The sequence below is a fragment of the Pocillopora damicornis genome, chromosome 12 (assembly GCF_964200805.1).
Source record: "Pocillopora damicornis chromosome 12, jaPocDami1.2, whole genome shotgun sequence".
Lineage (NCBI taxonomy): Eukaryota > Metazoa > Cnidaria > Anthozoa > Scleractinia > Pocilloporidae > Pocillopora > Pocillopora damicornis.
Window position 1 is genome coordinate 17,921,561 of NC_142681.1, and position 241,058 is coordinate 18,162,618.

Sequence of the window (241,058 nt, forward strand, 5' to 3'; positions counted from 1 at the left end):
GGCTCGAAAAAAACCGTGTTTTGGGCTTTTTGAAATTTTTCCTCTATCGGAATCGGTTTGTGTCATAGGCATTTTAATGTCCATTCAAAGAAACTTAAAGAAGGATAGTCGTCTTTGTCGATAGGAATGGTTAAAGGGAAAATCCTGCACCCGAGCCTTCATTATTTGTTTTGATTGAAAATGAGCATTACATTTTGATAAGAGCTGAAAAATGGGCTACGAGACTCACATAGCAACAATTTCAAAACGCTCTTCTGAAAGTTTCAAAACACTTGTTTTAGATTTGCTTTGCATTGTCTGAGGTGTCAATCAATTTTATGGTCAGTTTTCAAGGATGGACATTTTAGGGGCAGTTGAACCATCAGAATGTCTTCAGTCTTTTGTGTTTCACTGCTCATTTCTTGCAGACGCTACAAATTATCTAGAATCGTGTGTACTTGCGCAATAAGCTTTTCAAGAGTGTCTCGAATCTATGCAATTTCCTTATTGATGAGCGGTGAACCATTAGTTTTGTTGCCCCCTGATAAATTTTAAAAAAAAATTGGACGTTAATTGATCTTCATGATATAATTTCAATTTAAGTTGGGGCGGAAAAATAAGTTTTAAACAATACGTGCTTGCATATACGAGTTGGATGCTACCTCCAGCTGAGCCACGAATTGTTAGAGGAGTTACTTTGATAATAGCAAAAATAAAGATAATTATAGTGATGATGATAATAATAATAACAATAACGATAATAGTGATATTAATAATGATGATAACATAAGCCATTAATTAACTAATCAACACTTGATTTGTAGCGGCTTAGAGAGATGATCAAAAAGATCTTGTGACAAGACTGTGTTCTATGTCCATAAACTTGCGCAAACTGATCAGTGATACTCACTTGAAAAAGACTTGAAAAACTGAAGTGATTTCTTCGTTACAGAAATTCCCACAAACGACCAAAGTAGTACCACTGCTGGAGAGAGTTCAAACGGTCCACGTGGAGGACGTGACCTTGAAAATGGGCCTCGTGGTAGCAGAAGTGCCATGCCTAGCTCTCACGGTGGAAGAACCATCTTATCAGAAGTAATGATGTGGACCGTCAGCTTTGGACAAACTATTGATGGGCCACGGGGAGGAAGAAGCGTTGGCGAAAACACTGCTGATGTATCTCGTGGAGGGCGAAGCACTGCTGAGAGCAGCACAATTGTAAAGCGAGAGACAACCACTGCAGGGAAAGAGCAAACAGTTGTTAAAGAAAGGCGGAGAGGGACCCCATGGAAGTAAACGTGGACATAGAGAATGTCGATAAGAAGCTAACAAATTCGAGCCGAGCGCAAAGTTGCAACTGATAGTTTTGCACAGAAATAATGTAAATGTCATTAAAACCAGTTGATGCACTTTAAAAGAGCCTGAGCCCGTACTCATGTATTACCCAAAATCGTTTCACGAGGTAGAAAGTTCGTTTATATGAGGGTCTCAATGGGGTGATGGCTTTTTCAGTTAACAGTTAAAAGGTTAGCCATTTTATGGCTAACGGTTAATGACCTTCTTTTGTGATTAAAATAAAAAAAAATTTTCACGGTCAATTTTTTTTACGACTAACCGTGATTAAAATGTGTCAATTTTCACGTCTAACGGCTAAAATTTTGGCCGTTTTACGGCTAACGGTCAACCACATTGAGACCCTCAGATGTGGAAACCTTGAAAATATGCCTCTCTATTTATACCTAATTGCATTATTATACTATTTATACCTAATTGAACATATAAGTACATTTTTCTCCTAAAAACATGTGATACTAGCTCTCAAAAAGGTTAGAAATAATTAATTTGCGAAAATTTTGTGAAAATTGTTTGGCTGCCGGGAATATGGAAAGAGGTTAATTTTATATGCTAATAAATACCTGACCTTGTCTTATTGGCATCTTCTAAAAGTCTCATAACTTTCGTACTCGTGGATTAGGAGAAGCAATGTGATGTAATCATGACAGGCACTAGCCCCCAGATCTCTTTGCGCCTTGAACCTTTCATTTTCAAGATGGCAAATCCCTTTGTAGGAAGACATCAACCATCCGTTCCTCTCAAATGAGTGAAAGATAACACTATGACAATCAACTTACTTTACGGGAATTGCCGTAAAACATGGCCCAAAGCTTGGTGCGCGTTTGCAAATGTTTGCGGTTACATAAGCTGCGCAATTTGGCTTTTTGTTTTGTTCCCACAAATATGGAAGAACAGGAAGCGTGGATCTGTGGAAGGACTTAGCATTCTTTGGGCCACTGCGAACTTCACAGCATCGCTGGCAAACGTTTTCTTCGCTTTTTCTGTTGCACTGCCTATGCATATCAAAATATTAGCGGTATGTATGCCCATTTTAGAGTTTTACATACTACTACAGTTTTGGTTCTACTCAAAGCACACTATGCGGATGAAATTATACAGCGCTGTGTGTGTTCTGATCTGGATTGCAGTGATCAGTTTAGACCTTTCCGTTACCGATGCCGCGGAAAAAGTCCAGTGGTTGGCAATTGTTCTTTGGTCTGTTGAGTTATTTCCGCAGGTAGGCAGCTCAATATAATTTATTAATTTGATCTAAGACAATACTGATTTAAAATAACCTACAGGCAAACTAATTCGTGATATGTTACTCTACGTCCATTATGAAAAATTTAGGCTTAGTTTCCCTACTCGTCATCTTTTTTTCGATACTAGACTGCCCTTCACTCTGTCTTTGCTACACACTCTGAATTTTTAAATAACATGCAGGGCCAGTCTGTGCATCTGTGAAATTTAACTCCCCATGAGGCTCCTTTGGGGGGGGGGTTTCCAGGGAGCAACTCCTCTGTAGAGAAAAACAGGAATGTACCTGTTCTTAATTTACCTCTATAGGTCCTTCATTCATTTCAAAGGAGAGATGGGAAATGTGTTGATTCACAAAAAGTATCTTTCCAAATCAATGATAGGGTATGTTGCATAAATCATAGCGACATTCAGCCTCTTATTGGAGGATCTTTTACTGAATGGCATGGCATTGACCTGTGGGGTACTTAAAAACCTATGGTGGAGTAAGGGGTGGAGGGGGGGGGAGTAAGTTTCAAAAGAAACTTTAACACTGCATTGGTGGGAGAGTATAACAGGGTAATTTTAATAGTATTATCAACTGAGGTGATAATGTAAATTAGCCTCTGTAAGGAGTTGGAAAGCTAATGTTTCAAGCATTAGCTGTTTGCCATTTGCTCTGATGAAGTGGAGTAAACTTTTTGTATTTGATTCTGTGTAACTAACCAACTAACCTGTATGTGTATGTGTATCGACTTCCTACATTGGAGTGTGACTGTGTAGATAGCTTGCAATGCAGGTATCTTATCAGGGCAAGTTAAAGTTACAAGCTCACAATCATTTATCTGACCCACCAAGTTTGATTTGGAGTTAGAGTGGATGGCAGGGGGAGGGGCATGGGAGAGGTAATGATATTTATCACTCCATCCCTACCCTCTCCTTCATTTTGACCATCACTCACCCCTTTGATGCAAATTTGTTTTTCTCCCCAGCCTACCTCTGCTGTTAAAATTAAAAATGGTGACTATAATTTTCACTGAAAAATCTAAGGAATATAATGGATTACATATGTTTACAAATGATAATTATTAGGAAAAAAACCAGGAACAAGTGTTTGTCGGGTTGTGGTTACCTTGTGAGTACTATAACCTTCAATCAATCAATCAATCAATCAATTTATTTAACATGGTCAGAATGCTTAGCTAAAAGCTAGTTTACAAGTATGCCACAAAATAAAAAGAGAAAAGGAAATTATAAAGCCTTGTGAAGGTATATAAATTTAAATAAATTAAGATTAAGAACTAGCTAATATTAAAATATAAGAATTTAACAATGTAGTCACCAAGTAAAATGTATAAAATGTAATCATTAAAAACAGTAAATATAATCAATGATAGATCCTCACTGCACTAGAGTCCCGTGAGATCTAATGTTTGTAAGTAATTTTTAAAAGTAGTAAATGTTTGTATCTTTCGAGACTCGTCCGGTAAAGCATTCCATAATTTCAATGCAGCATATCTCCATGATCTTAACCCGAAGGTTGTTGATTTTACTTTTGGGAGGTCCAGTATTGTGGTGCCCCTAAGGTTATAAGTGGAGCACCTTACTGTTATAAGATCACGTAAGCTTTTTGGACCTGCACACTGGCTAATATCTTAAAGACAGTGGACAATATTTTTGCTAATCGCTGTTCACGAAGACTTGAGAGACCAATACGCTCACAAAGATCCTCATAAGGCAAGGACTTGAACTCCCAGAAGTGATTAACATGCAAATTCTCCCTATAATATCCACACATTATCCAGCAATCAAGGAATGAGAATACTCAAAATTATCAAGTAGATAGAATTTATCTTGAACTTACACCAAATTCTCATAACTTAGTGACAAGAAAAAGTGTAGCAGCTAGAGGAGAGAATTAACAATCAGGACCCAGTTGTTCATGAGGCAAATAACGCTATCCAAGGGATAAATCGTTGTCCAGTGGATAACTGTAAGAAAAAAAACATACTGTGCTAACAATGCTAGTTGTTTGTCCAAAGACAAAAGTTGGTTACCTGTGGCACCTATGCTCAGCTGTAGTATAGCCCTGCTGCAGATGCATCTGAACACAAGCAGTTCACTCCACTTCACTGTCTCTCACACTCCATTTAATTCTGTTCTTCCCCAAACGAGGGCAACTATTAAAGTCTATTCACACCATAGTTTCATTTTTGCTAGGTTCTCTTGACAAACAACAACTTGCCATCCATTTCTGATGAACCCAGGCACTCTGATGTATTGCATGCAACATTCTCTCCCTAAATGTTTGATGGTAGTCAGAAGTGGGTAGCAATCCTATGAGAATATCCAGTATGCAGTAAATGATGTTTAATCTGTTGCAGAAATCAAAGCACAATTTTTATAGCTTTTAATCTTACAGTTCTAATAACCAGCAGTTGTTAGGGAAATCCAAGGTAGGATTGAAGAGGAGATGCAAAAGGAAAAGACAGAAATCAACCCTGAATATCATTGGCAGTGAATACACAAATTGTTTTTTTTTCTGATCTCCATGACACACCTCCCAGTCCATGGCATTGCAGATTCAAACCTACTGCCACTCATTAGTACCTTTGGACATGGAGTGGTAAGGCGGGTGGGGTGGGGTCTGAAGAAAGAGGGGGTTGGGGTGGGAAGGAAGGTCGAGGGCCATACATTTATTACAATTTCACAATGTGGGGGGGGGGGGGGGGGGGGGCTGGGGTCTGAAGGAGGAAGGGGGTGAGGTGCGAAGAAAGTTAAGAGGCCGCATAGACACCACGATTTCACTTCTAAAATGATTTTTATTGTTTACTTCCAGATTATTTTGAATATGCGTCGTCGCACAACAGATGGTCAGTCCACACTCTCTGTTGTAATTACACTTGTTGGTAAAACAACAGATTTCTTGGCAAATTATCTCCTGCTTTTGCCAGCACGATATGTTGTCATGACCTACTTTTCATGTACCATGGCTTTTATCAATGGAATACAGGTAATCTTCTATGAATGGAAAGGCATTTCTTGTAGAAAAACTTAAAATAAGTGAATCACTTCAGAAAAAAGCCAGTTAACCGAAAAAAAAACAAACAAAAAAGTAGGGTTGGGAAAACAAAATCTCGAAACTTTGCGAATTATTCAGTACGGCTACCTTGCTGATTTGCCATTCAGTTTTGAGCTTTACCATAAAGTTTCTACGCTTTTAAAACACTGTGGTCATACTGACCTGAGTGGTTGTTTTTAATTCGTATAAGACAACTTGATTTTGGTAGCATGCCACCTAATCGTTACAACAATCGCACGAGACACTCTTCTGTATAGCTAAAAGAAAACAACCGCAGCCTTTGTAACGTCATTCTTCTTTTTTTTCCCGGAAAAATAGGTTATCTGGTACCCCAAGCTGCAACCGAAAACAAGTGGACCGAATTTCGAATTTTGTGCAAGGTTGCGCGATATTCCGTTCTATCAGCGGGGTTTTATATTTCTTCTTATGCTGGCTCTGGTGGTTTTCAGCGTGTGCATTTGCGTGAACACGGAGTCTGCGCTGGGAATTTTCGCGCCAATTTCGGTCGCAGTTGTTCTTTTTGGTGCGTTTTTGTATCGAAATTACCGCGAGGGCCGGTTGCTGCTGCTGCGCTAATAAACCCGTGCAGTAAACGTGGCTGACACGTGATGATGATTGAAGAACACTTTAAGTTTTTTTTTGTTTTTTCTGGATGATAGCGGTATTTAAAATTAGAAATAATCGACCTTAGCGCCCGGCGAGTTCTCCTTGTCCACTTTTTTGTGCATTGAAAGTACGATTTGGCGGCCAAAAAGTGTCCCCAAAAAGCGCGCGGCCAAAACGATTATATTACATAGCTGTAACGCAGAAAACTGTGAAGACACGTCGGCAACTGTAGTGGAGAGAGGAGAAATCCAGAGGAAAAGACGAACGTATGGCGTGGCCGGAGCGCCAAATGATATTAGCTACACGAATAATACACATATACCGAGTATTTCTGTACACTACTTTCCAAAGGATATAGCTGTATGGCCAAAATGGATGCGTTTCGATCGTTGTCATCGAGGAGATTTTACTCTTCATTGTCAATGCCTTATGCTCCGTACCGGCTTCGAAGATGGCTGTTATGAACACATACCACAAGTAAAATCAGGGGAAGATAACCAATGAATTCAGCTAAAACAACACCGGTGAAGGGGCCTGTTCCCACACCGAACATGATTGTTCAACATTCTTTTCGGCTGGCAATTCGCAAGTGAAGAATGGTGATCTCCTTATTGTTGTTTATTCCACGCGCTAGAGATGTACTTATATTCCTTGTCTTTCCACATGACCGAATTTGCGCTTTTCTTATCGTATGAAAATCGAACCAATTGTAGTTTCCGTCGTATTTTAATAACAGAGCTATATCAAGGTTAAGCCCTTTCCTGAGCTGCCCGATCTCCTGTTTCGTGAACAGAGCGAAACCTCTGGAGGATGCTGGCATAAACAAGCTCGAAGCGGTTGTATATTCTCCTAACCTAGGTTTGCGAAAATCCATCCTACGAGACATCAGTTCTCCCTGCTCTTAAGAAACTAAAAGTAGCAACAGTAACAATGTCATTGTGATAACAGCACCGCAACGAGATAAATAAAGAAACAAAAGTTTCAATTAATTAGGTGGTAGCGAATCCAAGTGCTGTGTGAAAGTCGATGCATTTGAATTATTCATTTACCTAGTAGGCGAAATGGGTGATATGGCAATGCTGCACTTAAACTGAAGAAGTTTTTCTCTATTAAAATCCCTCTTTGAGATCAACTTGAATCAGAAAAAGCAGGAGATAATTTGCCAAGAAATCCGTTGTTTTACCAACAAGTGTAATTACAATAGACTGACCATCTGTTGTGCGATGACGCATATTCAAAATAATCTGGAATTAAACAAAAATCATTTTGGTGACCAAAAAGGGTAAAGGTCGACCGTTGGATCAAGCGTCAAACATGATTCGTCGAACCAAATTCAGAGCACCCAAAACAAGCTTTCGATCTGCTGGATTTCAGACTAAGTAATTTATTAAGTTTGATATATGGAAAAGATGGAGATCTGTCCCACAGTCGATCTTCACACATTCTATCCTTCCGAAGCAAACAGTCGATGTCGATGATCCAAATCAAGTGGACGAACTCTGCGGATTCACAAAGAAGACAGTGAATATTTTTAATTGGCTAGGAATGGATGTATTGAGGTGAAAGGGATAAAATAAAGTTATAGTAATCAAGTGTAGCCATAACCTCGTTAAGTTCTTTCATTGCTTTAGTGAAAGCGAATAAATGAACGGGTCATGTCAGTAAATGAATTATTTAATTGGGAGACCGCCGACATAAAACTAAGCTGACTCACTGAAGGACTCACTGTGCGATTCACAGACTGAATGAATGAGTTAACCCTTTACACCCATACATCAGTATGCATATTCTCCATACTGTTCTCTATACATTTCCTAAGGTGCTGCTGAGGAGAATTTGTCTGACAATCAGGAGCTTCTTTAGTTGGTGATCAGTTCCTTTGTTCTCCTGACGTTAGGGTGATATGGAAGGAATGAGTGAGTGACTGATTAGAAGAATAAATTGGAAAATTAAACTTTAAATAAAGAGAGAGAAAACGAAAGACAGAGGCAACAAAGAAAAGGAGAAGGAAACAAAATAAAACCAAACAAACTCGTGAATATTCATAGAAATAGAGACCTCAGAGAAAATCGCAACTCAAACTCTCCTCTGGTGAGAGAGTTCCTCTAAAGAACAGAACGGACGAATTAGGAACACATTGAAGTTGAAAAGCGAAATATACCTTGAGGGAATAAAAGAAAGAATAAGCATTTATGTCAAAAAACGAAGACAACAAATGTTTCAGCGTCAACTTTTAGACTTTCACTCACATCTTTTACGTCTGTAACACATGTACAGTGTTGTTCACTTATCTGACCTTGTCTTATTTGGCATCTTCTAAATGTCTTTTAACACTCGTGGATTTGGAGAAGCGATGTGATGTAATCATAACAGCACTAGCTCCCAGATCTCTCAGCGCTTTGTACTTCCGCTTTCCATTTTCAAGATGGCGAATCCCTTTGTAGGAAGACATCAAGTATCCGTTCCTCCTAAATGAGTGAAAGATAACAATATGAGAATCAACTTACTATTCGAGAATTGCCGTAAAACATGGTCCAAAGCTTCGTGCGCGTTTCCAAATGTTTGCGGGTACATAAGCTGCACAATTTGGTTTGCTGTTTTGGTGCCACAAATACGGAAGAACTGTAAGCGTCAATCTGTGGAAGGACTTAGCATTCTTTGGGCCACTGCCAACCTCACAGCCTCGCTGGTAAATTGTTTCTTCGCTTTTTCTGTTGCACTGCCTGTGTATATCAAAATATCAGCGGTATATATGCCCATTTTAGAGTTTTTCATACTACTACAGTTTTTGCATTACTCCAAGCATACTATGCGGATGAAATTATCCTACGGCGCTGGGTGTTTCCTGATCTGGATTGCAGTGATCAGTTTAGAACTTTCCGTTGCTGATGCCGAAAAAATGTTCAGTGGTTGGCAATTTTTCTTTGGTCTATTGAGTCATTTCCGCAGGTGAGCAGCTCAATATAACTAATTAAGTTGATCTGAGACAGTACTGATTTAAAATAACCCACACGCGAACTAATTAGTGATATGTTACTCTTCGTCCATTATGAAAAATTTAGGCTTAGTTTCCCAATCTCGTCATCTTTTTTCGATACCAGACTGTCCTTCACTCTTTCTTCGCTACACACTCTGAATCTTAAATAACATGCAGGGCCAGTCTGTGCGATGTAACTCCTTTATAAGTCCTTCACTCATTTCCAAGGAGAGATGAGCAAAGTGTTGATTCGCTAAAAGTATCTTTCCAAATCAGTGATAGGGTATGTTGCCTAAATCATAGCAACATTCAGCCTCTCACTGGAGAATTTATTACTGAAGAGCATGGTATTGACCTGTGGGACACTTAAAAACCTATTGTGTTGTAAGGGTGGTAAATTTCTTAAGAAACTGTGGTGCTGCATTGGTGGGAGAGTATAACAGGGTAATTTAGTATTATCAGCAGAGTTGATAATGTAAATTGGCCACCGTAAAGAGTTGAAAAGTTGATGTTTCAAGCGTTAGCAGTTTGCCATTTGCTCTGACAAAGTGGAGTAAACTTTTTTTATTTGATTCTGTGTAACTAACCAACTAACCTGTATGTGTAATTAACTTCCCATGGTAGAGTATGATTGCTTAGATAGCCTGCAATGCAGGTATCTTATCAGGGCAAGTTAAAGTTACAAGCTCACAATTGTTTACCTGACCCACCAAGTTAGAGTGGATGGCAGGGGGAGGGGGCATGGGAGAGGTAATGATATTTATCACCCCATCCCTACCCTCTCCTTCCTTTTGACCATCACTCACCCCCTTGGTACAAATTTGTTTCTCTCCCCAGCCTACCTCTGCTGTTAAAATTAAAGATGGTGGCTACAATTTTCATTGAAAAGTCTGAGGAATATAATAGATTACTCATGTTTACAAATGATATTAGGAAAAGAAAACTATCAACAAATGTTTGTCAGGTTGAGGTTACCTTGTGAGTACTCTAACCCTGTACTCCTAGAGGTGATTAACATGCAATTTCTCCCTGTAATATCCACACATTATCCAGCAAACAGGGTATGAGAATACTCAAAATTATCCATTAGGTAGAATTTGTTATCTTGAACTTACACCAAATTCTCATAATTTAGTCACAAGAAAGAGTGTAGCAGCTAGAGGAGAGAATTAACAATTAGGACCCAGTTGTTCATGAGGCGAATAACGCTATCCAAGGGATAAATCGCTATCCAGTGGATAACTGTAAGAAAAAAAACCCACTGTGCTAATAATGCTAGTTGTCTGTCCAAAGACAAAAGTTGGTTACCTGTGGCACCTATGCTCAGCTGTAGTATAGCCCTGCTGTAGATGCATCTGAACACAAGCAATTCACTTCACTTCACTTCACTTCACTGTCTCTTGCACTCCTAATTAAGTCTATTCACACCATAGTTTCGTTTTTGCTAGGTTCTCTTGACAAACCACAACTTGCCATCCATTTCTGATGAACCCAGGCACTGTGATGTATTGCATGCAACATAGCGTTTCTCTCCACAAATATCCCATGTTAGTCAGAAGTGGGAAGCGATTCTAAGGGAATATCCAGTATGCAGCAAATAACGTCCAATCTGTTGCAGAAATCAAAGCACAATTTTTATAGCTCTTAATATTACAGTCCTAATTACCAGCAGGTGTTAAGGAAATGCAAGGGAGGATTGGAGAGGAGATGCAAGAAAAAGACAGAAATCAACCCTAAATGTCATTAGCAGTGAATACACAATTTGGTTTTTATTCTGGTCCCTATGACACACCTCCCACTCCATGGCATTGCAGATTAAAACCTACTGCCACTCTTTAGCCCTTTCCTGCACAAGGGAAATGTCAAATTTTTCTAAAATGAGAATGATGAACTGCTAGACCATGTATAATATATTATTTTATAGGTATTTTTTGGGGTATGCTATGAAGGACATCAACAGGTGTGAAGGTGGTAATTGAAATAACTGAGAAGTTTCCAAAGTGAAAAATAAAAAATGTTGACATTTTTTTTTTTTTTGCCTCATACATATACCACTAAACTATAGCCAAAATTGCAGCTCTCAGAGCATTGATTGTGGTGAGATATCACCTGAACCAAAACAGTACAAAGACAAAAGGTTCCAAAAGTTGCAGGAGTGGTAAACCAAGTCTTGTATTGGATGGGGCCATGATTTTATGCCTTCAATCAATGTACAGATCTTTCAATGACCTTTTTGGTTTAACATGGAAATTCTAGAAAAAGTGAATTGATATTGAGCATGTAATTGCATCCTGTGCCATATGGCACTCTCAGGCTGGAAAGGGTTAGTACATTTATGCATGGAGTGGTAAGAGGTGGGGGGTGGGGTCTGAAGGAGGAAAGGGGGTAGGGTGGGGTGGGAGGAAATCTAAGGGCCATACATACATTACAATTTCACAATGTTTAAAATGAAATTTATTTTTTAATTCCAGATTTATTTGAATATGCGTCTTCGCTCAACAGATGGTCAGTCCACACCCTCTGTTGTAATTACACTTGTTGGTAAAACATTGGATTTCTTGGCAAATTATCTTCTGCTTTTGCCAGCACAATACGTTGTTATGACCTATTTTTCATGTACCATGGCTTTTATCAATGGAATACAGGTAATCTTCTATAAATGAAAAGGCATGTCTTACAGAAAAACTTAAGATAAGTGAATCACTTAAGAAAAAAATCGAATAAACTGAAAAAAAAGTAGGGTTGGGAAAACAAAAACTTGAAACTTTGCGAATACAAAGCTTATTCAAGTAGGGTTACCTTGCTGATTTGCCATTCTGTTTTGAGCTTTACCATAAAGTTTCTACGCTTTTAAAACACTGTGACATACTGACTTGAGTGGTTGTTTTTAATTCGTATGAGACAACTTGATTTTGGTAGCATGCCACCTAATTCTTCTGTAGAGCTAAAAGAAAACAACCACAGTCTATGTAAAGTCAATCTTCTTTCTTTTTTTTTTTTTTTTTTTCGGAAAAATAGGTTATCTGGTACCCCAAGCTGCAACCGAAAAAAAGTGCTGTCATGAACACAACATACGGCAGCTTCAGAAGTCCGGACGAGGATGCCCTGGAAGCGAATGACTGCGAACAAGTTCCTCTGATGGCTGACGAGGAAAGCTCAGTGGAAGATGTCGACAGAGGATCTGCAGAAGAAATGGCCTCCATTTGCACATTTGTTGTACCGAATTTCGAATTTCGTGCAAGGTTGCACGATATTCCGCTCTATCAACGGGGTTTTATATTTCTTCTAATGCTGGCTCTGGTGGTTTTCAGCGTGTGCATTTGCGTGAACACGGAGTCTGCGCTGGGAATTTTCGCGCCAATTTCGGTCGCAGTTTTTCTTTTTGGTGCGTTTTTGTATCGAAATTACCGCGAGGGCCGGTTGCAGTTCGCCAACTCTGTCTTATCTGTGGGTGGATAGCTGCTGCGCTGATAAACCCGTGCAGTACACGTGGCTGACAGTCGTCTATGTGGATAGGAATGGTTGAAGGGGAATCCTGCACCCGAGCCTTCTTTATTTGTTTTGATTGAAAATGAGCATTACATTTTGATAAGAGTTGAAAAATGGGCTACGAGACTCACATTGTAACAATTTCAAAATACTGCTCTGAAAGTTTCAAAACACGTGTTTTCGATTTGCTTTGCATTGTCTAAGTTGTCATTGTACAATTAATGTAATGGTCAGTTTTTAAGGATGGACATTTTAGAGGCAGTTGAATCCATCAGAATGTCTTCAGTCTTCTGTATTTCACTGCTCATTTTCTTGCAGACGCTACAAATTCTCTTGAACCGTGTGCACTTGCGCAGTAAGCTTTTCGAGAGCGTTCTGAATCTCTGCAAGTTCCTTATTGATGAGCGGTGAACCATTGGTTTTGTTACCCCCTGATAAATCAAAACAAAGATTGGACTTAAATTGATCTTCATGATATAATTTCAATTTAAGTCGTGGCAGAAAAATAAGTTTGAAACAATTGAAACAATACGTGCCTGCGATAAGTTAGAGGTAGTTGTTTTGATAACAGTAATAATAAAGGTGATATTGATAACAATAAAAATAACGATAATAATGATACTGTATTATAAATGATGATAGCGTAAGCCATCCATTAATTAACACTTGATGTGTAGCGGCTTAGAGAGATGATCAAAAAGAAGAGTGTGTTCTATGTCCATGAACTTGCGCGAACTGACCAGTGATACTCACTTGGAGAAGACTTGAAAAAACTGAAGTGGTTTCTTCGGTAGAGAAATTCCCACAGAAGACCAGAGGTCAGGAATGAAACAAAAATACACACGGAAGTGATCAGCAGGTGCTGATTGGCCCTTGAATGGATCGAAAGGACTCCAACTGTTTCTGTAGGGGAACCTAAGGGCTGAAAGGATTCAGAACGTCTTTTAGTCCAGCGACAGATTGAATTAGAAACTTGATATTGTATTGATTTTTTTTACTAAGGGACCAGTCGACATAAATCGCAGGGGGGGGGGGGGAACACAAGGTTTTAAGGACGTGGTAATGGAAGGAGGATCAGTCGCCACTGACAGAGTATAAAGGGAGGAATTGTAATGAAAAAAAAAATTACCGCCAATGAGGGTGAATCATAATAATTTAGTACAGAGCCTTTTGGGAGGTGAGAGATGAGGTAAATCGTATCGTGGCGAGACCAAAACATTCCAAACCCTCTCCCACCCCCCACCCCCACCCCCACCCCCACCCCCTCCCTTCCCCACCTCCAAGCGGTAATGACCGGTTCCTTTAATTTAAACTGTGAGGTGAATTTAGTACGGAAAATATTCTCAAAGTGTTAGGGAGAGAAGGATAGCAAGTAATGGTGATATATCACTAGGACTAACCTTCACCGGCATTATGTAGTGTTTCATTGTTCTATCCAAACGATGACGGGAATTGACGAAGTATTCTGCAAGGCATCCATTCTTTCCCGTGAGCTCAGGAAAGCCTCTATCTATGAGCGAGACGCCATATTGTAGTGAAGTGTCGATACGCAAGGCAACTCTAAGATTGTCGTTTTTCAGTTGATCGAGGTAGTAGTAAGCTTTGAATCTGTCCAACATGACACCATCAACATCACCTGCTGTTAACATATCGAACATCTTCATTTCTGTTTCAAAGGCTGGGGAAGGCAATATACGAAATGAGTAAGGGAAAATCATTTATTGTCTGGGGGGAGGGGAGGGGATGAAGGATTTGAGGATCACATGGTTTTCAGGGAGAACGGGAGGGCGGATAAGTCGTCGCCGACAGAGTATGAAAGCAATTACATACTTTTATCATGGCGTTCGGACGCGGCTTCAAGCTCTCCGCAAATTTATGTGTGTTTCTCTGTATTTACATCACTTTGGAGTTCTTCAGGTTCTCAGATATATATGAGAACACTTTGCTTAACGATAGAGAGACGTATTTTGTTTCCCAGATGAATTGCAGGGCTGAAGTTGCTGGTGCTTCATTTCATCGAAAAGAACCGACCCGGAGGCAAGAGTCTAATGGACGACTGAAGAGTGTTATGCTTTGTAAGCTTTTTCATCGTGCCTGTTTTGTTTTGACTCTTATTGCTCTTGCTGGTGACATTGAGATTAATCCCGGCTACCAGACATTTGCTGATATCAAGTCCACTAGAGGTCTCAAGATTGCTCACTTGAATATACGAAGTCTCGCAAACAAAACCGACTCTCTGCGTCTTGAGGGAATTAACAACAAAACTTTTGACGTGCTAACTCTGTCCGAGACTTGGCTGGATTCCTCAACAAGTGATGCTGAAATAAAACTCCCTGGATTTGTGTGCATAAGGTTAGATCGCACTGGCAATAAAGAGGGATATGGCGGAGTTGCTATGTATGTAAGAGAAGATTTGGCGTTTCGTTTGCGGAATGATATCAATACTGGTGGACAGGAATGTTTATGGATTGAGTTAATTCGAGATAAATGTAAGCCAACGTTATTATGTTGCGCTTATAGAGCACTAGATGCCGATCTCCGCACTTTTATTTCGTCTCTGCGAGATAGTATGCCTGCTGTTGATCTTGAAAAATCGGATGTGGTCATTTTAGGAGATCTAAACGCAAACATGATGCCTAATTCAAAATTGCCCAAGAAAGACAAACAACTACTTCTCAACTTCTCGCGCGCTTTTGACTTCACACAGCTGATAAAAGAGCCTACTCGAATATCTGACACCTCACGGACCTTGATTGACCTGATTTTTGTCAATAATGAACATCGCATTGTTAAATCTGGTGTTGTTCCGTTTCCATTGAGCGACCATTACCTGGTGTTTTGCATTCTAAAGACTGGTGTGCAAACAAAAGCACATCCAAGAATGTTTGAGTATCGCTCTTACAAGAATTTCGATGCGAATTCATTTAACGAAGATCTTAGGAATGTTCCTTGGCACGTCGTTGACAATGAAAACAATATCGATGACGCTTTATTAACTTGGAACAAACTGTTTTCAGAAGTTGCAGACGATCATGCACCTGTCAAACGACGACGTGTGAAGGGAACACCTATTCCTTGGATGAATAGCAAAATTAGCGAATCAATGAGAGATCGAGACTGGTATCATCGTAAAGCACGTAAATCGAACTCAGAAAAGCACTGGAACTCTTACAGGAAACTGAGGAACAAAGTAAACCGCTTAGTAAAATCTGCTAAGTCGAAATATTACTGCGAAATGATCGAGGAAGCCAGAGGAGATCACGGCAAAATGTGGAAAGCTGTAAACGAAGCTTGCAATCGTAATTCATCCTCAGAAAAGGTTCAGTGCATCATTTCCGATGGCATTCAGCACACCACTTCCAAATCCATTGCTGTTGCTTTGAATAGCTTCTTTGCATCCATAGGCAAGCGCCTAGCTGACAAAATAACGACTACCTGGTCGAATTGCAACTTGGTTTTAGAACAACCGTTGTCTCAGTTCCAGTTAACTGAACTAGAGGAATCGTTTGTGCTTCAGCAGCTTACCTCTTTGAAGACAAATAAAGCAATTGGTTTGGACAAAATTAGTGCTAGACTACTCAAGAGCTCTGCTAATACAATCACTCCCTCCATCACTAAGCTGTTGAATCGATCGATTCTTACTGGTAAATTTCCTAAATTATGGAAATGCTCAAAAATTACAGCCTTGTTTAAATCAGGCGACCGGTCAAATGCATCGAACTATCGACCTATCTCTATTTTACCGACACTCAGTAAAATTCTCGAGAAAGCCGTGCATTCCCAGCTGTACCAGCACTTGGTTATTAACAACCTTCTCACAAGGAAACAGTTTGGATTTAGGAAGGGGCTCTCTACTGAATCTGCTTTGACATCATTTGCTGATGAAGTCTTATTGAACATGGAACAAGGTAAACTGTGTGGGGCCGTGTTTTTGGATTTAACCAAGGCTTTCGACACTGTGGACCATCGGATTTTGTTACGCAAGCTCTCCAAAATTGGTTTATGTGAGAACTCGCTTCAGTGGTTCCGCTCTTACATTACTGACAGGAAACAGCGTACATGTTGTGGGAATGAGTTGTCTGATGAATTGCCAGTTACCCAAGGGGTCCCTCAGGGAAGTATTCTGGGTCCTCTGCTATTTGTCATCTACATTAACGATTTGCCAAGCGTTCTAGATGCCTGTCAAGCATCACTTTATGCAGATGACACGGTGATCTACTGCTATGGGTCTTCCTCTCAGGAGCTGACTGAAAAGCTCAACCAAGACCTCCTGGCTGTGGCGAAACGGCTGAATGAACATAAGTTAACACTGAATCTGGACAAAACCGAATGCATGCTTATAGGCAGTAACAAGAAGTTACAGAGGAAAATAGCTCTAACTGTTTCAATCTTTGATCATTGTATAAACAATGTTACTTGTTTTAAATATCTTGGAATCTTAATATCGTCTGATTTTTCGTGGACAAATCATGTCGAATACATGGCAGGGAAAGTTAATCAAAGGCTTGGCCTACTTAGACGCATTAAGCATTTGTTACCGTTTAAGGCGCGCATCCTTTTTTATAAAAGCCTTGTTATGCCCTTATTCGAGTATGCTGATTTAGTTTGGGGAGACAAACATAATGTAACTTTAATGTCTAGTTTGCAAGTGCTTCAAAATAAGGCGGCTAAAATAATATTAGATCGACCACTGTATTCCTCTGCGTCTGATGCGTTAACTACACTGAAGTGGTTAACACTAGAAAAAAGGCGCTTCCAGCGCCGATGCGTACATGTATATAAATGTCTTAATGGTCTCACGCATCACGAACTAACATTAGTCACTCAGCAAGAACAGCATAGTTACAACACAAGAAATAAAGCAAACCTCAAAATTCCATCCGTTAAAAGAAACTGGGGCAAACAAAGAACTGGCTATCATGCTGTAAGTGATTTTAACTCGCTGGACAAAACTATACGAGCCTCTGATAATGTAAATATTTTGAAGCGTCAGATTTTTAATTCATTGATTTAAGTTTTGTATTACACATAAGATACATTAGTTTTTAGTAGCATCTTTTAGCATTTTTATTCTTTGTAAATTTTTAATTTTTAATTTTCGAGGTCCTTTTTGTAAACCACTTTTTAGTGAAAAAGTTTCCTCATTAAAGATTGTCAAAAAAAAAAAAAGGGGGACTATGAAGAGTTGAGTGCCTTTTGAGGGGGGGGGGAAGGGATCATATACGAATATTACGAAGCCTTACCGGAAATCAAGCATATCTCATCGTGACCTCCCTCCCCTAAGGTTTTCATCGCGTGGAACGAGTTTTTAAAAAAATCATTTCATTTCTCGAGTTATATCAGAAACAATTTTAGGTATTTCTTCAGTCTGGAGTCCTGAGGGAAGGGCCGGTAGAACTGACACGCCCAAGCGGATATTCACTGCACTTTCACACCCAGAAGTGATTGGGAATTTGCCCCTCCACAACACTACTCCTTCTGAGTAACATTCTAAATATGGGCCATCGCAAAATTCTGAGTGAGCGCTAGAACACGCTTTCCTGGAATTATAATTTATTCTTTTGGCCTAACAACAATAGGAATAGAATTTCGCATAATTTATCGTTTTTTCATGCATGTTCGATACAAAAAAATAGATCCGATGGAAAAATGGTAACGTACTTTTCCGATGGAATAAGCAAAACGCTATTCTTACTTGTAACATAAGCCCCACGATGTCTCGCCTCCTTTTCAGCATCTGATCCGTTTATTGCTGCGAGCTTCGAAGGAAGAAAAAAATATATCGTCGGGGACACTATACGGAAGTAATTTGGCAGCTAAGATGGATACTGTCCTATGTTCAAACATGATATGCTCGACTCTACGTTGTAAAATGGAATAGAGAGAAAAAACTGACAGCCTAAGGACTTTTGCAATTTGGTTACCCTCCCCCCCCCCGCAGTTCTCTCGGTGCCCCTCACCACTCTAGAAGAACAAAGCCACTATTAAAGAAGCGACATGATTTCCGCTGACTCAAACCGGCGACCCCAAAAATTGCGACTGAAGTTGTTATTACATGCTGATGGTTTGAAAAGTGGCGCGGAAAGTAACTGACTGATCACAAGGGTACCTTAAGCTGTTCTTCTCCCGCCAATCACTAAGCGTACGTGGTTAAGAAAATCGCAGCTGAAAACTATCAACCAAATGATCTTAAGCTGGAGCAAAGGCAGAAAAACATTACTCACGCGTTTTCCTTGAGTACTTTTACAGCCTGGATCAACAGACGAAACAGTGATGGCGCTGGTGATAGCAGCAGTGAAAATGGAAATAAGACAGACGCCGGTTAAAATCCAAACAACGGAGAAAAGTCGACCGTACATGGTCCGTGGAACTTTGTCACCGTAACTGAAATAATACGGTCAAAATTGCACTATAGAAACGACAACTATGTTATGATAGTTTTGGCATTTTATTATTTGGTTGATGAAAAGTTTCGCTAATTTAGGGGAAACCTGCAAGCCATTGTTTTCTGTGATAGACAGACTGCTAACGAGGAGCACAAATAAAGTGAAAGGGAACGTGGATGTGAAAGGATAGGGAAGGTGTACAATTGCAAGATAACAGTAAACCACCTTAAAGATGTAGGGAAAATATTTCAGGGTATACATTCATTGTCCCTGGTGGTGTCGAATTGTAGTGAAGCATGTTGAACATCTAACGATCATCCAAGTTCAAGCTTCTTTCGCACCATTCTCGGACATAAAACCGTTTAAGTCCGTAAGCCGGAGCGAGAGAAATAACAGAAGTCCAGGATTAAAAGGAGAAGCCTAAGAGAGTTCGACTTACAGTGGATGGAATAAAACCTTTAACATACTTTGAAGGAGGATTACAAAATAATAGGATAATATTTAGGAAAAGAGATATAGCTAATCTACGTCCTTTCCTGAAGGAAATTTGAACGTAGCCAGGAGTCCATTACCAATGGGCTCCTGACATAGCCTTCTATGATAAATCAGTCTTACCCAACAGTTGTCATGGTAACAAAAGCCCACCAGAATCCTTCTGTTGATCCACGCCCAAAGGAAGACGGGAAGTGATGATGGTTAGTGCTTGTTTCCTGCAGATAAAATATCCTTTTAGTATTTGAGGGAATATCGCAACTTCGTTCATAGAAAACGATCCCACCGCCTTTCTTCTCAAAGCCTGTATGTTTTCTGCTAGAATTACATACAGCTGTTTCAAATAGCTCTAAACGAAGCAAGAGGACGTTTGCACGTTTGCCAGCAGTATAGAGTTAGACACCAGTCATTATTTGTCGGGGGGGGGGGGGAGGGTTGTTAAAGGATTTAGGTTGTGTCACGATCGAATTAGACCTGATCCCCCCTAAGACTGTGCAACATTCTCATGACCCCCTTAATTGCCAGGTAATTGACAGTAAATTTTCCATAGTCCGCCATTTATACTTTGTAGGCGACAACTGATTCCCCCTCTGTTGCCCCCGAAAATCATGTTACCCCTTCAAAAATACTCCACCCTCCTTCCCCTCTCCCCCACGGGAGATAAATAATGACCAGTTCCTTACCAATGCCCATATGGAGATCCCTGAAATACCAGCCAAGAGTAAAATCACTGCGCAAACGGGCCAAGCAGACAGAATTGTGTACGTAATAATCTTCTCAATCTTCGTCTTACAGGCATCGTAATCAATGACTAACGCAAAACCAGGCGATTCTACGATAGTGACAAGCGTGACGCGCCAGTTTCGTGATGTCGACAATTCTTCAGTCAACGACGAAAACAACGAAGGTGTTATCGGAATTGCGATGTCAGTTTTTTCTTCCAGAGTGAGGGAGCTAAATTTTTCCTCGGAGAAAACTTCCCTCCAATGCATCTTCGTCATATTGCAGGAGTAGCGGCGAAAACAGCGAATTAGTCCAGCTTGCACAAAATCATAAATCAGGCCATGCCATTTTGTGCTATTGGCTTTCACGTATGGAGGGTTGTGGAGGAATGCTGCGCTGAAATTCGTGCTTGAAATTGGGCAATTTCCAATGGAACCTGATTTTAACGCGAAAACAGCCGTATTGTAGAGAAACAGAGAGAAAAAGCACAATTTTGATGCCATAACTAAAGTTTGCCCCACAGTCATGTTATACCAGTATCACGTTTCCGGGTCCTACACATATTTACAGCAAGATTGTCACGCACGCAGAAGCATGGCAGAAGAACACCCAGGGAAGAGGGGCTACATGATTCTACTCATCCTACCCTCGTCCGTATAAAAGAGCCCAAGACAGCGAGTATGATTTCATGTTGTCCTCATGAAGCGTGAAACTAATTCAAGATGGCCGCCGGTCATCAACGGGGAGATGAAGTGACAATAAACCATTCCTTTCCCTGGTTAAATTAAACAGCAAAGGAGTATTTAAGATGTCGATGAAGGTTTATTGTGCTTTAATCACCGCACAGCTTGGATTTGGGGCGTATGGCATTATCGTGACAAAGTTCGCCAAGGAAACTAAAGCAGATCCTTTAGTGTTCTGCCTGTTTCGTGATGCCGGAGCTTTTCCAGTCATGATGTGTGCTGCTTTTCTCGTCGAAGGAAAATTGAGTTTTCCTTCTCTCAGGTTAGAAAAATTACTTTTCATAGCCAACCAAGCAGTGGAAGTGAGTCGTATTCTAAATTATGTCCCTAAAACATGAGACGAAGCCCAACTGAAACATTATTTTAAAAATAATCTCGAAATTATTTTTAATAACTGTAGGATAATGATGAAAATTTAGCTAAGCATCAAGCTTGAAATCAACAAAATTAAAAGTGCTAAGTCGAAGAACCAATTTTTGTGGCTCACTGTAATTTGCGAAACGAAACGAAAATCTGTAAATATGGTAATGTTTTTATTCAGAGGTTGACCGATTTTCAATAAGACTTAGGATAAGTTAACTTTAAAAAAGAAGTATGGTAGAACAAATGTCTTAAAAAATAAAATCATAGAATATGTGATAGTAGGAATCTGTAGCCTAGAGAAACTCGCGATGCTGCTGAGTTAAATATATTTAAGACTAGAGTTAAGAAATTCCTGTTAAAGTTATGAGTATTTTGATCTGATGATTTCTGTCTGTCCTGTTTTCTGGATGTTACACATGTTTGTGCCAGACAGAGATACCTCGAATATCACTTTGTGGTAATCTCTTTTATTGGATAATCTATAGATATTTTTACATCTGATTCATAGATCTACATTCGATTTAAATTCTGACTCAGAGTTTTTGAGGATTATTTCATCTATTCATTTAATTATTCATAGTTTTATATAGTTTTTAGACATATGTGTTTTTTTATTATGGTGATCCATCTTTGTATGGGGTCTATAACTTCTTTACGGATTATCCATTGGCTGTACTACCTACCATTAATAATTATTTTAGTTTAGCCATTTTGTATTGTATATGCCATGTATTGCAATAAGTAAATAAACATTTTTGCAAATCATTAGCATATTTCCATTTTGCTAATTACATATTTCTAGAAATCTGTAATTTGCAAAAAGGAAATATATGCTAATGATTTACAAATCTGCATGGTGAACTTTACAAAATTTCTACAACATTTGTGAATAACTCAGTGTTGTTTAGGCAATAGTACACAAAAGCAATTTGAAATGTGAGTTGACACTGTAGCAGTACTGTCCACGAGGTAAAGACTACACACATAAGGTGTAATCAATGTATGTTGTCGATCAATAATTCAAAGGCATGACATAACACTTACCTGACCAGAAATGGACATGGAAAGTGTCGCAGCATGTTTCTAGATGAAATATCATGTTCACTAGAAAAATGTAACTGACCCAAGCTCTTTTATTTTCTTCAGTCTCAGAATAATTTTCTTTTTTTTGCAAATTACAGATTTCTGTTTTGCAAATCATTTGAATATTTCCATGTTGCAAATTACAGATAAATCTGTAATTTGAAATTTCTATTCAGCAAATTATTAGAATATTTCCATTTTGCAAATTACAGATTTTCATTTTGTTTCATTTCACAAATTACAGTGGGCCTTTTTTTTTGTGGTATTTCTAGAAAAACAAATAGAATGGTCCTCTTAACCATGAACTCCTAAGATCTCATCATCAATTCTCCTTACTGTCTGCAATACAATTGTTGTGGTATTAGTTTGGAGAATGTACTATAGGATCAACTAAAAATCCCCTAACTTATACTTTTGTTTATTCTCATTACTTGTAAATTGTAAGGTGAAAATTTGTCGTGGTCACTCCAGGGAGTTAATCCTTTGGCTCCAAAGAGTGACTAGCATGTAATTCCTTCTGACAATATCAGCCTTGAATCAAATTTTAAGGTCACAGGAATAAAGGAAATGATCACCAACTAAAGAGGCTTTTGATGGTGAAACAAATTCTCCTTGCCATCAACTTTAGAAATGTATAGAGAACAGTATTGAGAATAAACATGATGACGTTGAGTATAAAGGGTAAAAGCTGTTCCAGCCGCCTCAAAAATAATTATTAAATAACTGTTCCAATTTTCATTCTTTTTTGTAGAAGCATACCTTTGCTGATGGTTCTTGGCCTCACAGGACCATTTATTCCTCAGCTTCTTTTCCTCCTTGGTGTTTATTTAACATCAGCTAACATGGCTGCTATGTTCCAGCCTGCAGTGCCTGTGTGGAGTGCTTTCCTTGCAATGATGACTGGAGTGGAACCACCTCCGAAGCTAACAACAAGTCATGGATGCGCTAAAGTTTTTGGAATTTTATTAGCAGTTTGTGGTGCTATGACAATGACGTTAGGAAAACTACATGATACTTCCAGTGAAAAGTCCTGGCTTTTACAAGATTCATCTGTCGGGACTCAGTTTCTGGGTTGCATTTGTCTCTTTGTGAAAACCTCCAGCACAGCCGTGTACTACATTATTCAGAAGAAATATATTTTTAATCAATCCCACTCAACTTGGAAGAAACAACCCTTGGCTGTTACAGCTTGGAGTTACTTTTTTGCTACAATTTTTCTGGCATTTGCTTCATTAACTTATTCAAATCAGCCAGAAAAGTTCACAAGTTTTACGAAGGAAACATTCTATTGCTTACTGTATGCAATTGTGGTCTCCTCAACAATGTGTTATCTGCTTCTTTCTTGGTGTAACATGCAGGCACCATCCACTCTTGTTACCTGCTCCTGGCCTCTTCAGTCTTTATTTTGTGCACTTTTGTCCATGATATGTTTAGGACAATCGCTACAGCTTCTGGAATGTGCTGGTGGTGGGTTGATAATCAGTGGTCTGGCCACAGTTTTGTGGTCAACTTACAAAGAGAGTGAAGAGTTACGTTTGCATTTGAAAAATGAGAAGACACTCTGTTAGGAGAAGTATGATAACAGGTAGCCCAAGCTCCCAAAATGAGCCTCCCTGAATATACAAATATGTTGACATTTTGCAATGGCTGAAATATGAGAATTTTTATGAGAATTTTTATGGGAATAAACAGTTGCCTTTGTGACCTTAAAAAAACTGAACCTAAGAATTATTTAACGGGCAAAGCAGCTGAACTAAAATGGAGCTAAACACCCCTACATTAGCCCAAGATACTCCCATGATGCAAAGGAACAACCTTATATTTCAGCCATTGGGTAACATTTACATATTTGTACTGTATATTTACTGAGGCTCATTTTGCCAGCTTGGGCTACTTTTGGTAAAATTCCCTTTTCAAATAATGAAATGAAAAACAGGAACCAGTCACTAGTTACCCTTTCACTCCCCAAGTGATCAAAAAGAAATTTATCCTTATAATTTTGATACATATTTAAATGTTAGGATAGTGTTTGATTTTGCACCAAATTCTTAAAGCCAAAATTATTGGCAATGTATGGAAAACAGTGCAGAGAAAGTGATATTTTGATCTTGTGAGTGAAAGGGTTGATGCAATCAAATTTGTTCACATAACAACTTCACCGTTTCTTCCTTGGTATGCAAATCTCAAAACTGGCTATTATCGATGAAACTTATTTACATTGACTCAAAACTGTAAAAAGTGCTACACTGTATTTACATTTGGGTTTCACTATTAAACTAAGGTGCTCTGCATTGCTGAGAGTAAACTTTATGTAAAAATGTCTCAGTATGAGGGAATTTAATTTGTAAGTATGTTAAAAAGGATACATGATATCCCTCCCAAGGATTTAATTAAATACAAATAATATTAGGGAATAAATAGGGAAAAGTTGAAATGATTGATTTTCAAAGTTTTTCATGTGTTAGAAATGCTAGTGTCAAATACTCCTAATTTCACATGTATTGTTTTCCTGTTTCTTAATGATACACCTGCCATCCTTAACCCTTTCACTCCCACAAGTGACCAAGACAGAATTTCTCCTTACAATATCAATACAATATCAAGCAGGTAAGTGATGAGAATAGAGAAGAATATCAATTATGGGATTATTAGTTGATCTAATACCAAATTCTTTGAACTAACATCATGGGAATTGTATGGCAGATAGTAAGGAGAATTACTAATTAGATCTTGGGAGTGAAAGGGTTAAACCCTTCACATTCTTACATTGGTTTTTATATTCTTCACACTGTTTTCTTCGTATTTCCTATGGTAATGACAAGGAGAATTTGTGTGGCAATCAAAAGCTTCTTGAATTGGAGATCATTTTTATTTTCATCATCTTTATTTGTTGAGGTTGATACTGTAAGGAGAAATTAGATGCTAGTCACTCTTAGGTGTCAAAGTATTAAACATGAGTATTGGCATTTACATAAACTGCAGTCAATACAATAAACGAAATGACAACATACAAAACTTGTCACAATAAAAGTTAAAAAAAATCTTTTGATTCAAATTTGTTTTAACCTTAAAACGCCTTGTTACCTGAAACTGGCAAAAAGGTAATGGTTGTTGCCTTTCTCTTTACTGGGTTCCCACTATGAATTTCATGCTTGAAGTTATGTTATGTTATGAGGGACACAGTTTCAGCATTTTATTTCATTTAACAGCTCCCTCGACAACGTGAACTTGCTGCACTCCGCAAGGAAGCACTTAGCCTCACTCTGACTCTGAGTCTCAAGTAGTAACTGCACTTTATCCTTAAACTTGTAAGGCAACTGGAATCGGGAATCTTTGTTTGAGCACAGGTGACCCAAGCTCCAGCTGTGAGGTGATCATGATCATCTTGCGAAGTAAGAGTCGTGGCAAAATTATAAGAGTTTGTATGGGAATATTTACGACCGCTTCTAGGAATGAAAAAAACATAGTCAAATCTCATTTAAAATACCTCACCTTTCTTCCCCAGTGCGCCTGTTATCTGCTCGTTTATTAGAAATGGGTAACTCGCTAAAATGGGTTCTTTTCAACATAGTAAGCGGTCAGATAGCAAGCGATGCACTGTGGAAGTAAGGAGAGGTATTTTTATTGGAAATTTGACTGTACTTTTTGTTCGTAAGAGCGGTCGTAAATATTTCCATACAAACTCTTACGGATTTGGCCATGACTCTGTAGCTTGGGCTACCTGTGGTTTGAGGAACTTTCGGAGAAGTGATGCAGGTACGTTAAATTACGGCGGTGAGTAAATTGTTGTGAAGAGCATTTGAAGCACTGATCATCCCCAAAAACACAAGACTTGTTTGACGTGGAAAAATTTGTCTGACTCTGCTCACATTTGATACTTGATAGAATCACTATACTTAGGAGATCAACTCCATTCTTGTTGATAAATCTTCGATAAGTTGCAATCGTCCGTTGCGCCATATTGTTTTCAGTCAGCGGAAGAATAATGATCGTTTGTTGGCCATCACTCTTCAAGATATTAGATGTAAGCACTCAGTGGCGGATCTAGGAGAGGGCCACCCCTCCTTATTTTGGGTAAAAAAATAATCGGTAGGGCAAAGGACAAAAAACTTGTTTTTTCATGTACAGTAAGTTTGATTGTGCGAGTACTTGGACCGTTTAGACAAATGTTTCAAAGTTGATTCGAAGTAACTGGTTTTCATCCAACATGTCGCTTTATGCGCAATCGTGCCATACTGTTCCCTCAGCGACCAACCTCTTTCTCAGCAGTTTTTCTATTTTACGGTTTACAATATAATGTGCACAGTTTCCAATTTTCTTTTTATTATCATCCTCAACAAACACAAAGTTGTCACAAGGTATGTGTTCTACATCAGTGTGTGTATGATCTGTGCTTATGTTGAAAGTGACATAGTAGCTGTGTTTTATTTCATCCTCAATTCTCAAGGCTCCCTGAACAACTTAAAACTCACAGCTCTTCGCACTGTAGCACTTGGCCTCACTTTGACTCTGAGTTTCAGTTCTTCAATGCACATAATCCGCAAACTTATGAAGCCACAGGAGTCTGTGTTTGAGGGACTGGGAGAGAGGTGAATTGTCACGTTTACCATCCTCCTTGAAGATCTGGTTTTAAAATTAAATGTGCGTCACAACCGAGGTGCAACAATTACGGGATTTGATAGTAAGCTAGTTGTTTTGAGAAAGTGTAAAATAATCTCATTGTTTAATGTTGTCGACTGTACTTTGGATCTTGATATGAAATGATCAAAACAAGAAAAAAAGTAGTACAACAAATCAAATAAACTAAAGCCAAAAAAAAAGACAAACATTAAAAAAAAAGAAAAAAAAGAAAGAAATTACGGCAAAGATCAAGCATAGTATTACTTGACTTCCATAACAAAAAGAACGAAAAATCCAGGGTAGAAACGTTATGAGTTCGAGTAAAGGTCAATATTGACGGTGGGACCTTCATCTTCGACAAACATCAAACACTCTAACCCATAGGTGTTACCAACCTAGAAATCTATAAAGTTCTCATGTCTTAGGATCGTGAGAAATTATAACGGAAGATTAATATTCTTCTTGAACGACAGCTGCTGTTCTTCAATAAGAGTTTCTCATTTTCTTAGATCACAGAGTTTTAATTTTTTGCTTGTGATTTTTGTTACCGATACTTTCCCTATAGGTTCATTATACTGTTGCACGATCGAAATATACAGAGAAGTTGTTAAATTAGACAAAACACTATTTGATTATTGCACATAATTGTCTAAACTTTTAAATACTGTTTTGTCATCACAGTAAGGTCAAAGACTAAATTGACTGTGGGTCCTTCGTCTTCTACAAGATTAAATGATCAATTAATTTTTGTCCGCTATTTTTATGCTAATTATACTTTAATTATTGCACTGAAATACATAACGTGCTTGTAAACATACTAGAGTAGTATAATTAGATCATTTTCACATAACTGTATAAATGAAAACCTTAAAAAAATTACACATGTATAAACTTACTGTATTCATCATTGGATTTACCAGAAACTGGTATTAAAAAGAAGGGACGCAGCGTTGAAGAAATTTATCTACGTAACTCTGTGCGTTTCCCAAATTTGTTTGTAAAATTATGAACTTTCATCGCAAATAATAAGAATTATAACGGCAGCTTTTTGGAATAACAATATTTTAGGATACGGTACTGATATTAAAGCCTCCAGTGATTAAAAATACATTTCTTGTTCGTTTGAGTGAAATGGGATTGTGTGTCTTTGTATTGAGAGAAATCTTAGCAGTTCCGGAATGATTTGTTGTTGCTCGATGACATCTCAGTGTGTCACAGAATTATGATGTTATTCGCCCTTGCTAAGCGATTTTTTCCCGAGTTATCACCCGACAGTTCTGTCCGAATACAGACGGCGAATAAATGGTGGGACAGAAATTTCTGATGAATTGAGAAAAAACCAACCATCTAAGATCTCGCAGATCTTTTGTAAATCCAAATATATCGTCCCTAAAGGGACGCGATCGAAGAACGTGACCAGCAATGGCGGCTGCCTTCACCGCTAAGTTGTTGATACTTTTCTTCGTATCTTTTAGACTATTAAATCTTTTCCAACGATCGAGATTCTGATCTTTATTACTTTCTGTCATATTCTTTGGTATTTTGGGAAATAATATACAGAGTCGTAGCGATTTTATGCCATTTCAAGTGATGTTTCTGTAGGACATATTTTATGTACTTCATCGCGACTTCGTGTGAGATCCACAGTGTTGTGTTGAATCTCAGTTCGTAGTTTCGGTTTAACAAATTATCTGCGTCTTTTTTAGATAAATCAGACTTAATAGAGGATGAATTAAGTGATTTCTCTTCTTTTCTCACGATGAGTTCTACAATAGAAGGGGAAAATGGTATGGTTTTCTTTTAACTTTGAAGATCTACGTAGCGTCTATTGACCTTTGTGTGAGGTTTATTCTTTCCTTCATTATACATCTAATATTGTTTATACCATCTTATATGACCATTATTTTTTATTGTTAAGCTCTTTAGATGCCAATTACGACGACCAAGGGACAGTAGAAACCACTACATTGAACAAAAATTGACTTCATTGTTTTGTCCCACGTTGTAATGAGGATTCGCGATATCACGACAAGCTGTCTTTACATCGTTTTCCGAAGGATTACGCTCTAAGAAATCAGTGGATCATCAAAATAAGAAGAAACGAAGGACCTTACTTCACGGTGAACTCTTAAGTTAAGAAAAGTGAGTACTAAATTTACTTTCCATGAAGCAGGATTGTAAGAATGTTTGTGTTATATATTTTTTAGATAATAAACAATATAAGGGTCTGTTCCAGGCACTTTTTGGAAAGCGATTATAGGCCTCCAACCCCGACAGGAAAGGCTTTACTGAGAACTGGCGTTGTACCCTCAATATTCGACTAGCGTACGAACACCAAGCAAAGACGAAAAGTCATAAGCCTTGTGGACAGGTAGGGTATATACAGTAATCTATCGACGGTCATTTGCTTGAAATCAACATAATGTGAATTAAGCATTGTATGCAAAATATCTGAAAATATTTAATGTAGTGAGTGGGAGTGACAAAAAAAGAAAATAACTAGTATACACGGATGTGCAATATGGCAGCAAATTTGAATAGTTATTGTTTGAATAACTATTTCTTCTTGTGAAAATACTTTTGTTTCAATGTGAACACAAGGCTAGTGGTTGTTCAAATTTGCTACCACTTTTATTAATTGTGGATCTGCAATGTATATCATCTATTGTAATATTTATTCATATTAATTGTGATGAAATTATTTTTTTGTATTAGTGGCAGTCAAACTAATAGCGAACATGAAGCAATCTCTGATGGCCTCATTTCACCATGTTGATGTCCACGATGCTGAACCTGAACCTGTCAACATTGAACCTGTTGCAGAGAGCAAGGCTTCACTGGAAGTAGCCTATGAAGCAACCCAGAAGGAGATTGAAAGCCTAAAAGCTCAAATTGCAGCTCTCAAAATACATAAGTTTGGACTTGAGCGCTTTTCTTTGGACAATGTCGGCATTAAATTTTATACTGGATTTCTTAGCTACAAGCATTTTTACAATTTCTATCATTTTGTTGAGCCTTCTGCACAACATATGAATTATGTTAATCCTGCTGGTATGCAAGCCAGCAGGCCGTCTGCTCGTAATATGCTCTTGATTGATGAGTTGTTTTTATTTTTAGTCAGAATCAGGCTTGGCCTGTTTCCACAAGATTTGGCAGATAGATTTTCTATAAGCACATCAACTGTTAGCAGGAAAATAACCACCTGGGCAAATTATTTGTATTTTTTCTTAGCACCCAGCCAGTCTGGGCTTCTAGGGAGCAAATTCATGAATCTATGCCGCAAGCTTTTAAAGACCTATATCCAACAACAAGGGTGATAATAGACTGCACAGAGTTATATGTGCAGACCCCATCATCATTATTGCTTCAATCTCAACTGTATTCATCATAAAAAAAGCAATACCACTCTGAAAGGACTTATGGGTATGGCTCCTCATGGTGCAGTTACATTTGTATCCTCACTTTACACAGGTTCCATATCAGATAAGGAAATCACTCGCTGCTGTGGATTATTAGATCTCTTAGAAAACAATGACCCAGTAATGGCAGACAAGGGGTTTGACATTGAAGATATATTTCATAAAAAGAAAATCAAGTTGAATATTACTCTCCAAAGTAAGGGCCAGTTTTCAGTAACCGAGGCTAAGAATACCAAGAGTATTGCAAAACTATGCATTCATGTTGAGCGATAAATTCGGTTTTACAAAAGATATGCCAGAAAAAAATATGCTCGCATAAAAGAAAAACACTAAACTACCAATTTTTCAAAAAAACTAGATTTCTAAAATGGAAACAAAGGTAAAAACAGTCTCTATAGTCTTGCTATGTTACACTTAATCGGTCAAAGTCTTGTTGTTGTCAAGGAATGCCTGGTTCGCTTGCCCACCACAGCCTCGTTGCTATGGGGAAATTTCTCACGTGACCGATTGCTGCAAAAGGCCAATTTTTTAAGCTGGCGCCTGCATAGGGCACATATCTTTGGGACCTTGGTCGATCTGTCGAGTTTTCAAACAATTGTGCTCTTTTAACTCGCAAATTGTAAGCTTATGTAAAGTCCTTCCGTACTGGTAGTGTGAGCTATTTTTGAATTGCATCGGGAAAAGCGGATGGACCGGAAGACGGCAGCATTTAAAATATGCATTGGGAAAGCGAAATGAACCGCAGACAGACCGACATTAAGTGTTCGTGACTGCGTGACGTCAATTATTTGAATCTTTATTCAACCGTTCTTTGAGGACAACCAGACTATTTTAATTTTATTTTACTCTTGCACACGAATATAATTATACATTCTTAACGTGTTATAAATTCATTTATTAAACACGATTGCAATGAATAAATTGCAATGGACCGGAAGATGGCAGCATTTAAAAAGTGATATAAGCTGCACACAGACAACCTTAAGTGTTCGTGACTGCGTGACGTCAGTTATACAGATCTTTATTCAATCGTTCTTGAATAAGATTCCGTATTCTTAGGGCAACCAGACTATTTTGATATTTTTTTAATCCTAGGTACAAAAATATTGCCAAGCAACTCTGAGCAGTTACTCGTGGGTCAGTCAACTTATCATGAGAATTCAGTGCAAAGTAATGTACTGCCACTACGTTACTATTAACATAAACACAAATCATACATGCATTGATGAAGAACACAAAACTTGTGTCATCTTGGTACTTGTTAAGAAGGATGATGATACGAAGACAATTACAGACTGTACTAATTGTGTTGTAAATAGAAAAATACTTACATTGACTCGTAAAAAGACAATTCTCTTCGTTAACCGTGGATATGGTTCCACACAGCACAAAGGGTATCATTTTCAATGCAAACCAATCACTTTAATTTGGATCAGCTTTGGAAAGTTTGCATGACCCCTCCAGGTAGCCTCACAGGCAAGCCGACTGTACATAAGGAAACACAATGCTTGAAGAGGCGACCGCCATAGACACTCAAAAATGCTTTTCCTTTCGGGTCAGGTCTGAGGTCATCCCAGAATTTCTTCTCCTTCATCAAATCGAAAGTGGGAGAATCCTGCGCTGGATATTCACACGGGAATTGTTACTGCTACGAGGATCACGCAATTAAAGTAGAGAACCACTTCTGCGACGCTGAGGTTCACCAATGAGCTCGCTAATCGGCTTGCAGCAGCAAAAAAAACTATTGCTTACGGTTGCTATATCACCTCTCGTCAACTTTCTGATAAAAAGTCACGTAACAATCAAGTTTGTTCGTTCGTCTGTGTCAAACAAGCGTGATTATTGGGCCTAGATAAAACCGACTCTACATAGCAATTATCCGAATACATTATGAGACACAGTGCGTGTGAATGAGATTTGGTTTTTCTGATAGCCAGCGATAAACTGCATATTTCGATCAATTCGTGCTGTTTGACACCTTATGTTTCCCTTGCTCAAGACGACTGTTTTTGGCTAATTTATAGTCGCATGAGCCTGAATATATTACAATGTATCCCGCTCGGGATACAATTTGGACAGGATGTCAAAGTTGAATCACGAAGAGAATACAGTTATTAAATGCGATCAACGTCTAAGTTGTTCACGTGATTAGAATGTGACTGAGACCAGTGGTGTAATTATGCGTGTAATATTTTAAACTCTCCCTTCCTGAACTTTTCGGCGCGATTCCAGACAGTATTAATGTTGATTTGTTGCTTTTTCTCCACGTCTAGTTCTTGAAAACACTGTGGAACAGCCTATGGTCAAAATGTAACTCTATTCTCTTTGTCGAAAGACGAAATGAAAAAAAAAAAAAAAAAACTGGTGGAGCTGAAGGACTCCGGTAGGTCAAAGGTACATCTGCAGTGTTTACAATATATAAATGTGCACTGTTATGAACGCTCATCGTTTTCTTGTTTACCATGTTCGTCCTCTGGATGCATAACAAAGCACTTAATGTTTGAATTCTGGAGAAACGGTTATTTTTGTTTTCCCTCGGGTCTCAATGTTTCCCTCGACTTTTTCTCGGGAATATTGAGACCCTTGGCGAAAGAAAACCAACTGTTTCCCTCAGGAGCAGACTTTAAGAGAATAACAGTCGTGAATATGAAAGTGATCCTCTCAGTAATGTACACTACTTAGGCAACTGTGAAGATTTTTTAAAAATTCTCGAATTTTTTTCAGGCCTTATTCTCACTACTGCTTAAGTAGTGTACATTACTGCGAGGATCACTTTCATATTCAGGTCTTTTTCCGCAGTTCAAATATATGACTTTCGTATATTCTTATTAATCCATTTTGTGGGTGCAGGTTTTGTTTGGGGTTCAGCGCTCATAAAGAAATACTTTCTCTTATTAAAATATATTGACTATCGTCTTTCAGAGCCCGTTTAATCCAGGTCAGCGGTTACAATCACAATCACTTTTTTCTCATTTAAGCATGTAGCGAACTGTGTTTTGATATTCTTCAACCGTTTTAAGATGTCGAGAAAGTGTAAAGTGCTTGCAAGCTTTGTTTGCTTTGTGGTTCTCTTGTCAGTTTTATTATGGATCACCCTTTTCTCACCACGACCAAGACCAGGACCAAGGCCTAAGCTCATACCGGAGGATGATGACAACGCTTCACCTGAAATTAGTTTATCGTTTTCAAGCACAACGGACGTGGTTTGCAGTTTAGAAGACTCTCAAACAAAACCAGCCTTCCAATCGCATCTACCATACGAGCCTCCCAATCTTAAAGGACCTTCACTGATTAGTTTTCTGCAGGCATCATCAACAGAGGGAAAAAAAGATCTCACTTTCGATGGCTTGGCAGTATTTTCAAAGCTGGCCAATGCTTGTCAATCATTAATTGATGTAGGAAAGGCAAGAGTTCAAGTCAACAAAATTGCGCTCATCGGGAGAAAGGAGGAAATTAACAAAATATGTTCGTTTTGCGACCTGGCAATAAAAGCGCAGCACGCAGGATACTCTATGCTGATATTTTCTCGCTCTACATACAAGTTGTTGGAGAAAAATTGTAGTGTAAAAACGGCAGATAAACTATAAATTCCTGTTGTTTATGGCTCTCTTTGTCAAAAAGCGTCGGTTCGCTGGTCCATGACTGATTCGCAACTTTCCACCGCAGACCAAACAGGAGTCCATATTAGAGTTTCACTTGTGTCAGATGATCTTAAAGCGATGGCAATTTATTTGAAGTACCTTTTCTTTTGGTTTCTTGTGGGTCCAGTTATTACGTTGGAATGGCTCCGACGAAAGAAGATACTCTGTTGCGTGACAACGACGCGACAAATCGACGATGAGTCTGGTGACGAGGAAATGGTCGAGGAGGGCCGAGGACACTCTATCCAACGAGATCTTATCTTTACGTATCACGCTCAGACTAGTTCAATCACAGTGCGTGTGGCGAGGATATTTGGAAGAGGTATTCGCTACCTCGCAATTGGTTTTGGTTATGTGATTCTCACTTTGGCAGCGCTCCCTGTAGGTATCTCAAGTGGAGGATGGTCTTTTTTCCGATTTGATGAACAAGAAAGATTTCGGCAACAGGTTTTCTGGGATGCTCTTCCACCCGGGGCAGGCTTTGGGATATCAGCATTTCTCACTACATGGTGGTCTGTTGTACGAATATTTTCCTTTTTTATGTATAGTACGTTGGTCTGTAGGAGAACCTGGACCGTTTCGACGAACCCTTCAAAGTTGATTCGGAGCGATTGGTTTTCATCCAACATGTATTTGCTCGTTTTGTGCTTCGTTGTACCATACTGTTCTCTCAACCAGACTCCATTATTTGAAAGTTTTTATGAGAAGTTTTTATATTTTATGCTTTACAATGTAACTTGCACAGTTTGTAATTTTCTTTTTATAATCATCCTCAACAAACACAAAGTTGTCACAAGGTATGTGTTCTACATCAGTGTGTCTATGATCTGTGCTTATGTTGAAAGTGACATAGTAGCTGTGTTTTACTTCATTCTCAATTCGCAAGGCTCCCTGAATAACTTAAAACTCACTGCCCTTCGCACTGTAGCACTGGGCCTCACTTTGACTCTGAGTTTTAGTTCTTCAATGCACATAATCCGCAAACTTATGAAGCCACAGGAGTCTGTGTTTGAGGGACTGTCAGAGAGGTGAGTTCAATGTTTTTGGATTGGGTAAGCAGCATCTCTTGCCATGTTCCTTCGATATCAGTTTTTACACAACCTGCGTGACAAATATTAATGGGAGCTAAACGAAAAATTTCATAATAATCTGGAATTTAATTGGGTTTTCCATAAAATAGGACTTGGCCGTGTTTTAGAGTGGTGTTATGCCGCTTTTCTACAGCCTTGTGAAATAAAGAACTTTGACATTAGGGGGTTTGACAAAAACACAGCGGCTATAGAGCGGGAACCTCACTAAACAAAAGGTTTCATGAGTAGAACAGTCGTGCACGTGCGTTATAAATCTTTGTAAATTTCTTCGCGTCCTTTGCAAAACAACAATGTGAAGTGACCAAGCTTTGCCTTGAATTGTTAGCTTTTGACTATAAATCTTAATAATCTAGCAATGTGTCGTTTATTCTAGTAATGATTAAATTACAATTTGTGGAAAATCATTAAGAGCTTACTAATTAGGCTATTTAAGTCAAACAATCTATCTTTGTTTATTCTGGTGTAACCAAAAGAAGTGTCGTTTAGTTTTCCTGAAATAAAAGACAAATGCCTCAGAAAATCTTTAAAGCTGGTTTGGAACCTTGTTCTTCATCAATAATCAAACATTTTGACTCAGTAATTTTTTTCCTAGCAATTAACAAGTTGATTAAGTTGAAAACATTATAGGAATATTGTGTGCTGAAATCGTTAGAAATGGTGCTTGGGACAAAACTGTGTCTTATAATAATTTTATTTTTCTTTATTTACATCATGATATATGTGTATGTTTTATATGATATCAATGCTCACCATCTAAATAACTGGTATAGGTAATTTTGGTAGGATATACATGGGATATGTAAACTTAGTATCATATCGTAGCTCTGTTTGGATTTTTCATCATTTCACCGAACTGTGAATTTGAAAACCGTGAAATCACACATTTAACAACAACAACAACAACAACAGCATTTATTTAAACACGATAAAAAATTCAGCAAAAGCTGATGTGGTCGTGTACGGACAATAAAACTAAATTCCTAACTAAATCCAATAAAACTAAATTCGTAACTAATTATAAGAAGACTAATGTAAGATTTCTACATATTTTCAACAATAAAAATTCTACATAGTACATCATTATAACATACGTGGCTTAAAAATACACTTGAGTGACTTTTTAAAAGCGTCAACGTCTTGAATTGATCTCATTTGATTTTCCAGAGCGTTCCACCGAGTAATTGACTTGTATGAGCATGATTTCTTGACCATATCGGTCTTAGGTCTAGGTAACTTAAATGTCATTTTCCTCCTGAAGTCGTAGCTACTTACATACTTTTCAAAGTGACGGCTCATAGGACGTGGCAAAAGATTATAATAAGCCTGATGCGCTAAGATTAGTAATCGTTTCTCATACATAATCTCTAAGGTATTCCATTTTACTGTGGCAAGAACCTCCTTGCTTGGAGTACACCAATCCAAGTTAAATATTATTTTCGCCGCTCTAACATGTATAGATTCTAAGCTTGAGAAAAATACTCGACCACAAGAGCCCCAAACTAACATACCATATGTCACAGACGGCAGAATAACCTTAAAATAGAAATCAATTCTTGCCTGTATAGGAAGGAAATACAAGGATTTAAGTAAATTCAACTTCTGCGTATATGACTTAGCTAATTCCGGTACATGATGATCCCATTTAAGAGCATTATCTATCTGAACACCTAGGCATCTTGCAGAAACAACCTCCCCGACAACATAATCACCCATCTTAATAGCTTGTTTTGGCCCAGTAAATTTTCCGCGTCCACCAAGCAATATACATTCCGTCTTGGTGGGATGTGGAGTGAGACAGTTCTCGCAACACCATGTATATAGCCTTGCTAGTACTTCATTCAACTTGGAGGCCACCAGATCATAGGTCGGAGCTGAGACATAGACGGTGGTATCGTCTGCGTACATGTGAAGCTGTGGGTCACCATCTATTCCCTCAGTAATATTGGGCAGATCATTACAGAAGATGGAAAACAGGGTAGGGCCCAGCACCGACCCTTGAGGTACACCAAAAGTAACTGGCATAGCTTGAGATTGACACCCATTAATCGTCGTTACTTGCGTTCTTCCAGAGAGGTAATCTCTTATCCAACACCACAAGTCCCCAGCTACACCAAGACTTTGAAGTTTTCGGAGCAGAATGGAGTGGGGAATTGCGTCAAACGCCTTACGAAAGTCTACAAAAACCACGCCTACAACATGTTTCTTGTCGATCGCTTGTCTCCAGTCATCCGTTATTTTCACTAACAACAGCTCGGTGGAATGACCTTTTTTATACGCCCACTGGTGAGGGTTCCCAAGTCCTTGTTCAGTGACATGCGTGGTAATAGTTGACGCCACCATAGACTCCATCAGTTTTCCTGGTACACTTAATAGCGAGATAGGCCTGTAATTTTGCTTAACGGTTTCATCGTCACTTTTGTAGAGAGCTGAGATGTTTGCAGCCTTCCAAGTAGCCGGTACACTGTTGCAGGTGGCGCTTATTTGAAAAACAGACAATAAAGATGGAATAATTGAGTCACCGGCAAACTTTAAAAGTTTTGGAGCAACTCTGTCGTGCCCAGAGGCTTTATCGGCTCTCAACTTAGCCATCGAACTAACAATAACCTCCTGCGATAAATTTATGTTCATAACACAAGGCGCGACGGTAGATACATGAACGTTACTTTGTGTCGAGTTGGTATTCGGCAATTCGTTGGCCAGTTTTTCGCCTATAGTTGAGAAATGTTCATTAAGTATGTTCGCTTTGTCCAGATCGGAGGTGACAACTTTTCCATCCGCATTCCTGATCCCTAATATCGGGGTAATCGATTTGCCGTTTGTCGCATTTTTTACCAGTCTCCAGTAGGATTTACAATCCTTCACTTCATTGAACAGTTCCAAATAGTATCTGCTCTTAGAAAGCCTCACTTCCCGTGTCACTCTATTCCGCAACTCCGAATACTCAGCCCACAGGTCTGGATCACCCAGACGTTGTGCCATTTTAAGCATTTTGAAACGTTTATTCATCAAGTGCCGTATTTGCGGTGTTATCCAAGGTACCGAGACGCTCCTAATTTTAACTTCCCTGTAAGGCGCATGCACCTGACAAATATCTTTGAATATGCGTAACCACGCCCAATAGCAATCGTCTGGATCGTTAAACACTGAACATACTGACCACGGGGCACTCTCGATATCCTTCACAAAAGTAGCTTGATCAAATCTTTTGAAGGTGCGGGCCCTGACTATCTTTGGAGGCGGCCTTTTTATTTTGGACCATATTGTAGCAAGAACCAGCTTATGATCTGAGATTCCCAACTCAGTTGTTTTAATAGTTCCTTTGATAATCTCCGGCTTGCTGGTAATAACCAAGTCAATCAGTGTTTTTGTCTCACTTGTAACTCTTGTTGGCTGGCTCCTATCGTTCATTACGCTATAGCTGAATTGCTGGAGTATATCTTGTAATCTTCTACCGGCGTATGATGTAACACCCTTGTAGCTACGAAAATAGTCCGAGTTAAAATCACCGACAAGCACCACATTCCTGTGCCTAAGCCACATTTTCTCCAGACAATCACAAAATCGTTCGTAGAACTGGAAGTCAGAAGGAGGTCGATAACAATTTCCTAATATCAACGCAGACGAATTATGCATAATTTTGATCCAGATTAATTCAACATCAGGGGGCTCTAGGGATTTGAGCCTTGAATAACAAATATGGCTCGCAATGTAAATCAAGCAGCCACCTCCATCCTGTCCCGTATTTCTGTCCCTTCTAACAATCTTATAGTTATCCACATGTAGTTGCTTGTTCGATATTCTCGCGTCTAAAAATGTTTCGGTAATTGCTAAAATGTCGAAACGACACACTTTAAGTAATAGCTTGATTTCATCCATCTTATTCCTCAAGCTTCGAACATTCAATTGTGCTATACTGAAATTATTTGAGCCACGGTTGATTTCACTCGCAAAGTTGAGTAAATAATCTTCACCTTCCGTAGATATGCCTCGCCATCTAGGATTTAGTTCTACATCACCAGAAAGTAAAAGTATCTGTGTAGTAGCCACAGAGTTTGCATAGTACAAAACTCTGCATGAACTCCAGGAACCCTTGCGTTTACAAAAACCGCCAGAAGTCGCGGGCTTGAAGTTGTTGTCGCCGGCAGGAGTCCGAAGACAAATAACGCCCTCAATTGCAGTACTTAGTGTTTCTGGTACAATCAAGGTAGTGTACTGATGAAGAGGATACTTAGCTGCATTATGGATGACATTTAGATGTGTTAAAACCAAGCCTAAAAGTAGAAAACCTCTTTGAACCTTGGAGCTACAGCAAAACGTGACCGCCATTATGCTCTCATTATGCTCTCTCTCATTATGAATTTACAAAGTTCGGCTTTCAGTCAAAAAATGTATCTTTGTTTATTTTGACGTAATTAAAAGTTGTGTGCTCCACTGTCTGTTCTGATACAATTTATTGCACTCCCACCCTTACTGAGTTTTGTTTATGTCTTCAGCTGACGTGAAACATTAAGTGCCAAAACATCTACCATTTCAAGTTTCCATTATTTGATATAATGGCTCTTTATTAGTTTCCATGAACTATTTTCTGCTGATAACATGAACATGATCATGAATGATAACATGAGTCACGTTTATGAGGTAAACAAACCGATCGATTCTTGATCACCGTTCTTGTCGATCGGAAAATCAAAATACCAGCGTGATATTGCCGCGAAGATGAAGCAGTAATGTTATTTGATTCGTACTTCACATTCGAGTCGAAGCTTGGGTGGCACAGGTTATTTCTTGCGGTGGAATCGACGAGGGGAATTCAGAAAGTTGTAGTGTTTGAATTGTTGGAATAAATGGTCGCATGGGGATGGTAAGTTTAACGAACAATTTCAAATTTTGCCGCCTGAATTGAAAGTAAAGTTCATTTGAATTGCTTTCGTATGTATTTCTGACGGTTTTAGATTTACCTGCTTGATTTATATCGGTTACGCTTCATGTTGACATCCCTCAAAATGGCAGCCAAACTTGGAGATTGCCGAAAATTAGGTAAGTTCACGGAGCTATAAAATTCTCGTAAAGGTCGGGCCGCAAAGTTTTTTTTCTGTAGTTACCTTTTCTATGGCACCTACCTCCTAGCTATGTTAGTTGGATCAGTTAAGAACGCCTCACTTTTTCAAAAATTTACCTTGAATTTGATCGGTTTTGGCGTGTTTGATTTAGGCGAACCGATAAGGTGTCATTCAAGTCTCCTTGTTTCCTTGATTGAAACGTGATGTTTACGAAAGTCGCCTCGATAAATAAGATAGAGTTAATATACATGGCTGTGGTATTTGTTTTTTGCTGAGTTCCGTAGTTTTTCGTAAATTGTCCTCCAAAGTTGTATGAAATTAAAGTCTTGAAAAGTGTCACGACAAGCCTTCGCTCGAGTGAAATTTAATTTCCGTAAAACTCTGAAAAATAAAGAGATCCGATCAAACTGATTGTGGTTTTAGTATAGGTACATGAATGTCTTACAACACATGAGAAACGAGCGAAATCCGTGTCTCAAGCAAAATCGACCGGACCGCTCTTACAGAGACACTCTCTTAAAACACCGCAAGAATGTATAATTGATACTATCTTAAAGTTTCTTGTGTCTAAGAGTAGCAATTCGTCCTAAAGAATAGGGGATTTAAATATTTTGACTAGCCGCAGGGTACGGAACTTTAATTCTGAACGATTCTTGGCGACTACTTGAATAAAGATCTGTATAACTGACGTCACGCAGTCACGAACACCTTAGGTTGTCTGTGTAACGAAGGCTATTTTCAGTTGTGATTTGCGTGACGTTCAATACCCTTTTGTTATGTTTTGTGTGACATACCTTCGAATAGATCGTTTTCACGTGACGTCACATCATTTCCGGTCGGCCATATTGGTGTACCACTTTCGATTGCGTAATCCCCGTAATTTTTCCACAATTATCATTCCCACAAGTAAAATGGATTCAAAAGAGTAAGAAAAAGAGTCCCAGAACAAAAGCGGGGTCGACTATTCTTTTCCGATATCCGAATACGCGAAGCAGCTGGATTTTCCAGTCAGAGATCGATATTTACAGAAAATAGCGGCAATTGGAATTGATCCAGTTTTAGTCGAAGGGAAGGACTTTAAGCCGGACTGTTTGCCTCCTGTTGAATCCACACATATTTTGTGTTATCTTGTCTTGGAGACAAGTTTCCTCACTCAGAAACAGTTTAAAGCTTTCCGAAGTCTTGAAGCATATAACCAAATGGTCTCTGGTTTATCGCAAGCGTGCAAGGCCACATAATCGCCGACAAGTTTCTTGTTTTAGCAAAGGTGAGACATTCCCAGCGTATGAACGACTCTCTTATTTCATGTTGGGTTATCACGGAAAGAGAAGGAACAATTTTGTTTGCACACTGCTTAGGTTGCAAGGCTGGCCTGGCAGAAACCTGTTCGCATATAGCAAACGTGCTATTTTATCTGGAAGCGTGGACAAAAATTAATGGCAGACTTGCCTGCACGCAAGTGAAGTGCTCGTGGCTTTTACCTACCTACGTCAAACAAGTAGAATATGAAAAGGTGCGAGAAATAAACTTTACATCCGCAAGGAAAATAAAAAACGATTTAGATGCCAAGATTGAGAACCTCTCCAATGTTTCCAGCCCTGATTATGCTAAAGGAAACGTGTCAAAGGAGATCCCTGTTCCCTCAAAACCGGAAATGGATACCTTTTATGCTAAACTTAGTAAGTCTAGTAGCAAGCCCATCGCTCTAAGCTTAATACCCGAGTATGCAGACAGCTATATCCTCAAAAGTCGCTGCGTACCTACAATTAGCGATCTGTTTGATAAGAGGTACCTCGCTCTGAGTTATCCTGAGTTATTAAAAGCTTGTCAAGAGGTAGATATTGAGATTACAAAAGAACAAATCTTACAAGTTGAGAGAGATACTGTCGCACAAGCGAAGGGTAACTCTCTGCGATGGTGAAACCACGGTCAGCCAAGACCAGATCCCCAGGCAACAACTTATTTAAAATTCCACAGTTCTCAGTTAAATATTTGTCTGATGTTCGTCCTCCCCAAGCTTGGGAAACATAGGAGATTGTACCTTGTGGAGTTATCCCAATCAGCACCTTAACAGTGTTATGGTGTTTGTACGATGACCATGTCTGTGCTCTTGCGAGCAGATTTGATGGTCTATTAATAAATACTTCGAAGCAATCAATAATCACGGTAGTTTTGTTTCCAAATGAATATTTAAAACACTGTAGCATAGTTCGCCATAAATCCTCACGTTCAGGCCAGTTGATAAGTGGAGCCAGGCGTACATCTAGCGCTATCATCCAGGATGAAAAAATCCTTGAAACTGTTGAAAGGGAGACATTAAAGCGATATGAAAGATCTTGATGAGGTGCGTCAAGTTTAAGTTTTATCAAAGTCATGACAAACTCTTGAAATGTGGTCAGATTCTGGGACTTGTAAGCAACAAACGGAGAAACATGTTCGAAAACATTTTTGCAGGATATCGAAGGAAGGCAATCCAGTGTAGAATTTAACTTTTTCTTCGTTTTGTACAAATTCCCACCGATCAAAATGGTTTCCGGTCAATGTTTAGAGAGCTGAATAAATATTCAAACTCTTCAGTTTGTGTGCCAGCTTCAACTGTTAATTTTTTCTCTTCGTCCTCATTTCCTTCAAAGCTGAGGTTTGAAACCTGTTCACCGGGCTCATTAAGTTTCTGTCTCTTCGCCGTTCGCTCTAGTTCTAGCTCTTGTTCTCTCTTTTCAAAAGCCGGCTTCTTCACTAGTTCACGTTCCCTCGCTCTCTCGCTTCGTTTTGCCGCCGCTTCTTTATGATCTGCTCGATCAGACGCTTTCTTGTGTCCCAAAAGCAATGTCAGAACCCAGTCAATATTAAATTTATCCCAGCTCTTAGCTGCCCTTCCTGAAACAAAATGCTTTTCGCATACACGATCGTTTTCTAAGATCTCTTCGGTCAGATCGTCACTGCTTATCGCTGAAATCCAGCGCGATCTTCTTTCTTCGGATAGTTTCTGTGCCTCTTCGCCTTGATTTGTGACCACAGAAGGCACCCTTGCAAAGTACAACCCTTTATCTCGTCCACTTTTGCTGCCACAGCCAACGATCAGACACAAAACCATGTTCCACGCGAAGGACGCTACTAGTTTGTTTACAATTGAGGTACACCAATATGGCGGCGTAGCAACGGTAGTCAAGGAATTGGTCACGTGAGTTAAAACGATCTATTGTCGGCATTATGTTTCATTCGGCCACGAGACGCGGGTTAGTTGCAAGCATAACCAGATCGAAGGATTGTCGAAATACAAGAATAATTTAACGGGGAAAGAGGTATGTCATCTTATTTATTCTTGTATTTATAAACCGAAACGCGTCTAATCAAAGGTAGTTTTGTTTCGCTTTAGATATTTGTGTTGTTTTGATTTATCTATATGCACGCCCCGCGTGTTCGAGTTCAGGACATTTCGATTAGCGTTTCTTGTATGGTAATGGCCTATTTTAATTTATTGTATTTCAGTTTTCACGAGCTTTCCAGTGATTAATAAACCAGTTGAGACTGATAGATGCTTGGAGGTTCTGTCAAAATAAGACATTTCCCTGACGCGGCGTTGTTCAAGTTTGATTTGATTTATGTTAGCGTCCGCCCCATTACAGTCTGTCCACAGGCGGCCCAAGCTCACGTCTCGAGAAAAAGCCAACGATGAATTCATGAACGCGTCACGCGTTGTGTGACTCGGTGTTAAGTTACGGGAGGAACCGTTGAAAATTTGAACACGTTATAAGGCATAGTATGGGGAACGACATATGGTCGATTTACAACGATAAATATTTCGAAATCTGAATATTTTACACGTAAAATCAATAAAAACTTACTCATGCCCTGTGTATCCGTCGTAGTTTCTAGCGATTTCTGCTGTTTTAAGCTTGCTTTACCATCACTGTTAACCATGTCAAAAGACGAATTCGTCTTTTGACATGGTTAACAGTGATGGTAAAGCAAGCTTAAAACAGCAGAAATCGCTAGAAACTACGACGGATACACAGGGCATGAGTAAGTTTTTATTGATTTTACGTGTAAAATATTCAGATTTCGAAATATTTATCGTTGTAAATCGACCATATGTCGTTCCCCATACTATGCCTTATAACGTGTTCAAATTTTCAACGGTTCCTCCCGTAACTTAACACCGAGTCACACAACGCGTGACGCGTTCATGAATTCATCGTTGGCTTTTTCTCGAGACGTGAGCTTGGGCCGCCTATGGTCTGTCTGCGGCTCATTTCGCTTTTTTTTCAGACTTCACAAAGTAGTTGTTAATAAAAGGAAACACTCTAGTCTAGTCTGATGCATATTTTAAATGCTGACGTTCTCAGTTCGATCCTCTTTTCCTGATGCAAATCAAAATTAGCTAACATTATTAGTACAGAAAAACTGTTCGTATGCTTACAATTTGCTTACATTGGCAGATTTTTTTTTAAAACACAGATTGACCAACTTCCCGAGGAAATGTACTCTATGGCGCTGGCAAAAAACTCCTTGGATGATGCTGTTGATCTTGCGAGGACAACAAGAGCCATGAATATCAGCACAACATTAAAGCATTGGTAAGGGACTGATGATTATTACCGCCGGATGGGAAGGGGGTTAAATTTACCAGATCCCCCCATAAGGCTTCTTTGATATTCCTCACTGGCTGTTAAATGGCAGTTTATTTTCTTTAGTCCCCTTCATACTGTGCTTGCGACCACTGATTCCCTTTCTGTTCCCTTTGCAAACATTGTGATTCCCCCCAGTTATACTCCTCTCCTCCCCCATGCAATAGAGGGGTGGGGGGGGGGAGGGGGAGGTGGGGGTTACTGGTCCCTTAGGAGTACAATTACTATTTCCAAAAACCTGGGGATGTAAGCCGGGATAACAAGCACTCTATTACAGTACTGCAGAGTAGGAAAAAAATCCTGGTCATGGAAGCTTACTTGTGGGAGCCTCATGTGTGTTCAGTTGTTTCTTTATTGGCACCATTTAAGGTCTAAGACTAAAGTTACAATGTTATGTATCTGACACACACAAACCAGGTGCACCCTTTGAAATCCATTCAGCCTCTCTCAACTATTGAGCTGAATTCTGAAAAATAAAGATTCATTCCTGATCTTCTATACCATCCATAATACAACTGATGGGTAACAATCAGAATCCTCTCTTTCCCCTGTTTCTGCACAAGTTATGAGAATACATAGTACTGCGATAACTCGTTTTGATAACCTAAATCGTCTTCCTTTCACAAAGTAGTTGTTAATAAAAGGAAACACTGTAGTCTAATAACTTGAACACCCCTTAGTTACAGAGAAACACTTCTAGTTTCACATTCAGATAATTAAGACTCGATATTCCAACTTAACCTTGAACAGTGAAGAGGAAGTGATATTTTGATATTGGGAGTGAAAGGGTTAAGGCAATCAAAGTTTTCACATAATATAACTTTACCTCTTACCTTCTTTGTATGCAAATCTTAAAACTGTCTATATTAATCCATGAAACTTATTTACATTGACTTAAAACTATAAAAAGTACTACACTGTATTTATATTTGGTTTTTACTTTTAAACTAAAGTGCTTTGCGTAGCTAAGAGTAAACTTAACCCTTTAACTCCAAATATATGACTGTTAATTCTCCCCTCTGGCTGCTACACATTTCCTTGTAAACTGATTACCAGAATTTGGTGTTTGATCAAGATAACAACTTAATGTATTGATATTATGGGGAGAAGTTACATGTGAAGCACTTCTGGGAGTTAAAGGGTTAATGTAAAAATATCAGAATGTGAGGGAATTTAATTTATAGGTATTTTAAAAGGAACATATGATATCCCTCTCCAGGATTTTAATACAAATAATATTAGAGAATAAATAGGGGAAAACTGAAATTATCGAAATATACAGAGAAGTTGTTAAATTAGACAGAACACTATTTGATTATTGCACATAATTGTGTAAGCTTTTAAATACTGTGTTGTCATCACAGTAAGGTCAAAGACTAAATTGACTGTGGGTCCTTTGTCTTCTACAAGATTATATGATCAATTGATTTTTGTCCGCGATTTTTATGCTAGTTATACTTTAATTATTGCACTGAAATACAGAAAGAGCTTGTAAACATACTAGAGTAGTATAATAAATGAGAACCTTAAAAAATTTACACATGTATAAACTTATTGTATTTATCATTGGGTTTACCAGAAACTGGTATTAACAAGAAGGGACGCAACGTTAAAGAAATTTATCTACGTAACTCTGTGCGTTTCCCTAATTTGTTTGTAAAATTATGAACTTCCATCGCAAATAATTTTCTATCCTCATCTTTCTCAGAGGTAGAATATCATCGTGAATCACATTTACTTGATCTGGGTTTCGTAATTTTTCTATAGTACTATAGTAACTGACTCAGTAACTAGAACAAAAGAACGGATTGCTGTTACAGGCTAGCTTTATCAGTCAGCAATGATTCTTAGTTCTCCGATTTCGCGCAAGCCATAAGTGTCTGGTTATATATTTATGGTTAAAATAAGTAATAATCAGGCCATAGTCACCATTTCAGTAGCTTCCTTTCCAATTTGCCGCCCAGCACGAGTCAACACTAGTTTCATAGACTTTCTGTAGTATGGCAGTCTCCAGGCGTAAACGAATGCGTCAGCAGCTACCTTAATAAATAACATTTCGTCTGCAATTGTCATGGCAGCGAGGAGGTGAAGCGTGTCTTGTGGTGTCTCCAGTTCTGTGTAAAACCAGATATTAAGTGTAATGATATGAGCAAGAGTGCAAGCAATTAGTATTGCTGATAGAAACAAAGTTGCCACCACAAGTTGTCTCAAGCCTTTATCGTCTTCATTTTGGCGAGATTCTTTGGCAAATCGGCGAAGTGACCTCAGAAGTATAGCAGAACCAACGAAAAGCAGGATTGTTATGACTGTGGCGTGGAAATGGAGATTTATCTGAAGGAGGCTTCTTCGGGAGACTCCGATGAATTGCAGAAGAGTGAAACCTGTGAAGTACAGCGTCGAGATACCAACAAATACAAGGATCCTGCGCGTTGTAATGGCCGAGCGGTAACGTTGTGGGTGAGTTATGGCAAGGAACTGTGTCCAAATGAGAGCGAGAACGAGCAAGAATGACAAGTTGAGGCCTACGGTGGAAATAGAACTTCCAGTTCTTAGCAGGCTTTCGTATGATCGGCCTGGATACAGTGACCATTTCAAATAACTTGCCAGGCGGTAAGCAACGAAGAGAGGCTCGATAACAAGACCGGTTGTGAAATCAACAACAGCCTAAAGCGATGATGAGATACGAAGCTGGTGTACGGAAACATTTGAGAGGATCTTTGTAAATAGTCAATAATAACAGGAGGTTACTAATGACTGTTATCGGCGACAGAATCACCAGGGAGATCCCTGTGGCGAGCTGGGTGAACAGATATAACCTTACATCGATCGAAGAAGAATTTGATGTTGTGCTGATATTCATGGCTCTTGATGTCTTCACAGGATCAACACTGAGCGTCGTCCAAGGAAATCTTTTAAGCTAACGCCTGCATAAGCTGCATTTCTTTGGGATGTTGGTCGATCTGTCGAGTTTTAAAACAATTGTGCTTCTTTTAACTCGCAAATTGTAAGCTTACGTAAAGTACTTCTGTGCCTGTAATGTGAGCTATGTTTGAATTGCATCGGGAAAAGCGGATGGACCGGAAGACGGCAGCACTTAAAATATGCATCGAAAAAGGGATATGAACCGCAGACAGACAACATTAAGTGTTCGTGACTGCGTGACGTCAATTATTTGAATCTTTCCATACTCTGAGGGCAGAGTATATTTTACTCTTACACACAAAGATAATTACACATTCTTGAGGTGTTTTAATTTAATCTAATGAATACGATTGCAGTGAATAAATTGCAATGGATCAGAAGATGGCAGCATTTAAAATATGCATCGGAAAAGCGAAATGAACCGCAGACACTCAAAATTAAATGTTGGTGACTGCGTGACGTCAGTGATATAGATCTTTATTCGATCGTTCTTGAATAAGATTCCGTATTTTTAGGGCAGCCAGACTATTTTGGTTTTATTTTACTCTTACACACAAAGCCAAATAATTCTAAGCAGCGGCTCTTACATCCGTCAAATTACCTTGAGAATTCAGTGCAAAGTAATATACTGCCACTACGGACCATTTTTAAATGACTCAGCAGTATCTCTGTAAGGAGGAATCAAAGATGGTTACTCTCGAGGTTTGGAGAGTTAACAACCTGAGAGACACGGTTTTCATTGAAACAATTCCTTTTTAATATGTTTAGTCTTGATTTCCTTGCCTTATTTTTTACTGCTTAGAGTTTGGTGATGTTGTCTGAACTGTGGGATTCATTCAAAACTTCAAGCATCAAATTCAAGGAGGGGAAATAGTACAAGGGAAGGAAACAACCAATTGCTGTATTTTAATTGATAGTTTTAGGTAAAAAAGCATTTTAAGGGTGAAAAAATTTTAATCAAAAGATGTTTAACTTTGTGTTGTGACGGGTTTTGTCTGTTTGCACAATAATTCGTTCATTCTGTTGACTGCAGTTTATGTAATTGTCAATACTCATGTTCAATCCTTTGACACCTAAGAATGACTAGGATCTAATTTCTCCTTACAGTATCAACTCTAACAAATAAAGGTGATGAAAATGAAGGAAATGATCACCAATTCAAGAAGTTTATGATTGCCACACAAATTCTCCTTGTGATTACCATAGGAAATATAAAGAGAAAAGTGTGGAGAAAATGAATACCAATTTAAAGATGTAAAGGGTTTTTAATTTGGATCAGCTTTGAAAAGTTTACATGACCCCTCTCAGGCGAACCGACTTTACGTAAGGAAACAAAATACTTGAAGAGGCGACCACCACAGACAAATTTAGAAATGCTTTTCCTTTCGGTTCAGGTCTGAATATCTTCACTTTTATCAAATAAAAAGTAGGACAATCCTCCGCTGAATATTTCTACTGGATCGCTGTTACAACGAGGATCACACAACTATGGTAGAGTGCCACTTCTGCGACGCTGAGGTTCACCAATAAACTCGCTAATCGACTTGCGTTAGCCAGAAAACTATTGCTTACAGTTGCTCTATCACCTCTCATCAACTTTGACTTTCTGAGTCAAAAAAGCGTGATTATTGGGCCCAGATCCAAAAGTAAAGGCTATTTAAATACAACTGCGCGGTGGCATATTCCTTCTTCATAGCGATGAGCCTTTCCTTCATCAACGACTGATTGACAAGCTTTGGCCATATTTGACTGAAATACTGCCAAGGTATTGCATCGGTGAAGGTGCGTTAAGGTTGTGAGGCTTATATTTTAGTTGAGTGTCTCCCAAACCGAAGACCACGACCTGGATGTCTGAGAAAGATGATTTTATATATATTTGTATATATATATATTTTTTATTGATGATTCATATCTTGAGAAAGCAGACCCAACTTGGCTTTCCGAAAGATCAAATGAATTGAGCACAGTGGGTTTGTACTTCAAGAGCCTGAACTTTACTATATCTCTGGCAAACTCTTGTCATTTTGAACGATACATTTTCAATGCTGGGTACGTACGGTTCTAGGAGGTTCGAAACCGATGAGATTCCACGGTCCGATCATGGATACAATTATTCCAAAGATAGGATCGAATTTAACTTTCGAATCATTATGAAGCATTTCCATCTGTTTTGTTCGTGACTGACCTGTAAGCTGGCTTTATATAGCTAAGTGTCAGCCACGTTAATAAAGTATGTATGTATGTATGTAAACAACCTAAATTGAGATAGTGTAGTTTATAAATATTTTAAGAGGTCATTTATTTAAGAACCTAAAACACCGCAAGAATATGTCTATGTCTTAAAGTTTCTTATCAATATCTTTGTGTCTATGAGTAACATCTCGTCCAAAAGAATAGGGGATGTAAATGTTTTGACCGGCCGCAGAGTACGGAACCTTAATTCTGAACGATTCCTGGCGATTAGCGATTACTTGAATAAAGGTTTGTATAACTGACGTCACGCAGTCACGAACACCTTAGGTTATTTGCGTGACGTTCAATATCCTTTGGTTTTGTTTTGTGTGACATACCTTCGAATTGTCGGCATTATGTTTCATTCGGCCGCGAGACACGGGTTAGTAACAAGCACAAGCAGATCGAAGGTTTGTCTAAATACTAGGAAAAATAGAACAGGGAAAGAGGTATGTCATCTTATTTATTCTTGTATTTATAAACCGAAAGGCGTCTAATCGAAGGTAGTTTTGTTTCGCTTTAGATATATATGTTGTTTTGATTTATCTCCATGCACGCCCCGCGTTCGAGTTTAGGACATTTCGATTAGCGTTTATTGTATGGTAGTGGCCTATTTTAATTTATTGTATTTGAGTTTTCACGAGCTTTCCAGTGATTAATAAACCAGTTGAATCTGATAGACGCTTGGAGGTTTTACTTCCCCGACGCGGCGTCGTTCAAGCTTACAATTTGCTTACATTGGCAGATTTTTTTTTTAAAACACAGATTGACCAACTTCCCGAGGAAATGCACTCTATGGCGTTGGCAAAAAACTCCTTGGATGATGCTTTTGATCCTGCGAGGGCAGCAAGAGCCATGAATATCAGCACAACATTAAAGCATTGATAAAGGGACCGGTGATTATTACCGCCGGATGGGATGGGGGTTAAATTTACCAGATCCCCCCATAAGGATTTGTTGATATTCCTCACTGGCTGTTAGATGGCAGTTTATTTTCTTTAGTCCCCTTAATACTGTGTTTGCGACCACTGATTCCCTTTCCGTTCCCTTTGCAAACATTGTGATTCCCCCCAGTTATACTCCTCTCCTCCCCCAGGCAATAGAGGGGTGGAAGTGGGGGTTAATGGGTCCCTTAGGAGTACACTTACTATTCCTAAAAACCTGGGGATGTCAGCCGGGATAACAAGCACTCTATTACAGTACTGCAGAGTAGGAAAAAAATCCTGGTCATGGAAGCTTACTTGTGGGAGTCTCATGTATTGTCTGTTGTTTCTTTATTGGCACCATTTAAGGTCTAAGACTAAAGTTACAATGTTATGCATCTGACACAGACAAACCAGGTGCACCCTTTGAGATCCATTTAACCTCTCTCAACTATAGAGCTGAATTCTGAAAAATAAAACAGGAAATCAATTTCAATTGTTGTATTTTGTATCCTACAAAATATTCATTCCTGATCTTCTATACCATCCATAATACAACTGATAGGTAATGATCAGAATCCTCTCTTTCCCCTGTTTCTGCACAAGTTATGAGAATACATAGTACTGTGATAACTCATTTTGATAGCCTAAATCGTCTTCCTTTCACAAAGTAGTTGTTAATAAAAGGAAACACTGTAGTCTAATAACTTGAACACCCCTTAGTTACAGAAAAACTTTTCTAGTTTCACATTCAGATAATTAAGACTTGATATTCCAACTTAACCTTGAACAGTGAAGAGGTGATATTTTGATATTGGGAGTGAAAGGGTTAATGCAATCAAAGTGTTCACATAATATAACTTCACCTCTTACCTTCTTTGTATGCAAATCTTAAAACTGTCTATATTAATCCATTATTTACATTGACTTAAAACTATAAAAAGTACTACACTGTATTTATATTTGGTTTTACTTTTAAACTAAGGTGCTTTGCGTAGCTAAGAGTAAACTTAACCCTTTAACTCCAAGGATCTGATTGTTAATTCTCCCCTCTGGCTGCTACACATTTCCTTGTAAATTGATTACCAGAATTTGGTGTTTGATCAAGATAACAACTTAATGTATTGATATTATGGGGAGAAGTTACATGTGAAGCACTTCTGAGAGTTAAATGGTTAATGTAAAAATATCACAATTTGAGGGAATTTAATTTATAAGTATTTTTAAAGGAACATATGATATCCCTCTCCAAGATTTTAATACAAATTTTAAATAATAGGGAAAAACTGAAATTATTGATTTTTGAATTTTTCATTTGTTAGAAATACTTGTATAAAATACTCCTTTTTCACTTGTATTGTTTTCCTGTTTCCTAATGATGCACTTGCCATCTTTTAACCTTTTACATCTGTACATTGGTGTTCATATTTTCCACACTGTTCTCTGTATATTTCCTATGGTAATGACAAGGAGAATTTATGTGGCAATCAGAAGTTTCTTGAATTGGTGATCATTTTCGTTATTTTCATCATCTTTATTTATTGAAGTTGATACTGTAAGGAGAACTTAGATGCTAGTCACTCTTAGGTGTCAGGATTAAACATAAGTATTAGCAATTACATAAACTGAAATGAACGAATTAATGTGCAGACAGCAGACAAAACCTGTCACAACACAAAGTTAACACATTTACAATTAAAAACATCTTTTGATTAAAATTTGTTTCACCCTTAAAATGCCTTGTTACCTAAAACTTCCAGTTAAAATACACTAATTGGTGACTTCCTTCTCCTGTACCATTTCCACTCCCGGAATTTGATGCTTGAAGTTTTGAATGAATCCCACAGTTCAGGTAACATCACCAAACTTCAAGCAGGAAAAGATAAGGCAAGGAAATCAAGACTAAACACTTTAAAAACTAATTGTTTCAATGAAAACCGTGTCTCTTAGGTTGTTAACTCTCCAAACCTCAAGAGGGATCATCTTTAATTCCTCCTACGGTGACACTGCTGAGTCATTAATTAAGATCATGAGGATAAAAGAAATGATTGCCAACCTAAGAAGTTTTGATTGTTAGATGAATTCTCCTTATCAATACCAAAGGGAATGTAAAGAGAAGAGTATGGAGAACATGGATACTGATGTTAGAGTGTAAAGGGTTAATAGACTCTAATTAATGGTTGCTAATTTATCATCTTGCTTATGATTTCGAGTACGCCATTTCCTCGGTACTGTTATCCTCAACAAGCATAATTTTGTCGCAGAGTATGTGCTTTACGTTGTTTTAAGGCAGCACTCTATAAGCCTCATTCTAACTCTGAGTTTAGATTACAGCGGTTGAGGTTTTGTTTTTGTAAACGGCATTCGAAGCGCTGATTACAGTAGAAGCGATGTCCACAGTAGTACAAGACTTGTTTGACAAAGAAACTCGATAAAATACGTGTTAAAAGTTTGATCTGACTCCGTTCACATTTGATACTAAATGAAAAAGCTATAATTGAGATGTTGATAAATGTGTAAGAACTTGTCTGTTGTGATTTTTGGTCAGCGGTACAATGATGGTCCTCCTCCGTTGTGTATCCTTCTACAAGGGTAGGTTTTGAATAATATCGCTTTTGCATTGATAGTCAGCATGTTTGCAAAATGCTTGGTTATTGGCGGATCGTTTTTCTTCATTCTGCTGACCCTCGTCTTGGTTTTTTTTCCTTTGTTCAATTTGACCTTGTCAATTTGTGCGCTTCATACCTCCCTAATAGCAAAATAACTCTGTCGTCCGCAAGCGTCCCGAAAGAGGTTTGCCATCTCTCTACGCCACGGCTTGCAAATGGAGATGAATATCGTCCTTCGCTGGAATCGTTTCTGCAAGCAGCGAAAACTGATGCGGACCAAGATCCTCGCTTGAGTGGCTTAGCAGTGGTTTCCAAACTGGCCAATGCACGTCAACCTCTAGTTGGTGTAAGCAAGTCAAGAATTCATGTCGACAAAATCGCTCTCGTCACGAACACAATGGGAATCAATACCTCCTCTTGCGTGTGAGGTTTTGTTACATTTCTATCTGGTCCACAATATCCGTCGCCAAAATATGTCACCACAGGATGATACAGCGACATTTTCGTGTGGAGATCTAGCACTTAATGCACAGAACGCCGGATACTCTGTGGTGACATATTTTGGCGACGGATATTGTGGACCAGATAGAAATGTAACAAAACCTCACACGCAAGAGGAGGTATTGATTCCCATTGTGTTCGTTCAAGTTTGTGTCAAGTACACCACTTCACACTCTTTCTAAGTTATTAATGACTCTAATTTTCTTAAAGCCGCAGACAAAGCAGTTGAAAATATCATAGCAACTGAACCAGGGTCTGATGAGCTCTGTCAGATGGCAGAATACCTAAAGAGACTTTACTACTGGTTTCTATTGGGTCCAATTATCACGCTGGAATGGCTCAGACGAAAGAAGAAACTCTGTTGTGTGACAATATCACAACAAGTCCATGACGAATCTGCAGCTGGCAACGAGGAAAATGCGCAGTTAGTGACAAGAGTTGAGGAGGGTCAGGAACAGAACATACAAGACATCACCGGTGAGGAAATTGAAAGTGAGTCACAGCCTCTAATCATAACAATAGACAGACACTGATGTAACATTTGACCACATGGGCAGAATTATGGTTTGTGTGGCAAGAAGATTTGGAAGAAGCATCCACTGCCTCGTAGTTGGTCTTGGTTACGTGCTTCTCACCCTGGCAGCGCTCTCTGTAGGTATATCAAGAGGGGGATGGTCTTTTTTCCGATTTGATGAACAAGAAAGTGTCACGCTGGATAATGTTTGGAACGTTCTTGTACCCAACAAGGCCAATGCTTTATTATATTCAGGACGTCGGATTTCATATATTCTCGCCGTCTGGTGGCCATTGTTTCAAATCTTTTGTTTTTTCATGTACAGTTGGTTTAGTTATGTGAGCACTTGGACCGTTTTGACAAACGGTTCAAAGTTGATTCGAAGTGACTGGTTTTCATCCAACATATATTTGCTCGTTTTAGGCCCAATCGTACCATTCTGTTCCATCAGCGCCTATCCTCAGCAGTTTTTCTATTTTACGGTTTACAATATGATGTGCGCAGTTTGCAATTTTCTTTTTATTATCATTCTCAACAAACACAAAGTTGTCACAAGGTATGTGTTCTACATCAGTGTGTGTATGATCTATGCTTATGTTGAAAGTGACATAGTAGCTGTGTTTTATTTCATCCTCAATTCTCAAGGCTCCCTGAAAAACTTAAAACTCACTGCTCTTCGCACTGCAGCACTTGGCCTCACTTTGAACCTGAGTTTCAGTTCTTCAATGCACATAATCTGCAAAATTATGAAGCCACAGGAGTCCATGTTTGAGGGACTGGCAGAGAAATGAATTGTCATCTTAAACGTGCGTCACAAAAAGATGCAACAATTACGAGATTTGATTGTAAGGTAGTCAAAAGCTTGGGTCTAATTTTTTTCAGAAAATGAAATGTTTGAAAAGGCCTGCCATCGGGTAATGCAGCCTTCTTCTTACAGAATTCTGTTTAGAGGAAGTGTAAAATCATCTGATTGTTTCTTTGCTGCCGATTGTACATTGGATCTTGATATGAAATGATCAGAACAGGAAAAAACAGAATGAAAAAGCTAGGGTAGAAAAGTTTTTAGTTCGAGTAAAAGTCGATATTGACGGTAGGACCTTCATCTTCGCAAAAATCAAACATTCTAACTCATAGGTGTTACCAACTTCGAAATCGATGTAGTTTTAATATCTTAGGATCGTGAGAAATTATAGTAGTAGATTAATGTTCTTCTTAAATGACAACTGCTTGTTCTTAAATAAGAGTTTCTCATGTTCTTAGATCACATCTTGATTAGTTTTAATTTTTTTTACCTGCGATTTTTATGTTCACCATACTTTTCCTATAGGTGCATTATACTGTTGCACGATCGAAATATACAAAGAGCTTATTAACATAGTGTTAGACATAGAATTATTTAATTATTGCACATAACTTTGTAAACGTTTAAAAACTGTGTCGTCATCACAGTAAGGTCAAAGACTAAATTGACTGTGGGATTTTCGTCTTCTATAAAATTAAATGATCAATCAATTTTTTGTGTGCGATTTTTGCGCTGATTGTACTTTCATTGTTGCACTAAAATACACAAAGTGCTTGTTAACATAGTATAGTAGTACAATTAAATCATAAAAACGTCAAATAATAATAATAATTACACAATAATAATTACACATGTTTAAACTTACTGTATTCATAATTGTGTTTACGAGACACTGGTATTATCAAGAAGAGACACAACGTTAAAGAAATTTATCTACGAAATTCTGTGCGTGCCCCTTTATATTAAGAGAAATCTTGGCAGTTCCGGAATTTTTTGTTGCTCAATGACATCTGTGTCACAGAATTATTCGCCCTTGCTAAGCGATTATTTCCCGAGTTAGCACCCAAAACTTGTGCCCAAATACAGACGGCGAATAAATAATGGGTTACAAATTAAGCATTGGGTTAAACTTTAATCGCATCTTTTTTTTCAACTTGATCATTTCAAATCTGTCGACTTAAATTTTTTGACCTACTCAAGTCACTAAAGCGGTTGATAAGTATCGGCCACATTCGGAAATACTGAGGGTCTCGAAGACTTCCCTTGCTGTCGATCCTTAAAGAAAAGACTCAAAATTTCAATTTCTATAAATATTTGTAAACAGTTCAATCAATAATCAAAACACGGGATAAACGTTTACACTGATTTACCAAGATTTCTGTTATGATCACCCAGAATATCAGTTTCGCACTTATTATGGTTTCGTAACGTCTTTTGTTTGCATTTAACATCAAGCCAGTCAAGTTATCATCTTCTGACCCGTGAAGTGTGCGGTAAAAGGTTACCACAATAGCCTAAAACAGTTTCCAATCCTCATCTTTCTCAGAGGTAGAATATCGACATGAACTGTATTTACTTGCTCTGGTTTCTGTAATTGTTTCTACAGTTGGGGCTTTAGTACAACTGACACATTAACTAGAGCACAAGAACGGATTGCTAGTTTATTCCTGGTACAGGCTAGCTTTAATTTATATCAGTCTGCTGTGATTCTTAGTTCTCCGATTTAGTGCAAGCCATGATAAGTGTCTGGTAATATAATTATGGCTAAAATAAGTAATGATCAGGCCATGGTTACCATTTCAGTGGCTTCATTTCCAATTTGCTGCCTAGCACGAGTCAACACTAGTTTCAGAGACCTCCTGTAGTATGGCAGTCTCCAAGCGTAAACGAATGCGTCAGAAGCTACCTTAATAAATAACATTTCGTCTGCAATTGTAATGGCAGCAGAGAGATGAAGCGTGTCTTGTGGCGTCTCCAGTTCTGTGTACAACCAGATATTAAGTGTCATGATATGAGCAAGACTGCAAGCTATTAGTATTGCTGATAGAAGCAAAGTTGCCACCGTAAGTTGTCTCAAGCCTTCATCGTCTTCATTTTGGCGAGATTCTTTGGCAAATCGGCGAAGTGACCTCAGAAGTATAGCAGAACCGACGAAAAGCAGGATTGTTATGATTGTGGTATGAAAATGGAGATCTATCTGAAGGAAGCTTCTTCGGGGAACTCCTATGAATTGCAGAAGAGTGAAACCTGTGAAGTACAGCATCGAGACACCAACAAATACGAGGATCCTGCGCGTTGTAATGGCCGAGCGGTAACGTTGTGGTTGAGTTATGGCAAGGAACTGTGACCAAATGAGAGCGAGAACGAGCAAGAATGACAAGTTGAGGCCTACGGTGGAAATAGAACTTCCAGTTCTTAGCAGTCTTACATATAATCGGCCTGGATACAGGGACCATTTCAAATAACATGCTAGGCGGTAAGTAACGAAGAGAGGCTCGATAACAAGACCGGTTGTGAAATCAACACAGGCTAAAGCGATGATGAGATACGAAGCTGGTGTACGGAAGCATTTGAGAGGATCTTTGTAAATAGTCAGTAATAACAGGAGGTTACTAATGACTGTTATCGGCGACAGAATCACCAGGGAGATCCCTGTGGCGAGCTGGGTGTATAGATAAAACCTTCCGTCGACGAAAGAAGAATTTGATGTTGCGCTGATATTCATGACTCTTGTCGTCTTCGCAGGATCAACAGCTTCATCCAAGGAATTCTTTTAAGCTGGCGCCTGCATGGGGCGCATTCCTTTGGGATGTTGATCGATCTGTCTCTGCTGAGTTTTCAACAATTGTGCTCTTTTAAACTCGCTAATTGTAAGCATACTTAAAGTCCTGCCGTACTGGTAAAATGAGCTTGTTTTGAATTACATCAGGAAAAGCGGATGGACTGGAAGACAGCGGCATTTGAAGTATGCATTGGAAAGGCGAAATGAACCGCAGACAGACAACCTTAAGTGTTCGTGGGTGCGTGATGTCAGTTATTTAGATCTTTGTACAATTTTTCTTGAATAAGATTCTATACTCTGAGGGCAGCCATACTATTTTAATTCTAATTTACTTTAACACACAAAAGTATTACCGAGCAACTCTAAAATATCATGAATTACTTATTCTTGCGGTGTATTAATTTTATTTTTATGACCTCCATCGCAGTGAACAAATTTTAAAGCATATTAATGAGTATTCACTTCGTTATTCGCTTAATGATACACATATTTCAATGCCTTGTATAAGTGACATTTTCCTTTTCCTTCTGATTCATCAACATCTCCAATCAAGCAAGTCTATTGCTACTGCCCGTTATTCGATACAGAGCTGGCTTCACGCTAAATGGAAGAGAAAATGTTTACGACTTTCACATGCTGCCCCAGATCAAACAGGCATTGAAAGACGATATTTAATGTGTCTGAATTAGATAAGCGTATTTATTCATGAGCTATTCATGAACTTCAACAACCGTAAATTATATTTTTGTCAGACGTGTAAATCAAGTGAGGCTAGGTATGCTACGGTAATTTGGTTTAGTTTTCCGAGCTCTTGCCCATCTACGGCCTCGTCAGGGAATCTATGCTTCTTATCTTTGAAGCTATTTTTGGTTTTTTATTGTCCTATTTTCTTATTGTCCTTTGGGTGAAATTAAAAAAGTCGATCCCAAACGAAAGGTTTATACTCATAGCATCGAAAGTAAACCATAAAAAATAATTCGATTTCGACACGGCCTTAAAATTGCGATCGTGTCTAACCTTTTGAAAGTAAATCAACTTCTCAGATACGGGTTTATCAACTGAATCCACTTTGCAGATACGTAACTCGTTCACGGTCCAGTGCTCAGGACGAAATACGCCATCCAATTCAGACACATTGAATATTCGTCTTTCAAAGTCCCTTTGATCTGGATCAGCAGTAAAAGTCACAACTACTTTCGAGTGTGAAAGCTAACTGTGTTTTGATATTCTTCGGGCATTTTGAGATGTCGAACATGTGGATAGTGATTGGAAGCTCTTTTTTTTTTGCAGTTTTCCTGTTTAGTGTTTGGGTTGTCATTACCAAGCCTAATTCATTTCTTGAGCTTGAGGAGAACGGGTCATCTGATAGCAGTTTATCGTTCTCTAAACACCCGAAAATGGTTTGCACTTTACAAGGATTTGACTCATTTGAAGCCGCTCCCTCATTGGAGTCTGTGAAGGCTTTATCAACGGAATGGGACCGAGATCTCACTTTCAGTGGCTTGGCAATAGTTTCAAAACTGGCCAATGCTTGTCAGTCACTAGTTGATGTGGGGAAGGCTCGGAGTTCAAGTCAACAAAATTGTACTTATCGCGATAAAGGAGGATTTTGCCACAACATGTTCGTTGTGCGAGCTAATAGTAAAAGCGCAGCACACTGGATACTCTATGATGATACTTTCTTCCAATCCATGGCTGCTCGAGAGAAATTGTAGCGTAAAAACGGCGGATAAGCTACTAATTCCTGTTGTCTATGGCGACCATTGTCAAAATTCGCACGCTTTAACGAAAAGATTGAAATGTATTCTATATTTTCAGCTGCAGACCAAACAGATTTTCATGTGAGAGTTTCAGAAGTCTCACATGATCTCAAAACGATGGCAAAGTATTTGGAGAAACTTTACTTTTGGTTTCTCTTGGGTCCAATTATCACATTGGAATGGCTCCGACGAAAAAGAAAGCTCTGTTGGGCGACAACGGCGCTAGTTGACGAGGAGTCTGGTAACGAAGAAATAGTTGAGGAGAGTCGAAGACATTATCTCCAACTCGGGACAAATGCGTATATTGAAGGTGAATTGCGACCCCTAAACTGCGCTACGAGTAACACTCGAACTGATTGTGAATTGACATTAGGTGACAACATGCGTAGTTTAAGAATTACAGTGCAAAGTTTAAAGAGGGTCTTTCGAAGAATTATTTGCCACCTACCAGTTGGTCTTGGTTATGTGGTTCTCACTCTGGTAGCGCTCCCTGTAGGTATATCAAGTGGGGGATTATCTTTTTTTCGATTTGATGAGAATGAAGAAAAGCGGCAAAGTAATTTCTGGGATGTTCTTCTGCCAAAAAAGTCAGCGGCTCTGATATCCTACTTTGTCACTGTATATTGGCCAGTCGTTCAAATCTTTAGTTTTCTCATGTTCAGTAGGTTCGCTTGCAAGAGAAGCTGGACTGTTTCAACGAACCTTTCAAAGGTTATCAGGAGTGATTGGTTTTCATCCAAAATGTATTTGCTTGTTCTTTGCGTGATCATACCGTATTGTACGTATGGGTCCAAAAAACAAATATGGAATAATTCACACGTTGATTGGCAGTTTTTCTATTTTACAGTGTGCAATGTTATGGGCACGGTTTCTAATTTTATTTTTATAATCATCCTCAACAAACACAAAGTTGTCACAAGGTATGTGTTCTACATCAGTGTGTGTATGATCTGTGCTTATGTTGAAAGTGACGTAGTAGCTGTGTTTTATTTCACCCTCAATCATCAAGGCTCCCTGAACAACTTAAAACTCACTGCTCTTCGCACTGCAGCACTTGGCCTCACTTTGACCCTGAGTTTCAGTTCTTCAATGCACATAATCCGCAAACTTATGAAGCCACAGGAGTCTGTATTCGAGGGACTGTCAGAGAAGTGAGTCACGGTTTTTCAATGGGATTAGGTAAGCAGAATCTCTTGCCATCCTTCAGTACCAGTTTTCAAATAATCTACGTGACAAAGTTTAACGTGAGCTAGACCAAAATTCCATTGTTCTTTCCAGAAAATAGAACTTTTCCGAAACTGAGTCGTGTTATTGAGCAGGGTTATGCCACTTTTGTACAGCCTCGTCAAGAAAAGAGCATCGAAATTCTTTGAGTAGCTGTTAACAGCTGTAATTAAGAACAGTGCCGTTACCAACCAAATAATTGGTATAGGCAATTTTGGTGAAAAATATAGAGGATTTGTAAACTTGGTAATACGTGGTGGCGCGTGAAAATTACCCATTTATAAAGTTATAGAGGTAGCTTTCATAGAAAATGCTGATAGACCAGTCGCAATGTGACAGGAATATTCTATATCAGAACCTATTATTTTTTCTTAGTTTGACTTTGTTAGCTTTTGACTATAAATCTTAATAATTTAGCAACATGTCATTTATTTTTATGACTGATGTCAAGTAATGATTATATTACAATTGATTGCTTACTGATTAGCCTCTTTTGGTAAAAGAAAATGTATCTTTGTTAATTTCGACGGAATTAAAAGTTATGTGTTTTTTGTCATTGTACCCCATGAATCTGTTGATGGCTCCACTGTCAGTTCTGATACAATTTATTGTACTCCCATCCTTACTGAGCTTTGTTTGTCTTCGGTTGACGTGAAACATAAAGTACCAACATATTTACTATTTCAAGTTTCCAGACTTTGATATAATGGCACTTAATAAATTTACATGAACTATTTTCTGTTGATATAATACCCCAAGAGAGTAGGCATAATTGCAGCTTTGAGGAAATGTGACTAACAACCGAATAAAACCTTTTTATTAAAACTGACGTGTGAGTTAAAAAGGATGAAAACATGTTTTGACTGAGAGAAGGTGAAAAAAGGAATTCGAAAGAGAGAATTCGGGAGAACTATTTCAAAATGCCATCTGATAACAAACATCTCCTGAACATCACGCTGATATCTCCCAGTTGAGCCGTCGTCTAGATCATAATGAGACATCGGAAAATTCAATTTGACAATACCGAACCGAGAATCGTACTTAACCTCTGTTTTCATCTATACATCAAAAAACAGCCTTTGAATACTCAAAAGATACTTTACAATTACAATTTCAGCTTCAATTTTTAGATTCTACTTAATCAGAGTCAGATGATTGAAATAAAGTGTCACGCATTCTGTTTAGCACAAGAAAACCAGGAGCGGCTTCTTACACATGTCGGGAAAAAGCATTGTGACAATTAGCTGCTTCTGCTTCTCCACGTTAACCACCTTTTCAAAAAAGTTCGGTCGGAAAACCAACTGTTTCTAGTCGTAATAAAGGGGGTAAGTCTCTAAAGAAACCGTGGTGCTGCGTCTGTGGAAGGGTATGACAGGGTAATTTATGTTTATCTTATTTAGAGTTGTTGCCCTTCGTCAGAGCGATTGAATCGCTCTGGCGAGTTCGAAACTTCAGCTCTTTTAACGGTGTTCGTGAGTGCGTGACGTCAGTTATACAGATATTTATTCAATCGTTCTTGAATAAGATTCCGTATTCTAAGGGCAACCAGATTATTTTGATTTTTTTTAACTCTTAGGTACAAAGACATTACCAAGCAACTCTGAGAAGTTACTCTTGCGTCAGTCAACTTATCATGAGAATTCAGTGCAAAGTAATGTACTGCCACTACGTTACTATCAACATAAACACAAATCATACAAGCAATAATGAAGAACACAAAACTTGTGTCATCTTGGTACTTGTTAAGAAGGATGATGATACAAAGACAATTACAGACTGTACTAATTGTGTTGTAAATAGAAAAATAGTTAAATTGACCTTTAAAAAGACAATTCTCTTCGTTAACCGTGGAGTTATATGGTTCCACAAAGCACAAAGTAGATCATTTTCAATGCAAACCAGTCACTTTAATTTGGATCAGCTTTGGAAAGTTTGCATGACCCCTCCAGGTAGCCTCACAGGCAAGCCGACTGTACATAAGGAAACACAATGCTTGAAGAGGCGACCGCCATAGACACTCAAAAAATGCTTTTCCTTTCGGGTCAGATCTGAGGTCATCCCAGAATTTCTTCTCCTTCATTAAATCGAAAGTGGGAGAATCCTGCGCTGGATATTCACACAGGAACTGTTACTGCTACGAGGATCACGCAATTAAAGTAGAGAGCCACTTCTGCGACGCTGAAGTTCACCAATAAGCTCGCTAATCGGCTTGCAGCAGCCAGAAAACTACTGCTTACAGTTGCTATATCACCTCTCTTCAACTTTCTGATCAAAAGTCACGTAACAGTCAAGTTTGTTCGTTCGTCTGTGTCAAAAAAGCGTGATTTTCGGGCCCAGATAAAACCGACTCTACAAGGCAATTATCCGAATACAATATAGTGTAAATGAGATTCGGTTTTTCTGATAACCAACGACAAACTGCATATTTCGATCAATTTGTGCTGTTTGACACCTTATGTTTCCCTTGCTCAAGACGACTGTTTTTGGCTATTTTATAATCGCATGAGCCTGATTATATTACAATGTATCCCGCTGGGGATACAATTTGGACAGGATGTCAAAGTTGAATCACGAGGAGAATACATTTAATGAATGCGATCAACGTCTAAGTTTTTCACGTGATTAGAATGTGACTGGGACCGGTGGTGTAATTATACGTGTAATTTTTTTTAACTCTCCCTCCTTGAACTTTTCGGCGCGATTCCAGACAGTATTAAGGTTGATTTGTTGCTTGTTCTCCACTAGCTCTGGAAAAACGCAGTGGAACGGTCTGTGGTCGAAAAATAACTCGTTTCTTTTTATCGAAAGAAATGAAAAAAAAAATTGGTGGAGCTGAAGGACTCCGAAATTACGGTAGGTCAAAGGTACATCTGCAGTGTTTACAAGAAATAAATATGCTCTGCTATGAACGCTCATCGTTCTCTTGTCTACCATGTTCGTCCTCTGGATGTATAACAAAGCACTTAATGCCGGCTTGAACTCTCGAGAAACAGTTAGTTTTGTTTTCCCTCGGGTCTCAATGTTTACCTCGACTTCGTCTCGGGGATATTGAGACCCCTGGCAAGAGAAAACTAACTGTTTCCCTCAGAAGCAGACGTTAAGAGAATAACAATCGATTAATTATGGCTGATTGCTTCTGGAGACTCATCGTTATAAGTGTCGGAACGTTTGAAAAAGGCCTATCTAAGTTTCTAGTTTTAATCACTAAAAGCTGGAACTAAAACAGGAGTTAATTAGAACATAGAGAGATAAGAGACTGTTTGCTAGAAATGGCAGCTAATTAAATCGTCTTATTTGTACAATGAATGCAAATAACAGATGTCTTCTCCTGGTGCCAACATTATTCTAAACTTTATTTTCCTTACAAGGTGACACTGTAACAATCGTAAACTAGAATTTTTGTCTTTGATGGTATTGTTGGTTTTGCGTCTTTGGGTGGAAACACCTTCAAGAAAAGCAGTCGCAGTAGAGTGATAGTAGATAGTGATAGTAACGAAGGTCAGATAAACCATTCGAAATATGTAAAAAGAATAAAGGGGTAAGTTTCTAAAGAAACTGTGGTGCTGCGTCGGTGGGAGAGTATAGCAGGTAATTTAGTGTTAACAACTGGGTTGAAAACGTAAATTAGCCGCCGTAAAGGGTAAAAAAGCTGACGTTTCGAGCGTTAGCCCTTCGTCAGAGCGATACGCTCTGACGAAGGGCTAACGCTCAAAACGTCAGCTTTTTTACCCTTTACGGTGGCTAATTTACGTTTTCAACCCAGTTGTTAACTCTAAATTACCTGCCATTTAAAATATGTTTCGGTTTGAACACGACCTAGTGCTTGTAGTTCTGGCTGACCTAATTTGCCATTGATGCCTTCAGAAAAGTAGTCAGTGAAGTTGCGCTAAGGCTGTGAGGCTTATATATTAGCTAAGTGTCTTCCAAACTGCAGACCACGACCTGGATGTCTGAGAATGATAATTCTTCTTCAGGTGACATGTTAGCATAATCATCTCGTAAACGAGTCTGATGGAGACTGACAAAGAATAATCCTGAAAGTAAAACAACAAAGCAAACAAAGCTTCCAATCACTATCCACTTTTTCGACATCTTTAAACGCCTCAAGAATGTTAGCACACAATTGGCTCCACGCTCAATGGAAGGGAAAATGTTTTTGACTTTCACGTTCTGCCCCGGATCAAACAGGCATTGAAAGGCGGTATTAGACGTGTCTGAATTTGATGGCCTATTTATTCATGAGCTATTCATGAACTTCAGCAACTGTAAACGTTACTTTTTGTCTTTGATGCTATTTTTGATTTGTTATTATCCTATTGTCTTTTGGGTGAAAGGCAGTCCCAAAAGAAAGGTTTATTGCCCCCGCAGGGTTTTTAGCCCCAGAGGGCCAAAAACCCGAGGAGGCACCTTAGGACTCCCCGTGTAATATAGAGGAAGACTGGAGAAGAGAGAATGTGGGTATTTTCGGTAGATCATAACCAGAAAAAATCTCGATTTGATCGCTTGCACAGCCGCAAGGTATCAACGTTTTTCCCGCAAATGGTCATGGGCTGCCAGTAAAAAGACACGCGCGCGAGGACTTTTAGGATCGGCGTCTTTGACACGAGATTTGTCCTAGTATAGAGGAAGACTGGAGAAGAGAGAATGTAGGCCCTCTTAAGGTATAATTTTGTGTCTAATAACTATATAATAATGAATTTTTCTTCAATGCTGTCTATAAATTGTTCTCCAATGCCACCTATAACATTCCAATGTTAAAACTCACCCAAGTCCCTACATTCTGCTTCTTCTTGATCGTGAAGAACAAACAAATCCTAAGTGAAACCACACAGCAAAAAAAAAAAAACCCCAAGCACTTCCCAAAACTACATTTTGTACACTTGTAGTATTTTGAGATCCAAAATTACTAACACCAAAGTACTGAGCCGCAATTCCGTAACAGCATAACAGAAAAATTACACAACTGTAAACAATAAGCCCAACTCAAAAAAAAAAAAAGAAAGAAAGAAAATGGTACTGTAGGGCGGGGGCAGCTCTAGTGAGAACTATAACTAGTTTATACTCACAGTATCGAAAGTAAACCATGAAAAATAATTCAATTTCAACACGGCCTTAAAGTTGCGGTCATGTCTAGCCTTTTGAAAGTAAATACATTTCATTAGGATGCGGGGTTATCAACTGAATCCATTTTGCAGATCGGTTTACCTCATTCACGGTCCAGTGCTGATGACGAAATACGCCATCCAATTAAGACACATTGAATATTCGTCGTCAGCAGTCATAGAGAAAGCTGACAGTGTTTTTTACATTCTTCAGGAGTTTTAAGATGTCGAATAAGTTGATAGTGATTGGAAGCTTTGTTTGCTTCGTAGCCTGTTTAGTGTATGGTTTGTCCTTACCTACCCTGGTGAATTCCATGAGCTTAACAGGAAGGAATCAACTAGAGAGAGTTTATCGTTCTCAAACTATCCGAACATTGTTTGCTCTTTATCACGATTACACTCACTTGAAGCCGCCCCCTCACTGAAATCTTTTGTGAAGGCTTCAACAACGGAAGAGAACCGAGATCTCACTTTCAGTGGCTTGGCAATAGTTTCAAAACTGGCCAATGCTTGTCAACCATTAGTTGATGTAAGAAGAGCAAGAGTTCAAGTCAACAAAATTGCGCTTATCGCGATAAAGAAGGATCTTGCCACAACATGTTCGTTGTGCGAGCTGGCAGTAAGGGCGCAGCACGCTGGATACTCTATGGTGATATTGTCTTCCCGTCCATGGATGTTCGAGGGAAATTGTAGCGCAAAAACGGCGGATAAGCTACTAATTCCTGTTGTTTATGGAACTTATTGTCAAAATTCGTCGTGCGATGTATGTTCCGGGGGACCCGAAATCTTGTATTCTGTATTTTCAACTTCCGACCTAACAGATATTCAAGTGAAAGTTTCAGAAGTCTCAAATGATCTCGATGCGTTGACGAAGTATTTGGAGAAACTTTACTTTTGGTTTCTCTTGGGTCCAATTATCACATTGGAATGGCTCCGACGAAAAAGGAAGCTCTGTTGGGCGACAACGGAGTCTGGTAACAAAGAAGTAGTTGAGGAGAGTCGAGGAGATTGTATCCAATTCGGGACAAGTGCGGATAATGAAGGTGAATTGCGACCTCTAATCGGCGTTACGAGTAACATTCGAACTGATTATGATTTGACAATAAGTAATAACATGCGTATTTTAAGAATTATAGTGCGTATAGCGAAGGTCTTTCGAAGAATTATTCGCTACCTCCCAGTTGCTCTTGTTTACTTGCTTCTCACTCTGGCAGCGCTCCCTGTAGGCATATCAAGTGCGGGATTATCTTTTTTTCGATTTGATGAAAATGAAGAGAATCGACCGAAAAATTTCTGGGACGTTGCTCTGCCGGACCAAAGTATACCCTCTGATGAAAAAAAGAATTCCTGGAGTTTTTTAATACAATATGCACCAGGGGTTACGATATCGTACTTTGTCACTGTATTTTGGCCAGTCGTTCAAATCTTTAGTTTTTTCATGTACAGTAGGTTTGCTTGTAAGAGAACCTGGACCGTTTCAACGAACTTTTCAAAGGTTATCAGAAGTAATTGGTTTTCATCTAACATGTATTTGCTCGTTCTTTGCGTGATCATACCGTATTGTACGTATACGTCCAAAAAACGAATATGGAATAATTCACACGTCAATTGGCAGTTTTTCTATTTTACAGTGTGCAATGTTTTGTGTACAGTTTCCAATTTTCTTTTTGTCGTCATTCTCAACAAACACAAAGTTGTCACAAGGTATGTGTTCTACATCAGTGTGTGTATGATCTGTGCTTATGTTGAAAGTGACATAGTAGCAGTGTTTTACTTCATTCTCAATTCTCAAGGCTCCCTAAACAACTTAAATCTCACCGTCCTTCGCACTGGAGCACTTGGCCTCACTTTGACTCTGAGTTTCAGTTCTTCAATGCACATAATCCGCAAAATTATGAGGCCAAAGGAGTCTGTATTTGAGGGACTGTCTGAGAAGTGAGTCACGGTTTTTCAATGGGATTAGGTAAGCAGAATCTCTTGCCATCCTTCAGTACCAGTTTTCAAATAATCTACGTAACAAAGTTTAACGTAAGCTAGACCAAAAATTCCATTCTTCTTTCCAGAAAATAGAACTTTTCCGACACTGAGTCGTGTTATTGAGCAGTGTTATCCACTTTTGTACAGCCTCGTCAAGAAAAGAGCATTGAAATTCTTTGAGTAGCTGTTAACAGCTGTAATTTAGAACAATGTCGTTACCAACCAAATAATTAGTATAGGCAATTTTGGTGAAAATATACAAAGGTTTTGTAAACTTGGTAATACGTGGTAGCGCTGTTTAAAATATTCGACATTTCACTGAAATGTGTAAATGATAATTGAGAAAATTACTCATATATTAACTAATCTAGTATTAGTTTATTTCTTACATGTTAGCTTTTGACGGAAACCTTAAATAATATACCGAAATATCACATTTTTTGTAAAGATTGATGTCATCAAATGATTATCTCACAACATGGAAAACCAATAAGTCCAGATAGGATCCTTTAGTTCAAACGTTTTCCGGAAATAGAAGACATATGCCTCAGAAAATCTTTAAAAGCTGGTTTGGAACCTTGTTCTTCATCAATAATCAAACATTTTGACTCGGTAATTTTTTCCTATTAGAAAACATTATAGGAATATTGTGTGTTGGAATCGTTAGAAATGGTGTTTAATTTTAGGACAAAAGTGTGTCTAATTTTGGTAGAATGTACGATGGATATGTAATCTTGGTATTATATGGTATCTCGCTTTAGAATTTTCATCATTTCACTGTGAATAAGAAAACCGTGAAAATTACCCATTTATAAAGTTATAGAGGTAGCTTTTATAGAAAATGCTGATAGACTAGTCGCAATGTGACAGGAATATTCTATATCAGAACCTATTATTTTTTCTCAGTTTGACTTTGAATTGTTAGCTTTTGACTATAAATCTTAATAATTTAGCAACATGTCATTTATTTTTATGACTGATGTCAAGTAATGATTATATTACAATTGATTGCTTACTGATTAGCCTCTTTTGGTAAAAGAAAATGTATCTTTGTTAATTTCGACGGAATTAAAAGTTATGTGTTTTTTGTCATTGTACTCCATGAATCTGTTGATGGCTCCACTGTCTGTTTTGATACCATTTATTGCACTCCCACCCTTACTGAGCTTTGTTTGTCTTCAGTTGACGTGAAACATAAAGTGCCAACATATTTTCTATTTCAAGTTTCCAGACTTTGATATAATGGCACTTAATAAATTTACATGAACTATTTTCTGTTGATATAATACCCCAAGAGTAGGCATAATTGCAGCTTTGAGGAAATGTGACTAACAACCGAATAAAACCTTTTTATTAAAACTAACGTGTGAGTTAAAAAGGTTGAAAACATGTTTTGACTGAGAGAAGGTGAAAAAAGGAATTCGAAAGAGAGAATTCGGGAGAACTATTTCAAAATGCCATCTGATAACAAACATCTCCTGAACATCACGCTGATATCTCCCAGTTGAGCCGTCGTCTAGATCATAATGAAACATCGATCGGAAAATCCAATTTGACAATACCGAACCGAGAATCGTACTTAACCTCTGTTTTCATCTATACATCAAAAAACAGCCTTTGAATACTCAAAAGATACTTTACAATTACAATTTCAGCTTCAATTTTTAGATTCTAATTAATCAGAGTCAGATGATTGAAATAAAGTGTCACGCATTCTGTTTAGCACAAGAAAACCAGGAGCGGCTTCTTACACATGTCGGGAAAAAGCTTTGTGACAATTAGCTGCTTCTGCTTCTCCACGTTAACCACCTTTTCAAAAAAGTTCGGTTGGAAAACCAACGATTTCTAATCGTAATAAAGGGGGTAAGTCTCTAAAGAAACCGTGGTGCTGCGTCTGTGGAAGGGTATGACAGGGTAATTTATGTTTATCTTATTTAGAGTTGTTGCCCTTCGTCAGAGCGATTGAATCGCTCTGGCGAGCTCGAAACTTCAGCTCTTTTAAAGGTGTTCGTGAGTCAATTATACAGATATTTATTCAATCGTTCTTGAATAAGATTCCGTAATCTAAGGCCAACCAGACTATTTTCATTTTTTTTTCACTCTTAGGTACAAAGATATTACCAAGCAACTCTGAGCAGTTACTCTTGCGTCAGTCAACTTATCATGAGAATTCAGTGCAAAGTAATGTACTGCCACTACGTTACTATCAACATAAACACAAATCATAAAAGCAATAATGAAGAACACAAAACTTGTGTCATCTTGGTACTTGTTAAGAAGGATGATGATACGAAGACAATTACAGACTGTACTAAATGTGTTGTAAATAGAAAAATAGTTAAATTGACCTGTAAAAAGACAATTCTCTTCGTTAACCGTGGAGCTATATGGTTCCACAAAGCACAAAGTAGATCATTTGCAATGCAAACCAGTCACTTTAATTTGGATCAGCTTTGGAAAGTTTGCATGACCCGTCCAGGTAGCCTCACAGGCAAGCCGACTGTACATAAGGAAACACAATGCTTGAAGAGGCGACCGCCACAGACATTCAAAAAATGCTTTTCCTTTCGGGTCAGGTCTGAGGTCATCCCAGAATTTCTTCTCCTTCATCAAATCGAAAGTGGGAGAATCTTGCGCTGGATATTCACACGGGAATTGTTACTGCTACGAGGATCACGCAATTAAAGTAGAGAGCCACCTCTGCGACGCTGAGGTTCACCAATGAGCTCGCTAATCGGCTTGCAGCAGCCAAAAAAACTATTGCTTACGGTTGCTATATCACCTCTCGTCAACTTTCTGATAAAAAGTCACGTAACAATCAAGTTTGTTCGTTCGTCTGTGTCAAACAAGCGTGATTATTGGGCCTAGATAAAACCGACTCTACATAGCAATTATCCGAATACATTATGAGACACAGTGCGTGTGAATGAGATTTGGTTTTTCTGATAGCCAGCGATAAACTGCATATTTCGATCAATTCGTGCTGTTTGACACCTTATGTTTCCCTTGCTCAAGACGACTGTTTTTGGCTAATTTATAGTCGCATGAGCCTGAATATATTACAATGTATCCCGCTCGGGATACAATTTGGACAGGATGTCAAAGTTGAATCACGAAGAGAATACAGTTATTAAATGCGATCAACGTCTAAGTTTTTCACGTGATTAGAATGTGACTGAGACCGGTGGTGTAATTATGCGTGTAATATTTTAAACTCTCCCTTCCTGAACTTTTCGGCGCGATTCCAGACAGTATTAATGTTGATTTGTTGCTTTTTTTCCACGTCTAGTTCTTGAAAACACTGTGGAACAGCCTATGGTCAAAATGTAACTCTATTCTCTTCGAAAGACGAAATGAAAAAAAAAAAAAAAAAAAACTGGTGGAGCTGAAGGACTCCGGTAGGTCAAAGGTACATCTGCAGTGTTTACAATAAATAAATGTGCACTGTTATGAACGCTCATCGTTTTATTGTTTACCATGTTCGTCCTCTGGATGCATAACAAAGCACTTAATGTTTGAACTCTGGAGAAACAGTTATTTTTGTTTTCCCTCGGGTCTCAATGTTTCCCTCGACTTTTTCTCGGGAATATTGAGACCCTTGGCGAAAGAAAACTAACTGTTTCCCTCAGGAGCAGACTTTAAGAGAATAACAGTCGTGAATATGAAAGTGATCCTCTCAGTAATATACACTACTTAGGCAACTGTGAAGATTTTTTAAAAATTCTCGAATTTTTTTCAGGCCTTATTCTCACTACTGCTTAAGTAGTGTACATTACTGCGAGGATCACTTTCATATTCAGGTCTTTTTCCGCAGTTCAAATATATGACTTTCGTATATTCTTATTAATCCATTTTGTGGGTGCAGGTTTTGTTTGGGGTTCGGCGCTCATAAAGAAATACTTTCTCTTATTAAAATATATTGACTATCGTCTTTCAGAGCCCGTTTAATCCAGGTCAGCGGTTACAATCAGAATTACTTTCTTTTTCATTTAAGCATGTAGCGAACTGTGTTTTGATATTCTTCAACCGTTTTAAGATGTCGAGAAAGTGTAAAGTGCTTGCAAGCTTTGTTTGCTTTGTGGTTCTCTTATCAGTTTTATTATGGATCACCCGTTTCTCACCAAGACCAAGGCCTAAGTTCATACTGGAGGATGGTGACAACACTTCACCTGAAATTAGTATATCGTTTTCAAGCCCAACGAACGTGGTTTGCAGCTTAAGGTGGTACGATACAAAAAAAAACGCAATTTTTGTTGAAAATGAGTCCATTTTTTTCTCATTTGATTTCACCTCTAAAGGCTTTTGTTTAATCGTCCCAAATGTCTTTTTGCGAATAATTTGTAATAAAATAGTAATAAAATGCAATTTCTAAGGCACTGTTGTTCCGTTGCCATGGAAACGTATTTTTAAATGCGTCCTTTTAGGGCCTAAAAGTGCGATTTCCACCCAGGCCAAAGCAAACTGATTGCATCTTGAGTAATCTATTGGGAGACTGGGGCCTAACAATGACTTTCAGCCTCGTTTTGATATGTTTCGGTGAACGGCCGTTATTATCAATCATTTAGTTAGGAATTTTCGCAAGTGAGAGAGCTTCAATCATCAAAATGGCGAAATTTTTGTCTCAGAGACGTAAGAAGCGTAAATTTTATGGAAATCGCTTTACAAATAGTTCAAGAATTAACGAAGAAGAGTCGATTGCTGTCGAAAGCACTTCGAGTGGGATACGTGAATCCACAGATGGCATTTCACATGATCAAAGCGAAGCGAAGGAATCTTCGGCTTCGTATCGAAAGCTTCAATCAACTATATCAAAGGTCTGTTGAGCTGCACAATCTCAGGTACACTGAATTTTATGGGGATGGGGACAGCAAGAGTTTTTCCAGGATAAAGAATATTTATCAAGATGCTGGAATTTTAGTGTAAAAGAAAGAATGCATCAGTCACGTGCAGAAGAGGGTTGGAACTGCACTTCGCAAATTAAAGCGTGACAATCCAGGCCTTGGAGGCAAAGGGAAACTCACAGACAATCTAATTGATAAACTGCAGAACTATTATGGCATTGCCATAAGGTCCAATGTTGGAAATTTGGCTGGAATGAAGAAAGCTATCCATGCTAGCCTCATGCATTGTGCCTCAAGTGAGGCATGCCCACTTCATGACCTCTGCCCAACAGGTAATGCAAGTTGGTGCAAGTATCAAAAGGACAAAGCCAACCATAAAAATCTCTTTAAGCATGGACCTGGCCTTTCTTTACCTGTTATTGCCAAGCTAAAGCCAGAATATATTCGACTTAGTGAGAACAACTTGCTGCTGAAGTGCTTACATGGCAAGATGCTTACATGGCAAAGGATTCCAAAAGAAATTTATGTTGGAAGAGAGACATTGGAATTAGGACTTTATGATGCTGTTTCTTATTTTAATATTGGTTCAATTAGTATAATTAAGCTTTTCCAAGCCCTTGGTATTCCTCCTGGCAAATATACCAAGGATGGGTTTCAGACTCCAAGACCAGCTTAGAGTTAATATTGCACAACATAAAAGCATAGCTACTACCAAGAAGCGATACAAAGTGATTAGGGGCCTTAAAAAACGAAAAGATGATCATAATAAGCAAACTGAAGGTGTCAGCTATGGCCTTGGTCAGTTTTGAACAGTTTAATTCATGGAAACTGTGTTTAAGTCTTAAAAAAATCAGTTTAGAAACTTTAAACCAGTTTTCTCTCAATTTTGAATTTTGTGAAACTACCGACACTCTAACAAAGATAACTTTCCAGGGTTTTATTCAATTCTTCTCATTTTTGGAGTGAGAGATCTCTGTATATTTTTGCATGCAATGAACTAGAAACATGTACTTAGGTGCATCTTTTGTTGTTAAATGACCAAAATGAGATTGCTTATCTTATCAATTCCTGAAAGTTGTTGTGTTTTCTTTAATATTTTCCATTCTATATGACTGAGAGGTGTTTTGGTAGTTCATTGCATGCAGGTGCATGTGAAGATCATTGTCTAAAAATTTTGTGAATTTTTAATCTAATGTTTAAGAGATATGACTGTTCTTGTTCGGGTGCCTACTGGGAGGCATCATTTGCTAATTCTCAGCAGCAATAATAAAATATCAAGTCAAAAACTGCAAAAATATAGTTGTCTCCATGTGTCATTTCAGGTGACATAGATAACTTTTTGTAAAACAACATATGAAAAAATGTTGATTTTTTGAGGGTTGTACCACCTTAAATGACCCTCAGACAACACCAGCCTTCCATGAGCCTCCCAGTCTTAAAGGACCTTCACTGAGTACTTTTCTGCAGGCATCATCAACAGAGGGAAACAAAGATCTCACTTTCGATGGCTTGGCAGTATTTTCAAAGCTGGCCAATGCTTGTCAATCATTAATTGATGTAGGAAAGGCAAGAGTTCAAGTCAACAAGATTGCGCTCATCGGGATAAAGGAGGAAATTAACAAAACATGTTCGTTTTGCGACCTGGCAATAAAAGCGCAGCACGCAGGATACTCTATGCTGATATTTTCTTCCTCTACATACCAGTTGTTGGAGAAAAATTGTAGCGTAAAAACGGCAGATAAACTATTAATCCCTGTTGTTTATGGCTCTTCTTGTGAAAATTCGCGGCATGACTGGTCCATGATTGATTCTCACCTTTCTACCGCAGACCAAACAGGAGTCCATATTAGAGTTTCACTTGTGTCAGATGTTCTTACAGCGATGGCATTTTATTTGAAGTACCTTTACTTTTGGTTTCTTGTGGGTCCAGTTATTACGTTGGAATGGCTCCGACGAAAGAAGATACTCTGTTGCGTGACAACGACGGGACAAATCGACGAGGAGTCTGGTAACGAGGAAATGGTCGAGGTGGGCCGAGGACACTATATCCAACGAGCTCAAATCTTTACGTATCACGCTCAGACTAGTTCAATCACAGTGCGTGTGGCGAGGATGTTTGGAAGAGGTATTCGCTACCTCGCAATTGGTTTTGGTTATGTGATTCTCACTTTGGCAGCGCTCCCTGTAGGTATCTCAAGTGGAGGATGGTCTTTTTTCCGATTTGATGAACAAGAAAGATTTCGGCAACAGGCTTTCTGGGATGTTCTTCTACCAGATAAAATTGTAAACGGCACTAATTCGACCTTCATTGACTGGAAACCCGGGGCAGGCGTTTGGATAGCACCAATTCTCACGACGTGGTGGTCAGTTGTACGAATATTTTCCTTTTTTACGTATAGTACGTTTGTCTGTAGGAGAACCTGGACCGTTTCGACGAACCCTTCAAAGTTGATTCGGAGCGATTGGTTTTCATCCAACATGTATTTGCTCGTTTTGTGCTTCGTTGTTCTATACTGTTCTCTCAACCAGATTCCATTATTTGGAAGTATTTATATTTGGAAGTTTTTATATTTTATGCTTTACAATGTAACTTGCACAGTTTGTAATTTTCTTTTTATAATCATCCTCAACAAACACAGAGTTGTGACAAGGTATTTGTTCTACATCAGTGTGTGTGTGATCTGTGCTTATGTTGAAAGTGACATAGTGGCTGTGTTTTATTTCATTCTCAATTCTCAAGGCTTCCTCAATAACGTAAAACTCACTGCTCTTCGCACTCTAGCACTTGGCCTCACTTTGACTCTGAGTTTCAGTTCTTCAATGCACATAATCCGCAAACTTATGAAGCCACAGGAGTCTGTGTTTGAGGGACTGTCAGAGAGGTGAGTTCAATGTTTTTGGATTGGGTAAGCAGCATCTCTTGCCATTTTCCTTCGATATCAGTTTTACACAATCTGCGTGACAAATATTAATGGGAGCTAAACGAAAAATTTCATAATAATCTGGAATTTGATTGGGTTTTCCATAAAATAGGACTTGGCTGTGTTTTAGGGTGGTGTTATGCCGCTTTCCTACAGCCTTGTGAAATAAAAAACATTGACATTAGAGAGTTTAACAAAAACACAGCGGCTATAGAGCGGGAACGTCACTAAACAAAAGCTTTCATGAGTAGAACAGCTGTGCAGGCGCGTTATAAATCTTTGTAAACTTTCTTCGCGTTCTTTGCAAAACAACAACAATGTGAAATGACCAAACTTTGCGTTGTCTGAAGAACGTGAACGATGACGGCTAGTTCTGTAAATTTCTGTTTCTAATTTAACACTGAGTTCCACACTCAGTTTCAAAATAGTTTTGACAGTAAGCAACAATTCCAATTACTTTAGAGTAGTGCGAGATTCGTGGGCAAAATATAAGTTCTTTTTTTAATTGCCGTTGTTCGCGGCGTCGCCGTCGACGTTTCCTGAACTGTATACTGTTTGAGTAGCTGTCTTCATGAAATATGCCACTGAGGGATTTTTAAATTTGGTAGTACGTGACAGCGCCTCTCAGATTCTTTATGATTTTACTAAACTGTGAGAATAATTGAGAAAAATAACACATTTATAAACTTATCCATTAGTAGGTTTCCTGGAAGATGCTATAGATAAGATCAACTGCAATGTGACAGAAATTTTTTTATGTAACAACAGACGTATTTCTCATATGTTAGCTTGTGACGGAAGTCTTAAAAATATACCGAGATATCAAATCGTTTTTAAGGATTGATGTCATCAAATGATTATATCACAACATGGAAAACCAATACGTACTGATAGGATCGTTTAGTTAAAACGTTTTCCTGAAATAGAAGACATATGCTCAGGAAATCAAATATTCGGTAATTTTTCCTATTAGGTTGAAAACATTATAGGAATATTGTGTTGGAATCGTTAGAAATAGTGCTTTGGACAAAACTGTGTCTTATAATAATTTTTTTCTTTATTTGTTTCATGATATTTTAAATTGTCTGAGGGTATGATAGCAATACTCACCAACTAAATAATTGGTATAGGTAATTTTGTTAGAATATACGTTGGATATGTAAACTTGGTATTATATGGTAGCCATGTTTGGATTTTTCATCATTTCACTGAACTATGAATATGAATACGTGAACATTATACATTTATAAACTTATACAGAAGTAGTTTACAAAAAAATGCTGCAAGACCAGTAGCAATGTGACAGGAATAGTTTTGTATAATGGCTTGATTTTTTCTCAGTTTGACTTTGAATTGTTAGCTTTTTACTATAAATTTTAATAATTTAGCAATATGTCATTTATTCTAAATAATGATTAAATTACAATTTGTGGAAAATCATAATTAGGCTATTTAAGTCAAACAATGTCTCTTTGTTTATTATGACATAATTAAAAGTAGTGTCCTATAGTTAAAACGTTTTCCTGAAATAAAAGACAAATGCTTCAGGAAATCTTTAAAAGCTGGTTTGGAACCTTGTTCTTCATCAATAATCAAACATTTTGACTCAGTAATTTTTTTCCTACTTATTAAGTTGAAAATACCCTAGGAATATTGTGTGTTGGAATCGTTAGAAATGGTGCTTGGGACAAAGCTGTGTCTTATAATAATTGTTTTTCTTTATTTGCATCATGATGTTTTAAATTGTGAGTGTTTTATATGATAGCAATGCTCACCAACCCAATAACTGGTATTGGTGATTTTGGTAGGATATACATAGGATATGTAAACTTGGTATTATATTTGTAGCCCTGTATGGATTTTTCATCATTTCACTGAACTGTGAATTTGAAATCCGTAAAAAGTAAACATTTACAAAGTTCGGCTTTCAGTCAAAAAATGTATCTTTGTTTATTTTGACGTAATTAAAAGTTGTGTGCTCCACCGTCTGTTCTGATACAATTTATTGCACTCCCACCCTTACTGAGCTTTGACTTTTGTCTTCAGTCGACGTGAAACATAAAGTGCCAAAACATCTACCATTTAAAGTTTCCAGTCTTTGATATGATGGTACTTAATAAGTTTCCATGAACTATTTTCTGCTGTAATACCCATAGAGCAGGCATAATTGCGGCTTTGAGGACATGTGACTAATAACCGAATAAACCTTTCATTAAAACTGACTTGTACGTTAAAAAGTTGAAAACATGTTTTGCCTGAGAGAAGGTGGAAAAAGGAACTCGAAGGAGAGAATTCGGGAGAACTACTTCAAAATGCTATCTAACAAAATGCTATATAACAAACATCTCCTGAACACCATGTTGATATTTTCCAGTTGAGCAGTTATGTAGATAATAATAAAACAACTGATGATCCAAATTTCAAGAGCTGTTTTTATTATACCGAACCCAGAATCGTAGCCTGTAAATACTCAAGGGCCTTTGAATACTCAAAAAATACTTAACAGTTTTAATTCAGCTTCAATACTAAGATACTACTTGGAGTCAGATAATTGAAATTAAGTGTCACGCAATCTGTTAGCACAGAAAAGCAAGGAGCGACTTTGTACACATGTTGAGAAATAGTTTTGTGTCAGTTAGCTGCTCCTGCTCTCCATGTTAACCACCTCCTAATATATTTCGGTTGGAAAACCAGCGATTTCTAGTTGTAATGAAGGAGGTATGTTTCTAAAGAAACTGTAGTGCTAAGTCGGTGGAAAGGTATAACAGAGTAATTTAGCATTATCTAATTTAGTATTACGAAGGGCTAATGCAGGTATCAGCGGCCATCCCGAGGGGTCGACCCCCAGGCACCCAGGGGCATTTGTCACAGCTGCCGCGACAAATACATGCTAAAGCCCCTCGGGTAGGGCAAAAAATTGGGACAAATACCCCCACCCCTGGAGCAACCTGGGCAACATATAGTCAGTGTTGCCTGTTCCTCGATGCAAAAGTACGAGTGATCATGGTTTACTGAAGCCACATCAGCATGCCTTTGCTACAAATCCCCTGCTAAGCCCGGGGGTCGACCCCTCGGGACGGCCGCTGATACCCGCATAACGCTCGAAACGTCAGCTATTAAACTCTCTACAGTGGCCAAGTTACTTTATCAGCTCAGTTGATTTTACTAAATTACCCTGATTTCCATTTTTATTTACCGCAAGATGTCCTCGAGACAACATATATCTGTTGTGGAGATGACCCTGGGGAACAAAGTGCTTATTCCATTCGTGTTTGTATTGCTTAGGAGGTAGTGTTTCTTGGATGGTCAGATCGAAAAGGCTTGCCGTTATCGATGATTCATATCTTGGGAAGGCAGACCTAACTTAGCTTTCCGAAAGATCAAATGAACTGAGCAAAATGGGTTTATACTTCAAGAGCCCACACTTAATTATATCTCTGGCCCAACTCTCGTCATTTTGAACAATGGTATATTTTCAATGCCACGTACGGTTCTAGGAGGTTCGAAACCGATAAGATTCCACGCTCTGATTATGGATACAAGTATTTGAAAGGTAGGATTGAATTTAACTTTCGAATCATGTATGAAGCATTTCTATGTAACTGTTTTGTTCGGTCAAACAACCTAAATTGAGACAGTGTAGTTTATAAATATTTTAAGAGGTCATTTATTTAAGAACCTAAAACACCGCAAGAATATGTAATTGATAATATCTTAAAGTTTCTTGTCAATATCTTTATGTCTAAGAGTAACATCTCGTCCTAAAGAATAGGGGATGTAAATATTTTGACCAGCCGCAGAGTACGGAACCTTACTTCTGAACGATTCCTGGCGATTAGCGATTACTTAAATAAAGATTTGTATAACTGACGTCACGCAGTCACGAACACCTTAGGTTATTTGCGTGACGTTCAATACCCTTATGTATGTCAGCCGGGATAACAAGCACTCTATTACAGTACTGCAGAGTAGGAAAAAAATCCTGGTCATGGAAGCTTACTTGTGGGAGCCTCATGTGTGTTCAGTTGTTTCTTTATTGGCACCATTTAAGGTTTAAGACTAAAGTTACAATGTTATGTATCTGACACAGACAAACCAGGTGCACCCTTTGAAATCCATTCAGCCTCTCTCAACTATTGAGCTGAATTCTGAAAAATAAAGATTCATTCCTGATCTTCTATACCATCCATAATACAACTGATGGGTAACAATTAGAATCCTCTCTTTGCCCTGTTTCTGCACAAGTTATGAGAATACATAGTACTGCGATAACTCGTTTTGATAGCCTAAATCGTCTTCCTTTCACAAAGTAGTTGTTAATAAAAGGAAACACTGTAGTCTAATAACTTTAACACCTCTTAGTTACAGAGAAACACTTCTAGTTTCACATTCAGATAATTAAGACTCGATATTCCAACTTAACCTTGAACAGTGAAGAGGAAGTGATATTTTGATATTGGGAGTGAAAGGGTTAATGCAATCAAAGTGTTCACATAATATAACTTCACCATTTTCCTCCTTTGTATGCAAATCTCAAAACTGTCTATATTAATCCATGAAACTTATTTACATTGACTTAAAACTATAAAAAGTACTACACTGTGTTTATATTCGGGTTTTACTTTTAAACTAAGGTGCTCTGCATAGCTAAAAGTAAACTTATCCTTTAACTCCCAAGATCTGATTGTTAATTCTCCCCTCTGGCTGCTACACATTTCCTTGTAAACTGATTACCAGAATTTGGTGTTAGATCAAGATAACAACTTAATGTATTAATATTATGGGGAGAAGTTGCATGTGAAGCACCTCTGAGAGTTAAAGGGTTAATGTAAAAATATCACAATGTGAAGGAATTTAATTTATAAGTATTTTAAAAGGAACATATGATATCCCTCTCCAGGATTTTAATACAAATAATATTAGAGAATAAATAAGGGAAAACTGAAATTATCGAAATATACAGAGAAGTTGTTAAATTAGACAGAACACTATTTGATTATTGCACATAATTGTGTAAGCTTTTAAATACTGTGTTGTCATCACAGTAAGGGCAAAGACTAAATTGACTGTGGGTCCTTTGTCTTCTACAAGATTATATGATCATTTGATTTTTGTCTGCGATTTTTATGCTAGTTATACTTTAATTATTGCACTGAAATACAGAAAGAGCTTGTAAACATACTAGAGTAGTATAATTAGATCATTTCACAGAACTGTATAAATGAGAACCTTAAAAAAATTACACATGTATAAACTTATTGTATTCATCATTGGGTTTACCAGAAACTGGTATTAACAAGAAGGGACGCAACGTTAAAGAAATTTATCTACGTAACTCTGTGCGTTTCCCTAATTTGTTTGTAAAATTATGAACTTCCATCGCAAATAATTTTCTATCCTCATCTTTCTCAGAGGTAGAATATCATCGTGAATCACATTTACTTGATTTGGGTTTCGTAATTTTTCTATAGTACTATAGTAACTGACTCAGTAACTAGAACAAAAGAACGGATTGTTGTTACAGGCTAGCTTTATCAGTCAGCAATGATTCTTAGTTCTCCGATTTCGCGCAAGCCATAAGTGTCTGGTTATATATTTGTGGTTAAAATAAGTAATAATCAGGCCATAGTCACCATTTCAGTAGCTTCATTTCCAATTTGCCGCCCAGCACGAGTCAACACTAGTTTCAGAGACTTTCTGTAGTATGGCAGTCTCCAGGCGTAAACGAATGCGTCAGCAGCTACCTTAATAAATAACATTTCGTCTGCAATTGTCATGGCAGCGTGGAGGTGAAGCGTGTCTTGTGGTGTCTCCAGTTCTGTGTAAAACCAGATATTAAGTGTAATGATATGAGCAAGAGTGCAAGCAATTAGTATTGCTGATAGAAACAAAGTTGCCACCACAAGTTGTCTCAAGCCTTTATCGTCTTCATTTTGGCGAGATTCTTTGGCAAATCGGCGAAGTGACCTCAGAAGTATAGCAGAACCAACGAAAAGCAGGATTGTTATGACTGTGGCATGGAAATGGAGATTTATCTGAAGGAGGCTTCTTCGTGAGACTCCGATGAATTGCAGAAGAGTGAAACCTGTGAAGTACAGCGTCGAGATACCAACAAATACAAGGATCCTGCGCGTTGTAATGGCCGAGCGGTAACGTTGTGGGTGAGTTATGGCAAGGAACTGTGTCCAAATGAGAGCGAGAACGAGCAAGAATGACAAGTTGAGGCCTACGGTGGAAATAGAACTTCCAATTCTTAGCAGTCTTACGTATGATCGGCCTGGATATAGTGACCATTTCAAATAACTTGCCAAGCGGTAAGCAACGAAGAGAGGCTCGATAACAAGACCGGTTGTAAAATCAACACAGCCTAAAGCGATGATGAGATACGAAGCTGGTGTACGGAAGCATTTGAGAGGATCTTTGTAAATAGTCAGTAATAACAGGAGGTTACTAATGACTGTTATCGGCGACAGAATCACCAGGGAGATCCCTGTGGCGAGCTGGGTGAACAGATAAAACCTTACATCGATCGAAGGAGAATTTGATGTTGTGCTGATATTCATGGCTCTTGATGTCTTCGCAGAATCAACACTGAGCGTCGTCCAAGGAAATCTTTTAAGCTGACGCCTGCATAAGCTGCATTTCTTTGGGATGTTGGTCGATCTGTCGAGTTTTAAAACAATTGTGCTCTTTTTAACTCGCAAATTGTAAGCTTACGTAAAGTACTTCTGTGCCTGTAATGTGAGCTATTTTTGAATTGCATCGGGAAAAGCGGATGGACCGGAAGACGGCAGCACTTAAAATATGCATCGAAAAAGGGATATGAACCGCAGACAGACAACATTAAGTGTTCGTGACTGCGTGACGTCAATTATTTGAATCTTTCCATACTCTGAGGGCAGAGTATATTTTACTCTTACACACAAAGATAATTACACATTCTTGAGGTGTTTTAATTTAAACTAATGAATACGATTGCAGTGAATAAATTGCATTGGATCAGAAGACGACAGCATTTAAAATATGCATCGGAAAAGCGAAATGAACCACAGACACACAACATTAAGTGTTGGTGACTGCGTGACGTCAGTTATATAGATCTTTATTCGATCGTTCTTGAATAAGATTCCGTATTTTTAGGGCAGCCAGACTATTTTGATTTTATTTTACTCTTACACACAAAGCCAAATAATTCTAAGCAGCGGCTCTTACATCCGTCAAATTACCTTGAGAATTCAGTGCAAAGTAATATACTGCCACTACGGACCATTTTTAAATGACTCAGCAGTATCTCTGTAAGGAGGAATCAAAGATGGTTGCTCTCGAGGTTTGAAGAATTAACAACCTGAGAGACACGGTTTTCATCGAAACAATTCCTTTTTAATGTGTTTAGTCTTGATTTCCTTGCCTTATTTTTTACTGCTTAGAGTTTGGTGATGTTGTCTGGACTGTGAGATTCATTCAGAACTTCAAGTATCAAATTCAGGGAGGGGAAATAGTACAAGAGAAGGAAACAACCAATTGCTGTATTTCAATTGGTAGTTTTAGGTAAAAAAGCATTTTAAGGGTGAAAAAAATTTTTGATCAAAAGATGTTTTGACTTTTATTGTGACAGGTTTTGTCTGTTGTCTGCACAATAATTCGTTCATTCTATTGACTGCAGTTTATGTAATTGCCAATACTCATGTTTAATCCTTTGACACTTAAGAGTGACTAGCATCTAATTTCTCCTTACAGTATCAACTTCAACAAATTAAGATGATGAAAATGAAGGAAATGATCACCAATTCAAGAAGCCTCTGATTGCCACACAAATTCTCCTTGTCATTACCATAGGAAATATAAAGAGAACAGTGTGGAGAAAATGAAAACCAATTTAAAGATGTAAAAGGTTTTTAATTTGGATCAGCTTTGAAAAGTTTGCATGACCCCTCTAGGTAGCCTCTCAGGCGAACCGACTTTACGTAAGGAAACAAAATACTTGAAGAGGCGACCACCACAGACAAATTTAGAAATGCTTTTTCTTTCGGTTCAGGTCTGAATCTCTTCACTTTTATCAAATAAAAAGTAGGACAATCCTCCGCTGAATATTTCTACCGGATCGCTGTTACAACGAGGATCACACAACTATTGTAGAGAGCCACTTCTGCGACGCTGAGGTTCACCAACAAACTCGCTAATCGACTTGCGTTAGCCAGAAAACTATTGCTTACAGTTGCTCTATCACCTCTCATCAACTTTGACTTTCTGAGTCAAAAAAGCGTGATTATTGGGCCCAGATCCAAAAGTAAAGGCTATTTAAATACAACTGCGCGGTGGCATATTCCTTCTTCATAGCGATGAGCCTTTCCTTCATCAACGACTGATTGACAGGCTTTGGCCATATTTGACTGAAATACTGCCAAGGTATTGAATCAGTGAAGGTGCGTTAAGGTTGTGAGGCTTATATTTTAGTTGAGTGTCTCCCAAACCGAAGACCACGACCTGGATGTCTGAGAAAGATGATTTTATATATATTTATATATATATATATATTTTATTGATGATTCATATCTTGAGAAAGCAGACCCAACTTGGCTTTCCGAAAGATCAAATGAACTGAGCACAGTGGGTTTGTACTTCAAGAGCCTGAACTTTACTATATCTCTGGCAAACTCTTGTCATTTTGAACGATACATTTTCAATGCCGGGTACGTACGGTTCTAGGAGGTTCGAAACCGATGAGATTCCACGGTCCGATCATGGACACAATTATTCCAAAGATAGGATCGAATTTAACTTTCGAATCATTATGAAGCATTTCCATCTGTTTTGTTCGTGACTGACCTGTAAGCTGGCTTTATATAGCTAAGTGTCAGCCACGTTAATAAAGTATGTATGTATGTATGTAAACAACCTAAATTGAGACAGTGTAGTTTATAAATATTTTAAGAGGTCATTTATTTAAGAACCTAAAACACCGCAAGAATATGTAATTGATAATATCTTAAAGTTTCTTGTCAATATCTTTGTGTCTAAGAGTAACATCTCGTCCAAAAGAATAGGGGATGTAAATATTTTGGCCGGCCGCAGAGTGCGGAACCTTAATTCTGAACGATTCCTGGCGAATTGTCCCCTTAATACTGTGTTTGCGACCACTGATTCCCTTTCCGTTCCCTTTGCAAACATTGTGATTCCCCCCAGTTATACTCCTCTCCTTCCCCAGGCAATAGAGGGGTGGGTGTTCAAGGTTTATTGTATGGTAGTGGCCTATTTTAATTTATTGTATTTAAGTTTTCACGAGCTTTCCAGTGATTAATAAACCAGTTGAATCTCATAGACGCTTGGAGGTTTTATTTCCCCGACGCGGCGTTGTTCAAGTTTGATTTATGTCAGCGTCCGCCCCATTACAGTCTGTCTGCGGCTCATTTCGCTTTTCCAATGCATATATTTTAAATGCTGACGTTCTCAGTTCAATCCTCTTTTCCTGATGCAAATCAAAACTAGCTAACATTATTAATATGGAAAAACTGCTCGTATGAACCTTAATTCAGAACGATTCCTGGCGATTAGCGATTACTTGAATAAAGATTTGTATAACTGACGTCACGCAGTCACGAACACCTTAGGTTATTTGCGTGACGTTCAATATCCTTTGGTTTTGTTTTGTGTGACATACCTTCGAATTGTCGGCATTATGTTTCATTCGGCCGCGAGACACGGGTTAGTTGCAAGCACAAGCAGATCGAAGGTTTGTCTAAATACTAGGAAAAATAGAACAGGGAAAGAGGTATGTCATCTTATTTATTCTTGTATTTATAAACCGAAAGGCGTCTAATCGAAGGTAGTTTTGTTTCGCTTTAGATATATATGTTGTTTTGATTTATCTCCATGCACGCCCCGCGTTCGAGTTTAGGACATTTCGATTAGCGTTGATTGTAACATTATTAATACGGAAAAACTGCTCGTATGCTTACAATTTGCTTACATTGGCAGATTTTTTTTTAGAACACAGATTGACCAACTTCCCGAGGAAATGCACTCTATGGCGCTGGCAAAAAACTCCTTGGATGATGCTTTTGATCTTGCGAGGACAGCAAGAGCCATGAATATCAGCACAACATTACAGCATTGATAAAGGGACCGGTGATTATTACCGCCGGATGGGATGGGGGTTAAATTTACCAGATCCCCCCATAAGGATTTGTTGATATTCCTCACTGGCTGTTAAATGGCAGTTTATTTTCTTTAGTCCCCTTAATACTGTGTTTGCGACCACTGATTCCCTTTCCGTTCCCTTTGCAAACATTGTGATTCCCCCCAGTTATACTCCTCTCCTCCCCCAGGCAATAGAGGGGTGGGAGTGGGGGTTAATGGGTCCCTTAGGAGTACACTTACTATTCCTAAAAATCTGGGGATGTCAGCCGGGATAACAAGCACTCTATTACAGTACTGCAGAGTAGGAAAAAAATCCTGGTCATATGGAAGCTTACTTGTGGGAGTCTCATGTATTGTCTGTTGTTTCTTTATTGGCACCATTTAAGGTCTAAGACTAAAGTTACAATGTTATGCATCTGACACAGACAAACCAGGTGCACCCTTTGAGATCCATTTAACCTCTCTCAACTATAGAGCTGAATTCTGAAAAATAAAACAGGAAATCAATTTCAATTGTTGTATTTTGTATCCTACAAAATATTCATTCCTGATCTTCTATACCATCCATAATACAACTGATAGGTAATGATCAGAATCCTCTCTTTCCCCTGTTTCTGCACAAGTTATGAGAATACATAGTACTGTGATAACTCGTTTTGATAGCCTAAATCGTCTTCCTTTCACAAAGTAGTTGTTAATAAAAGGAAACTTTCTAGTCTAATAACTTTAACACCCCTTAGTTACAGAGAAACTTTTCTAGTTTCACATTCAGATAATTAAGACCTGATATTCCAACTTAACCTTGAACAGTGAAGAGGTGATATTTTGATATTGGGAGTGAAAGGGTTAATGCAATCCAAGTGTTCACATAATATAACTTTACCTCTTACCTTCTTTGTATGCAAATCTTAAAACTGTCTATATTAATCCATGAAACTTATTTACATTGACTTAAAACTTTAAAAAGTACTGCACTGTATTTATATTTGGTTTTTACTTTTAAACTAAAGTGCTTTGCGTAGCTAAGAGTAAACTTAACCCTTTAACTCTTAAGATCTGATTGTTAATTTTCCCCTCTGGCTGCTACACATTTCCTTGTAAATTGGTTACCAGAATTTGGTGTTAGATCAAGATAACAACTTAATATATTGATATTATGGGGAGAAGTTACATGTGAAGCACTTCTGGGAGTTAAATGGTTAATGTAGAAATATCACAATGTGAGGGAATTTAATTTAACATATGATATCCCTCTCCAAGATTTTAATACAAATAATATTAGAGAATAAATAGGGAAAAACTGAAATTATTGATTTTTGAATTTTTCATTTGTTAGAAATACTTGTGTAAAATACTCCTTTTTCACTTTTATTGTTTTCCTGTTTCCTAATGATGCACTTGCCATCTTTTAACCTTTTACATCTGTACATTGGTGTTCATATTTTCCACACTGTTCTCTGTATATTTCCTATGGTGATGACAAGGAGAATTTAAATGGCAATCATAAGCTTCTTGAATTGGTGATCATTTTCGTTATTTTCATCATCTTTATTTATTGAAGCTGATACTGTAAGGAGAAATTAGATGCTAATCACTCTTAGGTGTCAAAGGATTAAACATAAGTATTAGCAATTACATAAACTGCAATGAACAAATTAATGTGCAGACAGCAGACAAAACCTGTCACAACACAAAGTTAACACATTTACAATTAAAAACATCTTTTGATTAAAATTTGTTTCACCCTTAAAATGCCTTGTTACCTAAAACTTCCAGTTAAAATACACTAATTAGTGGTTTCCTTCTCCTGTACCATTTCCACTCCCGGAATTTGATGCTTGAAGTTTTGAATGAATCCCACAGTTCAGGTAACATCACCAAACTTCAAGCAGGAAAAGATAAGGCAAGGAAATCAAGACTAAACACTTTAAAAACTAATTGTTTCAATGAAAACCGTGTCTCTTAGGTTGTTAACTCTCCAAACCTCAAGAGGGATCATCTTTGATTCCTCCTTACGGTGATACTGCTGAGTGATTAATAAAGATCATGAGGATAAAGGAAATGATTGCCAACCTAAGACGTTTTGATTGTTAGATGAATTCTCCTTATCAATACCAAAGGGAATGTAAAGAGAAGAGTATGGAGAGTATGGATACTGATGTTAGGGTGTAAAGGGTCAATAGACTCTAATTAATGGTTGTTAAGTTGTAATCTTGCTTATGATTTCGTGCACGTCATTTCCTCGGTACTATTATCATCCACATGCATAATTTTGTCGCAGGGTATGTGTTTTACATTGTTTTAGGCAGCACTTAATAAGCCTCACTCCGACTCTGAGTGTAGAATACAGCAGCTAACGTATTGTTTTTGTACAGAGTATTTGAGGCACTGATTACAGTGGAAGCGATATCCACAGTAGAACAATACTTTTTTGGACAAAGAAAACTTGATAAAATAGGAGTTGAAAATTTGATACTAAACTAGACCCTGTGAGCAGGGTAACTGGGATACCTGGATGGTAATGGATCCGTGGAATCAAGTGTAGTGATACTACGCGTGTCGGACTAGTATACTGAAATAGTGAGCTCAAGTCTGGCCAAGGGCATACACCTGTCTCCAAACATAGGCATGCTATGCATGCAAGAGTTATTTTTTCTAGGGTGGGTGGATTACTTGAATCATTGTAAGTGGTCTACATTCTTACAAAAGGAAAGAAGATTATTAACACGGGAAAGAATGAAAATGTCGAATTACCTCACACACAGGTATTTTGTGGTAGATTATGTGTGTTGTGAGAATAAATGTAACCAAAAATAAACTGTATTGGTGCCACGGATACCTGTTAGTACAAAATGTAGACAGCAGACTGCAGACCGGATACAAAATATAGACTGCAGAGTGGGTAAAAAATGCAGACTGAGAATCGGAAGAGTTTTTACGTCTGGTATATAATAACATGTCATCTTACAGCTTACCGAGCGTCACGCAATCGCTTTTCCGCGATCAGCCTTCACGATTATTTGCACTATTGTGGAAAATTCCTGGCCCATTTCTTGATGAAAATCGATCGTAATATAATTTCAAGCCTTCAACATAGTTGGTCGGTGTGATGTCTGTACAGATTTTACCAATGTAATAAAAGTAGATGACGTGAATAATAGTGATGGTAAAGCAAGCTTAAAACGGCAACAATCGCCAGAAACTACAACGGATACGCAGGGTATGAGTGAGTTTTATTGATTTTTCGAGAAAAATCTTCATATTTCGAAATATTTATCGTTGTAAATCGACCATATTTCGTTCCCTATACTATTCCTTATAACGTGTTCAAATTTTCAACGGTTCCTAGAATAACTTACTCTGAGTCACACAACGCGTGACGCGTTCGTGAATTAATCGTTGGCTCTTTCTCGAAACGTGACCTTGGGTCACCTGTGACAAGACAATTGCGTAAACAATACTTGACATAACAACATTATACATAAAAAACACGGGATTTTGGATCATGTATTTATTAAAAAATAATATCCATACAACTACAATGAAAACAAACATAAGATTCACCTTTGTGATCGTGAAATTAATACCATTCGCACTGTTATCGTAGCTACGTTCCCGGTCGTCACTAGTTTCCATCTGTGAAACTGACGTGACGTCATATGATCTCCGGCGAGAATCTTCGGTACAGTGATCGGGTTCCATTCGTAAAAACAAATATGGCGGACACTAAAGCTTGAGGCGATTACCATGAGTACGGAGATTGAGGAGATGGTGTGAACGGTGAATGGTGAGTATATAATCTTTAATCATAATAACAATTGTAAAGAACAATCTTCGTATTATTTTGTTCATTTAGGAATTTGCAAGGAAATGCTCTTGTAATGTTATTCACATTTCTGAAGAAACGTCGTTTTGGTCGATGGAGAGATGGGCCATCCATCAAAATGACATAAGACTAGATGAAGGTGAAAGTTTGGTCGAGAAATAGCGGTAAATGTACTAAGGTCTGTCTGCCTGAAGTGCTGGTAGGCATGCTATAAGAAATTACCATCCTTGTTTTTATAAATTTACCATAAAAATATCTTTACTGAATTTTCTTTTTTAGAGAATGCAAGATTAAACTTTTTTTTTTCCTAAAATGCAAATAAGGTCATAGCCTGTTAATGGAAACATGAGCTTACTAGTTACGGTACATGTAAATACAGACCAAACTAATATTGTTAGGTACACTTTTTTATGTTGACACAAATTTATAGAACTAAGCTTCAAGTAAGCTTATTAAAATGTAAAAACTGAAACAGTAGATATTAACCATACAATATCATTTAAGTCATACAGTTGAAAAACAACTAAACTATTTGCCACCATGCAAGTTGGTAACAATGATTAGCCCTCAAAACAGCATAATACTCAACAAGTATAAATTTAAAGCAAATGCTTTACCAAACTTATTTTTTTGCATAACACATGTGGTGGCAAGCATAACAGATGTGGTGAAATTTAAAGTTAAAAATAACTTTAAAAATTTTCTACAACAACTGTTTTTTTTTCAAATTATTTTGTCTGTTGACTTTTTTAAACAAATTTCAGTTGGAACACTTGTAAATAGATTACTCGCACAATTATTTAAACTGCAGTTTGGTATCCTTTTTTTAAAAAAAAATTGTATCACAATATTTTAAACCATTTTTGGATTACTTCAAAATTGTGTGGTTCCAAAAATAGATACCCATCTCTAGAAGATCACTATAAGTTGCAGCCACTGACTGTTTAACCAATATTTTTTTGGGAAACTATGGCGCTAAACTGAGATTTCTTAAAAGGGACTTTAACCTAAAAAAGCCCCTTCTGTTGGGTGTGAGGGAAATATGAAAATTTTCTGTAACACAGTTATGACAATGACCTTCACAAAAAAGTTCTGCGATGAAATTGCAAATGAGAGGAATGGTTTCAAGTGACAAACTTAAAATATCTGATGTCAAGACTTGCAGATTTTTTGCTAGACACATGTTGGTCACTCAGTTCCTTTAATATTTTGTAGCTTCTCTGCATTTGCCACACTTCCACTTTCTACCGCTGTTAATAGCCCACTCTGGTATGTTGACACAAGAAGTATGATACCATGCTCTGCATCTGTAGCTGCACTGAACATATTCCTCTTTATCATATGGCATTCTACATAGACAGTAGATAGCAACAGATGATTTGTTGCAGCTAATATGAAAAGGAACTCTCCTTGTTGTTTTCGGAAATGGCACCATTACTCCATTCTCCAGGCAGCGGACATAATGTTGCCGCATAGATTTTTGTTTATCAGTACAGAAAAATTTATAAAAATGATCTTAGGTTTACTTGTAAGACCATTCATCGGACGGGTGCTTAACAAACCTCGCCAGTGATATGGTCTTTGTGTTCATCCTCCTTTGGTAGGTAGATATAGATTCTACGTTCATATGGAGGTTTTTGTCCACTGTTGGTATCAGTCTTTAGCTTTTTGGACATGTCCCGTCGAAGTCTCTCTGTGTCATCCCTGATCTACTTGTAAAGAGTTATTGTTAACAAAACTTTTACTTGTAATTTAGTACAGACTAATAATAAATTATGAGTATTGAGGTTACTATACTTAAAAATATGTTGAAAACATCGCTATCAATAGCACACAGCAATAGTTATAGTAATAATAATAATCATCATCATCATCATCATCATCTTCATCATCGTCATCATCTCATTGTTTACAGACTGAAGTACCTCGTAACTTGGATATGTAATAACTTCTGATAGACGAATACTTGCAGTGCACCCGAATTTCATGGTGTCTTGAGGTAAAAATCTCTTCTTTTTGAAGGAGTGATCGCCAGCCTGTAGTTAAGAAGAAATAATAATTATAATGTAAGAAAAGAAACAAACAAAAACAAAAGGTTACTTAGATGGGGAAGAAATAGATTTTTTTTGGAATTTTAATTTGTCAAAAACATACCTTCTCATTGGCTTGTCTTGCTTTGAATGCCTTTTTTCTGTCTGGACCATGTTGGTAGTCAAACACCTTTGAGCCAATGATACTGAAGGGCACTCCATCAAATGGGATTTTGTCATCTTTAAAATAAACTTTTCTTGGCTTGGCAAAGGGATCTGTGACAACATCCAAAGAAGGAATTTTTGTTTGTATTTTATTTAATGCACTGGTCATTTTATCAAGCATTTCTGTTCTTTATTTCAAAGATTAAATGACACAATTTGTTTCTTTTTTTTACCTGCTTCACCTTTATCTAATATTCATCCATAGCCCTCACCTGCTTAACCCAAGCACGTAAGCTACAGTTGAATCCAGCAAGAACCCACACATTTTTTTTCAGATCAGGTGAAATTCGTTCTTAATAAAGTCAATAAGCCTATATGAAAATACAAACATCAGCTAACCTTAGTTGTAATTTTTAGACAGATATTACTGGACATCCCAGTGAGAGGGAGGGGGGGTTCTACTCAATAATTTTTTATATAGGGGGGGATCTGTCCAGTGGTCCAAACCCTTATCTTTTCATCTACTACTTTTGACCTGAAAAAGGTAACCCTTTCATGCACAGCCTCTCAACATTCATAGTCCACTATGGGAGTAACCTCCCCCCCCCCCCCCCTACACACACACACACACCCATAGGCGTATGGGCGCACCTTTCGGACTTGGGAAGGTGGTGACCTTGACCTAAATTTAAAAAAAAACTAACTGTTTAAAATTATCGTGTCTCACGAAACTAGTGTCACAATTCCAGAATCCAAATTTGAATTCTTGAAACCCATTTTATTAATTAATGGGATTTTTTGTTTGTTTTCTCCATGTGCTTTTGCTGGAATCATGGGCATTTTGTCCTACCCAGCGAGCAGAGTCGATCTTCCTAGATCAGTCGGGTAAGAAGATCGAAGAGACTCTCTTCGCATGGTAATTTTGTCCGAAAAAAAATTACGACTGGGGGCTGCCGCCTCCCCCCCCCTCCTGTTCGTTCGCCTATGTCCCCCAATCTAAATGTATATTTTTCCCATGTTTGCATGCATAATAGACTCACCTCCAGCCCCAAACATCTTGTCAGATTTAAAACAGGAAAACTTTGTCGTGGTTTCTATCTCATATTGCTTTATCACAGCCATGGCTGCTTCAACTGACTCGACATAACCAACATACTTGCTTGTAGATCCTTTAAACTTCGGCTCCCACGAACATACCGCATGAGCAGTAGTACTCAAAGTACTGTTTAATTGTACAAGATCATCTGTGTGGCGTTCTTCGACATTTACTGGTGTAGCCATTTCTAAAAGGGTCAGCTAGGCTATAACAGTTCTTACTAAACTTCCAGATTTAGCGGTCGCGGAATCTTAATAGAAAATCTGCATTTACATATTCGAAAATGCCCGCCAAAGAACGAAGCTCAGCGGGAAAGAAATGCTCGGAAATCCGAGGGCAATGTTCGGCAAATTGTCGTTCATCGCCGAGTACGATCACCCAGCATGTCACGTCACTTTCACGGATGGAAGATTACGATCGAATATGCCATCTTTCAAACTGACGTTGACTCACCATTCGGTGATACACACTGGTATACGCACTAAAATATAAACAGTTGCTCTCAGCTTTATTAAAAGTAAGTCAGAGTTTTATTTGATGTACAAGGCAAAACATAAAGATCTGCAAAAGGTTAAGAGAGAAACATCCGCCATATTTGTTTTTTCTAAAGGAAACCTGAAACCCGAACCACTGAACCGAAGATTCCCGTCGGAGATCATATGACGTCACGTCAGTTTCACGGATGGAAACTAGTGACGACCTACGTTCCCTGGCATCAAGTGAATCCAACATGGCGTCTTTCTTCACTAGCAGTTTGCATCCATTTGAATTTTGTTCTTCAGTCTCACGGTAGTAGTGTTGTTCAATAGATTGCATAGAGTATATGCAGTTTGGTTTCAGATTTCAGATTTTGCTTTTTACAACGAGTTTACGTTGTTAACTAAGACATTGGCATACTTGGCATACAAGACATACAAGGCATTCAATGCTTTCATGGCTTTCAAGCGTTCGCGATTCTGTCCGATCCAAAATTACCGCTCAATAACATCTTTTTCTGTGGATTGGCCGCGAACAATACGACTTGTGTATGCGTCTATGAGTATTTTGAGCGTTTGCCCCATAATGCTCCAGATGATCGTAATCCAATTACGTTGAAATACAAAACGACTGACAAAATAGTTTTATGGGCAAAAATCTCGTGTTCGTCATGTGACCCGGCCCTGTCAGTGCATGACAACGTCAATCATCATCAAGATAGCACGCGTGATCAGCATGTGAACACCTCATTGGATCACAGTTAGTTGTCATGGTGTTGAGGGCCCAATGACCTCTGGGTACAATTGCGCAATTTTTCCATTTTGTGGCGGAGGAAAAAAACAAAAACTAGACCCTGTGAGCAGGGTAACTGGGATACCTGGATGGTACTGGATCCTTGGAATCAAGTGTAGTGATACTACGGGTGTCGGACTAGTAAACTGAAATAGTGCGCTCAAGTCTGGCCAAGGGCATACACCTATTTCAAAACATAGGCATGCTATGCGTGCAAGAGTTCCTTTTTTGTAGGGTGGGTGGAATACTTGAAACATTGTGAGAGATGTCTACATTCTTACAAAAGGAGAGAAGAATATTAATGTGGGAAAGAACGAAAATGTCGAATTACCTCGCTCACAGGTATTTTGTGGTAGATTATGTGTGTTTTGCGAATAAATGTAACCAAAAATAAACTGTATTGGTGCCACGGATACCTGTTAGTACAAAATGCAGACAGCAGACTGCAGACCGGATACAAAATATAGACTGCAGAGTGGGTACAAAATGCAGACTAAGAATCTGAAGAGTTTTTACGTCTGGTATATAATAACATGTCATCTTACAGCTTACCGAGCGTCACGCAATCGCTTTTCTGCAATCCGCCTTCACGATTATTTGCACTATTGTGGAATATTCCTGGCCCATTTCTTGATGAAAATCGATCGCAATATTATTTCAAGCCTTCAATATAGTCTTCTTACTTTGCGCGCGAGTTGGTTGGTGTGATGTCTGTACAGATTTTATCAACGTAATAAAAGTAGATGATGTGAACAACAGTGATGGTAAAGCAAGCTTAAAACGGCAGAAATCGCCAGAAAATACAACGGATACACAGGGTATGAGTAAGTTTTACTGGTTTTACGAGAAAAATGTTCATATTTCGAAATATGTATCGTTGTAAATCGACCATACTTCGTTCCCTGTACTATTCCTTATAACGTACAGTTCCTCTCGTAACTTAACACCGAGTCACACAACGCGTGACGCATTCATGAATTGATCGTTGGCTTTTTTTCGAGACGTGAGCTTGGGCTGCTGGTGACAAGACAATTGCGTAAACAATATTTAATATAACAACATTATACAAAAAAAAACACGGGGTTTTGGATCACGTATTTATTAAAAAAGAATATCCATACAACTACAATGAAAACAAACATAAGATTCACCTTTCTGATCGTGAAATTAATACCATTCGTACTGTTATCGTAGCTACGTTCCTTGCCATCAAGTGAATCCAACATGTCGTCTTTCTTCACAAGCAGTTTGCATCCATTATAGTTATTTTCTACACTCTTACGGTAATAACGTTGTTCAATAGATTGCATAGAGTATATGCAGTTTGGTTTCAGATTTCAGATTTTGCTTTTGACAACAAGTGAACGTTTTTCAACTAAGACATTGGCATACTTAGCATACAAGGTATTCAAGGCTTTCATGGCTTTCAAGCGTTCGCGAGTCAATTCGTTCCAAAATTACCGCTCAATAACATCTTTCAGTGTGGATTAGCCGCGATTAATACGACTTGTATATGCATCTGTAAGTATTTTGCGCGTTTGCGCCATAATGCTCCAGGAGATCGCAATCCAAACACGTTGAAATTTATAAGCAAGATCTCGTGTTCGTCATGTGACCCGGCTCTGTCTGTGCATGACAACGTCAATCATCATCAAGATAACACGCGTGATCAACATGTGAACACCTCATTGGATCACAGTTGTCATGGTGTTGAGGGATAACACGCGTGATCAGCATGTGAACACCTCATTGGATCACAGTTACTTGTCATGGTGTTGAGGGCCCAATGACCTCTGGGTACTATAGCGCAATTTTTCCATTTTTTGGCGGAGGAAAAAAAAAAAAAAAAAAAGACGACAAAAAAACAAAGGCATTTTATGACTGGGCTACCACAGGTATCCCAGTAATGAAAAAGCTATACTTGAGATGTTGATAAATGTTCAAGAACTTGTCTGTTGTGCCTTATTATTTTCGGTCAGCGGTACAATTATGGTCCTACGCTGTGCATTCCTCTACAAGGGCAGGTTTTGACTAAGATCGCTTTTGCGTTGATAGCCAACATGTCTGCAAAATTCTTGATTATTGGCGGCTCTTTTTTCTTCATCCTGCTGAACCTTGTCTCAGCTTATGTCTTGTTCTTTCTTCGACCTCAGCCTCCCGTTTCCTGCGATTTTTTCTTCCTTGGCGAAACAACTTTGTCGTTCGCAAGCGTTCCGGAAGTGGTTTGCGATCTCTCTCCGCCGTGGTTTGAAAATGGACATGATTATCGTCCTTCGCTGGAACAGTTTCTGCAAGCATCGAAAGCTGATGCGGACCAAGATCTTCGTTTGAGTGGCTTAGCAGTGGTTTCCAAACTGACCAATGTACGTCAACCTCTAGTTGATGTAAGCAAGTCAAGAATACATGTCGACAAAATCGCTATTGTCACGCTTAAGGATGATACAGCGACATTTTCGTGTGGAGATCTAGCACTTAATGCACAGAACGCTGGATACTCTGTGGTGACATATTTTGGCGACGGACATTGTGGACCAGATGGAAATGTATCAAAACCTCATACGCAAGAGGAGATATTGATTCCCATTGTGTTTGTTGGCAACTGTATCAATTGCACCAGTTTCGAATATAATTATGACTATGATTTTCTTAAAGCTACAGACAAAACATTTGTAAATATCATAGAAACTCAACAAGGGTCTGATGAGCTCAGCAAGATGGCAGAATACCTAAAAAGACTTTACTACTGGTTTCTTTTGGGTCCAATTATTACGCTCGTATGGCTCATACGAAAGAAGAAACTCTGTTATATGACGATATCACATCAAATCGATGAAGAATCTGCAGCAGGAAACGAGGAAAATGCGCGGCTAGTCCCAAGAGTTGAGGAGGATCAGGAACATAACATACAAGATATCACCGGCGAGGAAATTGAAAGTGAGTTACAACCTCTAATCAATACAATATACACAGACACTGATATAACAACATTTGACCACATGGGCAGAATTATAGTTTGTGTGACAACGCTATTTGGAAGAAGCATCCGTTACCTCGCAGTTGGTCTTGGTTACGTGCTTCTCACTCTGGTGGCACTCCCTGTAGGTATATCAAGAGGGGGATTATCTTTTTTCCGATTTGATGAACAAAAAATACGAATACGAAAGAATACGAAATACGAAAAATACGAAAGGTACTCAGATGTTCTCCCTTTATGGTGGCCATCAATTCAAATATTTTGTTTTTTCATGTACAGTAGGTTTAATTGTGCGAACGCTTGGACCGTTTTGACAAACGTTTCAAAGTTGATTCGAAGTCACTGGTTTTCATCCAACATGTATTTGCTCGTTCTGTGCTTCGTTGTACCGTATTGTTCTCTCAGCCAAAGACTATTCTCTGACATGTTTACGTTTAACAAGTTTTTATATTTTACGGTTTACAATGTAACGTGCACAGTTTGCAATTTTCTTTTTATTATCATTCTCAACAAGCACAAAGTTGTCACAAGGTATGTGTTCTACATCAGTGTGTGTATGATCTGTGCTTATGTTGAGAGTGACATAGTAGCTGTGTTTTATTTCATCCTCAATTCTCAAGGCTCCCTGAACAACTTAAAACTCACTGCTCTTCGTACTGTAGCACTTGGCCTCACTTTGACTCTGAGTTTCAGTTCTTCAATGCACATAATCCGCAAACTTATGAAGCCACAGGAGTCTGTATTCGAGGGACTGTCAGAGAAGTGAGTCACGGTTTTTTAATTAAATTACGTAAGCAGAATCTCTTGCTATCCTTCAGTACCAGTTTTCAAATAATCTACGTGACAAAGTTTAACGTGGGCTAGACCAAAAATTCCATTGTTCTTTCCAGAAAATAGAACTTTTCCGAAACTGAGTCGTGTTATTGAGCAGTGTTATGCCACTTTTGTACAGCCTCGTCAAGGAAAGAGCATTGAAATTCTTTGAATAGCTGTTAACAGCTGTAATTTAGAACAGTGCCGTTACCAACCAAATAATTGGTATAGGTAATTTTGGTGAAATGTACAAAGGATTTGTAAACTTTGTAATACGTGGTAGCGCGATTTAGAATCTTCAACATTTCACTGAAATGTGTAAATGATAATTGAGAGAATGACTCATATATTAACTTATCCAGTAGTAGTATATTTCTTCTATGTTAGCTTTTGACGGAAATTTTAAACAATGTAACGAAATATCACATTTTTGTAAGGATTGATATCATCAAATGATTGATATCATCAAATGATTGATATCATCAAATGATTGATATCATCAAATGATTGATATCATCAAATGATTGATATCATCAAGTGATTGGTAATGTCGAAAACATTCTAGGAATGTTGTGTGTTGGAATCGATAGAAATGGTGCTCGGGACAAAACTGTGTCTTATAAATTTTTTTTTCTTTATTTGCATCATGATATTTTAAATTGTGTGAGTGTTTTATATGATAGCAATGCTAACCAACTAAATAATTGGTAGAAGTAATTTTGGTAAAATGTACGTTGGATATGTAAACTTGGTATTATATGGTATCCCTGTTTAGATCTTTCATCATTTCACTGTGGATAAGAAAACCGTAAACATTACACATTTGTAAAGTTATAGAGGTAGCTTTCATAGAAAATGCTGATAGACTAGTCGCAATATAACAGGAATATTCTATATCAAAACCTATTATTTTTTCTCAGTTTGACTTTGAATTGCTAGCTTTTGACTATAAATCTTCGTAATTTAGCAACATGTCATTAATTTTTATGACTGATGTCAAGTAATGATTATATTACAATTGATTGCTTACTGATTAGCCTCTTGGTTAAAGAAAAATGTATCTTTGTTAATTTCGACGAAATTAAAAGATGTGTGTTTTTTGTCATAGTACCCCATGAATCTGTTGATGGCTCCACTGTCTGTTCTGATACAATTTATTGCATGCACTCCCATCCTTACTGAGCTTTGTTTTTCTTCAGTTGACGTGAAACATAAAGTGCCAACCATTTAATGTTTCAAGTTTCCAGTCTCTGATATAATGGCACTTAATTAGTTTACACTAACTATTTTCTGTTGATATAATACCCCAAGAGTAGGCATAATTGCAGCTTTGAGGACATGTGACTAACAACCTAATAAATCTTCTGACTAAAACTGATATGTGAGTTTAAAAGGTTGAAAAAATGTTTTGACTGAGAGAGGGTTGAAAAAGGAATTTGAAAAAGAGAATTCGGGAGAACAACCTCAAAATGCTATCTGATAACAAGCATCTCCTGAACATCACGCTACTATCTCCCAGTTGAGCCGTCGTGTAGATCATAAAAAATATCAGAAAATTCAATTTTTCAATACCAAACCAAGAATCAAACCAGTTAAAAGATGCAAAAATTGTCCACATTCAGTTTTTAATTCATATCTCAACAAATATTTACAGGAAAAACACCTACAATATCTCATTTTAAAGTGTATAAAATAAGCCTCCCAGGAAAATAAATAAATTTCATTATTGAAACCCAGGACTTTCCTAAAAATAAAATTTAAAAGACAAAATAAGTAAGACATTGTGTAAAACTTGAGGTTAAAGTCACTTTTCCTCATAGGTAAAGGTTATTGATAACAGAAGTAACTCATTAACATGTCAGCAACATTTCCTTAAAATCTGAAAGAAAAAGAATGAATAATGAATTTTTTTATGAATTTTTATGTGCACCCACGTCATTCAAAAAAGTTAACAGAAAAAAAAATTTGTGAGGAAATTCGACTTTATAACAGGAGGATGGGTAGGCCCTGATGTGTTACTGAGTGAATGAATTTGCCTTTTAACATCCCTACTAACTAATGAGAGTCCTCTCCGAGAAAACTAGGACTAAATCATAACTATTCCCACTGACAAAGATAAAGCAACAAGGTAAAAAAAGATAATTATTTTTTTTAGATATTTTTTTCATTTTCAATTTTTTTTTGGTATTTCTGAGAAACACAACATCTGAAAACATTGGAATAAACATCAGCACAATGTTCTATGTATGGGAAATATGGTACACCAAAAATATACCACAGGTATATTTTATTTCTTTCAAAACATTTACTCACCAAAAGGAGCGGCAGAACTCACAGGGGGAATTGGACTGGCAGCAGCAGAAGGAGCAGAGGGGCCAGCAACTACACATTCAAACAAAAATATAATTTTCAGTGAATCAATTGTCCTCAACATTTATAGAATAATATCCTAAACAAATTCAGGTTATTCTATGGTATACGCATTCGAAAATTATACTTGCTGTTCTAAATTTTGCAGGTTGGAAATATTTCACTCACCAGGAGCCATGGGTTCCTTGGTGGAAGCGCTAGCCTCCTTCGGCCGCTCGTCATCTCCAACTTCTCCCTCGCAAAAAATATCAAATGTACCATATTTATATTCCATAAAATACTCAAAATTAACCAAACGAACAAGCGATACTGTACTAATTTAAAAATCGCCGACGAGTCAAGCAACCGACGCAACTGAAAAATGCATTTCTCCATGGCAACAAATAGCAGCTGATCGAATTACGCGTCTAATTTCGCTTGTGCAAATAGATTGAATCGCTGAAATTAGAAGATCCTCGCAGCTAATAACACTACTGAAACTAGTAGTTGTAAGTATTGTTTATTTGTACCCAATTCATTTACCAGCTCCCAGTTGGCTTGTTAGCTCAATTGGTAGAGCGCTGCACCGGTATCGCAGAGGTCATGGGTTCAAATCCCGTACGGGCCTGAAATTTTTTTCAGGTCCTACTTACAACTACTAGTTTCAGTAGTGTTATTAGCTGCGAGGATCTTCTAATTTCATCTTTCCACCGCAGTGCAAATATGTGAATTTTCATATATCTAAATCTAGATTGAATCGCATTGCATCTCATCGCTAAAAACACACTCTTAGCGTAAATTATTGATTTTCAGAGTCGCAAAAATAAATTTGTAATCAAATTTCAAGAACTACGCGAGAAATCAACCACAAAAAGGCAACCTGAGGCGTAAAACTTCGCCTTTCAAGACAACATGTTCGATGGCGATCATTTCGTAATGGCCATTATTGACTTCTCACCTCGATCCCCACTCTCATTTTCCACCTGCCGGTCCAGATCACTTTCTCCTCCACTGTCCATCACATCAGCGGAGTCTTCATCGTCAAATATCTTTTCCAAAGCCATTTCAGCGGAGATAAAGCACGCTTAGACGATGAGGCCATCTTCGACGGTGAAATTTTACCACTCAAATAAGTGTTGTGTAGTACACATTTAACTGTCGCCCTCCAAACTCGCTACATGATTTGTTTAACATTTCAACGTCATACACACCAAATTTGGAAAGAATCGGAAGTAACGCAATATTCTACGAGACTAGCGGAAATGATGGGTGGAATTCCACCCATAAGCGCGGGGGTTGCCGGGATAGGTAACCTTGTTTTTATCTATACATCAAAAAACAGCCTTTAAATACTCCAAAGATACTTTACAATAACAATTCCAGCTTCAATTCATAGATTCTACCTAATCAGAGTAATGATTGAAATAAAGTGTAACGCATTCTGTTCAGCACGGAAAAACAAGGAGCGGCTTCTTCATTTCGGGAAAAAGGTTTGTGACAATTAGCTGCTTCTGCTTCTCCACGTTAACCACCCTTTCAATATAGTTCGTTTGGAAAACCAGCGGTTTCTAGTCGTAATAAAGGAAGTAAGTTTCTAAAGAAACCGTGGTGCTGCGTCGGTGGAAGGGTATGACAGGGTAATTTATGTTTATCTAATTTAGAGTTGTCGCCCTTCGTCAGAGCGATTGAATCGCTCTGGCGAGCTCGAAATTTAAACTCTTTACGGTGGCCAGTTTTCGTTATCAACTCAGTTTGGTTACCTCGGAGGGGAGAATGCCCGACTTTATTGCGACAAGCAGGAGGTCTTCATTTTTATTGGATATCAGGCACTCAAGAGAGGGGTGATTATTACTGCCGAGGGGGGGTGGGCGGGGGGTGGGTAAATTTACCAGATCCCCACATAAGGTTTTGCAATATTCCTCACTGGCTTTTAAATTGCAGTTCATTTTTCCCTCTGCAAACCTTGTGATCCCCCCGCCCCCCGCCCCCTCCCTATAAAAATTCTCCTTCCCTAGGCGATAGGCGAGCTGACTGGTCCCTAAAATAGTACACTTGCCATTCTCAAAAACCTGAGATGTCAGCCGGGACAACAAGCGTTTTATTACAGTACTGTGACTGTTCCCTTATTAAATGGTAACTGCAGTATAGGAAGAACGAAAATACCGGCCATGTGAAGCATACTTGTGGGAGTCCTTATGTGTTATCAGTTGATTCTTTATTGGCACCGCCTAAGGTCTAAGACTAAAGTTACAATGTTATGTATCCGACACAGACAAACCAGGTGCACCTCTTGAGATCCAGTCGACCTCCTCAACTATAGAGCTATGTTCTGAAAAAATAAAACAGGAAATCAATTCTAATAGTTGTATTATGTGAACAAAAGATTCGTTCCTGATCTTCTTTTACCGTCCATAATACAACCGATAGGTAACGATCAGAAACCTCCCTTTCCCCTGTTTCTACACAAGTTATGAGAATACATAGTACTACGATAACTCGTTTTTAATAACCTTAATTGTCTTCCTTTCACAAAGCATTCGTTAATAAAAGGAAACACTTCTAGTTACACATTCGGAAATTCAAAAACAGAGACTCAATATTCCAGCTTACCCTCGATTTGTACAAACTCCTCAGGAAAACCTGGGGGTAACAGACTTTTACGGTTAGGAAAATAGGGAATGGAATACTATAGAGTCCAGCTTTAGGGAGAGGGCATCAGTTGCTAGTTTTAAGCGCAATTTGTACGTGAAATTTTTAAATGAATAGAGAGCTTCTCCTCGACTTCAAATGTGATTTTTGCTTAATTGTCCTAGCTGTAAAAACGAGTTTAAGCTGGAATATCTTATCTCTCGATTGTGGATATCCGAATATGTGATTAGAATTCTGTTTATGTAACTAGGGGTCATTTTGATACAGGAAACGTTTTTGTACTTTTTCATTTTTGATAAGATATTTATTTTTAAGTTTTTAACCTTGCGCTGTATATAGCTTTTGAAATTTTATAATACCGATTTCTTAGGTCTTTTTAATAAATTGCAATGACGGCAACGAGTTTATCAGTGTTTTACTACTGTTCAATGTAACGCTCTTAAAATAATGTCTTTACTCACTTTCTTAATTACTTACTTACCGACTACTGCCATTTCTCAATTATTTAGTTAATGAAAATGTATCATTAAACCCTTCAAACCTGACTTCGATTAAAGAAAAATGTGTTCGTGTTTACAGAAGTTTTCTATCTGGTCAGCCATTTTGGCTCCAGCGCATTCGGATATAATGTTCATCCCCTATGTGACTATGTCAGTGTGTGTTACCTCTTACAGTAAGTCTGCCTATGGGACTCAGTGACGCACACTGATAAAGATGCTAGTCCCGATTTTTGTGGCATGAAATGACACAGAGTATTTTAATCCTTTTGTTAGTGACATTAGTTCATAACTAGGTTACCCTAAAATGTTTCATCAGATTTCCCTGACAGTTTTCCGATACTGCGAGATACAGTGGACAAATGGTCAGTGCACTGGACTATGGGTGGAGAGGTCTGGGTTCGAGACCTGGCTGCGTCAATGTGATGTGTTAATGAGTAAGACGCTTTCCACTCACCATGCCTCTCTCCCTCCCGGAGTATAAATGGGGACCGGAAAATTGTCAGGGAAGCCTGATGAAATGTTGGTGGGTAACCTTGCGATGGACCAGTACTTCCTCCAGGGGGGGAGAAGTAATACTCCCAGTCGTTCCATGCGACATGGAAACCGGGATAAGCTCCGCCTGGGTGGACCGCTCGGTAAGAGACTTACAGACTTACCATATCCGTTTAAATTTACGGGTGTAATGAGGCGCTACAATTGGCACTAACACATAAATGAAGACTTTACCTATGAGGCCAAAGGCAGCACGTTCTCCGCGAAGCGTCCTTTAGTATTTCCTTGTGGTAAGTAGCGCGCCACGACGTAAGTCTTGGTGTATCCGCCATCCACTACTTTCGCAAGGGCCGCTCCCACACGAGTGGTGCTTTTCCAAACCACCTGTAAAATTAAATTCAGTGACGCAAAGTTGATTAATTTCAGACAAAATTTTGTAATTTCCTAATTAAAAAAAAAAGGAAAAAGAGTAAAGGTGTAAATAATTAAATAATAAGCCTCACTGATTTTTATGCATTTAATATTTTAGGAAATGCCAAAGTGTGTAGAGTTTTAAAAGGGAGAACTTTGATTTTGGTTAACCGGTTTTTTTTTTCATATTTAGGCATCAATTTCCCTAGAATTATCTTTAGACATTTAAATTGTGAAATTGTCAACTTGAAGGCCGCAAGTTTTTCATTCTTTAACTGGTTGTCGTCGTCCTTTGTAAATAAATTTAATACACACATACATTTGAAGTACATAGATAAAAAGACCACTTTCTTATTACCAAAAATAGAGAAACTGGAAAATAACATCATTGGATATAACTGATGGCATTATCTGTGATCGTTGTAGAAAAGCAACGTAAACAACCATTTGGACTCACTCAAAACCAACTTCGTGTTTGAATCAGCATGCTATTTGACAACTGAGTACCCACAGCTGAGAACAAACACAACTTACCGCGGTGAAATGGCCAGTACTAAGACTGAAAACAGGGTTTTGGTAATCATAGTCCTTGATTTCACCGTACCTGTGATTGCAAGATCAACACAGAAGCCTAATTTTCATAGGCAGCTTAAGCGAAAGACGGAGTCCAGAAAGACATAGAGCGAGAAGAAAGAGCACAAGATTTGATGAGGGATTCTACGTTATGGCTAATATTCATTTCCTTGAATGTAAATCGATAAGATAATTTGATTGTAGATAAAAACAACATCCATAATCCGATAATTTCATCTGATGTCATCACCTTTAAAATTTACTAAGAAGAAGCAACATTTTTATCAGTAATATCCGGACTAAAAATAATCTGTTGCAGTTATCCATTCGTCAAAGATATATTCACTACGAAGTCAATATTAACTGACGATAATATTTCGCTATCTTGGCGCGAGGGAGGACTGTAAATAGAGGTCCAATCGAGTGGGGTTCATTAAACGGAAAGTTACTTACCAATCCTGCACTGCATCATCACATGTCGCCACATACGAGCCCGAAGTCCCAAAATAATAAAGGTTTTCTCCTTCTCCAGTGTTTTCTGCGTGCTCCAGCGTTCCCTTGGAAGCCAGGTGATCAGCCCAGGTTTTAGCATGTTGAGCCAGTGTATCATCCCAGACCAGCATTGGAGTTCCAGGGTGAAGTGCTCGTTTTTCATTGTGGGCTTTCAGGCAGGCATCAGGGTCCACTACATGAGCAAACAAAAACAAAAATGATTCGAATACCATATTGAAAATGATCAAAGACGTCAAAGTCTCTGAAAATGTGCGTGGGAATTATCAACACTAATCAGTAGTGGTTATGCAGAGTTATGCGGACACAAGAGATTAAAAACTTTTTATAATATCGTGGCGAAACAAATTACGAGACTATGTGCTATGGTTACTTTGATACAAGACATTGTTAAATTTACTAGCAAAAGCAATGCTGAAAGCACATTTTCTGTCAGGTTTTCACCTTAAAACTTGAAGTAAATTTCATTGTCTATCGTACACTGGAAAGTGAGGTGAAAATCAAAGTTTTATTTTAACCTATCGTTTTTGTCTCATAATGTTACCATCTTCAATATGGCGTCTGCATCGTGAGATAAGTAACAATCACAACTTTTAAGGCATCAATCAATTTTCTTTTCTATTTCTCTCTCCAATCCTCTTTTGGCTCATTCTCGAGCAAAAGTGTTTAATGAACACGATAAGGACTGATGTTTGCTAATTTTCTCTGCTGGGATGTTGCGCAGCTCTGTGTTAGTACGTCTGTAAATGAACAGTGTTTTTCTCCGTGTCCGTTTGTCTACCTCTACACCTATCTCTGTGCGTTTATTTACGATCATGAAAAAAAAGCACCATACAAGTACGAAGAGTGACACATAAGAGTGCGTTCGCATTACCAGTCCAAGACAGGGAGAAAATGGCTCTTCATGCAATTCAAAAAATCAGTAATTTCCGTATGTATTCGAACGTTACTCTCATTCAGTCATATGTTACCTGTATGTCACTCATAGGACTCATGTGGTATTTTAGTCACGATCTTTATTTTTGCTTTCTATCAAATGTTTGTCCGTGTGCTTGTCAGGCTGTCTGCCTGTCAGACTGCCAGTCTATCTGGTTGTCTGTCTGTCTATCGGTCTGTCATTCTGTCTGTCAGTTTTTTTGTCAGTCTGTCAGTCTATTTGTCAGTCACTTTGTCTGCCTGTCTGTCTGTCTGCCTGTCAGTCTATCAGGCTGTCAGTCTGTCTGTCTGTCTGTCTGCCCGTCTCTCTGTTGGTCTATCTGTCAGTCTATTCGTCAGTCTAACCGTCAGTCTGTCTGTTTGTCGATCTGTCTATCTGTCTGTATGTCTTTCTGTCAGTCTATCCATCATTCTGTCAGTCTATCTGTCATTCTGTCTGTCTGTCTCTCCGTCAGCCTATCTGTCGGTTAGTTTGTCTGTCAGCTGCCTATCAGTCTTCCTGTCAGTCTGCCTGTCAGTCTTCCTGTCATTCAATCTTTTCTGTCAGTCTGTCTGTCTGTCGGTCTATCTTTCTATTTGCCAGTCGGTTTGTCTTTTTCTCTACATACCACAGTGACTGGCTGGATAAAACTTACCTTGTGGGGCTGGCGCTGAAACACAAATTAAGAAAAAATGTTAAACGACAAAGTTTAGCGTAGGAACAATAAAATATGTGTATGGGTTCACTTATCAGTTTTGATAGGCCTTATTTATTGTAGCTCGTTACCGTTTTCCTACATTGGTGGTTTAATCTTCTGAAACTTCTCTCCTTTTAATTCAATTTAATAATAGATTTAAACAACTTCCCCTATATCAAATAAGACAATTGATTAATTAGTCTAATGTTTCATAAGCCTCTTGCCAAGTGTTATCGTGCTTAGTTATTTTTGCCACAGTGACTGGCTGGATAAAACTTACCTTGTGGGGCTGGCGCTGAAACACAAATTAAGAAAAAATGTTAAACGACAAAGCTTAGCGTAGGAACAATAAAATATGTGTATGGGTTCACTTATCAGTTTTGATAGGCCTTATTTATTGTAGCTCGTTACCATTTTCCTACATTGGTGGTTTAATCTTCTGAATCTTCTCTCCTTTTAATTCAATTTAATAATAGATTTAAACAACTTCCCCTACATCAAATAAGACAATTGATTAATAGGTCTAATGTTTCATAAGCCTCTTGCCAAGTGTTATCGTGCTTAGTTATTTTTGCCAGCATCAGTTATTGAATGTTGGATATTATGAAAGGGATGGGAATTCTGGTCTGAAATTCTAAATAAAGCCTGTTGCATCACAAACCAAGCAAAGGCAGCGCAGATCACAAAAAAAGGAGGGGCAGGAAATTTCAGCAGCCTTTTAATGCAATGGGAAAGTGTTGCTTGACGATTCAAACAACGGTTGCGAGGAAAAGTGCGTTACGCTTTCTTTTACATATATACGGTCTAGGACTTTAACCAGTTGTAATCTGTTCTTACTAGCTCTTGGAGGTGACGTTGGAGGCGCTGAAACAAGAAAAAATGTTGATTAATTTAAGATCTCTATCATATTTCAACATCAAAAAATTATTGGATGAGGTTGAACATGATATCATGAATTATCAATGCCAAGGTCTGACTTATCTACCGAAGCCCAAGGCTGAGGCAGATAACAGAGACACGAGGTTTAAGGATTCATAATTCCATGCGAAAACCTGACTTCAATAATTGGTTTATAACACACTTTTTTCAGACACTCCTCTTTGAGTTCGCAAAAGTTTGAGAAAACTATACGAATCTCGGAAGTCATTTCTGTAAACAAGTCGTTTCAATGTTTTGCAAAAGTTTCTCTTAGAAACCGTAGTTTTAATAGTAATATTTTCCTTGACGTGAAAAATTAAATTGCGAAGTAATCGGCCTCTTGGAAACGTAATATAGAAAAAGGAAGGTTATTTGCGATAACATTGGTTTACCTATCCTTCGATGTGTAATTGGTTCGCGAAGTTGTCAGGAAATTCACGGTTGTCTCTCCAGCAATTGAAAACAGAACCAATAGCAAATTGGTTGTCCGCTTTTTACATGTTCATGGTTGTCCCTGACATGACCATGTTCACTCTTAGATAAAGTTGGTTTCGTTTATACGTTTTAGGAACCAATCTCGGGAAACGTTCTATATGAAGCAAATGAGGAATGTCACTTACCTATACAATATCCACACGTAACATAGCAGTTTTCTTTCATAAACTGGTGATATTGGCCATTCTTACATAACCCTTGATTTTTCCAACTTTTACATCCGTTTTTCTTATCGTTCTCATTTGCTTTGCACGCTGTGGAGAATATGCATTATGAAAAAAAGTAAAAACGACAGGGTAACTCTCATATTATTTAACATTATATATGTTCCATATTCTAATGAATGATATTTATACACGCTATAAACACGGAAATTCAAATGATCCTAAGAATTTCAAAACCGGCTGAAACGAAAACGGAAATGAAACAAAATTTTAAAAAAGATCACTTATAAAGAAAATCATCCAAACAACAAGAGATCTATAGAACCTGGTTCAAAATTAAGTTGTGAAATTGTCGAGTGAATGCTTCTCATATTATCAGAGGAAAAGGAAATATTATCATTTTTCTATTACGCCATTTTACCATATTAAGGAAACAAAAGGCTCAATGTAAGTGACGGTACTACTATATAAAACGAGGCAAAAACACTGATGGAAAGCGTATCGACAAGATGGCCTCTCTGCACAATTCAAACGTAATTTTTTCTACCGTTTTTAAAGCTTGATGTTTTGACAAACGAAGTTTCAACCGCCTCATATTTTTTGTATGGTTTTAGAGTGGTTCTCTTTGTGCTGTTTCACCTTTTGCGCCCGCTATGTATGCGATCGATGCTATGCCCATGTGATGCTGAAGCATTATTGCAAAACTAGAAGCTTAAATAATAAATATGAGAGAATATATATTGTAAACACGAACTCCAAATAAATGGAAGGCTGGGTGGTTTTCCAGCATTCTTTGTGAAGAAGGGAGCGTGTCGCTTGAGAAGTCCAAACAGCTAAGCTATGAAGGACCTTGAGTTATATTTTGTTTACAACAAATGCGGTTTGAATATTTAACAAGATTCTATTTGATCTTACGTTGTGGAGGTGGCGCTGAAAAAAGAAAAAAAGTCGATTAGTTCAAGGTCTCTGTCTTATTTCGGCACCTATCTTTATAAGTCTGTGATCTGTCTTAGTCAATAACTACGTTACTGTTGAATGGAGAGATATCACTGTGGAGGAGGGGGGGGGTTCCTTCCAGAAATAGGCTAATGGGGAGGTCGCATTTTCATCACTAATTTAACCCTAATAGGGTTCAATTTTCAATGGAGTTCAAGGCTAGAATGGAGTTGCACATTTTCTAGATTTTGGGAGTAACAAAACTACGTTAGGTGGGGATTTACAAATGAGAAAATTTGTGGTAAAAAAGTGATTAAGATGGGGTATATAACCGACCACGGATGAGACTATAATAAGGTAAGGATTCTGAGAGGCTAGCAGTAACAGCCCAGCAAAAATTAACCTAAATCCTTGTTTGAATATGAAACTTATATATTAGAATCACCCTTTTTTTCAACTTCATCTAGTCCTTTACACCCTAAGATCAGTGTACATATATTCTCCACACTGTTCTTAAGACATTTCCAATGCTACCGTCAAGGAGCGTTCATTTAACGATCATAATTAGCTTTTTGAGCTAGTGATCTTTTCCTTCATTCCCCTAACCTTAATGTTTGATACCGAAGTGATATTGTGTGGGGAAATTTGACGCTATTCAATCTTAGGGATTAAATGAAGATTTAATTAGGTTTCACTTACGATCACAAAAGCCACAGCTCTCTTGACACCTCGCCTTCACGTACTCATAATCACAGTACCCACTCTGTTTCCAGTAGAGACATCCTGGATTTTTGTCCAGCTGATCTTCGGTGCAAACTGAAAATTCAAATACAGTGTAATCCTTTTATCACAAAACCTGATAAGACCAATTAAAATGGTTCAAAATATCCCACATTTCAGAAATACAGGAAGAGATTACAATGGTACTATCTTCAAAACAACCAGAAATTTCACAGGTTATGACTTGAAAATCGTAATGGCCATGAAAATTACTCAGTGAGAGACTCACTTAAAAAATTGTATGGAGAGAGTTATTCTTGCATATGCTTAGTGTACTTTCCACTTACCTGCTCTTTTTACAATTTGTTTTCCGTTCATCCTTGGCCCCGGGGCGCCATAGCAACCCACTTGGAATGTGATCAGAAACAGGCCAAGAAGTAAGTTGTACATTGCTCAATTAACTGTAGATAAGAAAAAACAAAAGACACTCAGCTCTTATCTAGTATAACAAGTTTGACTCGGTTTGATTTCTTAAGGGCGAAATGACTCTATTCGAACTTGTGTTCTGTGTTGTGTAGGACAAAACTAAAGAAAAAAAGGGGTTGAACTGTTTAATATTCTAAAAGAATCTCGACAAAATTTGAAATTAATCTTGTTTCAATTTTTATAGTACTCAAAATTTTCTGGTCCTACGTAAGCATGCCTCGACACAGTCGACCTTCGGCCTTGAAATAGTTGTGCCACACACAGGAGATGGTGTATTTGAATCAGTGAGCGCTAGGGTGCAACTATTGCAAGACATATTACTACTTTAAGACGCTAAGGTTATCAAACTTGAAAATTGACCTGCGATATGAGAAGAATCTCTCAATCGTTTGTGTTGTGATCATTTAGGTTCGAGGAATGAGGGAAAGACCGTGGTAATAAAGTTTTTTTTTTGACATTTTATACAATACTCATATTTCACCTGCTCAGAGAAATTCACATTTCCTTCAGTTCTATCAGATAACTCATTATATCTTTTTCACAGTTAAACTCTCTTCATCTTCAAAGTTCTAAAGTATTCCAATAAAATATAAAATACCAGCTTCTTTTGGATCGACATTCGCTAAAATTGTAGGTGCTTTTAACGGTATTATATAAGAATTGCTCCTATAAAGCTTACCGCATCAGTTTTCTCGTTAAGGGAAGGATATGGATTCAGCATCATCGCGAGCTCAACGAAATTGTCCGCCTTATATAAGTTTTTATTCAATAAATCTTTCATTAATCAGATCTAAATTTCGTTCATATATCCATACGTATACTGGCTTCAAACTGTTATCTTTTTTAATGAGAATAGTATTATTTTAAAACAATTAAGTGAAACTGACGCAGGTTTTACATGAGTGAGTATTATGATGAAATTGTAATATTTCCTTCTCGTCTCTGACGATCGGTCGACGAAAACTGCTCTTAAAGGGGAGCCATTATCACGGAAAAGCAAAATTATGATGATATTTAGGGTTAAATGACCAACTTAAAGTCGATGAGAATGTTTTTTTTGGAAATGAAACCGGCGGTTTTCTATCGTCTTAAAGGTGTGAATCTTGCCTTCCTGACCAGCCGTTACCTCTGAGCTCTCACTGACAAACAATTACAATAAGACATAATATAAACAGTATACTAGTCGTGACAGTTATATCTTATTAAGTTTAATTTAGTTCTCCAGATTGGATTGTTTCTAAAAGTTTACTTTTCATACTGAGAGTTAAAAAAAAAAGAAATGAATTCGAGACAAGCTCTCCTACAGTTCCCTAATGAAACTTAATTTCATTTTATATATCTGGAAAGTACTTCTCCGTTAAATCGTTCACAATTGAAAGCTGTCCCAGGTAGATCAATGAAAACTCTTCAACTCTAGTGACGTATAACCACTTACACATTCAGTTTTATTTAAAGAACAAAATGTTGTTAAATTTCTAAACTGTTTTAATAATTCTAGATATCTGGCCAACTTTACTTGATTGCCTCACTCTGATAAAAATTAAGATCCATATATCAGTTGTTTTATATTGTAGTTGTAGTAAACAAGATTTCAAAATGACATCATTATTATCAGCATAATATGGTGCCGTGTTAGACAAATTACCCAACAGTCATTTTCGTCATATCACAGGCCTGAGAAAATCCGTTGTTAAATCCTGCAATTTAAATTTGTTTCTTGTAAATTTAGTTAAATGCCAATAGTATGAAAGAAACATTTATGCCCGTTTTCGTCCAAAATTAATTTTTTAAAAAACATTTTTATCTCATCCTCCAAAGTTGTTTTATGCACCTCACTGCCAAGTGATGCATTTTCTAAAAGCTAACTTACAGCATTATTGTGAACATCACAGATTATCAAGAACCTATATCAACTTATTTTTATACGAGACAAACGAGATTCTTAAAAAAAAAAGGAAAAAAGAGGAGATAGGGTAAACATAACGTAGTGATTGAGAGCAAAATTTCTTGTGGAAAAGCCGCAGGTTAGTAGGTATTTCATGTCAAAAAGTTTTTTATTATTTCATGACGTTCACTGTCCAATAGTGAGAATATTTGATTGGTTAGCTCAAGAGAATCGCTTGGTAAACAACCAAATTTAAGTTCATCCGCTTAAAATAACTATTAATGTTAATTACGAGCGATTCTCTACAGTTCCATCACATTTTAGGGCAATCCAGACTTGATGTATTATTGTGGCACGAATTCCTTGATAAAATGCTCAAACGAAAAATGTAAATGAAAGCTCTTCAAATCAAATGATGTTGAAGGTTGATATTTTTTTTCTTATTTTGTTAAAAAAAAAATTAGTAATATTTTATTAAAAAACAATAATCCCTTCTCTCATAATGGGGTTTTTACGACACCATATAAATGTAATAACTATAGCGAACATAATGAAATATCATATTTATATTAATTTTGAATTATGTTGTCACTGTGTATATACTGCAATTTGCAAACAATTTAACACGGTGGCCTATTAAGAAAAACAAATGTCAGCGATCTAACTTTTATCAACTTTAAGGTGGTTTTGTTGAAAATGTCTTTTGAAAATCTTACAGGTGAAAAAAGTTTGGAAAATTTTAAAGGTTATTTCTTTTGTTAAAGTTGTGATGCCAGAATGGATAAGAGAATTTATTTAACTCCTTGTTTGTGGTGTGGGCTAACGATAATTAAGGGTGGGAATTTTAGAGGAAGAACGCAGCCGCTTTTCTTGTATTTACATGTAAAACAATAACACTCTAACTTAAGTTGCAATTCGTATTTTGTGCTAATAAAGATTTAACCTGTGTTACTATTGTCGTATTAGATGAGATTTATAACCGCCTGCAGCGCTTTAAGACAAATCAGTCTTCCTAAAAAAAGGTTATTCTTTTTTTCTATGTAGCCTCTAAGGTGGCTGTGTATTTTGACGATCTATTTAACTAGAAAATACATACAAAAAGCAACATTTTTCAAGAAGCCTTACGTTTTTTCCTCATACTCGATTCAGTACGTCATAAAACATTAGCGTACTGAGAGGGTTTTTGACATTCGATATGTTCATCAGTTAAAAATACCTTTTTCATTCAGATTGGAAAAGTTTTAGAACCAACTTTTTGGGAAACACCTTCGGTCAACCGACTATTTTCACTCACATTTAACAACAGTAGGCTCCTGAGAGGTGCTATTTGATTTTCATAAACACAACAAGTGAAACTGTATCATCACAGCTGTGTTCTCTACAAGTAATTTTCAATTTATAACTGCCTGCAGCGCTTTAAGACAAATCAGTCTTCCTAAAAAAAGGTTATTCTTTTTTCCTATGTAGCCTCTTAGGTGGCTGTGTATTTTGACGATCTATTTAACAAGAAAATACATACAAAAAGCAACATTTTTCAAGAAGCCTTACGTTTTTTCCTCATACTCGATTCAGTACGTCATTAATAGGCTCCTGAGAGGCGCTATTTGATTTTCATAAACGCAACAAGAGAAACTGTATCATCACAGCTGTGTTCTCTACAAGTAATTTTCAATTTCGTCAAAATTATCACTATGCTGAAAGATGGACTTTTGATCAAAGTATATAAAAAATTTCCTTTTTTATTACCTTTTCTATTTACATTACTGGTTTAAAGTTAAGATCTTGGTTTGTATTCACATTGTAGCTAACTGAGGCACTTGCATGTACAGCGTAAACGGCTGCTTCGTTTCTAAAGCGAAGGCACAGTCAATGTCGATTTTACCCAGCAAAAGCGAAAAAACAATCAAACTCAGAGACAAACACAACAAAACGCACTCAGAGAACATGTCCTCAGCGAAAGAAAGGGCTCCTGCGATGCATTTATTCAAGACCAGGCTAAAATAAGTGGCATCCTTGGGGCTATACTAGTTTATATTAGCCCTTTTGTTCAGAATGAAAAAATAAATAACCAATTTTCAAAACAACCACACAAATTTGTAGTAAAAAACGAGCAGCAAACAAAAGGAAAAGTAACAGAAAGAAGTGAAAGCCTCTTTCCAGGCAAACTAATGAAAGAGCAATCGTTTTGTTTCGTGTTTAGGGAACTGCCTCTCTCTCTACTTGAAACTGTACATGAACTGTTCCGGAAATCATTTCAAAAATCTGGCAAATAGCTTTCTTATCTACAAAACTATTTTTGCGTTCACTTAAACAGTTTGTTTCACTTGCTAATCCATCAGGCGTGTTCTCCACGAACACGCAACGATGAACCCGTATTTATCAAATTCAGCGCTTGTATTTTGTTTTTGCTTTACGAACTGTTCTCAAAATTGTTGACAGTCAGTCAAACAATTTTTTTCACTCACGAAACATGTTAACTATTTGCTTTAACGATCACCTTATCGTTAGAATGCACGCGATTTCTAAACGAGTGAACACGGAACAAGGAGCATGCATATCCACTTTGGTACTTTTTGTTGCACTGTACATGTCTGTGAACTGGGCTTAAGTTGTTATGAAACTCAAACATCTCTTTTCCCTGGGAAACTAATATTCCAATCGAACGGTCTGTGTCAGTTCGTAACCTGAATGCGCTCTGCGGCAACACGAAACAATGTATCAACTAAATTTAAATTTATTCCACTCCATCTGTAAAATGCACCTGTAATTATTGCGAAAAAAAAACGCTCGAAGTCTCTTACCTGCAAAACTTGTCTTTCAGTACGCTTCAATAAACCGTTTGCTTTAGCAAGAGAAAAGCGCGCTCTTTGCGAGAACACGAAGTAATATTCTTAATATATCCAAATCTGTGTTTGTTTAGCTAAGAAAACACATCTAACCGCATTCAATGTTGCTAACGGACTTGTTCAAATTAGCTTTTCTAAAAAGGTGTTACGTAATTGCTAACAAATGACTGTCAGTTTCGTCAGTGATGGTTGGAAACAAAAGCAACCGACTCAAAGGATCTGTCGCATAGTGAAGATTACCCTAGGGATGTAAGCAGGCATTTTCTTACAGTAAAAATGTTTTAAACCGTTCCTTTTCCAGTTTTGTACATCTTGTTTTTTCCAACTGATATCGTCTAAGGAATAAAAAACCTTGAATTTCAATTAACTCAGTTCAGTTGAGAGGGGGCGGAACGCAATACAGAGCATAAATTGTATGCATGCAATAACTTAGCCTAAAGCAAATATGTCACCTTTACTATCATAATTTACCATACCAATTATTTGTATAGCGCGGAAATCATAAAATCGCTGAAATATGTAGGATTATTAATTTTTGGTTGGGGCTTCAAGAAGTCTCTTTCCTTTTTTAATTCTAAGAAACAAATCATCATCTTAAATATCGCTCAGGAATTTAGAAAAATGTATATTCTTGATTAAGCTTGTTCAATTCGACTTTATCCACCATTTCCTTTACGTAAACGCTTCTTTTAAGATGCTAATTAAGCGATCTAACCGCACTTCAGATTATTACACTGTTTGCCTACTTTGAATCGGAAAATCTAAACTACAAAGTAACTTTGCTTTTACTGTAAACTCTACGCATAATGCCGGCATTTGACTACAAAAAAAAAACCGCCGACGAAATATATATTGATGGGCGAAAATATATTCAAATAGTAAAAACCAAATGTTTTTAACAGTAGGCAATCATCACGATGATGATAATTACCTTAAGAGGCTGATTATGACCTAGTGTCGAAAACAGGGTAATTTGGTATCATCAATTTAGTTTATGGTGTAAATTGGCCATGCCACCGTAAAAAATTTAATAGCTGACGCCTTCGCTCTGACGAAGGGCTAACGCTCGAAACATCAGTTTTCAAACTCTTTGTGGTGGCCAATTTACATCATCAACTCAGTTGATAATCAGTAAATTAACCTGTTATGCTCTCCCACCGACGCAGCACCATAGTTTCTTTAGAAACTTTACCCCCTTAATTCATAAATAGTTTTTACTTTTTAACAAATATTTCCATTGTATATAGCTCTTTTTTTTAAACTACACGAAATGTTCAATACTAAGGACAAACTATTCCCAATTTTCAAACTTACTGGCTCAGCAGAAGTTTTGTCATTAAAAGTCATTAGTCTCGCAAGAGCAGTTTGTTTGAATTTCATTAGAATGAGGTGCTGTTTCTTCAAGAGAACTCCGGTCATTCAAGTTGCATTTAGATATTAAGACATTTTCGATCGAAATCGCGTGACAAGAACTACGTTCTTTCAAATATAGTCATCATATACCTTGGGTGAGTTCTCTTGCATCAGAAAGTTGTTTTATGTGTTCGTGACAGTTCGGCCTCTTCTTGCTGTTTAAGCTTTTTTTACAGTTTATTTTCATAATGAATGCAAATACACTTCTTTGTCAATCGATACTCCGCCACCAATATATAAACTTTTGTTGTGATTTTGAACTCCCACTTTTTCGAGAAAGATCTGAGTTCTCAAGTTTTCAAATGGTCACGAAGTTTTTTACCTTCAGTAGTGTTCATCTACGAATCTTTACGTTCTACGAAAATCATGGTTCTTCTGTTTCTTGAAATCATGCAACCCCAGTGTCAAATACATGTACAGGTCTGGTATAAACCAACTTTGGCAAAAGGCTTCAGTATTAACCTGGCTCAAGAGATTATAAACTCTTCATAATCTCTTGCCTTGGCCACAATATGGCTTTTACAACAATTCCATCGCTAATCTTTTCATATCTCTCCCTACGGTGTTTTTGTACTCCTCTTAACTCTTAAACTCCCATAAGTGATTACGACAGAAGTAATCCTTGCAATATTCATACCATATCAAGCAGAAAAGTGATGAGAACAAAAATAATATCGACTGGGTTATTAGTTGATGCAACACCGAATTCTTTGAACTTAGATCATAATAATAATGTGGCAGTTAGTGAGGAGAATTATTAATGAGATCTTAAGAGTGATATGGTTTAAGATACAAATAAAAGCCCGTGATAAGTTCTTTCTAGGTCTTCAAACAAACCAGCCCGTTCAAATTTTCAATATAAGCTGTCTGATAACCTCTTTGAAAACAGGTTGAACGGACAACGGTAAAAAAGGTTTACAGAGCCCTAATTTTTAGCTCAATACTTGCGCTCTACTTGTAAATTCGGTTGATGAGCCCCAGGGAAAGGAAAGGGCGTTCGAATTTGGAACCACCTTTTAAAGCTGTTGATAAAAAATCTTCGATGGCGCCACACAATTATATTGTAAATTTCAGTGATAATTAGAACGGAAGGCCAATGACTTACAGAATCCAATATTTCCTTCGGCACTGAAAAACAGCTCGACTATCGGACCGATCCACAATGTTTATGGTGCACCCAGCTGAGGAAAAAAAACTGGGAATATTTGCGGAATGTTTGTTAGACACCATAACAATATAGATTTTGCTATGCTGTAGATACTACTGACCACATCAGTATGTTTTCCCTGTCGTGTTGTTCTAAATTAATAATAGACATAAAATTTGGCAACGGATGTAGCGCGCGTTAAAGAGTCAGGCTTGAAACGTTTGATTCACGAAACAAAGCAATTCTAAGTTATTTGTTAAGAGTTTGTATCCATATTTTTCTCAAGGCGATTCAAGACTCTAATCCAAGTTCAGCAACCTTTTTTTTGAGCGCACTGTATTTTTTCAAAAAATAATCTTTAAAAGCGAGGTTTCGTAATGTTACTGAATGTTTGTAATAATCTTGAAGTAAAAATGTAGAAAATATTAACAGGATATACCTTTTAGTTTTGCTGCTCATAAAGAAAGCTTTCTCTGTTTTTCCCAAAAACAATGCAATAATGGTGTCAAATCATGAATAAGCTAAACAAGGGCAAATTAGTTTATTCTACCGTAACTTGCTTCTTGTCATTCACATCACCTATCTGAAAACATACTTCGCAGGAGAGCCGACAATTTCACTGACTTAACTGCGTTACGTTGAAATCTCTTCTACCACATATTGCAAGCTAACACTTCCATAAAACATAAGGCACAACTAAGAGACATAAATCAGCATAAAAAGAAAATGTTACTGGTACCTTTGAAGTGAAATTATCCAGCAAGGTCCTCCAAAAGCAGGAAACTCGACCTCAGACGAAAATGGTTTCAAATGCTTTACGGAAAGATACCTTGATATATATCGTTTCGGTCGGCGATTTCCGACCCAATTAAATTAGGGGTAACTTTTTTTTATTGTATTATTTTGGTACCATGAGAGAACAAACCGATGACAATATCTAGAACGGCGAAGATGATGCGATTAGAAATAACTTCATGAATCTTATCTTAAGAATGGTAATTTAAAGATTTAAACTTTTGGTACTGATATTATGCTTAAAATACTCAAAAACAAGCTTTTTCTTGCGAGAGACCCGGAGTTGGTTAAATATTACAAACAATTAAGTTGTATCACAACAAACATCCATAATAAAACTTACTTTGATAATTTGAAGTAAATTTCTTTTTTTCTACACTTTGTTAACTAGTTTGAAATTTGGAACCAAAATCTGAAGTATGGAGATCTGTTGATTCAAAAGTTAAAACAATCTCGCAGAGCATTTCCGTTTTCAGTATATTTCTCTTGGCGGCGCGAGGTAGTCTCGGAATATTGGATACTGATCAAAAGTTCAAGCTAAAGAGACAGGCGGGTCTAACATTGCAAAACGGAAACAAAAGTATTCTTGAACATGGCGGTTCCTGATTTTCTGATTAATCTCTTCTATGATAAAACTGATTAACTCTAAAATTGCTCATTCATTGGATACTCTTTCCGGGGAAAGAGCTTTTTTTTATTTCGTTTTATTTTATTTTGTTTTTGTTTTGCGTTGGAGACACTCTTCAAACTGAAAATATATGCAGATAGCTGATGAAAGATAAACTTTTAACATAGTAAAAGTAAAGAGTGATAGGCGGCGGTAAAAAATGAGATCGCGGCAACGACTTTACGGTTACATGTTCTGAAGCACTCTTAGGTATATTTGCTACTCTTATATATGTATGGTGTCACAAGAGAAACATTCCTTAAAACGAAAATATCTGCTGATGGTGTTTAAGAAGCACCAAGATTTTTTTTTTCTTTTTTGCAATAATCAAAAATAAAGAACTTTCTTCTCCCTCCACTTTGATTTTAGTACTGAGAAACAGATCGGCGATTATCGATAAACGGTAGAACTGTAATTAAAAGAGTAAATGACGCTGCAAGAGAACTGACATCGACGTACGAAAAACCCCAGCTGTCAGAAACTATGATTAAACCATAAGTATTGATCAATTAAAACGTGGACGGCTTTTATTAAAAGGAAATTTTAAAAAAAACTGCTATTGTCTGTGTGTATTTTTTTCAGCTTCGCAATTAAAAGCGATTTATATTTATCAGAGGATAAATGAAAAATAAACATTACAGATAACGAATGATTGACTCAGGAAAAAATTGAAATGTTGCAGGAATGATTTAAGTTTAAATTTCTTGAAGTACCACTTAAGTGTATTTGTTACCTGAACATATGGGATGCACGGAATAGACGCCGCCGATTTGCATACCGACTGAAGTAGCATTTATGGTTTGCTAACACTTCACTCTTGGTTGCAATTCGTTACCGATGATTCTAAGATTGCCGCTTGCATTGTATGTTTAGGTAGTCTGATTAAATTGATTCAGAAATGCGTAACTTTCTAAGACAAGATAAAATATCCGAAGGTCTGAGGTTCGATTCAGGGACTCAGAATTTTTTTTCTTTGTTCCACGGCCGTGACAAGACGAAAAAATATCTTCCGATCCATATAGATACCATTAACTATATATAAATATTTACTCTTAATCAGTTAGTATAACTTTTGTCCTCTGAACAAAGGCGCATCATCATGGCATTTTAAAACAAACAGTCATGGAAATAATCTTGAAATGCCAATGACCAATAATCTTAACAAACTGGTTGGAAACCGAATGACAACAACTAAGAGTTCATTGCCTCAAAATAGCTGTCAAATAAATACAATATTGATAGTCCTGACGTAAAAAAGTAATCATAAGTAATTTCTCTAATAGCTTATAACTTGCCACGAAATTCATATGAGATAGTTCAAGTGAGGAGAAAAAGTGATATCAAGTACTTTTGATAACAAAAAACCGATTTTAATTAGTCCATGGTTAATGATTTTGAAATAAGTTCTCTAACTGTTCTGAAATCCTTTGGTTTGGTTTAAAAATTTTTAAAGACCATCATCAGCTCACTTAGAAAATCAAGCTTTTTAGGAAAAACTCAAATAGACCATCTTCTTCGACAATATTGTATTTACAGTGTTTATGAGTTTAGCTGAGACAGCTAAGTAAATTGTAATCATTGATAATTAAAATGTTAACATGCGTAAATTCAACCGAGATAGGAAGATAGTATATCTTTTTTTAAGAAAAAAAAAAAGAAATTCTTTAGATTTTCTAAGAATATTTCAATTAAATCGAGTACTCTAGAAAGTAAAACGGGAATTAGGTCTAGAAACCTGTCCGACAATCATTTAACTTTTATGATCTGACCATTATTAATTTTCTTTTATAGCCGCTGTAAACATCTATCACTTTCTCTTTTCGGTACTTTCATCTAAAACTTACATTTCTTGTTCGAAAAAACAAGTCATAGGATGACTGAGTATACAAGTCTTCTGTTTGTGAGTTTAGCTTGGAAAGTAAAAACAAACTGTAATTAAAAATCATTTAAATGTTAGAGTGTACTTCAGCTAAAAGTTTAGTAGTTTAGCAGTAAAAATTAAGTAGAAATACTTTAACATTTTAAACATCTAAAATCAAGGACGGAAATCTTTTAACGAGGAGGTCAAAGAATCAATACTGTGGAATAGCTTTCCTTTACATTTGTTTAGCTTAGTTCTAAGCGGCTTGGCAAATCTCTCGCTTTTTTTATCGATAATTTCAAAGTTATTGAGTAAAGGCAAGAAAGAGAAAGAGTGCGTCGCGTGATCCTTAAAAACACTCAAGGAAATTTGTTAAAAAAATTGCATTGGTGTATATGTTAATGAAACTTTTGTGTTTTTGTTAAGTGGTTAAATATGTACTTTTAACACGCCGTTCTATTTATTTTTAAAGACAGATCACGTATTTCATGTGACGTGAAGGGAAGACAACCATTATTTTCACGCCTTTACTTTAGACAGTTCCTGAAAAAGAGGCATTTTAGCATGAGATAAAGCACACACTTTCTTACGACCAAAACAATTAGGAAATAAACAATCTAAAAGCTTTAATTTTCCTGTTTGTATTTAAGACCATATGAAGCATTAATTTGTTTATTTTTGTATAAACTAAATATGAAATGTTTCCTTCCGATAACACCATACACTAGAATTCACGGATCTACAACACACAGAGGAGTCTATCTGATTCAAGCGATTCAACTAACTTGGCTGCGTTTTTAAACAGTTCAAAATGCGCTTATTACCTATTGTTCTAATCCTTGTGTCATTGATCGCTTGCTCAGCGAGGCCACAACAATCTTCTCTGCGTTCCAAGCGCTCCCGTAAGTATTTTGAGGGTAATGCAGTGAAATTGCGAACGTTTACGAGTTCTGTCAGACACTCGCCATGTGCTATCGCCCAAAGTTTTGAATATATTTCTGGTTGTTTATTATTATTACTATCGAAAAGTTAAATTCTTACCTGTGAGTTTCCTTTCCATCTTCGGAAGTGTATCTCTAAGTTAATTCTGAAGCAAAAGCAGTAGTAGTATCACCATTGGAATAGGCTTTAACCAGAAAATATAAAGCAAAAAAACAGTGACATCTCTTTACTTCAGGTACGAAAGCTACAGTCGCCCCACCATCCACCCCACCGTGACTATTTTCATCATAAAAAATCTATCAGAATCACCACCACGGGGAGGATTTGGCTTATCGTCAGTTTTGCCGATGGTTTAAACCTGCCGCTCGAAGGATAATAGGACATTTTGAATACAGTTTTGCGTGTATTTTAAAGCTGTTTCTGCCATTGTTCCAAAGTAGCCATATACGATCATTGTTAATCGTTTAACAAAGCCTGCTGTAATCTAAGTTGATCCACATTTCTTGATACGAGTCTATTGAAACAAGACTTACACAGATGGAGGTTGTCGCCATTTCTACTGATATCTCTATGATAACCCTGTGGGTTCCGCTTCACCTCTAAGTATCAGTCAATCACAGTGGTCAATTCATACCGTTACTGATCAAATCTGCTCCGCCAATCTTTTTCCAAAGTTTGAGGGGAAAAAAAACCAGAACTATTTATATTTCAATATGCCGTAAATTGTACAACCTTCATCGCAAAAGTGCCAACGAAGAACATTGAAACATCAAACTCAATCGACGGAAGTGAGTGAGGGCCTTTACAATGATTCCTTCACGAACGTTTGATTACAAGAGTGAAGGTTTTATAGATACAGGTGTTCCAGTAAGCGTTGAACTTTTTTCAAAGTTACAGGAAAGAGGTTACATGATTCCCGCCATGAAATTTATTCTACAGTCTTAATAATGCGAAGTAAAGACATCAGCTAAGCTATGTTATCTCTAATTTGTTGAAAAAAAGGTGGCCTATATATGTTCAGCGCTTATAGCAAAAGAAGGGGACAGGTTAAAGTGACTCGGTTTTATCAACCAAGTTGTCAATGTAAACTGGCCGCCGTAGAGAGTTTCAAAAGCTAGCGTTTTTAGCGATAGCCCTTCGTATTCGCTCTGACGAAGGACTGAAGCTTGAAACATACGGTAACCAATTTCATTTTTAATTAAGTTGATAAAGCCAAATCATCTTTTAATAACTACCCCCCCCCCCCCCACCGACGTAGCACCACAGTTTCCATAGAAACGTACATCTTTATTCAGTTAGAGTAACTAATAATTCTCATCCTAAACAGACTGCGTTGACTGGTATCAGTATTGCAGCTATTGGAGACGTCTTGGATATTGTCATCCCAACAGTTATTACTACAACTCAATGAGGATGTATTGCAAGAGGACATGCGGTCTTTGTGAAGGTGGGTTCAGCGGTATATTATATTAGGCACGAACCATTTACCTTTTAACTCTCAAGATCTGATTGTTTATTCTCCCTTCTACCTTATACACATTTCCTTCTAACGAGAATTTGGCGTTAAATCAAGGTAACAACTTCTACCTGATAAGTTTGAATATTCTCATTACCTGTTTGCTGGATAATGTATGGATATTAAAGGGAAAAGTTTCAGGTTAATCACTTCTGGAAGTTAAGGGTTAACAGAGCCTTACACTATGCAGAGTTCTTTGTACACTCCCCAAGCAGCTACGCTACGGCCATTTTTGTAAACAATAATTATCGTTATTTCTGCGACAGAGTAGAATTACAGAAAGACCCGTGTCAAAAATGGCAGAATTAATTGTTCTTTTTCTGTATACATGCAAATTACCCCTTCTTGCCTCGTCAACAAGTCTAAAAAAAAATTCTGTTCAAAAACAAACCCAACAGGGCTGTAGAGTTACCGAAAGACCTGTGTCACAAATGGCAGACTTAATTGTTTGTTTTTTGGTATACATGCAAATTACACCTTTTGGCCTCGTCAACATGGTTGAAAAAATTAAATTCTGATCAAAAACGAAGCCAACAGGGCCTATATGTAAGGACCTGAAAGAATAATAACCACACCAGCCTCTGTAAAAGGAATCGGGTGTAAAAAGGACTCATTCCAGGTTCATTTTGTTTATAGTTACATACATTAAAGTTTAAAAAAAATTCTAAACTATATTTGTGTATTCCTTCTTTGTGTTAGCATGCAGGGATAAAAATGCAAATTGCAGATATTGGGGCAGCCGAGGATACTGCCAACAAGGAAGCTATTACTATAAGTTCATGATCACCTACTGCCCGGCTACGTGCAGCGTTTGTAGTAAGTAAAACAATCTTGTGAAGGACATGGAAAGGAACTAATGTCCTTATCATACAGCTTGAGGTAAAAACTCCAGGAACTGAGCCAATAGATTAAACCTATTTTGTAGAGTTCTTACAGAAAAATACGACAAATTTTATTTATTTCTTTATTTATCGATTCAATAATTATTTATATTAAAAGAGATTTCTTAAAAGATAAAACGGTAAAAACGAACGATAAAATCCGACGTTTCGGAGTAGTCATGACTCCATTATCAAGGTAAAAGTTTAAAACATGCAAATAACAGTATTTAAGCGATGTGGCGCGAAAAATTAACATAATAGGTGCGAAGATTATACAAATACTTTCGCACGAATAGAGTCCGATTGCACGTTCAGGTTTGGCTTTAAAGTTCTTATATAAAGCATTTCGTACAATAAGCAGTCAAATTTGTTCCTGCACTTCTTAAGAACTTCGAAGCATTTCAGTAGGTCCTGAGGGATCGTCCCGTGTACGTTCTTGCAATGTTTGCAATGTTTTATACACAATGTTTATACACAATGTTTATACACAAAATGTTTATGTTTATACATAAAAATAAAATAAAAAAATAAAATATACATAAAAAATGTTTATACACAAAAATTTCTTTTCACCCAATATGATTTTAATGCACCGGGTATCTAGTTATTTTTAGCTGGCAGTTCTTTTAAGTCGTTTTTTTCTTTCTTGACTTTTCAATTTCGTCGTCTTCTCTCTTTAGATTGTTTACCTGACTCAACTGGATCCTGCTCGTATTGGAAAAGACTTGGTTATTGTAGCTCCGGCAGTTATTACTACCAATACATGTTACTTCATTGTCAAACATCATGCGGATTTTGTGTCCGTAAGTAGCGACGTGATCTGCTACTTCCACGTACAGGACAACTGTATAAAAATAAATTTTAGTGTACCGTACTTCTGTTCATTCGCATATCACAAAGAGACACGTCTAACTTGACGTTTGGCACTTTTACGTTTGCACAGAAGCAGATGCTTTTGTAGACAGAAGTAATGTATAATTCATTTGACGTAACCGTACTTCCTACATAAGAGCAGATCTATGCCTTTGAGTAATTCTTCACAAAGGAAATCCAACAATGACGCTATTTATCGTTGAGTACAAGGTCAAAGCTTCTCAGAAAACTTTGCCTGAGTACCTATAACGTCTCTTTTCACTTAAATGGTTTATTTCAGAGCCAACTACAACACAGCCAGTCACTACAACTCCAGTGACCACTGCTGCACCAGGTACCACTGCTGCATCAGTTACCACTGTTGCGCCAGGTACCACTGCTGCACCGGGTACCACTGCTGCACCAGGCACCACGGCTGCGCCAGGCACCACCGCTGCACCAGGCACCACCGCTGCACCCGGTACCACTGTTGCACCAGGTACCACTGCCGCTCCAGGTACCACCGCTGCACCAGGCACCACTGCTGCACCAGGCACCACCGCTGCACCCGGTACCACTGCTGCACCAGGTACCACTGCCGCTCCAGGTACCACTGCTGCACCAGGCACCACCGCTGCACCCGGTACCACTGCTGTACCAGGTACCACTGCCGCTCCAGGTACCACTGCTGCACCAGGTACCACTGCTGCCCCAGGTACCACTGCTGCTCCAGGTACCACTGCTGCACCAGGTACCACTGCCGCTCCAGGTACCACTGCTGCACCCGGTACCACTGCCGCACCAGGCACCACCGCTGCACCAGGTACCACTGCAGTGCCAGGCACCACTGCTGCACCAGGCACCACTGCTGCACCAGGCACCACTGCTGCACCAGGTACTACTGCCGCTCCAGGTACCACTGCTGCACCAGGCACCACCACTGCACCAGGCACCACTGCTGCACCAGGCACCACCGCTGCACCCGGTACCACTGCTGCACCAGGTACCACTGCCGCTCCAGGTACCACTGCTGCACCAGGCACCACCGCTGCACCCGGTACCACTGCTGTACCAGGTACCACTGCCGCTCCAGGTACCACTGTTGCACCAGGTACCACTGCTGCCCCAGGTACCACTGCTGCCCCAGGTACCACTGCTGCACCAGGTACCACTGCCGCTCCAGGTACCACTGCTGCACCCGGTACCACTGCCGCACCAGGCACCACCGCTGCACCAGGTACCACTGCAGTGCCAGGCACCACTGCTGCACCAGGCACCACTGCTGCACCAGGCACCACTGCTGCACCAGGTACTACTGCCGCTCCAGGTACCACTGCTGCACCAGGCACCACTGCTGCACCAGGCACCACCGCTGTACCGGGTACAACTGCTGCACCAGGTACTACCGCTGCACCAGGTACCACTGCTGCACCAGGTACCACTGCCGCCCCAGGTACTACTGCCGCACCGGGTACCACTGCTGCTCCAGGTACCACAGCTAGCCCTGTGACCTCAGGGGAACCAAGCACCACGGATAGTCCTTCAACAACAGATTCACCCAGTACTTCTGCAAATCCTTCAACCACGAATGCGCCGATCACAACTTCACAGGTTTCGACAGCTCCTCCACCTCCCGCTGGTATTACAGATATTTTACTTCTTTAAGTTTTTCTCCCCTAGATATAAAAGTTTTATTACTGAGTTAAGTAAAAGTTTGCATGAAAATTCCAACTCACTTTTTAGCTGAAAGCACATAGACTAATTCCAAAAGGAGCATGAAAGAAGAAAATTAAGTGCAAAAATTTGAAATTTTGTGTAGAGAACTAATATAGGATGTATCTAATTTTTACACGTCTTAGGAAACTCTCCTTGTGCTAATTTATTCCAAATTGCTCCAACAAAATCATTTCATTTTAAATTGACTTTGTGAATCACCGGTAAAGTATAAACATATGGACCTTAAAATGTGCCGTATAGTTTCATCAGTTGTACCCTGCGATATGTACGCTCTTTTTTTTTTTCAGAACATGCCAAAGAAAACTGCTCTTTTTAAAGCATGCGACCTTTAAGGATAATCATTTACAATCGCTCTGAATTTTTACAGAAAATGCCTGCTTGAAGGGACACAACGACAGGCGTGCTCTGCATGGGGCAGATCCCCTGGTCTGGAATGACACTTTGGTACAACGCGCTCAGGTCTGGGCAGATCACTTAGCAGCTAACAACATTATTGAACATGATCCTAATCGCAATAGTGAAGGAGAAAACATAGCCTTTTTTCAGGGACGTGACTCTGCTGATTGTGCTGATGCCTTGATTGGATGGTAGGGAAATTCTGATTTGCAAATTTACTTAACATTACATAGAAAGTCCTAAAAATTCTTCTAATATTGCGTTTAATAACAATCGTTGCTTCATGCCCGTCTTCAAAAAGAAGGGGTTGCTCCAATCAGTTAGAAACATGCAGTAAATTAACAACCTTCGCAAAAAGTTTGGTAAGGCTGACCACTTCAGAATAGTCAAAACATTACGATTTAGAGTCAATAGCCCGAAACTACAATGAGTGACAAAAGCAGTTGACGTGCTTCCCCTTACTTGATGGTCGACATCCCTACAGAGAAATGTTGTAAATAATCGTTAAAGGTTACTTTAAGTCCTCCCTTTCCCCCAAGCAATGTTTCCTGGAATAAGTGAAATTCACTTTTTAACATTTTTTTAAAAAACTAAACTAGTGAGCAGCACTCTGCGAACAGAAGTTATAAAACTTTTTTATTCTCTAACGCGTTTCGTCTAACTCTCGTAGACTTCTTCAGGGAGTTATACAAGTGAACACTAAATGCTATTACGGGGGCCAATGACCGTATAGGCTTGGCCGGAATTACGAACAGGAACAGGCTAAATTGTGCAAAATTTTGAAAATTTTTCAGGCGAGGTGGGAAAAATATCGGCGGCCACGGTTTTAGCTAAAAATAGGCAATATTGAAATGTGGGGGAGGGGAAACAATGAGCGTCATATAAAAAATTTTAAAAAGCAGTAGAGAGTGCAAAGACTTTCGCCACTTATTGTACCTTAAATGAAATATGACATTTTAAATATATGTACATTTTGAAATGAGATTTGTTAACGTTTACTGATCTACGCTTACCTACAGAACCATTACAGTTACTTAAAAGCAATATAAACCTCTAGACGACTGAAGCTAGAATATACCATTTTCTCCACTTCTTAAGGTATGACAATGAAGAGCCCAAATACGATTATAGCAACCCTGGATTCACATCCCAAACGGGTCACTTTACGCAGGTAAACTCCTAAGCTTACTTATAGATATCATTGTGTTCATTTGTTTTACGGAGTCCTTCCGAAATGGAATGAAATCATTTTTCTCGACGAACGAAGGGCAATCAGTACTAAATGGTAGAATAAGATACCTCATGAAAAGTTTGTCTACAAAACTATTACTCTGAAGTAGTTGAGGGTTTAGCAGATCCTCCAGAACAATCGTCCTTGTTAATAAGACAAGGACCAGTGTCCAAATCTAAGAAACGAAAGAAAAAGGTAAAGGAATTAAGATCTATTTAGTGATAACGGTTAAAAGGCTAGGCTAATTTACTTGTATCTGATTGTGACTACAGCAGTAGACGAAAGAAAAATATTCAATCTTATAACAGCATTCAAACATTAACATTGCACACTCAATAAGGTCGTCAGAGTTTCACACCCTCCACTTTGACGTACGCACCAAACCTTCAGGGTAAACTGAGCTTATAGTTTTTTGAAGGAGAGAAACACAAGCAAAAAATGAGGCTGGAAAGATTTTCCTGCAAAACCAATTTTATAAATCTTGAAATTGATGGGGACGAAGCACCCTTACATGCATCCTCTGACACACATAAAACAGGTTCCACCCTTAATTGAGACAGGGGGGCTGGAACCGAGATGTGCAAACCGACCACCCTCCTCTTTCTTGTCTTGATAAAATAAATACTAACGTACCGACCTAGCCCAATCGACATCGATTCGACATTCAAACCTACCAGAATCCTGTATCTGAGCTAAACATTTTTTATCCAGTTTGTGGATCACAATACCACTCCAATTAGTTATTTCTCTTAAATCTTTCCATACGCACTCCGATTCGCGAGATATTTCAGCCCAAATCCGCGGGATGTAAACCTACTCAATTCTTCCTAGATAAACTTAAACTCCGTTTTAAAATGGCGTGTATCTGCCATCCTCAGGTCGTGTGGAAGGCAACTACATCCGTTGGAGTGGCTCAAACTTCAACCGGGTCGGGACAGTCAAAAAAAATATACATTGTGGCTCGCTATTATCCGGCAGGAAACGTCAAAGGTTTATTCAGTGAAAATGTGGGGAATAAGCTATCCCCCTGAAGGTAATCGTTCGATAAATCGACCCACCCTAGTTTAGAGAATAAGGTAGCAGCTTAATGGACGGACAAATGGACAACCTGATGGATTAAGGGAGGAATGGGAAGATGTACGGCTGGTGGAGGAAAATACAACAAAAAGTTGAGGATCGATTGAAAGATAATGCCATTGATATAATGACGATTATTGGTAATTTAACTGACTGACTCACTGACTGATTGACCGTCTTACTGACTGACTGACTGACTGACAGACTGACAGACAGTCAGTCTGACAGACGGACAAACTGACAAACTGACGGACTGACAGACTCAATGACTGACTAATTGAATGACTCACAGACTGACTAACTGACTAACTGACTGACAGACTCAATGACTGACTAACTGACTCACTGACAGACCGACAGATTGACAGATTTATTGACTAATTCATTTATAGATAAATTTTAAATTGTTTTTTTTTTCAGGGCCTCAGAGTCGCCGGCTCAGTGCAATCAATGGGATGAAATTCAGTGCAAAGAAAATTGAGAGTAGCTAAGTGGGGGGATGAACTTAGAATTTGGACAACTCAGTCTCATGGAATTTGTGTTATTAAGCGATAGATAAGGGATAAAGAAATAAAGACAGCATTTAGATCACATTCTTTGTACACTTTCAGAACTTAATTGTTTAACTCCTTTTAAGGGAGTTTGGATTCGATGGAGATATCTGTTTTGCTGTTGTTTCGACCAAATTTCAGCTCGATTTAGCAGATTATACTCCACAATTCGAAAAGTTGGTAACTGAGTAAATTTCTTCGGTTCTTTTTTTTAGTCACTTCTACTATCTGTATCGGCTTTTAGCGGGAGACGAAAACTGGCGTAAAACAGCCGGGTTGCACACATGCAGTAATTAAGTGCAAATAGGTAGTCACTAGGACGACTGGACAGGTGTAGGTGATCTTAAACCTTCACACCTTAAACTTACCTTGCAGTAGTTTAAATTGTACAGAGTAAAGGAAAAATTCCTTCTAACACGCTTGTTTCGATTCGCAAGTTAATCACTAAGTGACCTTAAAGAAGAAATTCGTCCTTTTATGACTTATTGATCATAGGAAATATTCAAATGGATGCAGCTACGAGTCGAGTGACCTTCCAAGGAGAAAACTACACGCTTCCCTTGAACCAAAGCAAATTAATTACTTATCAGAATTTTTTTTTTTAATGGGGTCTCCAAAGGAACACAGATTGCATGGCCATGTTGTGTTATGACTTGTTTATTACTTTCTTTCTCATTGTTGCATTTCCCACCACAGATTTTTTAATGGAATCAAAGTTTTCGCAGAATTTCCCACTTGCGTTACTGAGAATTCCGCACACCCTGGTTCAGTAATCGTGGACTGCATACTTTTGCTTGATTCAGGTGTTAATGTTGACAATTCAGCATTACACGTACTGTTCCACGATCTATCTATCAGTAGTACAATCTAGTCTTAAGGTTGCAAAAATTGCTACATTTATTAGCACATGAAATCCACGTAATTCCGTGTGGAATTCAAGACTTGCTCACGTTCTACAACGATTCGTGCACTAATTTCCAATCAAACATGGCTTTCCTTAACAATCCTGCTGCTATGTTCCTACGCGCTTAACGCCCTGGAAAAACGTAATTAGATACGTTACTGATCGCAGAACTAATTTGATTATCCTACGTCGCTTCTTATTACCTGCTACTTTAATTGTGACGGTAACACTGTACTTTGACGGTAACGAAATTACAACTTACTTGATACGCAATCAAATTTATAATAAATCAAGGAAATAAATCAAGTTATTGTTGATAATCTTGAACGAAAGCTGCCTTGCCATTTTTCGTCATGCCAGTAATTCCCACGGGCAAAATTACTTGAAATTAAAAAGAGTAAAAAAAGGTTCAACCTTGCTAAAAGTATAATAATTTCATCGATGGCGAAAGTTTTTTTAGGAGGGCTAATATCATTGCTTTGGCGTCGTACAACTTATGAAAAAACATGTGAAATTAATTCATAATTTTACTAGTCCCCATGCGATTACTACACTAAAAATATCACATTCCTAGGGTCGATTAGCCATTGCCAGAAGTAGGGTTCTTCTACATTTCTTGGCTAGCAGACCCACACGCACAAAATACACATTGATTTGAGTGATACTGTGAACTTGATACTGTTATATTCCTATTTTTTTCCAATATGTCAAAAAGTTATCGTGATTATTTTCCGGGAGTTCAGGAATTGAGAGTCAAGTGCAACTCTCGAATGTTCCCAGTCCTTGTCAGACTCTCGTATTGTAGAGGCGAGCAGAAAACGCGAGGAAGCCACAATTGTTCACCACCCTTATCATTCGACATCAGCATGTCGCAAACTTCTTCATGTTGCGAAGGCCTCAGGAGGTCCTTCATACACGAAATATCCCTTCGTAAATCGCCGGCCGGCTAGTAAGACCTTCCGCGAAGTACGCGAGCTGCCTGTACACCAGAGGCGATGAGAATCTGCTCACAGACTATTCGATGGTCCCTTTTAACAAAGGGCCTGGTAAAGGCTAGAATTTGCCATCATATGTTTCATCCCCGCAATAAAGCTGAAGGTGTCAGAAATTAAGTTTCATGTGCGAACCAATTCGTGGTTTCGACACACCCCAACCCCTGACTGAGTATCGTGAATATTACCACTCACAATAAACCACGGCACGATCATTCTGTGAAGTGTATATCCGCGAACAACATGCGTTTCATACTCCTCGTGACGACTCTTTTCATTCTTCTTGCTTTTTGCAAGGGAAAGACACGACGAACAACGAAATCTGGTCGAGGAAGCGTCAAAGTTAACAAGCGTTCTGTTACTGGTTGGTGATGTTTTGTTTTTTTGTTATCTGTTGCTAATTTTGGTGTGATATTTGGCGTACGTTCGTCTTCAATTTTATCAGCGGCAATGCAGAATGCAGATAACACGGAACTCTGTACATAAAAAAAATGTTAGACCTCCTTTTCCATTTGTGCCTTTTATCCATCTTCTCTCTTCGATCCTAGCACGTCAATCGGCGTAGACATATATTGTATAAACACAACTTGATGTCTTATGATGACACAGAAGAAAAATGTAGAAAATATATGCTGATTTTTGAAACAATGTAGTTTAAAGACCTTCATGGTACTCGAAAAGATTAATCTATATCAAAGGCAAGGATATAGTTGGTCATGTTATGAAATGCGTTGCGTTTTTGAGCTTATTGCGGGCTTGGTGCGATTATCAGAGTCGAGTTATATGATGCGATTGTAGTTGTTAGACATAAGAGCATTGTATGGCCAGGGATGTACTTAGACAACATCCAGAATGTGAATCATGTATTTTTAAGTTTACATTCGTAAATATCTGCACTACAGAAGAAGACAACTCGAATTCAAAGCCCCTGGAGAGTATCATAATCACATGCAGGCGGGGTTAATTACATTCTTTGGCCTCAAACAAAGCAGTGATAGTTGTGAAAGTTGTATGCAGTGATCGTGAAAAAACATTTACCGTGATCTGCCCAATACGTATTACAATTTTCACATCTGCGAGCAAAAACAAGAGAGTGAGAGGAACAGAGAGAAATCATAGCTAGCTAATTAAAGAAAAAATTACAGCCAAAATTTAGTTAAGAATGTGTTCTGATAAAAGATCTAATGAATATCGTTGAGATCATCGATGCAAGAGATCAAATAATTTGACATATATTTAATTTATTACCTGCATGCTTTTTTTAACTGATTAAAAAATAAGTAAGTTTTATAGTTCAGCCCACACTTCGTCCAAATCCACAGATAAGGTATGCGCCTCTTCGGATCACCAGAACTGCAGTTACTGGAGCGGTTTGGGATATTGCAATCCAAGCAAGTCCTTTTACAAGACGATGGTACTTAAGTGTAAGGGAGCGTGTAACTTGTGTGGAGGTGAGTTAAAAATAAAGCACTGAAAATCGTGCCTGATCTCTTTTCTTTCTGTTTGTAATATTTTAAAATAGGGTTTATTAGAAAGTTTTTCGGCGCTGTTACAGTGTTTCTTGTGAAATAGCCTCGACACATCGCCCTTTCATCGGAAATAAAAACACCTCAATCTCACACCTTACCGAGTTTTAAAAGTTTAACATCATTGACACCACGCGTAATTGTTGAGGACATTTGTCCAAGTTTTGTCGATGTTTATCATTCAAATTAGGTGGAAAGCAAGCATTTTTCCATCCCATGCGATGATCTGCTACTTGCTGCTCACTTCTGCCCAAAATTTATGGGGTTCATCTCCCACTCGATGGCAGCTGAGCGGAGGATGCGTTTTGGGGGAAATTGCGCAATTTACATGTAACAACTCTTATCTTCAGGGAGCGTGAGTCAAATTGAGGCCATCGCCTGATACCTGAAAATTGTCAGAACACTTGAAATAAAGCATATTCCAGTTCTGTTTCGAGTTTGAGTTCGACTGAGATAGACTTCGTGCTGGACTTGGAGTCACGTTTCGAGTCAACAATTTGCCAGGCTCCTCAATTTGCTTAATCCGTTTTTAAAAAGGCAAATAATTACGCCATCGCTCTACAATAACCTCGTTCCCATGCAAAATAAGTAGCATTGTGCATTTTATCCGGATGCCGCCTTTGGAGGAGGTTTGTTGATTTTTGGTCATGTCACAACGGGTATTGACAGGAATGCAAAGGGGGAAGGCAAGCTATTTGTGCAAAGCATTCTTTTTTGTTTCTTCACAGACAAGGACTGCCCCGACCATGTTCATTGTCATTCCTGGAAACAGAGAGGTTTTTGTCGACCTGAAGGGCCATATTACTCCTACATGAAGGCGTACTGTCCAGCCACCTGCGAGCTATGTGGTATGTAGAGATGCTTTGTTTTGATGTAACGCTGGAAGAGGAAGCGCATTGATCAGCGGCGCGAAGGTTCGGGTCGTGTTACGCAACCCGACCCAGACCTCCTCGCTTTTTCCACTGCTACGCGTTCCATTGCACCATTTACATGTCGCACTTCGTTTTACTGACCTAAACCCTTTAACTCCCATAAGTGATTATCATGTAACTTCTCCCTATAACAACCTCATATTATCCAGCCAACAGGTAATGAGAATACTCAAACTTATCAGGTAGAGGTGGGTAGTCTTGATCTGGCAACAAATTCTTCGAACTTATTTACAAGGAAATGTGTAGCAGCTAGAGGGGAGAATTAACAATCAGATCTTGGGAGTTAAAGGGTTAACGTCTAATTTTTACGAGGGTCAGTTTTGAACTAACTTACAGTTAGAACGAACGAATATCAAAGCAAGAAATACTGTAATAGCCAAGGGATATTGAAAATAATGCTACTGACTCGTAAGGGCCTTACCTTCCCATGCATGCGACTGTTTCATTTAATTTTCAGCAGCACCATCGTGCAGTAACCTTGAAACATTCACTGTGTGACATTAGGCTTTCTCGAAGTTACTTTGTGTTACTGAACAAATTAATTTTAAGATCGGCTCTGAGACCAGCTTGTTTACTATTTGGTTTTAGGTTTTGTTGATTAGTTTCGGTCTCTTTCTTTTGGTTTTACTCTATGAATAGTCATCCCTTTTCTGCGAAGTCCGTTGCACATGTCAAAATAAATAGTTACAGAAAAATTGATGTTAGCGTGCCGCGACGGACTTTTCCGAAGAGAATGCTCCAAGTCTATTTGATTTTTTTAAAATATTCTATTTGACGAATGCATTATGTTTTGTAATTTACTACACTAATAGGTTGCGTTCCTGAGCCAAATAATGATCCATCCTGCGCTTTCTTGACGAAAGCCGGTTATTGTAACCCTAAACATCGATTCTATGGCTATATGATGAACAACTGTCAACATTCCTGCGGTTTTTGTCCCGGTAAGTTAATGAGGAGGTTAAAATTTAGAACGACGCAGAGAAATAACGAGGTGATGTGTAATTAAGCTCAGAAAACTACCTGATTTTCTTACGTTGGTGTTGATAGCCTTAGTCTGTTGCGTACATATGAAAATACCACGATCGGTCTTTCGAGGCGACTTTCTTTAACCTTTAAGCAGGCTGAAGCCCTTAATAACGAATGAACTGCTTCGTAAAAAAATCAAAAGGAAAGTGTGTGAAATAAAGTTATCTTAAATGTGTTATTTCTCCTTTGATCAAAAACGACGAAACAGACTGTTATGTTTGTAGGCCTTTCTTAAAGCAGCATCAACATACCTGCGATGTTCAATTTATCTACAACAACAAGTCGTGACAATTATGTGTGTTATGTTTCCTTTCTCTTTTAAATCTTGTTTTTAGGATCGTCAAAGACTGAACCAACAACGTCTACAACGCCTGCTTCGTCAACGACCGCTGAACCATCTACAACGCCTAGTCCTTCAACTACAGGTGTACCATCCACGACGTCTAGTCCTTCAACCACTGGTGCACCATCTACGACATCTACTCCTTCAACCACAGATGCACCACCTACGAAGTCTGGTCTTTCGACCACTGGTGCACCATCTACGACGTCTGATGTTTCAACCACTGGAGAACAATCTACTTCGTCATCAAATACTACCGCTGCTCTGACAGCTGAAGGTATCACAAAAATTGCCATTCTTACACATTTCTCTTCTTCTACGGAAATCTCGAATTTAAAATCATTTTAATGGTTTATTTACAGTTGATACTTGCTTAAAAGCACACAACGAAAGGCGTGCGCTTCATGGTGCAAGTCCGCTGGTCTGGGATGATACACTGAGAGAGCATGCGCAGGCTTAGGCCGATCACCTGGCTGAGACTGGCAAAATTCGTCATGACCCAAACCGAGACGAGGAAGGAGAAAACATAGCTTGGTTTAAAGGATACAAAACTGCAAACTGTGAAGATGCACTGATGGAATGGTAGGCTGTCTATTAAGTCCTGTATCGATTAAATTTCAATTCCCCTCGACGTAAGTGTAAATTCAAAACATTTCGTACTCGATTGACTTCTCGAGTTTATCATTTTTTACATTTATGCGTCCCTTTGTACTCTTTTGCTTTTTTAACAACTCACTTCCACAGCAGTTACCTTCACTAAACGAATGCTTAAGAAATGTCTTTGCATGGTTCCACAAAGGAAAACAACGTTTCAAGTTAAAATTTGACTCTGTTCTGTGATTTGCTCCCTCGCTTTCTCTCTCTCCTTGAAAGGTACGACAGAGAGGAACCAAAGTATGATTATAAGAATCCTGGATTTTCTCCTGAAACGGGCCATTTTACCCAGGTAATTGAAATAAATCTTACAAACAGGTCACTATAGAAACCAGATTTGAATTGATTGTCGAAGGTAACCTGTATTTTGATTGGTCTAAATATTTCTGCTACCTTCTCAATTAATCAGATGCAAAACCAGAATTAATCAAACTTATAACAAAATTCTCGAATGTGATTCGTTATCAACGGCCAGATTTAAGCACTAATAGGATAGTGTACGTGTCATGCTTGTAATTGGACAGTGTAATAGCACGGTTGACACGTCATGCCTGTGTAAGTGGACGGTGCGTGCGCTGTTTTTGCGCATTTTGCCGTGCCGAGTTATCTATTGTTTTTTTATCAAAACGTATCACCGATCTCTAGTTGCTTTCTCAAATTTTGTCCAAGTTTCCTATTACCTTAGTAATCGCCACTTAGTCCTTCGCGTTTTCAGCGTTCCAGGCAGTTTGCTCGAATTTACTTCGAGTCGAGGTCACACATGTTATTGGTTTTGATTTACGACAGCCAAAGGAAAAGCGCTCCATCCAATCACTAATAAGTTTGCACTGAAAAGATTGAATAACAAGGATTTAACGACAATCAGCAGCAAAAAGGGCCAGTAATCCTTTTGTATTATTCATGCTGATAAAAATGTTAAGCTAAAATCAGAGAAAATGCAATAAAGAAGCCTGAGACGAATTCATGTTTCGACAGAATATAAACTCGTACCCCCCCACCCCCCACCCCCAAGCCCGCATACTGAGTGAGCGCGACTACCAACTATACAACAAAACCACAATTTGAAATAGAAGCAAATGTTTTAGATTGTTCTTCGTTCCTGTAATACATTCTAATCATAACTATCAAAAATAAAACCACTGGATTACTAATGCAAATGTTTTAAAAACCCCTGTCATAGGTTGTATGGAAGGACACCAGAGCAGTAGGAGTCGCTCAAGCCTCCAGAGGTTCAGGTTTTTCAAAACAGATCTTTATCGTGGCTCGTTACAGTCCTTCAGGAAACTTCATTTTTAGAAGGTTTAAAGAAAATGTGGTCGAGAGACGAAACCAGCCAAATACCACGCCTAGCTGGAAACGTTCATCCACCAGAGGCTCAAAGAAAACACCTGACACCTTAGTCACCAGGAAAGCAGTAACATCAATACAGCCTTCGGCTCCTACCACATCTCTTACAACTGAAGGTAAGACGGTTACGTTGATTATATCATACGTTGAATTATACGCGTATTGATTGATTCTTTCCTATGATCTATTGGAGGACTGACGCATAGATGACATCACCGCGAACGATATTTTGCTCTTTTTATCACAAAAAAAAAATAGATTTTATGTTGCTGGGGGTCTGCCGTACAGTGATAAATCACAGAAGACGCCAAAATGTGGTAAGAACATCAGTGATACACTCGGCTGCGCTCTGTATGCCACTTTCTTGTGTTCTTACCACGCTTTGATCTCTGTGATCTGTTACTGTACAGACGCACGGCAACATGAAATCTATTTATTAAACTGCAAACCATACTTCGACCTCTTTAAACCGACTCTCCTTTCTTCTCCCATCTGAGCATCTGAAAGACGTTTGAAGGCTTCAAATCATGTCATAATAATAATAATAATAATAATGGTTTATTAACAGTGTATCCATCTAGGGGCTCTTCACCTGTTAAAAACTACAATGTAAAATGAAAAATTGCAGTATACTACAAAAAAAAAACAAAAACAAAAAAAATTATGAAGTCTACAATATAAAAAGCAATAACATTGGACTATAAAAGGATAATGTGTGAAAATGTAACATATATTGGTAATAGTAATACAACCCTATATGCAATTTACAAACTATTTACAAATGTCATTCTGATTTCATTCTGATTTCGTGAGATATTAGCACGATAAGTGACATATACGTTCCAAATAAATAAAAAATTCATCCTCCTTGCTAAAAAGCAACCTCAGCTGAAACGAGATACGAATATAGCGTTTCAATTACCAAGAGCATTTTTCATACTGTCCTGTCGTGTCGAACTGAACCTCCTGAGGTGGAAAATTTATCATTTTTAGAATAATTATAGCTGATTTGTGTGATATTTATATATTATTTAACAGTAAACGCTTGCTTAAAAGCACACAACGAAAGGCGCGCGCTTCATGGAGCGAGTCGGCTGGTCTGGGATGAAACGCTAGTAGAGCATGCGTAGGTCTGGGCAGATCACCTGGCTGCGACTGGTAAAATTCATCATGACCCAAACCGAGACGGCGAAGGAGAGAACATAGCTTGGTTTAAAGGATACAAAACTGCAGACTGTGAAGATGCTTTGGTAGGCTGGTAAACCTAACGTCCTTTATCCATTAAATTTCAGTCCCTTTCGAAATTTTAAAAAGGATTGTACACAATGTTCATCACGAAACTTTTCATTTCTAGATTAATGCATCCAGTAAACTTTTCTAGTTAACAGCTCACTACTACAGCAATTTCTTCCACTGAATGAATACTAAATTAATCTTCTTCGCATGGTACCACATATAAGATTACCTAATCTTATCAGTTGACTCCAAGCTATGATACCTTCCATCTCTCTCTCTCTCTCTCCTTGCAAGGTACGACAGAGAGGAACCTTTGTACAATTATGAAAAGCCTGAATTTTCTCCCGGAACGGGCCATTTTACACAGGTAATTTCCTGAATCTTACACAAATAGTACAATATAGGACGGATTTTAACGGAGGTTCGAAGGGAATATGGGATTGTCTTGGTTTTACTTTATTTCGCCTTGTGATTGGACTAAAAAAAACTCGCGCCACCGTCCTAAACAATCAGATGCAAGACCAATTGTTTGTTGGTCGTCCGCGTTTACGCGCGCCACAAGCCGTATTCTTAATTTTCCAGTGCTATTTTCTTTGTGCTGACGGGCCGGTGAGAGAACTCTTGTTTGAATTTTACGTCACTTAAACGAAAAGCGTTCTATTACTTAAGAGACAAGATGAAACCAAGAGTATTTATCAAAGAGGATCTGATAAAACCAGAAGCCAAAAAAAGAAACGAAACGTTTTGGATTCAGTTTATGGAAATGAAGAAATGACTCTCGCAGGTCAGCTGTAGTTAAAGACCAAAAAAAATCACGAAGCCTAGAAAGGCACACTTCAACAGGATTTGAACGTGCCGACTAAATACTACTTAGCCGCTATTATAAGCCTCATTGACAAATCCAGACAGCTTTTAGTGGGTTCTTCGTCCCGTAAAGGAATCTTCTCACAATTAACTCAAACAAAATAAAGGGAAAAAGTTTCTAAAGAAACTGTGGTGCTACGTCAATAGGGGGTATGACAAGATAGTTTCATTTCATCAACTAGGTTCATGATGTAAATTGGCCACCGTAAAGAATTTCTGAAGCTGACGTTTCGAGCGTTAGCCCTTCGCCATTTGCTCTGACGAAAGACAAACGCTCCAAATGTTAGCTTTATAGTGGCCAATCTACATTAGCAACTCAGTTGATTTAACCAAATTAAGAAATAGATACACTGGATCGAAGTTATGATAGTTTTGAACACCCTTGAAATGTTTTTAGGTTGTATGGAAGGCTTCCACAGCTGTAGGAGTCGCTCAAGCTTTTAGAGGCTCTGGCTTTTCGAAAGAGATCTTTATCGTAGCTCGTTATAGTCCTTCGGGAAACGTTTTGAGAAGATTTAGAAAAAATGTGGGAGAGAAAAGAAATCAACTAAATACCACGCCTAGTTGGAACCGTTCATCCGCCGGCGGCCCCAGAACTACACCTGAAACCTTAGTCACCAAAAAAGCAGTGAGAACAATTCAACCTTCAGTGCCCGCCACATCTCTTACAGCAGAAGGTAAGAAAACGATTGAGCTACGCAAATTCAGACTGAATCCCCTTCTTCCTCCATCATAGCACCTGGACGACGTTTGAACGATCAACTTGCATAAGGTCATTCTGATTGCGTAGGAAACTAGTCTTATTACTTAACTCTTCGACCCTTAAAGAGTGACCAGCATCTAATTTCTCCGTACAATATTGTGCCTAAATTAAACAATAACGTCACAAGAATAAAGGAAATGATCTAAAGAAGCTCTTGCTTGTTCAAAAAGATTTTCCTCCTCATAAGCTAAAGAAATGTATAGAGAACGGTATGGAAACTACGCATATTGATGTTCGGTCGCAAAAGGTTGGGGACATTATATTCAGTCATAATTTAAATGCTACTCCCTTCGTTAAAAGGCAGCCTAAGCTACAATGAGATATTTCAAAAATGCTTTCCGGTAGTGCATTTTCATATCGCCTTGTGTTTTTTTTTTCAGCCCTATAACTGATCTTTTATCATCTTTTTTATTCCACAGTAAAAGCTTGTTTAAAAGCACACAACGAAAGGCGCGCGCTTCATGGAGCAAGTCCGTTGGTCTGGGATGACACATTGGTAGAGCATGCGCAGGTCTGGGCTGATCACCTGGCTGAGACTGGTAAAATTCGTCATGACCCAAACCGAGACGGCGAAGAAGAAAACATAGCCTGGTTTAAAGGTCACAAAACTGCAGACTGTGAAGATGCTTTAGTAGGATGGTTAGTGGCACTTAAGTTTCGTAAACAGTTTATTTCTCAAAAAAGTTTTCTACCAGCTTGCATAGTAAGAGAATGAATGAGACTTGCATCAATTTTCTTGTTCTTTTTCTCCTCTTGAGGTACGATCGTGAGGAGCCAATGTACGATTATGCGAAACCTGGATTTTCTCCCGAAACAGGTCATTTTTCTCAGGTAAATTAGAAAGGCCTATATTACTCACTCAATAAACGGAGTTCACACAAATCGTTGTGTACGTAGGTTATAGATGTTAATTTCCTTATCAAGGTGGAATGACCGACAAAAAATTGGCACACATAGGAGACCATTTATTTGAAAGGAATACTTCGAGCGATCGAAATCCAGAGACGTTTTCCGATGATGGCTATGCCTGATGGTGAAGAATAGAATATTACAGATCTAGTCCTTTGATAACAGAATATAGCGCTAAAATTCGAGGGATACATCCTCGTGATGTCTCTATGATATACGCTATCTTTGGCGTTTTTCAAGAAATAAGTAAGAGACGAGTGCGAAGGACGAGGTACGCACGAGGAAGGGGTACTCCGCCTCTCGCACTTGGCGTCCCTCGCCTTTAAAACGCAACAAATAACCCTTTCCCACTCGAATAATGATGTCTACAACGCAACACTTGGTGTTACTCAAAAACTGTATGCATTATTTCTTCAGGTTGTGTGGAAGGCGACCACAGCGGTGGGAGTGGCACAGGCTTCAAGAGGCTCAGGCTTCTCAAAAGAAATTTTTATTGTTGCTCGTTACAGTCCTACGGGAAACGTTCTGAGAAGATTTCAGAAGAACGTTGGAGTCAAGCGATCTAAAAGTTAAAGCATAGAATAGCATAATACACTTGTTTTGTTGGGCCTTTGCATCAATCATGTCAAATGCCTTCGCGTTCACCATTGAGTAGCTTCTGAGTAACATTGAACACATCAACACTCTGCAAGAAACCAGAAGTAAAGAAATTTAAATATAATGAGCGTTGATTTTTTAAAACATCCTTTTCTAACTGAGCCACCAGAGACACTCGTCATTGCCAAAAGCAATTTGTTCCTGCTTTGCGTTTTCTTCTTGTACAGAGTTTGCGGCTAGTTTATCTATCGATCGATCTAGCTGCGAGGGTTCACGTGACAGAACTTGTGTAGCTGTTTTGAATTCAATCTGGAAAATTAAATTTTTTTTTTGATGAAAAGCCCCTGGTGCATTACACGCTGCAGTTTCCACTAGACTGCATAACAGGTGTTTCTGAAGGTGAAAGAAAAAAAAATGAAGGAGGGGTCATGGAGTGTCCACCTGCTTCCTCCACTAACAGAAGGAAATTAAAATTCCATTACATGCTAACACCCGTCTCTTTCAACCCACCCTTCCCCTTTGTTCTCACACATTTTGCAGTCACCCGATGTAAATTTCAAATGAAAAGTGTCTTGTCCAGAGGAACAACTCAGTAACAATACCAGGCCCTGATGAAACTGCCGAGCGACCTGATCAGGGTCCCACGTGTTAACTGTCAGGACACCACATTCCAAAACCAAGTGTCATGCTTTACTTGAGACCCCCAAACAAGGTGCACTATCATAGCCGAGAGCTCAAAACTCTTAGGAGGATCTCTTTAAAGTAACTTTCTCTTACCCTCTAGCTACAAAACAGTGATATCCCCCACTTCTTGCTTGAACCTTCCCCAATAGTTTCCTGGGGGCGTGTAACGAGCCACAACGTAGGTCTTAGTCCAAAATCCGCGCTTTATAGTGGCAATGCCGACACCCAGTTGCCTAGTAGACTTCCATACCACCTGTTGGGAACAAACCGTACTTTTCTTGTTAACCTTTAAGAACTCTAAGAGTGACCAGCATCTAACTTCTCCTTACAATGATACTGCTGAATCATTCATCAAGATCGTGAGAATAAAGGAAATGATTACCAACCAAAGAAGTTTTGATTGTTAAACAAATTCTTCTCCTTAGTATCATAGGAAAGGTGTAGAGAACAGTATGGAGAATATGCATACTGATATCAGAATGTAGAGGATTGATGTAAGAGTCCAAAATACTCTTGCGGTTTACGCTCCTTATGAAGGCTTAGTTGGCGATACTTTCGCACGTATCTACGGTTTACGGCCCAAAGTTTTTGCACGTGGGTAGGAATATCCCAAACGAAGGCGGTTTGGGGTTTAGAAAGTACAAGCTATAGCGGTCTGCGAACTATTGCCCCTGGTGGCAGACTTTAACATTCTGAGCTCCCTAATATATTCTCTATTCTCTAGATATGATTTATGTTCATAATATTCCTCTCTTTTTTCATCTCTTAACCCTTTGACCCCTAAGAGTAACTAACATCTAATTTCTCCTTACAATATCATCCCTGAATCAAACATTAAGGTCATGAGAATAAAGGAAATGATCACCTACTAAAGAAGCTCTTGATTGTTAAAAAAATTCTCCTTGTCAGCAACTTAGGTAATGTATAGAGAACAGAATGGAGAATATGTATACCGATGTTGGGGTGTAAAGGGTTGACTGGTAACAAAAAATTAAAGCACTCAACTGATACTCTTAACAAGTAGGTTACGTCGTTGCTATGGCAACTTTTTAAGTCAGGTAAAAATTATCCACACCTGTGTAAAATGTCCAATTTGAACACCAGGTACGTCAAAAATAGATTTCGGGGGATTTGAGAAAGGATAATCAGAAACTTCTCCATACCTAGCAAATAAAAATACAGGAATGAAAACATTAATGCAAAGATTTAAAATTGACAGAAATTATCTTTCAAGACAAAAAGACGGTCTTGCAACGTAAGTCAACCCAGGCATGTATACAAATTACAGATAGTGCGCATGTGCCACTTTCAAACAACACATCACCATATTACCATACTGCTTGCGTGAACCAGCGTCTCTAAATTTGCAGAATTTGTACAATATGTCATGCGCAAGTTCTACATTCTGTTTTAGTAATAAGTAAAAACATTTCCGCAATTCCCCATACAAATTTGAATTAAATAGGTTACCAGGCATCAAGAGCGTCTTTGCATGTTGCTGTCTTTTCGCTGCTACCCATTGAGTAGTAAAGGTTTTCTCCCTCTCCTCTCACACGCGAGTGCTCGAATTTATTCCGCTTTGCAAGGTCCAGGGCCCAAGCTTGAGCACTCCGGGCCAGTGTCCTGTTCCATGTCAGCGGTCTAGCCCCGTGCAGAGCACGCGCCAAGTTATGGGCTTCCAGACACTCTTTGAGGTTCACTGTCGATGAAGATGGAAGGATCGAATAGGTTTTTAACCAAAGAGTAAACTGAAATAATCATTGAAAAACATTATTTGATCACTACCTCTCACAGGTCGGGGTCTTGGAGGTGGGGTAGGACGAGCTGAAATGAGAAAAAAAAATGATAAAGATTGTGTAAACTTTATTGAGTGATCGAGAGTTCTATTGCGTGATAGTTGATGAGGGTGGAGCCCGAATCAACTGTCACGCCTGAAAATCGGGACAGAACAGAACAATCAAATCATTTCAGTTTAAATCTCCACCAATTGTACGAACCTTAGGAGACAAGCTTATATTTTAAGTTTATTTTATTTTAAAACACAGAAATGTTTTTATTTACTTCTACTGTTATTTTTCCTACTACAACCACTGCTTGTCTTCCATATTTTTTTTCTTCTTCTTCTTCAATTTTTGTGTTGGTTTGTGAAACACGTATTCACTAACTCACCAAAGCGATCATTATTCAGGTCTTAAATCACTCTAAACTTGGATGAACAGCTCCCTTTAGCATAAATTCTTGAGCTTTAGATAGCCTAGAAGAAGACCCTTTAACCTCTAAGAGTGACTAGCATCTAATTTCTCCTCACAGCATCACTCCTGATTCAAACATTAAGGTCATGAGAATAAAAAGAACGATCAGCAACAAAAGCAGCTCTTGATTGTTCAAACAATTCTCCTTGTCAGCACCTTAGGAAATGTATAGAGAACAGTATGGAGAATATGCATACTAGGATATTTTTTCTCTCTTTCGATAGGCCGACTTGTTTTGATTGGTTGCTACGACACACATTTTAAATGGGCTTTATCTAATAAAAAATTAGCTCTGTTCAAATGATCCCCTGACAAACCTTGACAAATGCCGCAAGAGGCAGGACAGTTGGTCGACACAAAATCATAGTAGAGGTGCCCTTGATTACAGTATCCTTGCTTTTCCCAATGGTTACATCCGGCGTTTTTATCTCCTCCTCCCATGGGGCATACTAAAAGATGAAAAGAAAGTCGTTGAAAACATTCAAATCCACATAAGATTCACTGGAGAAGATATCGCACAAGAAACCGTTGAAAAAAATTATTGCTCCTATATCTCTGTTTCAAAAGTTGCCAGATAACTAAGGAAATGATTAAAACCAAATATTATCAGCATTGACTGCACCTTGCTTGAATAAATTACTACAGGTCCTTAAAATAAATTCGATAGAATTGTTAATTGGCGTAACAGAATTAATCTAACATCTTTGGGGGAACGAGTTATGACGATCACTCGCCTTTGAGATGTTACTATGGTGACTTAAAATTTAGCCTATGTGCAAGTTCAAATATAAAGTGGCTAAACATAATTTTTTTAAAATTCCCGATAATTGTATCGCGATCAGTTAATCGTAATTCTGTAATAAGACATGCACATCACCATGTTAGTCTTAAGCGACCAATTACGGAATCAAGGGTATTGTTGACTGCCAAAGCGGTTTCTGTGCGAGACTATGTAATGGAGATTATCAATATAGTCCCACAATGTTAGGAGATTTGATTGTTGCAATATTTTTGTCATAAGATATGATGGATTTGATAAATTAAAGCGCAGGTTCTGTAAGAGGGGAAATTTGTTAGTTCAATTCAGGTCATGATTTATGCTCGCTAAAATTTCTAAATTTTGCGTAGGTATTCTCTGAACTGGGAAACCACCAAAGAAACCTTTCCGACTTTTTAGATGACTTTTCTGGGCCTTGGGGAAGGTACTTTCTAAACCTTGTGATAAAAACTGTTTAAAATGCGAAAAAAATTATCTCATGAAATTATGAAAAGGCAAAAAAAAAAAAAAAAAGATGAAATTGCTTTTTTCTGAGATTTAACGAAATGTATACATGTACCTTAAAACAGATAGCTACCGGGTACACTTGCCTAAGTCACATGATCATGGGTAACTCAAGATCAAAATATTCACCTTTTCAAAGATTAAAACCATTTTGAGACAAGATTGTAACATTACTTACGGCCTTTCTTTGCAATGGCATAGCGGTGAAGCGGGGGTCTGGCAGGTCTACCAAGCTTGCGAAGCCGACATTCGCTCAAGACTAACATTAACACAAGCAAGAACGCCACCGTTATCATCGTCATCGAAGCCATCTGTGAAAATAAGAAATGGGAGAATGTAAAATTATTTTCAGCTCACTTGTGAAACCTCCTTGTTTTTCAGCTTTAAGCTAGAGTGAGACGCCAGTAATTACCTGCAGTCGGAATTTTATATCATTCGCGGAGATAATTTCTATAATCTATCTTGATTCCTTTAAAGCCCTTGATTAAGAGTTGGAAATTAAAATAGTCGTGATTAAATTCTTAATCAGATCGTGAATAATTTATAGACTTTGGTCTCTTTCTTGTTCACGTAGACATAGAAATGAACTGTGAAATTCAGAATAATGGTGTGAAAATTAAGGAATTTTCTTTGTGAGCTTTCAATATTAAACAAAAAAGCGTAAAAGTATACGTTTTTTATCCACACTTGGAGATATGTTTAACTCCCACGTTTTAAATACATGATATCCGAGCAGAGAGCTGACATGTCATGTTTTATTCAATAAATTACTTTGTGCTAGTAATTTTCGTTTTTGAAATAGATAAAGAAGTTGATAGCAAGAGATCTGTCTGTGAGGCCTTCTCGTGCGACATAACTTAAATGGAAATAAAAACAAATGGATTAGCAATTTTTGGTTTTTTCCAACCGACACTGATATTTCAATACAAACCAAAATATTCCAAGTCCACCTTTATCAGCGTTCCTTGAATTCACGATACCAGCTCACTTAGTAAAAAAGAACCTTGACTCTACACAAGAAAGGATAAAGTGTCCCTTGCTCTGAAGCACAACCACCGCGTTTAGCCCATTTTCTGAGTAACAATACATTTTTCTCTCCTTTGTTATTATGCAATAATACACGGACACAGAAATTTCTGCCCAGTTTAAAAATTCGTTTATGCTCTTCAAGTCGTTCAATCTCTCAGGGAAAGAGAGCAGATTGGTCGCCATGAATCTATATATTCACAACAAATGTGTAAAATTAATCATATTTCAGCCATGGATGATAAATAGTTACAAATAATTCCTCCCCTCGCCCTCCCCCTGTAAGCTATAATTAATTCAGAGGCATGACACGATAGCGAAAGAAAACTTCAGACAGCGACGCCACACTATACACGATTCAGAATACCTTGCAACTTTTATGTAAGCGATGTAAGTTTCACCAAGGCAAGATAATGAATATTTACGCAGTAAATTTAAGGAAACATGTACCGTGAAGTTCGGCTCCAAAGAGAGAATGCTAAATGACTTGTTTGTTTGATTTCGTCCCCATAAAATGCGTTTCTAATGTCAGAATTCATCTCAATTGCTTAAAATTCAGAAATTTGAGTTAAGGTTATTTAATTTTAAAAGTAACACACACCACTTTTTCCCTGTAACTTTAAAAGCAAAGCAAGGTTCGTAATATCTTTTTTAGCATCGTGGGTGGTAAGTACGTTTCAGTCATACATTGAAGCTGTACTAAAGTATTTGTCGTTATTTTTTTTAACCTGTGGTCAATCTTTTAGCCAGGCCTACGAATAAGTATGGGCTTTCCCATTAAGCTCATTTGCTCGCACTGAATTGTATGTGTTTTATCCGGTTTAAAGACGAATTCTCTGTTCGTTCACGCAAAAGCCTGGCAACATGGCGAAGATCACCCATAATCCTTAGTAAGACACTTCTTGATTTACACACATCTCAAAGAAATACGCATTATAATTGATCAATGTCGCGTAACAGTTAAACACGTGACCTACACTACACTTTTTACTCGCTCGCTTCCATTGAATAGTTTTTCAATCACTGCAGGGTACACGCACACAAAATGTTTCTGTTTGGCCACGTAGCCTAAGGAAAGCCATTCCACTAACTTTTTGGTAGGCCCCTCCTGTAATCAATTCGCTCTCCCTTAGTTTTTGGCGGGAATTTCCAAAATGATGAGATGCAAACTTTGAAATGATTGTGCACATTCCGAAACTCGAAAGCTACACTTGGTCTGTTTTCCAAAACCTCATCGGTAGAAACAGTTGGTCATATTTGGTCATATAGCTCCTAATTCGACCTTTGCTGTTGGAGCATAGTGTCACTCATGTCATGACCCTCCAGTTTTCTGTTCAGCGATGCGTTTTTGATAAGTCTTAATAAATGTTCCATTATCATAAAATAATCGACCAGTTACATTAGCCAGACCGGAACGAGTGGCAAAAAAATTTGGCAAAGGTAACATGCTTAATGAAGTGAATGCCTAAATAAAAAGGAGAATAAGTTATTTTAGCTTTGTTCTTTTTTTTCTTTTATTGCTGTTAGTGTTAATTATCTTTACGATTTTACGATTTCCTCTCAGTTTTTCACATATTGCTGTACAATTGGTTTTCTCTTTTAAATGTTTAACTTCGAAGCTGCTACAGAGAGTTTAAGTACAAACAACAAGGTGGCAGTGATGTTTTTAATAAAGAAATTAACCACAGACAAAAAAGCGCTGCGGTAACTATAAGCATTCTAATTGGATGCTGGAGTTTGAAATATTATGATGACCGACGAATTACTTTAATTAAGTAGATGGCTATCTGCTTTCAAGTTGGTTTAACTTTTGGAGATATGTTCAATAAAATAACCCAATTGATGCCAATATCCTTGATAAGAAACAAAGTATAAACAAAATCAAACAAACCCGATTGCCATATTGCAGAAATTCGCACGCTATCTTAATCAAAAAATAAACAAAGAAAAAAAAAGACTTGATGAAAAACAACCTTTACCTTTTTCAATAGGCTCGTTGTTAGCTAGTGCAAACTGGATGATGGATAAGGTTTCAGCAGGTCTCAAAGGGTAAGAGGCTTTTACCGCAAACGTTTAAAAATATAGTCATTTTACGGCTAACAGTTTATTTCTTTCCCTTGCGATTGAAAGAAAAAAATTACAATTAACTTTTTTTACAACAAACGGTTAAAAAATTTTTTTGAAACTTCATGCAATAATGCGGATAAATTAAAAAATAACACCACGCCAGAATACACCAAGTCGATTGAACTCAATAAGCCCATAACTCAGATGACTGTAACTCTTTAAAAAGTTCTATAATACAATTTATGCCTCTCGTCTTATTTACCCTTCTAAAAGGATTTTTTTTTTATCTTCTTTGTCTGTTTTACTCTTTTGAGAGCAAAGTAAGGAGTCAAATAGTAATAGCACAAAATACGACAGCGGCACATTGTAATAAATTGTAACTTCAAAATAAAATGCAGGTGAAATCACGTAGGCAAATGAAAACTGACGCGCTTACTGGACATGACGAGAGAACAAGAAATAAAGGGAGAAAAACAGTACAGTAGAATTAAAGAAATCGTGGTCGTTTTATTAAGTGCATGTAATTTAGCAAAAAAAAAAGAAAAGAAAAGTGACAAGAGCATCACTTTAGGAAAAGGTGAAAACCTGGCTGCATGTTAAGAAATATTTGTTACATAGTAGCGAAGTTATGACCTGTTCACAGAAATTTCACCACAGACTTTTTACCTTCTTAAAAATTTCCCTACCTTTAGACAAAGATGCCTGCTCTAGTGCAAGAATATTTCCCTGCATGGATTAAAACTAAATGGTCCACTTGAAGCGAGTGGTTGCTTTTATGACAGAAGTACTACTATACTTGCAATTTCACTTAAATAGCTGCTGTGGAGTGACCAGATAAGAGAGGAAGCATATTTCAGCTTAATGGGAGTTGTGGTTTTGTGGTAAGTTTTGAAAGAAAGAACGAAGATGATATGTCGAACCTTGGGTACAGCTTGTGACACATCGTCAACCACATAATTTCAGTTTTCTTAATTTTGCCAAGATTCCTTCCAATCGATAAAAAAGAAAGCATAAACATACATAAATAAATGAGTTTCAGCAGATATTTCATTTCCCATCATATATGTGTTAAAAGAAGACGAAAAGGATGAAAAAAAATATTTAACAGTGTCTTGATGAGCTCGTCGAATTACAGAAGTTGAAACACCGTCAAACCACTTTGTAGCAGCGTAAATCCTTTTTAAACCTTTTTCCTGCAGTTCCACATTGATAGAAAGCACACCCTGTTTCTATATATGAAATATAAAAATATTTTTAATTTTCCATTCTTCCAGTCACTCATGTGTCTCCTGTCGCAAGAAAAACAAAATAAACTTACAGCGCCTTCGAGTCTGCTGATAAAATCCAGTTTAAAATTTTTTTAAGGGAAAATAAAAGGAGAAAAAAAAATATTTCAATTTTATCTCACATAAGAACACAGACTCTGGATCTCAATGCAGATTACTGCCCAAACTTTGTAGTTCTGTAATTGCAAAAAGAAATAGGAAATTGTTTCAATTTGTCTCGCATTCCCATGTAAACTTTCGAAACACCCTCAATCAGTGATTATATGATCACAGTCAGACCACAACTGATTATGAAATCAGCTTAAGGTTGTTATTTCAATGACAACCCGAAACAGCCTCAAACACCTGCTTTTCTCCAGAAGCCAAAAATAAAAATGCGTATATTTCCTTCAAATGTGAAATAAATATTCATTTTCAGATTCAAATTGAAAAAATTTTGGCGATATTTTCATCTGCAACCATTATGTAGTTCCATAAGCTTGCACTATAAAACATCCGTTAAAAAAAATGGAAAACCCTTACAGACGTAATTTTTAAGGAGGAAAAAAGCAGGAAATGAGCTCCTAAGACTATGATCTAGAATGATCCATCATTCCATTCTCTTTTTTCTCCCGTGCAGCGAGAAAAGTTCTTCTTTCACGATTTTTATTCGTTCAAAAATCTTAATGTATGCGCATTTGTTTCCGTTGTCTGATTACGCTTTCTACAGAACAGAATGCCAACATTTAAGGCGAAACTTTTTTCCTATTACCAGAAGTAACCTTACAATGACTTAATTATTCTCAAAGAATTTCTCTATAAGACACTTCAAATAAGATTTTAAAAGCCACACCTTTGACTCAAAGGAACGTTCCATTTTACGTTTTTCGGAAGAAACAATGATCTTGTTACTTTACGGTCTGAGAGGCTGCTTATTACAATAGATCCTTTCGTGAGATCACCATGAGGCCTGTGACATACATACCTTCTCTTTCCAAATCAAAACGCCTTGAAAAAAAGAATCTTGATGTAAAGTTGATCAACTTTGGTGAGGAATGTTTTGGTTGTGCTATACACGCAAGCCAATAACCGAATGAAGGTATGAATTAGTGGGCAAGAAAATAAAAACCGCCCTTGGTGTTTACATTTCTAATTCTGCTTCTGATATCTTTAAGTGGTTTGAAAAATTCTACCGATGTTCGAAAGTAGGAGTTTGAGCATGCGCCCTGGTTGAGTTTAATGTCGCTGTTGTAAATTTGGCCTTTTTACTTTCGTTTGCAAATATTGCATGAATGGAGCTAAGGAAATGCTCTCCATTCTGTTTTCAACATTTTGAAGTAGTTGGTGACGTGCTGCTGAGATGAACCTTTATAGATATGAGTTTTTCTTAATATTCAGGAAAGTTCCTGCCTTGAGTGTAATGAGAATATTATCAAATGTTCCATCAACTCAAAAATAAATTCAGTCTAACAATTATTCCTGAACGGAAGTTTTTCCCCCTAAATTGCCGGTACTTCTATGTTCTCCAATAATTTCTGCTAGCAGGAATGAAAGATCACGAGTAAGGAAGCAACATACTTCCAAAACCTATTATTGTTGACAGAAATGAAATCAGTCCATTACTGATTTTGTGATTATTGCATTACGGCAGAACTGGCAGGAAATACACCAAATGCTTTGTTTTAGAAAGTACAGTCTTGGATTGAAATATTTCCCCAAGAGGTATTTCCGAAGTCAGATTAGCAAATCTCCTTCCCACCTCGAACCCGCGATGAGACTTGAAAAAAAATTCGAGTAATCACCTGAGGATGTGGAGATCATTTGTTTCAGATGTGATAAATGGCTTGAAATCTCTTGCCACTTCAGTTATGTATGCTTGAGCTTTTCTGACTGAAGTGCCTCTGGATAAATTATGTACTAAGAATCAGTCATTACCAAGCTCCAACTTATAATGCTAAAGTTTTCCCATCAATTCTATCTAATAAAAACAAAAGTACTGGCGCACGAAACTAAAAAAAATATATATTTTTTGAAATCAATTCTTTTGAGCCAACGTTTAAATGACATCTCCTCAACATTCGCATACGCAGTGTTTTTCTTTTCTTTTTGTTTTTTTTCTTAGCTTTGTCAAAAAATAAAAATATAGGCGCGTGATTGATGGATTTATTCAGGTGGGGCACGGTTTTTGTCGTGGGAGGATATTTTTTGATAAGAAATATCTCCAGAGGAATTATAGGTCCCAAAATCTCAGCCATAAACATTCCGCCATTTGTAAGTCCTAAAACCTTCACAAATACCATTTTTAATGCTTTATTCTGTATTCTATTTAGAAGAAATGTCACATTTACAAGCTCCTACCAGCGCTCTAGTCACAATATTGTGAATGATTTAATATTGGTCTAACATAACTAAAATTAATGATCTTGTTACTGAGTGCAATTGTCTTTGTGGTGCATACTACGGGTCCAATAGAATACATCAACAGAATCCAGAGACCGGCGTCATCTAGGAAAGAAAACAACGTAAGCCATTACATTCTTCATCGATCTCTTGCCATGACCTGAAGGACCTTGGGCTAACACTTAATTTGATTGGGGGATAACATAAAGCTTTTTTTTTCACCTCAATGTGTTTTTCTTCCTTGATAGATTGTTTACCTCTAACATTGTATGTGTATATTCCATCAATTGGATCCGTACAGCCTTACTAAGAAATAAACTAGTTTCGCAAGACTCAGAATCACCTCCATTTGAATCACCAATTTATTACCTACCTTGATCAGTTTTTCGAAACGTTTTCAGCAAACTGCCCTAGATAGTTTCCTGGTGGAGCATATCGAGCGACAATGTAGGTTACATAACCCTGCCCTCGAACTGTTGTCGCTTTAGCCACCCCAAGTTTAGTTGTTGCTTGCCACACAACCTACAGATTGCAACCAAAAGAAAATAGTTCTTTCCAAACACGAACTATGAACTGTCATCTGAAAGATATACGTTTATCATTTCGTAACTACTTCAACTTCTAAAGATCTTTGTTCTTATAAATTTTTCTGCTAGATTCTTCCAAATATTTTGTAGGTAACCTACCTCCTTTTGTCTTCAACGCTTAAAGGAGCAAAAATGTAATTTCGTAGAAAGGTGGTGTGTTAGAAATATTATAACTGAGCTTTCTACTAGAAGGCAATTGCAATAGGCTGCCCTTCAAAACCATGCCAAAAGAATCTTCCAGGTGAATGTGAGTTTTTTTCTTTGAAGCGAATGAAAGAAAACTTATTTTTATGTCAAAAGCTTTTCACTTATCCTCACTTTCAAACAGATGATTGCTTTATGAGCATGAAGTTGCTAAGCAGCGTTTAAATGACGCAACAACGGTCACGTGGATTCACTAAAGCAACCTCGTTCACAGGTCCTCTCTCTCCCGTACCTTCTCGAGGGAGGAAGATAGAGGACCCTGGGAACGAGGCTGATACCAAAGCGGGGAACGTTCTCTAATGGACAGATTTCTCAACAAGATTTTCTTTCTGTGAGTGTTAAGACTTCTTTTGATGTATTCATTACTGCCAGGTATTCATGCTTGACTGGAAACACTCAACAACTATTACAGAAATAAACACCGCAGATGAAATAGCTTGAACATTACCCCGTTCCAATCGCCGCTCGACAAAAGTGTGCTTACCTGCGTAAAATGACCAGTTTTAGGGGAAAACTGAGGATTATTGAAATCATAATCCTTTATTTCAGCGTACCTAAAAATGAAAAAATACTGATTTACAGCGCCCTTGATATCGACATGGATAAAGGAAGCAAGTTCCTAACGAAACTGTGGTGCTGCATCGGTAGCAAGTATTACAAGATAATCTTGTTTATCGACTGATTTGATAATGTGAATCGAGAAATTGTAGATTGTGGACCCACAAACCAAATTTCCCGATTCGTTCTAACAAATGGCTAACGCTCAATACTTCAGCTTTGGAATCTCTTTACGGAGGCTAATTTACGTTATCATCATTGAAGCGGCCCTATTAAGTGATGGAATATGAAAATTTCGTTGTTGTCCATCAAATTCAGTCAGAATAAATTGAGATTACACCCAGGTACCACAACATCCCCAGTCTTTGAGAGTTTATCGAGGACCTTATTATTTGATATGTCTATTCGGATGGTTGTCCTGTGCTGCCTCTTACCAGGCGTTAACCGCGTCTTGGCATGAAGTTTCTTGAGGCACTGAGCTGTGTGAAAAGTACAGGTTTTCTCCCGCGTTAGCATTCGGATCGTGCTACAAAGATCCAATACTAGCCAGGTGATTTGCCCAGTGTTGAGCTTTGCGAGCCAGATCGTCATCCCAGGTTAGCGGCGATGCGCTATGTAGAGCGCGCTTCGTATTATGGGCATCCAGACATGCGCTTGAATCCACTTCAAATCACGTATGCAAAAATATATTAAAAAATTATTGAATTAAAGGAAAAAAAACTGAATTAAAGGAAAAAAATCTACCAAAGTGAAGCCCAAAATTAAAGAGTCCAATCAAGATAAAATGCTCTCAAACCCTTTTACTAGGTTCAAATGAAAAAAAAAGGTATTTAATCATTTTCATGGTAAAACCATATGTGTTTCGAAACGACAACATAAACAAACAAAATATTAAAGAAATTTGGTCTGTCTGAACCAAAATGGCGCAGAAAGTGAAAGTTTCAATTTGAATATATAGGTCTACCGCTCAATAGAGTCTCCTCTTCCGATGATTCCTCTCCAGCAGTTGTGGTGAGGGGGGAAGGGGGATTGTCAGAATCAGCTCTGTTTTTTTCTTGATGTTGCGAGATCCAATCAAATCCTTCTTAAGGGTGACAGAGAATGAGTCATAGGGATCGTACGTCAGTAGTTTATAAAAATATTTTATTAAACTCTACCTGAGCCGCGCTTCTTTATTTGCAGTTTATGCGCGCCTGGAAAACGATTCAATGGAAAGCCAACTCGTCCTGGGGCGGCATCGCAGAGGTAAAAGACGAGGGACAAGACAAGAACTGAAATTAACATCTTCTCTGAGGACTGAGGACTGAAAAATGAAAAAAAAGGAAACAGTAATCTGTTATCAAATTTATTCTTAGGAAGTATAAATTACTATGCACTTAGACTTCAGCTCGTTAATTTGTTGTTTTAAATGTTTTAAAAGCTCGAGTAATTTTCCGTTACCTGTTAGAGTTAATTTCACGCAGTTCGTCATCTTCCTGTTTGTTTGGATCTTGATGTTTATCTTAAACGTGTAGTTTCACTTTTGGCAGGAGCCCTATTTTGAGCACGCAATAATTTATTTTACCTTAAAGATGTTTAACCTTATCTCCTTGATACTTTGAGATTTGAAAAAAGTAAGCCATATTTCAAAACATATTTGAGGGTCTATATCTTAAAGCGTTTTATTTTTCATCAATGTATTGATGTACTCAGTCATGGTTCCCAATGATGTAATACTAAGGACAAAAGATGCTCACTTTCCTTCAAAGCAAAGTTTGAAACGGCAGGTTTTGAACATGGAATGATATGTATAAAAAGCTCACCTCTGTGTCACTTTTTAAGTGTGGTTTTCCTATAATTTTTCCTACTGAAGAAACCTGTTCAACAACACTTTGAAAAAATTTTCTCTTTATAAGCTCTACAACCGTCTTCTCTAATGACTTTTTTGGAACGAATTGACTTAGAGTAGATCCCAGCTAATGGCTAGCCACTCCAGTTGTATATGACACAGTATATGCCAATCAAAATTTGCTTTTACAACATATTCATATATCAATATTTGCCAGTGGAAAGTTTTTACTCTCGCCCTCTTGGAAGCTTTGTGAAGCCGCAACGAGGCATAACCGTTCAAATGACTCTGTGGTGTCCGTAAGTCAAGGGAAAAAAAGTCTTCAAGTCAATTGTAAATTAATTGTTCAAACCGCGCATTTCATATTTGAAAAGAACTATCATTGCATCGTGGCGAAATGCCCTAATTCACTTGGGCTAAATAAAACACTTTATTTGACACTTAAACAAAGGGACTAAACCATATATGGAAATTTAGCTTGAAGACATCAAATTCCGGAGTACATGTTTTCTTGAATATTTCCAATATGCCCTGACTATTGTTTTATTTGATATACAACATACTTATCGATCTGATCAGTGTCAAGGAAATATCAGATTGTTTCTGTTCTCAGGGCAGTTTGTTTGCAAAAAGCTCAATGGCCTCAAACTTGGTCAACAAAGCACGCAAAGAGCATTGTTAATTTTGGCGAGAAATATGTGCGAAGGCGCGACAGATTCAACGAACTACAATGCGATTGTTACAGACCTGTTGAGAACAGTGTCTCATAATTTGTGGCTATGCATAGCCCCTAATTGATGTAAGTAAAAAGTATTTAGGGTGATGGATTCAAACTGTGACTTGAAAATAAACTGCAATTAATTTGGAAGAAAAAAATCTGAAATATGATAATGGGGTCATTTGGTTGACGAATGTGATTGCATTCCTCTTTCACATAAGTTGCGTGCCAGTGGAATGGACCCTCAAGGAATTAAAATCTTTAACCGCTACAAGAATTTTGATTAATAGTTTATCAGGTTTTCTTATCTTTTAAAAACTTTGTAAGTGAAGAAAATCGAGCAAAAACAAATTTGCAACCGTCCCTCACTGAATATTTTTGAATACTCAATTTTCAGGGGTTATTCTTTGCTACTCCCTTCTTAAAACCAATTTTTCTTTTTTGTTAAAACCTGCAAGAAAATTACGTAAAGTAAAACTCTTTGAAAACATTTGAATGTTGAAGTCTATTTTAAGAAATCTTTGACCAAAGGAAATCGATGAAAGCTGGTTAATGAGCTATTTTGTTATATTCAGCCATTCAAATGTAAATGTCTAAATTTTAATTCAAACCGCGATCTTTAAATAACACATAGTCGAAACCCCCACATGAGGTTGGATTTAGAAATCCTCTTTCGTGCACTTAACCCGTTTCACCTGATGTATCAGGCCTTGGTGAACAAGTCAGATACACCGGTTAGCGAGCCAAAAAACTTAATTCACAGACTCTTTTTACTCCTACTCCCAGTTTTTCATACTAGCGGAGCACGGTAAGTTGTTGAAACAACTTAGCAAAACACGAAAAAAAAATTGTGTGTTGATTAAAAACTTCATGAGCGTGACTCTATTGTTTGTTTAACAAAAGCTGTTGAGAACGAAATTTGATAAGCTTTTAACTTGAATTTGTGAAACAGAATTATGTGAATAGATAAGCTTTGTCATGCTCTGAAAATTTATCCTTTCTTTTCTGTTTTATTTTGAACATGTAGAAATAAAGATCCTGCTCTGCCTAAAGCAGGAATCTTCGATGCAACTATAGTCTTTTGTATTTTACTGATATTGGACCAACTAATGAAGCTAAACCGTTTTAATTGCTTCGTTACTCAGTCAATTAGAAACTGTTTGAAGTCCTTACATCATGACTTAGTATGCATATTCTCCATACTGCTCTCATATGGTCTTCTAGACGTTTTTTAAGGTGCTGACAATGAGACTTTGTTTAACAGTCAAGAGCTTCTTTAGTTGGTAATCATTTCCTTTACTCTCGTGAGTTTATGATTCAGGGATGGTATTGTGAGGATGAATTAGATGCAAGTCAGTCTTGAGGGTGAAAGAGTTAAATGCTTCTAATTTCATGCATCTAAAAAGGCGCGAAAGATCACTCAGGTGGAGAAACCTTGATAGGAGAGATTATACGATTGATCGCTCAACAGATACAGCGAAGCAAGATTAAATTTAAATTGAGTGCGAGAGTGATGGAACTTGGCCGTTCAAGTGTCTTTCATCAGAGAGTACGAATGACTTAACTCGGTCTGACTTGAGGTTATTGCAAGTCCAGCTTGGTTGGCGAAAGCACCGCCCAAGATGTTAGAACGCTTCATTGTGGAATTCATCTGCGTCACTGGGTAAATTGAGGGTAAAGTATCAGCGCGTAAGATTGTTAATGCAATGATTTCTGTAAGCATTTGCAATTATCACTCCAAGGTGGATATCGCTGATCCATCGATGTATGAAGTTTTACTTTCTTAACGCTATTGGTGGCAGTGAAGCATGATACTGCTCGAACAGACTCGTCTTACTAAACACGTACCATCAGAATTTTTAGATTTTTTTTTCTTTTTTTTTTTAAACCTCACGAATACATTCTCGTTGAGTAAACTCCGAGATTTTGTGATATCAAGCGCTCAGTCACTCTTCTTTAATTTGTACAAACACATTGCTGAGAACTGTTCAAGCCACCTCTGCGGAGAGAGTTCAAAACTTATACACAAAATAAAACCATGAAGTTTTGTTCCCCACACCACAAAATCTCGCTCGTTTTAACCTGTGATAACTCACCAGTTTTAAAATAATTAATATCTTACCTTGAAAAAAATGCCGTTTCTCGTCTCTCTCACTTCGGAAATGTGACAACCTTACCCACTGATCTTAACCAGCGAATGAATCAAGTAGAAAATGGATCGCTGTTATAAAGTCCTTGTAAGGCATTTTTGTGGTTTTCGCGAAACAGTAGATGTCATTTGGAACACTAAGGCCAAACTGTTTGAACGAAAAAAGAAGATTTATTGATAGGAAAAAATATCCCGCCCCCTAAGATCGCCATGGGAAATCTTTGTGAAAGGGAATGAAGGCAAATCCGCGCTAATCGCTGACAAACATCTTCTCGCTGTGCATTTTCAAAACAAGTGCACGTCCCTCAATCTGAGAGAACTAAATCGTGCTTGTTTGGGCGAGAAAACGACAGATAAAGTAGAAAGCTTTTAGACCACCCCTTTCTTCACTGTATCAATGAAGAACAAGCATCATTATTATTTTCTATCTCTATTATTTTATCATTTTATTCACCATTATAATTATCATAATGAATAAACAAAATAAAGGAATAGATCACAGTAAGGGGGATTATTTTGTTTAATACAGGCGTAAATGAAAACAGGAAAAAAACAGTGCATACTAAAGTCGTATCATTAACGAATCTAACACTTATTGCATCGTAGCATTCCGTTTCCCTCGCTTGGTCGTCCTTACATGAGTTCTCCAACGATAAAAACACCCCCTTAGAAGCAGCGGATGAGAGCTGCATCGGTAAGAGCTGGTTTCCCATTAGGAAACCTTATGTTTTTTTGCAAAGTTTTTCTAAAACCTAGAGTCAAATAAATGGTCATTCTATATTTTCGCTCGTTTCTTGTTTATTCGTTTAATTTTTTGTACTCTCATTCCAGTATAACGCTTGATTCTTTTGCCTTACTATCATGCTCAAAATAGTGCCAACGGAACAGTGGACAACCGTACCTAATTTGCGTTTCTAAGAACGAGATGCATGTAAATTCACACTCTCTATTAATCCAATTCAACTTAAACACTAAAAAAATTACGAAGAAGAAAGATTCCAAGTTTAAAATAATAACCTAATTGTTTCATTGAAGTGGAAAAAGAATCGTCGAAATTTTACTTTCTCCCCGCTTGGAGAACGGTACTTCCAACAGTGTCAGAGAACAAAAGTTCCACCCTTCAAGGGCGTCGTAATAGATATTTCGGGAGCAACAAAAGCGCAAAGCAGGTTATTAGCACCATATAGGGGCGAACTTAAAGGTATAATTTGAATCGTAAGGATCAATTAAAACGACAATTAACATCACGCGCCGCGTATTGGATTATCCTCCTCTCTACAGACTAAAATGATAACACATTTGATGGTAAAAAATCTCACAATCTGCATCATGGGTGCATCGGGGATGAACCGTGATCGAAAGCAGCTACTGTGTCTGAAATATAATCGTGTTTTAGCTCGAAACAGACGAGTTATTCCTTGCCGACGCTTCAAGTCCAAGATTCGTTTTCTTGTTGTTCTATACTTGTATGACAAATACTGAATTAAAGTTGCTTGTTAGTAACTCACAGAGGCATTTTCCTTAGCGTGTTATTAGTGAAAAGGAATATTCCCTGAGTACCAACACTTCAGGGAGGTAACAGTTAATCTTTTGAATAACATTGAACTCGTTAAGAAAATCATCTTTGTTATGTGAAGCGAGAACTCTCGAGGAGGCCAAAACTAGGCAGCCAAACAATATAAAAATTTTTTGAGTACATCGAAGCTTTGTTCTAAAAATAGTACCTCATAAAATACAGGCGAGAGAAAAGGGAAGGACGTGCGACTTTTTGACATTATCAAGTTCTTTTCCGACCCCGCAAAAGAGGACGCTTATCTCTCAAACTTTCTACTTCTTCTCCAAAGAGTTTTAATAAATCAATTGTTCGTCAGGATTCGCGACCTGCAATAAAGCCATGACAGTTCCAGACTTTTAAAGTTAATTTCAAAAGCTAACTTGTTTATAGGAGGGAAACATGGCGAAACGAAACCTCGATATCACGAGTCTTTTGCACTCTAGCCTACACCACGCACGCGCACGCTATCACGTAACATAAGTTGTGTTAGTTTATCGCGTAATACTCAAATCTTCGGATAATTAATCTTCAAATTGATTTCAGAGAAGAGTTTGTTTGTTCTGTTTTTTCTTTGTGAAACAGTACTTACCTTACTGACTGGTAGGCAATTTCAGGCAAATTTACTCACCTATTTTATTTACGACTGACTGACATTGTTAAAAAAAAATACATTTTAGATGCATTTGGTAGAAAACATGCATAGTTTCAAATTACAATATAAGTATGAAAGGCAAATCTCACAGGACACTGAAAAATTCAAACACTGCTTTTCAAATTTATTTATTTATTTTTCTGTCTGTTTTTGCTTTTGTACGTTATAGTTGGTTCTATATTCAAGTATTAATTTTGTCGCCAGCTAGTTGTTTGTACAAGTCTCCATTGTTGTTTACAATAAATTCAACGGCACTCTAGATGCTCGCTGTATTCGCTAACCGTAAGCGAATTTACAATCAAAGTGCCGTTGGCTATGACTGCGAAATTACTTTGAAAATTCATAACATAAGACTCCCTGTGTTCGCTTTTCAATTGAAGTCAGACGCTTACGTAAATTACTTTTTCCTTTCATATTTTGATATAAGCCTATGGCCAATTGTCTCTTCTGTTTAAGTCTGTGCAAGTTGGTAAACATGGAAACCGCCAGGTGGAAAGCACCATTTCTGGAAGGCCGGTCTTAGCAGGAGATTTAGTTTGCGATAAAAGTGAAGAATTTTCTTTTTAGTCATCTCCTTGAGGCAAATTGCGGTAAGATATGTCTTCTCTCATTTTTTCTTTGTAAAATAAACCCACTCAAAGGCTATTTCAAATGTTTTATATTTCAATATATGATTTAAGTGCATCGTACCCACGTACGAAATTTGTTGATTCATATCAGTTTTTGAATTTTCTGCTCTGATGCCGGCAGAGCAAACCGACTAATGTTTTTTTTGTGTTATCGCTCTTTGAAAATTTCAATGTTTGTGGTTAGTGTTGCCGTAACTTCTTGTTTGCTACGATTGCCGACGTATTTATATTTTTTTTAGAAGCAATTTCAGCCGGCAAATCAATTCAAACGGGAATATTCATGATTTTATTCGCTATGGTGCCAGAATTAAAAGATATGCATTTATTCTTCTGTGATGAAAATTTCTGATTATGTAATTGCAGCATCAAACAGGCAGGATTTATTTCGAAACAGAAAACCACAAACCAAAAAGAATATTGTAAACTTACAAAGAGACTTTTGCTCTAAGAACATTATAATGTTTCATCGGTAGGGGACAACTTAATTTCGATTCTAGACTTTTTATAGAAGTCCTTCTTATGTTCCCGACTACTTAATTGTTTGCTAATGGTCTTCTTCAAGTAAGGCGAGTGTTCGGTGAAGGTTCACCAACACGGAGCGCTATTAGCTTATCAATTCAAAGGTGCACAAATTTACCCTCTCTCCAATGAATTATTTTTGCGATTCTGAAACTGAAGCAATAACCCAAATAGCTTTCAATTTAGATTCAGCCTGTAAAGCCATAAATAATTTAATTAGTCCTACCGTGAATTCATTGCATCGGTACGAAGTGACCACAGCTGCCACAGTCGCGAGACCCTCGCGCGAGAATAGCGCTACACACGAGTTAATATTACGTAATATTACGAGTAGGAACTGAGGTACCCTCTTAATTCACTCTGATTTGACTTACTCAAAGAATAGGCAACCCCCAAGCAAACAGGACAATGAAAGATATTCTACGTTGGACATGACGTTTATAAAAGAGAAAAAGGATCGAAGGTACGTGTGGTATTTTCCTGAAACACTTTGTATAATCTTTTCATTAATTTTCCACGAAAACGTTCATCTCAGCATTTGACGCCAACAAGACTGATCATTATATATATGTCGGCTGGGAAGGGGAGAGGGGAGCGGTGGAGGATTTTTGTTATGTCACAATGAAATTTACTTGATCCCCCTACAGCTCTGAAGAATTCTAACAATCCTCCCTCGTTGGCATTTAATTTTCCATAGTATCCCCTTCATACTCTGTTAAAGAAGACTAATCCCCCTTCGTCCCCCCTGAAAGGCATGTGATTCTCCCAATTCAAAAAATCCCCCGACCCCCCCACCCCCCACCCCACGGGGTAAATAATAAGTGGTCCCTAAGAAACTTCCTTTGCCCATTTTCAACTCCAAGTGCGTCATTAGCTTCACTTTTACAAAACAAGTCAAAATATAACAGAATGTAACCGCATATGGTAACCAATTAAATTTTACAACATTGGTATATCTTTCGATCAACATGTACCTTGTCGCGCCTCGGGAAAAACTGAACGTTTATCCGGAGTCTCTGGACCTTCCAGTGATTATTTCTCGATACACAAAATATTCTAAATACACCCACTCACGGCATTTACGATCACAAAAACACTTTAAATTTTTACTCGTACCCTAAGGTCACGAATTTCTGCTCCTCATATATTCAGCAAAATCATTTATCAACGCTACTTTTTAGGTACTCTTTTTACCTTACTCCGAAAAAGTGTTAATGGTTGGGAACATGCTCGTATTTTCTTTGAATTCGTCACTTACCACAATCATTTTGATAGACAAACCTAGAGGGATTAGTTTCCGAAATACTTTTAAATTTAACGTATTTTTTTGTAATTAAAAAACCTTAAATCCAAGAGAGTGATTAAAGAAGATCATGCGATGCACTTTAGAGCGTCTTTATTCGTCACTGACCAATAACAGAATTTATATCACGAAGTAATTATTATTTCTGACTCATCATCAAAAATTGAATGGGAAAGTCATTAAGAAAAACGGCCCTAAAAAGAGTTTAAAATATGTGAAATAACACGGAAGTCTCTCCCGTTTATCCTTTAAATATTTCAGGGAAACTCAGTTAAGTTTAATTTTTGAGGAGAATAGTCGATAACTGTCTCATCATTGTCAAAAGGTATGGAAGGGAAATCGCCATCTCTCTCACTGCAAAAGCGCAACTGGATTTTCAGGCAAAGCATCAACAAGGAATTTTTAAGATCATACTCAGGGATTATACATATAGCAGAAATGGTACGTATGAAATTTTTTTCAGCGCATTTACTAAGCGTAGCCTAACTCCAGTTTAAATTCCATTTCCTGTGGAAGAACCTACTGATCAATCCGGGTAAAATTCAGAGCACTGTACCTAGTATTTTCTTCTTGCTCGTAAATAGCTGTTGGCCATTTCTATGTCTAAACTTTTACTTCCCAAATTTGGAAAATTTTGCACACGTTTTCAGAACTGGAGGCCATGTTGGATTCAAAGGATGACATAACTTTGTCATCCTCGTTCCCAGGGTTCTTCTCTTCTTCCCTCCATAAGAAAGAGAAGAAGAGGAAAGGACCCTGGGGACGAGGTTGTGTCTTTGTTTAACGTCACCAGTGCGTCTTAAATCTGATAAATCATAGGCAAAAGCCCATCACACATTGCATTCAACTTTGCTCTTTGCAAGAACATTATTGTTTGATTTAAAAATTTCCTATTCATGTTTTGACTATTCCTTTGACAGGTCGGCCTGGCAACTAGCTTTGGCGCATTGCAGCATTACGTCACGTTAGTTTCCATGGAAACAGTTGCTGACACTTTGTTTTTCACGACTTCAGGAGTGGCGTATTTTGTGACACTGATCATCTTCCTCGTAAAAGTCTTCGATGTTCAGAAGAAAAATTTGAAATTCTGGAATGCCTTTGTAAGTAGGGGTTTATTGCCTCCATGCTTTACAAACGTCACCAGAAACTGATACTTCTCTTTTTCTCATACACAGATTGTCATGTTTACATCAGTAACCGCTGTCCTGTTGTTGGTGTTGTCTAGCTTTCTTGCAAACGAGGCTGTCAAATTGGGCGACTCATTTCATGAAACGCCACTCCAGCCAAAATGTGTCACATGCAGTAAGATTAACATCGCCTCGGTACGTTACAATACTGAGCTGTCTTTTTTTTAATCATAACAGCAAATATCTCGCACCAAAAAGCTCTGTTGTGGAACAAATATCATTGTCTACCGCACCTAAAAGCCACAAAATGCGAATGAAAATGAGCTCGAAATTTCTATCAGGTGTGAGCTGATGGCCATTTTCTCTTTTCAGATGTTTGGATTCATATCGTCGATCCTGTTCATTGTGGATTTTTTTCTTTACGTAAGGCAATACGGTTTTCCTTGTCCGAAACGAAAAGGGCGCCAAGTGACTGTACAACAGGTACAGGTGACGCCGATGACGGAAAATGAGGAAGAGCGGACAATTTGATCGACGAGAACCGTAAGGGACTGGTATGGAAAAAGTTGGCTTCAAACATGTGAAACGTATTGCCTTGGGTAAGGAGTTACTTGATTCGAAGGAAGTCGATGGGAAACACCGCTGGTCATCACTTTCCAATGCCAATGTAGACTAGACCAGCTTTAAAAGATGTTTGTGTGAGATGGACTGACATCGACAGGCATTGAAAAAAATTGTACTTCTGCAAATTAATTGAAAAATATTGTGGGGACAAGACACACGTCTACGCCTCCCAAATTGTGCAAAATGGTCTCTGAAAAATGTACAGTGAATCAATTTCAAAGAACTAACAACTGCACCTACAGTATCAGTAATGCTTGGGAGGTGAATTTAAGTTGTTATGTTTCGTAACAATATGCCGGGCTACGTTTATCAACTTCTGCTTTATAATCGTGACCAACTGAATGGAAACTAGACACTGATAAGTGCAGAAATTTCTACACCAAGTTTACTGATCATTCGAAAACGAATCGAAGGGCAAACCCTTCAACCATGTACATACAAACTCGAAAATATAACGAGATAGGACCAAGTAGTATTTTAAAAGAAAAATTTCCTATTCTCAAATAATAAAGAAATCTTAAATTATTTACATTGTTAGGTTCATTCTCATTTTCTGTTTCAACTCTTGTCTACATTTGAAAACCTCTTGAAAGCATATTTGATACTAAAGCTATCAGTTTCACGGTCGTCTTTGAGATAGGTTTGAATTTTGAGCCTTCTATTTTCCGATGATCTGCTATGACCTCGGATATCCCTCAGATCAGTAAAAGTTTAATTCGTTTTTTAATTCGTTTTTTACAATTTTCTTCGTGTTTTTTCCCCATCCAGCATCATCCTTCAATAGAAGCAGATACGTGAAAGACTAAGTACTAGCCCCCAGCCCCTCTCCTTATGTGAACAGCAAGATGGCGTTCCTTATTAGCCTTGTCTTCAGAGAACCTGTTTCTGATAATTTTGCTGGAAATTTTCGACCGATTTCCTTTTTTCTGCAATGATCGATATATTAAATTCTTAAGAGGTGATTGTAAAATTCCCAATGTAAAGAGGGACATGAACGAGAAGAAAAATAGAAAACGAAGACATGACAGCGAGTCTGATAGCACGAATTCAGAAGGTGAACCAGAGTCTCGAAAAATTGCCAGAAAAAGTTCAAAAACACAGCTAAATGAGAAAAAAAGAGAGAAAAAGAAATCAAAACATGAAAAACCGAATAAGAGTGACAGTGGATCGACAAGTGGAAGTGACATCTCTGATAGCAGTGATCACAAAAGGAAGAGAAAGAAAGGGAAAGATACAGATCGAAAGAACAAACAAAGAAGAAAGAAGGAGAAAAGAAAAAAGAAACGTGAAAAGAAAGAGAAGAGGAGAAAAAGAAGAAAGGAATCAGAGAAGGAAAAGACTGATGTCAGAAGAGTCGAAAAAGATACAACCCTGGCAAACACCGATGGAACACGAGGTATTGTGGACATGAAGTGAAATATTTGGACCCAACATAAACGTGAAAATACAAATTCAAGTGACGAGTTCTTGAATACTAAGAGACAGTTATAAAAAAAAAATTCAAGGTTATACAGGCAAAAATTGTTTTTCATGATTCAAATTTAAACTAATTAGAAGTTATTAAGCATACAACCAATTTGTTTGTTGATGTTTTTTTTTCTGATTTCTGTTGACACAAAGCAGGTAAAAAATCCCCAAGTCCACCATCAAATAACCCTAGAGCAGTGGCAGCACTAAAGAAGAGGTTGGTGGCTATTGCAATCACTGGAAAAAGTGTTGATAGGGTTATTTTTTTTTAATCCACCTGATTGTAGTGGTTTTGGCCCTCACCTTCCCATACCCCGAAAAATATTTATAGTTTTCTCTCACTAACTCAGTAGTTGAGCATTATTTGTGAGGAAAGAAGGCGCTTCTTAAATTTAGATGAGAACTAAGGAATTTATAGAACAAGTGTTCAGGTGATTTTTATTTTCAAATGTACCTTTGCAGCAATAATGTCTTCTTTTCTTTTGCTAAAAAAAACTTCCTAGATAACCCTGATTGCAAACTGCACAAACTAACAAAATCCATTGGGGCACATACTAACTGAATTTTAAGTTCACTGTTGTTACTTTTGTAGACATTTGTGGTCATAAATTGATGTCATTTTTTTTAAACTTGGTAGTCTGTAAGATTTAGAGAGCTTTACATTCACAATTAATTTATTATGTAAGGAGAAAGGATTTTTTTTTTCGGCAATAAAACCTCATTGTATCTTCTTTTTGATTTTTCTGAAAGATCCATGGTCCCTATGACAAAAGAGGAGTATGAAAAACAACAGGCCCAAGTTAGGAGGGTTTATGACCCAGAAACAGGTCGTCACAGGTAAAGATGTTCTACAGATAATTTCAAAATATTAGTTTAGTGTTTAATGTAAAGACTGCAAAACAGCGGACTTCCCAAAATGGAATCTACTGTAATAGGTTTACACATCTGTTACTTGCAGTGTTGTTGAAAACAAATTTATGTTGAGGCAGATTGGCAGCCAGACAGACAGACTGACAGACAGAAAGGCAGACAGACAGCCAGACTGACTGACAGATAGACTGACAGACTGAAAGGCAGACAGAATGACAGACAGACAAGACATATGAGAGACTTTGCTCATCTATAACTACAGTTCTATATGAATCATTCACAGGGAAATTTCTCCTAATCAAATGACACCATTTGCCTCTGGAGCGCTGTCTTTAAATCAAGATATGCCAATTTTGTTTAGAATTGTTTTGCTGCATGTGTGACAAAGGTAATTATCTCATGAATGGTAACTTTTATTGCATGATAAAACATTGCAAAAAAGTTTTTTTTTCCTTTTGCACAGGCTAATCAAAGGGACTGGTGAGGTTTTAGAAGAGATTGTCAGTAGAGAGAGACATAAAGCAATAAACAAGGTAAATTGTCTTTGAAAATCTTATGGGCTCAGGGTAAACAGGTAATTGTTAGCTAATAAAAAATCAAGATATGCTCCACATTAAAATCTGCTCTTGTTTTTGTTGTGTCATTTCAGACTGCGACTCAAGGTGATGGTGCATTTTTCCAAGCAAACCTTGGTCTTGGGGACAAATGAATTTTAAAAGATCACATGTAATACAACACATAGACAAAAAGATACAACACAATTCCAAAGTCACAAACTTTACCTAGTGGACTTCAAATAAATGACTTTGAGCTCAACATTTAAATCAGTCTCATCAAGAGACAAATTTCTTCTCCTTTGTATGAAAGAACCAAACACTTCATGAAAACTGAAGTTGATTGGGAAGAAGAAATTTAGACACACTGCATTTTTGTAGAGCAGAGTTCAGGGGATCTTTGCCAGAGTGAAAAAAAAAAAGCTTCTGAGAGCTTGACAATTGAAGAAACTCACTCAACGACTCTGGATTCACCAGCAATTGTATTGCTTAGTATTAAATTAAAAAAATAAAAGTTATCACCAAGTCTGTACAATTTTTTGCTTATCTATCTTCAGGTAGTCTTATGTACAAAAACAATTCTCATTTAGTATACCAGTGCTTTGTACAGAGTTCAAAAAATAAATAATGAAGAAAAAATCTAGAACTGCAAGATGGACTACATTCTCTCCATTATGTCAAACCAACTTTAATTATCATCGCTGAAAAACTCAGACCCTCTTTCACCATCATGTCAATGGCCCCAGGCCACTCTGCAGAAGAACATCAACCTATAATTTAACAAAAACATTACAGAATGGTCTGGAATTAAAGCTGAAATAAAACTTGATTAAAACTAATTAACTACTTCCAGTAAAGCTACAACACATTTCCTTGTAAATTAGTAAAGAGAATGTGGTGTTAGATCAAGATAACTACATCTACCTGATAAGTTTGAGTATTTCATAACCTATTTGCTGGATAATGTATGGATATTATGGGAGAAGCTGCATGTTAATCCCTCTTAGAGTTTAAATGTTAAATATTGGCATGCATTGACCAAGCCTCCCTTAATACTTGCTATCAGCCAAAAGAGCGTTTCACGTAATCTACTCAAGAGCCTAAACCATTAATGGAAAAAGGAAGGTGGATGGTACTGTCAAGTTCTGTAGGGACTTTTTCTGGTCTTGAAGTCTGGTATTTCTTTAACCCTTTAACTCCCAAGATCTGATTGTTAATTCTCCCCTTCAGCTGCTTAACATTTCCTTGTAAATTAGTTATGAGAATTTGGTGCTAGATCAAGATAGCAGCTTCTACATGATAAGTTTGAATATTCTCATTACCTTTTTGCTGAATAATGTATGGTATTGGAGGGAGAAGTTTCATGTTGATCATGTCTGTGAGTTAAAGGGTTAAAGGTTTTCAAAGTCTGGGATTTTTGCTTTTGGTCCCTGGTCTCTGTCAGAAGATAGCTCTAGGGTACTCCAAGAGTACCTTAGAGTAAGCATTCTGGGTATGATTGTTGTTGTTTGAAATATTTCAATTTAATTACTGATATATTGATAGAAGGAGTAAAGAAAAAAGTACCTAAATGTGGTTTTCAAGTAATTGCAATTGAGTAAAACAAAGATAAAAATGGGAAATTCTTTACTTAAAAGTCTCAGCCTCAGAAACAAGGGCCTCTACACCTCACAGGTCTAGGATTTTATTGTTAGCACCCCATTTAAATCCCTACACATCGCCAGATCCTCACATGTAGCCTCCATAAGTAGATACCAAATGAATGTAGAAATGACCTCATGAACACAGTCAGGCTTCCTTACCAAAAGGTTATTGAATGCACTGTTCATAGCCTCTTCATAGTTTTCTTTCTCAGTAATGTACCGACTCCCTGCCACACCTTGTTTCCGTTCCTGCCGAGTGAGAGTCTGTAATACCATATCAGATATTAACTTCCCTGAACTTGTCTGAATTGTTCTCCAGTATCTGTCTTGTCTTCCAAGAGATAAAAGTTCTTCCTTAACCTGCAGGTCATAAGTATACCAAAAGAACTATACCATTGAATCTTGTACAATGCATCAAAGTTCACAAAAGGGTTGCTTAACGCTACTAGTAAATTCATTTTCACAAATAGAGGGGATGTTACAGACTTGTAGAGAACTGTTACACCTCAGTAAAGAAAAAGTGGAAGAGAAAAGGGGCAACAATTAAAGTTTAGATTAAAAAATAGTTTCATAACTGATGCTAAATACAATATGAGTCTGTAATACACTATGCGCAAACAAATGTAACTGAAATGTTCAAGTTTTGTATATTGCATTAAAAAAGGCTTCAGAGGCAGACTGTTTGTGTACTAATGAATAAAGGGGGTAAGTTTCAAAAGAAACTGCAGTACATACTGCCTTGATGTGGGGGAGTAAACAAGATAATTTAGTTTTATTAATTGTGTTGATAATGTAAATTGACCAATGTAGAGAGTTTGTAAGCTGACATTTCAAGAGTTTGCCCTTTATCAGAGCTCTTAAAAAGGGCTAATGCACAAAATGTCAATTTAAAAAACTCTTCATAGTGGCCAATTTACATTATGAACTCAGTTGATAAAATAAAATTTTCTTGTTTGTGTACATGTCATGTAATTTATGGTTATTGCTTACTGGTAAAGGAATGCATTCATCTGGGGAGTAATGTGCATCCCAAAGTCGAACAGCCATGCAGGAGGTACCCTATTGACAGAGGTAAAGGTATCTTTATTAGGGTTTTCAATCTTAAATATCATCGTAGTCAAAGTTATTATCACCAACACAAGAGGTGCCTTGCTGAGATAAAGGTTTCTTTATTAGGATTTTCAATTATATTAAATACCATCGTAGTCAATGTTATCATCATCACTTAAAGTCTGTGTGCAAAACTCATTATCCAAGCATCCCTGTTTTTGTCTGGTGACTTGCACTGCAGCTTGCAGTGTCAAGTCCCTATCCAGCGACCACTAGAACTATGTCACTTATCTCTTGTTGCCATGAAAACTAGATAACACCACTGACACAAATCACAAGCATTGACTAAGTTACAATATTTCATCAAGTACCTCTACTAAACAAACATAAACAAACAGCACTGTTTTAATCTTCTTCGCAATGTTAATAAATTGGTAATATATCAAATATCTTCTCTCTATATCATCCACACTTCTATCCAATTAAATGTAAATACTATTATTAATTTAATGTATATATTATAGACCTAACAATGTTGGCTGAGAAAAAAAGAAAATTTTGTGTCCTACCAACAAATTGTGTATATTTTGCTTGATTGCTTCCTGCAAACTTGTCTCCACTGAATGATTGGATACAAATTCTAGAAATGTCTGAGAGAAAAAAGGTACTATGACATCAACAATTACTTTCCAAGTTGTCATGTTATTATTAACACTGATCAAGTACATACATGTTGTTGGAAAGACAGATAGTGACCCTTAATTCCAATAGTAACACATACTGTATTCAAATCACTTCCAGGACAATGCCAAAATTATAAACTTTTAAGTGCTGGATTGCAATCTATAGCAACTGTCTCTAATCCTTTAAGCAATTGAAGATATAGGAGATGACTTACTGCACTTGGAGTCCCTTCAAAGAGGGGTAAATAGTGCACTCCAGCATTCACATACTCCCTGTGAATTGAAGACAAACAATTCAATCAATTCTTGGAAAAAAGTGTTAGTAATAGTATCATCAAGTACAGTTTAATTTATGCCTTCACACTCAGGACCTCAATATCAGTTTTTCGCAATGATGGCCATTCATTCTAATTATCATCTTAGCCCTGACAATTTGGTGTTGAGTCAAATAACATTCCCTCATGGACAAATTCAATTCTTTCAATCACATTTCATCAACACAATGACATGATTTTGTTGGGTGAAATTGTAAGTGCAAGGGTTAATTTCATGTGAACAGTGATTATAATTAGGCTATATATGTTAAATTTCTTAGTTTTTCCTAAGGTAATATGTATCTGGAATCTAAAAAGTAAAAAAATGAACCAATCATTACAAATCCAACATTTTTCAAATTGTTAACCCATAACATAACAACAGTACAGTTGTATGTAAACTTTACATATCAACCATACATGTACATGCAGGGGTTTCAAAATGTTTTGAAGTAGGCATCAGACTCCGCAAAAGTTGGTGTTTTTGTAAAGTTTGTTAAGGGCCAAAAGGTAATAAGTTTCAACCAAAGTAACTGGCAACATGTTATCAAGTAGCCTGTAGAACTCTGGCAGTTCCTGGCAGTCGCTGGCAGTTGTGAGCTTGTTTTGAAACCCCATACATGTATGCATCTTGGGCCTATATTCACTAGCCGTACTTTGAAAAGAGCTGGAGTACAGTCCATCCAGCTGGGACCAGAGTCAAAGTCTTTCCTTTTCGATCAGCAACAGAGCCTGGTCCAGCTCCATCAGCACGCGGGGTGTATGATGCATCAAGTGAATACAGCCTTACTATCAAAACTGTCATTTCATCCCAGTGAGGGTGAAACACCTGTGGAAGACGAGACAAATAGATCACATGCTATCAGTTGACCATAAATTACTAAACTGTAAATAACAATTCTCCTACAGTAATCTTTTATACGACTACATATATTAACTCATGTTCTTTAAAAATGAGGCTTAGAGGACAGATTTACCAGTGAGTGAAAAAAGTCTCAACTTGAGCCAAGCGACTCAATCACTTTTATGGGATTACTCTTGAAGGGAAAGTTAAGTTGTTCAGTTAGTAACTGAAACAGTTCTGAGATATAAGTGATCCTCACAGCTATGAACACTACTGAACTAGTAGCTGAAATGAGACCTGAAAAAAATTCAGGCCTGTACAGGATTTGAACCCATGACCTCTGTGATACCAGTGCAGCGCTCTACCAACTGAGCTAACAAGCCAACTGGGAGCTGGTTATAATGCAGGATCCATTAATAAACCTTCCAAGTGGTGAATAATTACTGGAAATATATGAAAATTATACATGTGCGCTGCGGTGAAGGAATGAGATATAAGCGATCCTTGCAGCTATGAACACTACTGAACTAGTTGGAACTAGCTGGAACTAGAACTAGTTAGTACCGTAATTTCCGGTCGATTACCCGCACGGCCGATTACCCGCACCGGCCGATTATTGCATACGGCGAAAAAAAAAGTCAACGGATTACCCGCACCGGTGGATAACCCGCACGTTGTTATTCAACTTTTTCGGTGGCGAAAACGTGACATTAAGGCGATACATTTCAGTCTTTCGATTCAGACATGTGCACGATTCTGTGTCAATATTAGCTTATAGATCGTTTTCAGTCACGTGACCACTTTACAATTGGCCGCCATATTGGTGCACATGTAAACAGTGAACTCGTATCGCGTGAGCTCTAAAAAAAGGTTTTGTGTGCGATTTTTGGCTGTGGAACCCGAACTGTTCGTGATAAAGGAGTTTATATGGCAAGAATTCCTTCAGTTGAAACGAATCAAGGCGACGAAATAAGAATTCTTAGCGAGGAAAGGCAAAAAAATGGATTTCTGCCATCAGCCGAAAAGACCTCACGGACAGCATTTTGGAGCACGGACGAGTCTGTGGTAGACATTTTATCTCAGGGAAAGCTGCAAAACTGTGGGATAGGTACAATCCAGATTGGATTCCAACCCAGAATTTAGGCCATAATAAATGTGATGCCGCAGAAAAGCTTCAAGCAGATCTAGAAGCTGCCGGGAAACGAGACGAGAGGGTCAGAGATCGTGAGATGAAGCGTGTTGCAGCAGAAAATGAAAAGCGGCTCAGGGAAGAAATCGAGTCCAAGCGACAAAAAATTGGCGAACCAGGGGAAAAGGTCAGTGACATTTCTTTCAATTTGGACTCAGCGATGGAAGTGGAAACTGAAACAGGAACAGCTACTCAAACTGAGGAGTTCGATTATTTATTTCACATCTCGACTGCCAAACCACCATTCGATGAGGCTTACTTCGCAAATGACAACGAGAAGGTGAGATTTTACACTGGATTGCCTGCTTATGATGTCCTGCAAACAGTTTTACCGTATGTTTCGAAATTCGTTGTAAGAAAGTCGCCAACTTTGTCACAGTTTCAAGAATTTGTTCTCACTTTAATGAAACTTAAACTGAACATGCCAATGCAGGATCTTGCTTACCGCTTTGGTATTTCCATTGCAACAGTTTCAAGGACATTCTCTGCATGGATGGTCGTCCTTGATGCTAGATTAGCCTTTCTCATAAGGTGGCCAGAGCGTGAGGACTTATGGCAGACCATGCCTCAATGCTTTCAAGTTGCCTTTGGCAACAAAACTACAGTAATTATTGACTGCTTTGAGGTCTTCATCAATAGACCGTCCAATCTCATGGCCAGAGCATGATGTGATGTGATGTGCGTGACTGTTGGCTTGGTGTTTGTTGTCATGTGCGTGACTGTTGGCTTGGTGTTTGTTGTATCCAAGACCATGCGCGCAGTTTATTGTTCCATCTTTCTCGGTAATGATCTAGATTGGAATCAAGGCCTCGTTCATCCGCTGAGAGTGCCGCACTTTCGCCAACACGACAAACTTGCTTGCGACCATATGCCCTTGCACGTTGTAAACAAACCCCGAAACCATTTGATTGTAAGCTTCCAGACTGCGAAAGGCTTTAAATTGCTTTTGCGTGTAAAAGCTGGTCTCAAGAACCAAATAACAGAGTAAATCTGTCGATTCAACCGGCGGAAGACAGTCAGGTTCGAAGTGTTTCCCCTCTATCAAGGCAGGATCGATTCCAATCGTCGAGATTTTCTTAACGTAGCGCTCTCTGACTTTCCCATCCAGCTTTTTAGCGTAATCAATCAGACAGTGGAATTTGAACAACATTGTCAGGATCAGACGAAGAATTTTTTTTTTCCTCGGAAGCCATAATTTTCGACTGTGAACTGAGAAGAATTATAACTTTGGACTCTTTTTGCATGTATTTCTTACTGAAACACGTGACTCGGATGTGCACCAACATGGCGGAAATTATTTCTGTGACGTCACGTGAAAACGATCTATACTTTATTGATAAAATTATACAGTGAAAATTGCGATACCAGTCCGGCAAGTGCGCTGACGTTTTGGTAGTTTTGCCATGACTTTCTTTTTCTTTCGCCAGTAACGGATCATGGATTCATCAATTTCAAATTCTCTTGCTGCTGCTCTATTACCGATTTCATCGGCAAGAGTTATTACTCTAAGCTTATAATCAAACGTAAAACTGTGACGTGGGCGTTTCACAGCAGGCATTTTAACTTAATTGGTGACTCGTGGATACACTTATCGCGAATGATCGAGGTTTATAATTCTTATTCAGTCAGTTACCTTTTTATAGCATGTAGGAGCGTAATGAGCAATATCCATTGTTCATTTGTCGTTAAAATACTTTTTCAGCGCGAAATTAGTTAAGTTTCGCACCTATTATTTTCAACATTCTGGTGATGCATTTGGGATTTAAAATTACTGTCGGCAATTTCTCAAAAAAATCGATATCTCCTGTTCTACTGGGCCTAACAAGTCCCTTAAAACGGGAAAATTCTCTTTAGCTCAAGCTAGTGAAAACTGGAAATTTGTTACTGATGCGCCGGATATCCTTGGATTATTTTTGTCACCATCAAGGTTTTGTTTTCACGCGTGCCGATAAAAATTTGTTTGTCACGCAACTAATTATGCGTGAAATAAACTCGAGTTGGCATCATGTTTTCGTGCCGCTTTGTGGCACTTTTGATACAATAAAATTCATTTGAGAGGTGGAAACGCAGGTAGGTGAGAAATTTTTTCAATTCAACTTCCAGAAGAATTTAAAATTGTCACATAACCCGCACCTCCCTATTACCCGCAGTGGCGCGGATTTAATGCAAAATCAACAGATTACCCGCGGGTAATCGACCGGAAATTACGGTAGTTGTCTTTCTATTAGTTGTCTTTCTCTCCTCACAACATATAGTTAACAGAGGGTATAGAAACAAGATGTAACGTTTATTAATCTGAATAATCATGTGAAAGGGTTAAGGGATTGGATCTCACAACACAGGGTCTTGCAAAAGAATGTTGGTATACTCTTGCAGACTAATAACTGTATTGAGAGGTCATCACAGCATAAAAGGCCACAAGAATTTGATACTTACCATAAATGGGTCTATCCATTGGGGTGATTTCTGGAAGCTGTTGAAGTCCCGTTGTTTTACCAATGCCTTCTCTTCTCCACCAAGGCCTTCCTCTGTTGCTTGTTTATCTTGCACATCATGTCCAGGAGACACATGAAGCAGGGCATTTACAAAGTGCGTGTTTGGAAGGCCAAATGCCTGTTCAACCATTATGGATAGACCCTGAAAATTAAAAAAAGCCACAAATTGTTTAGAGAGTTCTAGCAACCTACAAATGTGACTGTCTGATTATGTCTATAGCACTTTATATAATAAGCTCAGTTATGCACACATTCTGATTGGTTCTCACTGATGATCTATTGGAGGACAGATGTATAGATGATGTCATCATTAAAACTTTTTTAATTCTTTATTATATAAAACAAATAGATTCCAAGTTGCTGTGTGTCTGTTCAGTAATAAATAACAGAGGATGTCAAAATGTGGTAAGAACATCAGTGCCACTTTTTTGTTCTTACCACATTTTGACATCATCTGTGATCTATTACTGAACAGACACACAGCAGCTTGGAATCTATTTGTTAAATAGACTTGATCACTATAATTCTCAGATTTTGAGAATCATCTACATTCCCACCAATGGCGTAACTACATGGTCGGCATATAAACACACACACAACCCACATTTCCTCCATTCGCTCTAACAAAGGGCTAACACTTGGAACATTAGCCTTAAAACTCTTTACGATGACCAATTTACGTCATCAACTCAGTTGATAATACTTAATAACCCTGTTATACTCTCCCACCAGTGCAGCACCACAGTCTCTTCATAAAATTACCCTCTTTATCCATCTGCAAACTGAACCAACTTACCTGTTTCTGGTCATATTGCACAACTTTGATCAGGTCCATTGCCTTGGGTGGCTCCCTCATCAAAATGTGTTTGCTTGTCCTTCGTTGATACCACTGAGTGACAACTTGATCATTTGCGAGGTCAAACTCTGAAAAAAGAGATGATTTCAAACACCTTATTTAGGGTGTTCAACAGGCGTTAGTGATTGAACAATTCACTGGATACCACACAGCTGGAATCAAACATTTCAAAGACCTTTAGTTAGTGATTTTTGATTCAGGTGTGGTAAACATTTTCCCACAGTAACGTAAATGGCAGATTTGACAAAATTTTGTCAAACATGCAGATGAGTGAATGTTCATGGATTTAATGCTTTTCAGTGAAATTCGTCAAAAAAAAAATCAGCTTGGCATAATTTACAGTTTATTACTTAACACAGTTCTACTCCCACTACATTTTGTAACACAAACCCTGTCCATTCATGTTAAAGATCTAAATACATTAGATCTCATTTGCTCAGGAAGAAAAATGTCACATTTATAACACACAAAGATAAACCTTCTGTATCTTGATTTACTTCCTCTTCTTTGATGTCACGCACAGCCTCCCTTACTGTTGGAGGATAAGCATGATAGCCTTGGAACCTTCTGAATATACACCTCTCTGATTCGTTGGGTTTACAACGATCACTGACATAGAATCCACTTGCATAACCAGGGGCCTCAATGAACACCTGAAATATAGAATACAATGAAACATTTTTACATGATGCCAATTAATATACATCATGTAGCTCTGGTAAATGGTTTTCTTTGTGTACATATCATGTTATAGCTCATGGTCTTTTTGATGGCGGTGATCAGAACTTTTCAACAGAAAAAATGTTGACAACATGGTAAACATGTTTATATATATGTACATAACAAACCTCTGAATGAGGCAAGAGCCTGATGAGAACTGAACAGACAGGAACCTTTGTTATGCCATCAAAAGACTCTTCCGTAAGTCTGGCCACAGTGGATGGAAGAATATGTTTCAAGGGGAGCTGATGTCCTCCGACATTAAGATGCCACTGAAAAAAAAAAAGTTTCTCTTTAAAATTAAAAAGAGCACATGTGGAATTACCTCATACATCCTTGTTGTGTGTAATAAGGGGGAGGGGGGAGGGGGGAAGAGGTAAGAGAAAAAGAACATCCTGCTTCTGGTAACCTGAGAACACAGGTGAGTTGTTCGAGAAAATATCTGTATACCCCCCTAAAAAAGTCATTTGTGCCAAAACCCCCCCCCCCATCCACCTCTATGGAAATTCTCTTGTTCTTAAATACTGAGATTAAAGTTGGAGCATATAAGAGTTTTTTCTTTGTATTTCTTCTCAATCTGCAACCCTTGTCTATTTATGTCTTGATTCCTTTTGTTAGTACCTCATTGTCTTTTTCAGTGAAAATCCTGATTATGCTGTTTCCAATGACAATCAAATCTCCACTGTTAATATCTAGTGTGTAGATTCTCAGCAGCAACATAACTTCTTCTGGAATGCCACTTGCAGGGGCACTTACAGTGTACTTATAATGAAATTTAGGACATCTTGCTGATGAATCTAGCATTGGAAATGCCTCAACAGGTGAGATCTCCAAAGTCTCAGGTGTCTTCCAAAAAGGTCCCAAAATACTACCAGTAACCTACATCAGCAAAAAGTAAAAGATTAAAACTGCAAAAAAACCATTTCTTTGGGCAACAATCCCTACAAACCCTAACTTGGGACATTAACACCAAAACAGCTCATGATGAACATTTGAAAAACTAGTTGCCAATGGTGCCCCTGCCCCCACTTTCTTCTACTGCAATGTTGGTAGGAATCCTAAAAAATTCAGAAAAGCTGCAGTTGTTTTCAACAATACTGGAGGTGGAGTGAAGCAGGGCAGAGCTTGATATACACTCACTTGGATAATTTTTACAATGGATAAGTCACATATTTCATTTGGACATAAAAGTACAAGTGTCCCAAAAGCTTTTGACCAGGTCTGCAGATTCACTTCTGTAAATTTTAACAAGCAAATTCATGAATTTTCACACAATGACTTCATGCAATTTGTCACCAGAAAAAGTTTTAAACATACTATGAGAAATCAATTTAACTTACTACCTCCCAAGTATTGGTACTCTAAGCTGTATCAAACAGATTATTGTAATGGTGGAGTTCTCTCAGATCAATCACCTTTATGATAGTAGCATTGTCAGGTAAAAACCTCACTTCATCAATATACACATCAAATGAATCATAGTTAGTAGTCTCTTCCATGGGTGATGATGTTGCTTTAGCTTCAACCCATAATTCCACAGGATCAGCCTGGAAAGGTGTCCTGGGTGTAGAACGTCTACTGATTGGTCTGGTTAGTGATGACTGACTAGATTCAGATGCAGATGGTATTGGGCTAGGTACAGTTTCACCGTGCTCTGAGGGTGATGGGACGGGTGTGGGCCTACATGTATAATACAGAAACATCACAAGGAGACATTTTTAAAAACATACAGGGCCAGTTACTTATACGAGGTCTAACCCAAACTGCCATTTTATGCAAGTGGTGAGTCTCAGGGGTTCTCTATACAAGGGTTGATTTAATTAAATAAATGTCTTTCCAAATTAGCTTTAAGCCCTTGACACTGTTCACAAAAATAAGTAAATAAGGTTTGAGGAATGGTTAATTTGTTCCCACTCTAATTCACTTATCTTCATTCAGGGATATAATACCACATATAAGGAAGGCATAGTGGTGAGAGTGCTTGCCTTCCACCACTGTACCTCTGGTTTGATTCCTGGACCTGGTGTCACACATGGGCTAAGTTTGTTGTTGGCAATAAGGGTTTTTCCCCAGGTCCTCTGGTTTTTCACAATCCCCTAAAACCAACACTTCAAATTCCAATTCGACCTGGAAACAGCGGACAAAAAGAGCCACCTTTTGGAATGTCCATTGCTAAATTCCAATTATCCATTTCGTATTATATAGGGATAATGAAAAAGTTGAAAACTTAGCTTGGAGCCTGGTTTTCTTTACTTAATTTGGAACTTTCGAATCAAAGTTGAAAAAGCTCCACCAAATAAATATCTTTGACCAGCAGCACACTAGGTGAAAGCACTGATTATAACTCAGGTAATCAAGTCCCTTAGCAACTAAACTCTTAAAGGAAAAGCTATGACTCAGCCATACGCACTGTCTGAGTGATCCAACGTCAATTAATGCTCCTCCATTGTGCAGGTATGACAGTCCTTTCTGAACATCTATAGTAAACAACTCAGATGGTTGATCCAACAAACTCTTTCTGATGCCAATGTAGCCCTCAGCTTCTAAAATGTGTGCTCTCAAGAGCTGGAGAATGACAAGACATGTGTTCTCCATCACATTATGCTTCCAGTTACTCAGGAAGCACTGATCCCACACAAGCATGACAGCATGGACTCCTAGAATGCCCACAAAGCCCTACAGAAATGATCAAAAAGGTGTTCTCAAGGCGGCAGAGATCAGAGAAATATATGTCTACTAAACAGTATTCTCCAGCTACCTCTTGATGGCTTGAGCTATTTTTAATTTACATAGGGAGAGAACTATGCCTATGTCACAATACTCTCCTGCTTTGAAAACCATAAACACTGCACAAAATTCAAATTAAAAAAGTTTTCAGCAAGTTTCAAAATCTTTGATGCACATTGCATCAATGTACTATAATGCTGTTCGTTTTAAACCTTGTACATCAATATTATAACCCTTTGATCCCTAAGAGCGACGAGCATTTAATTTGTCCTGACAGTATCACCCCTGAATCAAACATTGACATCATGAGAATAAAAAAAATGATCACCAACTAAAGAAGCTCTTGATTGTTAAAGCAATTCTCCTTATCAGCAACTTAGGTAATGTATATAAAACAGTATGGAGAACATGTACACTAATGTCCAGGTGTACAGTGTTAAGACGAGACATTCCTTACATACCTCTGCTATCCATTTTCTTATAAACATAACAGGGTGGGACAGCAGCTCCTTAGCATCAGACGGCAATGATTCAAATGAACTTCCCACTGCCTGTCTTTCGGCCAACATGGCCTTCTCTTTCTCTGTGTGAATAAAATTCACCAGGAATTCTCTTGGGTTAGAAGACAGATTCTTTAGTGTTTCACGAGTTAGGTGATTGTACAGCTCCTCATCTTCACGTTGCAGTCTTTGCATGACATGATCAGCCATGCTGAAGATTTTCAGCCTTGTTGGGAAACAATTTTTGAGCAAAAGGTGCAGGGATATTGCAAGCTTGTGAGCCACATCTTGAGATGAATTTCCTGAAAAAAAAAAAAGGTGAAAATATGCCATTAAAAATGCCTTTGAAATAAGAAAATCAACCCTTAGTACAAAATGACTGAATATCGTTGACAGTTATACTTGAATCCACAATGCGGATGCCCTGCTAAAACCCTGCAAACCTGGGAACCAACCAGACATGGTTGTCAAAAAGTAGCTGCTGGTCTTATATGACTCTAATCCACATGTACATGCTAAGGTTATGGTGGATAACATTATTAAATTGTATTTTACTTTGATTCAGAACAAGTTTAACTATACAACAAACCATTCATCACACCTGCATCTTTGTATTCATTCAGAGCACTAACAATCAGTGGATACACAAGCAAGGCATACTGAGGTTCATAACTCCTATTGTAGACATACAGCACATTCAAGGCTTCCACCACTAGCCTTATTTGCATCTCAGTGACCAATTCACTGTGAAAACCATGTCTGTATTTGTATGCCTCAGAGACAGCATTTTCTACCACCCCTGCTATGGGGGAGTGAACTGTGCTTGACATACCCAGTTCTTTTAAACCCCAAGAAAGAGTCAGTTCAAACTGAGATCTGATTTCTTCCATTTCACTTTCTAAGTCCTCGTGGGAGTTTACACTGTCTAGATTATTCCTCTGTAGGTTCATAGACCAAATCAGGTGTCTCAGGGAATTAGTCAACGGTCGTCCTTGGAGTTGTTCACAGATGCGGCCCAGCTGAGAGGGGTGTTTTTTGAGGAGGGCAGCCACAGCTTTGCCAAGAGTTTCACTTTGGTGGCTGCATCCAAGGAGACTTGGCTGTTGATTGTTTGATAAACCCTGTGAAGAAAAACAAGCTGTACATTATTCTTCTTCAATCAATTAAGTTGTACATACAGTAAAATCAAGTACATTGACTCCTAAAATACAGTGTACAGTTATGTACTTTCAGTTGGTTTTAAACAGTACCAAATAAAAGAATTACTAAAATCACTCCAGGGATTTCAAAATGTTTTGAAGTAGGTGTCAGACTCAGCAAAAGTAAGTGACCAAGAAAATTTCATGAAGGGCCAAGAGGTAATTATTTTGACCAGAGTAACCAGTGACATGTTATCAAGTAGCCAGTGGAACAACACCAGTTATTGGCTTGTTTTGAAATCCCTGTAATCTCCTTGTGTATGCTGCACAGTGTATAGATAATAAACCATACAGCTTGAGAACAGTAGAAATTAAAGCAAAAAATAATCTTAAAAGTTTAAGAGGTGCTCTGGGTCACTCCAAGCACCCTCTTTTTCTCTCCTCCACTGATCTAATCAGTGTTACCAGGTACCTGGAAAGGAGCTGCAAATTGCAATTGACCCTATAAATTATTCTAAATTTGAAAAAACTCTCACCTTTTCTTGATCACGAGCAACCTTCTGTTCTGTTGCTGCCAATTCCCTCTCCATTCCTCTATGCACTGTTTGCTGAGCGAACCCAACAAACTCCAACATATCCCTAGACACAGTATCTCTGTTCTCTCTCCATTGTAACCCAAGACTTCCTGTGATCTCATGAAGTGCTGTTTTCAGCCATGCTTCTGCTTCTTCTTTGTTAGAATCTGAGAGATCTGGTTTGTCTTGGGTGGCCTATTTAGTTTAAATATCTTTCAGTTTAGATTTAGAATGCAAAGAACTGTGTGCAAAAAAAACTGATCTGAAAGAGTCAAATTCTCTGATTCAAGGAATCCTTTTCATCTTTCTCCCTAAAAACAATGGACAAAGAACCACTTCTTAAATATACAACTGCCTATGTTATTGTTCATAACTTTCATTTGATCTAAAGGATTCACCTGGTTATAAAGAGCTAAACTGCCAAGATATGTCTCTACAAACTGTCTTCCCAGCAGATGCAACAAAGACTGAATCCTCTCAGTTTGAGAATTTTTGCAAAATGCTTCCACTTTGGTGACTAGCCTTGCATTGATTGCATCTCTTATCTGAAAAGAAAATTGAAAAGTAAAAACTTGTTACTATAGTGAGAATTTACTTTTCAATGATGTCCATCCCACTTTCCTCTTTGGATTAATCATCCGCCAGCCCTCGTTTTCTTATTACAAAGGTTTTGAATTCAGTTTCACTGTTTGAAATGATGAGTCTTGGGTGTTAAAATAATCACTCCAAAATATCCATTCTATCTTAACCCTTTAACTGCCAGAGGTGGTCAACATGTAACTTCTCCCTAATATATCCATACACTATCCAACAAATGGGTAATGAAAATACTCAAACATATGAGCTAGAAGTTATCTTGATCTAACACCAAATTCTTATTACTAATTTACAGGGAAATGTGTAGCAGCTGGAGGGGAGAATTGACAGTCAGATCTTGAGAGTTAAAGGTAAATATAAATTTCAGGTTAAAAACATTTGAAGCTACATTATTTTACATTTTGTTTCCTTCTTGTTCAGGGAATATTAAAATTATCATCAACAATCCTAAACCTTTTTCACCCTAACATCAGTATGCATATTCTCCATACTGTTCTCTATACATTTCCTAAGGTGCTGACAAGGAGAATTTGTTTAACAATCAAGAGCTTAAGATCTTTAGTTTCTGATCAGTTGGTATAGTCTCATGACCTTCATGTGTGATTCAGGGGTGATATTGTGAGGAGAAATTAGATGCTAATCACTCTTAAGGGTCAAAGGGTTAGATATCGATGATGACGATCATGATCAAAATGCTCTTGTGCACTTCACAACACTTTGCAGGGAGACTTGCATTGAGCTGTTTTTAAAATTTTTGAGACGAAATGTTGCAGATGCCCCCAATTTAGAAATTTTTGGAACCAAGGTCACACTGTAACACAGGGAGCAAGGTTGTCTACTAATTGTAAGAGGTGTCTATTAGGTTTGTTAACATCCCCTATCAACCAGTTTGAACCTGAAATTATTTAAAACTACAACTGTAACAACACACCCATTCTCCATCATGCAGAATTTATACAGAGTAGTCAAGTCCTCAGTTTGGGATTATGTACACTTCAAATCAATAAATGTTACTGAAATTGATTATTGTAATAATACCTTAGTCCAAGAGGAGCCTGGTAGGAGTGTCTCTTGTAGACAGGAATTTAACCACACTAAATGGTAGTGGCCAGGAACTTCACTGCTCATCGCTTGATGATTCAGTTTTTAATGATTTAATTTCTACCTTACTTCTAGACCAAAGAGTTGATAGATCTTAAAACTGTCTACTTATTAGCAGCAAAAGGTTATAACCATATCAACAATAATTATAATTGTAGTTATTTGTTCAAATTTACATAAACTAAATAAAAATGTATTTATTCCATAAACTGATATACTGTAATTTATTATAAATAAATTAAACAAAAATGAAAAGCTCTGAAGTGTTGCAATTTTGTATTACATCTCTATAGGTGTACACCTCAATATTGATATCTACATCATTCAGTACCTATTCTGAAATAAATAAAAGAGTAGTATCTTTCATAAATATTTAAAAGCTAGTCTGTCTCTTAGGTTTTATAAAAAAAAAAGATTACAGAGATGCAATAAAAGTCTTGACTAGATGAGAATCTAATATGTAAACTTAAAATACTGCATACCTATGTAGGTATATGAAATGCAAGATAATTTGAGAAAAATTTTTAAGAACCTAATATCCTAAAGACAAACCTATGAGATGATAACATTGTCAAATTCTGCACAAATAAAATACAATTTCAAAAAAATAGATATCTTTTCATTTACAAGAATATTTTTCTGTACTGACTTTGCTAATTTCAAGTTAACTAAATATCTACAAAGCACCAGCGAATTCTGGTCCAGTCAGGCCAAAACAGTGTTTGAATGTCTTATCTTTGTATGAGTTCTCATGCCACACACTCTGAAAAATAATAAAATTAAAAAATCAGTAATAAATTTGTAACCCTTCAACAAGCATCTCTGAAAAAAATGATGTGTTCACATGAAGAATTTTTGTAAAAATCAAGAGCTTCCTTTGTTGGTGATCATTTCCTTCATTCCAATGACCTTAATATTTGACTTGCTGATAATATTGTAAGGAGAAATGACATACTAATCTCTCTTAGGGGTCAAAAGGTTTTAGATAATAAGCAAAAAGACAAATAAAAAAAATTTTTTTGAAAGAACATTCTGAGATCTTTAGGCCATTTCTATACATGTATTTTAACCTTGAGGTGTTTGTGTATAAAACAGTGTACATATCAATCACTTTTAAAACAAAGGATTCTTTTGTATTTTGAACTTTTTAACTTTTAAATCTCAAAGATGACTTTTACTAAAATCTGATTAACAAGCACCTTAGAGGAAGTGCGGCATTTGACCAAGCACAGCTCAAACTGGTCACCGACAGACTTGGAAATCACATTAGGCACTGATGATCCAAGTATCAAAATTTGTTCCAGTAATCTCCTCTGGAAAAGGTCAGACATACACAATTACAACTAAATGTTAAATTACAAACTAAGAAAATGTGTTGATCCATAATTATTTCACCTTTTAACTGTCAGAACTGATTGACAAGTGATTTCTCCCTGTAATATCCACACATTTTCCAGCAAACAGGAGACGAGAATATTCAAAATTAACAGGTATCAGTTGTTATCTTAATCTAACACCAAATTCTGGTAGCTTTAATATTTACAAGGAAATGTGTAGCAGCTAGAGGGGAGAATTAACAATCAAGTCTTGGGTGTAAAGAGTTAAATTTGGAATACAAAAGCAATTCCTAAGTCTATCATTCAAAAGCTACTGTAACTATTGCAGGGTAATCAAGAGTCATTAATATGACAAATAAAGAGGACTCAACTGCACTCTGCTCTGATGCAATGTATGTAGGTAGGGGCAATAGCATAAAGAAGTGACGAGAAAAACACAAGGTATGTTAAGGTGTTTCTCTCTGTTTCTTTTTGCAATTCTTGAAAAATTCAGGGTGATCATTGAGAATTGAAGCATTCTTCAGCAACTTCAGAGAATTCTCCAATCAAATTTCATATATGACCTGTGTCCTTTTTATATTACAAAGTGGAATTGTTATATCACCCTATTACTTTATGCCCTTCTTTGTCAGCAGCACTATATTTTATGATACAAAACCTTTACTAAATTCAAAAATGAACTGTTGGAGGAAAGCTATCACTTTACTCACATTGTCAGGGTTTAAACAACAGGAAACACAGTGTTCATAAATGCTGCAACAGTTATTGTTCTGACAATATCTGCACTCGTAACGTTTTGTACTCTCTCCTCCACTGTGACAACACCCACTGGCAGACAGGTCTTTACGATTACAGACAAATCCTAGAAGAAGAGAACTCAACAGATTACTTCCAGAACACAGTTGTTTTACTAATAATTTCAAGGCTGTCAAGCCTTCTTCTCACAATGAACAGGTCAGTTATAATTAAACATTAAAAACTGTACTTGTAAGAATGCTTTTTCTCACTGAATTGGCCTTGGAAATGAACATTAATCTTTTAACTCTCAAGATCTAATTGGTAATTCTCCTTACTGTCTGTTATACAGCTCTTGTGATGTTAGTTTGGAGAATTTGGCATTGGATCAACTTATAATCCCCTAACTGATATTTTTCTATGTTCTCATCACTTGTGTACTTGATATTGTATTGACATTGTACGGAGAAATTCTGTCTTGGTCACTTATGGAAGTTAAAGTGTTAACTGGCCTTTACCTCCGTAACTTTTGGTCTTCTGATATTTAACTTTTGAATGCAAGTTCAAGATGGTCTTGACTTGAGGCACCTTCATAAGAGTCAGTGCAACTGCTTTTCAAAACAATTTGTTAACCTAAACAAAAAATGATTCCTTACCTCTTTCATCAACAATCAATAGAGCTCCTTGAATAGAATTTCTGCAATCTCTAAACTCTGTCAAGTTCTCAATATTGATCCACTGAAACTCAGTTGTAGGAACTTCAAGGATATATGACTCTTGATAAGACTGAAAAAGGAGCCAACATTACAAATGGTGTTTTCATACCAAGTTCTTTATTCAGTTGTTAAAAAACATGCAAAAGCTATTTTCTGTTTCAAGTATTTAGCTACTTGAGTGCAGGTAAAGATTGAGTACATATTTGCATTGCCATTGTTAAATTGATTAAATATACACCTCTTACTACCAGAGTTCAGGGTCCATAATGTAAGTTACCGCAAAAGTTTTTTTTTCTGGTTTATTGCCCTAGTGTGAGACCCACAAGCCATAAATCCAAGCAGAGAAAAATTAGGTTCTATAATTTACAGTGTGGACCAAGAAAACCAGGTTAGTAAGATATTTATTTTATCTCTGGGTTCAATGCAGTGAGAGGGGGGGGGGGGGGGGGGAAATTTCATTTCAAACAAACGTTTGAATTTAGCAGACTGTACAGTGAAATGCATTTTTTTTAATAGCCCACTCAATTGACCAGTCATATTCCTGTAGCAGGCCGCACAGTGAAATATAGCCCACTAAATTGACCAATCATGGTGCACTTACTATCTGAGAGATATCACAAAGGTCAATCTTTTAACAGAGTTCGAACAGCTTTCAATAAAAGCCAGTTACTGGCAACCTTTCATTGTCATGTTACGATTTTCTTTCACAAGTTTCCACAATTCTTTTCATTTTGGGGTCACTGTCACCTATTCCACAATCAGCACTAAAATATTGAAACCTCCAAGTACACAAAAAGGGGTCACAAATTTTCAGCATAACTGTTTCAAATTGCCAACGACAGTGCTCGCCATATGTAAACAGTCTCCACTGAGACATTCATCACCAGGTAAACGTAGTATCTTTAAAATCAAAATTCCCTCTTAACCAGACGTTTTAAGTCAACACTAGCTCAACTAAGAGGCCTTACCTTCCTGAGGGAAATAAAAACTATACAAATAATTCCTATGGCTATGAAAAAAGCCACAAGCCAACGGCGAACGAACACAACACTCATTGAACACCGACCAAAATGGCCTCTCTATTTTATGTCGTGTAACGTGAACCCAATAGTCTTCCATGACGTAATTACCAAAAGCGGCCCATTGTGCCTACCCAGGAGTTCGATGACGAGAGGATCCTTTTAGCCTTATGATATTTTATGGTGTACCCAATGAAACCCTCGCTTCATTAACTGTAAACTAGAACTGTCAGTCCCGTATTCTTGATATTTTCTTCTTTGAAAACATCAGGAAGAATAAAGAAGATTGCGTGTGGAATCAATTAATATTGCAAAGCAAAGCATGCTTACACGTATTTTTTAAAGCGAGTTTTCTTGTTATGCAGGCATATGCGCTCTATTTACATGTGTTATCCTTGCGTTTAAGCTAACATGCACAGTTCAAGCACCAGAATTATGATTCATAGTTCGAGAGGCTAGACGCCGATTATGTAAACTTAATTTCATCGATTTTTTTTTCAGGAAGCGCAATTAATATGAGGAACTGAGCACATCTATTTGGTCTTGGGTTTATCTTTTATATTGTTTTGTTCTGTTTTGTTTTTATTTATTTATTATTTTCAATATTTTTACAACATATAAAGAATATTCATCGTAAGAGGAGAGTTATACTTTATCGCCAAAATTTGGCTCGAAGCAAATTTACGCAATTATGATAGACTGATGCGCGCCAAGGGAAAAATTTCCTATCGTCAATCTCTGACGATATTCGTAATTCAACATTGTTTAGACGCTTCTTTTACTAACGGCACTGTAGAATGGAATTTCAAGCCGTCATACATGTCGTTTTGTCTTAGTTCACACACTATAACCTCAGTACACGAATTTGACGGGTTCTCTGCGTAATTTACGCGCATTTCGTACTCAGATTGCGTCTATAAACATTACACACAGTAATAATATAAATTACAAGAAGCTTGCGTGTAAACAGGTATTCCTGCCAGATTCTTGTAACAACAGTAACCGAAGCTTCTTCGGGGCATTTTAAAATATGCCAGCTTTCAAAGCAGGATAAAGGTTTAGCTTACAAGCTAGTCCTTATTATAAGCGCCCTGGCACGAGCGTTTCTTCCGCCCGCGGGAAAGTATAAGGGTGTCAGGGGTCTGACACTAGCCATTAGAGCCAGATCCCTAGAAAACCTCCCCCCGACACGTCTCAAATCTTTCCAGGTGCAGGAAAACGCGAGTCTAATGGTGCTAAATGAGGCCCTGCTTGCCAACTAGCTAAAGATGCTGAAGACTTAAGATAAAACGTTTCTTCAAATGGTTTTCTTGGGCTTAAATGTCCAGTTATAAGCTACATTAATGTAATCCTCCAGTTTGCTCCTCGAAAATGTTGCCATCATGTTCCCAAAAAGTCACGCGCTCCAAAAATGAAATCGAAACCTCTCCTTCACTTCATACTTGAAATACGTCACTCTTTAGAGCCGCATAGAGCGGACTAACCCAACAGCAAAGGTAAGTACACACAAATTCGTCCATCGGAAATGTTTAACAGCCACTAATGTCCTTCTTCTTCTTGCGATGCCACCGAGTTTCCTCTGGATCGAACCCTCTCTGTTCATGGCCCATCAAGGCCCATTCAGGTGTCTTGGCCATGTAGTCCAGTGCTGTAAAGTTTTCGGTTCCGTTGCTCTCTTCATAACGCTGCATCTACACAAACAATGCACCAGGAAATGAATTGATGCTACACTTAAATCGATGATGGCGGGGTAGATTCAGGATTTTTCTTAGTGGGGGGCAAACCACTAAAGAATGGCATAAACCAGCTTTTAAAGAGAACAACGAGGAAAAAGACGTAGGACTGGGCAATCACATAATGAGAATTGCTGCTTGTTTTACTTCAACACCAATAAACCACATAGTTTTTTTCTTTTTCCGCAGAATACTAGTCATATTAGAAATCCAAAGGTCATCCGGGGGGAGGGGTGCGTACCCCTTGCACCCCTCCCCTAAATCCGCCCTATGATGGCCTAAAGGTACTTTCGGTTGCTGATCGCACATTAAGGTCATGAGAATACAGAAAGTGATCGCCCCCTAGAGAAGCCCTTGTAAGTAAGTAAGTAAGTAAAGACTTTATTTTACGAGGGTAACACATAATAGCATAGCTAATAAACTTGTGGCCCTCAATCCACCCAACCCAACCCAGGGGAGAACATTCATCACACAGTAATCTCGTGCGTGGGAAATTAACGTCTCCTACCCCAAACCCTGCAGGAGACGGGACCTCCGGCTTAACGTCTTATCCGAGAAGACGAAGCAAGGTGAGTGAAGCGACTTGCTTAAGGCCACAACGTAGTGCCCCATCCAGGACTCGAACCCGGGCCGTCAGACCCAGAGTCCAGCGCTCTGACCACTGGGCCACTCACCAGTACCACAACAAGTGTATAAAAAACAGTGAGAAGAATCAGGGTGCAAAGCCATGCAAGATGATATGATGGCTATGCGTACAGATAATCCGCTCCGAAGAAATTATTATTGGTCCCCCATTAGGGGTACAAAGTAATGGCCAGCAAGAACGCTTTACGACTTGTTCTAACGATAGTTGTATGTTATGGGCTTAAACCATGGATGTAATATTCACTTTAAGCAAAGCATTACCTTCATCAAACAAGATGATGGTTGTGAAAATTAAACAGTATTGGTGAAGAATATTTCAGCCCTTACCAGACGGTGGAAAGTGGGGTAATCAATCCATGTGTACCATCCATCTTCTTTCTTAAACTAAGAGTACAAAAAATAATGAAAAAATAAAACCCGAAGTAGCAATAAGGAAATCTACAGGCCCCACCATGAGTGTTCATAAAATTTTTCCTTTTGTCAGGTAAGAAAAAAGACAGCAAAACACCAATAAAAGTGCGTCGATGATCCTAGTACCCAAGTCCTTTTTCATATCTTTCTCTCTCGATTTTAGAGCCTCGCATCAGCGTGTGTACTGGCGCTGCCATATCTGTCATTTTAAGTACAAACTAAGGGATTTGTTTGCGCGATATGTTCGACCAGTTTGTGAGGAGACGTCAAAAAAAAGTTACAATTTTAACTCTCACCTTCTTGTGGCAAATAAGAAGACAGTTGGAATGTTCATGTTCACAGGCGATCTCATAGTCGGGTAGTAAATCTGTTAGCTTCTGAACAAACCCAATGACCTGAGGAGAAAATGATAACCCATTGGAACAATGTAAAAAATGACTCAGTCGATGAAGAAGGACATGCAAATTCTCCACTGAAACTAAATCAATGTAAACGCAACAGGATAAGCGGACAAAGACAATTAAAATCCAATGGACAACAATCCAAATTATTAAAACCAGCGTAATCAAATGAGTCAGAATTAGTAGGAAGAGTTAAAAGTTTTAACAACGTTACCTCTTCATGCCATGGTACATTCTGCATCGTTAGGGTGGATGCTTTAGATTCCCCACAATAGGTTACGCCCTGAGGAAGAAACGAGAAACACAGAATAAACATAATATTCTAAATAAATAACCCAAGGACAAGTAATTCAATACTCCTGAGTGAGCTACAAAGGAACACAGCCACAATGCTGTCATAGCAGTTAACCGTTTGAACCCTCAGAGTGACTAACATCTAATTTCTCCTTACAAGATCACTCCTGAATCACACATTAAGTTCACGAGAAAAAAGGAAGTGATCACCAGCGTACTTTGGTAAGGGAGCGTATTCGTTTTCCCGGGACTGAGATATATTTACTTATCGTTACTCCCCCTGGATGAGATGCGATATATTTCAGTCTACCCCAGCTTTAAGTCAGGTTTCCGTGACAGTCTGTTGGTATCAATGTACACTCTGACGTGGAGAGAGAGAGAGAGAGGGGGGGGGGGGGCATGGGGGGAGCAAACTGTTTAGCATTGTGACTCGGCCAAGGCTCAACCCGAGATCTCACGATCCAGATTCTAATAACACATCATCTAAAGAGAGAATGTGTGACAGTTCAAAAGCCAACTTTTAGGCGACACAGAGCATTGGGAGACATTGTTTATATCTGTTTTATAAGTAAGTTCTTCAGCGCACAATGATGTTTCGTAAGGAGACAAAGAAACGTAAAAGTACCTTAACTTCAATGAAGTCTGGTTTGCCAAGAGATACCAAGTCGGCATAGTTTTTAATTTCTTCATTGTTCCAGGATTTAACCAGTGTGAGACGGTACACAGTTCTCTGACCCTGAAATTAAAAACACAATAAGAAATGGTAACTTTCACTAATATATATATTATTTCCAGTTACATGAAAAAATAGCTCGATAGTTCCGAAGCTTAAGAAAGCAACGGCTGACGAAACCGAAGAGGATCCGATACCACCATCCAATCAGAGGACGCTACGAATATTCACGATAACTTCAAAGGTTATCCAATGAGTCTGACGCAACAGAGACACGTAAAACAAAACACAAATTGCTACAACAGCAATCTCCTAAAGGTGCGATTCAAACTGGTCGGGTGAGTTGGTTTTCATGTACAAGACAACTAGAACAGCGCCACTAATATAATCACAACATTTTGACACAAAGCAAAAAACGGAGATGAAAGCCTCTTCAAACCTTTTCTGACAGAGCCTTAAGGCTGTCCAAAAACCGAGGCCAGAAATCTCTAAACAAGGGTCGGTCGATTTTCTTGAGGCTTTCTTTAGTGCTGGCATCCACACTGACATACAACTGAGTCACTGGAATGAGGTTCCTGAGAAGAAAAAAAAATCTCTCTTACATTTATGTTGTCGACAACTTTGCTCAATCCTTCCTCACTCATAGCCGTAACGAAACACCAAACTACCCACCATAGAAGGACGACAAACACTAGCCGCACACGGGAATACTACATTTCTTCGATTAAGCGTCCTAAGCGCTCACCTTGAGAGCAGTGGGTGCTGAATTGAGGTTGGGCGCTCATCAACTTTTCCAACCGATAAGGTGGGTGCTTAACTGAGGTTGGGCGCTATTTCGAATAAATACGGTAATATATTCGACCTTCGCGAGTGACAAATGATTAATCTGAAGATTATAGCAGTATTGAAAATGGAAAGGTACACAATGCGCTCTAAAATACCTAAACGTGTCCTCCAAATAACTCGTTCTGGTTTCACATATGCATTTGTGCGCTGACAAAGCTTCGTTATTTTAAGGAGGAGATAAACTTGAAGGCGTTAAGCTCATCGATCCTCTTTTTTGCTTTCCAGTTGAAATGTGAATAACCAGTTTCTTATAATGAATCATCAACATACTATAACTCAAAACGTAGAACCACTCAGTTTTTTCTCTCGGTGGAACCCCCTCTGTAAAATATAATACTGCTCGAAATCACAGACCCGGTGATAGTTTACTGAAGAATCGACTGTTTCGGATTCAATCTAAGTGCTTATACATTGGTTAAAAAAATCTTTAGTATAGGCTGGATAATTTATTCTGAGACTAAAGCTACTTACTCATTCGTCAACGTGCAAGAACCATGTTGCACAGAGTAACCAAAGAGATGGAGGGGGGGAGGGTAAAAATCGTTTTGGACCCACCTTATAGCGTCAGGAAACTGTGCGTTCGTCACGAGAAAAGATGAGATATCATGTCCGTGCAGAATCCTGACGAGTTCGTTTATTCTTGGATACATGATAGGCTCACCTTGGACAGAACGAAAGAGCACACATTTACAGGTTGTTACCAAGCTTGAGTACAAATTACCAAAAATTTAAAGTTACGAAAAATTACGTACCAACAAGAGAAAGAGCACAATGTCTTATTTTCATTCCTTCTTCGAATCTCTCAGGTTTCACACCAGGAACACCTGAAAGTGCATTAAAATAGAATGACGAATCAGAAACAAGCTCAAAAGGTCCTGACCTGTCACTAATGCAACTAACCTCTGAACTGTTTGATCATGTTGCGGTGATTCTCCATTGCGCCATTCACAATCGTGTCAGGATCGTCCATCTTCCATTTCCATTCTGTTCCAACAGGATTTGTATGATGCCTGAAGGGGAGAAAAAAATAAAAGAGAAGACTATGATGTCACGTGTAAGCGGCCAGGCTGCCAAGCATTATTCAAAATGGCTACGTCTGTGGTCAAATTATTAGCATATTTGAAAACAATGACGGAAAGTCAAGTTACCCGATGGGTTCTCGAGACACGGTAAAAAGTTTCAAACTTTCACGAATATTTTTTAATGGCGCGGTCAGAAATTGTTTAGTTTCAGGAACGTACTTTTCCTTAAAAAACGTTCGAGCATGCATTTTTAAGTAAACCAAAATCTTCAGACCTGGTATCCTTGATCTTTCAAACAGTTCCAAAGATTTTCGAACTTAACTGAGATGAAAGTATCTCGCATTTTCACAAAAGATTACCGACGCCGCCCAAAATAAAACACCAAAGAGGAAATCAGATTTGTGATTGAGTGTCGCAAAACCAAATTTATCACAACACCAATCTAAACAAAGGAAAAGTATCTCAAGGAGTCGGTGATAAAAACCGTAAAAACAAGCAAACTACCTGAAGTGCGGGAAAACGCGTGTGACCAAGTCGCGATCGGTTTTACTTTTCATTTGATTGGTTAGGAGGGTGACGAGAAATTTTTAAACCAATCAAAGTGCGTGGTAAAGCAAAACAGAGGCACTCAATCTAAAATCACTCCGACTGAGAAGTGACACTTGTAGAGAAATGGTTTTTTTCCCACTGTACACTACATCCTCACAAATAGCATGGACTCTTCAAGTCAATAACACTGACCTCCAACAAAACACGCACTTATTAGCACAAGCTAAGCTTGGTGTTGTTTCCATACAACGATGACTCTCTATACCATAAAAGGTATGTTTGTAGCAACCACCACGACCTCTTAACATTGACTGCGAACAAAACACAAGTGTCACTGAGTCGAACCTAGCACTCGTGTATGTACCACGTGATAGTGTCATGCAAACGAGGTCGTAACAAAGCGGGTAAAGAGAGTTGCAGAGTTAAACCCCAGTATGCAATAAAGAGCTGAGAGGACACTAACAGTTGGGTTCACTGTGAAAAATTTCTCTCTGATTTTCTCGGCTTCGATGAGATGGTTGTCAAATTTGACCTGTAACCAGATGGATTCGTAATGACAAATGAATACGTTCTAGTGAATAAAAATGTGTATAACACTTAAGAGTTAACAATACCGACGTGTAGGCCTAAAGTGCGTCCTTCAAAGGAAGAAGTGATAAGAATGGAATATCATTTGACTTGACTGATGGCTGATGTAGAAAGAGGTGCAAAACTGAAAACGAGGTTATGTGACTTGGCGTGATAACGACAGACACAATACACTGCGCATGAAAAGTATCTAACTCGTTTGAAAGTGGAATAACATCAATTCTAGATACCTTTGTCCATCTGCATAGTTTGACTCCGGAGTGAGAACCGATCAGACGGTAACCTAGAAAATAACGAAAGACGAGGAAACAAGCTTAAGAAAGAGTAATTGAGATTTGATTTCCAGAAATCAAGGAGAGCTGGAGTTATAGTAAAAACTGGCAAAGCAACCTTTCGATGAGATCCTAACTTGTTCCAGGTATTCAGGTCCCACTGATTTCTCTCGCCCGCTCATTCGTTCGCCGCTACAGACCGAGGGCCTAGCACTGGCTAATCACGGTACTTGAATTCCCGGTATAAAAAAACTTAGGTTGTCTTTGATGGAAATATATTGATCTAGCTTACAAACTGCACGCCGTGAAAGAGAGCTGAATATTTTCCAGTCCGGCTCGATTAAACTCAGTCCAAAAGCGTCATATCATGTGACTACCGCTGGTGCTTTTTCTCTTTTTACTCAGCTCGTATCTCGCAAGGCCGCATGGGATTTTCCGTCCCTATTCACGCCAACGCATACGGTCTTTAAACAGGGATTTTTGTTTAATATTTGTCAATCACAGGTCATATAATAAATATCCCTTACTAACCGAGTTAGAGGTCCGTATTGTACGTTAAAGGCCGAGTCTTATCCGCTCGGAATCACGGCCCGCGCGCTCCGCACTTGGGCCATAACTCCGAGCAGAAAAACCTTGGTCCATAAATGACTTTACGGACCTCGAACACGGTTAGTAATAAAAAACTTTACAAGCATTGACAATGGGTAGCGCCCATTCCAATAAAAGCTTTCATGCCCTCATTCTTAGGACTATCATCGAAAACAACAAATGACAGTTACTATAATCACCATTTAGTACCTTGTTTTGTCAGGGCTTTCTCCAGTGCGGGTGTTATCATCTCTTTGGGTTCTGTCTTAACCTTTTTCTTGCTACCTTCAGCAAAGAAACATGGAAGCAATTCAGTCTCCTTAATTTAAGTTGTTACAAGAAGGTCAGCACACTTCTCTCTCTGCTAAAGCTCTGGATTCTGGGATTGCCTGGGAACACGCGCTCATTATTAGTGCCAGACACCTGACAAACCTCTCCCCGAATCGTCCCAAATCTTCCCGCGAGCAGAGAAACGCCAACATTCACCAAAGCCAAAATGTCATGTTCAAGAAAGATTATACTTTCAAATACAGTTTCAATTAATAGCCTCCGGAACATTAGAGAGCTTAAAACAAAGTACAACCGTACTTTGTACAAATCACGTTCGTCTTGAAAGTAATACATGTATTTAGAAACGAATCACAAACTTAATATTTGGAAAACAAATACCGCGTGTTATTAATGACTCTACACAGTTAACATACCTACAACTCTCTTTGAGCTTTTCACGCTTGTGACTCCTTTTTCTTCCTGCATTGATTAACATTAAACAAAATGATTACAGAAACTGTGACTACAAATGGACCAAACGAGGAAAAGAAACTAATGCTTACTCTCAAAACATCATTTGAAACACTCATTTGTACATGATTTGATCTTGATTGTCTCCGTGTACATGTAAATGCTGTCTAGGTTAGACACGGATGACATTACCACCAGATACCATCTCAGAACCTCAAGCGTTGTCTGTAAGTTGTGTTGCCAAGGAGTCACATAGTCTTTGTGCAGTTTTGTGTGCTTTCTGATGCAGTCATATCATTCAAGCGTACAAAAAAGACAATCCTTTGATAGTTGAAACACTTGCATGATTATAAATCAAATTAAATCAAACTCGAATTGAGCCTGTGCAAAGTCCTGTGTCAAATAATAGTCCTGCGATACTCTCACAGACAGAACTATCAATTTGTGGTTGCAAGTGCTTGGAGCTACGCTCCAACTCACTTCAAAAAGAGTGCTATGTTTATCAAAATATTCTTACCTTATCTTTTTTCATTTTATCCATCATAGGACCCAGGTCTTCTAAATCTACCAGGCCAGAATTATTGCTCTCTTCTTCACCTTCACCTGCAGACTCCTCACTTGTGCTTTCATACAGAACCTTGACAAAGGAAACAAGAAAACATGGGTCACCCAGCAACTAAATAAATGACAAAGACATTTCCAAAAACAGAACCTTTCTAATCTTTAATCGGTAATAAAATGTAGTTATTTGACAAGGTGTCCATGAGGTTTTCACCCACTTGATAACACTGACAGCACTGACCACCAGATCAATTTTTTTTCTCCGTAATCCCAAGTACAACTCCTTGGCAGTTTGAAAACACCCAACTGGTTTGCCTCCTGCCACTCTTAACCCTTTACACCCTAACATCAATATGAGTATTCTCTATACTGTTTTCTATACATTTCCTAAGGTGCTGACAAGGATAATTTGTTTAATAATCAATCAATGTTAAGATTGTGATCATTTCCTTTAATCTCCTGACCTTATAGTCTGATTCAGGGGTGATAATGTAAGGAGAAATTAGTTGCTGGTCACTCTTAGGGATCAAAGAGTTAAATAAATGCTACAGTTGATTCGATTTTAATTTGTGGACCACAATGAAATCTTTTGAGTCCCAAGTACTTATGTAATAACACTAGTTCCCTTTCAAATTTATTAGACCAGACTAAATTAAATTAGTATTATGTTTATGTGTCTTTTTCTTTCTTTCACATGTTACCTCATCATCTTGACCCTCATTTTCCTGAGGACCTTCATCACTCTGACAACAGTTTTCATCAACTTGAGGGTTTGATCCACTGGAACGCTGACATACATTTCCCTTTGATTTTCCACTTGCACCTTTTATGAAGGACAAGAAATCTGTTCTCCAGAATTTGAAATCCTCCTCTGTGCCTGAAAGCAAAGGAAAAAATTAAAACTGAAATGTATGGTATGACCCTCTACAGAAATTTCCTGTTATCTGGCAAATACCAATAGGTACCAGAATTGTGTCAAAACAGTAAACTTACCAAAGATACATTGTACCAAGAGTGTCAAGAAATTCAGCTTTCAGGGACACATTTGACGATCCAAATAATTTTCCATTCACTCTGTTGACTGCTTCTGTTCACGATTTTAAAACTTCTGTCAGCTTCTGTTACTGACAATTTCATCATTCCTTTCAGAACTACTCTCCTTATTAACACAACAAACTCTACCCTCATGTTTCAGAAATTGCAAAAAAAGACCTAAAACCTACTTTCACTATTTAACCCATTACTTTTAACTGATTGTTTCAACAACCCCATACCTCCATGTTTGCTGTTGGCTACATTTTCATCTCCCATTCCAAAAGGAAAGACACGTCTTGCACAAAGCAACTCCAGCCATTTATCAACTCTTTTCCCAACCTGACACATTACAAAAAGAGAATGTTTGAATATGAGCATGTCACAATACAGGTCACTTAACTGTTTTGTTCTAGTCAAATTGATGGGCACATAAATCAGATCCAGAAATGTCAAATGTAACCTTTGAAAGTGAATAATAATTTATTTCAAAGGCATTAACCCTTTAACTCTCATGAGTGACCAAGACAGAATTTCTCCTTACAAGATCAATACAATATCGACCAGATAAGTAATGAGAATAAAGAAAAATATCAATTTAGGGATAATTAGTTGATCCAATACCAGATTCTCTGAACTAACGTTATAAGAAATGTATGGTTGACAGTGAGGAGAATTAAAAATTTGATCTGGGAGTTAAAGGGTTAACTCCCATGAGTGACCAACACAGAATTTCTACTAACAATATCAAATATGATATCAGGCATGAAAGTGATAGAACTAAAGAAAAATATCAAAAAGGGATTATCAGTTGATCTAACATCAAATCCTCCAAATTAACATCATAGGTATTGTTTGGCAAACAGTAGGGAGAATTACTGATGATATCTCGGAAGTAAAAGGGTAAATGCCCAATCAAGGATGCATGATAACAGAGATCTAATATAGTTATTGCTAGGTACTCATTTCAAAAAATAATCATACAACCTTATAACCATTTATCACAATTTTTTTTAATCCAAGTTTTACTAACTTATAACTTATTAGACTTATTTACCAAGTTAAACTTGTCTTCATAGAGTGAATTACCAAGGCCAAACACAGCATAGTTTAACCCTTGCAGGAGGGATTTCTGCACACGAAAATCATTGGCAGCCTCCTCTAGCCATTTGTAAAACCACTGAACACTTTCTGGAGGCTTTCCATCCACATAGGTGCTAACAATAAATACACAAGTTGCTGTCTGTGGAGTAGAGAATTATAAGATTCACTTGAAACATACAGTAAAATTTATCAGTTGTGATTACAGAGGGATGGTCGAGTAGGGTCCAGACCCTGCTCTCCTATATGTGGTTTTTATTAGTGCTTGTCCAACACCAAAAGTGTTGCAAAGAATGAGTATCTAGAATTTACATACTAGTCTTGAAATATTTCAACCCCCAACTCAAAATTCCCTAGATCTCCCTTGATTAGTGGGCAAAGTAGATCCCAATTGTATGGGACTGCAAGTGACCTGAACACTCTCCTTCCTTTGGCTCACACAACTGATACTGGTCACTTTCTGGCAAGCGCCTGACAAACCACTGCCCTGTTTTTCACATTCATTTAAATACAGAGCACAAGAAAAGTTAACCCTTTAAGAACCGTATTTCTCTTTGTATAAACTTTCCTTCATCAGATTAAAACTAATCTGGTGATAAACCAAAAACTTATAAATTTTCCCATATTTTTAACCCTTTAACTCCCAAGATTTGATTGTTAATTCTCCCCTCTAGCTGCTACACATTTCCTTGTGAATTAGTTGTAAGAACTTGGTGCTGGATCAATACACCAGCTTCTACCTAATAAGTTTTAATATTCTCATTACCTGTATACTGAGTCATACATATTATAGGAAGAAGTTTCATGTTAATCAATTCTGGGAGTTAAAGGGTTAAAGTAAAATTTGTTTGCATGCTATACGGATATATAGAAATAAAAAAATAGTGAAATTTGGAGATACCTCTTCAGAAAGGTTGTCTTCTGGTTCATAATTCTTTAAATCCACAAGTTCAGCTCTCAACCCACTTTCTTGTGCTTCAGACTGTATTAACTCTGCAAGATTCTGGAATTAAAATAATTTTTATGATCACTGAATTGCTTCAAAATCTTCTTTAAAAAAAGGTTCCATATCCAACTGTTCAATCATTTGGCAATCACTTTACTTTTTAGCTCCAGTTAGCCCAAAGTCTGAGTCAGAGCTTATCTTCAGTGAGGTGAATCAGTAGGGTACTAAACACATGTAGTTTTTCTGCCAAACAGATTCAAAACTAAACACAGCAATTTTCACTTGGCCACAGTATTTCACTTAGTAATACATAGCTAAAAGTTGAATATGCTTCAAGTTTTCACTGGCCATGAACTAAATAATTTTTAGAGCTAACCTGCAAGATTAAAAATATTATCTGTCTGATACCCTATCCTCGTAACAGCTCAATGCATACATCACAATAATAATGATTTAACAATTAATAGGCAAATACAGCTCCTGCTGATGTACCTGAGCCTTTCCAGTCTGTGTTCCAAAGAATATTTTCAAATCCTTTGACACTGTAGTTTCTGTCCCATCAGTTGGAGATTTCAAAACTTTTTTATTTTCCTGCCAGAAAAAAGGCCCTTTAAAGCCAAATGCTTTTGCACATAATAAAATATTCATTTAATAATATACACAGAGTCACAGAACAACTCCCAGTCATGATTTAACCCTTTACACCCTAACATCATTATGCATATTCTTCATACATTTGCAGACAAGGAGAATTTGTATAACAATCAAGAATTTCTTTGATTGCTGATCATTTCCTATATTCTCATAACTTTGATGTGTGATTCAGGGAGATATTTTAAGGAGAAATTAAAGGCTAGTCACTCTCAGGGGTCTGAGAGTTAAATCTCTTTCTGGATTCACAAGTTAATAATTATGTAACTCTCTCTCTAACGAAAGATTTCCAGAAAAGAAAGAGGAAGGATAAGAGAAAGTCAAAAAGGGAGGAAGGATGGATACACTGAAACTTAATAACAAATTTATCAAACCTTCTCCTGCCTGGCTTTCCAACGTAAATATTCATCCCTGTGTTTTTCTTTGCCTGTGATCTTAATTATCAACCAAGTCAAACCTAATCCCCCGAGGATCAGAGTTCCTATGGACACTCTCACTGACATCCACCAAGTAATAAGACGATCTTGCCAGTTTGGCTTCCTCACAATACTTGGATCAATCGGAGAATGTGCTGCCGAAAAAGTAGGTTAGGCCATATAAGAACACAATACTAGTCCTTGGTAAATTAATTAACCCTTTTATGTTCAATATCTCTTGTTTTTCCTAAAAAAGGGGAAATATCAAGTGTGTTTCAACCCTTTTCCAACAAAATAATCTCCTCCTTTTGCCTTTTGTGCGTCTCTCAAGTTGTGAAAACGTGCGTGCTTCCGCTGTGACTTCTCGAAGCTGGGGAGGATCTGAAAGGATAAGTTCTGATGCAATGTTTCTTTTGAGAACGCTACATTTGTAAAGCTCAGACGACAACTCAACATTTATAACACTTACCATCTATATGAACAGATATCGATACCAAAAGTAAGGTAATTGCTATACAAAAATAACGCATCTGGGAACACGCTTCGTTGACCGCCATGTTTTTTGCGCAATCTGCAGTTATTCTTATACAACGTAGGTACTTTTCAGACCAAGAGCTCGGTTACTAAGTAGAGAAAGTGAAGAACGCCTGGCGAATATTGACAGAACGTTTGATCTGTTACGGGCAAGGAGAGGGAAGTACACAGAATGGTACGCTTTAAAAAAAGGTCAGTTTCACGTGCAAGAACGTCAGTCTCAGTTATGGATTCTTGATTGCTTAAAACTAAAAATTTTCCTTCTTCTTCGCTCCTTTTTAGGTATTTGTTGGTGGAAATTTCTTGTAAAGACGGCCAAGTTGATGAGAGAATTGATGGAAGAGTAGTCTTTGACACTGTGAAGAAAGCCGTGATCTCAGCTCATGGAGATTATGGAATGGCTTGTGTTGCTCGTTCATTGCAAGGTGAGAGAGGTTTTACCCATTTACGGAGAATGAATAAATAGAGAGAAGAAAGCTAAGAAACTGCAAAATTTTCTCGAGACGCTTTCTCAAAAGGGCAAGGAGTTTGTTAAGCCTAGCTTCTTGCTCGGCCGTAAGGTATTTCCCATAATAGATCTATGATAGGTATATTACAGGTTATCTTTTAATACCATCGTGTATATTTCTTGTAAAATATTACGCATTTGGACGTTAGGGTGGAGAACTCTGAGAGAACCATTCAAAACTTTGTAGAGTACCCACCCCTCTCCCGCCCCCAAAAATGCAGAACTAGTCAACACTACAGCGCTTGCAATCGGTCTAATTTTCTGTATAATTTTCTTTGTATTTTATTTCAGTAAAGTATTTAAACTCTGTCACTGGAGTGGCATTTATTGCATGTGCCAGAGATTATTATAGGATGGTTTGGTCAGCAGTCACCTTCATAAGAACCATAACAATAAAAAATGATGTTCATCCATGTGTGTTCCGCGTTCTTCATGTTGGAGGTAATATGATGTTATTTCATTAATCCTTTTCTTCTTCTTCTTCACACAATATCATAGTTGAATCAAATTTTAAGGTCACAAGAACAAAGGAAATCATCAACAGCTAAGGATGCTCTTGATGGCTAAACAAATTCTCCTTGTCAGCACCTTAGGAAACATAGGAGAACAGTATGGGGAATATGCATACTGATGTGTAAGGGGTTAAAGTATGGCAATGTTTCCATCGAAATCCAGCATACACTGAACACATCATGATCTAGATGTTGTCATTAGGGCGGCTTTGAGATTTTGTGGCTCATTGTTCACATCCAAATTCATCACAACATCATTATGCATAATCTCCCCACTACTGGCTTTACATTTCCCATGATGCAGTCAAGGAGAATTTTGGTTAGGAATCAAGAGCTTCATTAGATGGCAATCACTTTCTTTAGTCTCATAACCTTTGTGTTTGAATCCGTGATGAGACTGTAAGGAGACATTAGATGCTACTAAAGGTTCAGAAATGGAAACTGGCCAGAAAAATAAGATCTGCCCTCTGCTAGATTTGCAGTTCTTTTAATGAACTAGTACTGACTTAGCAGAGTGGACCCAAGAGCCTGTCACTTTGTGGTATTTTTGATGGCTCAAGAAGTCACGCAGGCCTATAGGCTGGTATGCACCTTTGCACTGTTAACCCTTGTTTTAACATTGGAACAAAGGTTGATTGTGTTGGATAGTGCTTCATAAAAATATTTTGACCTAAAGTAAAGGAATTCATAATAATTTAAATTTAATATCTTCCATTTTAGGTACAATTCTCTCCTGTCAAAAGTTCCTAATACGTCATAATAAAGACCAGCTCCTTCAGTTGTTGCAGAATTGCAAAACACCAGGTTAGTCATTTTATTGAACCAAGGCTCCTGCATAGTTGATAACAAGAGAGGTTTCAACAGATGACACTGTTTAGGTTAGAAGAGGTTTCTTTTCTCTGTTATTATTAATGGTAGCAATATAAACATCAAGAGTAATAAATTTATCAATTATTGAAAGATTTTTTTTTCTGAATTCTCTGCCTGAACTCTCTCATCAAAACAGTAACCAGAAAACAGATTCATGATCAGAATTGCACTTGTAATAATACCATGCAATAGGAATAGCAAATTGGTTGAGACTTAAGTAACAATTATTAGTAGTTATGCAGATTTTGATGGTAACCAGTGCTGTTACCTTCACATCATTTCACCAAAAACCAGTTCATTAATATCTTATGTCATTTTGCCAAAGTCTCAGGTAATTTGCTAACATCTCATGGGTCATTTCACTACCATATTTAAAACATTTAGTGATTCCATCAGCAGAACTTGACCAATTCCAGTCCATTTTTTGGCCAATCTAACACATATGTTTATAGCATTTCATTTATTGCTATTTCAAAGGAAACAAGACCAGTGAAATGACCTAAAACATTAGGGAATCAGCCAATCAAGTGTTAGCAAACTGACCTGAGAAATTGGTGGAACTACTTCAGACATTAGCAATTTGGCCATTAGCAAAAGGACTCCTAGCCAAAATGACCACAGTCCTTTAGAACAGATTTTTTTCATATCATTACTACAGAGGGGAAAGAACTTTTGAGGAAAAAATTAGCAATTAAACATACACAAATAACTAGTGTTGAATTTTTCATTTTTAAGCCATACTTAAAGTAGTAACCATTGTATTTAAAATTTATTTCAGTTGAAAGGAAAAAGGTATTAAAGATCATAAAGAAAGCAGAGAAAGAGGAGATTTCACTATCTGTTTTTAAAGTGAAGAGGAAAACAACAGAAAATAGAAGGAAACAATCTGACATTGCATGTGACGATGAAGAGTTTGACTCAGATTTTTGAAGAGATCTGTTATACATTCTCCTTCCCAATGGAAAGAAATTTGAAATTTAAAAAAAAGCCCAAATCAAGCTAATTATGAGAAGACAGTTCTGCAAAGTTTGATGCACAGAAGTGAAAAAATTTTCAAACAAAAAATTCAAGAATCAAGCAAATGTATATAAGTGAGGACCAATACTATTTTCCTCTCTAGCCATCTTTGGATTGCCTTTTTTATTTACATGAGTCTACTTCTTAGTCAGTGTAAGCATCGCTTTAGTTTTATTTAAAACTTGCTGAAGCATATTGGTATAAAATTCTGTATCATTCTAGTCTTTCATCTCCTTCCTCTATATCCTTTAAACTGATCATTTCCAATGTTCCTCGTCCCCTAGTTTCAGCCCTGAGAGTTTCATCAATTATCCTGTAACAACCAGGATCTATGAGACAAACCTAGGATAGAGAACAAAAATTAAATTGGAGAACATGTCTATTATGACAGAGTGATGAGAAAGGCAAGTGACATGTCAGCAGCTGATTGGCAAAATCAAACACACTTAAAAAAAATTATTGTAGTTTTATAGTGCAGTTACAGCTTTTCTCAGGGCTGGAAATTCTTGTCATACAATGAAGTTTATTTAATAAATGAGTTTATTCTTTACCAGTTGACACCACTAGTTTGTAAACAGTAAATTTTCATTTGATTCATCACACTCTTCAGTCTTCCTCACCATTTCCAAGTCCCCGCCTTGCCAATCCTCAGATTCAACAGTCGATATGTGTGGCCTCAGTTTCTCGTGAACCTTCTTGGCCTCACGACTTGGTATGATCAACCTGAGACGCATTTGGGCTCGTTCAATCTCCATGCTCTCCTTGAGTTGTTTAATGACTTCTAGAGCCTGTGATGAAGGCCATAATTAATATGTGGAATTGAGAATTTTACAGAGAGACAAGTTAGAGTGGTTCATGAATTCATGAACCACCAAGAGGTGTGATTTGCCTCCTGAAATATACCTAACCCATGAGTTTTTTTCTATTTCATAAAAACCTCAAGATTTTCCTGAAACCTGGTGTACAAAAAGAGAGATTCACAGTTTTTCATTTCATATCCATGACACATGAATTTTAATTTCCAAAATTAATGCATAAAACAGGATGAGGATTCTCCCCCTTTACTACCCTCTGACAAATTAGGAAAGATTTATAGAACATTGTAAGCCATGATGCAAAGATAACCCCCTCACCCTTCCCCACTGCGATGAAATCTTGTCTTTGTTATAAACAAATCAAAAATTTTCCCATACCTGTTGTTTAGTGGTTCTGGTTGGAATAACTGAATAATGAATATCTTTCATAGCTCTTTCTATCAGACCCACTGGATAAGGTCTTTTTGTCTCTGGGTTCACACATTTGTCAGCCACAATAGTTGCAATGTCTCTGAACATTGATTCCAGTTGTGTGTTTCTTTCCTTCTCAGATACCTGTAGCTCTCCTTTTGCTAAAATCTATATAACAGATGCAAAATGTGAATTTTGGCATAATTGTTTGAGATCACCAAATTTACTTATTGGTAATATTTTATTTAACATTTATGTCGGGTCTGCTTTTGATATGACTGTTCACAATGCACACCAATATTTTGCAACATCCTTTTGATTTGAATTAGGACAAGTAGGAAAAATTGTAAGGAACTTAAATTGGAGATAAATATTGCTCACCTGCAGACAAATTTCTGTCTGATCTGTGGTACCAAATGCTCGAGACAAATCATCATTTTTAGCTACCTGTCCCTTAGAAACATTTGTAAATACTGTATGTGTTTGAAGAACTTCATCAATGTCCTTCTCCCTGTGCAAAGAGAAGGGAAAAATACCTTTTGGTAGTGTTCCAATAAGAGGGGTTAAATTATTACGCTAAAGTAGATGTGGAACTAAACAATTTTTAGTGAAAATGGGGTGTACTGAGCTTTAAGAAAGGAAGCCAGATTCTAAGGAGTCTGAGGGGTTTGTACGACTCCTTCTCATGCCTCAAGGTTGCATTTCTTACAAGAAAGAAATGTACATTAAGTCACTGAAATGTCACCATCACGACTTTCCATCCAGAAATAATAGTGTTCTGAGCGTTATGAATAATAAGTTTGTTTCGGCTACCCTTTCCTAGCAGGGTTGTTTTGAACTATGCTTTAAATTTTGCACGAGAAATTATTAAAATCCGAGTTGAAGCCATTATATGTCGGTGTTCCTCAATCACGTACTGGTAACATGAATTTGAGCACATTTCATTGTTTAAAACTCAATCACTAAATTGCAATGTCAGCACTGAGTGAAATTCTTTTCAAGGTACAGGTACTTACACTTTATTTCGCCATGACATGACTTTGTTCTTGTAGCAGGCGATCTCAAAACGTTTTCCAGATTTCTTCAACCTTACCACCGCTACATTTGTTAATTTTACTTGATTGGTTGGCGTAAAAATCGACATTTCGTATCAACTATTTTCAGTTTGATTAAAGACGAAACCTTTCACTGACTGAAGTAGCTTCCACTGGGGGAGGGATAGAGAGACAAATATTGTCGCGACAGTCCACTTTGAACTTTCCAAAACAAAATTATTCCTCTGAATTGATTAAAAACTATACCTGAGGAATTACCTCCGATAAGCATTGAAAATTACTGCTTCAATTTAAAATAAGGACTTCTATGATGTTTTGCGATTTAACAGGACCCTACTCAGTATTTTTGTACTGCCTTGTAACCACGCTTCACTGTTGTCGCAACTCCACAGCCCTACATTAGCATAATTACATTGGAGCGTTAATTATCAATAACGTGAGTTTCCATACTGTTTGAATCGCTATTGAATGAGCTTACAATAATTTGTTTTCGTTCAATAATTGGGGTTTTCCGTTGAAGGAAGTGCGCCGGTATCTTGTTCAATTGTCAAAGTCTTACTACACGTGCAAAGCCTTCGTGATCGGGAAAAACCGGAAAGAGGGTATTGCTGGATTGCAGTCACGTTGTTTACTTGACCAACTAGCGCGGTGAAGTTGTTGTTATTTCGATTTTTAAAATCAGAGATATTTTGAACCGGAATTGATCCTGTTCACAAAAGATGAGTTGACAGGAAATGCCAACCACGGAGCAGTTTCTCCATGTGAGTGAGCCGAGTCGACGAATCACGTTGCCAACCGCGGGAAGTCGTAAATAGTGGGAAGGGTACGAGACACCTCTGCTTCAATTTACGCGCGTTTTTCTGTGGATTTTTTGTATCTTATAACAATGATGAATGGAGATTTGGGACACTCTTCGGAACTTCACATTTTGGAGCACAAGCTTCGCGTCTCCAACATTAAGAAAGATGCAATTTCTTTATACACTCACGCGCTAATAAAAATTTCGTTGCTACCTCGATCAAGGTAAGTTCAAATTTTAGCGCGGTCCATACGGAGAACTTAACTCCTGTGTAACTGTGTAAATACTTTAATGTTATTTTCCATTCATCACAAGATCATCGTAGTTTTATTCACAGAATGGTCATAGTTTTGGTGAAGCGCTCATCATTGCACAATCTTGTGAGATTCTTTGCGCGTCACGTCCTACCGGTGTATTTGTAATTTGATCAAGGGTGACTGCCATGTGTTTTACTGAGACATATTTTGTTTGGTTTTGCCAGCGTAAACTTATGGTTTCTGGTGTGATTTTAAATTAAATAACAAACTCATTATTGTGTTTTACTCTCCTTTACGCTTTCAACAGACCTAAGTTTTTCAGTTTTACGGAGACCAGAGATGGTTACACCATAATCGTGGAGGATGATCTTTGCAAAGGTAATTACTAAGAAATATGCTGTTTGTATACAATGCGATCATGCGAGAAACAAGGGGATCATGTATCACTACATGGAGCACAACACTGAGGCTCAAAAGAAAGTCTGTTTCCTTTGATTACAGACTGCTTTTGCAAATGTACTTGTGAAGTGTAAAATAACTGATATTGAGTGCCGCATGCGTACACAGCAAGGACGAATTGCATAATTATACACTTGTATCTCTTGATAGCATGAGGGCCAAATTTGATGCAGTGACCGAGCAGATTCCTACAGAGTGGAAACTAAAGATTAAGTTTCCTATTTTATGTTTTTCTTTCGAGATTGAATACCGGACTTGACTTTGAAAACCTCACCCCATACAAATTCTATCGATGAATTTATTAATCTAACTGTCTGCAATACATTAATTTTCACATTTCAAAGTCGTTGAAATTAGGTGGTATTTGCCTTTGTTTTGCCTGAGTATAATTTGTTTTTCTATAGAAGCACCAAAAAGGTAAATTGGAACACTCTTAAGAAATATTCCTTCTGTTTATTTTATGGAAGTGAATTTTTTTCCTGTTATGTAAATATGATCATAAAATTGTTTTGCTACAAAAATGTGATAAATTCATTTTTTGTGATAACTCTCTCAAAACATTTGCATTTTCATCAGTGGACACTCTTGGGTTTTCTAAATCAATTTTTCACAACAAACAATAGGGTCATAATTAATTTAGCATCAAATTCATGCTGTACCTTCCTGTTTACATATAAGTCAGCTAAATTTGATTCATTCCATGGTTCAGAAATTCATGCTGAGTAACAAAAATACCAAAGAAAACATGAAAATGTGCCTGAATTTATATTTTATTCCTAACGTCATGAAGAGACATAATGCAACAAAACAAACAAGAAAAATACTCATGGTTGTTGATAATGTATTGGAGATCAGTCATGAAATCTAAGCTGGATTTAAAAAGAAAAGATACCATTCAAATTTAGTCCAATCATTTTGCCCAACAGCCAGAGAGCTATGCATTGTGTTATGATTATTATGAAAGGGGATGATATTTGCTGTATCAAGGTCTTTCTTTTTCTTAGTGATGAGTTATACCAAAATTATTTTAAACAGGTGAAATGAATAAATAATACTTTAATTTACTGTAGCAGTGAGATGTATTTGTAAGTGTTGTCTCAGAAAATTTCAATATATTGGCAGTAAAATTGTTTACTGAAGCAAGGTGTTCTTCTCCAAAGGGATGGTTCTTTACTTTTTCCAAAAGGGATGTTACATTAGAACTGGTATCTTAGTCATTTTGAGATGTAATGTTATCAGTATTGTTATTGTTCTGACTAAGAACAGAGCACAAGAGATTTGAACAAATGAAAAAAATTGAATTCAAAACAACAATTTCATTATGTAATTTTAATGACTTTATACAGTGGTTTACGTTACGACCAAGAGAGAACTTGAATCTTGGTGCCATCAATATTAAAAATAAATTACTGTGAAATAACTTCACCATTTCCTATCCTTCTTATAAGCATAGTAATTATTTAGGGTTAGATATATCAGCCCCTTTATTCTTTTGCTTTCTCAAGCATGTTTCAGTTTTGAACACTTCTTAGATAATGCATTTTTGGTGAGAAGAAAAACTTTTCCTAAAGAAAGTTACCTCATGCTTTTTTTTGATAAACTTGATAGAAAATACCTTTTGTTAAATATGCAGATATTCTATACCACGGTGTGAAACATATTCTCACTTGGTGAAAATTATCACCAGGAGTTGTTCTTTACTTTGATTAAAAAAAAGTTAAAAAACATAACATGCCTCAAAACTACATGGTGGTTTGCCACTAGCTCATTGAACTAAACAAATGTATTAATAATTGCATTTGTAAAATTTTTGGAGATATTTATTTTTTTAAACTATACAAACTGATTTACAAAACCGCCAGAAAAAACCAGCTGACAAGACATATTTGTCGAGGTGATAACATGATTTTAAGTGCAATTTTGTGGTGATAAGCACGCGTAAATTTTTCAAAAACAACAAAATTTCATGAGCCTATAGGGCAACTTTGAAAATTTACAAATGCTTATTGCACCAAATTGGGCAAGAAATCATGTTTTTACTTGTTAATAATTTACTTGAAAAATGTATCACAGAAAGTCAAGACCAGGGAGCAAAGAAAGTCAGTTTTACTAACATCTACTAGCCCAAAAGTCATTTTAACCAGCCTGAAAAAAATTTTTTTGCAAGCAGAAAAAAAAGAGCTGTTTTGCTCTTAATGCTGCCACAATTGGTTTTTTGCTGGTTCCTCCACAACACATGAATGATTAACATGCATTTTGGACATTTTAGTATTTAGAAACACACTTTTTTTAAGAGAAAAAATGGTGTTGAAACAGTGAAACCAAAGTTCTCAATGGACCCATTGAATGATAACATCGACAAAAGCTGCCGGTGAAAGCACTTCATTCTCCAATTTGCCGCCAAAAAAATTTCCGGCATTAATATTTCTTAGCAGCTGATAGGGGAGATATTCATATTATTAAAGGGGATAAAAATTTGATAGCTTCATCAGTTTGCTTCTCATTCAAAAGAAGTGCATTCAGAAGATCATTTTTCTAAAGAAGGTTTGTTTGGGAATTGGTTTCCCAAGTCAAGTTTCAAGTTCACAGGAAAGTGCCGAGTCACACATCAGTGAACAAATTATGCAAATTTGTGGTTCATCTTGTTACATGTAACCAAAGATTTTAGGTTTCAAAAATTGTTTGTTTCATTTCTGGCAACTTTTCATCCGAAAGACTTTTGTGAAAAGTGAAAACAATACAATGTGGTCTACATATTTTGATCAACAAACACTTATTGTATCGCTGTTTAGAATTTACCATATTGTAATGCACATGACCAATATTTTCTGAAACAATAAATTTCTCACTGGAGTTCAGGACCAAAATTTTTTGTTTACATTCCTTACAAAAGATTATGAAGCAAAATTCAGACAAATAGCTTTCTCTGAATTAGTAAGAATTAGTTACAAGCAGCATTTACCTCCAAAGTTTTTTCAATATCTGCTTACATAATATATGCACGAGATCTCAATATATCTCGTCTGACATGTAATGCGATACTTTGTCTTGTTTATGCAGACTTCACATTGTGGGAGCGACTTTTGGTCCGCATGAATTTATTAGGAATTTAAAACATTTGTCTTACAGTACTTATGTAATTTTAATTCTCCAAAAACTCTTCACTTGTCCTTCAGGCAAGTTAATCACAGAATTCACTAGCCCAATCACAAAATCCACTAGCCCCGGGTTATCAGACACAACTTTCTTTGTACGCTGGAGATAGACGAAATTTTAAGAGCCCGCAGGCTATTTGTAATTTGCACTTGCAACTTCGTACTTGTGTTACAACTTTGCACTCATGTTACATGAAAAATGCTCTCATTTTCAACCAATCAATTGTACTTTTTTCATTTTTAACTGTAAACAAAAGTTATACTGCCAAGTTAGAAGAGATGAATAGGTACAGGTCTGCGTAAATTATTAATGCAAAACAGTGCACTGGTATGTTTTAATCTACCTTTGAATAAGCCCTGAAGAACAGTATCAGGCTCAAATCAGAGAATCAAAGCATGCAGACTTTGATTTTAAATTTTCAGCAAAAATTACCTGTCACTTACCCATTTGGATGTATCAGTGTGAAAATAAAAAGACAACAGTTCTCTACAAAATTCAAGGTTTCCTTTTCTTACAATAACTTTGTTGTATAATTTTTTTTTTTTTTTTTAACTGAACTAGTTAAACTAAACTAGAGAGCAGCACTCTGCAAACAGTAATTGTAAAACTTCTTTATTTGCCGTCACATTTCATCTAACTGTCATAGACTTCTTCGGGAGTTTTACAAGTTTACAAGTTAATGCTAAACGCCTGTAATTAGAAGCCATAGTTAGCGGCTATACGGGGGCCAATAACCACAAAGGCTTGGCCGGACATATGATCAGGAAAAGGAGAAGTTGTGAAAAATTTGAAAAATCTTTTTGGACAAGGTGAGAAAAATATTAGGGGGCTACAGTTTCAGTTAAAACCATAGATACCTTTTGAGTCGTTTCACCCTTCTAGCAACAAGAAAGCTTTTGTAAAAGGGGAGCTTATGAGATATGCTAGAAACAGTTCTTCCTTTAAGTCTTTCTCTGAGACTAGGGATAAGTTCTGGAAGCAACTGCGAATTAGAGGCTCTTTTAAGTTTTCACTGTTACTGTTTCATGATTTATGTTACAATGACAGGAATAAATGGTTCTCCTGGCTACTTAATCATAGATCTTGGCAAGGCAGGATTATGGTCTTTAAGACTAGGTTAAACTGCAGTCATGTCTGTATTAAGAGTGTTATCAATAATGTTCTGCCAGACTTAGATTGTAATGTGTATTACAGGAAAAACTGTAACAATACCTAATCTATAGAAGTAAGTATTTTTGGGGGCCACAGTTTCAGCTAAAATCGTGACCCCTAAATATTTTTCTCACCTTGCCCAAAAAAATTTTTCAAATTTTTCACAACTTCACCTGTTCCTGTTGGTATATCTGGCCAAGCCATTATGGTCATCAGCCCCCATACAGCTGCTAACTATGGCTTATAAATACAGGCATTTAGTGTTAACTTGTAAAACTCCCTGAAGAAGTCGATGACAGTTAGACAAAACTGTCATAGTTAGACAACTACCATATGCAAAGTGCTGTTGACTAGTTTAGCTTTAAAAAAATTGTTTAAAAAATTAATTTAATTAATTAATTAAAAAATCATGCAAAAAAAATTTTTAAAGTTTTCAAAAGGTACGGTTTTCCTTAGTTGATCGAATCACTGTTCACCTCTCCCTCCACTCCCCAGTACAAAGTTGTGTTTTGTCTATCTGTCCGTGTGGTCTAAATTGAGAGAGAACTTGTAATGAAATAAAGTCAAAGAACATTATTTCAATGTGGGTCCCAAATACTTTAGCCATTAATAAGAGGATATGCAGCAGGTTCCTATTATGTTTGCATTACATCTGAAATCAAAGTTACACTGTATTAATATAACTTCATTCTTATAAAATGATAAACAAAAAGTCTAATTAGGTGCTAATAAGTCTATTATTACGCGCTTCACAAGGCTCTAAGGCTAAAGTGTCTCTGCTGTTGTTGACAGAGCTTCCACAAAGTGAGAGCATTGACATGCCTGACCTTATCTGGCGAGTTCTGACTGTGTCTGCAGGAGCCTATGGAAGCCATCAGCTGACTGGAATCAGTAGAATTGTTAAAACAGTCATTTCTCCCTTGGCAGATTTTAAAATCTCAGTTCTGGTCATTTCAACTTATCAGTCAGACTATGTCTTGGTAGGTTTTTTAGTCAAGTATCATTCTCACTGAAACTAATGATTATTTGGTTTAGAGTGTTCTCTTTGTTTACCTCAACTGGTAAACTATGGTTTTACTCTTTGTAAGCATACAATCAATTGTATTTATTCTTTTTTAGGAGGGAAACTGTTCCCTGATTTTGTAATGAATGTCAGGATTTGTGAATGAATGATGTTTAATTAACCTAATTGAACAATTTTTTGATTGATTGATACAAGTTTGATCCAGGTATTAATAATGAGCTTGTAGTCTTTCACTTTTTAACCATTTAACTCCCAGAAGTGATCAACATAAATCTTCTCCTTATAATATCCCTACATTATCCAGCAAATAGGTAATGAGAATATTCAAACTAATCAGGTAGAAGATGTTATCTTGATCAAACACCAATTTCTCATGACTAATTTACAAGGAAATGTCTAGCAGGTAGAGGGGAGAAGTTATAATCAGACCCTGGGAGCTAAAATGTTCATTATTATTTTTCTCACCTTAAACAATGAGTTGATGGGCAAACAAAGTTAACTTGTAATTTGGTTTTTTGTTAATTTTGTTGAACTCCTCTCTTTCTGTCAGGTGAGAGAGAAAGATCTTGAAACTGCCATAATGTGTCTTTCCGAAAATTATAAAATTTTTAAAGACAGTGGATCAGGACTTGAACCTGTGACTCTTTCTATTAAGGATAGATTGGTTGGAATGAACCAAATGAATGAAAGGAAAGCAGGTAAGTTTCCAGTGGTTTTCTTTAACGCTGTAATATCCTCAGTTTGATTTTATAGCTACTTGGTTTTTGTGTGCTTTGCATACTGATATGTAACTGGTTTTTTTTTCTTTCCTTTGTTTGGCAGATGAGCACAGACCAATTATTCACCCATTCACATGTCCAATGAACAGATTTCATGTGACCAGTCTAGATTTTCGAATGCTACCAAGCCTCACTACCACCATTCTTGAACTGATGTTCTATTCTGAGTAAATTTTTTTGTTGTTCTTCTACTGCTATGAAATATGTCATTAGATGTTAACTCCTAAGTGTATTAGCTGGCTCTGAAGGTGTAGACTTTGTATTGAATCCACCTCCTTACACAGGTAATTTTGTTCTCTTGACAAGTTACTTCTTTGAGAGTTTCTTCCCCCAAAAGAGTTGATACATACCTCTTACTAACCAAGTTCAAAGTCCATGCTGTAAGTTGAAGGAGAGTTTTTCCTGCTTGGATTTATGACCCAAGGGCAAAGCATGCACACTAGTAATCCCAGCTGAAAAAATGAGGCTCTGTAACTTACAGTACAGTCCAAGAAAACAAGATCAGTAAGATATTTATTATACCCCTGAGTTCAAATAGAGATATAAGATCTCTATTCCAACTACCCTTTTAATTTTGTGGATGTTCAGTGAAATACAGCCTGATGAATTGTCTGATCATAGCACAAATGCATATATCTTATTTGACATTTTGATGTGTAGAATCACTGAATATTTTCAATAATTTATATGGCTCGTTTTACCCCAGAACACCTGATGATGGACGATATGAACCTTTCTTTCACATCTCAATTGTTGAAGGAGACATTTCATTAGTTTTAGACAGTGAGGCTTTGTCAAGGTAAAGGTGTTTTGTCTCCTAGCTTGTACTTACATTTTGAGAATTCTGCCATTGTAAAGTTATTTTCAGTGTGCATGAATTATATTTTTTGAAAAGTGCGACCAATTGTACTGAAAGAAATTAGCTACACAAACCATCATGATGGTAACAAGGCCACTGAACTGGGTTTTTATGTCAATCATACTATGATTTTGTGTTTAGTGCAGCATAACAGAAGTTTGGCTACCACATTTTGACACATAAAAATCCTGTTGTTGTCATGTTCAGCTGGCTATGTTTCCAGTGACAATGTGTCATTTTTACTTCTTTTTCCCAACTTTTATGTTTGAGGGTTGGTGAATAATGGCTCTTGAGATTCAGTTACCTTTTGGAAACAAGGAAAGTTTCCATGCTGACAATGTAATTTAACAGTCAAAACTGTCCAGTATCACCTAATATTGATAAAATTGATACCTTAGTTTGTAGCTTTTCTGCAGTGATAGAAAATTGTCAAGATGGTAACATAGTCTGTGATCAATATGCTTGAATTTGTAGAAAATTTGTGTCTCAATGTGCTTTTTTTTTAAAATATCTAGATTTCCTGAAGGTTCACTATACACAAACACCAATGATGAGGGATGGAGAATGATTCGTGTTGGAGATGACCCCCTAGGATTTGGTCAGTTTTGTCTTTTTTTTATTCTGATTTGAAATGAGCAAGCGAAAATTTGGTGAATAAGATGTTAGCTTAAGACTAGTGCATACAAACAGACACTCAACAGGCTGACACTGTTATGCATGTGGCTCAACCAGACATCAGACATTGTATAAGAAACAAGAAAATTGCTGATTTAGGTGACTGCCTAACTGATAACAGATAGGTGGATATAGTGGTGCACTGATTCACTGACTCAGACTGGCAGACTGACGGACTGATTGACTCAGACTGGCTGACTGACACACTGACCATCTGACCTACAGAATGACTGTCTGCATGACAAATTGATTGACTCACTGACTGATTCGCTCACCTATTCAGTCACTTGTTTTGCAAAGGTTATTAGAAAGGTGTGAACATATGATACAAATCAGTCATAATAGAGGTGTGGCCTGCAAACCCGAAGAGTGATCATAATTTTTTATATCTATTAATATTACTATTATTTTTATAATTATCAGTATTGCTTGTATTATTGTTATCATTGTAATCTTTAGTGGCTTCCTTTATAAATATGTAATGATACACTGCACTGTTGTGTGTTGTGTAGATGAAAGTGGCGTTGCTGCCCAGATCGCAGAACCTTTAGCAGATGTTCAAATGCCTACTTATTACATCAGTACTTATGGCCTTGGTCATACACTGGTATGTACAAACCTCTGGGTCATAGAGGTGTTGTGGGAAACTTGAACAGAGTACTAAAGCTTTCCTTGGCAACAACAGTTACACCAGGAAACATTAAATTGTTGAATCTCCCTTCTTGAAAACAGGGCATAGAAACTCAAATTTTATTTAATGATAAACCCCCAAGAAAAAATTGTGGAGGATAATAAAGCAATATGTATGTGAATAAGAGGCTTATCTCTTATCTCTTGAGGCATCTTTGATTGATTTTCAGCCTCCAGCATTTTGGAATATTATCAAATGATATATTTCGTATTGTTGTTTCGTATCAGTGGCTTTATCTTTGTTGTCAAATGACAAAGATGCCTGTAATTCAGTTGCCATCAAAATCTTAGAGCTACTTTTGGCAAGTTTCCCGCAGCTACTTTCCATTCATCCCTGGATTAATTTGAAGCCGTTTGTGTGTTACTTTTAGAGGAGAGTGGCATAGTTGCTCAGTTATCTGAACCACTAACTGAAGCTTCATGTAGCACTTTTTACATCTGTACTTTCCTTTATGATCATCTTTTGGTATGTACTTTTAATTGCTAATCATTCATTTAATTAGTACCTTTGATGAATTAATCTTATCTGCATTATGACTAAGAGTTGGGAATCCACTAACATGAAACAAATTTGGTTGTCATCACCATTGCCTATGTTAATGCTGGTAATATTATCTTGGTTAATAATATTATTTCTTCAAGGAGGTTTTGCAGTGGGACTTGTTAGTTATCTTTCTGTCCTCTGTGGTCAGTGAGGAATTTTCTTATTGAGTATCGCTGAAAGTTATCAGGAAATAGCTTGTAGCCCTCCTATTTTGAGAATCTTCCATTTTCAGTGATCTTGCGCAGCCTCTCCTTTTAGCTTAATATTCACCTATGTTTTGTAACTTTCCTCTGGCAAAGGTAGACAGTTTCCCCTGTTTAACTAGTTGTTTTGGAACAATCCTCTCTTGATTTTCTGTGGCATCTTCGAATGAGCCTTTGGTTATTTTTGGAGCACAGTAACTCAGTGCAAGGTTTGCATTTGTTTGTGGTGTTCCCAAAATATCCCTTCTTTATTTTAAAGCATTGGAATTTCTGCTTATTGTTTCCACAGGAGTTAAATTTGGCTTTTTCAAAAATAATTTGAAATTCAGATTTGCAAGAAAACTTTACCAGGAAATTGGTCCTGGGAAATGTACTACCAGAATGTGGAAGGACGAATTTCTTGTGATTGTGATAAGACTTTGTTTTTATTTTCAATTTTAAGGTTCCTGAGAGTGAAGCTGTCAAGGCAATAGAACTTCTTAGTTCTCTACAAGTATTGAAGGATTGATGAGAAATGTTATTTTATTGTTAATTTATTGTTCATTTAGTTGAATTGGATAGATTTTTAATTGTGTGTCTTAAATTCATTCATTATTGTAATTACAACTTATCCTCGACAAGTTTATTTAATCATCATCAATATGGGTCAGGCATAATGAACTTCCATTGTTTACGTTGCTGCCAGTTCATCAACACTTGCATATTATACCTTTTGTGATCACACAAAAGGTTTTTTTTAATTTTAACCCTCTAACCCGTAGGGGCTGGTTTTTTACAGGAGGTATAATCCAAACTTTGTCTTTACGCAGGCAGTGGGCTTCAGGCTTTGTCTTTAAGAAGGTTGATTTAATAAAATAAATGTCCTTCTATTGTTAGCTTTTGGCCATCTAGACACTCTTTACAAAAATTAAATGTTCAGATAAAAGGTTTGGCTAAATTGAAGATGGCATCTTCAGATTGTCTAAATAACCGACACTAGGAGTGGTCAGTGCCTAATTTCTCCTTACAGTAATATTTACCCCTGAATCATTTATCAGGATCATTAGAATTTCTACGAAGGAAATGATTGCCAGCCTAAGAATTTTATTTGTTAACCCTTTAATTCCCAGATCAAATTTGTAATTCTCCTTAATGTCAACCATACAATTCTTATAACATTAGCTTAGAGAATTTAGTATTAGATCAACTAATTATCCCCAAAATTGATATTTTTCTGTATTCTCATCACCTATCTGGTTGATATTGTACTGATACTGTAAGGAGAAATTCTGTCTTGTCATCCATGGGAGTTAAAGGGTGAAAGAAATTCTCCTGGTCAGCATCAAAGCAAATGTACAGAGAAGAGTGTGAATAAATAGGAATACTGATGTGAGGGTGTAAAGGGTTACTGCTTTGCATGATACAGCAGTTCAAATTATTTTACAGTTTGTGTACATTGTGTATGATATGTTGAACTTCTTGTGTAGACCTTTGGTCAGATGTTTTTATCTGAGTTAAAAACATTGTGAGAGTGTTAGTAGGTTATAGAGTTATAAAGCTGTCATTTTCTCAAATCGGATGTCAGAGTTCCATGGTATAGCTACAGGTAGATATGCCATTAGAGGTGATTTGTTGCCTCTTTAGATGAGTGTTACATCTGTTTGAATCACTTATCATTCATCATTAAATTTTCTAAATTGGAGTGGATATTAGTAATTATTATTTATATTATATTACATATTTGTATTTTCAAATTGTATATAATTTATTCTAATCAAAACTTAGGCAAAAAGGGCATTTTGTGTTCAGGCCTTTTGTCTATTTAATTGAAAATAAATATTTTAATTCAAGTTATGGGATTCTGATTGTTTTATGTGTTTCTTCTTTATGTTATTCATATACAAACCATTCATGTCTGCAGTCAGTATACAAGACTAGATGGCAAAACTGCATAAGGTTGTTTAAGATTATGGAGCACAAAGTGGTTTTCCACTCCCCCCTCATGGGATTGAAAGCAGGCTTTTCTCTAACATTTCATATAGTCAGCAAGAAAAACTGGTCATTTGGCTTAAATTTACCTCTGCTAACGAGGCCCTACTCCCAAGTTACAGAGAGGGGAATGTTTGACTCTTCAAATGCAGGGGGCTTAGTACATAGAGGGAATTAAGAGAGGGAGACTTCTTTTTGCAATGTTTCAGTATTGTGACTGAAGCAAAACAGGCTAAGGACAGTGGCTGGGATTAAACCATCACAAGAAAGAATACTACAGTAATATTACCAACCTGAAGGTAGTCTAGGATATCAAAAAATTTTGCTCAATATTTTATTTACAAATGTACAGTACATTAGAGTTACATTTAATATTGCTCTTATAAAAATAAAACATGGATCCATTGATTTTTCACAGAACTTAGAGAAAACAGCCACATGACTTCCTTAAACATGGATCAGACCATCAAACCTGCTACAAATGAACTAGTTTTTCTTCTCCTGTTTGAATCTGTTGCTTTGTGTGTTCCTGGTTTGAGATCTTGTAGAGCATGTTCTAAATACCATAGGCAGTGGAGCTGGGGGTTGGAATACTCCCCTATTTTTTGTTACCAAAAAATGTGACCGACACAGTATACAATTGGCTCACCAAAATATTCAGTCTCCTGATCTTCTGCCAAGTTGTTGTCAGGATCAAGCTTGAGCAAATTATACATTGCACAACTTTGTCAAAGGAAAATCCTACTTCTGTACCCTGTTAAGATTACAGAGACCTTGATGTCTGCCAATGAACTAAGCAAAGGGTATTTTATAAAAAAGAAAAGTGCGAAGGAGCTACTGCTTAGCTTGGTGTTAAATGAGCCCACCCAGATTTCTTAATTGTTTGTCATCTCTGTAGACACATCTTGTCCACATTTCTTTCTGCACAATTTGCAATTTCATGATGGTTCACCCTCAGCTGTAGAGCCTGTTTGTCCTGATGATTTTGGTAAATTGATCTTCATTCTTTTTCGGGAATAATACTGCCAATGGAGAATTTGCTGTTCATCAATGAACTTTGCGCAGGCAGGGTTTACAAGTTCTCTGCGAAAATGTTCATATTGGAGCAGCTCAAGGAAATGTAGACACTGGGGATATCTGTGAATAAAATGAAAAGAATAATGAGATTTAAAGAAATGAGAAAGATGGTAAATTTTGAGAAGAGTCATCAGATACAAAAAGATATTATAATTAATTCCTTTTAGACAGCATAAGACAAAGAAACATTCTGAATCTGAGGGATTTTGAAAAGTTCTCTTCTCCTCTGCTCATAAAAAAATACACCCATGACATCTTTATTTAGCCCTTCAACCCCTAAGAATGACTAGCATCTAAATTCTCCTTACAATATCACCCCTGGATCACATATGAAAGTTCGGAGAATGAGGGAAATGAAAACCAACTCAAGAAGCTCTTGATTGTTAAACAAATTCTCCTTGCCAGCACCTTAGGAAATATGTTGAGAGCAGTATGGAGAATATGTATACTGACGTCAGCGTGTAAAAAGTTTAAAAAATATTCGGAAACTTGTTACATTTTGAAAAAAGCAATTGAAGAAATAAAGATGTTATTTTTTTTGTCAAGGCAAAGGTCAAAGTGAAATTCTTTTTTTTTCTCCAGTGCTCAAGAAAAGTTAAAAATAACATATTTCTTAGATTTAGGGATTTGTTTTTCAGGTTCACAAAACACTGAGGAGGGGGCTGAAAATATTACTGCTTATCTTAGTAACCCAATAGAGCAGAATGCAATAAAGCGGCAAAACCAATTTTGGCAAAGTTGATACATATCGTTGTGACAGTAAACACAAGTCTGAATTATTATAATCAAATAACACTACCTAATTACTTATTGCCACAACTTTTACATTAAATAGTACTTACTTTAAGAATTTTGCATATTCTGGCTTTTTCCAATAAAGCAGATATTTGAGATAGTTAATGAAGGACTGTTCTTTAAAGTACCCTCTTTGAGCAAGAACTGCAAAAGATTTCAGAAGTGACTATTAGAAAATAAATTATATTCAAGATAGTGTGAAGACCTCCCAACTTTCTTTTCCCTCCTCTCATATATGAAGGCAACCCTAAGCAATGACTTGATTAAAAAAAGGGAAGCTCTACACCACAAAGAAGGGTAGAAAACATGACTCAATAAATTTCTTATTCTAGTCATGAGGTGTTTAGACCAAGATGAATTTAAAAAGCCATTACTCAGTGCTATCTTCACCCAGAGCTCTCAAGTCTCATGCAATGAGAGCAAGATTCACACTAAGGAATTCAATCTTGCGCTCTCTCGCTAAAGCCATCACTTCTTGCATTTAAGGTTTCTGATACAAACTTCCGCTCGAGTGCCTAAAAAATTACTTATTCTTCCAAATTTACTTCTGATTCCCTTTGTACTAACTTAGAGCATGTTTCACTCAGAATAAAGCAATGCTCATCTTAGCCACAATTCTTCTTCTCCTTTCTTTCCCAATTTTCTGGGGGAGCATGCTCCCATACCCTTCCAGGTAGGAGATGCCCATGGCGACTTACTCTTTGCCAGTAAATCAACTAGAGAGCTCTGTTTCACCCCTGAGAAGGAGGGTAACATACTCCCCAATACAAATAATTACATAAGCCAAACACTGAAATAAATACACTTTTCCTGGAAGGGTATGATTTTTGAGGCGTTTTGGTCTGAAGAAAAGGTTGGAAACTATACAATTATGGCCTCAAATCGGGTACAATAATCAAGGTTGCAACTACCGGCAGTCTCTTCGATTCTCAATGAATAATAGACAAAGATCTAGAAAAGTACTCAAAATATATTATCTACGCTAAATTTTGAATGAATTTTGCCAACAGTTCTTTCTGGTTTGATACCAAAGATCAAGAAGCTAGGGAAAAGGCAAACAAAGATATCGTTTAACAAAGGAAAACTTACAATTCAAATAATGAGGATTTGCCAGACATTGCACAAACTCCAGCTCAACTTGAAACCTCAGCTGTTTCCGATCTTCAATTTCTTTCTCATGAAAAAATAAAAAAGTCTTAAATTAGAATATAAGATGAAAATTTCGAGTAAACAACTTAAGTTAACTTAATTTTAAGTGTACCTTGTGAGTTTGTTTCGGAGGTGTCCATCATGGCGGCCATGGTAAGTTTCTTTGAGGACGCTTAAGTGAGACCTACTTGACAACAAATTTAGAAGTTTATCTGCCGCTGCTTCTAATGCTTGTCCTATCGCTTCATTGTGCAGCTAAAAAATTATGGACTGCATTCAGTTCGGTCAACATGGCGGACGACTTCGATAGCAGTGGTAGTGGCCGGGGTGGTGGATTTTTCGACAGTTTCGGAGATGGACCAAGGTAATAGAGCCATGTTAATCCTTTCACTTTCGATTCTTCCCCTCTGGTACTAAAATACGCTCAATCTGTTTCTATCAGGGATTATGGTTCGTCCCATGGAGGCGGAAGACGGCGTGGTGGCGGAGATCGTTACAGGGATCGCGCACCGAAACCTCTTCCAAAGGAACCTCCATTTACTGCCTTCGTCGGTGGACTTCCGCCGGATACAGTCCAGGGAGATCTTGATATTATCTTCCAAGACATCAAGGTATGTTTTCATCACGATCAAAGGCACTTCAAATACCGCCAGCTTACGATTTCGCACATGGCCCTTGGTTTATCATTAGGAAAGCTGCATGGCAGTGTACATCGACCACTTCGGAAAAGCTTTGTGGTATTCTGTTTCTTCACGTCGCCTCCGGTGCAAAAGATCTTAGGGATCAGTGTGAATGGGCCCTGCGCTTTAAGGCAGAAAAATCAACGGTGTAGCTGGCTTTAGCGAGAAATTCGATCTTGAAACCATAAATTTCTTAACCTAATTCTATTTTTGAGGACTTACAAGTGGTTGCGCGCTTGTCTCCTAGTGAGATTCCCATTATTCTGTTTATGCACCAGGCCCAACATCATACACCTAAAAGTGTTATTATTTGGTCAAACATTAGCTTTTATCGAAGCATTCACGTAATTAATGTGTTATTTAGTATGGTCTGAATTGTCGGTAAGGTTTCTTGATCAATGGTGCATCTGTTTAACTTTAAATGAGAGTGGAGGAGGGGGTGCGGGGGTGAAGGGGGGGTTTGAAAGTTAGGGAATGGGTAGGAGGCTAATTGGATGTAAATCAGGGGGAGAAGTAATGACCTAATTGTTTTCTATTTCATGGTGAAATCAGAGGAAGAAATAGCTTGGTGGCCTAGCTGAAAAATCAAGTGATCTCATGTGTTCAACATCTTCTTTGTCAATGTCTTAAAATCCTTCTTGGATTACCAGTTTGGTTGACTGAATAACCCATTAAATAATCTATCATCTCTTTAAATTTGAACTGACATGGCAAACTTGAGAGAATTTACTGTCCAGTGTTTTTTTTGTCATTATCATTTTTGTACTGTTCATGATTTGGAACATGAGATAAAAGTCTGAATGCTCCTGCTTACCATAAACAGATAGCAATGGCAACACCAGACTTCCTGTTCATTCAGCTTTGTGTGTTCTACGGCAGTTTAATGTTTTAGTCTGAAGCTAATAGTGATATATTTTGTGATCAGGACAACATCAGAAGCATTCGTCTCGTAAGAGATAAAGAAACAGACAAATTCAAAGGTAATGAAACATTTTTGGCAACATACAAATTATCATCATCATCATAATTATCATAATTATCATAATTATGTATTACTATTACAGTTACTGTTGCCTTTGCCATTACTGTATTACCATGACCATTATCATCATCAGTACAGTCAAATCTCTATTAATACAGCATCTGCTTAATATGGCATTGTGTCAAGCAGTCACCCTGTATTAAGCAGTCAGTTTTCAAAGTCCAGAATTTGTTTCCCCTTAACTCCCAAGATCTCATCAGTAATTCTTCATACTGTCTACCATACAGTTCTTGTGATGTTAGTTTAGAGAATTTGGTATTAAATCAACTAATAATCCCCTAATTAAGATTTGTCTTTATTCTCATCACTCATCTACATGATATTGTGTTGATATTGTAAGGAGAGATTCTGTCTTGGTCACTCTTGGGAGTTAAAGGGTTAATCACTGCAATTTTCACCTCTATTAGATGGTCTACTAAGCAGTCGCAGTCACCTCAGGTGAATCCCAACAGCCTGTTTGTAATGTCTTGCATTTGTTTTGAACAGTCACTTAAAGCAGAACTAATCAAATAAAACTAAGAATAATCTTTCAAACAATACTTATTCCATGTTTATCTCCCAAAATCAAAGTTGATAGTATATTTGAGCAATTTTTTATGCACGAAATCTATGCACATCTATGCATACCATGGTGTTTTTATTGTTTCTTATATTATTCCTATTCTTTCAAACCTATATTAACCCTTTAAGTCCCACTGATGACCAAGACAGAATTTCTCCTTACACTATCAATATGATATCAAGCAGACAAGTAATGAGAATAAAGAAAAATATCAATTAGGGAATTATTGGTTGATCCAATTCCAAATTCTCCAAACTATCGTCACGTAAATTTATGGTGGACAGTAAGGAGAATTTCTAATGAAATCTTGGGAGTTAAAGGGTTAAACAGTCTACCTGTACAAAGTGGTCACCCCACTATTCCCCATTAATCCTTTACACCCTAACATCAGTAAGCATATTCTCCATACTGTTCTCTATACATTTCCTGATGTGCTGGCAAGGAGAATTTGTTTAACAATCAAGAGGTTCTTTGGTTGGTGATCATTTCCTTTATTCTCATGACCTTAATGTTTGATTCAGGGCTGATATTGAAAGGAGAAATTAGATGCTGGTCACTCTTAGGGATTAAGGGGTTAATACAGGTTTGACTGTAACATTTTCATTGTCACTATCATTAATCATAATCAGTTAATACTTATTACTATTATCCCTTTCATCATCATTATTATTATTATAACAACTACAATTGTATTGTTACCAGGCTTTTGTTATGTTGAGTTTGAAGACCTGGTCTCACTGGAGGAAGCACTGACCTATGATGGGGCTGTAAGTAACCAATTTTTTTTTTTCCAGCAGGCTATGCTTACGTCCCTGTCTAGTACTACTAAAAGTACCTATTATCAAAAAGCACAACAACTAATTGGTAACAAATTGGCCATATGAGATAATGACATTTAGAAGTCAAAACAATAGTTAAGATCAAAATCAACACTTGCCAACTCATTTATCAGCATGCAAGAACACACCAATAACAGCAAACTAAGGTGCTATAAATAGCAACAAGTAAACTTTCCACCTCATTGCCTGGCAGACACTAGCAATATAGCAGTCAAATGTCGTGATCAATACTATTGATAGCCTGACTCTACATCACAAGGCAAGCGATTGAATTTTCATCTATACAAAAAACCAAACAAAAAACAACATTTTCTATAGCAAATGCCAAAAGAGAAAGTTCTATTTTTTTTGGCATCATTGTTTTATGGAATTGTAAGCTAGCTTATAAAGACAGTAACTGAATCCTGGCATTCCAGGGCTTCTTGTCCCCTAATTTTGGTGTGATCTATTTCTGTTGACTAGAGAATTGGAGAGCATGGAAAAACATTGAGAGTGGATGTTGCTGAGGGACGCCGAGATGGAGGCCGTGGTGGTGGAAGAGGTGGACAAAGAGGGGGCAGAGGTTAGGGGGTCTTCATCTTAACCCCTTACACCCTTACATCAGTATGCATATTCTCCATACTGATCTCTATTTATTTCTTATGGTGCTGACAAGGAGAATTTGTTTAACAATCAAGAGTTTCCTAAGTTGTTGATCATTTCCTTTATGCTTGTGACATTAATGTGTGATTTAGGGGTGATATCTATGGAAAATTAGATGCCGGTCATTCTCAGAGAATAAAGGGTTGATACTCATTATTCATTTATCTTTATGCCATTCAAATAAATCTATTTCATACTTTTTTAGGTGGCTATGATGACAGACGTGGAAGATATGGAGGTGATGGTATGTAGTTTTACTTTGTTTTGGGATCCATAGGGAGAAGGAAAAAAATTGCCAACTAGATATGCAGCTTAAGTTACCAATGTGATCAAAATGAAACCTCTCTCTTACAACACCAGTAAATGGGGTATAGAAACAGAAAAACATTGTTTATGATGGCACGTTGTCTTGATTCTCAGTAGAGTGTTTGGGCTCAAAATAAAAGGCAATGCACATTTGTATACTGGAAGAGGAATTACCAGGAATCAGATCTAAGGATTGAAACAATGGTTAAATCCTTTCACTCCTAAGATCTCATTAGTAATTCTCCATACTTTCTGTCATGAAATTCTTATAGTGCTAGTTCAGAAAATTTGGTACTGGATCAACTCATAACCCCTCAATTGATATTTTTCTTTATTCTCTTCACTTGTCCCCCTGATATTGTACTGGTATTGTAAGGAGAAATTCTGTCTTGGTCACTCATGGGAGTTCAAAGTTAATCAAGTTAACCCTTTAACTCCCAAGATCTCACTAGTAATTCTCCTTACTGTTTACCATACAGTTCTTGTGATGTTAGTTTTGAGAATTTGGTATTGGATCAACTTATCCCCTTATTGATATTTTTCTTTATTCTCCTCATTTGTCTACTTGATATTGTACTGATATTGTGAGGAGAAATTCTGTCTTGGTCACTCATGGGAGTCAAAAGTTAATAAAGTTAAGGGAATTACATGGAAAATGTAAACTTTAGTTCCACCCATCCAGACCAAGATTTTAACTTTACTTGGTTTATTCTTTGTAGGAGGCGGTGGAAACTGGGGTAATAAGGGAGGAAGTCACGGAGGTTGGAGTGGAGGAGGAGGAGGGGGAGGAGGCAGTTGGGGTGGAAGAGACGATAGCGGCTGGGGTGGCCGAGATGATGGTGGGTGGGGAGGTAGGGATGAAGGAGGAAGAAGAGGGGGAAGATATGGGGGAGGAGGTGGCAGAGGCGGAGGCGGTGGAGGCGGTGGCTATGGAGACAGAAGAGGCCCTCCTAGACAAGAAAATTTTCGTGAACCAACAGCTGGTGAGGATAATTACAAGTTCCTGTTAATTTGAGCAACTCCTTGCACAAGAAAACACCAAAATGTCTTATAGCTTAAACCTATAATTGCATCTCTAAACTTACAGTCAGCAACAAAAGGTTGAGAGGCCTCTTTATTTTTATGGATGTTGAACAATTAGAATCCATTGTCCTATGAATTCCACTCCTACCCTGAGGAACAATGTTGTCCTTTTTAAACTTGAGATTTCACATGCACCTTGGATTAGGGAAAGGGTGAAGTCTAAGAGGGAAATTTAATAATATTTTTTAGTTTCAGTCTTCAACTCCTAACCCTCAAGATCTGACTGTCAGTTCTCCCCTTAAGCTGCGACACATTTCCTTGTAAATTAGTTATGAGAATTTGGTGTTGGATCGAGACAACAACTTCTCCCTGATTATGAGTTTGAATATTCTCATTAGCTGTTTGCTAGAGAATGTGTAGATATTATAGGAAGAAGTTACATGTTTATCACTTGTGGGAGTTCAAGGGTTTAGATTATCTATTTATGCATGTGATATTGATTGTGTTAGGTTCATGAATGTAATAGGAAGGGAGGAGGGGGGGGAGATAAAATCCACAGCCAAAATCTTGTTTTGGAGAATCACCCATGTTAACGTTGCTATTGTGAGATGAAACAAGTGTTATTATTATTTGCTCTAGTAGTAGATAAGGAAAAGTTGAAGGTAAATGACAAAAGGAAGAACACAAGTAGTTGAGGTTAATTTAGTTTTTTTTCTTTTTTTTTTCTTTTTTTTTTTTTTCATTACTATTTTTGGTTGCCACCAACAGAGGAATTAGCAGGTAGACCAAAACTAAAACTCAAACCCCGCACTGTGAAAGATCCTGTGAATGACGTAGCCTCAAGTGTTCAACAGATGGCCATCTTTGGTGGTGCAAAACCAAGAGATGAAAACGTGTATGAGAAAGGGAAAGAGAGATCTAACAGCCAGTCCAGTCAAAACAGTGGTTAAATATAAGGTAAAGCATTCTGTGTCACAAAGCAAAATGATTTAAACTAGAATTTTCTTAGGGTGGGGCTGCTGGTGGGTTGAAGTCTTGTCCTCATACTCTTCCCCCCCCTGCCAACTTTTTGTAGCTTCCTATTGGACTTAAAGACTTGTTAATGACATTCTAAGGTAAGGCAATCTGTGTCACAAAGAAAATGTCTTACACCATAATTTTTTCCGGTGTTGGTGGGTTGGTGTCTTGTCCCCTCACCCCCCCCCCCCCCTCCCCTCCAACTTTATGTAGCTCTCTATACCGGTTATAATGTTGTTAATGACCTTATCTACTTTATTTTCTCCCACAGAAATTTAAATATGAATTGAAGAAGCTATTTTTCACTTTTGGAAGATGTCCAATGCTTCTACTAACTGCTTCGTGCAGGAAATAAAGCACAGTTTTTGGTTCGTGTCAGCAACAGCATTCATATCAAGGACGTCTTCCCGATAGATTTGCAAGAATTCCTCCATTATTTGTGCACTCAGAACATACTCACGCGATAATATAATGTATTATTTAGACTTGGTGTACCTTAACGACGTTTAAAGTTTGCGTTGTTGAAAACGAGATGGTTGTTTCCTCTCATTCTTCCTCGACTCTTGGAACTCTCCAGTTTAGAGCGATTTTCAATGGATTGTCGAAAGTAGACCGCAGTTGTTTTGATTTTACTTAAATTCGCTCTGTGATTGGTCCAGAGAAGTCGCGCCATCCTCCCAACCAATCAGATGCTAAACAAAAACAATCGCGACTTGGTCGCACGCGATTTCCCGCGCTTCACTTCTCACTTTGCGTTCTCATTGGTCGCCGATGTTTAACCTTTTTTTTTTTTAACCTGGGATCGCTTTTGTTTTGCGACACTGAATTGAAAACCGCTCTATTGTAAGGATTTATATTTCACTAAATTACAGATTTCCACAATGACCGATATATTCAACCCGAGATACTTACCTGCCTTTGTACAAACCTAGATTTTTTTAAGTGATATTTCTTTTGCTTTTATTTCAAGGCAATATCTTGATTAAATGTGCGTTGCTCTGTTGGAAAATTGTACAATTCTGACTCCTAGAGCTTTGTTGCCGTAAAATGAAAAAGAAATTGTCTGCGCATGTAATCCATAGTGTAAATTCTTTAGTTTGAATTGAAAAGAATTGCAGTCATGGCTCGAAATTCCCTTCTTTCTTGGACTTAAATACATGGATATCTTTGATAGAGTAGTCGCTTTTGTTTGCGTAAAGGTAAGGTGAGTGAATGACATCGAAACAAAATAGCTAGTCACTCTAAACAGGAAGTACTTTGCGCTCGTAGAGGCCAGCTAATTCTTAGACGGTCTGACGTCACTCACCCAAAGCCCCTCCCCTTTCTAAGGTAGTTACTGCTGTTCACAAAGACGTTAACAGAGCAATACGTTTATGACGAGAGAGGCATCAAAACCAAACTTGAACTTAGATCCCTGATTGGCACCCACCATCTTTCGGAAAGTGTGGGTTATAGTTTACTGGGTAATAAAACTTGTAAATGTAATTTGGTCCGCTGGTCATAATTATCTGGCAAATGACATAATACAGAAAAGTGTAATGTGCTTGTGGTTTTTTTTAGCCATTGCGACTTGCAATAGTATAGCGAAATCGCCCTCAGTTTATTTGAACAGTTGTCGTAAACCTGAAGGGTTTTGCTTAGAAATTAAATGGATTAGTTTAAAAACGGAGATGAAAACTCAGCGCCCCAAATGAGATTTCCATGTAAACCAAGATGAAATCAGCAAAAGGCTTCTCGAAGGGTTTGAAGTATATCCTAATGCAGTCAGTTGTTGTTGGATAAGCAATCTCGGTCTTTCCCATTTCTGAAATGACTGCCTTTTTGGTTTGCTTTTCAGTTCAACTCTTCTATTCTCCGGAGTTCATGCGGAAATTCTCGAATTGCCGCCGAGTTTCCACTTACCGTCACTGCAATGAAAATTATTTAAATAGCCAATTGGAAAAAAAAAAACAGGAATATCGCAAGGAGCCCGTCAGAACTGAAAGCGAAAACAGGCAAACGGAGCGCGGGAAAACGTGGGGGGCATGCTGCGATTGGTTTTAGGTTTGTATCCGATTGGTTGCATTAGTGGGTGGCACAAGAGTGATCTCGACCAATCGCAAAGCCAAAGCAATTTCTACCGCTTTAGATACTGAATGAAAATGATTCTTACTAATTTCAAGCTTGAGCAGAATACGTTGAAATTCCCTATCCTAGTACGTAAGGTTAAAGAGGGTTATTCTCTAATAGGCTACAAAAGTGACAGAATATGTCTACCGAATGAAATATCTCCTAATAAATCTACTGACATTTAATTTCGCTTATCTCAAGGAAGACTGAAACCAGTTAAATCTCTATGCTTTCTTTTTACCGCTGACATTCCGACTCTTTCTTCAGTACCTGTTGAAATTATTAAACGATTATGTTGACAGTGAGATTAAAACGTGGTCGGAGATAGTTTGCCAGAAATTTATTGTGGGTTGTTTTTCCGTAATTTACACCTGCAATTACGCAGATTTAACGATAATAAGTCAAATAAATTGAGTTAGGAAATTATCAATCATTTATTTGATTTGACTTAAATTTCTCAATTTCTACTATAGATAATTCATTTCCTTAATAAGAGCGTTAAAGTCTTATAATTTGGCAATGTTGATATAGACATGAAAAGTGTTCAAAAAAACATTTTTTGTAAAGCTGGAATAGTTTTTATTTAAACTAGAATTAGATGTTTGTTGCCAAACAGAACCACGTTGTGTACCTTACAGAGTCTACAATCGTTTTTTAAGCTCAATGGAAGCCATTTCAAGGCAAATAAGACTGGCACTTCCTCCTCGCTCGTGATTGGTTGGCGTCAATGAATACTCAGATGTATTTGTCAATACCATGTTATAACTAAGACCATAGTTCTTTTTAACCATCAAAACAAATCGTGTTTCATCCAAGTTAGAAGTTGCAAAGAGAAAAAGGACAAATATGACGGGCATCTTGAGAACTATTTTTTTAGTTTCTATCGCAGCAACACTTTTAGCATCGAATTCCGCCGTTGCAAGAAGTCGCTGGACAAGGGATGTTTTACCTCCAAATAATGGCGGAGAGTTTCTTGGTACATACTCTTCGTTTCACAGACCGTGGTATGGCGGAAAACGCCGTGAATTTGAATCAGAGAAAAAGGTATTTGTTTTGATAGGCCGTGTCACTTTGAAAAAAATTATAGAAAATAATTTTGTTGAAGTGCAATGGTTCTAATAGTTTATTCCGTGTCTAGGAAATAAAAGTGTTCCTCGTCACGAGACAATGATAAGTAGTATGGAACAATTCTAAAAAACTGAATTGGAAAAAAGGGTGTTTGCTTTGAAAAATTGTGCCTCTTAACCAAGAAGGAACTTGAATGGAAAAGCTCAAACAGTTTGAGATATCCGTGCTTGGAAATAATCCAGCATAACACTTAAATTGTGTCTTACGTTCTGTTACTTTGGTTAAAAAAATTAAGCAATGGGAGCGTTATAATTTCAAATAAAATACCACTGATATCATATTTGTACTGATGTCTGGCACTCTAGAAAGTTATACACTGGATTTGAATTGCACAAGGACAAAATTTGAGTACGAAAAATGTTTAGCATATAAATAACCAACTTTTTTTGTGAATATAATTGTTCAAATTGTGGCTTCAATCATGGGTTTAACTGTCTCATCAAGATTGTCAAAAACAAAGATTAACATTGAAATAAGGTCAACTGGATCGCCAATTTAAAAGTCGCCTGACCGCATAAACCAAACATTTTCCACAGTTTTTTTTTCATGTCGCGTGCAATATTTGAAGGTTAGAAAACTGTAGAATTTTCTCCTTTGTTTGGAACTAAAGTAAAAACATGTTATGGACGAAAAAATTTACCCTTTCAATGTTATTTACAATGTGAAATTTATAAAATTTTGCGTTTATTAAAGTCATCCGTGGCTTTGTCAATGTCATCGGTAATCTTACTCGTGATAGAGAAGTTAACGTGTTTCTGAATCAGTCAAAGTCATCCATTTATCATTGTTCTTAGTGGAACAATTAAAACTACCTGACATGTTTTAATCTTAATTATCAGTCATTTGTCGTATTTTATTCATCCGTTTCCCGATTTCCCCCGCCCTTAATAACTTGTAGATAAGTTTGGGCGGAAGAAGGGTAATCCAATTTAGAAGAAGAAAAAACAATATTTACTGAAGTAGTTGTTGAATCATGTGAACACGACAAAAACCTGTCCATTTTTAAAGACAATGGAGAGAGAGTTTTTTTTTCTCTCCTTCTCAAAATACAGTTATGGTCATCGGGAAACAGTTACAAGGTCCTAATTTTAAACAGTTTTTATTGAAATACTGCAGTTTCATTACGATACGGAACCTCAAAGTTTCAAGGAAACAAGCGCAATTAAGACGCAGGTTAAAATATTAGGCGGAATGCAAGGGTAGACTTCCTAGAATGAAGAAATGTCTTACAGTTTGTTAACACATTAATAGAAGAGCAAAAAGCTGTCTTGATAAAAGCATAAAAATTAGGCTGAGCTTGAAAAGAACACATACGATAATTTATGTTATTTTTAAGGGGGCTTTTGTTAATCAAATTATTTCAAAAGTCATCCCGCTGTTCGGGCGATCCTGTTTGAAACCAATTTTTTTATCTCCATGAGGCAATTCAGGGAAGATAATTCTATAATTCTATAATTCTATAAGCTATCGCCAATGTTATAGTACATTTATCGACCAAAACATCATAATTCTATGAGCATGGCGTTTTTATTGGTTTATTTATCTGTTGCAAATATGTTTTAGACAATTTAATTTTCTTAGACGTCTCCAGATGATGAATATTGAGCACGCGGTTTTTGCGAAACGGAAGTCCACAAATCAGTTTTGTTCCCAACGACTAGGAAATCGCGTCTTTCAAATCATTAAATTTTGTTAAGGATTTCCTCACAGTATGAATTATTACATCAAGTAAAAGTGTTTGTTAAGAGCTAGAAGTTTTAAAGATGTTCCTGATAAATTAGGGTTCCTCTTACCAAAGTAGAAACAAATCCTGAATTATTTTCAGTCGTACGTTGGCCACGTGTCTTTAGGGGAAGAATCATTGTCTGTTTAAGGGAGGATATTGTTCAGCCGGTTTCATGATAAGCATTGTTTTATCAAAGATTATGGTAGCTTAATCACGTTGACTGCCAACTACTTCCTTTTTTTAAAAGAACTATATATCGTACCTACGCGCAGAGTGGGAAGAAGGTTGGAGTTATTGTGTATGAAACCTTTAATAGCCATTTGGGTTTAATTCACTCTTCTTACCAAGGATTTGGAATTAATCATTACCTTCCCTAGAAATTGAACATATTGTGAATTGGCTCGATCACTATGATAGTAGGCTAAAAAAGAGTTTTGGGAGGATCGAAAATCCCTTACAAAAGTAGTTTGGAGTTCTCTCTGAGCCCAGAAAATTTTGAATCGTCCACCGTCTTCGAAATAAATCATTCCCTGCTTTATTTCCGACGATCAGATCAACTTCGATCATAGATTTGGTGTTTTTTTTTTTACTTTTCAATTATTAAAATACGAACGTCCCAGAAAAATTTCCCTGGTTTGCCCATTTCCAGTTGACAAAGGCCGGTTCTCCAGCTTATTAATAAATCATAAGCTAGAACTTCAAACAACTCGTGGGTGATATGTCCGTTATTTTAATTAAAAGTGTTTAAAAAAAGACACTAAGAGATTAATTTTTATCATGTCTTTTTCTCAGATAAATATACATGCTTATGAATTTGATTCTCAAAAGTCTTTAAAACGTTGTCGTCCTCGATACTTCAAATTTATATGGATACATCATAATACTTTGCGCTAAATTTTTTAATTGTTCAATCAAAGCGACATTTCTAATTTACACCTGTAAATCGTGTTCTCTTTCCCATATTCTTAACTATAAACTCTTTCCCTTCTTTCCCCATTGTTCTCGAACGAATCAATAGACAAAGGTTTCCTTGAAGACTGTCAAATAAAACCGGATATCATAAAGGCCGATAACATTGTCTGAAAATTGTCTTTATGATCTGATGTCATAAATAGCAAATGCAACTGAGAATTTTTCATTGAAGAGTTGCCTAAGATTCTTGTTGTTTAGGTTTAAAATGCCGAGATTATTTCAAGTTGTAGCAATCCTAGGCTTGGTTGTCTTTTTTTGGACGTTTGTAGCGAACGTAGATGAATAGAAATTTGTCTCTCATAAGTTTCGAAACAAAGGAGTCAAAATGTTATAGCATAGACCATGGTATTCTGGTAAACGTAGTGATAATATTTTCTTTGACAAGGTAAGATCTTCAGTCAGAATTTACAAAGATCATTGTTTTAAAGTAAAAAACGACTGACTTACTGAACATTGCCCATAATAACTCTCTAAACATCCGTTTGTTTCGAGTAAGGCGATCGCTCTATTCTGTTCACAAGCTATTGAAGCACACTAATACAGTTTGTTTCGTCTTGTAAGCCACTTCTCTGAAAACGAAACTTGGCCAAAAATGTGGGTAACATGGGCTTTCAGTCATAATTCTAATGCTATTGATAACTTTCAAGGCCAGCTCATTTTGTTAGAAGAATGTCTTTACTAAATTAAGTAAGCCAAGCTCTTCTAGGCGTCTATAAAGTGGACCGCCAGAATGGACGAAAACATTTATTGACTCACTTTAAATTCTTTCTTATCTCTTCACTTTTTAACTTTCAAATGCACAATACTCCAGTTGGAAATGATTTCAAAGACAGCATTAAACATTATAAGAGATAATTTCTTTGATAACGTGGACAATTTGCTTTTGAGAGCCGGATTTTCAGCATCCACTCTGTCATATCATTGACACCTGTAGTTCGCATTCGCAAGGATTTTTATTAATTTTCTTTGTTATTTTGAGTAATTGCTTTCCCATTGAAACATGATCTTTTGTTATATAGCCGGATGTTCAATGGACAGAAGTTGATATTTAACAATATTTTGCGTAATCGCGTTGGATATGAGATGGCAAATAACTAACGAGGCGCGAGGCGCCGAGTTGGCTCTAACCAATCTCGAATCTAATAAGCGCGAATGGAATAACTTTCATTAAATCCTGAAAGTTTGGATGATCGGAGCTTTTTTCAGCAACCGCAACAGTTGGCGTAATGCATTTCTATGTAAGGTGACTCGCAACATGAGCTGATAACCCGATTACTCAACTCTGGCAGAGTTGAGTGAACCAATCAGAACACCAGAAATGAATTAATCGAAGTTGAAAATTTGAAATTAACTTATCAGTCTCTATGATGCAGAAAATATAATATTTTTGTGGGGTTGGGGGAGGGGAAAGAGCAGCAGGATAAAAAATAAATAAACAGAAAACAAACTCAGCACGTCGAGTAATACGAAAGCTCCCGCTACGTATTTATTCGATTATACGCCGCATTTTAGAGAAGACACATTGATAAACGCCGCCCTCAAATACACGCCGCATTATGGTGCGGCTTTTATTTGAATAATAGACTCAAAAAGCACACAGCGATCTTTGCGTTGATATCAGTTGGAAACTTTGAGTGAACCAGACACACAAATCCTTTTGAATGCACAAGTTCTGATGTCGATCAGATCTTTATTACCTTTATGTATTGCAGCAGTATTAACATGCAAATTGTAAAATTGAGAACAATACAAAAAACGACTTTTTAGACAGGCACTAAAAAATGTTTCTGTTTTTCAAAATTAAAATGGTCAATTATTGTTTGCAAGAAATAAATTGTATTTTAACAAACGACGTCCTTGAATATACGCCGCACTCGAATCACGAAAAATTTAATAAACGCCGCGGCGTTTACTCGAATAAATACGGTAAGTGACCAGTTATTAATTATCGGTAAGGGGGGGAAAGGGTTGGGGAGGGGGGGGTTGGGGGTGGATCAAACGGTTTTTAGTATAAAGGGGAACTTTAGGAAGTCCAATTAACTGCCAATAAACTTATAAACTAATTAATTACGCTAAAATAAATACACGTGACTCTTGCCTATTGGGTGGGAGAACACGTGCAAGAGGAAATTTAAACAGTTTTTTAGAGTATTATCGTGTGACCTGAAAAGAGTACACAAAACACACAATCTATAGAGGTCTATAATATCTAAATAGAGTTTTTTTTTTTTTTCTACACAGTTATGGAACAGGCAAGAGAAAGACTTTGACCAACAACGGGGAACTAATTTGAATGAAAGCTAATGAAGGAAAAACTCCACAGAAAGTTTTGTTCAAGATGACCTCTTTCAGTAGTAGATGACTTCAAAGTTATATATATTTTTTTGGATTCGTTTTTCGTTACTTTATAGTGGTCTTTTGTTTCACTGTACCAAACTCGGAGTTGCTGTAAATTAAAAATGTCAATAATTTAGGTTTTCAAATTAAGCTACATCACCCGTCTAGTTAGTTCGAAAAATAACTTGTAAGCTACACGTGTTCAAGATAATGTTTAGCAGCAGTCTATGATAAATTAAAATAGGTAGCTCAAAAATGACATGATCATATCCAATTAAAGTTCTCAGTCTGAGTTACTCATGCAATTCTGCGTGCTTTTTTCGAGGTTTACTTAAGGTCTTTATTATTCTATTCAAATCATAGAATAGCATTGTTCAAACCAGGAATTTGGTTGTGTCAGAAAATAATTTACCTGATGTCCCCTCTAAGGCTTTGTAGTACTCAAACGATCCCCTCCCATTATAGTCTGTTAGCGACGACTGATCCTCCTCCCCTGATTACCATGTGATCCCCCCTAAAAATCCGCCGACCTCCCCCACCCTTTCCCCGACCATAAAAAGTGAGTGGTCTCGTTGTGATCTCACAACGAGACATGACTACATCTCATGTAACGTCATTTCCGCGCCGCGTGTGTGATAATAACTTGAGAAGTAAGAGGCCTTTATGGGAAAACATAACTAAACAACTTTGATCTTCTTTAAAATCATTATAAAGAAAACTTCAAAACAATGCATTAAGGTCGAAATGAGGCACGTGAAAGAGCTGCTACGACAGAAAGGGATTATAACTCATCTAAACCATTTTGGGAGAGAGACATGTAAACAGTTCAATGAATAGTCCATTTTACAGTTGTGTGCTTGGTTGCTAAGCCTTTGAACAGGAATGAGGCTAAGGGTGACCTTGTTATGATACAAACCTTACTGTTTTTCAAATGCAAATAACTTTGTTATCATGCTAACTAGATACTGGTCTCTATCACAACAAGGTCACCTTCAGCCTCACTCCAAATCAAAGGCTTGGCAACTAAGTACACAACTGTAAAATGGCCTATTGACTATGGACAGAAATTTCAGAAACAGAGTGAAATCAACACGTGCAAAGTTTTTATCATAAATATAAAATAGAATATTAACAAGTCAACTGTCAAGTTTTCTCTTCTTTACAAACATCTGGAAATTATGTGCGGCTACCTATTGCATTTTGATAATATTAAGGCGCATATCAACTTGAGTATACATTATTTTAGACGATTAAATGGAATTTCAAAAACCCTTTGATCCCTAGGAGTGACTAACATCTATATTCTCCTTACAATATCACCTCTGAATCAAATATGTAGGTCATGAGAATAGAAGAAATGATCACCACCTAAAGCAGCTCTTGATCGTCATAAATTCTCTTTGTCGGCACCTTTGTAAGTATATAGGGACAAGTATGGAGAATATGCATACTGATATAAAGGCGTAAAAGGTGAGTGAATGGGATTGTAACTTACTTACGAATCTAATTGTTATCTCCTGTTACTGAACAAACGCCAGATCATGTTTTCCGTGAGAGGTCATATTTAATTTAAACCCCGATGTTTTTTTTTTTTACTGGAGCCGTCAATTTTGTCCTTTCAAATTTTAATGGCATTTTAGCGCACTTTTTTCCCGTGTATGCGCAGTATTCTAATGTTTCAGAAGTCGAAAACTGTATCCACTTTTATTTCATCTCCAGTACACAGTACCGATATGCTTTTCGATTGTTCAAAAACGAACAGTATGCCTGTTTTCATTTAAAAGTATGGTTCACTTCCCTCCCTAACGACACTAGTTTAATCCAAAAAAAAAAATTGAACTTACCCCACGCTCTAAATCGACTAAGCAAACGGGTCTTTGAGAGTCTCACTTGTGAAGTACAGGTGATTTTTTGACAGACAATACAGCTCTGGTATCACGACTTTGGCCTGTTCTTACAAAAATCTTTTGAAGTTCTCAAAAAAAAAAAAAATCTGCTTGCTGAAGGTCCATAACAGAAAGTAATGAATATCAATATTTTCTAAAGATTTAAAGTCGCCCAACAGACGTTTCGTGTAAACAAAATTAAACCCTTTTAAGTAAATTACACAAGCCCTCCTTGAAACGTGGACGTCTCTCCTTTGAACGGAAACAAAACGCCTTCAGAGCAAACTCGGACAGACAAGAAAGTTTTGACCGCCAGGAAGCGGTGGAAAGATACCGGCTAGTGTTTGAATAACTGGTTTACAAAATGGGAGC

At 37.6% G+C, this 241,058-nt stretch overlaps 26 protein-coding genes, 4 long non-coding RNA genes, 1 other non-coding gene and 4 pseudogenes across 54 annotated transcripts; 20 read left to right on the plus strand and 15 right to left on the minus strand.

The window, feature by feature from the left end:
* Positions 1–1,996: 1,996 nt before the first annotated feature.
* Positions 1,997–7,833, plus strand: LOC149036800 (uncharacterized). The gene is made up of 3 exons (XM_089188937.1): positions 1,997–2,551; positions 5,390–5,563; positions 5,951–7,833. Exons 1-3 carry the CDS (start codon positions 2,096–2,098, stop codon positions 6,206–6,208), a joined length of 888 nt encoding a protein of 295 aa, XP_089045063.1. The 5' UTR covers positions 1,997–2,095; the 3' UTR covers positions 6,209–7,833.
* A 799-nt stretch (positions 7,834–8,632) lies between these two features.
* On the plus strand, positions 8,633–12,897 carry LOC113673698 (uncharacterized). The gene is made up of 3 exons (XR_016181509.1): positions 8,633–9,187; positions 11,687–11,860; positions 12,234–12,897. It is a non-coding gene; the product is annotated as an uncharacterized LOC113673698 (transcript).
* On the minus strand, positions 12,749–20,854 carry LOC113666365 (uncharacterized). Its single transcript, XM_089188935.1, has 7 exons — positions 20,266–20,854; positions 19,706–19,800; positions 18,929–19,088; positions 18,400–18,463; positions 14,105–14,382; positions 13,458–13,626; positions 12,749–13,135 (listed from the first exon to the last, which is right to left on the minus strand). The coding sequence occupies exons 1-7, from the start codon at positions 20,830–20,832 to the stop codon at positions 13,026–13,028; spliced, it is 1,443 nt and encodes a 480-aa protein (XP_089045061.1). The 5' UTR covers positions 20,833–20,854; the 3' UTR covers positions 12,749–13,025.
* A 109-nt stretch (positions 20,855–20,963) lies between these two features.
* LOC113666366 (uncharacterized) lies at positions 20,964–24,931 on the plus strand. Its single transcript, XM_027182144.2, has 2 exons — positions 20,964–21,310; positions 23,246–24,931. The coding sequence occupies exons 1-2, from the start codon at positions 21,114–21,116 to the stop codon at positions 24,060–24,062; spliced, it is 1,014 nt and encodes a 337-aa protein (XP_027037945.1). The 5' UTR covers positions 20,964–21,113; the 3' UTR covers positions 24,063–24,931.
* A 1,313-nt stretch (positions 24,932–26,244) lies between these two features.
* LOC149036801 (uncharacterized) lies at positions 26,245–27,623 on the plus strand (annotated as a pseudogene).
* Positions 27,624–28,467: 844 nt separating this feature from the next.
* LOC149036802 (uncharacterized) lies at positions 28,468–30,527 on the plus strand. 2 transcript variants are annotated; one of them, XR_016181429.1, is made up of 4 exons: positions 28,468–28,901; positions 29,033–29,234; positions 29,322–29,485; positions 29,830–30,527. It is a non-coding gene; the product is annotated as an uncharacterized LOC149036802 (long non-coding RNA). The 2 variants fall into 2 exon arrangements; XR_016181430.1 differs by having other exon boundaries at positions 28,787–28,901; positions 29,041–29,234.
* A 2,925-nt stretch (positions 30,528–33,452) lies between these two features.
* On the plus strand, positions 33,453–36,150 carry LOC149036803 (uncharacterized). The gene has a single exon (XM_089188572.1). The coding sequence runs from the start codon at positions 34,172–34,174 to the stop codon at positions 35,204–35,206; it is 1,035 nt and encodes a 344-aa protein (XP_089044698.1). The 5' UTR covers positions 33,453–34,171; the 3' UTR covers positions 35,207–36,150.
* A 4,951-nt stretch (positions 36,151–41,101) lies between these two features.
* LOC149036804 (uncharacterized) lies at positions 41,102–42,246 on the plus strand (annotated as a pseudogene).
* Positions 42,247–45,287: 3,041 nt separating this feature from the next.
* On the minus strand, positions 45,288–48,132 carry LOC149036805 (uncharacterized; annotated as a pseudogene). Its single transcript, XR_016181510.1, has one exon. The product of XR_016181510.1 is annotated as an uncharacterized LOC149036805 (transcript).
* Positions 48,133–54,128: 5,996 nt separating this feature from the next.
* LOC149036806 (uncharacterized) lies at positions 54,129–60,708 on the plus strand. 2 transcript variants are annotated; one of them, XM_089188941.1, is made up of 3 exons: positions 54,129–54,259; positions 54,351–54,632; positions 59,529–60,708. In XM_089188941.1, the coding sequence occupies exons 2-3, from the start codon at positions 54,413–54,415 to the stop codon at positions 59,951–59,953; spliced, it is 645 nt and encodes a 214-aa protein (XP_089045067.1). In that variant the 5' UTR covers positions 54,129–54,259; positions 54,351–54,412; the 3' UTR covers positions 59,954–60,708. The 2 variants fall into 2 exon arrangements, with proteins under 2 accessions (XP_089045067.1, XP_089045066.1); XM_089188940.1 differs by lacking the exon at positions 59,529–60,708 and having other exon boundaries at positions 54,351–55,446.
* LOC113683863 (trace amine-associated receptor 1-like) lies at positions 55,790–59,542 on the minus strand. The gene has a single exon (XM_089188942.1). The coding sequence runs from the start codon at positions 58,179–58,181 to the stop codon at positions 57,237–57,239; it is 945 nt and encodes a 314-aa protein (XP_089045068.1). The 5' UTR covers positions 58,182–59,542; the 3' UTR covers positions 55,790–57,236.
* Positions 60,038–61,153, plus strand: LOC149036807 (uncharacterized). The gene has a single exon (XM_089188939.1). The coding sequence runs from the start codon at positions 60,038–60,040 to the stop codon at positions 61,151–61,153; it is 1,116 nt and encodes a 371-aa protein (XP_089045065.1).
* A 5,274-nt stretch (positions 61,154–66,427) lies between these two features.
* On the plus strand, positions 66,428–69,396 carry LOC149036808 (uncharacterized). Its single transcript, XM_089188943.1, has one exon. It carries the CDS (start codon positions 66,971–66,973, stop codon positions 68,261–68,263), a length of 1,293 nt encoding a protein of 430 aa, XP_089045069.1. The 5' UTR covers positions 66,428–66,970; the 3' UTR covers positions 68,264–69,396.
* Positions 69,397–74,571: 5,175 nt separating this feature from the next.
* Positions 74,572–78,047, plus strand: LOC149036809 (uncharacterized). The gene has a single exon (XM_089188944.1). The coding sequence runs from the start codon at positions 74,817–74,819 to the stop codon at positions 76,026–76,028; it is 1,212 nt and encodes a 403-aa protein (XP_089045070.1). The 5' UTR covers positions 74,572–74,816; the 3' UTR covers positions 76,029–78,047.
* Positions 78,048–80,083: 2,036 nt separating this feature from the next.
* Positions 80,084–84,537, minus strand: LOC149036810 (uncharacterized). The gene has a single exon (XM_089188945.1). The coding sequence runs from the start codon at positions 82,624–82,626 to the stop codon at positions 81,682–81,684; it is 945 nt and encodes a 314-aa protein (XP_089045071.1). The 5' UTR covers positions 82,627–84,537; the 3' UTR covers positions 80,084–81,681.
* Positions 84,538–85,987: 1,450 nt separating this feature from the next.
* On the plus strand, positions 85,988–99,483 carry LOC149036811 (uncharacterized). The gene is made up of 2 exons (XM_089188947.1): positions 85,988–86,175; positions 96,771–99,483. Exons 1-2 carry the CDS (start codon positions 86,079–86,081, stop codon positions 98,324–98,326), a joined length of 1,653 nt encoding a protein of 550 aa, XP_089045073.1. The 5' UTR covers positions 85,988–86,078; the 3' UTR covers positions 98,327–99,483.
* On the minus strand, positions 95,670–96,469 carry LOC149036812 (uncharacterized). Its single transcript, XR_016181511.1, has 2 exons — positions 96,332–96,469; positions 95,670–96,270 (listed from the first exon to the last, which is right to left on the minus strand). It is a non-coding gene; the product is annotated as an uncharacterized LOC149036812 (long non-coding RNA).
* A 498-nt stretch (positions 99,484–99,981) lies between the features above and the next one.
* Positions 99,982–102,671, minus strand: LOC149036813 (uncharacterized). Of its 8 annotated transcripts, none has more exons than XM_089188953.1 (4): positions 101,681–102,671; positions 100,912–100,978; positions 100,687–100,755; positions 99,982–100,117 (listed from the first exon to the last, which is right to left on the minus strand). In XM_089188953.1, the coding sequence occupies exons 1-4, from the start codon at positions 101,696–101,698 to the stop codon at positions 100,047–100,049; spliced, it is 225 nt and encodes a 74-aa protein (XP_089045079.1). In that variant the 5' UTR covers positions 101,699–102,671; the 3' UTR covers positions 99,982–100,046. The 8 variants fall into 8 exon arrangements, with proteins under 8 accessions (XP_089045079.1, XP_089045075.1, XP_089045074.1 ...); XM_089188949.1 differs by having other exon boundaries at positions 100,912–100,971; positions 101,681–102,665; XM_089188948.1 differs by having other exon boundaries at positions 100,912–100,974; positions 101,681–102,662.
* Positions 102,672–102,918: 247 nt separating this feature from the next.
* LOC113670274 (uncharacterized) lies at positions 102,919–111,194 on the minus strand. 2 transcript variants are annotated; one of them, XM_027186386.2, is made up of 10 exons: positions 111,051–111,193; positions 110,683–110,799; positions 109,963–109,977; positions 109,009–109,137; positions 108,308–108,334; positions 107,751–107,765; positions 105,801–106,032; positions 105,309–105,378; positions 104,598–104,747; positions 102,919–103,051 (listed from the first exon to the last, which is right to left on the minus strand). In XM_027186386.2, exons 1-9 carry the CDS (start codon positions 111,151–111,153, stop codon positions 104,598–104,600), a joined length of 858 nt encoding a protein of 285 aa, XP_027042187.2. In that variant the 5' UTR covers positions 111,154–111,193; the 3' UTR covers positions 102,919–103,051. The 2 variants fall into 2 exon arrangements, 1 of the variants encoding a protein (XP_027042187.2); XR_016181512.1 differs by lacking the exon at positions 105,309–105,378 and having other exon boundaries at positions 111,051–111,194.
* Positions 111,195–115,367: 4,173 nt separating this feature from the next.
* LOC149036814 (uncharacterized) lies at positions 115,368–120,651 on the minus strand. 2 transcript variants are annotated; one of them, XR_016181513.1, is made up of 2 exons: positions 119,220–120,651; positions 115,368–118,528 (listed from the first exon to the last, which is right to left on the minus strand). It is a non-coding gene; the product is annotated as an uncharacterized LOC149036814 (long non-coding RNA). The 2 variants fall into 2 exon arrangements; XR_016181514.1 differs by lacking the exon at positions 119,220–120,651 and adding an exon at positions 118,920–119,201.
* Positions 120,652–122,476: 1,825 nt separating this feature from the next.
* Positions 122,477–131,028, plus strand: LOC113670272 (uncharacterized). The gene is made up of 9 exons (XM_027186383.2): positions 122,477–122,705; positions 124,073–124,192; positions 124,961–125,077; positions 125,823–125,945; positions 126,296–127,633; positions 128,099–128,318; positions 129,226–129,298; positions 130,237–130,391; positions 130,856–131,028. Exons 1-8 carry the CDS (start codon positions 122,615–122,617, stop codon positions 130,387–130,389), a joined length of 2,235 nt encoding a protein of 744 aa, XP_027042184.2. The 5' UTR covers positions 122,477–122,614; the 3' UTR covers positions 130,390–130,391; positions 130,856–131,028.
* A 3,265-nt stretch (positions 131,029–134,293) lies between these two features.
* Positions 134,294–143,055, plus strand: LOC113670299 (uncharacterized). The gene is made up of 12 exons (XM_089188626.1): positions 134,294–134,333; positions 135,137–135,256; positions 135,943–136,023; positions 137,072–137,153; positions 137,583–137,655; positions 138,544–138,826; positions 139,749–139,836; positions 140,241–140,313; positions 141,208–141,487; positions 141,993–142,212; positions 142,332–142,404; positions 142,900–143,055. Exons 1-12 carry the CDS (start codon positions 134,294–134,296, stop codon positions 143,053–143,055), a joined length of 1,569 nt encoding a protein of 522 aa, XP_089044752.1.
* On the minus strand, positions 142,957–153,568 carry LOC113670275 (uncharacterized). 7 transcript variants are annotated; one of them, XM_027186393.2, is made up of 8 exons: positions 153,458–153,568; positions 147,476–147,608; positions 146,333–146,464; positions 145,549–145,587; positions 145,234–145,462; positions 144,839–144,926; positions 143,857–144,016; positions 142,957–143,167 (listed from the first exon to the last, which is right to left on the minus strand). In XM_027186393.2, the coding sequence occupies exons 2-7, from the start codon at positions 147,606–147,608 to the stop codon at positions 143,864–143,866; spliced, it is 774 nt and encodes a 257-aa protein (XP_027042194.2). In that variant the 5' UTR covers positions 153,458–153,568; the 3' UTR covers positions 142,957–143,167; positions 143,857–143,863. The 7 variants fall into 7 exon arrangements, with proteins under 7 accessions (XP_027042194.2, XP_027042192.2, XP_089045101.1 ...); XM_027186391.2 differs by lacking the exon at positions 153,458–153,568 and adding an exon at positions 152,641–152,932; XM_089188975.1 differs by lacking the exon at positions 153,458–153,568 and adding an exon at positions 152,509–152,666.
* Positions 153,569–153,949: 381 nt separating this feature from the next.
* Positions 153,950–163,747, minus strand: LOC113670276 (ectin-like; annotated as a pseudogene). The gene is made up of 7 exons (XR_016181516.1): positions 163,681–163,747; positions 160,073–160,247; positions 156,562–156,707; positions 155,839–156,067; positions 155,331–155,400; positions 154,429–154,577; positions 153,950–154,160 (listed from the first exon to the last, which is right to left on the minus strand). The product of XR_016181516.1 is annotated as an ectin-like (transcript).
* On the plus strand, positions 162,112–167,033 carry LOC113670280 (uncharacterized). Of its 2 annotated transcripts, XM_089188979.1 has the most exons (7): positions 162,112–162,254; positions 162,763–162,896; positions 163,835–163,917; positions 165,083–165,198; positions 165,678–165,857; positions 165,933–166,079; positions 166,257–167,033. In XM_089188979.1, the coding sequence occupies exons 4-7, from the start codon at positions 165,085–165,087 to the stop codon at positions 166,413–166,415; spliced, it is 600 nt and encodes a 199-aa protein (XP_089045105.1). In that variant the 5' UTR covers positions 162,112–162,254; positions 162,763–162,896; positions 163,835–163,917; positions 165,083–165,084; the 3' UTR covers positions 166,416–167,033. The 2 variants fall into 2 exon arrangements, with proteins under 2 accessions (XP_089045105.1, XP_027042201.2); XM_027186400.2 differs by lacking the exon at positions 162,112–162,254 and having other exon boundaries at positions 162,756–162,896; positions 163,840–163,917.
* A 241-nt stretch (positions 167,034–167,274) lies between these two features.
* On the plus strand, positions 167,275–170,051 carry LOC113670278 (uncharacterized). 2 transcript variants are annotated; one of them, XM_027186398.2, is made up of 5 exons: positions 167,275–167,904; positions 168,132–168,192; positions 168,726–168,812; positions 169,309–169,378; positions 169,495–170,051. In XM_027186398.2, the coding sequence occupies exons 1-5, from the start codon at positions 167,499–167,501 to the stop codon at positions 169,552–169,554; spliced, it is 684 nt and encodes a 227-aa protein (XP_027042199.2). In that variant the 5' UTR covers positions 167,275–167,498; the 3' UTR covers positions 169,555–170,051. The 2 variants fall into 2 exon arrangements, with proteins under 2 accessions (XP_027042199.2, XP_027042197.2); XM_027186396.2 differs by having other exon boundaries at positions 167,332–167,904; positions 168,129–168,192.
* On the minus strand, positions 169,863–186,593 carry LOC113670277 (uncharacterized). Its single transcript, XM_089188973.1, has 18 exons — positions 185,770–186,593; positions 184,533–184,679; positions 184,096–184,329; positions 183,022–183,541; positions 182,382–182,722; positions 181,604–181,869; positions 180,609–180,873; positions 179,815–180,072; positions 179,322–179,465; positions 178,952–179,126; positions 178,414–178,541; positions 177,559–177,759; positions 173,746–173,918; positions 172,991–173,048; positions 172,662–172,742; positions 172,033–172,101; positions 171,202–171,402; positions 169,863–170,169 (listed from the first exon to the last, which is right to left on the minus strand). The coding sequence occupies exons 1-18, from the start codon at positions 185,857–185,859 to the stop codon at positions 170,128–170,130; spliced, it is 3,393 nt and encodes a 1,130-aa protein (XP_089045099.1). The 5' UTR covers positions 185,860–186,593; the 3' UTR covers positions 169,863–170,127.
* On the minus strand, positions 185,870–189,720 carry LOC113670279 (SREBP regulating gene protein). The gene is made up of 5 exons (XM_027186399.2): positions 189,589–189,720; positions 188,561–188,690; positions 187,880–188,031; positions 187,032–187,145; positions 185,870–186,595 (listed from the first exon to the last, which is right to left on the minus strand). Exons 1-5 carry the CDS (start codon positions 189,673–189,675, stop codon positions 186,509–186,511), a joined length of 570 nt encoding a protein of 189 aa, XP_027042200.1. The 5' UTR covers positions 189,676–189,720; the 3' UTR covers positions 185,870–186,508.
* Positions 189,721–190,193: 473 nt separating this feature from the next.
* LOC113670269 (S-adenosyl-L-methionine-dependent tRNA 4-demethylwyosine synthase TYW1) lies at positions 190,194–203,743 on the minus strand. The gene is made up of 21 exons (XM_027186377.2): positions 203,579–203,743; positions 203,068–203,264; positions 202,535–202,633; positions 201,998–202,099; positions 201,053–201,238; positions 200,238–200,337; positions 199,665–199,840; positions 198,920–199,039; positions 198,366–198,411; positions 197,872–197,946; positions 197,032–197,084; positions 196,406–196,524; positions 195,543–195,652; positions 195,395–195,466; positions 195,198–195,303; positions 194,236–194,371; positions 193,749–193,859; positions 193,044–193,112; positions 192,725–192,823; positions 192,345–192,401; positions 190,194–191,330 (listed from the first exon to the last, which is right to left on the minus strand). The coding sequence occupies exons 1-21, from the start codon at positions 203,664–203,666 to the stop codon at positions 191,169–191,171; spliced, it is 2,283 nt and encodes a 760-aa protein (XP_027042178.2). The 5' UTR covers positions 203,667–203,743; the 3' UTR covers positions 190,194–191,168.
* Positions 203,698–207,100, plus strand: LOC113670268 (ribonuclease P/MRP protein subunit POP5). The gene is made up of 5 exons (XM_027186376.2): positions 203,698–203,835; positions 203,926–204,068; positions 204,443–204,592; positions 205,384–205,467; positions 206,312–207,100. The coding sequence occupies exons 1-5, from the start codon at positions 203,816–203,818 to the stop codon at positions 206,461–206,463; spliced, it is 549 nt and encodes a 182-aa protein (XP_027042177.2). The 5' UTR covers positions 203,698–203,815; the 3' UTR covers positions 206,464–207,100.
* Positions 205,443–209,184, minus strand: LOC113670267 (ribosome maturation protein SBDS). The gene is made up of 5 exons (XM_027186374.2): positions 208,793–209,184; positions 208,158–208,287; positions 207,744–207,944; positions 207,171–207,338; positions 205,443–206,892 (listed from the first exon to the last, which is right to left on the minus strand). Exons 1-5 carry the CDS (start codon positions 208,918–208,920, stop codon positions 206,764–206,766), a joined length of 756 nt encoding a protein of 251 aa, XP_027042175.1. The 5' UTR covers positions 208,921–209,184; the 3' UTR covers positions 205,443–206,763.
* Positions 209,185–209,189: 5 nt separating this feature from the next.
* Positions 209,190–221,257, plus strand: LOC113670266 (cytosolic arginine sensor for mTORC1 subunit 1). Of its 3 annotated transcripts, XR_016181515.1 has the most exons (10): positions 209,203–209,854; positions 210,195–210,265; positions 215,447–215,634; positions 216,229–216,376; positions 216,501–216,624; positions 217,164–217,256; positions 217,832–217,914; positions 218,504–218,598; positions 219,053–219,147; positions 219,871–221,257. XR_016181515.1 is itself a non-coding variant. In XM_027186372.2 (9 exons), the coding sequence occupies exons 1-9, from the start codon at positions 209,718–209,720 to the stop codon at positions 219,934–219,936; spliced, it is 1,005 nt and encodes a 334-aa protein (XP_027042173.2). In that variant the 5' UTR covers positions 209,190–209,717; the 3' UTR covers positions 219,937–221,257. The 3 variants fall into 3 exon arrangements, 2 of the variants coding, with proteins under 2 accessions (XP_027042173.2, XP_027042174.2); XM_027186372.2 differs by lacking the exon at positions 219,053–219,147 and having other exon boundaries at positions 209,190–209,854; XM_027186373.2 differs by lacking the exon at positions 218,504–218,598.
* A 459-nt stretch (positions 221,258–221,716) lies between these two features.
* Positions 221,717–224,928, minus strand: LOC113670296 (mediator of RNA polymerase II transcription subunit 31). The gene is made up of 4 exons (XM_027186418.2): positions 224,530–224,928; positions 224,358–224,438; positions 223,316–223,412; positions 221,717–222,533 (listed from the first exon to the last, which is right to left on the minus strand). The coding sequence occupies exons 1-4, from the start codon at positions 224,567–224,569 to the stop codon at positions 222,335–222,337; spliced, it is 417 nt and encodes a 138-aa protein (XP_027042219.2). The 5' UTR covers positions 224,570–224,928; the 3' UTR covers positions 221,717–222,334.
* Positions 224,662–231,699, plus strand: LOC113670295 (eukaryotic translation initiation factor 4H). The gene is made up of 9 exons (XM_089188974.1): positions 224,662–224,781; positions 224,860–225,028; positions 226,023–226,077; positions 227,404–227,468; positions 228,003–228,102; positions 228,388–228,426; positions 229,208–229,471; positions 230,280–230,468; positions 230,800–231,699. Exons 1-8 carry the CDS (start codon positions 224,708–224,710, stop codon positions 230,459–230,461), a joined length of 948 nt encoding a protein of 315 aa, XP_089045100.1. The 5' UTR covers positions 224,662–224,707; the 3' UTR covers positions 230,462–230,468; positions 230,800–231,699.
* A 1,704-nt stretch (positions 231,700–233,403) lies between these two features.
* Positions 233,404–239,105, plus strand: LOC149036815 (uncharacterized). The gene is made up of 2 exons (XR_016181520.1): positions 233,404–233,681; positions 238,705–239,105. It is a non-coding gene; the product is annotated as an uncharacterized LOC149036815 (long non-coding RNA).
* Positions 239,106–241,058: the final 1,953 nt, after the last annotated feature.

Coding starts and splice junctions, on each gene's coding strand:
- LOC149036800 (XM_089188937.1), top strand. CDS start 2,096: ATGACAATCAACTTACTTTACGGGAATTGCCGTAAAACATGGCCCAAA. Junction 2,552..5,389: donor CTGTTGAGTTATTTCCGCAG/GTAGGCAGCTCA, acceptor GTTTACTTCCAG/ATTATTTTGAATATGCGTCG. Junction 5,564..5,950: donor CTTTTATCAATGGAATACAG/GTAATCTTCTAT, acceptor CCGGAAAAATAG/GTTATCTGGTACCCCAAGCT.
- LOC113666365 (XM_089188935.1), bottom strand. CDS start 20,832: ATGACTGTGGGGCAAACTTTAGTTATGGCATCAAAATTGTGCTTTTTC. Junction 19,801..20,265: donor GGATCTCCATATGGGCATTG/GTAAGGAACTGG, acceptor TTTTATCTGCAG/GAAACAAGCACTAACCATCA. Junction 18,464..18,928: donor AAAGTACTCAAGGAAAACGC/GTGAGTAATGTT, acceptor CTTCCTTCGAAG/CTCGCAGCAATAAACGGATC.
- LOC113666366 (XM_027182144.2), top strand. CDS start 21,114: ATGTCGATGAAGGTTTATTGTGCTTTAATCACCGCACAGCTTGGATTT. Junction 21,311..23,245: donor TTGAGTTTTCCTTCTCTCAG/GTTAGAAAAATT, acceptor TCTTTTTTGTAG/AAGCATACCTTTGCTGATGG.
- LOC149036803 (XM_089188572.1), top strand. CDS start 34,172: ATGACTGATTCGCAACTTTCCACCGCAGACCAAACAGGAGTCCATATT.
- LOC149036806 (XM_089188940.1), top strand. CDS start 54,690: ATGGGCAGAATTATGGTTTGTGTGGCAAGAAGATTTGGAAGAAGCATC.
- LOC113683863 (XM_089188942.1), bottom strand. CDS start 58,181: ATGAATATCAGCGCAACATCAAATTCTTCTTTCGTCGACGGAAGGTTT.
- LOC149036807 (XM_089188939.1), top strand. CDS start 60,038: ATGTATTCTATATTTTCAGCTGCAGACCAAACAGATTTTCATGTGAGA.
- LOC149036808 (XM_089188943.1), top strand. CDS start 66,971: ATGGTGATATTGTCTTCCCGTCCATGGATGTTCGAGGGAAATTGTAGC.
- LOC149036809 (XM_089188944.1), top strand. CDS start 74,817: ATGCTGATATTTTCTTCCTCTACATACCAGTTGTTGGAGAAAAATTGT.
- LOC149036810 (XM_089188945.1), bottom strand. CDS start 82,626: ATGAATATCAGCACAACATCAAATTCTCCTTCGATCGATGTAAGGTTT.
- LOC149036811 (XM_089188947.1), top strand. CDS start 86,079: ATGCACTCTATGGCGCTGGCAAAAAACTCCTTGGATGATGCTTTTGAT. Junction 86,176..96,770: donor CAGCACAACATTACAGCATT/GATAAAGGGACC, acceptor TTTTCTTCCTTG/GCGAAACAACTTTGTCGTTC.
- LOC149036813 (XM_089188948.1), bottom strand. CDS start 101,786: ATGGCTTTGGAAAAGATATTTGACGATGAAGACTCCGCTGATGTGATG. Junction 100,756..100,911: donor CAAGGAACCCATGGCTCCTG/GTGAGTGAAATA, acceptor TTGAATGTGTAG/TTGCTGGCCCCTCTGCTCCT. Junction 100,118..100,686: donor GAGTTCTGCCGCTCCTTTTG/GTGAGTAAATGT, acceptor TTTTATTTTTAG/GAAAGTCCTGGGTTTCAATA.
- LOC113670274 (XM_027186386.2), bottom strand. CDS start 111,153: ATGTACAACTTACTTCTTGGCCTGTTTCTGATCACATTCCAAGTGGGT. Junction 108,335..109,008: donor TACGTGTGGATATTGTATAG/GTAAGTGACATT, acceptor TTCTTGTTTCAG/CGCCTCCAACGTCACCTCCA. Junction 105,379..105,800: donor GATGATGCAGTGCAGGATTG/GTAAGTAACTTT, acceptor TTGCAATCACAG/GTACGGTGAAATCAAGGACT.
- LOC113670272 (XM_027186383.2), top strand. CDS start 122,615: ATGCGCTTATTACCTATTGTTCTAATCCTTGTGTCATTGATCGCTTGC. Junction 122,706..124,072: donor TCTGCGTTCCAAGCGCTCCC/GTAAGTATTTTG, acceptor CATCCTAAACAG/ACTGCGTTGACTGGTATCAG. Junction 128,319..129,225: donor GCTGATGCCTTGATTGGATG/GTAGGGAAATTC, acceptor CCACTTCTTAAG/GTATGACAATGAAGAGCCCA.
- LOC113670299 (XM_089188626.1), top strand. CDS start 134,294: ATGGTACTTAAGTGTAAGGGAGCGTGTAACTTGTGTGGAG. Junction 135,257..135,942: donor AGCCACCTGCGAGCTATGTG/GTATGTAGAGAT, acceptor TTTGTTGATTAG/TTTCGGTCTCTTTCTTTTGG. Junction 139,837..140,240: donor GAAACGCTAGTAGAGCATGC/GTAGGTCTGGGC, acceptor TCTCCTTGCAAG/GTACGACAGAGAGGAACCTT.
- LOC113670275 (XM_089188975.1), bottom strand. CDS start 152,532: ATGGAACGTTCCTTTGAGTCAAAG. Junction 147,609..152,508: donor AACGTTCCTTTGAGTCAAAG/GTGTGGCTTTTA, acceptor TTATTTTCACAG/ATGGCTTCGATGACGATGAT. Junction 145,463..145,548: donor AAGACCCCGACCTGTGAGAG/GTAGTGATCAAA, acceptor CTTCATCGACAG/TGAACCTCAAAGAGTGTCTG.
- LOC113670280 (XM_089188979.1), top strand. CDS start 165,085: ATGGAAGGGAAATCGCCATCTCTCTCACTGCAAAAGCGCAACTGGATT. Junction 165,199..165,677: donor TTATACATATAGCAGAAATG/GTACGTATGAAA, acceptor TTCCTTTGACAG/GTCGGCCTGGCAACTAGCTT. Junction 166,080..166,256: donor GTAAGATTAACATCGCCTCG/GTACGTTACAAT, acceptor TTCTCTTTTCAG/ATGTTTGGATTCATATCGTC.
- LOC113670278 (XM_027186396.2), top strand. CDS start 167,499: ATGAACGAGAAGAAAAATAGAAAACGAAGACATGACAGCGAGTCTGAT. Junction 168,813..169,308: donor CCAGAAACAGGTCGTCACAG/GTAAAGATGTTC, acceptor CCTTTTGCACAG/GCTAATCAAAGGGACTGGTG. Junction 169,379..169,494: donor GACATAAAGCAATAAACAAG/GTAAATTGTCTT, acceptor GTGTCATTTCAG/ACTGCGACTCAAGGTGATGG.
- LOC113670277 (XM_089188973.1), bottom strand. CDS start 185,859: ATGAGCAGTGAAGTTCCTGGCCACTACCATTTAGTGTGGTTAAATTCC. Junction 184,330..184,532: donor GTTTAGCTCTTTATAACCAG/GTGAATCCTTTA, acceptor TAAACTAAATAG/GCCACCCAAGACAAACCAGA. Junction 181,870..182,381: donor TAAGAAAATGGATAGCAGAG/GTATGTAAGGAA, acceptor TCATTTCTGTAG/GGCTTTGTGGGCATTCTAGG.
- LOC113670279 (XM_027186399.2), bottom strand. CDS start 189,675: ATGAGTGTTGTGTTCGTTCGCCGTTGGCTTGTGGCTTTTTTCATAGCC. Junction 188,691..189,588: donor TTTTTATTTCCCTCAGGAAG/GTAAGGCCTCTT, acceptor CTCCTTTTTCAG/TCTTATCAAGAGTCATATAT. Junction 187,146..187,879: donor GTTGTTTAAACCCTGACAAT/GTGAGTAAAGTG, acceptor GACCTTTTCCAG/AGGAGATTACTGGAACAAAT.
- LOC113670269 (XM_027186377.2), bottom strand. CDS start 203,666: ATGGCGGTCAACGAAGCGTGTTCCCAGATGCGTTATTTTTGTATAGCA. Junction 195,653..196,405: donor AAGTGCGTGTTTTGTTGGAG/GTCAGTGTTATT, acceptor TCTCCCCTTCAG/GCATCATACAAATCCTGTTG. Junction 195,467..195,542: donor CATGATCAAACAGTTCAGAG/GTTAGTTGCATT, acceptor ATGCACTTTCAG/GTGTTCCTGGTGTGAAACCT.
- LOC113670268 (XM_027186376.2), top strand. CDS start 203,816: ATGGTACGCTTTAAAAAAAG. Junction 203,836..203,925: donor ATGGTACGCTTTAAAAAAAG/GTCAGTTTCACG, acceptor GCTCCTTTTTAG/GTATTTGTTGGTGGAAATTT. Junction 204,069..204,442: donor TGTTGCTCGTTCATTGCAAG/GTGAGAGAGGTT, acceptor ATTTTATTTCAG/TAAAGTATTTAAACTCTGTC.
- LOC113670267 (XM_027186374.2), bottom strand. CDS start 208,920: ATGTCGATTTTTACGCCAACCAATCAAGTAAAATTAACAAATGTAGCG. Junction 208,288..208,792: donor ATGTCATGGCGAAATAAAGT/GTAAGTACCTGT, acceptor CTCTTTGCACAG/GGAGAAGGACATTGATGAAG. Junction 207,339..207,743: donor CCAGAACCACTAAACAACAG/GTATGGGAAAAT, acceptor CCTTCATCACAG/GCTCTAGAAGTCATTAAACA.
- LOC113670266 (XM_027186372.2), top strand. CDS start 209,718: ATGATGAATGGAGATTTGGGACACTCTTCGGAACTTCACATTTTGGAG. Junction 216,625..217,163: donor GAACTGATGTTCTATTCTGA/GTAAATTTTTTT, acceptor GTTTTACCCCAG/AACACCTGATGATGGACGAT. Junction 218,599..219,870: donor ATGGCCTTGGTCATACACTG/GTATGTACAAAC, acceptor TTCAATTTTAAG/GTTCCTGAGAGTGAAGCTGT.
- LOC113670296 (XM_027186418.2), bottom strand. CDS start 224,569: ATGGCCGCCATGATGGACACCTCCGAAACAAACTCACAAG. Junction 223,413..224,357: donor AAATCCTCATTATTTGAATT/GTAAGTTTTCCT, acceptor AATCTTTTGCAG/TTCTTGCTCAAAGAGGGTAC. Junction 222,534..223,315: donor GAATATGCAAAATTCTTAAA/GTAAGTACTATT, acceptor TTTTATTCACAG/ATATCCCCAGTGTCTACATT.
- LOC113670295 (XM_089188974.1), top strand. CDS start 224,708: ATGGCGGACGACTTCGATAGCAGTGGTAGTGGCCGGGGTGGTGGATTT. Junction 226,078..227,403: donor AGAAACAGACAAATTCAAAG/GTAATGAAACAT, acceptor TATTGTTACCAG/GCTTTTGTTATGTTGAGTTT. Junction 229,472..230,279: donor TTTTCGTGAACCAACAGCTG/GTGAGGATAATT, acceptor TGCCACCAACAG/AGGAATTAGCAGGTAGACCA.